The following is a 278,054-nucleotide window of genomic DNA, read 5'->3' on the forward strand; positions in this document are numbered from 1 at the left end:
TGGACATATATGGTTTTCATCAGACAGTGACAATATGAATTTGTCACTTAGCCCTCAAATTACCTCCATTCCATAATTCCACTTCCCATAATTCCGAGCTGTACGTGGGATACCCCAGAGTATACAGAAATGCACCAGCACTGACTTGCACCTTCTGCCAGTGAGTGTCCTTTCCCAGCACACTTGTAAACACAATTGCAAATATGCAGAAGATCCATCTGGATTAGTGCGTTCGGAGATGTCGGACATGCTTTACATTGTCTAACAGCACTTCCAGCTGTTCTGACTGAAATGTTATCTTATCCAACTGATTCATCTATCTCACCCAGCTGTGCTCATGTGTGTTTTTTTGTATTGTTGATGTAGGGTTTGATTTTGTTACTACTCCCCTGTGCGTAATTTAATGAGGCCCAAGTGAACATAGTGAACTCAGTGTTATTTATGTTTGCCTTGATCGTGTCCTTGTCCTCTTCAGAGGTCACAACACGTGTGATGGTTAAGGTTTCCTAGCTGAGTGCTGTACAATGATTCATTTTATTACCACTCCACCATTCTGTGGGTAACTCAAATAATGCAAATCGATGCACGTTCCATTCTGTCTGGAGTGTATCTCCTGGGTTGGCTATGCCCTCTGGTTCTGGCCTAGCCTCAGCGTACATGCATCAGAGATTTTTTATTTATTTATTTTTAATAAATAATGTCTGTTTACTACACTCTGCAAACACCCAACCTCCCCACCATCACCGCCAAGCTACCCGGCTAAACTATACTTCCCCCCACAATTGAATTACAAATTATAGTCCAGATTACATCAATGTCATCTTCAGTTCGGACGAAAGCCAATTTTCTGTCGAGGTTTTGAGACTGAACTTTGGGTCAGATGAACAGTTTTTCTCGAAAGCTGATGGTGCTGTACCCGAAATTTGGGGATAAATGGTTGCAGCCAAATGAGGCTGCACTTGCCACGGACCAGTTCATGTCTGGAAAGCAGGGGGTGCCCTGTTCCCCCCCCCCCCACCCCCCGCCCCCCATAAGCATTTTCAGATTCATCACAATAATTCTGAAAATTTAACAATTTTACTTCAGCTCATCTACGTAAAAGTAGAAAAAAAACTATTTGAAAATCCAAGTGTATGCTAATGATTTTGTGTCTGTGATGCCCTTTCATGTAACGGATATTTATTTAACTGGATGCAAAGAGACTTTTTGGAACACGAATGCTCACGCTTTGACTCACGCGGGGTGAGAGAGCACACAGTCATCTTTGTAAGGACAAACCATTGGTGTCTGTTTAAAACTCTACAAGCCAGCTGTGTAAACATACAAAATGTCTAGAAGCATTTCACAATATTGTTACCTTATCTGTGGATGCTTTATAAAACACAAAAAAAATAATTCTTATTAATTCTTACATGAGGTGCTAACTCTTTTTTGGTTTAATTTCACTTTTGGGTAAATTGACCCTATAATTTTAGCTCTTCAGAACATCTGTGAGTTGGGTGTTTCATTGACTGTGACCGTGTCTCTTGGATAATTGATTAGATAAGGTCTAGGGCCCTATTGTTCCCTATACCATGAGCCTCAGAGCTTGATGGCTGCATTTAGGTTTGATTGAACTCAGATATAAAGTCACATGCTGTTGCAGACACCAGTTGCCTGCGAGTCCTTCAATTATATAACAGCCTGCATGAATGAGGCCCTTTGATGTTCAACAGCTAAGACTCAAACACTTTGAGCCTAGGAGTGAGAGAGGAGACAATGAGTTAGTTACGGTTTATTGGAAAGCAAATAGATGAAGTCTAGTTGGTCACTGCATGTGTGCATACCGGTGTAGCCAATGTCGACTGTGCTGAGACACTGTCGCTCAGAAATATGCAAATTTTCCACTCCATGCTGAGAGACCTTTTGGTTGTTTGTCCTGGGGGACGTGCCTAGAGATTCGCTAATTGTCTGTGTTGACGGACATGTAGGTCGTCTGCTCTGGGAGATGTTTTCTGATAGGCCTTTACAACCTGTGTGGTCCAGTTCTCCACTATGACACTGTTTTGAAGGTTTGCAAACAGTCATACAGAGAGCTTGCAGGAATGCAGATCAGGGGAGAGCGCAGGGCCCTGCCGGTGATATCTGCCGCCATGCGTTATAGCTGACGAGGTAACAGAGGGGGGGCAATAAATGTGTTTGAGGCTCCTCAGGCTCCCGGGTATCTTTGCTGATAAACCTAGAAGTTCATGCCCTTGTTGATGACACACCTCCATGCCTTCAGGAAGCTCTTCCCCCCTCCCCTGTTGAGTTACCACTAAGAGTAGGGCTTGGGTGCCATTCCTCGGACCACCACGGGAAACCGGATGCCAGTGTCATCCCGGCTGATGTCAGCCAGGAGACTGTGACACTGTACACATCTCCCCTATTTATTTATTGTGGGGGGGGGCAACAGGGCTATTGAGTGACTGTGAAAGGTCAGCTATCTTTGGGCAAAAATGAGTAAGAACCAGGAAGGGCGGCTTCTTCCCCTCTCTTACACTCCCTGAGAGGAAATCTGTAAGGAAGTCGAGGCAAACGGGAAAAAGGCTCTGCGGAATCGAGCGCATGATGGAAGCGGAAATGAAATTCCATACAGCGGTGAGTGAAGAACGTGAAGTGGTGCTGCAAAAATAACTTTAGACATACAGTACAAGGTCCTTTATGGGATCAAGGTTCAATAGTTCAAGGTTTAAAATCTATCGTGTGCAAATGGATGCTTATATGAGCAAGTGTCTTCAAGACTGGACTTGCAATCACTTCAGGGCATAAGCTAATGCATGACATCCAATGTACTCTGTGACCATGAAGCACCAGTAGGTGCCTCTCGTTAGAAGATTGGGGGTGGGGGGGGGGTCCTGCTCCGTACCTCCGTAAGGGAGTTGAAGTGAATTTTAAGGGGAGATCAAACTTGTGATTTTACTGCGTGAATACATGCCTGTAGTAAAGGCTTGAACTACTCTCATCGGTCGATCTTTTTTTTTTTTTGCTGTCAAAAATTTCTCTGGATTGGAGGAATATTTACATTTCAGGTTAGATAAAACATTCTGTTCTCTGATGATGTCATATTTTGCGCACAGTGCTGAAAGTATTATGTGTGAAACAAGGCACCACTTTTCATAATATGCAGTATAATAATACATTTAGGTTTACATTCCTTTCAAATACTTTATTGATAGTCACGACAGCTTTCATATGTGGTTTCCTTTGAGGTTTATAAACAGATGCTGTCAGTATGTGGGCTAAATGTGAGTGTGTGGGGGAGCAGGATACAGCACATGTTGTGTATTTAATATTTGGTATTAGCTTATCAGGCCTTGGCAGCTCCAGCAAACCACTGATATCACTCAACCACACCTCCAGCTCCCACCCTCTGTCAGCACCAAGAAACAGGATATTTATGCTTGTAAGCCACCAATAAGAAAGTCCTGTTACATCCTCAGCATGTGTCCCTCTAAGTGGCTACATGCCGTTTCCTCTCTTGTGACACTGAGGTCAAAATGTCACATTTCCCTATTGTGCTTCTCCCAACGTGTGCAAAGTACCAGTTTGCTTCCATATCTCATCGTCGTCACCTTTTGGTCCCTTACCTGCAATTTTGTTTGAGAGACTGAAGATCAGTTTTCATAATTTCTATTTGCCACCAGATTATGTCCATGTTTACTAGTCCTCCCCCAAAAAGCGATTTAGTGACATTTTGCAGAAAGATCAGCTCCCGTTTGTACGCTGCTCATGCTTTTGTTAGAGTTCCAAATGCCATCCGAGGGAGTAAATGATGCATTTCTGGAAATTCTCTCCTGGAATTGAAGAGACAGTGGGTGCCAGGCCTTTTTTTTTTGGGGGGGGGGGGTAGTATGGAGCTGCTAGGGTCCTGCTGCACATAGGAATGTGATAGGGGTGGGGTGGGGGGCAATCACAAGGCACTTCCCTTTGTAGGCCATGGATGTCGGCCTACTTTATGAGAAAAGTAGAAGGCAAAAACTGGAAGCGTGTATGTCAGATTAACAAGGGGACATTTCTATCTGGAAATTATTCTACATCAGACACTTTCTGATGCTAAATCCATCAACGTTATTAAGCATTAATTCTTAACACAGGTTTTCCTGCAGCAACAGGAAATAAGCAGAATTTGGAGAGAATCTTCATCAGTGTGTAGTTACTACCTTATATTTTCTGGACTTTACAAGTCTTTCTGTATCTGCTGGCTCATCTGCAAATGTTTTTCCACCAGTCCAATATCCACATGTTCTGCTGAACAAGATTTAAGCCCATTTTCACATGTGCATCCTACTCGTACCTTGTGTTCTTGTTAAATCTGCTTAGCAGCTATTGAGCATTGCAGCTGGTGTCATATGGCACGCATATGGCAGATCAAGTCAAGTCACTTTATTGTCAATTGCATTTCGGCAGCTCTGTTAGGAAATTACCATGCACAACCCTGTCCCTTCCAGAAAATGTTGTCAACCCATCATCTTTTGATTTTGTTTAATACTGTTGAAGTCAAGCATAAAATGGTGAAGCTGCACGCTCATTAGCTCAGTGGTGATGGGTTAAATTAAATTGGAGATGATATTAAAAATTAAAAAGTGTGATGATATGAATGGAAAGTACCTTTCTGAAGCATAAACAGTTAAATGCACCGATAACGGAAATGCCAAATGGTGAATGATAATGAACAAGTTTAATTTTATTAGTGAGATAAAATTGATGATGCATTTTTTTAAAATCAGTCCCTCTACAAAGATTGACGAGTAAAATAAGTTTCAGTGAGATCCATCTGTGTCTAATTGATTCAGACATTTAGAAGAATCTGAAATGAGACAAGGGGCCCTAATTACTGTAACAGCGCATACAAAAACAGGAATGGGAACAAACCAGGAAAAGAAGAGAACGGGATTTAATTGAGCCAGCAGAGAATAGATGAGTCCAGCTTCCTGGCTCTAAATTCTCCTGGTTTTCTTACCATCTGGGGGGGGGGGAATGGTCTGTCGATGGGGGCCATCCCTCAGTCAAACAGCACGTGAGATAATGACCATACTTTGGTTCTGCCCCCCAATCAAGATGGCAGCGTAGTGGGTAGCGCTGCTACCTCTCACATTCAGGGTTGGAAGTTTGAATTTTGACTCTGTGTGTGTGTTTGTATTTGTGTGTGTGTCTGTGTCTGTGTGTGTGTGTATGTGTGTGTGTGTGTATGTGTGTGTGTGTGTCTGTGTGTGTGTGTGTGTGTGTGTGTGTGTGTGTGTGTGGAATACCCATGAACCCTCCAGGCTCTCTGGTTTCCTTCCCACAATGCACAGGCATGCAGTTAGGCTAATTGGCATCTTTAAATTGTGATTTTGTATGTATTCGTGCTTTTTGCCCTATATTGCCTTGGATGGACTCCAGGACCCCTGTAGCACCATCCAGGATAAGCGGTTAGAAGATGGATGGTTCTATTCCCTCTTTACTGTAAGAAATTGCAAGGGCTGGCAAAGTTCCAAGTGTTGTGTTATTATGGTAATCTAGCTGTTAGGGATACTTTTACTTGGATCTGTCACATAGGAAAAGGAACATGCTTATGATGGATGGAAGATTGGGCAGACGGACGTGTGACACAGAACACTCCACTTTGGTCTTTAACCAAGCATCTGAATCAGTCAGTCCAGCCATGGATGCATATGGCAGCGCTTGCGGAAAATGAGCAAACAAAATTCCACCACGGAAGACCTCTTAACACAGAAAAAGCTATAGTAATCAGATACAACATTCAGTCAATCATTGGAATCAGAAGATCATCCAACAGGTGTTTCGTGTTTTTCGATCTTGCGTGTTAAATCCACATTATTTTGCACTTTATGATAAAGAGCTTTTCTTTGTCGTGCGGCATTTTTTGTATGTGACTGTTGTGACTGATTATTGTGTAGATGTGCCTCTTTCAAGCATTTGTGATGTCATACTGAAATTTACTAAATATAACTAGTATGTATATCAAGCATGTCACAACACAAAGGATGAAGGACTTGGGGCCAGGCATTGTAGCAAAACTCAACAGAAATTGGAAACAAAGTGGATTGCGAGGGATCAAAGTGGGAGGAGTGAGGCAAAGAAGGGCACAGGCAACATGAGGGAACGACATCAACGACCGGAATAGCAAGGACAAGACAAACAGGTACTTAAATACATGGATTGACAAGGGCAAGAAGCATCGGGTGTGGCCCCCATTAGACCATGGGAGGGAGGAGACGGGAGGGTCAGGCAGACATAGCAGGCAGGATGTGACAAGTCAACTGTTGGTCTGCTCTAAGTCTGGTCTCAGCAAATGCTCTGCTGAGCCTGAAGCAAGCAAGGCCCTAATCCCTCAAAATGTTTCTAGGGTGCCAGGTAAATAGCCGGTCCCAGTGCTTTGACTCTCAACTGTATGTGTGTCTCAAAGGAGCCTGGGATGCGAAAAGACACATTCCGATGCAAATTGAAAATAAGGCATTCTTTGTTTTTTTCTGAAGGGAGAGCATTCAGGTAAGTATATTTAAGCACCAAGTGAAGGTTCATTTGGCATAGTTCTTGGCTTATAAGAATGGAATATCTGTTTAGCATTTGTTGTTTACAAACGTTTTAACTCCCAAGTCAAAATTCAACCAGTTGCATCAAAGTGATTAATCTGCTCATAAAAACACTTAGATCAGGCCTTTGGTCTGGCGTAATTTCAGTGCTTACTAATTGACTTCTTTGGTGCTTGTGCTGTGAAGTTATGTCCTTTGCAAAAGTATCCAGGTGAACCATATAGATAGATATGTACAAGAAACATTACATAAACTGAACGGGGTTTTGTGTCACAGGATCTATAACATTTTGGTAATAATTAGTGCCTCATTATACCCCATATGATGTCATAATAAATGGCAGCTGTCTAATCTGTTTTTCTTGGGATACTGAGTGCATTGTTCCGCAGTGACTGTTTTTCATGTTGAGTGTGAAAACTGGCCTGGTACCTGTATCACAAAGCAAGATTTCTTGCTTAGCCAGATAGCTTATCGGATTTAAGGCACTCCAGTTTAAATGGACTTTATCTTCATTCACTTTTAGTCCAACAGATCAAAATCGTCAGTTTTGTTGAACAACCAGTTTGATTCTCGCAGTCTGAGTGCATCTCAAATATGCACTTTAGCTGAGATCACGTCAGTTTAAGTTCAGTTCATTTAATTCTCTCTTTATGATGCATGTTATTGCCATTTTTTCCGTCTAATAAATGCAAGTGCATGCAATTAACCTAATAGAATGTTTGTCCCCTTTCGCTACAGTATTTTAATGTTATAGGTATGAAATGAGTGCATCTATTTAATTATACAAAGTAGCACAGCAAATGATGAGCTTTTCAACAGTTGTGTTTAGTGGGTCAACATTTTAGTTTTTGGACAGATAAAGGCAATTGTTTTGCTCAAATAAGGGAGCAGCTGGTGTGTTGGAGCTGCAGGTCCATAGATGCCGGTCAACTTTGGATCTATCATTCACCCAGTTACTATCTCTCTTGATGACGAATGCTCTTTCAATGACTGAAACAGGCTAGTGTTAGCATAGAGACAGATGTGAGAAGGAGCTGTTTGAACATCAGAGGGTTGAGGGGGGGTGCGTCTGTGCATCACTGCTCTTGACGGTGCCTGTTTGCACGTTCTCCAGTTGTGTTGCTGGGGCACCACGGTTTGATTAAAAACCTCTTCGCCCTCTTCGTCTGTCAGTCTGAGACTTCCCGCAGTCCCCGTGGCAGAGGTCAGCATTTAAGCCCCGATTTCTGCCTGCATGGATGTTTGCTGTCCCCTGGGGCATTTCTGTCTCACACGTCACACTGGTGCCTGAAAGGCGTCTAGGAAACTGGATCTTCCCAGGCTGGCAGTAGCTTGCAGTGTTGCCTGGCTTTGGCTGATCTTATCTTTGGTGTTTAGCCTTGTTGTTTGGGACTTCCTGCGTCCTTTTCACCGTCTTTCTGGTTTATTTCCCAGTGACTCAGTGCATCCATGCAGTTCCAACCCTTTGTACTGTTTCAGGCTTGTAACACCATAGATAAATATTTATGTCTGTCACCCCTTTACAAACACGTTCCACTATGCCTTCAAACTGGTCCAAAACTTTTTTTAGGCGTGTGCATTTAGCACACCAATGTGCCAGAAAGAGCCGTTATGCTGGATATGTCGTCCACAAAGACCAGACGAAGACATATAGAAAACAGAACAGTGATGTTAACTTCAGGTTTCATCCTAAGGGGAGATCTGCATTTGAGGTGCATTTCCAGGTTCAGCAACAGTCCTCAGTAACATGCAATGGCCTCAGCTTCAGAAATTACTACCTTTTGTGAGGGACAGAGACAAGTGTCATTCATGCCCCCGGATGCTGTGATGTCCCAGGCTCTGGTTCGGCGCTGTGAATCACATCTGAGTATCACATCCGCTTCATCTTTTTGATTCTTTAGGCTGGAGTTATTAGAAACATAAGTGGTTATTAACACATAGAGTGGGGTTGGGGGGAGGGGGGGTGAGGGTGCATTGGCGGGATAAAAAGAGTAGAGGGGAGAATAGGGTCATGGGAAAGGAAGGCTTGGCAAAAAGGGGCCACTACATAAATGTGAATATGCGTAAGTGAACATACAGTGCAAATATTCACAATTTTTCATATTTCCAAAATCAAATATTGTATTACAAGTTTAAATGACCATGTAATACAACCTGTTTTTGAAAATAATAATAAAAAAAAGGCTGCATTTCTCCCAAAACCCTTTACTGGGTTTTGTTAATAATGCTAATGAATTTTTCAAAGTAAAAATATGCTTTATATATACATATAAAGGATGTCTACATGGAATTAAGAAACTCTGCATCAGCCGGGATGTAGGAAATGAGAATGTGCTTGGTTTAATTTCAGTTATTGTCACAGTTTGCTTTCTGAGTTGGTTGTATTAAGCTGCAAAACGGTTTGTGATGCATTAGCCTTCGCATTGTGATTTCAAAGGTTATTTCTGCCAAAGCTGTAAGCAGAGTGCGATCAAAAATAGTTTTATACGATATTTCATGCAAATGTGACAACATCTTTAATCTCTGTCTAGAGGGATGTACCATCATAGTGCATAAACTGCAGTCTGTAACCAGAGCGAGAAGCAGACAGTCAGGGTACACCAAGCCCCCTGGACAGACTTCCAGCGCACCATGCTATCTGTATCAAGGTCCATATTGGTGTTTCTCAGTATGTGTACTTGACTGTACTTGTGTTCTTGTGTACTCATTTTATGTCATTGTCCATAGCTGAAGGCAAGTTACTTAGAATAGAAGTAAAATTTGGACTGTGCAAATTAGCATTTTGTTATTTTGTACATTTGACTTCCTCAGCAGGCTCCTGGGTGATGGGCTCCTCCTTTGCGTCTGGTTCATCTCAACGTTTCTTCCATCTAGAGAGTTTTTACTTGCCACTTTCACCTCTGGCTTGCTCACTGGGGGGGTTTGGGCAGGGACAATGTAAAGCACTTTGAGACCATAAAATGTTGTGAAAATGCATTATAAATATGAAACTGAATAGAAATAAATTAAAAAATACAGAGGACAGTAAAAATCCCCAGTTGTCATCCTTGCCAGTGCATTGGCTGGATCTTCGCCAAATGAGATCACTTCCATAATTCATTGTGCCCCAAGTTCATTATTGGGAGGTAAATTGGAAAGACTCCTCTGGCCAAGACCACAAGTACGATCTTATTGAGAACCACGCAAGGTTTGGTCACCTGGCTGCTAAACACAGAATGCCATATTCACAGCTTTACAGAATGGAGGGGTCATCTCAGCTCGAAGGTAATGGGGGAGGAGATGAGCGACATTAGGTCAACGGGAAGGGTAGAGAGCCGGGTCAACATCATGACTTGGAGCCACCCCAAGCACCTTTCCCATCTGGGGTACTTCACAATGATCTATTGTGTAGGGGGGATATCTTATTGGCTACACATGAGAACTAGTTAGCCCCCATCCTGCGGCAAGAGTCGGTCTGAGAAGAATCGGCTAAATAGAAAACCATCCATGGAAGATGGCTGCTGCCGTAGACAACAACTAGATTGTCCAGCTTATGAATGAGTAATCAAGAATGACGCAAACCACTTAAGACGCATGGCTTTGTCATTTGCTTCCACTATTTGTCTTTGTGTTGCGTTACGTATTTACAAAGCTCAAGATGTAACTAATAAGTGAAGCTACTTTTCAAACAACATTTAATAAAGACTAAAAAGTCAAAAGAAGTTCGATTAAAAAGTCAGATTGACACGAGGTAGAGGATTCCTGCTGGTAGACTGTGCGGCAATGCTGGACCATATTTTTAATTTGTCAGATTTGCTGTTTGATGATCAGATTGATAGCAATGTTAGCCAGTGGATTAGCACTCTGTGTGCTAATGTTTGTTGTAAATAGAAAGGCTTTTGCAAATTTGCGGTAATGCTTGAAAGCATATGGTTATGGTGCAGGTCTTACTACTGTTTCTAATCTGTCTGTATATTTTATTTTTATATATTTTATAGATATTTTATTTCCTTGCAGTGTGTATGCCATGGCACTCATATTATGGGCATTATGGGTTTAGCATATCTCTGCCAGAAGCACGGAGGATGCTGCTGCAGGAACAGGAGAGGCTGCTATTAAGGCCCCGTACTGCTTTTGTTGTGCAGAATAATGAGGGGCAGAATTGACCCCTCCATGCCTGGTTCCTGTTTCCAGCATTTCACATCTGTTACATCAGCACCTGCCAAAGACCTCAATAGGTATCTGAGGCAGTCACGCTTCTACTGTGTTCAATAGACACATAGAAATACTGATTTCGATTTATAGACTTATTTTGAAACTTGAACATCACCATGCACCAGTTTAAGCTACCTTATGGACAATCTGTCAGATAGTATCTAGGATTTCCAGGCCTGAAATCTGTAATGGCTATGCTCAGATATTGATAAACTGAGGCATGGTTACCCATTTGGGTCCTTCTGCTTAAAACACATGATCTGCTGGGCCCCTGGAGGCCTAGATTCCAACAGAGAGCTGGATAGGCACACAGGAATCTCTCTGGACCCAGCTGAGAGGTGTTCCCACTTAAGAACCAACACTTGAGAAGCACTTGGATCTGGAATAGTGTGGATGACCCCACTTCAACTGTAGACACTGTGCAGCCACCCAAGATGACTGCTGGAGCCAACAAAGTATGTTAAGCCATGTGCTACATGGTATGATAATTATTTGGCCAAGTTAAGGCAAAACAGTGACTCAACAGGTAACCCTGTGCCCTGACATCCAGAACCAGATGAGTTCAAATCCCATCCCTATGTCTGTGTGTGGAATTTGCATGTTTGTCCCATGCTTCCTTGGGATTTTCTGGTTTCTGACCACAATCAAAAAATGTAGATTATTGCTTAATTGATAGTTAAATCTCTGATGAAGAGCTCACAGTGAAATCACTCTGAAAGCCACAGGATTTGAATCAGCCATCTTCTAATATTGGGTAATACTGAGTCACACTGATGACCAGCAACTCAGCTGACCCACAAAGCTTAAATTTATTATGTGTTATCAGGTGCAAACAATTAGCGCCTCCATATCTGGTGCCCCTGCTGGGAGGACCTGTAGGAAGGAAACTAGAAGATTTGTGAGGTTGGTGAGGAACCTAATAGTTTAGTTAAAACAGATGCACTATGGAAGCCTGAAAAAGTAGCCAAGCGCTATTAAATTTTATTTGAGTGTTGGGGTCACCCCCATCTTCCAAAAGCCGCGACCAATTTTGTCATTCAGCCAATGATAGCAAGAAAATATGTAGCCCAGTGTACAAACCACTGAAAGAAAAGCAAAACTGTCACTGAGGAATGTAAGCTGTAGTCTCCCACCACAATGCCAGCTGTGTACAAGGGTTTAAAGCAAACATCCATGGATGGCTCTTCTGCAAAGCATGTCAAGTACAGCATGTTTGAACAAATTTTAACAAATACAATCGATCGGCCCCTCTTGTTTACCCGCCCCGACTTGGGCAGAATGTTTTTTCTGTGGTAGGCATCCACCCCCCAGAATCCCTCCTGCAAGCCTTTTAATTATCAGGATTGAGGATCTCTGGTTGTTGTCTCCTGACAGCACTTTGCTTGTGACTTTTCATCTCCCCCTCAGTTCTCCCCTCTTTGCATGTTGAATCATTGTGCTGAGGCAAACATCTATGACATGTGCTATTATTTTAACATCTTATTTGTGTATTATTTGTATTATTATACACATTGACAGTAAGCTGGACTGGTCCAAGAACACAGATACTGTTTTCAAGAAAGGGCAGAGCCGGCTTTACCTACTAAGTAGGCTCAGGTCTTTCAATGTTTGTAGGAAAATGCTGACTATGTTCTATCACTCTGTGGTGGAGAGCGTAGTGTTTTTTGCAGCTGTGTGCTGGGGCAATGGGGTGAAGGCAGCTGATGCCAACAGGCTGAACAAGCTGATTAAAAAGGCTGGTTCTGTCCTGGGGGTCAGACTGGAGAACCTGGCAGAGTGTCTGAGAGGAGAATGCTGAAAAAGCTTCTCAGCATCATGGACAACCCCTCCCACCCCATGTACGCAGACATGATGGGTCATCAGAGCTCCCACAGCAAAAGACTAATTGCCTCCAAATGCAGAACCGAATGACACAGGAAATCCTTCTTACCTGTGGCAATAAGACTGTATAACTCTTCCTCATTTTGTAGATCTTTTTCAGAATTTGTCATTAATCCTTATTTGGATTGTGCAATATTACACATCTGTTTGGTATTGAATGTTTGTTTTATCCCATCATCACATGCTGCTATCTCAATTATTCAAGGCACTACACTAAGACACTTTCCATTACCACGTGCACTGATAATCTGTTATTTTATTATATTTGTTATAGCTTAGTTACAGTTAGTTTTTTTTAACTTTGTACAGAGTATGAGTATTTATGAGTATTTATATAGTTATAATACAAAGTATTACTCATAGTTATTTGCACTATTATTTTCTTTACCTTACCTTTATTCCTATTGTTGCACTGAGCATGTAAAGGACAAAAGAATTTCCCTCGGGATAAATAAAGTTTTTTCTTATCTTATCTTATCTTATCTTATCTTATCTTATCTTATCTTATCTTATCTTATCTTATCTTATCTTATCTTATTTGTATTTCCATGTCCATTTATATGGGTCATACATGTGAGATAGATGGTAGTACAGAGTTCTTCCCAAGGTGTTTTATAGAACAGAATACCTTTGTTGACACTGAATTGCTAAGAAGTATAATTATGTTCAATCTTTCCATATCTCATCTTGCTGGTAAGAATAAAGGCTTAGTCATTTGTCCAGTGTCCCTCAAGCATTTTTCAGTGGTAGGGGCCTTGCTGAAGTGCCCAACAGTCACATGATTATTCTGGCCAATCATGGGAATTGAACCACTGACAATCTGATCACAGGGAGAGAGGCCTAACCCACAAAGCCACATTCTAATTGCTGCTGTGACTTTCTGATCAAATGCTCTGAGGAGCTTCACCAGTCCGAGATGAGACTTTTCATAATTCACTCTAAACATTGTACACTAACATGTTGCACCTGTGATAATGGCTCTCTAATCATATCACATTGTGAGACAGTACAGCCTAATGTCCCATTGGTGGAAGTTTTTCTGAAGGGCTGGCAGTTCTCCATAACCACGAGCTTGTGCTTGGGTTGCAGTTGGGTGTTATACTCCAAAAACCACAGATGAATATGTATTTTAAAGTGGTGGAAAAAAGAAAACGCGGGATATGTTATTTTAACCATTCACTTGAGAACACTGCTCTGTGTTTCAGAGCTCTGGCTAATGGGAACTAGGCGTCAAGCCTGGAGGGACAAAAGACTCGAGGGCAGGCGTGTTGATAAAAAAGGGTTTTACTGGATTACATGAACAGGGACAGTAAGCAAACAGGATCGTGAGGGATCCGAAACAGGAGGACTAGAAATTTGTAAGGGAATAGGAAACAGGAAAATAGGACATCAGTGACTGGACTGGCGAACATAGGACTGGGAAGCACATATATACTGAACTAACGAGGGAGCTAACTAGAGGCAGCTGGGAGTAATTAACACGAGAGTTAGGAACGAGCAGTAAGACAAACGAGCAACAAGCATGACTTCTTAGGGTCATGCTGGGGAGGAGACAGGAGAGTCAGGTGGACATGCTTGTCATTGTTGGCGTACCCACTGTGGGGTCTGGGAGTAACAGTTTCAAGCCTCCATGTTTCCTGTACATGTGGCAGAACTGACAATAAAGACCTATGACTTTGACTTGACAGGCAACATGTGACACTAGGCTGTTTACAGTCAGTTTTTACTCTACTCAGACAACATAAAAGGTAAACATCTGGAGCCCCTGAGGTTTGGGGGGCCTCATTGCCCACAAACAGTCTCTACACTAAATATTAAATATACATGTTCAAAATTCAGGAGATGCTAAAGCAACGTGACATTTTTGTGCCCCAGAAACAATAAACCCACCCCTGTGGACTGCAAATCAGGGTCCTCACCACCAACCTGTGTGTCTTTGGCTTTAGATGTTGCAGCCATTCTGAGCGACATGCGGAGATTTCAGAACACATCCAAATTTTTCAGCAAGTTTTCACGTTGCATGGCTCTCCCTGAAATGATTTTCTCAGCAAGACATATCATATACAACAAACAGGCCTTTGGCACAAGAGGCTCAGGGTCCCCTCACAACCTACGTCTCATCCTGGAAAGCCCATAAATCAGACCGTGACTTGATCAAATGTTACAGGACCACATGATTTCTCATTTTCACATGATGTGGGCTTAAATATACATTTTTGTTTTGCGAAGCTGAAGCCCAGATATGTTTGCAGACATGTGTTTCTTTCTGGTCTTCATCCTTAATGTCACAATATGTAGAACGAAGAACTCGAAGGTCAGCATTTGGCAAACAAAAAGAGGTTTTATTTAACTCATTTTGGGCAGGGAAACAAACAAGACTGCAGGAAGTCAAAATGAGATGGCGAGTACGGGGAAGGACAACGGCAGACAGGAGGAACAGCATCAGTGACTGGACTGGGGATGATGAGACAAACAGGTACTTAAATACAAAAACAAACGAAGGGTAACAAGCAACAGGTGTGGTTCATCAGGGCCTCATGAGGGAGGAGACAGGAGGGTCAGGCGGACATGACTGGCAGGACATAACGCTTTACCTCAAAGTTACAATAAAGCAAGTGCAGACCCCAAAACATTTGTGTTAGTGTAATACACTGATAGTCTGATGACCTCAAATTTAAATGCAAGTGCATTTTGTTTGATACACATTTCTGTAGTATCTTTCCAAACATTTATGAACATACAGTACTGCTCTAAGCAGCCAAAGCAAATGATATTTAATTGATCTTAATTTATGTCTGTCAAAGTGTGTCAACTTAGCCATTTCAAAACCTCTCCTAAAGTCACTCCCGTATTTGCCCCATGTCCCATATGGCCATGTATTTCCTGACTTGACCATTACCCCACCTTGTTCGGCTCATTAATTTATGTAACTAATTTACTTACTTAAATTAATTTCCCTGAGGAGAAATTTGGGAACCGAAGTGGCGTTCATCTAGCTATCTGTAAGGTATCGGTAATGTTTTGGAGAACAGAAGAAAACTGTTACTGTTGATTTGCACATTCTAATGTTTAATGGCATTTTTTTTCCTGAGCAAATATACACCCACTGCCTTTATAAATAGCCTTAAACATTTTCTTTGACTGCCTAAGACTTTTCCACAGGTCTGTACGGCCGATTGCAAATAATAGAAATATTGAGATTAATATAAACATCACAAGCGGTAAGAAGAGTTGCAGTAGACATTTTGATTAGTTTTATTTTAAAACTAAATTTTTTTCACATTTGTCGATGTACTTAATGCTACATAATCCAATATGATATAGAAAAAGGAATCTTATCAGGGGTCTTTTTACGGTGCATGATCATTTTTGCCCTGCCTGCTTGGATAACACTGTCGAGTACTCAGTCAGCCTGACTGGGGCCGGATTGGGTCCTTTTGTGGAGGAACATGTGTGCGGAAAAGCAGAGTACAGACTCTGAGATGAGAGTTAATGGTTTGGCGCCCAGTGGACGGCTCACTGGTCACATGCACCCAGTCTTGTGACCCCCACTGCACAGAGGACACAGTGTATGGTCCCTCGAAATGCCCCGCAGCAACCCCTTAAATCACACCCCCTCACTCCCAAGCCACCCCCCTACCATCTAAAGCATATTTATGGGACATCATTTAGTGACCCAGGTGACAAGCAAGACCAGCAACAATAGTGCTATTTGTTAAATTGTTATGCATTTAAAATTGTGAAAAAATGTGAAGTACTTTATATAAAAAGTCTGACAGACTTATGCATTTATGTGTAACTGAAATCAACATAGTCTACTCTTCTATTTGATATCACATCCTGAAATGTGCTTCCAGACAAATTTCTTTAAACTGTTGTTGCAGTACGACCTGGTCAAAATGGTAAATAGGTTTTTTTTTTTACCAAGAAATCAGTTCCTGCACGTCTATGACTTTTTGTTTTTGGCTCAGCTTCCTGTGTATTATTTGTTACAGTTAGTGTGTCTGTGAACAACTATTGTGGCTTGAACAGTTTAACCCAAGACACTGACTCAAAAACCTAAAACTGCTGTATATCAGCACGTTGTATACGAAGATGTTGTTTTTGAAATGTTTATGCATATATACTATATAGCCAAAAGTTTGTGGACACTGGCTAGTCCACCATCGCATTCCAAAAGATGGCATCCGATAATGGTGCCCAAGTGTAAATTGACTAACCTCTTCATGGCCACGCATTCTGCTACTAATATTTGTTGCAGGAAATTGCATGACATTGTGGTTAATTATGCACCTGGGTCAGTAATAAGGGTGTCTTGATTAGGTAATTCCTCTAATTTATATGGATGTCTACATACATTCACCTTATAGTGTACCTCACAATGGCAACAGTATCAGTGTCAGTGTTTGATTTAAGATAGAAGCACCTGACCAAGTGTCTTTTTGATGCAAGAATAAGATGTACTAACCAGTACTAATCACACCTCAGTTTGAGATCAGGTTGTAGAACCTCCTTGGAAGCCTATTGATATCTGAAACCCAACACTTGTAATCATATATTTTTTGAGAATTAGACTGTCCTCCAGGGATGAATGAGAGACAAACATTATCATCGCTTCTATCCAGGGTTTCCCCATACATCTGCCTGAATGCTGAGTTCTCTGCAAACAGCCAGCCGCAAATGTCTTGTGGTAATTTTTAACTCGTTATGATAAGAACATAAATTTACAAATGAGAGGAAGTCATCAAGTTCGTTTGGGGAGAACTTAACTAATAGCTCAGAGTTGTTAAAATCTTATCTAGTTCTGATTTAAAGGAACCCAGTGTTTTAGCTTGCGGTACACTAACAGGAAGAATATTCCATACTCCAACTACACGCTGTGTAAAGAAGTGCTTCCTCAAATTCATTTTAAAATGTTTAATTTCCACTTACTTATTTGCCACGAGTGCTAGTATTTAAAATAGTAATTTAGTAATTGAAATAGTCATTTGGTTGAACAGCATCCCGACCTGTTAGAATCTTATACACCTGGATCATGTCAGTTAATGTACAGTACTTTGATGAAAAACCATTTCTGGATATTAAGAGCAAAAAAAAATACAAACCGTATCCATGAATACGTTATAATAATTTATGAAACAGCTGCAGCGATGATAAGCTTACTGCAAGCAAAGCCCTTTTCGGAATGTAGTGATGTCATGAAATTTTAATAAAAGAAGGATGTTATCTGCAGGTTATGAGAGGAAAGAAAAAACTTCCAAAGCAGGAAAGAATTTTAGTAAATAATAAAGTCAAACGACCTGGCTTGCTGTGATCTCATGACTTTTTTACGGAGACTTTAATAAGTTTTCTTTCTTTCATGATGATTACAGGGAATAACTGCCACATAAAACACTTTTTTTTTTCTTTTGGAACTATAAATATCTTCTGTTGTGTTCCAGTCCTTCTTATTTATAAATGTCCAGCTTTTTACACTTGGATCAAGGAAAATAGCAAGTTCAATGGAGAATGAAATGTATTCTGACTGTTAGTCTGTTATTTTTAAACAAAACCCCTCTTTGAAATGGTAATATAGACATACATAGACAACAAAAATTCTTAGTCATATTCTTGAGTTACTGGCATATATATCTAATAATAATTAAATACAATGTAATACTCTTTGGAAGCAAAGTATGTTTTCAGCACTCCAGGCAGATAGATACCTTACCTTCAAAGAAACCCGAAGTCTAGTCAGCTTGAAATGGAGCTGCATTTGAATCCTCTCCCTGGCTCCCCATGTAAGGCCTGAATAAAGATGGCATCCAGCTCCATAAGAAATAGCAATGAGGACAGAAACAGAAATCGTAGCAAATAAAAAAAAAGGACAAATTTTCCATTAATTGGTCATATAACTTCATGTGGCAGTATGGTTGAGCTTCTGTCCCTGTTTCTCAAGTCACAATGACATTTAATGTCTTGTTTCCAAAGCTTCATCTTTCTGAGTCTTAGTAGGACCATTGGATTCAAATTCCCGTCACAGCCAAAATGCAGTCATTTTACCCACAATGCACTTCTTATCTTTTTACTTCCTTTCACACCCCAGAATGCATTATTTCTTTCTACATCAGCCATAGCCCATGCTGCACCACAGTCTCATATGTATCTTGTAAGACACCAGACTCTCGTCAGCACCCTGGACAGCTCTCTATCACTAGTCCAATGGACCAGCATGGTCTTTATGAACCTTGCACACGATGGTCCACTCTCTACCCTGCACTTTTGACTGTGCATTCTGTGGACTCTCTAGGTACCATGACTATGTCCTTGATATGTGGTATGGAAGATGGATGGATGGATGATATGATATGATATTATAGACAATGTAACAAATTTCCATTAATGGGACTCATCAATACCTTACTTTTCACATCTGGCTTTGAAGAAAAGATCATGTACCAAAGCTTCAATCTATTCACTTGTTAAATGTAAATGAATGAACGTTACATTTGTGTACCACTTTTCAAGACACCCAAAGCACTTTACAGAAGCGAAAGGGAGCCCCTTCAGTCTACATCTTCTTGCAAATCGACTGTAATAGCTGCTTCAGATATAAAGGCATAATTCCAGGCCACTCCGCTGTACTTCCAGTACAGCTCTCCAAATCTTGCTAAGCAGCCATTAATAGAATGTTAAGTGCCCCCAATCACAAAATTGCTTGTGTCTTAATGTCATAATGTCACCCTTTGCCTTCAGAATGGCTTCGCTCCTTGTAGTACCGTCGTACAAACCTTGGACTATTTGTAGCGGAATACTGGACCATTCTTCAAGAAGAAAAGCCTGTAGTTCTTTAGAGTATAAGCGGGTGGAAATCTGCTTTACAATAAATTAGGGATATGCTTCACACTCCCTTTCATGCTGACCTGAAACACAACAAGACGTATTTCCTGTAAACGGTGGTAATTTTAAGAATTCTGATCCCCAAATGATCTCACTCACAGCTGTGGGCTGGCATAAGGTACCATGCTGACTGATCGCCAGCATGTGGATACGCTGGGAAGTTAGACCAGGTTCACTCTGATTTGAAGGTCTGACTCACGTGGATTTAAAGAGGGTCGGCTGGGTGGATTCAGTAGCTCTGGGAGCCTTACGCTGATTTGACCTCATCTCAAATTTGGGTTTTCCTAGAAAAGTGTTTCTACCTTATTTCCTGTGCCTCTGTCCATCCCACGTGGAATGCCAGAATTCAAACCCCTCAATTCTCAAAGTGTGAGACGACACTGCTGCCCAGAAAGCTATGGAAGCATTCTAAATGAACCCTAAATTAAACAATTAAATCAATTAAATGAGAATTAAGATAAACCTTTCATTTAACCTATAGCTGTTTGAACTTAGGGGTGGCATGGTGGTGCAGTGGTTAGCACTGTTGCCTCACACCTCTAGGACCCGGGTTCCTCGAGTCTCCGCCTGGGTTACATGTGTGTGGAGTTTGCATGTTCTCCCCATGTCGTCGTGGGGTTTCCTCCGGGTACTCCGGTTTCCCCCCACAGTCCAAAAACATGCTGAGGCTAATTGGAGTTGCTAAATTGCCCGTAGGTGTGCATGTGTGAGTGACTGGTGTGTGAGTGTGCCCTGCGATGGGCTGGCCCCCCATCCTGGGTTGTTCCCTGCCTCGTGAATAAAGGAGAAAAGCACGGCAACACTCTTTACTACACAGATACTTCATGGTTCCGGAAACCTCCGCGATGTATCTGTGAGTAGCTGATGCTCCAGGCTCCCGGGTCGGGCCCCAGACCCGCGCTTTGGGCTGAATAATCAAAGCCACGTGGGCAGCAGTTTACTGAGGACACGGGCGGGTGTTAAAATTCCGGCCTGACACAGACGGCCTTTTACAGTGGGCTGTCAGACATGGCAGCGCTCGAACGCGCTGAACACGCACCCTGGCCCCGTGTCGGGGGCTCTTAGTGGAAACGGCGGGGGCAGCTTGACATGATGGGAGGGTTCAGGGGACAAAGTGTCTCATTCTTTCCCAAAAGCATGACCAATTAAGGGCCTGAATAAAACCTAAGGATAGAAATATTCTTAGAAGGTGAACCGATGGCATCAGGCTGGGTAATTAGATAAATTAATTAGGTTAAATTATTAAATGGATGTGGTAATTTTGTGTGTGCATGCATGCAAGTGTGCAGGTATTTTTGTCTTGCAGGTCCTGCCTTGGGGTCAGGGGCGGGACCACAGAGGCACTCGCCCCAGCTGAAAGCTGATTGGTAGACTCTGCCCACTCCCCTGTCACTCACTGATTCAAAACTCGTAATTAACCAAAGCCGGTCCCTCTATATGAATTTTAGCCACTTTTATGCTTCCCAGCTTAAAAAAAATCAGACTCGCCCCCTGCTCAGGGTGTGACATTTTTGTGTCAAACTGTAGAGAGAATAAAATGCCTAAATGAAAAGTAATACTGTGGCCAATTAGAAATAAGTTTCCTAGTCTTAAGTAACTGATATTATCGCGTAAGCTATAATGCAGCCAAAGGCAGAGACGCTTTAAACATCTGCTGTTTGTTGACAGTGCTTAAGCTGTGCAGTTGCTCAACAGAACAGCCATCGGCCATCCCTGTTCCACGGCTTTTTTCTGAGACTTATCACATGGTTGTGCAACTCTCATTTCTGTTTATTTGTCATGCCAGGTTCCCACAGGTGAGGTGCTGTGTGATGGTTATCTCCCCTGAACTTTTACACCCACGGTAAAACAGAAAGAGCAGTGTTCCTTTAGGGCTGTCGCAGTTTTAAGGCCGTGGGCTGCGCCCGGAGAACTGAGCTTAGAATGGCGGCGGTTTTATTTGAGGGGAAAAAAAAAACAATGAAACGACAACCAGATCATTCACAACAAACTCTTTATTTCAGTTCTCGCCCATCTAGAGCACAGAAAAACTGTGGTAGCCTCCCTGGAACAAAACACCAAAATCCTATAGTACGACCACTTAGAATATCTCCTTGCAACAGGAATACGACAGCCGTCCTGCCAGTTGGAGTGATGTCATCCCTGGAGAGGTCTATGACCTCATATGTTCCCTCTCTGACCCACAGCAGTGCGGCCCATCGATGCTGCTTTAATGCAACATGATATATATCCCATACATCTCACACGAAGGTTTAGCCACCAGCCTTCTGTGTCTGATGCAAACCTCAGATGGGTTCCACTCCACTTGGATCTGATTGGAGGGGTGGAGGAACCAAGGTCACATGTATCATGTGGCTGATCAGCCCCTGTTCTCAAGCTTTCTGGGCAGAGACTGCAGCTCCGTGATGAAATCTAGGTCAAGCTGGCCAGCTGTCCTGTCTACATCTCTTGCTCTTTCCATGTCCTACTTGGAGGATGCGAGTTCCTTCTGAATCACGCCAGCATCCAACATCTCCAGCATGGATAATTCTGGCTCAAATGAGCAAATGCATTACATTTGTGACACTCAACTTTGCTAAGTCTACAGCGATGGAAAAAATTGAAACCACTCTATATTTGTAAACTAATTTGCATTCCTAAATGCTGGTTTAATCATTCTTCTGCTGGCAGGAGGCTATGCTGAGCAGGAGGATGCTTCCAGGTTCAAAATTTCTAAGACAGTAGTACCCAAGAATAAGGTGAAGCAGGAGACACTGACCAGAAACCAGGTAAAGGGTGGAAGCAACTTTCGAGATGGAGGTTAACTTATCCGACGGTTTCTCATAAATCGTAGGATGACGTCAAATAGCCTTCAAAAGGAACAGGAAACATTAAGTGTAGGTGTGTAGTGCACTGCTAGGACAGTTCATATCAGGCTCCTAGAAGCAGGACTGAAGTTCCATAAAGCAAGGAAGAAGCTCTTCATTAATGAGAAGCAGGGAACAACGAGGCTGCAGTTTGCAAAAAAAAAAAGTTATTCACAGATTCACACCCATAAATTGAAAAATGAGTGAAACAAAAAATTGTGCTGTGATCTACATACTTTTTCCATGGCTGGATTTCACAAAGGAATATTTTTAATTTATTAAGCATCTTAAAGTATTTAGCAGATGGTGGCATCACTCTGTCAGCATCAGGATTTGATCCAACAACCTTCCCATTCATAATCATAATATCCTAGTGGTGCAAATTTGTGTAAAATTTCTTGCTCGGGGTCCAACAGCAGTGTCTTTCCGTCGGCTTAATCAACCCTGTGAATATGAGCACCATGCTACCTGCTGGAGACTCATACAAACAAAATGCAGAAACTTGACCTTCAAGGTCTGTAGTTCATGCATAGTTGCTCTTATAAGCCATTTGAATTTCCACTTGGAAAATATATTTGTGTTCCATAGCGTCAGTCAATTATTTTCCCTTTATGAGTGAATCAAATCAGTGCTGGTCATTCCTGATTATTCAATGCAAATCACTTCAATGCATTTTCATACAGTGCCTTTCACAACAGTGTCACCCCAAGGCACTCAACCAGACTGTGTGCCAGTCTATTACTGTGTACTCTGTTTTCTGTCCAAAAACGATCTGACCATAATGTAAGTATGTAAAAATTCAAAACTGGTCAGGAAAAAGTCAAGGAAAATTATTGTAAACTGAGCAAAGAACTGTTAAGTTACATCATAAATTTAACAAATATATATTTAGTATATATCCCAACCGGTGTGTCCCCCAGCCTTATACCCTGAGCTGTCTGGGACAGACTCCAGGCTCCCCCTCGTGACCCAGTCCAGAATAAGCAGTTGGAAGATCAATGGGTGAATGTATATTGAAAATAACAGAGCTTTTGAATGCGTGTAATTACTTTAATCCATCATCATGCCTCATTGTTCACATTGTACATTCCACCACTGAGTGAAAGGCAAGCCAAACTGGGGGGGGGTGAGGAATTTGCTTAATTTCATTATGGTCAGAGATTTCTAAACACCCCAGTTGGAAGTAGCCAAATGGTTTCAAATAAAGAAAAATGAATGTTTATAGTGAAAATAAGCAGTGAAAAGATGAAAGCAACTGTATAAGTTGTTACTTATCTGATTCCTGTGACACATACGACAACACACTTACCAGGACTGCTATCTACTCATCAACAAATGCTGCAGGCTTCTCGCAGAGAATTGTGGTCCTTTTGTGTGACCGCTTCTAGTCGAGCCAAGTCATTAGAGAGTGAGTTAAGAATAAACAGCTCGACAAACTTTGTATATTCAAAATAAGACATCTGCTAAAGTGAAGAGGAACAGAGAGGAAGATGGCCAAACTACGAGGCCCTGCTGTTATTAGTGGAACTGTCCCTCCCAGTAAGACATCCCCCGTACTGGCCAGCAGCATTTATAGTGTGTTTTAAAACCTCACAAACACAAAATCCTAATGAATGCCTTTATATCTTTGCTCCACAACTACAGCATCAATGGAAGCAAAACAAAGCAAAACAAATGTTGGCATAGCACGCATTTCTAACTATACTCTTATACTCTAACTATACTCCATACCAGAGTCCTGCACATCTGACCCGTCATAGTAGTACTAATTTAATTCTGTACCTGGCCCAACCTGCCTCAAACAAATTCCGAGAGTGGAACCGCACACAAATTAAAATCAGTCTGCATCAGTTGTACAAAAATGCTTATTGGCTCGCAGGTCACAGAGAACAATCTAACAAGTAGCCTACATAATTAAAAAAGCGTCTATTATCAATTTGAAATGTAGGCCTAAGACTTTGTAAATAAATATAATTTTTTTACGTTTTCGAAAACTGCATTTTGAAAATAAGCATCACCATTTAGGCCCATCAGAGGCCTTATGGTTCCCAACCACACCCACACCCCAAATTACATAGTAAGACATTTTTCACCTGTTACATCAAAATTTCCAGGTCAGCCCTGAATACACAAATCTCCCCATCCTATAACTGCTTATCCTGGTCTGGTCTGTGAGTAATGAGATAAATAAAATAATAAAGCATGACGGGAAATAGTTCCAGTGTAACATTCTGACCTCACTGGTTTGCTTACAATAAAATGTTTATGGGAAAGTGTATGAAAATAAATAAATCCACAAATAATCAAAGGTTGGCATGTCAGCGTTCCAGTCTCCCGGAATGTTTTTCTTTTCCAGTTTTATAAAATGTTATGACCTGAAATGCCACAACAAAGAACAAGTGTATGTTTTACTTTACAATGAATGAAAATATACTTTTTTTCATTAATGATTGAGGTCATTCTTTGTATATTTTTGTTGATGTCATATTTTGGAATGTCTGCCTTTGAACTGTGAAAATCACTGCTGCTATAGCTTAAAATATAAGCGTAAGTCATTCAAATGAATGTAAAAAATGTCTCAAAGACATTCCTTTCTTCCAAACATTCTAAATTCTTTTTCATGCTATGCATTATTTGCATGGTTAGAAAGTATTGTTTGGTTTAACTACAGTAAATGTTTAAATTAACTGCCAAGTACACAATTTATAAATCTAAGTACAGGAACACCTCTGGACAGAGTAGAAAACACTTTATGAAATGCATCTACCTTACTTTGTAGTTGTGGGCCAAAATGTTACTGCAAATTCTGGAACCAAACGATTTCAGTGACATTTAGGCCAAAATGTTGCAGTAACATTTGGGTTTTAGTGCAATGAAATACATTCAGATGTAGGATAGTATTTTATTTGCATTTTCAGCTTCCTTTTGTATTTCTCTCAGACAGATGATATGAAGGTAACTTTTTACAAGCAGGAAAATGGCCTCCATTGTCACCATGGTTACACACAATCATATGTGCTTTTTAAAACTCTGCAGGGCTCAAACTGGCAGCGACCGTCCTGTTACACAGTTGAAACATAAGTCATAAGATGCAATGTTTACTTGGCTGCCTGGGGGGGTGGGGGGGGTCCCTCGTGATCGCCGAGCAACAGTGCCGCGCGATTAGCATCCACCCAAGCGTGCAAATGCCAGTCCTCCCGAAATAATCAGGGCGATGGATCTTCCGGAGGGTGGGAGGCTTGGAGTGTGCATGTGCCGAACACAAAGCAGACATCAAGGAAACACCGCTGACATCAAAAGCAAAACACTGATTAAAGCAGCAGAGAGGGGCTGACAGCTCCAGGCTGCCGCCACCTTGGGGCCGGAGAGCTTCCCAGCTGGCCAAACCCGCTCCTAATTAACTCACACCCAGATTTCATTGTTTTTAATCGCATGATGCTAATTAAGTTAAATGATGTTAAGCATGAAAATTACGAGTTTAGTTATAACTGGTTTATGTTTGGTATTCTTTCTCTGAAATCATTTCCTTTTGACAGACAAATATCCTGCGTCACATTTGGCTTGAATTGGGTAGAATTGTTCAGTATCTGGTCCACTAAGAGGATTTCGAGTAAAACCTCAAGTTAGTATAACTGCTGGTCAGAAAAAAAAACATTTAGCCCTCGGATGTGGCTCATGATTTTACCCTGGAATGAGAGTTGCACTGGGCACCTGGTATACTAGGCATTTTCCCAGTGGGCCCATAGGTTTGAAAAAATGTATCATAGCAAACTGTTTTGCTTGGCAAGAGACCGCCCCCTTCTACCCCGCCCCCATACAGCCCTGCCCCCTTTATCCCCGCCCCCAAAAAGTCCCACCCCTTCAGCCCTGCCCCCTTCAGCCCCGCCCCATACAGCCACGCCCCTTTAGCCCCACCCCATCAGCCCTGCCCCCTTCAACCCCACCCCCATACAGTCCTTCCCCCTTCAGCCTCGCCCCCATACAGCCCCATCCAAGGTGTCAACATTTGGGTGAGTGAAATACACACAGATCCAACTGCCTTACAGGCAACACTCTAAAGCAAAGGGGGGGGGGGGGAGGCTGCCTATGAGCTGAAATGTCTTATGGGAAATTGTGCATATCCTGTCTAACCAGGATAAGTGGTTGACATATGGATGGATGGAATTGCGCACGTGTATCTAGAAGCTTCTGAATTACCTTATCCGGTGTGATCGATGCAATCCGCAGCAGAATCTGGCTATGCGGTCTGATTTGGAGGCCATGTACAGACTGTGGGGGCTCCAGGTCATGTTATTGGTACCATGTACAGCTGATGGCAGAGCGATTGATTTTTTATACGGGGGTTTGCGAGCTGTGGATTCTGGTCTTGGCAACGAAAGCCTGTAACTGTAACCGGCCTCATGCATGCAAAAATGGACCCATTTCCGCCCAGCGTTCTCCAAAAACACCACTTCTCCCGCCACGTTTTTCAAAACATCTCCCCTTCTGCCTACACGCTTATTTATAACTCAGAAACAGACATTCATCTGACACTTCAGACGAGAAATGGATATTTACTTCTCAACGCTAATGCGGTGATATCTTGGGACTTAGAAATGCAAAACCAACAAATGCATATCCATCACAATGCGGGATTCCTGCCAAACACCATTTGGGCCAAAGCTATACCAGGCTTCCTGTTATAATTCCCATAATATATATGACACTCTATACATAAATCCCACAGCTCCTGGTCTGTGTAACCTATAATTATCACTGAGTCATAACAGAGCACCTATAGTGAAAACATTCAGTGACAAGGCAACTGGAAATGTTTTTAATGCTGAGCTGAAAGTTAATATCCAGGATGAGGATCAGCAGAACTTAGCTTTACCAGGTTCTTCCCATTAGCGAGGGAAATCAATTACTCCTCAAAGTGCCAAAGCAGGAAAGAGGAAAACGAAGGGTGGGAGGTCTAACAAGGCATAAGCCCAGCAGCCATCAGAACACAGGATCCTTCCCCTCATCCTCCCCTCAAGACTCCAGCAGAAAACATTTAAAAGCAGGTTTTCTGTATTTTAAAAAACATACTTGGTTCATCGGTAATAGCTAATGCAGCGTGCAGCAAAATTGATTACACCACTTCTAAGCAGAAATACATAGAAATACAACTCGAAAAAAGTAAGAGAGCACAGCAAAATTTTCAGTTTCACTCATTTCTCAATTTATGGTTATAAGTCTGTGTAAAATATACATTTTTTTTGTTTTTGCAAACTCCAGCCTGGGCTCTTCCCTGCTTCTTATTAATGAAGGGCTTCTTCCTTGCTTTAAGGGACTTCAGTCCTGCTTCTAGGAGTCTGTTACGAACTGTCCTAGAACTGCACTTCAATGTTTCCCATTCTTTCTGAAGGCCACTTGGTGTCATCTCTGCCATTAGAAAGTTGCTTCCGCCTGCTTGTGTTTTGCTCACTGCCAATGCATTCTGCTTCACCTTGTTCTAGTGCTGCACCTTGTCACCTTATCTTTGAGCCTGGAAGCAGCCTGCCTCAGCGTAGCCTCCTCCCAGCAGAATCAGGATTAAACCAGGATTAAACCAGGATTAAACCAGGATTTAAAAATGCAGATTTAGCATCTACTTTTTAACACTGCGCCAGTACTTCTTGGACTCTTCTGACAATCTTCACTTCATACTCCATGATGGCGACAGACACGAGTTAGCAAAAATTATGGCCATAAAATGCAACATTATAGTCATCTGGAGAACATTATGTTCTAATAACTGGGCTTTTTACAGCACTGTGCACCAGCTGTGGCTTCTAAACAGGCTCACGCTCATCCTGCAGATATATATGCATATGTTTTAATAGGAGGTCAGCCGCCTCTAAAACATGCAATAAATTAACAATAAGCACCAAACTGATATTTTGTAAGATACCAGCTGGCCAGCCGAAACCACAACAAAGCCCTTTGGCCCCGATGGTATATCAGCATCTCCAACCAAATTCTGGCCCAAGCTGGATTTCCGGGAAAAGGATTTCTGGAAAATGGGGCCCCTCCATACAGGTGGGACCACTGGGTAAAAAAAGATAATTACTGCCTTAATGCCAGCTTACTAACCATTTTCCTTATTTGCATATTCCATTAACCAGATGGGTACTCTATGAATGTGACTTTCTATATTCAACTGGCTGGTTGCAACGAAATCCTGGTCTGTTTTTATACTTTCTGAACCGACGCTTTCCACCTCTGCCTACATCACACTTTCTACGACTAAAAAAAAAATACACCCAAAATAATGAAAATCCTAGTGAAATATCAACGCAATTTCTGACCCTCTAGTGTTGCCCTTTTACCGCTGCCCTCCTTGGGGCATCGGTACATCGTGTTGCCCTCCAGTGTTGCCCTTTTACCGCTGCCCTCCTTGGGGCATCTTAGCATGCACCCATTTTGTAGCCTGTTCTGTAGACGGGGACTGGCTTTCAACATACACACACTTTGCAAAAACTTCCTTCAATCATTCTTTTTAATCATACTATCATTTTCAATCATACTACCAATAACTTTAAGACCAAAAAGAAATATTTAGAGTACAATCCTGTCACAACAGAATTCCATAAAACATGTTTCAATACACTGTGCAAGGAGCTCATGTTATGAAAGCCATGTTATGCTATCCGCTGTGGTGGGTTTTAATGGGACTTCTGCTGCCTTTGCTCACGCTTACTGGACGTGGCGAAACTTTTTGGGGAGTTTCTGACTGGTGTCAGTGTTAGCAGAAGATGTACAGAAAACTTGTACCAACTTCTTATGTTTGATACTTGCATCGCTCAAGTCTTGATGGAAAAGAATGAACAGAACAGACCAATATAGTGACAGTCCTTGTGTTAAAAAGCTCAATTGCTCTATTCTAAGTGAATCCTCCGCATGTGCACAGTGTACAGAGACTACATAGGCAAAAAAAATAATAAAAAAAAACTAAAAAAGTGATGTACATAGTTCCCCTGCAAAAAGAAATCCAGAGAAACTGACACCCCCCCCCAGCCCAACAAATGGCAGGTTAGAATTTTCTTTAGTACTTTTACAGTAGAAAACACAGTATGATTGAGTGAAGACGGCAACACGGGGCTGGTTTCACGCATTTTCTGAAGCTTTCATCTCCTAAGCGAGGCGGCAGGGCCGCGGGAGCAGGATGCTTGCGGCTGATTGGCTGAGTGTGGGCGGAGGCAGGGCCTCTTAGCGCATTCGCATGTGCAGGCTGTGCTTGGGGCCATCGACGCGCTCCAGCTTCTCAAAATGCTTCCTGGCATTACGAATGTTGATGAGGGTTGCTGCGGAGGCTGTGAGGAATAGAGAGGGTTTTGCGTCATCCAGAAGCCTTTTAGATCCAACCCCACGCAAGAGAGAAAAATCTACTGGGGATAACCGATTCTCCCTTCCCTTGTTGAGGCCTGTCCTAAACTCCTACTGGTACCCTGTATACCTTCCCCACCACGCACAAGCCAGGGTTACTCACGGATGGAGGGATCCGACATGATCACCATAACGTAGGTGTTGGAGGTGAATACGTCGATGAAAGCTGCAAAATTGGAATTGCGCACCTCCATGCTTTGGAAGGAGGCTGCCAGTTTGCTGCAAAGTTGAGAAGATACTGTTACCGAGGTCGGTGGAGTCCATCAATGGCATAAGTTGCCCCCTGATGGGGCTCTGTAGAGCAGAGGAGGAACAGGGGCGACAAGAAGAGCGAAACACAGTGGAACGACCCAACAGGGAAACAGTGAGCCTCCAAGCAGAAGAGACATTCTCACCTACAACTCAGCTTGAACTGCTTGATGATGTTGCTGATCTTCTCAAACCTGTGCGCATCACGCTGCTCCTTGCACTGGTAGTGTGAGATCACCTGTGCCAGAGGAGAGAGGTCAGCACAGGCCTTTACACACAGCGGATAGAAAACTGAGAACTCTACATTCAGGTGTGAGGCTGTGGTGTTTCTGGGCTGGACCAGTGAAGAATAATCTGTTTTCATGAGGAACAAAAGCAAAGTAAAACAGTCAGCAGCAGAAATGAAAACTATTGAAAATACGTGACTGAAGATGGAAAAAAGGAAGGAGACTCCAGCTGAGCAATAATAATAAAGCATCAGCAGTCATGGAGCCCATGTCCAGTGCACCTCAACCCTCCCAGCTTCCTACCCCCTACCCATTTGCACACCCGGCACTCTATGATCTGACCACGCCCCCTTCTCCATCATGGCCTCTCTCTCTCACCAGGAACGTTGCTCTCTCGAAGAGCAGCACTTCATCCGCTTCGATGATCTGGGCGAAGTTGCGTAGGTTGGATTCCAGCTGCTGCACATTGGGTATCAACTGGTAGACGATGCTGGACCACGCCTAAACACAAGAGAGGATCACCCAGGGCACACGTGATTATTCCCAGGCAGAGAGGTGATGGCACGTTTCACATGTACAGAAGGAGCTGCTTCTATCCCTCCCAAAGCTGAGCTGCAGATAACCAGGATGGTGAGATCCAATCACAGGGGTTGGGACATCACAAGGGCTCACACCTTGTACAGAGTCTCATCCCATATGGACGTCCTGAAGCAGGTGCAGGCCAAGGGGCGGGACAGCCGCCTCAGGTCCTCTTCACGCTCCTTAAAAATCTGTAATCATGTGACGAGACATGAGGCTACTTTAGTATCAGGTTCTGCTGGGCATAAGGCTTGATCACACCAACATCTCAGAATTTAATACCCAAGATTAAAAAGATATTTCTAGTAAAATTTAACAGATAACATATGAAATACTTTAAGATGTTTTAAGAATCCATGGGAACCCTGCACTGGAGGTGTTGAGGGGTGGTGTGAGGCTCAGTGTATTACATTGCTGTGGCTGTGATCAGAAGATTGCTAGTTCAAATCTCAGGGTTAGCAGAGTGGTTTTCCCGTTGGGCCGTCGAACAGGGCCATGAACCCCCAAGTGTCACCACCCCAAAGAACCACCAACAGGATTCAGGAGGCCGGCTGCATGAATTCAGGACTGACTGTGCCTCTGCAGATCTGCAAGACATGCCATGTCGCATAACTCACCAGGTCTCTCTGGTCCTCCTGCACCAGGTCCATCTTGTGCACCAGACAGAAGACCTTGGCATCGGGCGAGTTCTGCAGGATGGCTTCCAGGCAAGACTGGTAGTAATGCATGTCCTTCTCCAGCTCACGGCTCTCCACGTCAAACACATATATCAGCACCTCCACATTCCGGAAGATATTGTCCCTCTGGCTAGTAAAGTAGTTTTCCATGAAGGTGTCCTGTCTGCACAGTGAGGGTAGGGGGGGGCACCAGGCAAGTCAATGAATGTCCACAGACATCTGCTAATAGAAAGCACCTCTACAAAATATAAAGAAACGCTAATACTGCTCCTATTACTAAAAGACAAACACCACGTTCAAAACAGGAAACTGAAATAAATCTATTATTCATGGTATTTGTTTCTAATCTGTTGTTATGCAAGTGATTTTTCTTCTCTGCAGGCTTCAAAGCTTTTCCAAATGCCTGAAGCTCTGACCCTGAAACTGAAGTGGACCAAGATGCAGCTTTGGCAGGTCAGACCTCCTGCCTGTGTAAATGATTCCTTAAACACTCAAGTACAAGCAGAGCCACAGCCCCTGGCAGGCGCTGCCCAAGAGAGTGCAAAGGTCACGCCCACTGGTCAGTGGAGTTCCACCACTTACCCTCCACAGTCCCAAAGGTTCAATACCAGGTTGCCCAGGAATCGCACATGGGAATGTTCCACGTCAACTGGAACACAGACAGCAAAGGTGTTCTAGCATAGGTTTTGCACTCAGGCCTGTAGCACGGGGCTGGTTCAGGCCAGACAAGAGAGGCTCCTTCACAGGAACTATAAGTCAGACAACCACCTGTGCTCATATCCTCCCCCACATGTCAACCACAAGACACCCCCGAATTGCTCCAGATGTCCCAGACACCCCTGGCAGTCAAACCAAAACACACCCTTTATAATCTGCCTCTGGAGCAAACTTCTCCCTCCCAAAAGTGAAGGATGAATGATCAGAAACCAGCTTCATTGGGTCTAGTTAACAAAGGGTACATGGACACAGCACATTCGGCTTACTTGTGGCCCCCAGCCTGCGCGTGTCTCTGGCGATATAGTTGGCGAAGATGATTGACCGCATGCTGGTCTTTCCGGAACCGCTCTTCCCCATCAGCAACACCTAAAAAGCAGAACACTTGATGGTCGGGTGCTCAGATTGAGCAAGCATGGGGGCAAAGGTGTCTGGGGCAAACCTTCAAATTCACATCACAGGCTTTTAGATCGTTAGTGCGCTCGTTTTTCTATCAGCCAAGTTACACAATTGCGCCATCTGCTGGACACTGATTTCACCTAAGTTTTTAACTTATCCCGCATACATAGTCGTTTTAGGCTGGAGGAAAACGTCTTACATAACAGGCATCTACACAATTCCTTGTAATGATATATACATTTTGCAGTTAAGTAATTGCATGAGTTACTTTTGTAATGCTGCTGGACAAAAAAAAGTATTCCCACCAAGGGATCTCATCAGTATCAGCAGACTGGATTACATAGTAAAGATTTCTGCAACTAGAAATTTACTAAAGTAATACAGCTTAATAGTATTACTTGCAAATGAGATATAGATAAAAACTAGTAGTCACCTTCCTAGACCAGGAAAACAAATATGGACTCTAAATCTGCAACAAAACACACCTTTCAGTTAAGAAAAAACCCAAAGTATGAGTCTCTAACAAAGAGATCTGTGGTTTCTTGTAGTTCTGTAGAGCAAGATTAACAGCTCATATCTGACCTTCTTCTTCATGGCTGTACTCGACATCGCCTCCCTTCCGACTCAGAAACCAATGTATCGCCTTCCCCACAACACACCACTTTTGCCTCTCTGGGCCTTGGGCTCCACCTTGCAGCTATTTGGGCGATTTTCCGTTAGTTTTCTGTAATTGAACAAAGAAAGAGCCAAAAAAAAGGGCAAAGCGGTGTCAGATTACCAAATGACAGGATGAATTTATTGATGAATGCTGAAAACGAGTGACTGGAAAATTTCAAGGGAAACGTCAAAGCGTTAATGATTAGTCTATTTTAAATTTAATAAAACAGTAAAACTTATTGATAATTCCCGACTCCTAACTTACAAAACCAGACTACACTGGACAATACGATTTTCTGTCATCCTTGAAGGAGGAACAACTATCAGGTACATTACCTCTGCACTTTCGTTAACGGTCATTTTAAGCAAACGTCCCCCTTTAGCTGTATAATATCTAATTAGTAGTTTTACAAATGAGACCACCGATTTAAATGTCCAGTCCGACAAAACACCTGAACTATCGATTTCTAACAAGGAATTAGTTACACTGTGGCGAACAATAAGACACGTCTGTAAGTAAATTATCATTTAAGGAATTAACATAAAAACAACTTACTTAGTAAAAGTCTCATTGGCAGCTAATTGGCAAGCGAAATGTTTACCGCACAGTTAGATAGATGTATGAATTCTGCATGAGCTGCAGGTAGCTAGTTAGCCTCTTACACTCCATCAAAATATAACAAATTAAACTAGCAAAATTTTCTAAACGAGACAGCCATTCAATATCGTTAACATACGCTGCAAGATAACAAATATTATCGCGTAAATTTAACTAGCTATTTACCCGTCTTATTACACAGCTTCGGCCCTAGTCAGCTATGCAGCTAGTTAGTTATTTAGCAAAGTATTAGGAACTAAAAAGTACTTCTGACTAGATACGGAGTATAACACCCCCTCACGTATCTTTCATTGGACATTTAAACACTTGTCAACAATACAAATGATACCTTTATATGTTATATCCGTATATGTTCCATTGCTCCTTATGTTTATGAATTCTGGTATGTTCCAGGCCCAAGGCAGGAATCCCCACACTCACTTTCACATGACCAACTTCTCATATCAAACATCTCGCGATGTTTCTATCGCCCGATGCTCATTGGGAGTTGTATTTCTTCTTTGATTCTTCGACCAAACGTTCGCGCATAGAGTATTTTCCCATAAAATAACCCATTCACCATTATCTATGTCATTTAGAAGTGTAATCGGTAAACTAGACTAAGTAAAATATAAACAATTTTAAAGACATAAATACAACCAATATCAATCCTCTGTTTGTTTAACTGTAAACGTTTTACGTTTTTTACGTTTTGTTACAAGCTGTTATTTTAAATACATTGATACTTAATAACTGAAATATGCTTTCTTTTATAGATCTGAGATAAAGTTAATATTCTTTCTTGAACTCCATCCAATGTCTTCAGAGATTAATGAATGGGATGCATCTAAAATGAAACACCGGACGGAAGAGCGAGAACATTACATTGCCATTCTAGGTTGATGAAGTGTTGCGTGAGGTTTCTGGTTAAATGGTGTTCCACTGCACCGCTCATCTTCCTGTATCAACTAACATAGGTCAAACACCGCAGATTAACCAGCCGTGCCCCAGCTCGCCCTTCCATCACGATCTACCTTCTTCCCCAGCGCAACATAGGTCTAATGCCTCCATTCTACCATGAAGACATCCAGAGTTAAGAAACAGACGAGACTGAGAAAAAAAAACTTCCCTTTGACCAGACAAGGAAACACAATCGCGCTAAAATGTATTGTTGATGTTTTTTTTTGTAATAGGAAGAATCAGTCATTGATGCTCTAAGCTTCCGTAATGACTAAATATTTCCCGGAAAACCTCGGCAGACAAACACCTTCAGCTGTACAGATAAATCTAATAACCATCTTGTAGATCGGTGAGCAAACGCAATGACATCAGCAGGCTGCTGCAGTCTCCAGTGGGCGGGAGGATTAGAACCATCCCAAAGTCCTTACAATTGACAGTAATGTCATAGAATAGGAGTACACAGTGTACATGGTATGTAAACTCACTACACAACTGGTGGCCATTGCTTTTAACGTATTTAGAAATCTGTTGTTGAGGATATAAACAAAGTTTCCTGGGGTCACACAAGAAATGGTGCCTGCAAGTTGGGTTCTTTTCATAATTTATCATTTTATTTTACATTTTCTACATAATACAGAAGCCATTCTGCAAGTACAGAAATTCAATTCTTTTGTCTCCTACAGGGCATTCCCATGCAGCATTGAAATGAGGAGCGTGAAAAGAATGGATAGGGGCTACTTTAACAAAACCAGGTTTGCTCTCTCTGGAGTAGAGCCACATGCAAGGAAAATGTCATCCTGCCATCTCATCCGGACACTCGAAAGGGAAACCAGAGCTTGCCATCTCTACATCTGACCTTCCCTGCACTTCATGCCTCCACGCTGCGAGCCCCTGATGAGGTAACCCCCTGCAAAGTTATCCAGGAAGAGAGGCATCACTTCCATCTGTTCCCCATCCTCAGAGCATCTGAAGGAGCCAGAGCGTCTGCTGGAGGCTGAGGAAAGTGGGAAAGCGACTGCACCAGGGAATCATTTTGGGCTCTTATGGACAGATTGCAGATTTACCACCAAGGCTTCATTAACGTGAGTTTTTACTGTTACCTCTTTACTGCTTGGCATGAACAAAAAAGGTGTTTGCTTGCCATGGGGCAAGAAGTCGTCAGTCTGTTCGCCTGAATGAATTTGCTTTGTGTTCTGTTTGATTTGGTCGTGGAAGCAAGCAAAATTTGTGCAAATTGAATTAGCTCCTTTTTGGCATTGAAATTATGGCTAGGGTATACATGGACTTGTGAAGAAAAATTGTTGGAGTTTTTACCACCATATAACAATAAGAAACCTTCTGTCACGAATTACAGCCTTGGACACTTTATTATTCACTACAGATTCATGAAGAGATTACTGGATACTATTATTGCTTACATTTCTGTGCCTTTTCTTGGCAATCAAGTCTGAAACTCACAGTCAGATGATGTCCCACTCTGATGTCCTCGATACCTGATCCACTTTCCATGGATGTTTCCTGGAACTTCAGTCTTTCTGGGAACACAACACTGGACCACTCCAGGCCTTTGTCGGTGTTTGAGATACACATCTTGGTTCCTGTGACAGTTGCCTGCATACTACTCTTCTTCTTGGGTGTAGGGGGCAACCTAAGCACCCTACTTGTGTTCTGGCGCACCCAGTCGCTGCACACCACCACCAACCTCTACCTGTCCAGCATGGCCATTTCAGACATCCTCATCTTCAGTGGTCTACCCCTGGATCTCTATCGCCTGTGGCGGTACCGCCCCTTTCCCTTTGGAGACTTCCTGTGCCGCTTCCAGTTCTACCTGAGCGAATCCTGCACCTATGCCACCATCCTGCACATCACTGCCCTCAGCGTGGAACGCTACTTGGCGATCTGCTTCCCACTGCACGCCCGCCGCTTGGTCTCCAGAGCTCGCGTGCAACTGGTGATCGTTGCTCTCTGGGGGCTGGCTGGCACCACGGCGGTGCCTGTTTTCTTTCTCTTCCACGTGGCGGGCCAGGAGTGCCAGCCCACAGAGGCAGGGCTGCGGTCAGGCCTGCTGCAGGCCATGACCTGGGTGTCCACGCTTTACTTCTTTCTCCCTCTGGCCTGCCTCTGTCTGCTCTATGGCCTCATCTGCAGGAGGCTGGGACACATGCGGCACCGTCCCTACGCACGCATCCGCCAGAGGCACCAGCGCCAGACAGTCAGGCTCCTGGGTAAGAGACTCCTTTTAAGGCCTCTGGTGAGGAGGTCAGGGCTGCCCAACCGCGTGGGATGTTTTCTCTTTATAGAGAGCAAAGCATGGTGATATTTGTCATGTTCAGCATCGAAGGCCGTCTGGTTTATTTCTAGATTGTTAGATTACTGTACGTATCATATAAACTTCAAAATTTACACTGGTGATTACCAGGAATATAGAACAACACATCATCCATCAATCTTCTAACCACTTATCCTGTTGAGGGTCATGGGCAACCTGAAGCCTGTCCCAGAGAAGCAAAGGGCACAGGCAGGGGACTCCCTGGGTGGAATGTCAGTCCGTCACAGGGCACACACACATTTAATTACACGCTATGGGCAATTTAGAGATGCGTGTTTGTCAAACCACATATTTGGACTGTAGATAACCATGTGACAAGAACATGTAAAGTCCAGATACATGGCAGAGGCAAATGTGTGAGGCAACAGTGCTTTACCGAGTCACCATGCCATCAGTATAGAATAAAATCTTAAGAGTATGAAAGCATGTGCACTGAGATGGTGTGATAGCAATTCAGCATGAGTACTCCTGAAAGGGAGGGCTCTGTTAACACCTGCCATTGGATGTGAAATATAGACTCTTCTTCAAGCAGACCACGGAATTATTTAGTCCTTTTAAGGTTTGTAAAATTGTTGGTCAAGGTCTTAACTTATTTCTAAATTACTTTACTGTATATTCCTTCCATTGTTATATACACATATACAGTTTAACTCATTAAGATTTGTTAAAGCAACTTTTAACAATAAACCGACATCCTTTTGGAGTCCAAGTCAAATTCCTCAAGTACTAAAGTGCACTGCTATAGAAACAGACTTGCGTGTTTAACTGGTCGTCACTCCATATGCGCAGTTGTATAATTTACCACTTGCACAAAGTAATTTACCAGAGTTCATTTTTCTCTCCTAGCTCACACAAATGTTGGTTTTTAGCTTGATCTATGTCCTCTCCAATAGGAGTTTCATAATCTCAAAGGGCTTTGTTTAGCCAAGGTCACCAGCTAGCTGTCATATGTGGTCTTCTTGGAGACCTCTCAGATGCCTTCATGTTTGTCATTTGTCCAAACATCTGCGACAATCAGTACTTTGTGTGCCTGGTAGCGTGTGAAGAAAACAGGGCACTCATTAGAGGAACGGATATCCTGTCTTCTGTGCAGGCAGACTCCAGGGTATTTCAGGCATAAGCCTGATGAGGAATTTCAAATTACTAATGATAATGAAAAGCCATCCATCTTTTATGGCATATTGAATTACGGCATAATTTCAGTTTTACCCGCGGGATGCTGCTTTGAAGGCTTACATCGTTTCTTGTCGCCCACCATTGCCAGTTGTGGTGGTGCTGTCCTTCGCCCTCTGCTGGCTGCCTTTTCACATCGGGAGGATCCTCTTCTCCACTGCAGTCTGGGATGATGAGGACCAAGGAGGCAGAGAAGCCCTGTACACTACATCGCAGAACTTCAACTTGGCTGCCATGCTGCTTTTCTACCTCAGCGCTTCCATCAACCCCGTCCTCTACAACCTGCTGTCTGCCCGCTACCGCCTGGCCCTACGCGGCATGCTCCAGAGCCAACGCCCCCGCAGCAGGCTCCCCCAAAGGCACAGGTCCAGCCACCACATTCGGGTCACCGCGCCAACTGACATGAACTTCTGCACCAGCGTGTGATGGAGCCCCAGTTCCGATGTGTTTTTGCAGTGTCGGACTGTGTGCATGTGTCAGAGAGGAGACAGACAGGAAAAACTGAAAGTAACTTTCCTTCCTGCAGTATCCACTGTTCATGGGTATTTGGCCATAATATGTCACTTATTCCTAAGCAGGACGCTGCAAGGACACTGTCCACACCTGAAGCACCAGGAACCGTAACGGAAACCTTTCAGTCAGAAAACAAGACCAGATACTATAAGGACTATAATTTATTTGCCATATTAAATATATTATCTATGATTGTTACAATTTAGTAATAACATAATACATGGCAGTTTCTTTAACATAAAAGTTTATGAAATTACACAAAAAGAAAAACAAAAAACAAAGCAACAATTAATGCCGATAAAGTATGTTTTTTTGGAATGTATTATATTTGCCTGCTAAAAATGCAATAGAAAAGGCAAACAAGGGGACTAGCATGTTCTACAGACACTATCATGGGAGTAGGAAGATGGAGATCAGGGTGTTACAGAGATGCTTTAACACAGAGCCGGCAGATGTGGCCACCTACTCCATGACACAGCCGGCCCGAGAGCGTCTGCCCCAAGTGCCTAGACAGAGAAATAACCATCCCTGCAAGAACCTTTCAAATTTACAGCAGTATTTTAACGTGACTTCCATTAATGCACTGAACCCCAGTTCTCCATCTTTTCCTCCTACAGCTTTTTCTTTACTGTATAGTTCCCCATAAGAAATACACCAACCAGCTTTCAAATCAAAGTGGACAGAAGCCCAGTGTACAGAGTTTAGTCATGGGCAGAAGCTGATTTTGCCAGCTTTTCTGGCAGACGGATGGGTAGCCTTCATGCTAACCCAGCTGTCTTACATCAGGGGGCACGGGGATGTTGGGAGGTCGTGTGGGTGTGTCCTGAGGTTAGACCTCTAAGGAATGATGTGAGCACATGGTCTGTACAGGGGGCTTTGGGGCGTGTCAAGGTGCTTCTCTGCCACGTGGAGCAGAGGGCAGGAGGTATGAGAGCACCGTTAATACAGAGTCCCAGTGTTCAGAACCTCTGTGTTCTACTGAAAGAACCGTTGAGATAAGATCAATTCCAATTTCCCTCATACATGATCTGGAGAGACTGTTTTGTATTGTCTGGGTGCAAATGCCCAGGAGTCAAACATGACTGTACTGATTAATTAGTGTTGATAGGAACGTAAAACATTGGAGACTTAAGACAGCAAACTACATAATTGGAAGCTACATATACTGGATATCATAAACAAGACTGGCTCTCAACCTAGCATTCTGGGAAGGGGTTACACTGAAACAAGAATCTGAAAATACTTCTGAAATACTAAATTAGCAGCAGTGCTTTCCCTATGTATGCCAAATGTATGGGACGCAAAAATAAAACTAGACAAAGCAGGTCCCGTCCCCTAGCTGTGCAGAAAGCAGAAAGCTTGGCTAGGCTCATCCACATTCAGGCTGTTCAGGGTCAGAGCGTAGGCTCAGATAGTCTAATCCCGTAACAATTTCCTCCATTTTGGAAGGAAATGACACACACTGTCACCTTATTAACTCATAAGTACCACTCAGTAATTTGATTTTTGTTTCCAGGCGGAATGACAAAATGCACTTAGCAAGGAATCAGAATTAGTTGTAGGCCTCAAAATTCATTTTGGTGTGCATGCGTGCGTGTGTGTTGGGGGGGGGGGGGGGGGGGGTTACACAAGGCCAGAATTCTCCACTGAGTTGTAACCCTTCTCATTTACATGCATGTTAGTTTGCCCTGAAGTTGCAGTTTAATGGTTAACAGAGGTTGCGTCATACACACATTCTAACAGGTTGGGCTGAAACAAGTTTAAGATTCTGTACTTAAATTCATATTTAACAAAAACGGAGACACCAGAGTAAAAGTCTTTGGAAACAGCACCCCGGATATTCTGATTACCCTTCGGCCAGGCCTGAGCTGAGGAGCGCCTTGGCTAGTAGGCCGCTCAGACTCACCAGATGCAGGCACAAGTGGGAATGAGTGAACAGTGTGCAGAGGCCATAGAGATAAGGCTGTTGTGTAAAACAGTACTGCGCCCTGACAAGCTCGTAGAAGGGGAAAAAACAAAAAAAACAAAAAAAAGCTTACACTAATACTCAACATTGCAGGATGTTCCAGTCAGGATTTAACAGGAAACAGTACAGATTATGGTTCAGATTAATGAACGAAATACAATACTAACAGCAAGAACGCTTATCATAATAAACATAACTTTATGCCTTCCCTCTTCTTCCAACACACATTATACCAATGACAATCAGTGATCTCACACTGCAACCGTTCCAGCATGGATAGTGTTCTGGGGGTTGGGGGCCAGTAGGGGGGGCGGGAGAGGAGGCTAAGCAGAACCTGGTTTACCAGGTGAAGCTGAGCTACAGCACCAGAGGTTGTCCTGTCACATTCAGGAGGAAATCTGGCATTACAAAATGGGGCTTACATATTTATTTTTTTAAGGGGAAATTTAGAGCAAAATCCTGTCACAATAGATGGAGAGCAGGCCTGTCTTGGTGTGGGCTACAGCCCAGAATGTTCTCTGGTAACTCTGGAGTCTCTCTTTCATGCATAGCTCATATCATTAGCTTTATAAACAAGTAAATTGCATACAGGCATCTCTTCTCCAAATGAGCACTTCACGTTAAGGAGCGGCAGATGCCCATGCCAAAACATCAGATTCATCATGATTTTCTTTGGAAAAAGTTATATCCAGGATTACAGGATATTAATAACCTGTGGCTCACATAACACAGAGTTCCGAAGAAACACAGGGTTGTTGTCAGTCTGTCTATAAAGGGGAATCTTTTTAAACTTGTAACCTTACAAACAAACATTCGTTCTAGTGAACAAATGGGGCACCTCTGAAAACAACATTGCTGATTCAGATTTGTTTGGGTTGTCACGCATTGTAATACTTTTAAGGAAAACAAGGAAGAGGTATTTTGGTTTTGGGGGAATCTTCCGGCTTCCGACACAGGAGTCAAGACATGGGCCGTTGGAGAGGCTCGTCAGAGCCTTGAATTCCATGCTACATCTACGCTGATGTGGTCATGATCTCAGTGAGCACTGGAGGGACTGGACGTGTACCTGCCAGGTCATGACATCCTCACAGCCCATTTAATTTAAAGGGAACAATTTTAATGCTAAAATTACCAAGAGGAATGCCCTTATAGGCTATAGCTCAGCAGAATGGCTCAACAATGGCCTAGGTGCAAAGTCAAGTTGGGCATACAGAAAGGATAATAGAAACGATGCCTAACGTGGACCTCAGATTGGCCAACGATGTAGGATTTTATAATACAAATGGGTATAATCATGGGTGATACTGGGCGACCATACTGACAATGTGAACTCAATTCTATTCTCCAGAGACACACCAAACAAGGCTGTTGCTCCCCCCCATCTTTGAGCCTGAATGTCCAAACGGTACAAAGCACACACATTTTGACAAATACATAATAGGTTCATGGTGCTCAGTTTGAGCCAAATAGAGACATTTATAACAATGTGTATTTCGTATCTCTTATAGGTACTGTCCATTTATATATACATAAACATAACATGTATGTTTATACACACATACACACACACAGGTGATGACAAACAAAAATTCTCCCAATTATTTTAACAAGGTAACTTGTGTCTCTTTGAAATTCGTTGTTAGTGGATTCTTTTACCTTTTTTTTTTTTTAATCAGACTAAAAAAATAAAATATGGGAACCCCCAACCCCTCTTAGAGGAGCTTTTCTTCATACATGTCACTCTTATAAAAACTTTGGCAACTTCTCCCTTTTCATTTTTCCATCCTCTGTTAAAAACGCACATAGTTTAATAGAGAACAGAGCTTAATTCACAGTTGCTCTGACTGACAGTGTACAGTATAAAGCTGAAATGATCTAGTCTTAAGGAAATCCCATGATGCAGCTCGGAGTTTCCATGGTGAATCACGACAGCCAGTCAGCCAAGGCAGATGACAGAGAACCTTGCACCTCGACCAGTCGACTGACATCAGACACTGTGGAAAAGCCCATGAAGTTCTGCTCACTTGCTCGCTCACATTTTCCGTCGCATGGCTGCCACCGTCAGCACGCATGGCAGCCAGAAGCCTGCTTCTCGCCACGTCACTTCCATCTCAGACCACCTGCGACTGGACACGTCTCGCCACCAGCTCGCACTAAATCGCTCATTAAGTCACAGTTCACATTGGTCATGAAGAGAGGATAAAATCACAACATGGAAAGTACCTATTGCTGTAAATATATAACATTTAACATTAACAACAATGACAACAGCAACATGAACATCAACAAACAACAACAGCAGGAATAGGAAACGGAAAATATCTCCACTGGGATGCAGCAGAGCTTCTTGTGTGACTAGGTGGATAAACAAGCCCAGAGGCTCATCCTGCTGTTTCTCATCGTCTCAGACAGGGCTAAAGGGGGGGGCGGGGGGGGGAGGGTGTAGGGGAGTACGGTTGGACTGGGATTTAGTGCAGGAGGACAACCTACTTGATGACAAAGTACTGGATGACCACGGCGAAGAGAATGGCCACCGTAGAAAAGCCCAGAAGCAGCAGCAAGGCAAACTGTTCATCTGTGATGGCTCTTCCCATCTTGGAGGTGCCGCCTTCTCTGGCTGTGGCTTTGGGCCCTCCCTCTGAGGCCCCTGGGGGCTCCATGGCAGGCAGGGAGGTGCTAGGGCTGTATGGCCCCCACAGCTCTCCGCTGTCTGGGCATTTTCGACCCGCACACACGCGTACACGCCAGTCAGAGCCTGGGACAACACCTTGCCACTTGTATGTGGCAGAAGGGCCTCTGTAGAGCTGAGACAGAGAAGGGAGGGAGAAGCTTTAACCCAAGGAAGTACTGTACATCCGAGGGTGCCTCTTCCAGTACACCGACATAATACAGCACTTAGACCCCATCCAGAGGCAAGCTGAAGGCATTCCCTCCATTATCTCATCAGGCTTCCTGCCAAGGCATACCTGCTCAGCCTCACGTCCCCGCTGCAGCTGCAGAGTGTACACGATGGGGTCTCCTCTCATTGGCGGTAGGGCCTCCCATGTGACCTCATACTGATTCCACTCCAGCGACTCGATGCGCGGGGCTGTTAGAAAGATGTGTCAGTCTGATGAATGGGAGGGTCATGTGTACCTCCAGTGGATGACAATAAATACCCAAGGCCTATCATTTACGCTCAGGTTACGCTCCGGAAGCCTGAGGGAGCAGACAGCAGTATACCATGTTTCTCTGAGAACGCCTCTGCTGAAAGACACAGCTAGTTCCGAAGAACTGAACCTTTAATCTAACAGGTCCACACAGTTCAACTGGACCACTTTCACCATTGTACCAAGTAAGAGAAACTGATGAGGATCACAATCAGGAAACAGAGTCAAACACAAGCTACCAAAGACGTAAAAACTTATTGATGGTTACAGAATAATTAGTCCAACGGAAAGGGAACTTTCACTGTCATCCAATTAGCTTCGGGTTAAAAAAAAAAAAAAAAAAAAGGGATAAATAAATCTGACAACACAAATAACACAGATTCCACAAAATGATGCAGAAACAGTACCAAGTCTTCAATGTGGTAGCTGAATCGAAAGGAGCACATCTCTAGTTTCACTTCAAGTAAAAAGCAGCTATATTCCACATGCTGTGATCACACAATGTTTTTCATTTCAAACTGATGACTGAATATCCCACAGGAGAAAAGGCAATGGAAGGAAATCTCCAAGGTTCAGTACACTTCAACATGGCAACAGAAAAAAGGACATCTAATGGCGTTTCTCACTCTTGAGCTCGGGCGAGAACAATGAAAAGACCTCACCCTTGAGCTGGCCTGGTGGAGACCTGCTGGTGCTGAAGCTGTAGAGGGTCGAGAGCGGCCCCACTCCGGCCTCATTATGTGCCTGTATGCTGAAGTGGTACAGCGTGGCTTCAGCCAGCCGCTGCACCTTGAACGTGTGGCAGGGGCCGCTGTAGATGCACACAAGCCTAGGAAACACAGCCCCCCCCCCACAAAATTTAACACCATTTGCTTTTCCTGATAAGGAAATCAAACTGTCAGCAAACTCCCAGTTTCAAACAAGGTGAGATGGCGTACAGATTCAGGTAAGCAATCAGAGTCAAACCACCCCGATGAAATTCTCTGAAATGTCTCCTTTCTGGAAAAAAACTGTCACGCAACCAGTACAGCCCAGCTAAGGAGGACAAAATATATACGACTTGTATCTACAGACACAACATCGAAACACAAAAGACTGAGCTGCATCCAAACCACATCTCAATGCCACGTGCTTGTTCCAATTCACTAAGAGCACCCCAATACAACTAGCCAACTAATGACAAATCCTGAGATTAGGGAAACAGCTGGTAGTTTCTGAGCTGAGGTTTTGGAGACACACAATTAACATCCGTGTGTGTGTGTGTGTCCCCACCTGTCTGCGCTGGCCTGCATGTGTAGACAGAACTGCGTGGTTCCACTCGGCTGCGCCCGGTTCGAGCCCTCGCCCCATTTGAGCTTCAGACTCTGGGGGCCTGTGGCAACACACTCCAGCTGGGGCGGCTCAGGGGGGAGGGGCCGCGTTTTGGCTTTCAGCACAGTGCTGAAAGGACCCGGCCCAACATTGTTGACTGCTTGCACACGCACCCTGAGAAAAGTCCATTTGAACATGTTTTTACAATTAGGCTGTGAACGTAAGTCTATTTAAACATGTTTCTAAACTTAGACTGTTTTAAAACCACAACAGTAAAAGAATATAAATGCATTAAACAGTTGTATGAAGTAATTTATTCTGGCAGTGCGGTGCTTTTAAGGCCAAAGTTCTTAACCCGGGTCCTGTTTATGGTGAGCTACAGTGTTTTCCAGATTAGTACATAGATGGCTGAACTGCTTCATAATCAGTTTAATGCCGATTTAAGCTACATGATTAAGTGCTAAGGCAGCCCAAAAACCTAATTACAAAAGCCACCCAGGACCAGGGTTAACACTTTTTGCAAATGCTTTTGTCCGTAGAAGTAAGATACTATTTAAACAAACATGCACTACCTGTATGTTGTATCTGGCTGCAGATTCTCCAGCACGCAGTGATTGATCCTCCCAATAGACAAGGGGAGCTGCTCCCCATAGTCAATATTGTAGCCTGTTATTTCTGTGCCATTGCAACAAGGCTCCTCCCACTGCAATGCCAGGCAGGAGAAGGCAGGGCCAGGCATGCTTTCAGGAAGCGTATCTTCACCTACTACCTCCACCAGCCGTACCGCAGCTGGAACTGATGGTGGTGTTGTCACCATGGCAATGTCCCCAAAGGGCCCTGTGCCTGCAGAATTCCCTGCCTTTGTGGAAAGAAAAAATAATGATACAGATCAAGCAAGAATACGTTAGAACCTATAAACTCTTACTTTGTGAGCTGCAAAAGTGAAATGTCAAGCGTTATGACCAACATTTAGCAGACACGTTTAACTGCTATGCCAACCTGTTGCTCCCCAGCCAGGTTTATGATCACTACTTTTAAAACAGGAATGAACACAAAGACATTAAATATGCCCAGTCAGAATGAAAGTCAAATTATAGTTAGTAAACAGCAACCATATTAAAAACAAATCAATAAGTTAAACAAAAAGTCATTTTCCGTAACTGTGTGTTATTGCTCTGCTCCAGCTCATCCACACCAGAAGCAGGTAGTCAACTAATAATGAAGCTCTTGCCTCTGAGAAGCATGCAGACTATGCAGCTGTGTAATGGCTCACCAGGTCTAGAACTAAACAGTGCTGTAAGTCATGTTTGACCATAAAAATACCTTTTTGGCAAAAGCAGATCTGTGATTCAGCTGTTATTTGAGCCCTTATAGGTATACAACGTTTTTGTTTAAGTGGAAAACATTAATTTGGTTCTATAGTGTGGCAAATGCCAACAACATTCAATAAACATGCATGTCAGCAGAATCTCTATGCAAGTCACTCAAAAACTCCTTCATGAACAATCTGCATGTGAAGTGCAATTCCAGAAAAATACCAAGAGAGATGCAAAGCAGCTTTTCAGAGACAAGCGCTTTTCCATTTATGTAAAGTAGCTCTAAAGCTAAACGAATCTCAGAGCAACAGATGCAGGATTTTGTTGTGGAAAATATCACCATATTAAAATGGGTGTGTTTTGATATTTTCAAGGGTATCAGTAAACAGAAACAATGTATTGACATAATTGTGAGTTTTCATAAATAAATCACTGAATGACTTACATTTTCCTTTACACAGATTTTATTACTGCCAGCTACAGGCAGAGGCGACAAAGTCCACTAAATGTGGTTAGTGTGATCTTTCTGGTTGGTACCACCCGTGTCACAGGTAATTACAAAATAAAGAAATGCAGCTAACAGGTCTTAAGTAATTATGTAGGCAGTTTCTGGGAGGTACATTTACTGTATTTACACTGTGGAGGGCAATACATTCTTGTTGGGGCTTAGTAGATTCAGAGAGCTGGTCTCTCACCTGAACCCTGCAGTAGTAAACTGTAGCGGGGAGCAGGCCGCGAGCTTCATAACTGCGTGATGGTCCGCAGTACGCTACCATGAGGGCACCCTCGGCAGCCCCCCACTCCAGTCGGAATTCGGACACCTCTGCCCCGTTGCAGGCAGGGACCTGAGAGACAGAGATACAAACAGTGATATGGGTCAGAGGGTGAACAAAGAGCAGGCAAGCAGGAGTCACAGCTAAGTGCAGAAAGGATTAAAGGAACTTGGATTCAATTAGGGCTGCAGCGATTAGTCGACATGATATTTTAAATCGACGAATTTTTTTGTTGTGCAAGTATCATCATGATTTCTAAAAGGCTTCAGTTCATTATAATAAATGTTTTCCTTTCATATTGTTGAGGTTTTTTCTTCCCCGCCAATCAGGAGTCAGGAGCATGTGTGTAGATCTTCAGAATCAGTCTTAATTGCTACAGCGAGGTTATAACCAAAGCTGGACACCCTGTGGGAGTGTGTCCAATACGGCTTTACACCAATTTTTATACAAGTTCTCATCATTCAACATTATCTCGTCACTTGAGCATCATCATTCCTTCAACCATTTCCCTTAATCCACACCCCTAAGTTTGTCCATCACTTCTTTTACTATTTGGTCCCTTGGCCGAACATAATGGTGGTGCAACCATCTCCACTTGGTTTTTTAAAAATGCTCAGCCATGAACTTCTGGTGAACTCGGGCGAATCCCTTCCTTCAGCAGTAACCTTGGCAGTTTCAGCCTGTTGCACATTGTCTAATTAGAGGGTTGATAATATGTTTGTCCTTTAACATTGATAAAGTATACACTAATAAAAGTGGATATTCATAGATTCAGGACTAACAAAAACTCTTAGGCTAATACAAGGTGCAAATACATACTCAGTTGATTACATTGTGTTGATTACATTATAATGTTTACATTGTAATGCTTACATCATGGATATTTGGCATATTTTTTAATAATATCATAATACTTATATTCTACGTTATATAGTGCTAAATAATATTCCATAATATTACTATGTAATTATGGGAGTAGCTCAAATTATCACAAAACAAAAAGGTGTTTTTACACTGTGCAAAGTTTGATGGCATACTAGAGGGGCACTAACGCTATGCACGAGCACCTGAAGAGAAAACACACAAGTGCTATTCTGGACCACCAGAATAAGAAAACGTGTTTAATAAACATGTTGTCTATTCATGTTTATTAAATTACCATTACTACATAGAGATTAATATCTTTTATCCTTGTAGCCGCTAACACTCATTATTAAAGCCATTAATTTGTCTGTCTGTTACTTAATCTCCATTGAATAAGTAACTGGGAAAATGTTTAAGTCAAAATCTGGGCTTATTCTACATGGACTGACGGTGCTAGTGTGTGTTTGTGCCAAAATTTGACTTATTGGGAGTTTGGACCAGTGTTATCGTAAAATAAAATTGAAACAAAGACAAATGCTAAATAAAAGAAAATACTGAACTGAAATAAATATGAAAACTATGTTTACAAAAAAAAAAAAAAAAAAACTGTGGAGGACTTTAACCAGCAAAACGCAGCACCACACCACCAGCATCCACAACCTTCTTTATCCACAATATTTCCTCTTTTAAAAGATGTGGCTGCCAAGTCTAGGTTCACCGCCACTTCAGTGCTTATCGCTTCACGGTTTGCCAAAACAGCAGCACGGGGTGTTCTGCTAACAGAGTCTAATAAGCAGAAGGATATGCTGAATTTATACAGATTCCTAACTTCTGGGAGTCACAATACGCATCTCATTAATAGGTTAGGAATACTAATAATTTGATTATCGAATTGTGGGCGAAAAAAAATGTACTTAAACGATCTATTTGATTTTCTGGAGGAAAATTACTCATTTAGATTAATTGACCAATTGGTAAGAGTCTCGATAGATTAATCCATAGAAAAATAGTCGTTAGTGGCAGGCCTAGATTCAATGCGTTTTGAACAGGAGAATCTTTCCCATTTGGATGTTAAGTTAGGCCATAACAAGATGATATACTTCTCATTGATAAAGACCAGCTATAAAAACCCTTTGTAAAGAGCCATAAGTATAATTTTCCCTGTGTTAGGACGTTCAGCAGCCTTTGTGCTGTGTAAAGCTACTATATTTATACTATATACTATATTTATAATAAAAAATTTCCCTGAAAAGGGTAAATATAAAAGATGCCTAAAGGCTGTGTATGCAGTGCTTTCCCAACCATTATATCAGGGGCCCCGCCCCCCCAACAGCACCTCCCGCCCCCCCCCCGAAGATATAATTAATTTTATTTTCTATATAATGCCAGATCACAACAGAAGTCATTTAAGGTTACCTCTCTTATAGAACAGGTCTATACATTGTCCTTTTATTAAACAAACTAAACAGCCTTATGTTATCTTATTTACACAACAGCTTGTCATTTTTGTCTTTACACGGTCCGACGTTTACAATTCTCCTCTGCTCTCCGTATCACGCATGGCAGAGTTTTGCCCTGTAACGAACTACATACAGTAATAATTACTGAATTTCCTAAATGTGATATCAATGCAGCATGCAGGGGGTACATTTTACGGCATCTTACTTGCATCATATTTAAGAAACTGGTTCAGTAATGGTGTTATTAGTAGCTTAAAGAGTTCGCACTGTCTATTACGTGCAGGGTTTCCCCTACCATTATATTAGGGGGGTGCCCTTACTATAGCACACTCCCACCAGTGCGCGATAACCACCTGAAAAGCAGACAAATATCTGCGTACTCAGAAAGATATACTGCAGTGACAAAAGCTGCACACTTTGTGGATAATTGTCAAACATCATAACATTTCTTTATGTTATATTGACTGCTGTCATTAAAAGAAACAGATGAACACCATAAATCCTGTCAGTGCTGTCTGCACCCACCCCCCCCCCCCCCAAAAGCAGTTAACCCAGAGGAAACACTGGTATGACCTTAAAAAGTACTGTTTTTCAAGACAATAAATTAACTACTCTTGCTGTGTTAAATTACAACTACCACACACATTTGCTTGAGACCAGCAAGCTATATCAGGGAACATTCTGTTTTGTGTGCGTGGTGCTGCAGGACCATGGCAAATTATTTTTGAGCATTTCACACTGCATAACGGTCCCCAGCTAGTGTGGAGAACCTGCCAGGCCTCTGACTGTTTTGACTGCTGAAGGCCGTTGCGATTTTCTTGACTTCCCCATTTTTTTTCACACGGTCTTAAAAAACATGCAGCTGTGACTGTTACCGCTCTGCATTAATACAAAGTTCTGCAATTACCCCATTTGCAGAAGTGCCCAAGTGCCTGTAATAGATTATGCCCATGACATCTTTTACTTACATACCACTTTACCATCAGGCCCGAATTAAATACTGCACACAGGAGTCAATAACTTACATGGCTAATTTGAGCTTGGCGCTAGAGCTTTCCCTTTTAAATCTTCCATATGCAGTTTTTCCCAAGATACTGAAGTTATTGGCTATAATGCACTCATCTCTTGCCCAGACTAATCAATTAGCCTGCTTTGAAAGCTTAGCTAACAGTTCTGCCAAGACCACCCATTAATGGTTAGCATTAAACCTGTAGTGTGCCTGCAATGTCCTGAACCACTATGTACTAAAGCACATCAAAGTGCCACTACCACGGCGTAAATTTATATTGAGAAAGTGCGGTGGTTCACGAGGCAAGTCGTATCCATGAGAGCAAAGACAGCCATCTCAGTGAACAGGCCTCGACCCCCCAGCAAGCGCAATGACCGAGCTGCCGACAGCCGTCCTGATACCCTCACCTCCCAGCTGGCCAGCACACAGTTGGCTGTCTTCAGGGTGAGCTCTGGAGGACCACACTGCTCTGGTGGCCCTGGGGCTGTGGAGAGCTCCTGCATCTCTGACAGTGGACCACACTGCAACACAAATCCAGGACACTAAAGGTACCCTGAAGAGACCTGATTCACTCAAACAAAACATAAAACCTTTTAAAAAAACAATGCCTCCCATGGTATTAAAGTATAGTATGTATGGTACAGCATAGCTATCCAATACTGATATAAGATGTTGGTGTCGAAATACACAAAACTATCATTCTTAGAGTAATTTTGAGTTAAGCAAATCACATCTAAGGATTTTCCTGACTAATGGTTAGGACAGTGTGGTCCTGAGTGTAGTACAGACCACCCTGAGAGGCCATGCCAAGACAGACTAAGTCATGGCTTTGGGCCCCATATACAGGATGCAGTCATTGACTTATCGTGGGCTGCAGTGATGCTAAATGTAAAGTACATTTTCCTGAAATGCATGTGTAACACATTATTGACATCACACATGAACTCAGTGCTAGGACAAACTGCAAGCGCTCACCCCAGCCTGGTTGGCTGCTTTCACCCAGAAACAATATGAGTGACCAGGCAGCAGGTGGCTGGCAGTGCAGTCAGTCTCCAGGCCCTGGTACAGGGGGCACCGGGGCCCCTCTGCAGACTCCGCCATTTCCACTGTATACTGGGATATGGACGCACCACCATCCCACACAGGGGGTGCTGTGAGTGGGGGGACATGGTGGAAGGGTTTTCAAAGGCAATCTAGCTCAATAACATTTCAATACAGTCTGAGAAAGCTTGGGTCTGAGGAAACGCAGGGGGCAAATGCATGTGCGTGTGGGGTGGCATCTCACCCCAGGTAAGGGGTATCTCCCGCGGCTTGGCCTTCCCCCTGAGTTGCAACGCCTGGCACGGCCCGGGAGGCACGGGAGCCGTCTGCACCAAGAGGACGTCTGAGACCTAGGAGGGAGGTGGATAAACAGCAGCCTGGTTAATGGGTGGCTAGGCTCTCCTCCGCAGAGTATTGACTGGGCATGAGCACACTGCGTACCTGGCTCTGTCCCCCAGCGCTCTCGCAGTAAACCCTTAGGCTGTAGCAGGTCCCTGCCTCCAAGCCCTCACACACATGTTCTTTCTGTGGCCCACTGTACACTACGGCCCATGGGCTCCCTGAAACACAGGGGGTGCACGGAAGCATAAATATACACTCACAGATTGCAGTGTGGGTGTCATAATGACTCAGAGGAGCCCCATCTAGGGATGAACATGAATGAATGCCCGCGTGATCACTCGGCGGTCTCACCACTGTCACTCTGGCTCATCTCTAGCACGTACTGCTTGATCTCAGAGCCGCCATCATCTTTGGGTATGTCTGGAAAAAGGATGCAAGAGCTGACGGCAGGCACGGTTGTAGGTCTGTGTGAATGATTTAGCAGATATTGGCATCTAAGGGGGATGCTGTCATGAGGAAGGGAATCCTGCTTTCATAGTGGGGGTTATGGTGTGCGAATACTGGTGTGGATAGGAAGTGAGAGAGCAGACGCTCACCCCAGGCCACACGAAGGCAGTGCGGCTGCGCTGGGCCCTTCAGAGAGGGCTGGCCGGGGGCCCCGGGCTTGTCAGGTTGGGTGATGAATTCCACCGCTGTGCTGGGCTGACTGCGACCTTCCGTGTTGGCTGCTAGCACCTAGCAGTGGCACAAGCACAGTCACAATATAACTGTGCTGTGAAGTGATGCCATACATGGAACAGAACATGCCTGAGACATCCATGTGCATACACGATGCCAGGCCCAAGGAGGCTTTACCCATAATCCCAAACATGAGGATACTTACCCTAAACTTATAGGCTGTGCTCCTTCGGAGGCCTTTTACAGTACAGGAGAGCTCCTCCCCGTTGTGTTTGGGCTTGAAACCATAACCCTGTATGCATGGAGGAACAGAATTTGATCCAAAAACAGCTCTAGGAAAAACAAGTTAGATATGGTGCCCTCAAAACGTGGTGCAGACTTGAGCATCATCTAACCGTTCCCTCCTCTTCCATTTCCAGGGTGTAGGTATACGCATCTCCAAAAGAAGGCCCACAGGGGGCGCTCCATTCCAGGGTCAGCCAGGACACACCTGCAGCAGCCAGATGGGGGGGTGCTGGTGGTTGAGGAGCACTGCCAGCGGTGCAGCATGTCAGCACCTCGCTGAAAGGGCTGCACACAGACACACGCAGTCACACAAAGCACAGGTTACATATCAGTCTACAGTCATATGATCCGACTACAGGAAACAAACCCAGTGTGGCCAGGTGGCCGGCAGGCATACCTCATTCCCACGTCATTTTTAGCAGCTATTCTGAAGGAATATTTTGTTGAAGGGCTCAGTCTGATGATCTTGTACTGTTTGGCATGCCCAAAATAAATCTCCTTGAAGGCACTTTGCTTTCCCTAGAAAACGGGACACGAGGAACCAGCATGATGGCAGGAAGTTCTCTATGAAAAGGTGAGGGAGTGCTTGGGATGTTCAAGAGTGGGATAAAACAGACAACCCGGTAATTTTCCGTCATATAAAAACAAAGAATCTTTAGACATATGGAGACCTGGCATATCCAGCAGATTTTTGCAATACGTAATCCACACTGTCCCATTATGAAATTCTGTTTCTTGTGCTCATGGAGACCAGAGTGATACTTACTTCATCATACTCTAGGAGATACCCAGTGATCTTTGAGCCATTGTCGCTGGGTGCCTATAACATGAAGAGACACCCTTACTGTTTGGTATAGTGCTTTTGACCATTGGTTGCGGCCTCAGGGAGCGCAAGCGGCCTTCTTCATACCTTCCACTGCAACACCAGGGAGCTTTTGCTGCGCACGATGAGTCGGGGAGGGGCCGGGGCATCCGGGGGGGCGCTCTGTGTGGTGAAGCCGGCTGCCTCAGAGGGGGAGCCCTTCACGGAGCCGCAGGAGGCGCAGACCCTGCGAGCCGGGGCACGAACACAGTGCGTGCACATCAGCTTGCGTCCAGCAACCAGGGAACGGCTTGTTAGCGGACATAATGCAATAGCTGCCTCTTACCTGACGTGGTAACCTGTAGCTGGTCGCAGTTCTTCCAGCGTGAAAGAGGTCTCCCCACCCCTATGAGAAGGAACAACCATTGCATTCTCAATAGCTGCCTTTCATCCAAAGCATGCATTTAAATAAACACAGATACTACAGCAGAACGATTAAGGTTCATTTCCTTGAATAAGAGTGTGTATTCCCACAGCTGACAGAAGAACTATAGCATCAAAACTTTTACTCACCACTACACATGTAAATTTGACTTTGGGATTTCAGTGTGATACTCACACATACACAGGGGTGAAACTGCCCTCAGTGCCATTCTGAGAGAAAGCCAGCTCATAGCTGAGGATGAGGGGTGCCTGTGCACTGGGGGTATCCACATTCCGCACGCCAGCTGGGGAGGCCCAGGACAGGTCGGCCGAGCAAGATGTAATGCTGTGCACCTGAGAAATGTGTTTTTTACTTTATATACAACTCACACTTGAAGGTTACAGTGGTTACGGTTTAGTTAGGCTTTACCCAAAATCCGTATCAGGTTTATCACGTAAACCTTATGTTGGGGTGAGGGGCTACTCACAGTGGGTTTGCTCATGCTGGAAAGCAGCTCCATCACCGTCCTTATTTCAGTCACCACGTCTGTATGGCAGAAGAAACCAAACAGAAAATTATAGCTGTGAAAAAGAACTGGCTGGAAATGGGGACATAGCAGTCGGCCAGCAGATGGCGCACCTGCGCACGCTTGCAGATCCGTACGGACAACCTCACCGGCATTCTCTCGGTCCAGCGGCGGTGACGCTGAGGTCTTGCTGGGGAGTTTGGGTTTCGTGGGTCCCGGGGAAGCTGCTGGCGTCGCTCCGCTCTTGTTGTGCCCATTGTGGACAGGAGCAGGGGGAGGGCCCTTGAGTGGGGATGGTGGGGGGCTGCGAGAGACCCGCACACTGCTACTGGTGTTCAGACGGCGGTGTAGGTGTTCCTGCTGCTTTGTGGCACGCTCGTCCCGCGGAGGCAGAGACACACCATGACATGGCACGTCTGTGCAAAAATCACACATGCAGAGCATGAAGAAAAAGAATATATGTGCATGTAAATATAAAGGACAGTTAAAGGAAACGCACTTTCGAAATTTTAACCAATGGAAGCAAGCAGAACATTTGGGCAGATGCTTGCAAGACTCTCACCCTGCTCACTGTACATCTGTGGAGGGGGAAGCTGATGAACAAAATGGGGGGCCATCTCCCTGGGATAGATGGGGTGCTGGTGGAGCATCGCTGGGTGGGGGTGAAGGTACTGTGGCACGTGCAGTGGCGGCAGAGGCATGGAGGGGTGGAACTCGGCGGCATGGGGCAAAACCACCACTTTCCGCATGCCATTCTCCTCCACCACCTGAAAGGGCAAATAGCAACAGTCAGGAAGGAAAGGCTGAGATCTGCCTCAAGAAAACCGTTTACAAAAGGTGATATGGGTGTATTTTACAGTAATCTGCAGGGTGACAGAACTGCTTTGTTTAATGGAAAGAAAAAAAATCACAGCTAAATATATATATATATATATATATATATATATATATATATATATACACACACATTTTTTTTAACTCAGTCCTTAGCCTAGACTATTCCAGAAGGTGCTTAAACTGACACACACAATAGAAAACAAAAATAACACTTTTGCAACTCATACTTATTAGTTTAAAGGAATCCCCAGGCTCACAGAGCAAAGCACATCAGAGTGCCAAGCCTCAGTGGCACTAACCAGAGTCCAGCTGAGCTACATGCTTATGGAATTACACACACAGGACTGGTACTAACCTGAGACATATAGCCAGGGGGCACAAAGATGGGAGGCATGGTGCCATTGGGGGAGACCATGGGCACGTGTGCTGGACCTGGAATTACCAAAATGTAGGGCTCAGCACATTATAAAAACAGACCACGTCAAAAAGAGAAGCAAGGTACATGCAGGTAATCAGCATTTTGTGGAACCAAGCCCCACCTGTGATGCATTGGACATGCCCATCCTCTGTACGGATCGTGAAGGTCTCCCCAGGATTCACCTGAACCAGGATCATCTACAGGAGAGCCAAAGAACGCATTCATGCAGATCACACATGGCAGAGACTGTGGAAGACGGCGGAATGAGTCAATGTCAGCTGTACAGAAGACAAGACTATTGTAATACTTTGATTTTGAATTATACTCATCAACAACAAAATGAGCAGGAAACTGAAGATACGTTTTCTAATGGATACTGTCAGAATATCTGTGAGATGTATCCCTAAACAGTCTGAAGAATCCAATCATGTACACAGATGGCAAAACCGATAGTGTCATATGAGCCACATAACAGGCAGCAAGAAAACATCCCTTTGGACAGAGTGATCTTGCTCTGTGCAAACAAGGGGCCTGTTTGTCTTCAATGGCTCTGTGTGCGAGCGGTGGGCTCAGGCTGCATTTGGCAAACACTGGTCTGCTCTGGGAAATGTACACCAAGCCTGATGCTGCACTGCACAGACACCCCCCCCCCCCCCAACAACTCCTGCATGCGCAAAACATGCCCCCCCCCCCGCCAAACACATACTGCCTGCATCCTTTTCTGCAGTCAGTGCACCAAAACTATTCTGAAATCTCAAATCCTTGTACATGCACAACATATACTAGCATTGTGTGCAGGTGAGAACTTGACATGAGATAAGGAGCACAATCTTCTGGATTCACCTTACGGAAGGCACTCTGTCAAAGTGATGAACTATAACAAACACCAACTAAAAATCCAAACGTTCCTTAAATTCCCATTACAAAGAACATCTAAACTAATCTCTCATGAATGCCTCAAAAAGTGAAAACTTTATTGAAAACCTGCAGATAATTAAAACCTTAAATAGCATGACTTTCGTCTGATTTAAGTGATATTCTGGGACATGAATACAAAATCAATTAGATGATGTAGTCTGCAAAATAATTTTTAAAGGACTGGTTCACCCTCCCTTTACAAACAAAAAAACAGTGGCAAATGCACTTCAGCAAAATACAGCAAACAGCATGGCAGAAACACAGTTAAAATAAAGACCTGACGCAGGCTAGCAATTGGCCAGAGACATACAAAGAATATAAAAGTTATAAGCAATTATATTCAGGAATCCTCTAGCAGACAGGGGAGCTTACTTTTTGCATAACAGGTTTAGATATTGCCATTCAGTAGGGGCAACAAAAAAGGTGTTTTCTGCTAATAAACAACACCATCCAGTAGACCAACTCCGACACAAATAACTGCACAAAGATAAACAGCCTAAGTATGTATACTTTGATAAGCACTGTTGCAAAGCTCCCCTGGGGCACTGATTTGTGAGAGGCTCTGGGCAACCGGAATGAGTGAGTGAATGCTTGTGTGTGTGTGTGTGTGTGTGTGTGTGTGTGTGTGTGTGTGGACACAGTGCGGGAAGGGGGGAGAATGTGAAGAATGCAGGATACAGACGGTGCAAGAGGGATAAAACTATGCAAGGAATTTTCAGTCCAACCCCCAATGCCACTGCCATTCCTCCAAGCTGGAGCCCAAATCAGACTCAAGCATGGGGGTGTGGGGAGAGGGAGTTAGTGGGGACACAGATGCAACTGATTCTATCAAACAGCTTAACAAGGCTAATGCTGAAACACATGCACAAACTATTGATCAGCAGGAACACAAACTAAATAAGCCCTTGGGATCCCTCAGGCTGCTCTGTAACACCTCTGCCTTTAAGGTGAGCATGTATGTGAGGGGTTGTAATAAGGATGTCTGTGGAGACAGCATGACATCACACAGGCATACAACGATGGTCAGGCTTGTGAGATGAATGCCAAGCACCTCACCACGGAAAGAAAGGCAACAGGGAGCCCACAGAGACAAGAAAAAAAAATACTTATAGAATATGTTTAACAAGCTGAAAAGAAGTGAAAGATGGACCCCCAAGGGAAGCCTCACCCCCTCCCTCACAATGCTAAGGCTTCATCTTTACAATGCAGCCCTACCAACACCAAGGGGACATCCCCAGGATGACACTATGAAAACCAAGTCTCTATCCCTGGATACTTTTCACATCAAGCTGAAGGTTACTTCTTATAGGCACAGGCCTCAGAAGCCTCAGAGTCCCCACAGCCTTACTGAGTTCGAGGTCTCTAACAATCTGCCTGAACAATTATCTCCCTTCACCTTCAACACTCACACCAAAACTTAAAGTCAGGCCGCAAACTGAAGGGCATCCTTGAGTAGACAGACTGACAATTGTGACCAAGAAAGGGTCAGACAACAGCAACTTAAATTTTCCCAATAGATGACTCCCTTAAAAACCACATAGAAAAAAACTTTCATATGATATTATGTATGCTCTAAAAATGCATAACCTTTTCCTAAACATCACATGACAGAACAGCTGTCTAAACAATATTGGTAAACACATACAATGCATCAAAGCTCCCATAAGTAATCAACTCTCTCATGTCAGCTGTACAATCCAGTTTTACGATGTAGTGCTTATATCTGTGTAAAGGAAAATGGTAACTGGTAATCTGAATTGGGGGAGGGGTTCTGAGGGGGTGGGCCATCCCGGGAAGGGGAAACAGGTGACTACAATTGAATTCAGACCACCCACACTGGACTGTGGATTCAGTTTGAATCTTGTGCATGCTGGGTTTTTTTGTACCCAGTAACTACAACAGAAGATCTGCCAATCTGAATCACGCAGCAACAAAGTCAGAGTTTGACCCCCCCACCGCCGTTATTCGCATGCCCTAGTTTTCCCTTTTTCCCACTGAAAAGACTATGTTTCTTCTGTTTACTTTCTGTGTTAAGCTGAACCTGTCCCTGGCCACTCCCTGGGGAGCAGGAGGAGTTGCAAAAGCCCATCCCCCAATAAAGGCACTGCGGATGACCCAATCCCCACATCACGTGTTCTGCTATCCTGTTGAAAGCCGCTCTCTAACTAATTAATGGCAAGCTGAGAGCATTAAGTTCTAAAAGCACTATCTGCTTTGTTTTTATTGGTTATAAAGAAATAAAAAACCCACATCCCAAAACACTTCTCCCACTCCACAAGCATAGTCGTGTATAGGAGCATGATGTGCAGTGCCTGGTTGCTTTCTCTGCGGCAGGCAGGCCGACAAGGCCATCCACACTGTTCCGGATGTGTGCACTTCCAGCCCGCCTCCCTCCCCCGCTTCCCCCGGCTTTACTGGAAATGGCGCTGGCAAGGCGCTCGCCTGTCAGGAATGCAGACGGGGAGCTGTAGAGGGCTTGTGGGGGTGGGCGGACTAACCAATAGCCCTCTCCCCCTTTTCCACTCTGCCTGCACCCTGCCCAGTGGGAGCCCCGGTACTGAGGGGGGCAACAGTCAGAGGCCATCTGTTTGTGCAAAGAAAAGTCTTGTTTTTAATCCCTTCAATACCAAAACAAGCATCTGCTAGTTGCATGTGCAAGCATTCCTGCGTGCATGTTTGCACCATTCAGTGCATTTTTGTGTGTGTGCGCGTGTATGTGTGTGCGAGATATATACATATATACATACATATGAGAGAGAGAGAGAGAGAGAGAGAGAGAGAGAGAGAGAGAGAGAGAGACAGCATGTCTGTCTTCCTGTTATTCCCAGGTTTCCTTCTTAGGTGACAAAAGGAAGTGGTCGATTAACTGTTGGGATAACTTCCACTGCTGATTTGCTGCCTTAAAGGTTTGGATGACACTGTAGGTGTGTCCCACTTTGGCTTGCTTTTCAAGGAGAGCAGTGGGTGGCACAAATTAGCAATAAGAATGAGAACCACTCTCATGTGCACAGAACGCTTGATTTAAATCACCACTTCCAGTACATCCTGTCGGAATGGTTAGGTAATTGCAGTTTTGCAAGACATGCCATGTTTGAGAGACACGGGGGAACGATTTCCTTGTCAGCAGCAACAGAGGCACCACATCAGTTTTACTCAAGTCAATAGTTTTTTTTGTGAGAAATTCTGGTTATGGGGTTGCAGCACTGTTATAAATCTTGTTCGTGTCCATTTAATTCCCTTAGGACACTTTTACCTCAGTCATTTCTACAACAAAGCCTCATATTTCATTTATCCTACTTGAGGAAAAAAAATGTTTCTTAATTGATCACAATCTTACATTTCCAATTGCGTTGAACTGACGCCTAGATGTATTAAACGTGGGAATTTCATTTAAAAGCCTTGGCAAATGTGCATCATATAACCCATACGTTTTATCCAATGGGCAGGGGGACGATGAACATTTTGTATTGTTCAGATTCATTCAGAAGAGCATGTGCAGCCCATCACTTTAATTCAAGCATGGCTCCTCACCTGCTGCATGCTATCTCCATTGAGCATGTGAGGAACAAGAGACACGTCAGACAGCATGGGCGTGGCCTCCAGAGGGGGGTGTGGCTGATCCGTCATCATGGTAAAGCAGAGCATTCATTGACACCAGCTCCTGAATAGAGGTGGAAGGAAATAAACAATATGTACCATTAGGTGGTTCCACAAAACTGAACAGAAAAAGTATAAGCATACCAGCAAGAATAACAAGTAAGTATCAGCATGTACAGGTGTACTGTAATATCTCTCTGATCCTTAGTATTGTGCTTCAACCCTCCATTCACTACCTAGTTGATGACCCTACGTACACAAATAAAAACACAGCCTGGACTGTAAACAGGAAGCCCCCATCCACTATAAACATACACATTGAGATGATGGATATGCAGATGTACATCAAGCAAGTACTCCCAGTAGATCTATCAAATCCACCTTGGCGCTGTAGCTTACTGCTGAGCAGAGGAATGGGGTGTTAGAGTAACAGGGCAACCAAACGGCTCCTTCCCTCCCAGTAGATGAGGGCAGCTCCCTGTCAATTGCCTCCACTGTGTTCGCTGACCCTGTCCGCCTATCAGCTCAAAGTAAGAGACATAACAATCGCAAGGGTCCTTGGCCCAGGGACACTAAACATAACACTGCTCGATGGTACGTTCAGATCGACAGTCACCTCTTAAGAAAGCTTATCAGCAAAGCTTGAAAGAACCCATGGGTGCACAAATTTAAATTAATCCTTCAAATTCTTCATAGAGAGAGACAAGATACTTGTAAATGTTTTGCCTTCAAAAGGGCCTTCATCCCAAGGTTAAAGTTCCTTGGGAGGAAACCTCACTGCATCCTCAATACCAAAAATGGACTGGAAAATACCGGCAAGGGTGTTGAACAAAAAGGGCAGCACATAAAAGCATTAACACACTCCCCTTAGACAGATCAACCTTACATACAACACAACACAGAGGCACCTCCGTAATTAACTGCTCATTTAATGCTGCTTTCAGTGGGTTAAGGAATATATGATCAAGCATGGAATGCAGTAAAGGTGCTTTATTGACACAAAATTACAGGTCCAGAAGTCTGTCTGCCAACTCCATTGAACATGACAAGATCAAAGATTGCATTTCCCCCTCCACTTGTGGCAAGCTTCTCTCTTCAAAGAGAAACCCTGACACTGCCAGGCACCCCCAATACCACCCCCTCCCACGTGGTCTCAACTTCCATACAATAAGTCTTTGACACCCAGCATCAACATGCCCACCCACACCAGGTCTTTACTGCCCATCCCAGGAAACTGCCCTAGAAATGCCAGGTTTTCCATACTGCTCTGATTTTTTCCCCCACTAAAAGTCACAAAGCAAATAATAAATAACCTGCAGGAACAATGTTTGCAAACACTGTGATAATCGTAAATGCCCATGTCTACATGCCCTCTTTGGTACTACAGGTCTCTGTGAGCTATGCCACCTACAGGATGCCCTGCCCACTCCCAGGCAGGAAGACTGCAGCCACAGGAAGGAAAAGTCACAGGAGGAGACAAAAATGAACTTTAATCACTTGGGGGTGGTGGCATTTTGGTGAAACACCGCCTCCACTACTAGTCTCCAAGCATAGATTGGCAGATGATGAGCTTACTCATCCTTGACACAGTTCTCCCAAACAGTTTGAACAGACTAATAATAATTAAACTCAACAGTTCTTCGAGGATCTAAATAGAACTAATAGGTTTTGCATTTAAGTTAACCTTATAAAGGACTTCTCCTTCCAATCTAATTTCAGAGAAAACATCAGTAACTAAACAAATGGAAACATTGCTTTTCTATTCCTTTCAGAATATGAAGATGTAATTTAATTTCACATCTTTAGACTAAGGCATGGTAAATTCAAGAGAGCAGTCATTAACATAAACCTTCAAGTCTCCTACCATACACATTATGCCAGTTAGTGATGCATACTTGCAAACATTAAACCAAAATAAACCAATTAAAACCCCAACCAGAAAGAACATCTATTTATAACCACAGCCCAAATTCAAGTCTTTCTGCTGAATATAAATTTTATTTACAATTCGTTATTTATGTTAAATAACTTTAACATAACTTTTAACTGACAAGCATGTCCCAACTGACAAAGAGCACTAAGAACAACCAATAATGCGACCATCTTAAAGACCTCGCTAAAAATATTTTTAAAGCCTAGGACGGCAATAAGCACAAGATGCCTTGTTTGTATCAAAAATTCGAGGATCAAGATAGGGTATCACTTTCCCCATATTTCTGAGGCCAGCAGCCCCAAGTGAGCACTTCCTACTCCATATAATCCTTTTTCTAAACTAAGCAAGATGACAAACTGCAGAAAACAAAAAATTGGGACTGCAAATATTCACAGAACATTTTTATCCCATTTTTCACATCCTGAGAAACTGACCACAGTTTCCTGTAACATAATTAGCTGCATCTCTTTCCTCCTGTGCACCTCCGGCCTGCACTGAATCCAAAGGCAAACGGGTCACCCCAGGAAAGATGCAGGAGGCAATGCCTTGTGGTTGCATCTTCTATAAGTATAATATGGCCCAGTCCCCTGCAAGTCAACTTAGCATCAACATGACAAGTACTTCAAAATCATTTTATCCCTTCACTACTACTACTTCAAAAAAATCCTTCCTCTAAGCATGCTGGTCAACGTACTTTTAAGACTCTTTTAAACCTTCTGTTGCAACTAATGTTCTTCCACCCACCCAAAAAATACAAAACAATAGCTAGAGGCACGTAAATAAAAAGAATAAACACTACTACATAGGATTATGAGCTACCTACTGAGCTGAGGCTTAGTTATAAAGAAAAGTAATTTATCCAATCCGGGTGTGCTTGGAAAAAAAAACATTCCAGTAAGTTGTTTGAATAGTAGCCCAACAGTCTAGCCATCCTGTTACTATCAACATGCATTTCGGCAAGACCTTACATTGCCTTGGGGAGTCTTTATCAAATCATTGGAATTATTAAATCCACTATAAACTGTGGACCAACTAGATTAAACTCATCCTCTGTCTCAATAATCGTAGTAGTAGAATCAATTTGGCAGTTGAGGCTTCACTCCATGGGTCCATCAACACACATCTATTTTTAGTTCATCTCCATTGTATTCCACATATCATGCAAGGCCTTGCTACATTTTACATTAAAATATCAACCCCATTTAACAATCCTATTATTCCACAAGTTACCTATTTTCATAACATAACCCCTTCAATCCCCACAAAAAAAAAATAAATCACAAAAATTCTTACTGAATTTCTCCATTGCAATTTTTTTCCTTGTTTCAGGGACAAATACTACAAAAACCCACACAGTGCCAAAATAATCAGGGAAATAAGATATTCAAAGTTGTAAAAAAAACATAATATATACGTGTGGCACATATAAAGCATGGTTAAAAACTATAGGAAGCGTACATATGTGCATTATGTTTCACTGATAATTTCTTAATTCATTACATTCACCCATGCATATTTAACCCAGAATGTCTGGATGCTCCTGCTGTATTCCATTAACACGATAAAATACTACTAGTATTTTAGGACACCAAAGGCAGTTTTATTGTACTTACACCTGCTCATTTTACTTCACATAATGTGTGAACCTTCCAGACAGCAGTTAGGATCATCTGAGCTACGAGATCAGGGAGGACGCCGCCATCATTTTATTGCATCACAGTATAATACAACGTCATCTAATGAAAAAGCTCCGCCAAAGTAGTTATAAAAGACGATAATGCATCGTCATCTTAAACACTGTCAATAAAACGAAAACTCCGGTCACATATGGGGTCTCGGAGTAAAAGGGCATTTTCGCACGGAAATGTACCCAGCTGACATCGCAGTGCAATTTTCCATCATTGCGAGCATACGTGGCATTTACCAGACAATGCTAAAATGGATATTCCCGTGCAGCAAACTAGCATGCTAGCATTCAATCTCCCTTACAGCAAACGGTTTGTTTTTTTTTCGTAAAAATAAATGTTAAAAACATATCACATTACAACTCATAAGATTAAAAAATATTGTTTATTCTCTACAGCCAAAACCTCGCCACATAATCCTGTTGGCTAACCACCAGCATGGATTAAACTGTTTTCACATAAAACATTCACAACCGAGTCGCCTAAAAATGTTTCTTAATTCTAACAAATGAATAATTAGCGACATAAAGTGCTCACTTTTATTGTTGGGTAACTACAGCTAAATAGCCAGCTATCAACTCCCAGTAGAAAAATAAGATAATAAAACTACAAAGTTGTTTAAGAATATGTATTTCAACACGTGCAACTAGTTAGACACGCTTTTATTCTTATTTATAAGAGCTTAACGGCGCGTTTTACCTGCTAGGGAAGATACAGTGACACATTCCCACCACACATCCCCAAAATAATGTTTAGGCTAGCTTAGCCCACGTAGCCGATTTTAAGAGAAAGAAAAAAAACAAAAAAAATTCCTAGCGTACACTAAAAATGAAATGCCCCTTTCTAGGTTCTAACTAGCTATTTTACCATTTGGCCGAATTGAGACACCGTTTCGGACTAGCCTTCCTGCACGCGAGCGTCCCGAGGCGTCCCACTCACGCGACTGAGAGGCGGTTAGCCGCCTAGCTCGAGACACGGAGACTATCTAGAAAATCTCTGATTACCGCAGTAATGCCAGAGTGCAGCAGGCGGCGGGGCACACTTCGGTAAAGCTGAGCTCTCATGTGATTGCTTAGAAAGCCAGCAACGAAGTAACGGCAAGAACGCTTTTTTGGTACGCCGAGACTGTTTTTTATTTCCCTTTTCTCTTGCAGCGTATTCCCGTTCTCTTCCCAGCTCCTGACTGGAATAAACTGAGACTGACGCACTGTGCCTTGCCTACACCGCCATCACGCAGTTTCCACGAGCATGCGCAACTCGGGCTTACGAGGCGCGAGCCACCCGAGGGTCACTCAGATCGCGCTCCCGCTATAGCGCGTTCCGTGGTCCTGCACTTGAATCTTTTGAAGGGATGTGAGAGTTTCAGGGCCTCATATTTATTCACGTTCTATCAGTGTATTTTTATTCCAAAAGCCTGTTGGATTTATATAATACAGTATTTAAAATTAAATTTATATAAACTGATCAGTTGTATACACAGCCACAAAGAAATTTATCATGTCCTTCCTGCATTACAGAAAGGCATTACGTGTCACCAAACTCCACGGGGACAATAGTGATGGATCCTGGGTGTGTGCCTATAGAGAGAAAATTTCTGTTAAATTAAGAAATAAAGCCCTGTTCATTTCTGTTATTTATTGTATAGTGTACCCGTAGAAATAACTATGTCTCATCTATTAACGGTATTGATTGTGGATTTGTTATATATATATATATATATATATATATATATATATATATATATATATATATATATAATAAAATTCTTCCTCCTATCACGTTTGTAACTCTTCTACAAGGCGAATAGGTGTCTGGACCTTTTGATGTTCCATATTAATAAAGAACCAATGAGAGCACCCAGAAACTGCCAGTAAGTTGTTAGTACACTGACCATCGCAAGACTTTACTATTCATTTTCTCCACCTGATGGCAGAAGTGCACTTTTTGCCATAGTTTTGGTTTATTCCTGATCCCACAGCTTCGTTTGTGCATTACTTTCTTCTATCTCCTTTTTTTTTTCTTGACTCCCACCACGTTTTCATTTCTGTCATTTACTCAAGACAGGAAATACATTTATCTGAAATGTACCTACCTGTAAGTAAGAAAACGTTCTACCGAGAACATTTTAAAATGAATCTGAGACAGCACTTCTTCATACAGCGTGTAGTTGGAATAACTTCCTGCTAGTGTAGCACAAGCTAAAGCCCTGGGTTCCTTTAAATCATAGCTAGATAAGATCTCAACAACTCTGAGCTATTACTTAAGTTCTCCCCAAACGAGTTTGATGGGCTGAATGGCCTCCTCTCGTTTGTAAATTTCTTATGTTCTCATGTTAATATTGAGTAACAGGACAGTAAATGTGGTGAATCGCAAGGACAAGCTGGAGCTCTAGGTACAGTACAGTGAGGACCAACACCAGCCAGAAAACGTGCAGTAGAGTGGAACACGGTCAGGACTAAAAGCTTGAATCTGCTCTTCAGCAGATTTGACTCTCACTCGCCGATCCAGCCTCCGTGTGTCAGTTGAGGAGATTTTGGGAGCATCACTGCCTCCTACCTTCACATCTCCCTGAGACCTCCCCACTGAGGACACCACCCCCTAAGTCTCCTCCCCCAACCCCAGTTCTCACTCAGTCTGTTACTGCTGACCAGATGAGGGAAGCGCTGGGGAAACTCCACAAAGGTAAGGCTGCAAAAGCTGCTGGAGTCAGTTCCACGGTGCAGAAGACATGTGCCAGCCAGTTCTGCAGGGTCTTTCTACACATGTTCTTCTTCTAGTACTCTTAAGGACTACAAATCAGTTGACTTTTGAGACACTGGTCCCGAATCAGCTGTGACCCATGATCAAAGACCACCTGGATCCCTTGCAGTTTCCCTACCAGGCATACAGAACTGTGTACGATTCTCCGATCTACATGCTCCACAGAGCCTACACCAACGTGGACAAAGCAAAGCACCATAGTCCAGGTTATTTTCTTTGAGTTCTCCAGTGCCTTCAACAACATCCAGACTCACTGACTTGGGAGCAACTTCAGAGCATACATTCGTGACACTCCAGGACTGTGGATCAGAGATGGTGGATCCTGTCTCCCTCCTTGCAATGGACTTACAGCAAAGCACCAGCGCATGGCATCCACAGAAGGTCTCCAAAGGCTCCTCCATTGTATTGACAATAGTGGTAACCTGTTGTCCAGGAGGATAGTGGAGGAATATGTCGTATGGTTCAGGGAGAACATCAGCAGAAGAAAAGGGGTTGGTGGTAGATTTCTGGTGAGACCAGTCACTGCCTGGTCTATCTACGTAAAAAACTGTTAACATGACATGTTTTCTGAAAGGCATGTACAATGTTTTGAATGTAAAAAATGCCCAAGTTCAGGCAGTCATTCAAAGCAGTTTTATTGGTATGCCACAAGTTGCTAATCAAAAAACTTTTACAAAACATACACAATCAATGACAAAAAAAACATTACTGCAGCAAAAATTTGTAACATCATTGTATGTATCTTTGCATTTTGGTTCCTCATTTTGAAAGCTGTTGTTGTGAAACAGGTGAAGGCATGTAGAAGGGCAAACTACAAGAAGGTAGCTTGTCTTTACATATGATCTGCTATCCCAGCCAGCACAGGGCACAAGCCTGGGGTACACCCTGGATGGGATGTCATCATTCTGTTTGTATGTTTGTAAATCGTTTTGAAGATGAGTGAGTTGATATGACCTTTTTATTTATTTATAAAGCATCCCTCTTCTACCAGCGTATCGTGGTCAGCATCACAGGGTCCTATGCAGTATACTTGCACACACATATGTACACCACTTAGTGATACCAGTTCATCTAACTGTACATCTTTTGACACGCAGGATGAGATTGAAACCTTGGATCCTAGCAGTATGAGGCAACAGTGCTACACACCAAAGCCAGTCCTCTGGGATCCCCAGACAGTCCATCATTTTTGCTACAGGGAGCTGGGAGTGTGCAAAAGAGGTGGACTGTTAGGGGTTTCCTGACTTCCAGGCTGAGAAACCCTGAAATAAGCTACAATAGCACCCAAATAAGCATATGGCACCTTGTAAAGATAATTATCCCTATCGTGCTGGAATGTGGTGAAGCCAGACGACATGTGCAAATGCTGCACACACGTATCCAAATCTGTACTCTCGCTATGTTTCCTGTTGCAGCTGTTCAGTTCATGAATTATATTCTGATTGCATGCTGGCAGGTATGAACCTCAGACGCATCAACACATCCAACAAAAGTGAACCCAGAGTCACTACCGGCAAGCTGCAGCTGTTTCAGTGTCAATTCCCTGTTTCAGAAATGCAACAGGAAGCTTAGCAGAATACAAAGTAAGCATATAACATTGCTGAAGAGAAAATAAAGTCACTAAGGTCATCCTTCTATACATCAAGTTAATTCTCTAAAACAAATTATACAGCATTTCAGACAACCAAAATCAGAGTACTTTGCCTTAAATTGAACACATCTGTGTAAACATTCAGGTTACCTGAATTTGATACAAATTGCCCACATTAAATACAAATGTTGCCAACAAACATAACATTGAAATTTCATTTACTATATTTTGCAAGCTTCCATATTAAGCATTTTCATTTCTGATTCCTCTTCATATCACTGGTAAACCAGCAGGACAGACAGTACTTTCATAAATGACTCCCACAATCCCACATAATAATTGGACAAGTTGCAATTTTGAACATGGCTGAGGAGATCACTCATTCATATTCACTTCATAAATATATATAATTTTATGACAATAATATTCATACACAATTTTTTAATAGATGACATCGACTCCACCATGTATTGATAAATATACATGCATACATTTACACAAGGTGATAATGTTTGCAATCTTCATCTAAACGCCAAAGAAGCTACAAGGTGAACAATGCTAACATACATATAACCCTTAAAATTGGAAACCTTTCAGTAAAAGGTTCTTGTTCATGACAGTCAAATTACCACTGAGAAAACATGACCACACCATAAACAAAGCTAAGGACAGTTTCCTGAGTTAGTTGCCATTTCTAAAACAATCACATAGCAGAGCTGCTTTATATGCCCTAAGTGTGTGATCTTACAATTTCAATACTTCGGCGAGACACTGCTTTTCAGTTTGAACTGAAATCCTCCCACATTTCCTCCCAGCATTTCTGCCTTCTGCCTGCAATGCCTACCATCATGTGCTTTGTCGTTACTTCATCATCTACTCTCCAGCTCTCCCGAGAATTTTCAAAGTTTTCCAGCATATTCTACAGTCGCCAAAAAAAAAAAAAAAAAAAAAAATCCCAGCATGGATAAATTCTTCACATGACCCAGCCCTCCAACACGAACAGCCCCTTTGTTCTCGCTTCCATTCACCTTCAGAGATCGGAGATGTTTCGCTAGTTTCCCTGTGGGCCATTGCAAGCCTGCAGCTTGTCCTGCTCCTCCTCATGAACTTCAGGCTCGCAAACCATCTTGTGGCGGTGCAGCGTGGCACTAACTACTGAGTTCTTCCGAAAGGTGGAGACACGGCGACGGAAGTTCTCCCCGGAGAAGAAGTAGAGCATGGGGTCGAAGCAGGAGTTGGAGGCCGCTAAGCAGAGGGTGACCACCACAGACTTCTGCATGTAGATTATGTCCTCACAGGAGGTGTCCTTGTGACCCATGGCGTGCAGGTGGACAGTACGCTGGATGTGGTAGGGCATGAAGCTAACCAGGAAGACCAACATCACGATTACAATCATGCGGATAGCCTTGGTGCGGGTGTGCCTCTGCTTATTCATGCTTGTGGAGCTGGTTAGCAACGTGCGGATTATCCCTGCGTAACACAGGAGGATAACCAGGAAAGGAATGATAAAACCCACCGCTAAGGAAATGTAGTTGAGCATCTTCAACTTTTGTAATCCCCCTTTCTGCTCTGGTGGCTCAAAGCACTTGGTTTTGTTGGTAGTCGGGTCAGTGTAAGTACCACTTATGAGAAAGGGTGAACTGGCAACACAGATGAAAATCCAGATGCTAGCACAGACGAATCGAGCCTTGCGCTCGTTGACTAGTTTGAGGTTCTGTACCGGGAAGACGATGGCCAGAAAGCGGGTGAAGCTCATGGCCATCATGAAGAAGATGCTGCAGTAGAGATTGACGTAGAGGGCGTAGGAGCTGATGCGGCACAGGAAGTCGCCAAGGTACCAATGGCCTTTGCTTACATAGTACAAAACACGCAGAGGTAGCGTGGTGACACACAGCAGGTCAGATACGGCCAGGTTTATCATGTAGACGTGAAAGGCAGTCTGCTGGATGGAGGTCCGGATCAGCACGAATAAGGCAAAGCCGTTTCCCACCATGCCAAAGACAGTTATAATTGAATAGACAGTTGAGTATACCTTGTTGCGGAAGTCGTCAATTGATTCACATGTGCTGTTTCCAGAATCCATGGCTGCATACATTGGCCTATGGGGTGAAATAGAGAAACCTCAGTTTGGACTATAATTATTACATATACAAATAATTTTCACCTTGTACACTTGTATTTATTATTACTTAAGCATCAGGTTGCGAGGAGACATGCAACTACGCATTTCACGGTATTTTAATGCATCCTGTACTTAATACATATGACAATAAATCTTGCGTCTCTTAATATTTTTCGATACATCTTTCAACCAAATGTGGTTAAGTTCACAGGGCGTGGAACCTATTGCAGGAAGCATAGGGAACAAAGCTGGGCTGGACCTAGGGTGTCAGCCCAATCCAATGCAGGACACTTAAACGAATAACCAAACATTACTTAGAATTTAGAGACATGACTTATGGCTCTTTTTCAGTGGCATACAGGAACCAGGCTGTACCCAACCCATATCACGAAGAGGCACAAGTTCCAATTTGCTTTGGTTTTCAACTGTAGAAAGGTCGGCTAGGTAAAGACATTGCTGGAATTGGAGAGTGACAGTGACATAAAATCCATCCATTCATCCACTTTCCAAACCGCTTATCCAACTGGGTCGCGGGGGGGTCCGGAGCCTATCCCGGAAGCAATGGGCATGAGGCAGGGAACAACCCAGGATGGGGGGCCAGCCCATCGCAGGGCACACTTACACACCATTCACTCACACATGCAATTTAACAAGTCCAATTAGCCTCAGCAGGTCTTTGGATCGTGGGGGGAAACCGGAGTACCTGGAGGAAACCCCACGACGACATGGGGAGAACATGCAAACTCCGCACACATGTGACCTAGACGGAGGCCCCAGAGGTGTGAGGCAACAGTGCTAACCACTGCACCACCATGCCGCCCCACAGAAAATCCAAGAGATAATTATTTACTGTTCACATGGTGTACACGATGATTTACTATGTGCTAATTTCTGCTAGCGCCCCCATGAGAATCAGCATGCTATGTTAGCATCAAACGCTAGCAGAATTAGAATTTGCTTGCATAAATTTGCTTTACGACTGCATTCCTTTTAGCTGTTTTGAGTTATCAGGAACACATCAATACATTGCAATATGTGATATCACTAACAATGAATAATAATATACCCCCCCTTTTTTTTAGATAATACATGCATATCGACGGAGATTACTGGTATCTCAATGCATTTCAACCAATCAGATGGTGGTCATGCAACCAGCTTGTGTAATTAATGCTTTTGGCGCTACTAGTAAACAAGACCATGGGTCAGCGTGGGTACGGTTCACATAATTTACAATGGAAACCTGCCTCTTTGCGGTATGGCTCGGTTCTGGGTGGCACTGCAAAAGTGCCATTAGGGTAACTGCATGTCTTTGGAATGGGGGGGGAAGCGTCAGGACAAGAAGCAAACATGCAAACTCAACAGACCAAGGAATGAGGTGGGATTCATACTGCCAGTGCTAAAGGCATGTAGTGACAGTGTAACTCACTGAGCCATGTTGTCATTCCTATTTTACAACCAGATGCTTGGCAAGAAAAAAAGGTCCACAATGGTCCTTCGGGGTCCTCACACTGGAACCTCTGAAGGTCCCACAAATGCTATCTACGTTATCTCTCTTCAGCAGACGGAAGTCTATCCACATAGGTCCTCTTTATATGTGGCAAAAAAGAACTTTGAAAGGTAACTTCTTCTTGGACCAAACGACGCATCATGAAAACCCCACTGAGGACAGATAAAGAAGTGCATTACTCAAACCCTGTCAGCTGACAAACACCAAATATATCTTGCAAGTACGGGGTTAGCAGGGCGCCCGGAGCACAAGACAGCTGCACGCCTTTAGACTGCAAGGGGTAACTGGCAAGACAAGGGGCAAAGATTCAAACATCACAGGGTAGAGGTGGGCTTCAAAGCACGTGTATGGTGACAGCACAACTCAAGCCACAATTCAACTATATACTACATCCATTTCACAGCTCAGTGTGTGCTCAAAAAAAATAAGGCTGCAAAGCCCCCACTGAGCATTCACAATTGAACCTCTGAAGATCTTGTAAATCTTATCTCCTATCTCTTTTCAGCAGATGAGTGTAAACATCCTTTCTGCATGTAGAAAACAAAGCAATTTCTTCAGGGGGCCTAACCATGCACAGTGAGAATGCCACTAAGAACAGATAAAAAAAGTGCATTAGATAAACCCCACTGGTTCCAAAACAGCAAATTAAAACAAATATATTACAAATTCATCCATCATTCTACATTTATCCAGCACAAGGTAATTGTCCTATTAAAACAAACAAAGGCCTATCTCAGGTTTCTCAGGCAGTATGGGGCACAAAGCAGGGGGAAACCCTAGGTGGGATGTCAGTCCATGGCATGCAGATCTCACACGCACACATACACACAATTACAGGCAATTACTATGAGCAATTTAGAGATGCCAATTAACCTAACTGCATGTCTTTGACCTTGGAAAGGAAACTGGAATCCAGGGAGGAAACACATGTCAGAGGACTAGCAAACTCCACACATACATCTACATACAACACATCTACTGGCATGGATGTGATTTGTTCTTACTTACAATTAGCCCCATCCAATCACACATACAGTACACCAATTATCATATATAAATGACTCACAATTTAAATATCTCAATAGCAATTAAGCTAGCTTTTTTTCCACAATGAATTTTAAAGTTTAGTATCTTTAGTTGAGTTTAGCGTACCCTAACTCTTGAGTGAATCAGTTTTAATTAACTGAATTAATTAACATCTCTAAACTGCTCAAAGTGTGTATGAATGTGTGCCCTACCATCGTCTACTGAGGGTCAAGATGGAAATGTTCAATAGTTAACATTAGGCTAGCTACTTATGCACTGCCTGGCCAAAAAAAATAATCCACCCTCATATATTTTGCTGAACTGCCTTTAGCTTTGATTAAAGCATACATTCGTCATGGCATTGTTTCCATGAGCTTATGCAACTTTATTCGTCCCAACATTTTCATCCAGATTCGCATTCATTTTTTGCTGAGAACTTTGTATTGATGATGGGAGAGTCGAAACATCCTGTAAAGTCTTCTCCAGCACATTCCCAAAGACTTCCAGTGGGGTTAACCCTCATGTCTGTGCTTCCTTCCAGGTCTCTCTTTTAGCCAGGCTGTCATAGTTACTCTAGTCCTGCCGGAGGTTAGGTTAGGTGTGGGGCAATAACTCTTCTCCATCTTCTCTTTTCCGAGCTGATCCCGAGCCGACCCTACACCATGTGAACCCGCACCTGGACTCCTGGAGATAACAACATGAAACCAACTGGGATTTTATAACTATATGAACTCTAATGAATCTCAGTATAAATGCAGTTTCATGCTCCCCAGTCGCCCAGAGGAGGATGGGGTCCCCTTCCGAGTCCAGGCTCCTCTCAAGGTTTCTTCCTGGTAGAGGGAGTTTTTTCTTGCCACTGTCGCCTCAGGCTTGCTTGGTGGAGTTCTGGCCGGTTAAATGTATAGTGCTTTGTGACAATGACTGTTGTTAAAAGCGCTATATAAATAAAACTGAATTGAACTGAGTTAAGATCAAGACTCTGTGAAGGCCAGGTCATGTGTGAAAATGATTCCTCATGCTCCCTGAACCAATGAATCTTGGCAGTGTCACCCTGGAACATCTCCATGCCGTCAGGGAAGAAGAAAAAATCCACTGATGAGATAACCTGATCGTTCAGTAGATTTAGGTGCTCGGCTGAATTCATTTTATTGCTGCATAATGTTGCTGAGCTGTAATAATGATCCAGTCATTGGCTCTTAAGTATATCCTTGTTTAAAATTCTTACGGTGATCGTTTTATTGGCAAGGCAGTGTATGGGTATGTGAGAGTGTGAGGTCAATGTCTATTTTAGTATGTGCATACTGCAACAAATGGATATATTCCAGAGTAAATTGCATGGCTGTTATTTTTCTTCATTAATCAATACAATATGATTCCCCTAATAGGGCCTGGATGCCGTTTCCTACTAGAACTCCACACTCCCATATCAAATTGCAGATCAGAAGAGTCTCTCAGTCTACGGATTGCAAAGCAATTGTCATAGACAGGCATAATTGGAAGCAGAATATTGGTCCAAGGATTTATAGGCGATAAATGCTAATCCCAGTCACCAAACCAGACTGCATCATGTTTATGTTAACACAACTTAACAATACGGAAATCACAGACTATCACCTATGATTAGAAGGTCATAAAAATTAGGAAAGTCAACAAAAGTAACAGTAACACTTACCAGTTTATCTTTATATATAGAATATGTATATAATACAGATATACAGCACTGGAAAAAAATTAAGAGACCACAGCAACATTTTTCACTTATTCAGCATTTAATTTCACTTATTTCTCAGTTCATGGGAATGCGTCGGTGTAAGATACAATTTTTTTTTTGCAAACTCCAGCTTGGCTCTTCCCTGCTTCTCATTGCTGAAGGGCTTCTTCCTTGTTCTATGGGTCTTTAAGGGCTTCTAGGTGTCCTAGCAGTTTTAATGGTCCTTGTTGTGCTACCTTATGTTTCCCATTCCTTTTGAAGGTCACTTCAGGTCATCCTTTGATTTTTGAGGCACTGTCAGATAAGCTGACAGTCATCTCTGGCATTAGAAAGTTGCTTCTGCCCCCTACCTGGCTGGTTTGTGGTCACTGCCAGTGTCTCCTGCTTCACTTTGTTCTTGTGTACTGCTGTCTTAGAAACCTTGAGCCTGGGATCAGCCTGCCTTGAAGTTTTTTGCCAGCAGAACCAAGACTAAACCCGGATTTAAATACGCAGATTTTAAAGAAATATAGAGTGACATGTTAATTTTTCCCCATAATATGTATGATTCCCCATATAATATGTAAAATTATTTCTATGATATTTATATGATTTCAAAGTGGCAGATGTGTGACAGACTGGTGTCCAAATTTGGGAGTATCCTATATTATACTGTTTGTAGAAATCACCCTTGAGAATGACAGACCCAACAGGATTGCACTATATGTACATGTGGGCGTAGCACGTTATGGTGACTGGAAATCAACACCCAGATAATCACTTGCATAAGAGAGTTGAAGAAACATGACTCAACATTTGTCATTACATTGGTGCAACCTACAAATTTACCTTTGGGTTACCATCTTTTTTCCATTTCAGTGCACAGAGGGTTCAGATAACGACCAGTATTGACACCAGCCAGTTGTCAAATCTTATGCTCGCTTTGCTTGGTATTTATCTTAGGCTGCCCCTCCCACATGCTCCCTGACGCTCTTCTCTCTGCACTCATTCGCACACCACTGATCCCATACAGAACATTTGACGATTTCGACTCTCACAATGCCCTGCTTCCGAGAATCAGCTCTGGCACTGTGCCTGCAACAGGACATGCATTCATGGAAAGACATGGATCGACTTCTGCCACCTCAGATTCCCCTTCGAATAAATTTCCCTTCCAGCTAAAAGGCTAATCAGCGGTCATCAGTACTCTTCCTTATGCTTATGAACACATCATACAGTAGATATGTGATGCAATAGTGTTTCAGTAAAACACACATATATCCTCCTACAATTAATTAACTCTACAGCACCAGTTTGGACACACATGCTCTTAACACATTAGTCTAAATCTCACCGATTACCTTAATGTAAAAGGCCTCGAGGCAATGAAGTAATTCATATCAAATATTGCAACAACCAAGAGAAACGTTCGACATCTCAAAAATTTGTCAAATTTTAGACTCTTCAAAATATCCCCCTTTTGCTTCGATGACAGCACTGCTGACTCCTGGCATTCCTTCAGCCAGCTTCTAGATGTAGCCACCAGTCCAACATTCCTGAAGGAGTTTCCACAAGTTCTGGACACAAACTGGCTGCTTTGCTCTTACTCTTCAATCCAGCTCATCCCAAAGCAGCTCTATCTCGATGGGCGCTTAGGGTCGTCTATATCTTGTTATTTAACACATGATTGTCCAGATTTTTGACTGGTACAGTATATTTTTTTATATACCCAAAAAAGAGAATTTTGTGCTATAACTTTACATTTAAAGTTGCATTATTTTTTAATTAAATAAGAAAGTTTTAATATGTAATTTCTGGTATAATGACTGTACGGAGCCTATCTGTGGATAACGGGCGTTGTATTAATATTGTTACCGCACAATTATTTTACAGTGATGTTCTTCAAGAAGCTGTTCGAGAGAGCTTCCTAAAACAGTGACTCTGACATGCATGAAGCTGTTTTCCATCAACCATAAGCAGTAACGGATCACTAACGTTCACCTTCTTGAAATGTGACGTAAAAAAATAAGCTTCAAAGTCCACTGGCGTTCGAAGTTACAGGAAATTCAGTTTTAATGATTTTGGTTTCAAGACATTATGCTGCACATATAATCGATTCCTACAGGCAATCTAGTTTAGATTTCTCTTGCAAAAATATACATTTATTTAAATATAAAAAATGCAAATGTAATTAATACTAAATGAAATAGATGCTTGGTGGAAAGTAGAAGTAGCTAAAAATATTCAAAATGAAATCGCTACAACTTAAAATGCGCTGTGCGCGTTTGCAAAGTCGAAGCAAACCAGGATGCGTAGAAAACACTTTCTAACTGTGCATGTTCATTTGGACCAAGTCATACCATAACACCCCCCAGGAACATCATAAGGTTTCAAGAGAGACACAATACTTTATATGCGGTATGTCCACGAGAGCAGTCGAGAGTAAGTAATCTTACCTTTAAAGTTACGGCGCTTGCTCAGTTGCAGAATAGTAGAAACGCCCGTGATCAAATGCAGCCGCTTGCTACTTCAAAATGAAAATTTTTCCAAATACACCACAGGTCGCGATGCATGTTTCAAAGCAAATATAAAAAATTCTGGAGTTCATGTAATATATGACATTTAAGCGACGCCCACATTACGCGCAGTAAGGAGGAGTACTGAAGGAGCGCTTAGCTGAACAAAAAGCGAACAATCAGCCTATCCATCTTCTCTTAATGAGACGCATAATTATCAGTATCATGGTTTTGCTAAAATGAGCACTCAAGGAAGGCATTCAGTAGCAAACTGAATATAATTTGGTCATTTCCAGTAGTTAATGATAATTGTGGGTATATGCATTTAGGACTTGTACAAGGACAGCATGATGCGACAGAATAATACATGAAAATGCTTTAGTATGTACTATATGCACTCAATGGGCGTGAAATTTAACTTAAGCGAAATTCAACAGGATTCTACATAAAGAAGTAAAGTGGCACTGCATTCGTCCGCGAATCGGCTTGTGTCCGCTCCTCTAGGTCTGCTTGCATTTCACTGTATTTCAAGTTAATAACTCAACGGTTTTATAAACAATCGCGTCAGTGGATTCGACGTTATGCAACATTAAATCCGGAAAATCCTGCCGAAAAGTGAAAACGATGCAGCTGTCTTCTTACGACGGAGTGCTGTATCCATGGTTTATTCTCGTTCGGTGCCTTGTGCAGCCTGGGGAAGGCTACAGGGGACCATGACCAGGATAAGTAGTTGGAAGATTTAAAGTTAATGAAAGAAGTCACTAAATAAATCATTGCCGTGAACAAACAAATAGTTTGTAAATAAATTCTTTCCATGAATACACGAATAAATAAATTTATAGAATAAATAATCTAATTATTCATTTAACAAACATGCATTTATTTATTTGTTTATTTTCCAGATTTATTTGTTGATTTACCGGGAGGTATTTCACAAACCGGAATTTCCCAGTTAGCTGGATAACTTAAGCAAAATGTGTCCAACAGCAGGAGAGGTAAGTGACATTCCTATTGGACAATCCTTACATTTATCTTATCTGACTGATCCAGCATTGTGGAATACCTCCCAGATTTATGAATTTCCAGATTTATTTATTTCCATATTTCTTCATCTGTATGTCAATAAAATGGGCAGCCCTAAAGCACTATTGACCTGTTGGACTGTGTTGCTCTGTGCTTCATTACCTTGGTCTTGCTTGGATGAGAATAAATGCTAGCTGGTGTTCAGGTAGGCTACTGACAGCTAGCAGAAAAACTGAAATAAGACATTGACGTCTCTGCTATTAGACAAAAATGAATGTTGAATGAATGTTAGCGACATGTTTGTCTGTAAAACTGTAATTTAAGTGCACCAATAACGGGGGACAGTCAGGGTGATTCCATGGGCCCCTGAAAAACAGGGGCCTTAAAAAATTTGGAACATACTATGATTGGTCTGGGAAGGGAGCCCAATATATCATGCTTTCGTGGGGCCCAAAATCTCTGACACCCATGCAAAGAAGAAATGGTGGACTTATCTTCTGCAAAAATATACTTAAAACGACATCCAGATGAACTGAAATGAATCACGTCGGAAAGAACAACCTGCAGAGTGACGTTTATGTCAGTCAGTTGTGGTCTGGGGGAGGGATCAGAACAAATGAAGTTCACCTCAGGTACCCTATACTTGCCATGAATAGAAACAGTGATCTTTGTGGCGATTGTGCGTCATAAAACATTGTATTGCCAAAACAGAGTCCGTCAAGTTCGTCCGAAGTATATGGCCAGCCTTAGTTCAGCAGATGGCGTTTTCTTTGTGGAAGCCATTGTGTGACTAGAGACAAGTTAAGACAATTAGATGAGTTACTGTTGCTCCTGCCTGGTTCCCCGCCTGGCCGATAGTGCTTTAGAAGAGGGTTAGGGCTGCGCACCATATTAACATACAGATTAAGAAATCTGGATACGGCTAAAACAGTGTCACCACTCATACGACGTCGAATTGCTAAAACAACGCAGATTTCGTCAGTTTCGTTTGAAGTACGCAGGCAGCTTGTGTTCCAGCTGCCCAGCCACTTTCCTTAAATTGGCTGTATACTTCAAACAACATCTGGTGAAAACGAAATCGAACAAGCCGTATTTAAAATGACGCTGCCGCCTTGTTTGTTCGCTGGCAGACCACAAACTTAGAGGGCGCAGAATGTTTTCGGTGCAGCAGTTTCACATAGTGAGCAAATAAACACATTGTGGCAAGTGCGTGAGTCATTTTAACACAGGTGGTGACAACTCTTTTAAAATGGACGTTGCTCCCTTTATTAATAACAACTTTTGGTTTAATACTAGCAGAGGCACAGACAAGGAAGGCAATGATTTAAACGACACTCAAGGGTACATGCAAACAAAATAGACACACTCCACGACAAACATTACACAGTTGTAAGATTTGCTACTGACGGAAATACACATATTAATTTTCTCCATTTAAAATGAGGTGCGATGCACAGCATTCTGGGGTTTTGCATAAATAGTCATGCTGACCAGTCCTGCAGCATCACATTTATGTGAGCTGATCGTGGACAGTGGGTAGCATCAGAATAAATGGAAAAGTTTGTCTCGGAGACCCTGTACAGGAGGCGGTACGGTGGCGCAGTGGTCAGTGCTGCTGTCTCGCAGCGAGAAGATCCTGTGTTCCTCCCACTGGGTTCCTCCCACTGGGTACCTCCCACTGGGTTCCTCCCTGGGTTTACTCCCGCGTTCCAAAAGCGTGCAGGTTGGTTGGCAAGTCTAAATTGGCCCTGTAGTTGTGTGTGTGTGTCTGTGCGCCTTGTTGGTGACTGCCTAAGGTTGGTTCCTGCCTGCACCCATTGTTCCTGGGATAGGCTCCAGTCCCGCCCGCAACCCCGTTGGGATTAAGCAGTTACAGTGATGGATGGACCATGTACAGGTGATGTCCTGAAATGATGATCAGTGCAAAAATTATGCATCGTACAACATTTTGTTGCCAAACCGACGTTGAATTCCTTTGATTTCAACTGGAGTACCGCAGATGGCGGTGTCCTTGTGGAAGCCTTCATGCGACTAGAGACAAGTTAAGAAAATTAGATCAGTTATTGACTGGTTTCCTGCGGAGCCAATAGACCTTTAGAAGAAGGTTAAGGTTGCCCACCACATTAAAGGGACCATGTTATGCTTTTTAGGTTTGTCCCTTTCCTTTAGTGTGTTTTATAACTTTATGTACATATACACCATCTGGAAAGTCTTAAGACCCAAAATACATGCCAAAACGAGTAACTCTCAGCACAGAAACCACTCTTCTCTACTCTGCCTGAAACCACTTGTTGGAATTTCAGCCCTTACTTCTGTGACATGGTGAGGTCACCTAGTAACACAATCCTTATTGACCACTTAACTGCAAGGGCTGCAAGACAGGGGTGGAACGTCTAGTGCAACCTGACCAATGATATGCAATGCGGAAGGGTCAGCTGTTCCATTTTGAGAAGGCATGGTCAAGCATTCCCCAGAGCAACTGAGAGTTACAAGACTTGCCCAATGGCCCAATATGAAATCGCTTTGCTGATGATGGGATTTGAAACACCTACCTTCCAATCACAGACCCAGCATCCTAACCCAGGACCAGTAAAACTGTTTGCCTTGACGGATCATTCGGCATTTGCATAATTTTCTAGGTTTCCATCTTTGTTTACTGGGTTTATCAAGGGTGGGGCATATTGCATATTGCTCTAACAGAGTGTTTCAGAGATATAGACAGATAAAATAGATATATACTGTATGAGTTTTTGGCACATTGAAGCATATAAATTTATTCTAGTAGATCCCAAAAATAAAATTATGAACCGTGAAATGTAATTGGGCCCCTTTAACAGACAAATTAAGAAATCTGAAAATGCATAAATCTGGAAATCAATCAATCAATATGGAAATAAATCTGGAAATAAAGGAATATATATTTGCTGTGAATAAATAAATCGTGTTTATTAATTAATTTAAACAGATCAATCTATCTATCTATCTATGGCAAGGATTTATTTGTTTATACATCTCTACCAACAATTTATTTATTTACACCAAAGATTCATTAGTAGTTTGCTTTGTTTGTTTGTTGTGTTTCTTTGTACATCACTTCGGCCTCCATGTTCAGCAGCACAGGAAATTATATTAGCGGTACTGGGGGCGAAGATGAAAATGCTGCTTTGAACATATTAAGTTCAATAATATAAAATTATTGTTATCTAATATAAAATTAAATTGTATTGCGAAGGGGGCGGCATGGTGGTGCAGTGGTTAGCACTGTTGCCTCACACCTCTGAGACACGGGTTCGAGTCTCCGCCTGGGTTACATGTGTGTGGAGTTTGCATGTTCTCCTCATGTCGTCGTGGGGTTTCCTCCGGGTACTCCGGTTTCCCCTCACAATCCAAAAATATGCTGAGGCTAATTGGACTTGCTAAATTGCCCGTAGGAATGCATGTGAGAGTGAAAGGTGTGTGAGTGTGCCCTGCGATGGGCTGGCCCCCTATCCTGGGTTGTTCCCTGCCTCGTGCCCATTCCTTCCAGGATAGGCTCCAGGCGACCCAGTAGGATATGTGGTTTCGAAAATGGATGGATGGATGGATGTATTGCAAAGTTAAATTTCAAACAATGTGACTTGTGTTAATCATATCAATGTGTTATAATAATTTATTGATTGATTAATTACACAAATTTATTTACTTAGATCACGCACGTGGGGGAGGGGGGCGGGTTGAGTCCCTTTTCAATCACGCTAAATTTACCAAACAATTGTCTTTACCCTAACCCTAACCCTGACCCTTTCAGTTCCCCTTGAAAATTCTCATCTTGCACCTGGGAGAGAAGACTACTGTGATATGACTTCAAAGACAACACCTAGACTCATCTCTGTTCAGCAGGTTTAGGTAGCATGTCTCTGTGGGTTTGGATAGCGGTTCCCAACCTCCATTCAGTGGGCAGGTACTGGTCCATGGCCAGTATTACACTGGCCTGCAGAATGCTGGAGGTTTTGTGGAAGGATTGGTTAATTTCCAGAAACAAACTATATATTTTCAATTTTATACGACCCCTGATGTTCATGCATTCTCCTGAAATCTAAAAAAATATGGAAACCTAGAAAATTTTGCAAATGCCGATTGATCCGCCTAGGCAAACAGCTTTACTGGTCCTGGATTAGGATACTGGGTCTGTGATTGGAAGGTAGGTGTTTCAGATCCCGTCATCAAAGCGATTTCATATTGGGACATTGGGCAAGTCTTGTAACTCTAAGTCACGCCAGGGAATGTTTGACCATGCTGACCCTTCCGCATTGCAACTTTCTCCATCACAGTTTCAATATATCATCGGGTCTGCATAAGAAATTTAAATGGTATTTTTTTGGGAATATTTGTGAGGTTCACGAAAGCTACAGACAACACACAAAATGTGAAACTTAACGTTCTCCAACAATAAGTCCACTTCTCAGAACAGTTTACACATACAGCGCATAAGGTGTAACTCACTCAAAACAAATACAGATTTTCTCAGTTGTTTGCACCTTGATTGAAAGAGATCACCAGTCACTTGCTGACACCGACCCATGTACTTTGCCTCCATAGTTATAAAGACATAGGTGTTTCTACACAATAATTCTGATGCACTCATTTAGCAAAACTAAGACATCTGAACATAGTTGTGGCAAATTGTGCATTGCGCATTAAACCAAGTTAAAATGCTTAGATATTTCAAAATGTCAAAGATTCGGAATGACAGTAATGTCTAACTTTCTCACAGTCACTAGCTGATTATTTCTCTTTAGCAAACAGATTATTAATGTGAAAGGCATCAATTAAACAGTGCAAGTTTGTATTACAGTATGTGAAATGCATTGGCAAGAGAAAGCACTCATATACATTTGTGATTTCTTCGCACTGTTATTGAAATTGTCTCTGTCACGATCAGGCTTGAACAGAGCGATCGCTCAGGCGGGAGAGCGGGCAAGGAGCAGGCAAGGTACAGGGATTTATTAGAAGGACTCGGGGCAAGGAGACATCAGACATCGACGAACATCAATGACGGACAAGGAACCAGGGTAAGACACGGACTGAAATACACAAGACTGGGCAAACATAATCAGACACAGCTGGGTACGATCAGGGAAGCACACGTGGATAATCAGGGGGCGTGGCACACACGAGGATCGTAAGAGCCGGGTATGACAGTCTCCTGTCACAGTACAATAACAAACAAGTCACACAATACTGTACATAAACAACAAATATAGCAGCAAATATATTCCTGTATTGTTCTAAAGTTTGGTGAACTGTGTTGCATGTGGTGACTTTCATGATGACTGTTTTGGATGTACAGTTATTTCACTGAGATTCTACATAATCCTTTTTGCCAAATGATGACAATTGTATATGGTCATTTGTATACATGTACTGCAACATTTGGATTTATAGGAAACAAGGCACACAAGTGACTTCATTGTTTTGGAAATGTTACTCATCATTTATTCCAAAGCAAACGATAAAAATTGTAAACGGAGTTGCATGATTTCACAGAAAGTTCAACAGCCTGTCATTTTGTTAAACACCTGTTAAGCACAAATCTCAGATAGGGCCTCTCCCTTTAAGCTATTTGATGAGCAGACAATTAACTTTGCTTACAAAATGGTTTCATGTGCAAATGAGCTGCCTAGAAACTACAGTCTGAGCAACATTTCATGGGAAATTCAGAACCAGCCATAGGGTTTGATGTCAGCATATATTCTGTGTAGAAGAACCGCATTCTTTGCAGGTGGCAGTGCTCTGGTCTTAAGGTGACGTAAGAACACCTATAAACAGCCCTTTTCCAAATCATTTTCTTTATTGCGTCCTTAATTCTGTTATTTTGAAGGAATGAAATCACCTGTCAGTCACTAACTGTTAAGGTGGCTGTTTTTTGAAAATCCAAAGGCCATTGATATCTGAAGAGGATTACAAGACTACCTTAAACTGACACCAAACGGAATGCATGGAAACACACTGTGGGTGTGCCAGAGACTTAATACATAATTTTTACGAGATATAACATACCTTTCTTTTTTACACATACATTGTACGTTACCACGGCTAATGTTTATGATCATAACTGTGTTTGTTGTGTGGTTTTGCAGTCAAGAATGGCTGACATTACAAACAAATATTGTAATACAAGTTTTGTCTCAAGGCACCCCATCTTTCACCCTTCTGCATGTCCCTGCAAATAAGGTAATACAGCGTTTCTCAAACTATAGGTTGTGGACCGGTGCCAGTCCATGAGAAGGTTCCTGCCGGTCCATGAGAAGGGTTCCTGCCGGTCCATGAGAGAGTTCCTGCCGGTCCAAGAGAGAGTTCCTGCTGGTCCGCGAAGCCTCGCTTCTGCACCAATCAAAAGTCAGTCAGATTAGGTCAGGTACAATAATAATAACAATAATAATAATAGCAATACCATCTATCTATAGTAATAATATCTATCTATATATGTGGATATGCATCCACGGGGGGAAGGTGGCTATGCAGGGCCCTGCAGCCCCAAAGCCTGACATGACTGGTCACCAAGACAAATAAGTTTGAGAAACGCTGAGGTAATACATTTTTTTAGAAGGAATTCAGGGTAACACAGCAGGTAAAAACATCAGCAAAACCAGTTACTGCACAGCCTTAAATAAGGAACCCAGTCTTATCTCTGATAATGAATCCATTAGATGTGTTAGCAAATAGTGGACCACAAATATCATAAGCAAAGGGGAGACAGGATGGTGTAAAAACCAGACTTCCAGGGACATTGTTTTCTATATAGTGTTGCCTGTGAACATTATCACTGTAATAAACCCAGAAATACTGAAAATCATGATTTTTTCACACTATTGCTTCAAAAACTTGATAGATACCGAATAAATTCCATGAGCATTTTCAAAGTTGCACATCGTCGCTGTCCAATGAAATCCACGTGTCCGCTTTTTAAGAATAGTATCTTTTTACTATAGATGGAATATGCTCATGCCTAGTAATAGCTTGTGACATCTAATTAACCAGTGAATAGATTATTTATTTAGTCATATATTTAATTAGTGTTTGTGTTTGTGCTCGTAAACATTTGTATACATGATGGTCATTTGTATGAATTACGTTAAATCGTTAATTTTAGCAGCTTAATATTAATAACTAGACAGCTGTCTAACTAACGTCATTGTTAATAGTGAATACGAATCGAGATTAATTTGTATTTTGTCGTATTTGCCTCCCTGAGATCAATCCACGTAAGTCCATTTCTAACATATAATCATTCACACTGAGGACTGTTTAAGTGAAGACAGAAAATTGTTAAATAATATAAGTAGTGTTTTTAATATCTTTTTGTAGTCTTGGTGAAGATCAACACTTGCTTCCTGTAATAAGATCGAACAGATTACAAAACATACCATGACCTATATCATCTATATCAGTCACTTAATCTAAGGAGATGTAGGTTAAGATAACACATTTGCTCCGTTTTCAAATTAATCTCTTTATCTTTCTGTAAACCGCTGCTGCGTTTTCTTTAGTACAGAGCAAAGAACTATGACCCTGTATCTTGTTGTATAGCTAATCTGTTGAAAGGAACTTGCCATGTTTTCATAGCTGAAGGTGTTCATGCAACATGGCCTTTCTCGGCACCTGAAGTGATCACCTTCAGGCCTTCAGATCATGTTCTGAGCTGCTCCTCTGTTGGAAGGTTCAGCAAAGGAGGCGAGTGAGCCTGGGAACTTTACTAATCAGTGCACAGCTGAATTAGCATGTTAGGAGGCTGGGGCACATTACAGCTTTCAAGGAAGCTGTTAGTGATTATTCAGTACTGGGAGCTGCATGGGAGCTGGAAAGCAACAAAAGAGTGAAATTAGACAGACAGACAGACAGACAGACAGATAGATAGATAGATAGATAGATAGATAGATAGATAGATAGATAGATAGATAGATAGATAGATAGATAGATAGATAGATAGATGTGTACAATATAATTCTTCACTACTGACTTTTGGAAGCATGCGTTTGCGAGTGTAAGGAACACCAATACAATGGCTCTACTAGCTGGGATCTGAGAGCAAAGTCATCATGTTTGTGTGTGTTAGTTAAACGCTAATCTAAAGTTTAACTTGGCCAAGTCTTTTTTTAAAGTTCATACAGTAGCAGGAAATAATGCTCAAAATATCCACAACCTGACTAGGAAAGTCAACAGAGCAAAAGTGCTGTGTGTTTCTTTTGGGTGTCAGCTAAACATACGGGAACATCAAAAAGCAAATGTTTTCATTTTGAAGTATTCGGTTGTTTCTTTTCATTTCCATTGAATGCTGGCTGTTTTGCAACACAAAAAGCCTGACCTGAAATTTTGTCCCGATGTTCAGACGGATGGATTGATGGATGGATAGGAAAAAAAAAGAAGGAAATGCAATTCTGAGAAATTGTGAAGACTTGATTACTTTTGGCCATGCTTGGTGTATAAGAGCCAAAACTGTCCAGGATGCCAGCTGTCCCCTTACAGATCAACTGTCCGAAGCCACGTATTATCCTATTGTCTCATGTTGTCTATCGCAGCCTCGATAACTGGACAAGCCTTACCACTCAATTGACATTGCTTTAAAAATTCAGTAACATTGTTGCTGGGTGCAGATTTGAGTTACGTTGCAAGATCACTGCCACTGTTTAGTTCAAGAGTCTATCAGAAGGATCTTTGCTTTTTGAAGTATTGGATGTTATTTTTCAGGGAGAACTTTATGCAAATTTTTATTATTTTTTTTGCAATGATCTGGCCCAAAAAATATTTTTATGCCTGGAAACTTCCAGGTTTCACAAGGCATGTCACATGTCAGAAGCCTGGGTGTGGGGCAGAGTCCTTTGCTAGGAAGCCATTGGGGAAAGTACCTTTTTGGCCCCTGCAGCCTAAAAGCCATTAAGGTGTGAGGCTAAATAGCACCAGCCGTGTGACAAAGAGCAAACAGCCGTAGGCAAAAACTGAACCCATGAAGGAAGTGACCTCCACGTCCATATGTGATTCCAAATAAATCCCTAATGAAGGAATCAAGAATTTAATTGATTAAATTAATTCGTCAACAGCATGCACGTATCTCACGCTTCGCCTAACTCTCCTAAATAAATTCAATATAATACGTATTTGCATAAGATTCAAGGTGGTGGTACAATAGCTCATTTGGAAAACGGCATCATGGTGGTGAACATCTGTCAGCTAATGTTGTCAACAGACTGATGAGTATAAATAATGCAGGTTTCCGTATTCCATATAACAAAAGAAAACTACAATAAAACTTTACATCACACATTGACGGGACAGGGCACACCCGATATCCCTATCGGTGGAACGTGCACTGAGTGCAGGAAATGAAATTAACTAATGTGCTGGTACTTAACGAAGGTCTGCCACTAAATTGTGTAGTGGCAGAAAATGAAACGGGGCCTGCAAGTTCAGCACACAATTCCTTTGTCACATACACCCATGGCGCCGTCATCAAACCCACAGCCCTGGAAGAATGAGGCTATGGTTCTAACCACTGAGCCACTCGTCAGGCATCCCTCAAATAACTCACATCGGTGAGCCAAACATCAGCTGTGGTTAAGGTTTGATGAAAGGTGCCAGGAATTGGGCCAGCCAGGGACTGAGATGCAGAGCTGGGTCAAAAATGCAGGGTATATCAGTTCTTGAGTTTTGTCCAAACATCCATTTACCTGTGAGGCGACAGGGTTAAGGTTCTATGCCAATAATCTCTCCACTGTTTTATAAGTTCATATAATATTACTTAATGTTAATGGTGTCCTACCCAGGGTATAGGACAGCCTTGTTATGCATGCTGCCTATGGGGGGTCCAGGCCTCTGACCTGGATGTGGGGTTAGATCAGGGGTGGACTGGCAGGCAAGGCAGCTGTTCCAGGGCCTTGGCCCCTCTGTGTTGAACTACAAATCTACATGTATGCAAAACATTTGAGAAAATTAAAGCACTGGCATTGTGAATTGTATGTTAAATTGTGACATGCTGTTTTTATATCTCTCATTTTTATCTATACAATCTCATTATGGTGGGAGTCCTAACACAAAAAATGGCTGGTATCATACTTAAAACAAATTTGAAATGTAAGTTTGCAATGTTTTGTAAACTTTTTCAAACTATGCTGTGGAGGTGTGTATTTAATGAAAAATGCATGTTTGTGGAATTTGCTAACTACTGCAATGCATGATGGGTATGATATTTGGAGGCTACTTAAGTGTCATCATCTGCAACTGCTGCAACTGGTGTAGGCAGGTCCTAGGTGTGAATTTGGAAAAGGGCAATGGTTTAAAGAAATTTTTATCCAGTGGACAGTTGTTTCGCCACTGGGTTCGATCATGGCTGGATGGATAGATAGATTATCATGTATTATGTATTTGTTCTTATGAGTGACATATTATAAAGAGTATAAGTGTCTATTAACTTGCCACTCAAAAGCCACTAAATTCATTAATGTTTCATTATTGACATTTACCTTATTTTATCTGGATTAGAACATCTGAGCTAATCGGGTTTTTAAAAGTTGGCTCATACACATTATGCACTATAACAACTCAGTTATCTATCCATTATTCAAAATGGTAAAGAGTAAAGTGCAGCTTCCTGATCGTTTACTTGATTTTGAGAGTCCTCAAATTTCCATTCATAATTCCCTATGCGTTTCCCAGAACTATACAGAACTACACAAAGTGAGTTACGTAAAGGTTCATCAGCACATCATTTAGGCTAATTTCATACCAAGAACCCAGTCATTAGAATAAGGGAATGGGACACACATTAACTTCTCAAAGGTTATCAAGTGGCTGGCTTGATTTATAGAGGTGGTGCAGGAGTCTGGAATGTTTATCACTCTTAATGTTCTACAAACATACAGTATCTTCAGAAACATGATCCAGAATGATGTATGCCCTGAAGCTGTTGATTCAGAGTCTGGTATTCTATGCCTAAGCACACCGAGGGAACAAACAGTCATGTCTGCATTGTTATCTACATCGTTGGGTGAAGAAACATATAAGGATTTTGGGAGGCTCACAGTTAGAAGCATTTGCATGTTAGTCACGACCAGTACGGCAACCAATAGGATGTGGCAGGTCAGTCTGCGACAGACGGTGCACAACAGTCCCAGCCACCATTTTTCCTGACGCCTGGCCTCACCAGATTTGCTTTGCTGTAGTTTCACCAATCACTTGTTTCAAATTTATTTTGCTGTAAAGCCACCAAGGTGGGGGGGCCACATGGTGGTGCAGTGGTTAGTACTGTTGCCACACTCTTCTGGGATCTGGGCATCCTGGTTTGAGTCTCCACCTGAGCTCCATATGTGGAGTCTGTATGTCTCCCAATGTTGTCGTGGGGTTTCCTCCAGGTACTCCAGTCCCCTCCCCCACCCCTGCATTCCAAAAGAACATGATGGGGTTGATTGGCATTACCAAATTGCCTGTATGTGTGCATATGTGAGTGAATGGCGTGTGTGTATTGTGCCCTGTGATGGGTTGAAAGCTGAAAGGCAATGAAAGGCAAAAGCTTGGGGGATGCTATATAAATGACTGTGTAATTAACAGAAATGAATCACTCATTATGAGTCATCCATTAAAGATTTCCACAGTCTGGGGTTGCCTTCTATAAAAAACTATATATATATATATATATATATATATATATATATATATATATGTGTGTGTGTGTGTGTGTGTGTGTGTGTGTGTGTGAGTTTGTTTCTAACAATTGTTTGCATATTCTTTAAATGACATCCTTGGTATTTACTTAGAAGGTGCCCAAGAAGACTTGTCTCGTCCTGTTAAGCCATTAGTTTCTGTGTGATACTGAGATGAGTTGTCAGATGAGTCGACCCGCCTTATACGTAGCAAAGGCGATCAACTAGGGCACCATATCATTAGGGGGTGCAAAAGAGCATGTGTGAAGTATCAGATGAAAACTCTGTGGTTGCATTCCATGAGATGATATTTTTTTACTCTGGTTTTAGTACCTAGTTATCAGAAAGTTCATGTTAATGACATGCTTTTTATATAAATGGATTTATAAAATTTGATTTCTGCAGCTCAGTAGGATGCTGCCTAGGACTGCAGAACACCCATGACCGGCTCTGCATTTAGTTTTTGTAGCTTTTAAGCTAATTGATCAGCGATGATACTGATCTTGCTTTATCACTAAATTCACCATATATTGCCTTAACAGTGTAATACCGTATAAAGCAGCCGTGACCCTGTAATAGACAAGCGATTAAAAATTGGCAGGATGAACGCAAATCTTATTGTTGTTATATTCTCATATTTGTTATATTCTCATATAGCTGTCACGATCGTGTTTGCGGTGAAGCGACGATCGTGCAGGTCGGCAGGAATGGAGAAGCAAACAGGCAGTATTCAGGGCTAACTGGGGTTTATTCGGGACGACAGGACCAGGAAACATTCACCCACACCGAATCCACAATGACAGACAAACAGAACAGGTCAGACCAGGACTTAAATACAACGAGACTAAGCAAAGAAATCAGACAACGCTGGAAACAATCAGGGAAGCACACATGGGAATTCAGGGGGCGTGGCACACATAAGGAGCTGACGAGCAGGGCATGACAGAACCCCCCCCCCCCAAAGGCGCGCTTCTCCGGGCGCGCCGGGGAGGAGGCGACAGACGGGACACGGGAACCTGGAACGAAAGAACAGGACAATTAACGGGAGACCGGGAACAAAACAGAGACGCAAAACATGGCAAGGGGCAGGACGTAGGACAAAACGTGACAGAGGATCGGGAAGGCGGAAAGACAGATCAGGAAGGGAGAAACAGGAGGGACAGGCGGGACACTAGGAGCGGGAGTACAAGGAGGGAACACCGGGAAACGAGGAGCATGAAAGGGTGGAACAGACGGGCGAGGAACAAAAAACGGAGGGGCAAAGACAGGCGGGACAAAGGCAGGAGCGTTGGGAGACAAGGAGGGGGAACCAAGGAGAGCCCGAGGGAGACCCAGCGGGCGACGGGAGGCAGCCGGAGGGGCTGCAGGCGACCGGGAGGCCGGAGTCGGAGGGGACCCCGGAGGGGCCGAGGAGGCAGGGTGAGGGACCGACAGAGGAATCGAGGAGGGAGTTGGAGGGGACGCTGGCCAGGGCAAGGAAAGGGGGGGAGCCGCTGCAGGCGGCGAAATCCTCAGCCGAGCAGGAGCGGGTGGACCCGCAGACGACCGATGAAGAGTCGGCGGAGGGAGCAAGGCTGGGCGACGAGACTTCGGAGGGGAACCTGCAGGCGATAGCCGACCTGGACGGCCAGGGCCCACAGGCGCCACCTGAGCCTCAGCGCAGGCGAGGGAGGGCGAGCCAGGGGGCAGGGCGGGCGGGACCCCCGTCCTGCGTCTATGTCCCCTTCCCTTGTGGGACACACACAGTACCCCTGCTCGGGGTCGAGTTCTCCGGGGTACAGGCGTAGGAGTCACAGGGGAAGAAAGGACTGGAGTGGGGTCAGGGACTGGAGTTGCAGGCAGGGGGGGCGCCTCAGGCGTAGGTGTGGGAGCTGCAGGGACAGGGAGCGCCTGCTCGGGAGTAGCAGGCGACAGAGGCGTCTACGCAGGCTGCAGCTGCGCAGGCGGCTGCTCGGGCTCTGGGACCGCAGTTGGCAGCGGAGGCAGCTGCTCGGGCTCTGAGGTCGCAGGTGGCAGCGGAGGCAGCTGCTCGGGCGCTGGTGCTGCAAGCAGGGGCGGCAACACCGGCGCTGGAGTCGCTGACAGAGGAAGCTGCGCAGAACCGTCGGGCGGCGGAGAACGCTGCCCCGGCTGCGCAGGTTGCAGAGGTGGTTGCTGCGCTCGTAGCGCAGGCGGCAGTGACAGCGGTTGCTCGAGCAGCACAGGCGGCTGCGCAGGCGGCTGCGCAGGTGGCCGCGGCTCGGGAGCAGGGTCCGCCGGCAGAGGCTGTTGCTCTGGCGCAGGGTCCGCCGGAAGAGGCGGTTGCCCCGGCGCGGGCTCCAAAGCCCCCCGGAGCCGGAGTAGCCTCTGTAGGTCCGTGGTGAGGCACTCGAGGGCCGCTCGCCCGGAGGTAGGTGCGAAATCCCCGAGGCCATGTTGGAGCCGAGCGATGAGCCGCTCGGCCTCGGGTCCTCTGGGCGCCGTCGGGCCGTCCATCACCCTCACAAACAGTCCTTGGAGGGTGAAGATCTGCTTAAACAGAGTCTCCCTCTCCTCGGGCAGAGGTGAGGGGGGCAACTCTGGGGTGACTGCCGTTGGGGGCGGGACTGGCAAGTCCCGAGAGGGGAAGACGGGCGTGGTCCTCTTCGGGACTCTGGGCATTCGGGGAATCGAGTCCCTTACTGCCCTAACACCCCCCCAATTGCTCAGTCTCTCCGGCCGGTACGGGTACCGGTCGAGGGGCGGTAGCTGCTCTGGCGAGATGGGCTCCAGGTCTGGGGACGTGTAGCGCTCCTCCTCCCCCTCACTGGGCTCCCAGAGCCGAGCCAGAGAGCAGGCTCCCAGACGGAGCGGTTCTGGGTAGCCGCCTCGGAGCTCCTCCTCCTCATCCTCGGCGGAAAGCCAAGCGCTGGCGAGAGAGCAGGAGCCTAGACTGATTTGCTCTCCCGGGAGCTTCTTCCTCCTCTGCTTCCTCTTCTTTTGGGGGTCTGTCATTCTGTCACGATCGTGTTCGCGGCGAAGCGGCGATCGTGCGGGTCGGCAGGAATGGAGAGGCAAACAGGCAGTACTCAGGGCTAACTGGGGTTTATTCGGGACGACAGGACCAGGAAACATTCACCCACACCGAATCCACAATGACAGACAAACGGAACAGATCAGACCAGGACTTAAATACAACGAGACTAAGCAAAAAAGTCAGACAACGCTGGAAACAATCAGGGAAGCACACGTGGGAATTCAGGGGGCGTGGCACAAATGAGAAGCCGACGAGCAGGGCATGACAATAGCATTCAGAAGTAACACATTTCAGTAACACTTTACTTAAGGCCATGTGTTTAATCATTTCTAAACACATTCATAACAAATAATGCATTCATAAAGCATTAAAAACGCAGCTAGAAGTAGAAAACAGTTTTAATGCCTGAGAACATTTTCATCCACACCCTGGATGACCTACTAACCAACTGGATGTTGCATCATGCATTTTCCATTTTCATAATCTGCGACATACTGAAAAATGCTCAAATAATAACACATTCATAAAGCATTATAAACATGGCTATAAATAAAAGGCATAACACATTATAGCCATGTGTTTCATGCATTATGAATGCTCTATGAAGCTGTCATCTGTAATGCACTATAGTTACCTTTATAATGTATTACAATGGTATAAGCATTAAGGATGTTTTGTACTGCATTATAAATGTCATGCCCGTCTCGTCCGATCCTCGTGTGTGCCACACCCCCTGACTATCCATGTGTGCTTTCCCGATCCTGCCCAGCTGTGTCCTATTATTTTTGCCCAGTCTTGTCTATTTCAGTCCGTGTCTTACCCTGGTCTATTGTCGGTCATTGACGTTGCGCTCTTGTTACCATGTTCCCTCGTCGATTCCCCAATAAATACCCAGTTTTTCCCCATCCTTTGCCTGCCTGCGTCGTCCTTCCCTACCTCCAGCCTGCCTACCTGCCCGTCTTCACCCGCGGATCATAACAATAAAGGTATCTACAGTGCATTATAAATATAAAGGCAGTCATAATACATAACATGGCTATAATACCTTATGCCTTTTTATAAATATTTATATCTACATTTTTAATGCTTTATGAATGCATTATAATGCATTATGAATGTGTTTAGAAATTACTAAAAACATTGCCTTAAGTAAAGTGTTACCCACATTTCTTTAAACCACATTATTTAGCTCAGTGTTTCTAACCCGGTCCTCGGGGACCTCCCGACAGTCCACGTTTTTGCTCCCTCCTGCTTCCCTGCCAGACAGTCCACACTTTTGAGGGAGCAAAAGCGCCGATTGTCTGGGGATCCCCAAGGACAAAGTTGGGAAACACTGACTTAATCAACTGGGCTTGATGACACCTCCCAGGCTGAGGGTTCATTTCCGGTGGCAGCTCAGTGACAGCGTTAGGGCTCAGGTTTCCCCTGACTGATGGGGGCCTTAAAATTTGGAACAGTATTGAATGGTCTGGGATGGGGTCCCATTATGATATGCTATTGTGTGTGTGTGTGTGTGTTTGTGTGTGTGTCTCCTACAAAGACCCACAGCAATAAAGAGCCAGAAACAATGACAAGTTATCCTTTCTGGTTGTATTGGGTCTTCACCCCATGGTCACTGAAACAAGCCTCTTTGTATAGCAGAGGAAAAGTGATACATTTAACTTTAGTGTGAGTTTTTAGCAATGTTACGTCACAGGTGATGGATCATTTTTAACTCGTGTCTATCTTCTGGGCTACATATACATTTCTATAGATGTTAAATGCAAATCTATTTATTTTTAAAAAGGAGCCCAAATGTGCCGTGTGAAGAAGTAGAAAACAGTTTTAATGCTGGAGGACTTTTTCATCCATATTGTAGGTGACCTACCCACCATCTGGATCATGCATCCTGCATTTTCCATTTTCATCATTTGCAACATCAATTTGTGTCCATGAACCCTAGTCTGGTTTGTACTGTGTATGGTTTTGCGATGTTAGAAAAATCTGAAGATGTACATTGGGGGAGTTGTGCTGAATCCTTCCAACTTTCTCAAGGCCTTTGAAGATCCCAGCCTGGTGATTGACCCTATGAATACTGTCAGGAACATCCATGGCTGAGCTTGTTGATCCCATCTTCAGTTTGCCATCAAGCTGCAGAACATGGGTTAGCTAACAGACTAGGAACTTAATTCGACATCCTACAATAGACATGACAACGGTTTCTAGGGAATACAGTGAGCTGTCGAACTACATCTGGTCTTGAGGCTTCCTCTCCATCTTCAAGAAATTCCTCAAAACCCATGAGTCCCTCTACTATTGTGGCGTCTCTCTATGTTGTTTGAATGCTATTAATGATGCACTTAAATCGGCATTAAATTGTCTTATTACCGTCTTGCTTTGTTGGACGATATTCTGTTGCTTCTGTTCCAGTACTGTTTACCCTGATAACTGGACCTTCACTGGAAGCTCCGCCTCACTGCAATTATGCCTTTCAAACAGCATGTACTGTATGTTTGTAATGTGCTATTCGCTTCACTTGTATGTCGCTTTGGACAAAAGGGGGTCCAAAACAAATCTAAATAAATGTAAAGGTAAGAACACTGACTGTGATGCGAAGTTCTTTAGCATCCAAGCTAATTGTGCAAAGCAGCTTATAGCTACTTCTGTATCCAGTGATGGTGGAAGGAGTTTGATATTGCGTGGGGCTGATTTTGCCCAGGCAGTGGAGGGTGACATCACAGTGAACACACATGTGATAGCCCCATCATTAAAGGATGCAATGTAAGAAAGATTTTAAAATTATTTTAAAAGATGTCATAATTTACCTCTTAGTCACTGAATTCAGGTGATTCATTCAGAGCCATTGTCACAGGTGTAAAAAGTCATGCACTCATTCGTACAATCTGGTTTACAAACATTTGTAAAACAATGTATCACTCTAAAGAACTGAGTGTTGGTACTGTCACAGCATACCTTTGCATAAAGGAAGTTCGTGAAATTTCCTACCCGCTAGGTATTCCACGATCAACTGTAAGTGATGTTATTGCAAAGCGAAGGTATTTAGGGACAACAGAAACTCAGCCACGAATCCTGAGGCGCAGTGTGTAAAAATCGGCACATAAAATGTCACTTTATTTGAATAAAATGTGGACTATTGATATCTGTGTCACGGGAACGGCGGCAGCGATCGCGAGCAGAGCGGCGATCGTTCGGGCAAGGAGTGGAAGGAGCAGGCAGGCAAGCGGGATACGGGGTTTTAATAAAGGACCGGGGAGCAGGAGACATGTAACGCCAACTAACATCAATGACAGACACCGGTTAGTACAAATCAGGAACTTAAATACATGAAACAAGGCAGCAGGAAACAAGACACGACTGGGCACGATCAGGAAATCACACGTGGGTAATTAGGGGGCGTGGCACACACGAGGAGCGGACGGAGCGGGCGTCACAGAACCCCCCCCCCAAAGGCGCGCTACACCGGGCGCGCCCGGGAGGAGGCGAAGGACGGGACGAGACCGGGAAACCAGAACCTGAAAGACAAGGGCAAAAAAAAAAAATCAACGGGGAACAGGGAACAAGACAGACAGGCAAAACTGACAAAGAGGCAGGAGCCAGGACAGGACACTACACAAGACAGGAAAAGCCGACAGACAGACCAGGAAGGGAGAAACAGAGGGAACAGGTGGAACAAAAGGAGCGGGAGTGACGGGAGGGAACGATGGGAAACCAGGAACAGAGCGGGGCAGAACAAAGGCAGGAGGAGGAACAAGGACAGGCGGGACAGAGACAGGAAAGAAGGGAGAGAAGGAGGAGGAAGGAAGGGGAGCCCGAGGGAGCCCCAGCGGGCGACGGGAGGCAGCCGGAGGGGCCGCAGGCGGCCGGGAGGCCGGAGCGGACCTCGGAGGGGCCGAGGAGGCAGGGCGAGGGACCTGCGGAGGGGCCAGGGAGGAAGCAGGAGGGAGCACCGGGGAAGGGGACGAGGGAGCAGGAGGGGCCCACGGCGAAGGCCCGGAGGAGGGGGGAGCCGCAGCAGGCGGCGACGTCCGGTGGAGGGCCGGAGGTAGGGGCCCCGCAGGCAACCGAGGAGCCGCCGTCGGGGAGCCCGCAGGCGGCCGACCAGGCACCGGAGGGGGGAGCGAGGCGGGGCGACGAGGTACTGGAGGGGAACCCGCAGGCGACAGCCGACCCGGAGGGCCAGGACCCGCAGGCGCCAACCGAGCCAGAGCGCAGGCGAGGGAGGGCGAGCCAGGGGGCAGGGCGGGAGGGACCCCAGTCCGACGTCTGTGTCCCCTCCCTCTGCGGGACACAGACATACCGACCCCCGGTCGGGGTCGATGTCGCCGGGGTGAGGGTGAAGGAGTCACTAGTGCGGTCCCCGAGGGGTCCCATTCAAGCTCCTCCACCTCTGAAGAGGGAGGAGCCACGATGGAGTCCTCTGGGACCACCTCAGGGACTAGGGCGACAGGACTTGGAGCTGCAGCAGGCGGAGGGGGCGCCACTGGAGCTGCAGCAGGCGACTGCAGAGGGGGTGCCTGCCCGGGAGCTGCAGCAGGCGGCTGCAGTGGGGGCGCCTCTGCAGGAACAGGAGCGCGGTAAGGAACAGGAGCTGGCTGCAGTGGGGGCGCCTGCCCGGGAGCTGCAGCAGGTGGCTGCAGTGGGGGCGCCTGCCCGGGAGCTGCAGCAGGCGGCTGCAGAGGGGGCGCCTGCCCGGGAGCTGCAGCACGGTCAGGAACAGGAGCTGGCTGCAGTGGAGGCGCCTGCCCGGGAGCTGCAGCAGGTGGCTGCAGTGGGGGCGCCTGCCCGGGAGCTGCAGCAGGCGGCTGCAGAGGGGGCGCCTGCCCGGGAGCTGCAGCAGGCGGCTGCAGAGGGGGCGCCTGCCCGGGAGCTGCAGCAGGCGGCTGCAGAGGGGGCACCTCTGCAGGAACAGGAGCACGGTCAGGAACAGGAGCTGGCTGCAGTGGGGGGGCACCTGCCCGGGAGCTGCAGCAGGCGGCTGCTGTGGGGGCGCCTGCCCGGGAGCTGCAGCAGGCGGCTGCAGAGGGGGCGCCTCTGCAGGAACAGGAGCACGGTCAGGAACAGGAGCTGGCTGCAGTAGGGGCGCCTGCCCGGGAGCTGCAGCAGGTGGCTGCAGTGGGGGCGCCTGCCCGGGAGCTGCAGCAGGTGGCTGCAGTGGGGGCGCCTGCCCGGGAGCTGCAGCAGGTGGCTGCAGTGGGGGCGCCTGCCCGGGAGCTGCAGCAGGTGGCTGCAGTGGGGGCTGTGCAGGCAGCGAAGGCGGCTGCGCAGGCGGCTGCACGGGAGCGGGGTCCGCCGGCAATGGCGGCTGCACGGGAGCGGGGTCCGCCGGCAATGGCGGCTGCACGGGAGCGGGGTCCGCCGGCAATGGCGGCTGCACGGGAGCGGGGTCCGCCGGCAATGGCGGCTGCACGGGAGCGGGGTCCGCCGGCAATGGCGGCTGCACGGGAGCTGCAGCAGGCGGCTGCAGAGGGGGCGCCTGCCCGGGAGCTGCAGCAGGCGGCTGCAGAGGGGGCGCCTGCCCGGGAGCTGCAGCAGGCGGCTGCAGAGGGGGCGCCTGCCCGGGAGCTGCAGCAGGCGGCTGCAGAGGGGGCGCCTGCCCGGGAGCTGCAGCAGGCGGCTGCAGAGGGGGCGCCTGCCCGGGAGCTGCAGCGGGAAGAGGGAGCTGCGCAGGCATGGGAACCGCAGGCAGTGGCGGCTGCACCTGCGCTGAGTCCGCGGGCGGCGGCGGCTGCATCGGAGCGGGGTCCGCTGGCAGTAACGGAGGGAGGTCCTCCGTACCGGCGATCTCCGGTCTCTTCCTCCTCCTCTGGCGCCTGGTGGTGGCGGGAGGCGGCGTGACTTCCGTGAAAACGGACGGCGAGAAAACGAACTCCGGCTCCGGGTAAGGATAGAAGGACTCTTCTTCCTCGTCCGTACTCGAGGGCCAGTACCTCCACACGGAGTACGGGTCCCGTGGGGTCGGTCCTCGGGCTGGAGTCCGGACGGGCTTCTCCGCGTCCGGAGACGGCCACCTCCGGGAGAGTGAGCAGGCTCCGAGACTGATAGTCTCCTGCGGGACTCTCCTCTGCCTCCGCTTCGTCTTTTGTTGGTCTGTCATTCTGTCACGGGAACGGCGGCAGCGATCGCGAGCAGAGCGGCGATCGTTCGGGCAAGGAGTGGAAGGAGCAGGCAGGCAAGCGGGATACGGGGAAAACAGGGTTTTAATAAAGGACCGGGGAGCAGGAGACATGTAACGCCAACTAACATCAATGACAGACACCGGTTAGTACAAATCAGGAACTTAAATACATGAAACAAGGCAGCAGGAAACAAGACACGACTGGGCACGATCAGGAAATCACACGTGGGTAATTAGGGGGCGTGGCACACACGAGGAGCGGACGGAGCGGGCGTCACAATCTGTGAGCGACATTTCGATAAGGTGTTCAGTTATTTGTACCTGTTCATTTTATATCCCTGATTCTCTTCATCAGCCTTGGTGGGTTGCTGACAAGTTTTGCCGATTCTGAATGCAGTTAACACACTAAGCAATTTAGGATATCTATTTTATGAAGCTATCTAGTATTTTAAGATTATTTGCATCATTGTCTTAAAGCATACCTGGTGTGGCTCAGCGATAAAACACTTTTGCAATACAACATTTTTGACTGCAAAGAATGATTTTATGTCTCTTAATGGGAGAGCCATCAACAATCTAATGCATTAATGCATTTACACGAGTGGGATGACGGGAGATGTGTGGGAAAGAGGAATTCCTCTGGAAGAATATCTTGATTATATATATATATATATATATATATATATATATATATATATATATATATATATATATATATATATATATATATATATATTACCAAAGCATTTTTGTTTTAAGTTCAGGTTAAGTCCTTCACCTGACCACCTACTGATGAACACTTAGCTTACATTTCACCATTTAGATTGTTTAGACACTTATACCAAAACTGAAACATACAGCACATTTTAATGATTTGTTAAGCTGTAAGAAAGATGCCCCTTTGTGGAGTACCAAGGAGCTCCAGAGACACCCCCTCCATTCCACTCCATCTGAAGACAGCACTGTTGTTCCTAATATACGCCCAAAGGGGATGTGCTGATTAATCTGGGTAAGGGAAATCTGTGTTCCAGGGAAAGAAAGACAATACTGTACCGAGTGATTCAAAGGAACCAGGAACAGCAGCCAGAATTCCTGGGGTGGGGTTTCTGACTCGTCTGGTGACAGTCTGGTGAGACCGGTGGGTCAGCTACACTGGCATGCTAGAGTGACTCGTCACACCATCCAGAGAGACAGCTCCCTCGTGGATGTACCCTCCATTGCTGACATAAGCTTTCCACAGGCAAACAGAGACAGACAGAGACAGACAGGCAGTCGAGTTATAAACATGTCACACTCACAAACACGGTTTGGTGCCAGATACGGTGTATTTTTAACAGTTATTTACTGTAAACATTTTATGGCTATGAAAGAAAAAAAATCTATTACAGAACTTGTCACTTCATCTGATCTTTTGACACAGTTTAGCTGGGTGACAGTAGTACCACACAATGAGCAAATATTTAAAACCCATTTACATGTAAAAATGGTTCTATTACATCACAGCGTTCCCTTCACAGCTTGGTGAATCATGCCATGGAATCTGGCCCAGTGAGAAGAGCCTCGCTATTGGATTAGCCCGGCCTGAGCCAGGTGACGGAGCAATCTCCCACCCGCCTATAACCCTCACACACGCACTATTAACTCTCAAACGCAACAGGGGCCCAGTGACAGACAGCTGCCAGCATTCGTGACTCGCGACCTGGCCTTCTGCTGCGGCTTGGCCACCACCACTCAGCGAGAGACAGAGGAGAACTACATAGAGGAAAACATGGTGACAGTGGAGAATCCCTTTGTTCAGCCAGCAGCCTGCAAACACACGTAAGTTCTGTCTATGTCCAGAGGGCATTTTAAGAAACTTGTTTTTTTCCAATTCATTGTTCTCTTGTTTCCCAGCTAGTAGTGGAAAAAAAATCTGCCTCAAAGCATATTCACGCAATTTATCCTATAATACCTGTACTTCCTGGCTTGCATTAAAAATAATGCAAAAATAAAATCATATATATCAAATTAAAATTGTGCCTAGGGCACGGTTAAAAGGTAGCTCCAGCCCTGTATGTATTGCTTTAAATAAAAGCATTTCCTAGGTAGATAAAATGCGAATTAATAATATTTTATTCAAGTATTCATTATGGCTATTAGGGGATTAGGACACTGTGCTTCTGGTCAGAAGTACACCAGCTCAGAGACCTGCTTTCTCTCGAAAAGTGTACATCACACCGCATAACAACGTCTACTAAATAAATAAAATGTCTAGCACTAATAAAAAATAACAGCTGCTAATTAGTTGCTTGATTTATTTATCTGGATGCATTTGCTGTTTAATGAGGGCAAATAATTTCACTGGGCGTATCGGATGCCTCGCTTCGTATGAGACATCAGCGAGGATCGGATAGGATGGTTCTCCTGTTCTGACGCAGCGTGTCTTCCTTGTAGGGGCACTGCGGCTGGCCACCTGAAGTCCGGGGATCCACGCACCAGCCTGCGCTGCTACCTGCTGCTGAAATACCTGCAGGTACTGGTGCTGCCGGAGGCGAGCGAGCTGGTGCTCCTGGTGGGGGCGTTGGCCAGCGCACACGCGGCCCTGCTCCTCAGCTCCCCCCGCATCTCCTGGAAGGCCTCCAACGTGCTACTGGGCCAGCTGGTCCTGACCGACGTGCTCTTGCCACTGCGCTGGGGTTTGGAGGCTCTGGGTGTGTGGTGGGGGGACGAGGTGGCCGGCGCGCTGGCGCAGCGGCTGCTGGGAGCCCAGCGCCAAGCCAGCTCGCTGTTCCTCAGCTGCCTGAGCCTGGAGGTGGTGTTGATGAGGTGGTGGGCGGAGGAGACGCGGCGGCTGCGTACGGTCCACCACGCCCGCATACTGTGCGGCGCTGTCTGGGCGCTGACTCTGGGGGAGCTGCTGCTATTCCAGGCCTTTGCCCACAGCCCGCTCCCAGTCCAGGAACCGGTGCTGAAGGCTTGCCTGCTGGCTGTATCTGTGCTGTGCAGTTTCACCCGCTGCCTCAAGGGGGCGTTGTGGCTGGCCGACACATGGGTCTACTACACGATCTTCTGCAACAGCACCCAATGCAGAAAGAGCTTCCTTCGCTAGCAGTGTCAGGCTCACGCTAACAGGTACCCTGTGAGACGCCCACCAGCTGTTCCACTCCCCCTTCTCTCTTTAAAAGAATTGCCTCCATTTAATTCCTTTATTTAATTATGTCCATTATTATCAGTTGGCTGACTCTCTGTTCTTAGCATTTCCCAGCGGGTGAACGTCAGTTTGACGGAAAGCTGCGTGGTCATCTCGGAGCTGCAGCCTGCATTCCCTTTGCGCTCCATCGACTGCTTTCAGAACGTGGCAGATTTTTGTTTATTTTTTAATTTTTAAAAAATTCATTTTCTGTCCCTTCGAGGGTGCACCCCTTCCATGCTCCCTGTAGTGCATGGTGTAGGATCTGGTGTCCCCCCCCCCCCCCCCCACGATAATTGTTTGAAAAATGAAGGAATGGATGGTTCATCTACCCAGATATGATATCACTTCATCTGCAGCCATCCAAAGCACTTTATGGCTGCGACGAACCAAACTTTTGCTAACAAACAGAGTATGGTGTCATTATTGCTCAATTCAGGGTGTCTCCAGTATCACATCCTTTTTCTGGCATGACTCACCTCGGATGGCATTGCTGTTACCTGCAAGAACCCACTGTGGAATGCAGCCAAATATGGAACTACACAACAACATGGCAACCACTGGTGCTAAACCAGTGACACAGAGTTGACCTGAGGCTTCTACTTGAACTACTGTGGCACTTGACAAATGAACTGACACTTTTGATGAAAATACAGTAACTATTTTTCCTATTTATTATTTCTGATATATATTTATCTACATAATAATATATACATTTATTGTCTAACAATACCTCTTATTAATTGCTTTGTAAATATATTAATGAACTGTGAGTTGATATATTAATGAACTGTGAATCTGTCTGCAATGGTCAATTTTGAATGTTTTTAATGTTTTTCAGACTGGCCCTTGGGAACCTGTACTCGGTCCATGTTTTTGCTCCCTCCCAGCTCCCTGCCTACTAGGAACTGAGAGGGAGCAAAAATGTTGACTATCTGGGGCCCCCCAAAGAGTGGTTTGAGAATAACCTCTATTTATTGCTCTATGTGAACCACAGTTAGCTTTTGCCATCAGGATGTGATGCTCTGTGATAACACCGGCGCTTATCTCAACAGTCACCACAGAGGACAAGCTGACTGTGACACGATCTGCTTTGTGTTTTGTTGCCTGGAAGCAAGCAACAGATAAGTCACCTTCCACTGGTGTTATTCGTGTTGTTTAGCTTGTTTTTGGGAGCTCATCATGAATACATAGACTACATAGTCTCGAGAGCTCAATGAAATTGCCAGTGTTCTGCATCAATAAAATTGGAAAGCTCAACAATCAAAGATCCCAATAAAGATTAAATCTTTTCAATTTGTGTTTTCTATTTATCATTTTAACAAATGACAAATTAATCTGGGCATATGGAGGACATGGATTTCGAAGGTTGAACATGAGGCACCTTTTCTTTACACTGAATTATTTATCTTAATGAGCCACGCTGATGAGGATGCTGCGTGTAAGACATCACTGGAAGATGCTATTCAACCATCACAAGTCTGATCAGCTCATTACATTCACCTCTGGTGAAATAAAAGGAGAGGCACGTCCCTTGAAGTTAATCCACTCCCGAAATGAGCTTAAATGATTCGTTCTCAGTTGCAAGTTAATGTTTCAACATGCTTAGGTTAGATTTTTGTGGAGAAGTTCAAAAGGTTGTGAAATTGTATTTTACAAGTGAATACAGGCAAAACTGACTCGGCAGGGATACAGTGTTTGGACACATTCACGTCCATTCATGTAAAAAACAAATGATGTGTCAAACGACATTATTACCCTAAAATGGCAAAATCTCAAAAATGTAAGTGACTGAGTGTGGTGATTCACTAACAGTAGCTCCACCACACTTCACAGAGGTACAGTATGTGTACAGCTTCACCCCCCCCCCCACCCCCCAGTGATTCACAGAGGTGAGAAAAGCAGGAGTCACTCCACTGCTCTGCTGCATGATCTTGTAACACTGACATTGCTTTTCCGTCCAAAACTCTTGCACAAGGTGCTTTCTTACTTGGCGTGTTATCTGTGTTGTTTTTATTCACTGAGTTCTGATAGATGAAACATCCTGTTTTCTTCTTCTATGGTGGGATGATGTAAAGGTCAGAGCACATCTCTTTTTCTTTAGAATCTCCCCTAGAATCCCCAGACATCCCAAGCCAGTTGGAAGACATGATCCCTCCAGTGTTTTCTGGGTCTGCCCAAGTGAGATCTTTCCGGAACAGCTCCCTAGGGACCACATGACGTCTGTATGAGATGCCAGAACCACCTCAACTGACTCCTCACCTTGATGCACTGACCGAGGCCAGCAGAAGCCTCATTTCCACCGCTTATACTCTTAATCATGTTTATCCAGTCATCACCCACAGCTCATAACCATAGGTGAGGATAGCGGTTTGCTATGGCTAGTTAACCGCGGACCTCATCTGACTCTCACTGCTGTCTATCACTGCACCTTAAGTTGGTATAGGACCTCTGCAATGCGATGGCTGCAGGAGTAGATCGATCTGGAGATGCTGGAATCACTGAATATTGTTGGGGTGACAAGATCATGCGCGGAAAGTGGGTAAAGTACCTCTGGCAGACGGAGGTCATGGTTCCTATTTTTAAAAAACACCAACCCTGCGGACGTCTGTGCCAGAGTGCTGGAGAGGAGCCTGATGGCCACACCGAAGACTCAGGGAGAACGATGCAGATTCAGATGCAGAACAGTGGAACAACTCTTTACCTACACGCTGATTTCTTATGCTAGCTATGCTAACACAATGCACATGTGGTCCATGGACTTTGAGAAGGCGTATGACCATATGCCCTGGTGCACACTGCAGGAGGTGCTACAGGAAATGAGGTAGTGAGGACAGCGGCATGCTATTTAGTCAATGTATCAATGCACTAAGAGTTATGACTGCATCCTTGGCACACAATCAAAGCTGATTAGAGTGGGTGCCGACCTACGCAAGGGTGTGTCTCGCCTCCACATCCGTTTGTAATTTTAATAAACAGGATATCGAGGCGTAGCCAGAGCTGGAGGGGTTGACATTATGGTGGGCTAGAAGTGACATCCGTGCAATTTGCAGATGATGGGCTTTTGAGTGATTCATTGCCAAGTGTGAAGAGGCACTGGATCAATCCTTTCAGGTTGGGGGGGAGGGGGTCTGCTCTAAGTAAAGGAGTTACCTCGGGATCTTATTCATCAAGAGTGTTCGTAAGAGGGAACACGAGATTCATCCATCCATCCATTTTCCGTAAGCGCTTATCCTATCCCGGAGGCTACCTGCACAAGGCAGTGAACAACCCAGGATGGGGCGTTAACCCATCGCAGGGCACACTCACACATTCTCCTTACACAAACATGAGATTGACAAAAGCAAAAACATTTAGAAGATAATTATTAAACATAACAAAACATAATAAGCAAACTGGCTTTTTAAGTATGACTAATTCAAACCAGAACACTCTGCAAAATAATCAGATTGATCTCTACTTCCTGTGGGTCAGAGCTGTCTATGGTGAGAAAGGATCTTTTTTCCTTCCAACATTCTTCTCTCTTCTTTCATTTCACCTGTTTCTTTATGACGGTTCAACTGAAACGAGGTCAGAATGATCCAGCTGCACTTATGCAAAAGCTTAATAAGCGCTTGGAGTACTACATGCGATAAACATAAAACTGGCAATTGCAGGGCTTACAAGGGACACTTCTGTAGAAAAAGAGCAGAAAATGCATCTATTTTTCATATCTTCTTATCCAATAGACACTCATGCTGAGCTTGGAACTCATCCCAGAAAGGCAGAGGACACCCTAGAAGCTACTCCAGTCCATCACAGAGGAGAAACGGAAATATTATGAGCAGAGTAACTGACCCACCACATTGCATGTCTTTGCACCACAAAAACCTGTTGCCACTGAGCAGAATATGACTACTCACGCCCAAGATTAGGGTCTTCAATGCCAACGTAAAGACAGTCCTACTACATGGCCCTGAGAGATGGAGGACCACTGTTACCACCACCATGAAGATGCAGGTTTTTATCAACACCTATCTGAGAAGGATCTTCTGGATTTGCTGGCCACTATCAGCAAGCAAGAACTGTCGCAGCTAACAAAACAAGGGCCTGAAGAGCAAGAGAGCCTCTGGTGACACTGGTGGTTGCTAGACCACAACCTGCCTAACCAGCCTCAAACACCACAAGACAAGCTCTCATATGGAATTTCCAGGAAAAGAAGAAAAGAGGTCAGCCAAGAAATACCTGGCATCATGACTTGGAAGGAGATGCAAAGATAAAGCGTCACACCTGGGGAGAACTGGCAGCGGACCAAGATGCCTGGAGACCTCTAGTCAGGAGCCTATGTCCTATTAGGTGAAAGAAAAATGCTTAATAAAGATACTTTTCAAAAACAAACTTATTTACGGGCCTGAGAGCACATGGAAAATATCTCATAAAAGGAAAAGATGCTCAGCTAGGGAAGGAACTTCTAAAGCACCGTTTCCCATGATTATAAGACATATAATTTTGTTTTCTCACGCCACACTAATCCCATCAGGTCCAGATGCTGAACCTGGTTCCTGTCTGTAGCCCAGCTGCTGTCTGACTTACGCATACTTTCCTGTGTATCACTGTTCCTGCTAAGTTAAGGTCATATCACTCCTTCCCTAGTTCCTGCCCCTTTCTCCCATTCCGGCGCCATTTGCCTGTTCTTGCCTTCCTAACCTGAGAGTGATTCTTGCACAAAATAATGATTTGTTTCATGGAAGAACTGTAATGGAATTATGCAAATCTGTGAATGACTAGAATATAAAGGCTATCAAACCACTAAGCCCAGAACCCAGTTAGACTGTCGATATAATATCTCATAATATAATATCGCATTATAAAATATAATGGTCATGCTGGTATTTAGCTTGTGCTGTGACAGACATTTAAATATTTTTTTCAGGTGCAAAATAGCAGTTATACACGATCTCCTTCCTCTCGCTGCTGGAGACAGTGTAGAAACTTTTTTTTTTGGAATTCTGTTATATTTCTGGTTCAGCTCGGTGGCAAAGTGCGACAGTGCTGCGTTAATACTCATCAGCGATGCCTTTACTGATTTGCGCATCAGTACTGTCAACTCAGAGACGTGCCAGGCGCCTCTTACAAAGATCTTCATCATGCTGCCATTTCTGAGGACCACTTTCTAGTATAAAGGCCTATCTACGCCCTCAAAGCCATGTGATGCCAGCACAATAAACACAACAATTTCCCCAGAAAGAGAACATCTCTTTATACCTTTCCTCTTAAAACAAACGCTCATAGTAGAACAATGTGATCTTGGGGCTGCCATCCAATACACGCCCATACAGGCCTAAAGTCAGAAACCGTCAGGGTCAGCATCTGTTTGTCTCAGTCTTCCCCCGTTGTCCAAGTCTTTAGTGTTTCCCCAGTTTCCTGAATGGCTGCATAGCTCAATGAGCTGAGTGTGAAGCTACTGTATTTGCCAACCCCTTAGTCTTGTGTTTGAATTCCGCCTCTGTTTTTGTATTGTGTCATTTATATCAGTTTTCTAGTTCCTGTGTTTTGACCTGTATTTGGTTTTTGCTTTTGTGCCCCTCGCTCTTGCTCCAAATCTGCCCGGATCCATGACAGAAACGCTTCTCATTTCATGGGATTGGCCTTTTGATAGACCCTCCATTTTTATGATTCAAGATTCATGAAGTTTATTTGTCACATAAACAGTTATACACATACAACACACTCCAAGCAGCTGTGCATAATAAGAGAATAATAAAATATTAAAAAATAACAATATAAAAAACATATGAAGTATGTCCAGCTGTATATAATCTATACATAAGTGATAAGGTGAAAGTGATTGTGCTGTGCAATATAAGCGCAATGTACAAGAGACCTGAGATATGTACTGGCAGTTTTAACAGTATGAACTGATGTAAGCAGTACTCATAGGATTATGGGCACAGAGTGATGTCAGTGTTACAGTGACTAAGAGTCTCTGTAGAGTCCGGTGGGAGACCTGGGGGCACTGAGACTTGTCCTGGTTTAGGAGCCTTATGACCTGGGAAAAAAGCTCCTCCTTGACCTTTCAGTTCTGGTCATAAGGCTGTGGAACCGTTTGCCTGAGTTCAGCAGGCAGAACAGAGATTTATTGGGAGGGGAGGGGTCCTTGAAGGTTTAAATTGCTCTGGTCCTACAGCAGCTCTTGTAGTGGTAATTGTAATGGTAGTTTTGGTTCAGATTTAAATCCGATAGCTTGTGCTTTTTTTTGTTTTTTACTAATGATGTCATCTCTGGACATATTTTACAGGAAGGGGAGGGACTTAGTAACAGAGACGTCTACTTACCATGGTGAAGGACACTTCCTTTTAGTTTAAAGTTTAAGTGAAGAGGGGAGAAGTTCTTCCCAGCTGTGTTTGAACTGACACGATGGATTTTTGAGCACACACATAAGCATTGAAGTTCACATTGGAAAATGGGTGGGGGGTGGATGGATGGATATATAGAGCCTTGGATTAATACGAATGGAAATGATCACACTTTCCAGCAAAAATCACGGTAAACCAAGAAACAACTAAGTGGTTCCTTTACCTATTAGTCAAGTTGCAATATTTTATAGGGATGGCGTACTTAGATGATCACTAATGTTTACCAAGGTCCAAATATGCCCTGTAGCATCGTTCCTATTAATATGTCGTAATGTTAATATGATTGCAATTACCCCTCCACAAGGGTATATCAACAATATCCTTTTAAGCTAATAGGATGGGATGTTGTGATTCAGGCCATGATATTATATTGCAAAGGTTCATCCATCCATCCATCCATTTTCCAAACCGCTTATCCTACTGGGTTGCGGGACATCCAGAGCCTATCCCGGAAGCAATGGGCACGAGGCAGGGAACAACCCAGGATGGGGGGCCAGCCCATCACAGGGCACACTCACACACCATTCACTTACACACCGTTCACTCACACATGCACACATGAGGGCAATTTAGCAAGTCCAATTAGCCTCAGCATGTTTTTGGACTGTGAGGAGAAACCAGAGTACCTGGAGGAAAGCCCACACACGTAACCCAGATGGAGACTCAAACCCGGGTCCCAGAGGTGTGAGGCAACAGTGCTAACCACTGCACCACCATGCCGCCAGCAAAGGTTCATAATATGTCATTTACAGTACAGTATTGCATAAAGGTTCTTAGACCATTATTTCCCCAACTTAATTGCTCAAAGTATATCATGCCGGTGGGCCGGCATGGTGGTGCAGTGGTTAGCACACTTACTGTGGTCTACTCTGGGACCCAGGTTTGAGTCTCCATCTGGGTTACGTGTGTGGGCTTTCCTCCGGGTTCTCTGGTTTCTCCTCACAGTCCAAAAACATGCTGAGGCTAATTGGAGTTGCTAAATTGCCCATAGGTGTGCATGTGTGAGTGAATGGTATGTGAGTGTGCCCTGTGATGGGCTGGCCCCCCATCCTGGGTTGTTCCCAGCCTCGTGCCCATTGCTTCTGGGATAGGTTCCGGACCCCCCTGTGACCCAGTAGGATAAGCAGTTTGGAAAATGGACGGATGGATGGATCCCAAAATAATGTTCATTATATCCTATTTCATCCCCCTCCGCCAACACGCAGGTCCACTGTCATGTAGGAAACCAGTCATTGGCTGATAACTGGACAGTGTTCTTTCTGAAAGGGCCTGAATCAGAATCAGAATTTGAACAGGGTGTATATCTGTAAGCACAACAGGATTTATTACAACTGCAGTTATAATACAGCAATGGCGTTACTCCCTGGAGTTGCTGTTAAGTTCATTTGGCTCAAGGTTGCGTCCCACTGCTGTTCACTTTGCTGACTCACGACAGTGCAGCAACGAACAGCTCGAACCACATCATCAAGTTCGCCGATGACAAGAACGGAGGTGCAACAGCTAACGGACTGGTGTAAAGTCAACAGTCTCTCTCTGAACGTGGACAAAACAAAAGAGACGATTGTCGACTTCAGGAGAGCACGGAGCGATCACTGTCCACTTAACATCAATGGATCCTCTGTGGAGGTCATCAAGAGCACCAATTTCCTTGGTGTTCACCTGGCGGAGAACCTCTCCTGGTGCCTCAACACCAGCTCCATAACCAGGAAAGCCCAGTAGTGTCTCTTCCTTCTGCGAAAGCTGAGGAAAGCCCATCTCCTACCCCCCATTCTCACCACCTTCTACAGAGGGACTATCGAGAGCATCCTGAGCAGCTGCATCACTGTCTGCTATGGAAACTGCACCGTATCGGATCGCAAGACCCTACAGCAGATAGTGGGAGCAACTGAGAAGATCATTGGAGCCTCTCTTCCCTCTATCACAGACCCCTATCGCACCCGCTGCATCTACAAGCCACCAGGATTCTGGAGGATCCCATGCACCCCTCACAAACACTCTGCACTCTCCTGCCTTCTGGCAAGAGATACCGGAGCATTCGGGCCCTGACTGCCAGACTGTGCAACAGTTTCTTCCCTCAAGCCGTCAGACTCCTGAACAATCAGAGACTGGATTAATATATACACACACACACACACACACACACACACACACACACACACCTTTATACAGTTCACTACCTCAATAACTTTTTTGCACAACCCATTGCACTATTGCACTTTACACTTAGCCTGTCTTACCTACTATCATCGCTTCTATTTCTTATATTGCACACTCGTGTCGCACTGTTTTTGCAATGTCTGCACTTTTTGCAGACTTGCACTTCATGTAGTCCTGTGTTGATGTAGTGTTATATGCAGCGCCATGGTCCTGGAGGAATGCTGTCTCATTTCCCTGGGTGCTTTTCCACCGCACAAAGTACGGTACTTTCGCTTTTCCATTGACTTCCAGTCGAGTACCAGTACCCAAAGTTCCACTACCAAAAGTGCCAAACCAGCTGGGGTGCTTCTTTGGTACTTCGGTACTTTGGGGTGGGACTGGCAAACGTATTTGCCGTTGATTAATTTTGCAAATAGCCTGCCGCTGAAACACAAAATACAAACGGCATGCAAGTTGCAGAGTGAGACGTTGGTTTACACATTTCATAATGCTACTGGTCAGCTGCGGGGCGCAGAATGGGCTGGGAGAGGTCCCAGCCTTCCAGAGTAGGACTGGGTCAGTCAGTTGATATGGATTAACACGGTTTTGAGTTTCTGAAGATTGCAGAAGTAAAAGCAAACTGTGGGTGGCCTGGAAGCCGAGCCGTCTGGGGGCTGAATCCCATCTCGTGACCATGGGTTCCTGGTCACCTCACGCATACGTGAGCGCAGACCATGAGCGCAGACCATGAGCGCAGACCATGAGCGCAGACCATGAGCGCAGACCCTGCTTTTAAATGCAATGACAGTTTTGACAGGTGGATAGTCAAAACATGCAGCTAATTATATATATATATATATATATATATATATATATATATCCATCCTCCAAACCACTTATCCTACTGGGTTGCGGGGGCTCCGGAGCCTATCCTAGAACTAATGGGCACGAGGCAGGGAACAACCCAGGATGGGGGGCCAGCCCATCGCAGGGCACACTCACACACCATTTACTCACACATGCACATCTACAGGCAATTTAGCAAGTCCAATTAGCCTCAGCATGTTTTTGGACTGTGGGGGGAAACCGGAGTACCCGGAGGAAACCCCACGACGACATGGGGAGAACATGAAAACTCCACATACATGTGCCCCAGGCGGAGACTAGAACCCGCGTCCCAGAGGTGTGAGGCAACAGTGCTAACCACTGCACCACCATGCCATATGTATATACCACTGCACCACCATATATATATACACCTCCCAGGTCTCTCATCTACTCTCATTTTTAGCAATATAGCAGTGCCATGCTACCTGTCTGCACAGAACAATCTATGTGCAGACTCATGGGCCCTCTGCTGGTAAAAAGCTGTTATACAGGCAAATCTATAAAAAAAAAAAAAAAATTATAATTGATGTCTGGCAAACAGGAAATCCCGCCCTCAGCTCTCCCACGCTGGAGTGCTATTCATCAGCAGGTGGCGCACCTCTGCCATGGATGAGTGGGCCCCTTTACCTTTCAGCCCAGCTTCCCAATCCAAAGTCTGCAGGGCAACTGGGGACCATGCATTAGCCCTTTTGACTCTGGCTGCTAGGCTACCGTGCCAATTAGCATTGCTGTCACAGACGGGGTGAATTGTGTAGCAAAACAAATCAATTACAAAATGAAGAAAGCGGTGGGGGACCATGGAGATGGAAGGAGGAAGCATGTCTTCCACTTGCTGGCCGAGATGAAGACAACGCCCTGCCACCCCCACCACCCCCCACCCACATTGAATCGGGTAGCACTGGCATTAAGGAGGCAAACAAACAGTTACGAAACAAAACAAAGACCAGAGAGCACGGGGTCAGCAAACGGACTCTGTCACCAAATTATAATGTGGATACATGCAGGGAGGGAAGGTTAAGCGACTGCAGCTGATAAAGGTCCAATGGGAGAGAAGGGGGGGGGGGGGGGGCGAGGTCACATGACCAGAAGTAGCCATACAAATTTGTTCCACCTGTGCCCTGTTCCCTTTAATTTGTGCACATTGGTATATTCTGTTTTACATCACCGCATCACCAGCATAAACTTCGGAGCCGAAGGCCTGAGATGTGTCATACCCCCTTCTCCCGTTGTATCTGAAGCATCTGTCCTGGAGCTTATCGTGTTTTTTTTCTCTCTCACTGGCCTTCCTCTTAGAATTTTGTGTTTGCCATCTCTGCTCCTCCCCTAAAAGGGAATTCTTCCTAATTAACTGGCTTGTCCTTGCAAAGCCCTTAAGTGGTTCCGTTCCAAAACGTTCTTACAGTCCTACAATGGAATTTTTATCATATAAAAAAATTTGTATATAATGTCCAGCAGAATACTATAGTTATACATGGTATATAAGCGACCATATAACTTGAGGAGAAGTGTTATAATGGTGGATGGAGATGTGAGGCTGCTCTTTGCAGTGTGCGCAGGGCTCTGAGTTTCTTTCAGCATTTCTGTCACTCACTTGCATTCACACCTCGAGATGCAACACAGTAATGTCCTGTTACCCTCTGACTTACAAAAAAGAATAGAAAAGGTTTCACAACGGAGCTCGTCTCTGCTCAGTTTCGTATTTCTGTGTGTGTTTTGCTCCAGTGCTGCATGGTAACTTGCAGGTGATAACCGCAATCCCTTATGCCTGGGCGAGCTCGTAGCATCAGGGGTGTGAATTATACAGCTCTGTGTGAGTCCATTGCTGGGGTATTTCTTTTTTATAATCCCCGAGGTAGTGAAAGCAAAGCAGCAGCGGCAACAAAAAGCAACTGACCCCCCCCCACACCCCCCATCAACCTCCCTGTGATTCTTCTTGGACAGATCTCTTTGTAGTTGTTATTGGTTAGTCATTGTTCCGCTTCTCCAGATGTGATCCCTAAATGGAGAACTGGGGAGAAGTCATGATCCAGCCTGGTGTCTTGGATGACTAATGCAACATCCGCCGGTTATTCATGTACACCTACCCAAAAAGGCCTCTTCCTCGCTGCAGCACCTCTGAGCATGAGACCTCTTTTAAATGACCTTTTAATTGTACTCTCTCAAGCCTGTTGCTTCAACTGCAATCCATAGAGGAGCGTGATTTGAGATGAAAAACCTATAGTTTCCTTCTTGTGGCCATTCCTAGTAATAACGGATGCACTTAAATTTAGTTGCTTAGACCAGTGTTGGGGTGGTGCAGTGGTTCGCACTGTTGCCTCACACCTCTGGCACCCGGGATTGAGTCTCCGTCTGGGTTATATGTTTGTGGAGTCTGCATGTTCTCCCCATGTCGTCGTGTTTTCTTCGGGTACTCCGGTTTCCCCTCACAGTCCAAAAACATGCTGAGGCTAATTGGACTTGCTAAATTGCCCGTAGGTGTGCATGTGTGAGTGACTGCTGTGTGAGTGTGCCCTGTGATGGGCTGGCCCCCCATCCTGGGTTGTTCCCAGCCTCGTGCCCATTGCTTTCGGGATAGGCTCCGGACCCCCCTGTGACCCAGTAGGATAAGCGGTTTGGAAAATGGATGGATGGATGGATAGACCAGTGTTTGCCAACCCAGTCCTTGGGGAACCCCAAACTGTCCACATTTTTGCTCCCACCCAGCTCCCAGCCAATCAGGAACACCGAGTACCTGGTACACATACTAGGAGCTGAGAGGAAGCAAAAACACGGACTGTCAGGGGTTCCCCAAAGACTGGGTTGGAAAACATTGGCTTAGACAAATGTCATCTTCCCTTTCAGACAGCTGAATATTTTTATTGGGGCAATTAATGGACATTACTTAAGGGTACTATAGAGAGACCCTTTTTTGCTACTCAAACTTTTTAAGTTATGATTCGTACCACTACAGCCTCTCCATCGTCTAGCTGAGGCCCGAGTCGCGATGTATAACGACAGAACATTGCATGCTGTGAAATTTCATGCCGGGGATTCCCAAGCCAGACCTCATCCATCCATATTTGTCTTTTTTTTTCTTCATCCAAAAGCGCAGGCGAGAGCAGCCCAACTGCTTTGTGGTCATGTGTGCTGTGGACAGCCGTCTGACAGCGTGCTGGCCCAATGAGTCCGCAGCTGGATGTGAATGACAGGAAATGAGGGTACCCACCCTGCGGTCCTCTGGAGACAAAGGGCTTGGGCGTGGAGGCCCAAAAATACGTTCTGCGGGGGTGTCAGTCCAGGAACAGGACAAAATTAGGCCTGGCAGGGGTCATGTCGCAGCTACTGGCGAAGGTCGCACACACGTTCACACACATGCAAGCTTGCTTTCCCCACACACACTGAGCAGCTCCCATAAGCACGAGCGACTCTCTCACTCATCAAGGGCTATTTTAAGTCCCCCCTGACCCGGATTGCTCGGGCCGGATGTGGCCGGTACGGCACTGGGGCGGTGAACCTTAATTAGCAGTGCCGTCGTGTAAACAGGGCCTCGCTGATGCCAGGAGGTATGTGGCCAGGTTCCAGGAGGAGTCAGCTGACCGGGGGTAATGACATGCACTGACATGATAAAGTGAGCTGTCGATGACACCCCCCCCTCCCCCGCCGTCCAGCCCACACAGCCCTTGAGGTCTGAAGAAATATACATTTGAGAAGACCCAGAGATATCCCCCCAAATCAGAATCCACCCCCCACCCCCAAAAAAGAGATTTATTCAACTAAAATACAAGACAACATTAGCTCACCCACCCTCCCTCTCTCTCCCTCTCTCCATTCATTTCTATGGGGAAAACTCTAATCCCAACATGATAACCTTTCCCCGAGAAAATGGACCCCACAATGTCCAAATAATAGGATTTTGTTATATTGTGGAGACATTTGGTTCCCACAATCTAATATATATGCATAACCCAGACACACACACACACACACACACTATATTTCACAAAGGTCAGTGTGACACCAGCTGGAAACTGTCAGGAGCTGTTTACAGAACATGTCAAGATGCTCTAAATAATCCTTTCTACAAAAATGCTCCACCTCAAGATGTCAGCAACAAAAGCATCTCTTTCACCCTCAAAGCCCCCCACTCCCCACCAACTCATTGTTCTCTCATTTCTGTGGACAGGTCACTCACATCTCTGATTGGCTGCCCTTCTCCTCCAGCTGTAAGCTGGCAACAGGTGAATGGTAATTTTTGCTGCACTTATATTAGCGTAAGTGTAAAAACTCAAACAGATGAAGCATCAGCTGAAACCAAAAATAACAGCACGACTTCATAAAGACCAAAATGACCCTAGAAAAGAAAAATAATGCGACGAGGGGCATGAATGCAGCCACCAGGAGAAAGCTTGCACAGGGTATTCCCTCACTCATGCTGAATTTCCTGTAACATTTTGATACATATCACTAGCGAGCATCCTGTACAGATGCAGCCCCATCAATGCAGGGTGCACAAACGTGCGTTTGTGTGTGTGTGTGTGTGTGTGTGTGTGTGTGTGTGTGTGTGTGTGTGTGTGTGTGTGTGTGTGTGTGTGTGTGCGTGTGTGTGTATGGGTGCGCATGCTTGCTGGGTCCGCATGGCTCTAAAGGGTAGGTGGCAGTAGCATAGAACCTCAGAACATGGACTCAAAGCCTGAACGCTGCTGGTCCCTTGTGAAGAAAGGCGACGATCGTGCAGAGAAAAACATCAAGGTGGTAAAATCACTTTTACTTCACTTTACTTCACTGCGCAAGTAAACACTGACAAGGAGTGACCATTTTAACCTAAGAATCAGTCCCATAGCTTTGGACAAAATCCCAACAACATATCAACCTAAGGAAGGCCTCAAGCCAAAGTCTTTCTGCTTGCTCTCTGCTCTAAATAAACAACCAAAAAGTTCCCATGGAGCTTCTGAGAGGGCACATGTACTTCTAAGCACGCTGTCCATCTGGTGGCCAATGCCTGCATTAACTCTGAGGGCTTCTGCACTCCAGACGTTCTCCTTTCACCCTGATGTGCTTTGAAATGTCTGTAGAACAGGGAGGAGCAGCTAAGAAAACTTGAAGTTGAAAGGCTCTCTTGGTTGAGACAGCAAACCTCCAGAAATGTGTGTTTCCTCTCTCTGTGGCTCCTCAGCGGGACAGGGGAGAAGTTCTCCGCCCCGGAGCCAGCTAGAAGCCTTTGGAGAGGCTCCATGGCCCATGTCCGTTCCGTGTTGTCAAATCGCCACACACGTGACCACTGACCCCTCAGCGCAGGTGTCTGGCTGTGTTTTGCAGTCAGAGAGAAAATACATCATTTGTTTGCTTTATAGACTCCATGGTGATTTATTGACGTGTTTCTATTCCAGCACGGACTTGTTTCACAGCTGGAGTTTGCACTCAACCCTATGAAGCGTCTCACGCCGGTCACCATATTCAAAAACAACCAAGGGTAACACTTTCTATGAAGCCCTTGTTTATAATGCATCACACATACCTTCAAAATGCATTATAAGGCATTCATAAAGTATTATAAGCATGGCTATAAATAATAAATAATAAAAATTGACTATAATGGTCGGTTTAAACATTAAGGATGCTTTGCACTGCATTATGAGGTATTTATAGTGCATTATAGATGATAGCTTCATAGAGCATTCATAATGCGTGATAAAAAGGGCTATAATGTTTTATGCCTTTTAAATAGTTACAGCCTGGTTTATAATGCTTCATGAATGCCGTATGCATTATGAAGGTATGTATGATGCATTATGCTGACTGCTTTAAGTGTCACCAAACAACGTTTGGATCCAAGTCCTAGACCTTTTGGCTTCCTCGCATGTGTCCGGCCCACTTCAGCCCCTACACACTCACAGACACACAGATATACACAAGCGTGGGTTGCTCTTCAAGAGGGTCAGCGTGACAACAGCTGGAAGCCATCAGGCTCCGTTCACAGAGGGTACAGAGGCGCGTCCACCCAGTCCCTCACCATCGGCTTGTTTTTCTTTCCTCCCGGATCTGAGCGCAGATCAGTCATGTCAGCGAACCAGCCCCATTTTTCGGCTTTCTGAGGACAGAACTCAGCCCTCTCTCTAAAGAAGAGAAGCCAATCACTGGGAGCCAGAGATCAGCGCACCGTGCTCATGATTTAGCGGGGGAAAAAATCGAAAGATTAAACCATGCTGTTTTTTAATGTGCTGCTCTACAACTATCTAATATAGGTGGATCCCTATATTAGACGGCCAACGTTATAAACAGGATAAAAGCGACTAAACATGAAGGTAAACATGGACCTAAGCCACCATGTTTGGTTTTGAAAGGTCAACAGTCTTTTATTTTTTTTACTGGTCAGAAGCTCAAAATGATTTTGAAGACGGATGAAGAAATGGAGTGACCATGTAATGTATGATAAGATCAAACATTAATCCATTTTTGGTTATTTGAAAAAGAGCTATTAAATATAACTGGTTACTGGCTGAGCTGATGAGACTGACCACTTAGAGCAGGGTAAAAGATAGCAGTAAAACATTCGAAGCGAGCTTCATTTGAAACTTCCTTTTAATGATAGCCAGAGGGATAAATTTATGCCCTTCGACACAAAAAGCGAGAAACAGCACCGATCACCATAAGTCCTTCAAGCGGGATGTCCAGCACAAAGACCGCGAACCGGGACTTCGGGTGACGTTGAATGTCACGCTTTAGAAGCCTGGGAGAGCGCGCCCATCGCCCCTTCGCTCAAGAGACGTTGCCCGGAGGCAAATATGCACGGAACGTGGGGCACCTCGGAGCCCAGTGAATGGATTTGGCAGCTGATAGAGGCGTCCAGGGAGCTGCCTGGAGACACACTCCTATTAACTCTTGTGCCTGGTGCAGAGAGGACCTGGCAGCTGAGATCTCCACAAACAATGATAGTAAAAAGAGGAGGATTTTATACAGCATAAAAGGATACACACAGAAGAGACAGGATGGGTTTTAAATAGGAGGTTTTATTTATGAGAGAATTGACCTGCGTCGCCTCGCGCCCACTGCAGCACGACCTATCGAACGGGACTGCAGCGGCCGTGCAACAGGGCACATTTATTGCTCCTGCCATTTCTGTCACACATGCTTGCTTGGGGACTGCACATGAACACCCCCACCCCCCTTATGTTTAATAACTGTTTATGAAAAACACTTCCTTGCAAAGAATGAGTCATCAGCAGAGTTTCAGGGCCTGTGAGCATCATGAATGACTAGGCTAGCAAGGCAACGCAGTAAGAAAATACATATCTGCAAAATAAAGCTTACACATTTTCACATATGCAATAGGGTTACAGAGTATGCAGTTCTCCAATAAAATTTGGAACTTCTTCCTTTCTTTTTTTATTTGCCATGGTTTTGGTCCAAAGTAACAAACAAATAGATACCGATAATACATAACAAGCGAATAGCTGCCATGTAGACAAGAAGCATGAATTCTGATTGGTGTAAAATACATTTTTTAAATTTCCTGTGAAACGAGTATTTATATGAATGTTACAGACCCCAGGACTCACATACTTGCACAAGCTAAAGGAAATCAATGAGGTTAGTAAATATGTAGGAACAAGGACATTCAGCAGGAGAGATCAATCACCCCTCGCTTTCGTAAACTGGCCATTTCTGTGCGTAACTACAGCTAGTTGCCCTGATAATGCTACAGTTGTCACAAAGGTCACGTTTTGTCCTGCTTTCTCATGCAAATCGTCGTTTAATATAAATGGGGGGTGAGAAAATTCCAGCTGCGAAGCCCCAAAAAAAACCTCCGCTGTGGTTTTTAGTTTTTTAAGTGACAAGGCCAATGCAGATTGAATCGGTTAAAATGAGCAAATCTGACCAAAATCGAGAAACAAAAACAAACAAAAAAACACAAACAAGTCAAGGGGGCGGGGGGGGGGGGGGTTATAAATATTTAACATGTGACAATAAGTGTGTGAGCTGATTATATTTATGACAGGAAAGGGGGATATTTATACCATAGATCTGCTCATAAAATAACCGTCGCTCACGGATTACTCATGAAATACATTATGTATAATATATTAGTCACCCGATATATTTTTATTATTGTCTTCTATCTAGCCTTGTTCATAAAAATAATGTCATTTTACTTAAAGCACTCATGTATAATGCATCATAGATACATTCATAATGCATTATAATGCATTCATAAAGTGTTATAAACACAGCTATAATTATTTATAGAAAGGCATAGCACATTATAGCCATCTTTATTATGCATTATGACTCGTGAAGCTCTCATCTATAATGCACTATAGATTCCTTTTTTCAGGCAGCAAATGCCTAGCCTCTGCCTCCTCCTGACAGGAATGCCCAGCGCTCAGAAGGAGGCTCAGGGGCTGAATTTGAAAAGGCTGAGCTCCTAAAACCCCATGTTTTGTAGTTGGATTCGAGCAGAATCCCAGGGGTAATTTATGGGGTGCTTTACATCCTTTGTTCTTCTCTCCCGTATGCCAGAGCTGGGATCTGGGATGTTTCTCCTCAAGGTTCCACTCCTCAGTGTTCATCTGTCATGCTGGAAGCAGCACTAGGCCATGACCTCCCAAGGAGTGACCCTCCACGCATGGCACGCCTACGTCAACCTCCGGCATCCATCCCAGCTCGCTACTCATTACAACATGTAATTATGGATTGCGAGAGAGGTCCCTGATCTGTAAGCAGCTGGTACGTTTAGGCTGCTGCAATTCTCCCTGCCTGCCAGGGCTGGCACTGTTTGACTTTAGTGCCTGCTTGTATGAACTGTCCATCACTGGGAAATAGTGTCTTTGACAAGTGTGGTTCACAAGTGTTTCGTAGTGTCTCAAGGGTACAGAGCTGACAGTTTGCCACAACATTCGCCGCCAGCTCCAATAACTGCAATCATTCAAAGGCTTAAATCGGAGACCAGAACAATAAACAAGTACTGGCCAGGAAATATTAAATACGGGCCATATAGCAGTACAATGCAGCAAAGCCTACTGTAACTAATTGGAAGAATGCAACACCACAAAGAATCAGCAGAACATTGTGTTCACCCACAGCCCAGGCAAAGCTGATCACAGCGACCCTCCTGAGGAGTGTTGCGGGGAGGGGGACCAGGGGGGCTGTCTGCCTTACATGAGAAGCTAAGGCCCACTGATATTGATTTGTGTGGCAGTGAAGTCTTGATAATCAGATTTTCATGGACTCGATCTGAATGTAAGGACCTGCTTCTTCTCTGAGGTGACAGATTTTAAATATTGCATGTGCCCCAAGCTTCTCTTTAAATGGATTTATCCTGATGGATTTTCCACTACAGAGCTTCAGTTGAAGAACCTTCGCTAGAGCAGGATAGCAGAGCCTCTTGGGGCTTCAGCCTTCTAGGAATCCGCGTCGTTAACCACTGCACCACCCTAAAAGCATGTCCAGGCATCGTCCACAAGCAATCTGCGGACTATAGCTGATAATAAACCAAAGTCACCCCATTGTGCCAGACAAGAATCTATCTTCTCTCATTAAGAAGTATGTGGGCCTGAGGCGGGGGTGGGGTCAGGTTGGGTGGAGGTCTGGTTGGGGGGCGCAGGAACACTGCAGGAAAGCCGTGTTTTCAGGCTGCCTGGAGGTGCATGGAGAGCAGGATGTCCTGTGTTCTCTTCACGCTATTGTGTGGGGTACTGCCCGTCTGGGACCCCAGTTCAAGGACAACATCCCTTCTGTCACTGGGGCTCTCCACAGACTCAAACAGCCGTTCACACAGAGAGGAAGAAAAAAATAAACCAGAAGGGGATATTTATAGGACACTTTGATATCACACGTACTCACATGGGTTTAATAATAGTGTGACGATGAATAAACGTGTTAAGTAAAAGATTGATCTAAAAATATGCATAACAATTAAGTTACGGCTTTTGAAAGATCTATGATTTGTTTCCTGTCTTTCTTCCGTTCTATCTCTCCAACGACTTGATGTCACCCTGTTATAGGTTATTGACTCTTTAATAGAAAAGAAAATAATAATAATACATCTCATTTACTATTAACTCAATTATACATTTTAAAAACTTAAATACATTTCGCTTAGACAAAATAAACCGATGGTAGAAAATATACTAAATGGAGGATTACCTTTGCTGGTCTACTTTATTTAACGGGTATTAAAGAAAGGAGAAGGATGCTTTGTTATCGGCGGCCGGGCAAGCAGGCTGGTTGCGGTGCCTTCCTCCGATGATGACACCCCAGTCCTCCCCCCTCCCCGAGCCTTCCCGACAATCCTCCATTCACGCTCAATCTCTCCTCGCTCTCTTCTCCGGCAAAGATCGAGGTGCTATTGTCCTTTTTCCTGTGGAGTGCAAACCCCGTTTTTTTTCTCTCTCTCTCTCCCTCCCTCCCTCCTGCTCTTTCCATTTTAAAGCAGATTTCCTCGCACGCGCGAGCGGCTTCACAATGTCGCGGCTTTGGGATTGTTTTTCTCTCGAGTCTGTTGCAAAGCGGAGACTTTAACTTGAGAGAAAGTGTCTTGGGAATACGACGCGTTTCAGGTACATTTCACACAGATTTTATTTTAATAACTTTCCCCCTGCCTTGCCACTGAGGAAAATGTCAAAAGACGGACTTTACTGTCACTGTGAAGTTTTAAACTAAACACGTTTGCAGCTATAGGATGAAGCTTGCGTTCAACTGACAGATTAGCGAGACCATCAAAAAACTGAGTAAGTATTATTTCCCTGAAACTCACCAGGGTCACATATGTTAAACTGATAAAACGTACTTATACGCATCTCTTAATTGCAGCTTTCAAACTGATTACTGATTACGAGTTGTGTACTTGTTACCGCATGCATGTATTTGCGTATACGCACGATCCTTTGTCTGCTGGTTATGTATATATTTAGATATATGCTTGTATTGGTTTGAGCTCATCGATGTGTATGCCTTTGCAGAAACGTGTGCTTTTTATAAACCGCAATATAGATTAGACTAAGGACCTCTAAGCGTGGTTTGCGAACAAAGCAGCGGAACTTCACACATGTTGCTAATTTTAGAGCGAATATACCCTAATTGCTCATGTCGACCATATGTTTTATAAGGCAAGTCTAGGGAACCGCAAAATTAAACTTCACTTGCCTAATCCTGGCATGCATTTTTCAAGTTGCTTTGTACTGTCGCGGAATCGCTCCTCTCTGCTTGTAATAAACAGGCTGACTGAAGGTGAAAGAACAGAACAGCTGCTTTTCCGCGGAATTCGACACAGGGATTACAGATCGTGGATTTAATAGTGAATGTTGTCCCTATGAATTACCTAAAACTCAATTACTATGGAGCTGCAGCTGTTCGTCAAAATGAAACCATTTGTAAAGATCATGTGGTTTCTACAAGGACTCCCCCCCCCCCCAAAAAAAAATGGAGAATATTAGTCTCTGGTGGGGGGATGTATTCATGTCTCAATCTCAGTGGGGGTTAGGTGGGTCTGGCCTGCCATGTCAGTTAATGAAACCCTAATTTGTACCCTTGTCGATTTCAGCATTAAGTGCTGTGCGTTAAGGACCGCCTTACATCAAATGAACACCGATTGGTTTGAGGAAAAACCTCACAACCAATATCTGCTGCCTATTTTAATATTCCCTGTCATTTTAATGGGGGCCAGCTAGCAATCGATTTCCACAGGACAAAACACACACACAAAACAGACTGAAAACCTGAAAGAATATAACCTATTCCCGCTGTGCGACATTAATTTGAGCTTAAATGCTCGTTGTGAATAAACCAACTTGCAAACTTGCACTGACTCACTCTCGACTGACTTCATGTTCCCCATGTGAGGAACTGTCGGTAGGGGTTACATGCCGCCCGTGACGTTTTGGGATGAAGGCGGTTTACCCAGGGTGCTCCGTCAGGGACTGCCTGTGGAGCGTGTAGCAGCCTGCAACGGGATGTGGGCGGACTGAGGAAAAGTCGGCCCACTAGGAGCTGCCCGGTACAGTTGTTGTATTGTGAGCAGGCCAGCTATGGCTATGTAGCATAGGAGTGACATTGTGGGTGCTGCGGAGTGTGAAGGTCCAGAGATGCATCAAAGCGGTGCTCCCTGTCTGGGATGGCCTGCTGCAGTGGGTGGGACTAGCATGTTAACCACACAGCGGTGTACAGATGGGACCGTGAGCCCTGTAGCTCATGGTAAGCTTCTCTTGCTGGTGAGGAAGCCCAGTTTGGTGTCCTACATGGCAGGAGGCCTGACCACCCATGGTGGACACGGTTGTTTATCAGATTATTTTCTGTGTCACACGGCCCTCACATGGTCTTCAGCTTTACATAAAGAGAGTCCAATGCTCATTACTGGGTGGGGGGAGGGGGGGTTCTTAGGAGACTGTCCAGCAGCTTAACATGATTTAAAAGGTGTTTGGACTTCAAGGCTAAAACATTAATGAAAATCAAACTGTCAAAGCAACAAACAACATAAAATAAGATATGAAACTACTAAAAACAAATAAGATATGAAGCTAATCACTGCCTGCCTAAGTTATAGTCAGTCTATAGAGAGTAGTCAGTTAACAACCAGCACAGGTGGAAACCAATTAATGTACATTTACTGGAGACCATTAGCTAGCCAGTACAGTAAAGTATATATGACGACTGAACTGTGGGATCCCTTTGAAATGGCACAAAACACAGTGCCCTAAGGAGTACTCTGTATTCACAGCACCATGACAACAGAAGTTCTGTAGCTTGAGTTGCTAATGCATACAGCTGGGTTTTGATGACAGCGCAGCTGGCACTGAGAGGCCAGGCAGGGTGTGGCTGGGACACTAACTGGGAATGTTAACCCTGAGCTGTAGAGTGTACTGTATGGGAGCACCACGCTCAGCATCTTCTTATCCCGATGCATCTCTGATCACATCTTAGTGGCTAAGCATCAGCAGAAATTACAAACATGGTACACAGAGTATTTATTTCTGAGGATTTGAGGATTCAGGCCTGGCAGGACTTTTAAGTGCCAAATTACTAAGCTATGCGGTATTGTACAGTACTGTGCAAAAGTATTAACAGGGGCGCCAGCTCTTATGCATCTGGCGTGATGCTCATGCTTTCAGAATCTCATGCTCACACAAGAAATCTTGCAGCAAAACTGTATTATTCCATTATAAACCTAAAATTAGCTAAATCAAGTGTTGGGATGGTTTGCAAACCCCACAGACTATTTACAAGGGAATAAAACTCTTATATACATGTAAATGCGTGTGCAGACATGTCTCAAATTGAAAATCTCACTCCAGCCAACTGACCGAAGTTCAACCCTGTATTAGGCAGTGACAGAAAATGTATAAACCTTTAAATTTACCTGAGTATGAAGTGTATATTTCCAATACATTACTGATCTTCTTGTATGGCTACAACACTGCTTCAGTTCCCAAACCTCAGTACACTGGGGCACCTTAGCAATTATTTATATTTGTTAAATGTCACCATTAGCTCATCATTTAATTAAATTTATATCAGTTAAATCATTTGAGGTATTGATTAGCCAAACAAGTTATGCTAGTGGTCGATTCAAGAAATACATGGATATATTTACTGGTTACTGCAAACACAGACTTTCTGAGAGGTTTTGAGATGGTTAAACCATCTTTAAAGGCAAATCATCATAGTTTTACACCCCAACATGAAGATCATTTAAAGAATTTTTTTCGACTCCCAAGCCTTTTGCACAGTGCTGTACTTCCACACCTGAACACATGGGAAATCCCACTGCACTTTTCCCACAAAGAGCATGAAGGTCCTGCTGCAAAACTGCCATCCCGTTCGTGCAGCCCCCACCCCCATCGTTCTGTTCAAATGCCCCCCCCCCCCCCACAGCCCGAAAGGTGGGACAGCTGCATAGCTTGCAGGCTGATGTCCGAGGGAAAACAACTGCTGTTTTTCTCAGAGCGAAAGCAGGAGCATATTAGCACAAGTCATCTGATCTGGGAAGGAACCATACAGCTTCAGTCCATTTCCCTCACCCTGCACATGTGGGAAAGCGGGGTGGGCTGCAGACCTTGGACTAGGCTGACGGGTTCCGCTCCGTCGCTCTCTGCACCTGGTCTTGGGCAGGGACTGACCGGCACTTCAACTTCCATCGTCACATAACCAGCTCGGCAGAGACTCCCATTTCTGTCCACTGGAGTGTTAGCTTAATGATATCCTTATCACGACGCGCACTTAGAGGAATGTGCAGAAGACACCCGTTAGTGGCCGTGGAGGAAATGAATAAGAAGTTTTGCTTGCTGCATCGTTCTGACATTCGACAGTTCGAATTAGACGGCCCCCATTTCATGGGAAATGGCCCTTTGAAATGGAGAGGAGTGCTATTCTTATGCATGTCAAAATCTTGCTGTAAGCACTTTGAACAGAGACAGAGGTCTAGTCTAGGCAGTATTCCAAGCCATTGGTTGTGTTTGTGCCCCTGCAGGCTCTCTACACATACTGAAAATAGTGTGTGTGTGTGTGTGTGCGTGTGTGCGTGTGTGCGTGTGTGTGTGTGTGTGTGTGTGCGCGTGCGTGCAAGTAGACGGTTGAAAGGAGGAAGTCAGGCCATCATAGGTGGGGAGATACCAGTCAGGTGCAAAATGCCAGCTTTCCCAAAGTCAGCAAGTAGTCAGCCTCATGCCTGCTGCTATTTTTGGTAAAGCCATGTGTGTGAGATTGCATGCTGTTGATAGGGAGCTCTCAGAGCAGAGAGAGGTTTGTAGGTATGAATAAGGTTCACGGGTCGCAATGTTACAAAGCGGAAGGCCACCAAAGCTGGCTGGAGCCACTTCTGACAGACCGTGACAGGTGAAACGTCTAAGTTGTGCTAGTTGCTAACCCAGCTGTTTCTTTCTCTACTGCAGGAAAGTGAGAACGGCCCACCGGTGCTATCGAACTGCGTCAGCCTGTGAGCAACGAACAAGCACCACTTTGGCTTCATGCCCATGATGGATACACAGGGGAACTACTGGGGCCTAAGTTGTTGAGAGCTGAGAGTTTGACCTAGGCCTAGTCTCTCAACTTCTCCCATTCCTTTGGCCCGACCTTAGCGGGCCCAACATGTCAAGCCTGGTATATAATGAGAGCAGTATGGAGGATTGCGGCATTGATGACTCCTTCAAGTACAACCTGTATGGCGTTGTGTACAGTATTGTGTTTGTGCTGGGCTTGATAACCAACTGCGCCTCACTGTTCGTCTTCTGCTTTCGCATGAAGATGCGCAACGAGACTACACTTTTCATGACTAATCTAGCAGTGTCGGATTTAGTCTTTGTATTCACACTGCCTTTCAAAATCTTCTACAATGTCAACCGTCACTGGCCCTTTGGAGACTGGCTGTGTAAGCTGTCTGGAACTGCCTTCATCACCAATATCTACGGTAGCATGCTCTTTCTCACATGCATAAGCGTGGACCGCTTCCTGGCCATTGTTTACCCATTCCGGTCACGTTCGATACGCACGCGGCGGAACGCGGCCATCGTGTGTGCCGCCGTCTGGCTCCTGATCCTGGGCGGCGGCATCACTGTCACATTCTTCTCCACCACCAACCGTGCCAATTCCAACTCCAGCACAACCTGCTTTGAGGGCTTCTCCAAGAAGACGTGGAAGACCTACCTGTCGAAGATCACCATTTTCATCGAAGTGGTGGGGTTCCTCATCCCTCTGCTGCTTAACTTGGCCTGCTCCTCCATGGTGCTGCGGACACTACGCAGGCCGGCCACACTCTGCCAGATAGGCACCAACAAGGAGCGTGTCCTGCGCATGATTGTGGTGCACGTGGCTATCTTCGTAGTCTGCTTTGTGCCGTACAACTCCATTCTCTTCCTGTACGCCATGGTCCGCACGCAGGCACTAGCCAGCTGTAGTGTAGAGCACTTTGCCCGCACACTCTATCCAATCACACTCTGTGTGGCTACGCTCAACTGCTGCTTCGACCCTGTTGTTTACTACTTCACCTCTGAGTCTTTCCAGAAGTCCCTGGGCACAGGCAAATCCCACGCCAAGCAGGACAGCGTACTACGCACAGACATCCCTCTCTCTAGCAAGGACCCCAGTGACTCCGAGCTAATAGAAAGCCACCCCCCTTCTAGAAACGGCAAGGACTTCATGTCAGAGACCCACTTCTGACTAGGTTGAGGAACCAGGTAAACTGGTGGCCAGCTCGTTGCCCGAGATTGAGGGTCAAAAAGTTAAAAAAAAAAAAAAAAAACATTGTTCTTTCATGAGTCTCACAGGCAAATTAAAGGGGAGATGCTGTGAAGTCTTGAAGCACTGGGAACTAGGGTTTGCTGGAAGGAAATGATCAGTGTTATTGACATTATACTGTAAATCTACTGTTTGCTTTAATGGAACCATGTGACGTATTTGGGTTAGCCTAATGCTTCTGTTTAAACGTCCTTGAGCAGATAACACGTTTTAAATGGAGTTGGTGTGACTGGGCTTAGAAGGAGGTGTAAATTTACTTGGGCATTGTTCAAAAGCCTTGTCAAAGGTAAAAAAACAACAGTCAGGGCCAAGATGGGCTCCTCTGGTATACTGAGGACAGCCGCGTTGACGTAAGGTCACGCTCTGCAGGGCTTTCCCCACCAGTCAGACTCTTGTCCCCATTTACCGTCACCACACTGAAGAGTGTCGAATATGCAGCTTGCTGGAGCCTCTGTTGTGCATAGTTGTTGTGCATACCGGCATGACCACTGTTGCTTTTGTAAATGGTCCCCCGGGAGGGATTTTGAAGTGAACAAATCCACTGACATTCATGTGTTTGAACAATGCGTTTGCACAATCTTCCACCTTGATCGCCTTATTCCCGTTAAGTCTAACTTGCAGCCATGTACGTGCTCACAAAGATGCAAACGAATCTGCACTGCATTAACTTTTTTTAAAAAAACAAAAATGTCTCCCCTCACGTGCTAAAATGAAATATTGCCCTATTGCACTGCATTCAAGTGTATTATATTGTTCATATGAAAAGATAGTATTGAACAGAAACGGCTGTGCTCAAACGAAATGAGGATCATGATAAAGCATTGCAAATGTAAAACGAAAAAGAGACTGCAATTGAACGTAGTGAACAAGTGTCCATTGTTAACAACAGAGCACTTTTATATGTGGAATTCTGTGAATGTCTGCCTTGTAGACTGTGGAATAAGGAATAATAATTAAAAAACAAAAAAAAAAAAAACTTGTCCCAGAAGTACAAACATGACTGTTAGTCAGCATTCTTTCAAGATCTGCTAAGGCCCCTTGTCCGTGGAGAATATGTATCCAAGGGAGTGTTTGTCCACCAGCTTGCTCTGCGTCTGCCTTTTACAAAGAAGGACCACAGCGTGGATGACTTGACCCGGTTCTGCACTAGCCATGGGCCAATTATAGTAGCTGGAGTGGAAGGGTAGGTGCCTGGCCAGGAAGCTTACTGAACTTTGAAACAATAAGAGGGTTGTCTAGGTTAACCGTGATTTGGAAATCTGGTCCATGGTCAGGCACTCCCCACATTGGTGCTAATTCAATCATAGTTTGAGGAGATGCTTTCAGTTCCAGGGTGCCTGTCTTGAGTGACAGTGTCACAACCTACTTAGACAGTACCCAACCAGGGACACATCTAAGCAACTGTCTGGAACCCAACCCACCTGCGGATTTTGTGGCTGTAGAATGAGGTGTGGTCACATGACCTAGATATGCAGAATGCCACAGAAAATAGGCACAACTCAATGTTATCTTAATGGGAAAGTGCACCGTTGTGGTAAGATGTTCTATACTAATCCCTGACCAAAGGCTCATTAAGGTTTCAGCAATGGAGCATTGTCTTCCACTCAATCAGGAGTCTTAATGACTTCCTGGTCCCAAGAGTTACTTTAATTCTTCAAGACATGCTGCAAAGGGCTTTTCCTTCCAAGGAACAATCTGGATTTCTAATGATCCTCTTTCACATTCTTATGGGTGTACGGCTATTTTGTGTTAAATGGTTCAGGGGCAGATCGACATCTCCCTGCAGGCGTCATAAAAAGCGAGCATCGGATCTCTCCTCACAACGATGGTGGATATTAAAGCGATACATGATCCTGCAGCAGATGAAAGGCTGAGTGAGGTCGGAAGAGGTCAATGTATGCACTTTTAATGACCACTTATTTAATTAGTGTTGCTGTGAATGTGGAGCTAGTCAGAGTCATCGCGGTCATCACGGTCCTCGAGACATGAAAGGACCTGGGTGAAACACCAGTCTACCACAAGGCACCCATTCGATGGCTTTGGTGGACAGGAGGAAAAGCACAGGAACACAAGGAGAACATGTCCACTTGCCCAAGTTAGTTACTCTTCGGTTTTAGTCCTATCTTCAGTGGCCATCTGTCAGCGTTCTGAGAAGGCAGGTAAAACAGTGGTAATACTAGGGTAAATATCACCACTTTATTTTCATTCAGGGGGACGGCATGGTGGTGCAGTGGTTAGCACTGTTGCCTCACACCTCTGGGGCCTAAGTTCAAGTCACGTGTGTGGAGTTTGCATGTTCTCCCCATGTCGTCGTGGGGTTTCCTCCAGGTACTCTGGTTTCCCCCCACAGTCCAAAAACATGCTGAGACTAATTGGAGTTATTAAATTGCCCATAGGAGTGCATGTGTGTGTGACTGGTGTGTGAGTGTGCCCTGCGATGGACTGGCCTTCCATTCTGGGTTGTTCCCTGCCTCATGCCCATAGGCTCCGGACCCCCCGCGACCCAGAAGGATAAGCGGTTTGGAAAATGGATGGATGGATGGATTTTCATTCATCAACAACTGACGCTGGTGTGCCGACTTTCCATTCATGACGAGCTGTGTACAAGTTTTCCAGTAAGTCAGCATAAGCTTGGCTTTTTCTCCACAGACATAGTATGTGTGAGTGACACCGGCATCTGCCTTGTCTCAGCGCAACCCTACTGGGAACCTGAGCATAGGGACAGGAATTAGATGTACATACCATTGGGGCAAAAAGAAGGGGGAGGTGGGGAGCATCAAAACAGAGGAAGTGGTGATGTGGAGGTTAATGGGAGGGGCTCCTGGTTCCTGGGGCAGTATTTTTGGGGGGGGGTGGACTCCAACCCATCCATGCTGAGTCTCAGGGTGGTTTTGGGCTGGGGGAGAGTAATGGGGGATGGGGAGCCACATGGGGGTAACAGGAATGTGATCTGCAAACGCTGTCAGTACCTGACACAAGGACAAGGTCTTTATTACAATTCTGTCTGTGGTGTGTGAGGGGTTGATGGAGGTTCTGCTAGAGAATCACAGGGGTAATCCTGAGGCTTGCTGTACCGTTCATTGCTTATGGTTGTCTGTGAGCACCAAGGTGGAGGCTTCCCGTCCACGTGTGTAACTCTTCTAAGATCCTTCAGTGGGACCAGCGTTGACTGTATGGTAATTAATGCAATGCAGACATTTGACAGAATGCTGCTTTTTCATTTAATGCTCTTTCAATTCATTCAAGAGTTTGAATATATCAGAAGTGTAAACAAAAATGTATGAATATACAAATAGTGGAGCGGATTCCTCACAGGAAATAAGAGTCAGAGTCAACGCACTGTGTCTGTGTAGCCAGGTCTAACAGGATGACTTGAGAGGGATCATTTCCTGCTGCCTCCGCTCCTGTTAACACAGCCGTTACAGGAGCAGGAGGCTGAAGCCCTTCCTTCTGCCCCATGGATTTATGGGAGCCTAAAATAAAAAAGCAGATATTACAAATAACATCCAGTCCTGCCTCGCGACTCAAGGAAACCCCAACCCCCCACCCAAAACCTCATTTTTTGCACAAAAGATTTCCTCTCCAGCCAGCTCCTGGTAGTTTAGTCTTTGATCCCTTTGACTCCACATTTAGGAAGATGCCGTCCCAGAGTCCTCTGGGATTTGTTTTATAAAAAGCATTGTTTGTTGAGGTCCCCAATTTGGTTAGAATGTGTTTTGAGCAAATTTCAAGGCTGGAAATACTGGTTAATTGCATGCACTACAGCCTTAAGTAGGAGGCAGGTTTGTTGTTCATTGGATTTGTGATTGTTCTGACTGGTTAATTCCTAGGCCTAAACCCTAACATGGAATGCATATATAAGAGGTCAGTTGAGTTCAGTTTATGGAAGTTTGGTTCCACATACAAACATTACAATGATGTTACCTCTAAATCCTTCAGCATTGTTGCTACCTTCACCTGGCTCAATGTCTTCACAAGATGCAAGAGCAAAGCCTGCAGGCAAGAACCTCTTCACAGGAAATCTCTATGCTGCCTTGGACTGAGAGAGAGATTCTTTGGATTTGGGCTCCATGTTTCTGTGCTCGCCTTATCAGCCTGACACCCAGGCTGCCGTTTATCAGCTCTGTGGAGTGGTGGCGGCTGTTGGCCAGAACCGGTCATTTCACCAAATGATCCTGGGGCAATGCTACTCTGTAACTTTTTTTATTTATATATATATATATACACATACACACACACACATAAATACACACACATACACACACACATTCTAAGTGAAAGCGGAACGGCCTGAATTATTTGTGGCATTTTCTCAACAATGTTCAGGAAACATTCCTTAGAGATCCTGGTCCATGTCGACACACCTGAATTATGCAATGGTTGCAGATCTATCAGCTGCACATTCACGCTGCCAGTCTCCCATTCCATCACATCCCAAAGATGCTGTATGGGATTTGAATCTGGCGACGAGGGACAAGTCCAATGTCCAAGTCCCACTGTCATGTTAATGGGGAGCCAGTCTGAGATGACACATACTTTGTGACATAGTACACTGTCCTGCTGCATGGAAGTGGGGAAATTGTGGCTTTAAAGAGATGCACGTGGTCAGCAACAAAACTCAGGCAAGATGTGCCATTTACATGATGCGTATTTGGCTATTATGGATTCATAGTGTTCGTGCCAAATTCTGACCCTACCATGTTGCAGCAGAAATCAAGATTCATTCAGTTTCAGGGGGGCTGTGCTCAGTCTAGCCTCAGTTTCCTATTCATAGCTGACAGAAATGAAACCCAGTGTGATCATCTTTTGTTGTAACCTCAAGATTTGATGTGTTCTGTGCTCTTTGGTGCTTTTCTACTCACTGCTGCTGTAAAAAGTGGTTATTTGAGTTACTTTAGCCTTCTGGTAAGCTGAAACAAATCTGGCCATCGCCCTCAAGAAAGCATTTCTGGTCACAGAACCACCGCACACTGACTGCTTTTAGTTTATTTGCAGCATCATATCAAACCTCAAGAGGCTGCGCATGAAAACCCCTGGAGATCAACCCATCCCATCTGGCACTAACAAGCATTCCAAGTCAAAGTCACTTAGTTCTCAATCTCCCCCATTTTTATGTTTGATATGACTATTAACTGAAGCGCATGTTTTTGCCACGATTGGCTGATTAGAAATTTGCCTGAACAAGCAGGTGTACCTGTGTTCCTAATAAAGTGACCAGTGAGTGTAAATATGTATATGTTCATGTTACAGACAAGAGGATATAAAAATTAATAATTTCTTTTAAATATATTTAAATTGTCCTTACTTAGAGCAATATACAATGCATGCTACACTATGATAATGTAAATATAACCATAATGTAAAGATGTCGTCTCTTTTGCCATGCAATACCCTGCTGCCCTCTGGTGGTGAAATTAGGAACAAAATTTTGTTATGATAAAACTGCATATCTCCGGGAGGTGGTGTTCACTGTCTTGTCTTTTACTTCTATTGAATGAAACTTGTTGCTTCAAGCACTGACTATACTGAAACATGCCATCCCTTTACAACCTGCACAAATAATATTGAAACTGTCTGGTTACTCATGGTGGCCCTTGGCTTTACACAGAAGGAAGTGGAACTTTATTTCTAACATGCAGGGTAAGATATTTCTTCTTTGACAAAACTACCATGGAGGAAGGGAGAGGAGTAAGCGATTTTTTAAATGCGCATTTTTGTTGTTTAGGTGCTAAAGTTATCTAAAATCGATTTAGAAAAAGTCTTCCTGGTTCAGAAAGTAAATAACTCCGCTTTTAACTAAATAACCGTGCTTGAACACACGCGCCCACACCCTTTTCTTCCGCCCTTTAACTGTTGTCTTTCCATTTCCCCCTCCTCATGCAGACCCAGCTGGGTTGACTGAGAATATTCTGGCACGGTAACACCATTCTCAAAAGAACTAGCACAGTGTGGGAGGTGGGTGATAAATAAGATGGGTGCAGGTGCGCTTCTGTAGATCTGCACGGCATCACAAGTGTGTCAGTCTGACCAAACCTGCTGGCCAGCATCCGCTATACCGCAGGCGTACGAGGCATGTCTCTTACTGGGGGCTGTGCTTCCATATCCTACCAAGGTACCGCTTCTCACGCTAGCAACCACAGACAGTTGTCAGTGAGATGTCCTGAAGGCCAGAACGTCAGCGGAGTCTCAGTGATATGCCTGCTTGGGGCTATCAACTTTTTAAACCCTGGACACTTAGCAGTCGGGGGGTTCAGACCGATATCTGGCAAAACTTAAAAAAAAAAAAAAAAACACACAAACACTGATAATACTGATTGCGCACACGATTGACTGTGAGATGTTACCTCACAAATCGCACCATTGTAAACTGACTTTCCAAAAAATTCCACTGAATAAAACTCACCTACCGAAATTATGCATGGCGATCGCTATCATTGGATTTACTATTATATATTTTTATGGTTAAATTTTATGTGCCGTACCTATTTGCACCGAAAACTCATTGCTGCCAGTTCCTGACTTTAAGTCTTCTTAATTTCAATCCACATGCACTTTACATGTTGTTCACTGATTACATACTGTTTACTACCTACATATTGTTTACTGCTACAATCCATGCACTTTACATGCTGTTTACCGTTTACTCACTGCTTACTGTACCTACATGTTTTCTGTTGTGCTGCACTTATACTGTTGTGCTGTACTTGTACACTTGTTTGTCTGTCCTGTCTTGTCTGTCCACTGTATTTTTAGTGTTCAGAAATAGCGTTTAGAATTTGGTATAACACAGGTTACGTTGTTGTTATGTTGTTGTTCTGTGCACTTTATAGTTCGTCCCGTCCTGTATTGTACGCAAGGGACAGTGGGAAACGTAATCTCGATATCTTTATATGGCTAGTACATGTAAAGGAATTGACATTAAAAAACTCTCTGACTATTAACTGGTACAGCACTTGGTGTGCTTTATAAACAAGGGATTTGTCTTGACTTTCGATATTGTACATAAACTGCAATCTAGAATAACTAATAGATAGACAATGTAATATTGTAGCTAAACTCATTTGAAATTGTGTTACGCGGATTTTTATCCGTTCTTTTCACAAAATATCACGGGAGCATTCCGTGTGTTATTATGCTATCGCTGCACGTAGTCGCCTGTACTTTCCGCTTCTGTTTCAGTGGCTGCGAGCGCGCTGTTCTATTCTAACACGGTAAATATCCGAGCCGTAGCTGCGCTTCTCCTGTACTTCCCCCCCTCGGCCGCCACGGGCTCCCACGCTGCGCTGCTTCAGGGGCTGTCACACGGTGCGAAAGCGAGAGGGGGGATTGGCGAGAAAAAAAGGCAAATTACACCGCCGAAGGTGTTTATTTTGAGGTCTACCCGAATCGTCATGAAGCATGGCCCGATACCATGCGTAACATTCGGGAAGAAGTCAATAACCGTGCAGGGTTTTACCTAAAGGGCCAAGTGCAGGCACGTGTACATGTGCAAGCGCGCTGCCGAGAATTAACACGCTGCGTACTTCCACAACGCGTTTGGCTTACACACGTTTAGAAAGACCCTCGGTACTTGTAACATATCTCAAAGTAGGCTATTTAATTCTTTATATCACCAAATTCTAGCAATGATTTCAGTACATACAGATATGAGAAGTATTGGGTTCTATCTACATAGATACCCTATTTTAGCAAGCAGCATAACACGTTCTTACATGCTATTTTTACTCGTGTTTTAACACGCGAAAGGGTACCCGCCCCCCTCGGCGCAAGCTCTTTCCACTGTGCCAGCTACCACGCTTTGCAGCATGGGTTTGCGACTGGGCAGATCGGACCAATCGCAACAGAACACCCTGGCTTGATCGCGCGCGCACGTGATGGTCATCTAATTGTTTTAGCGCATATGCTCAGCGCGGGAAAGCGTGCAAGCGCACAAAAAAACGAGAAGTTGTTTTATGTTTTAAAAAAACGTACAAACCACAAAAAGGGAAACCTATTGTTCAGTGTTTAAATCCGTTACGTAAGTTAGGCTAGCAAACTACACACCAGCTTTAGTGCTCTACATGTGATCAAAATGTAACTTGCATGCCTTGACTGGTGACCTTTTGGTTGTTTATCCTGTTCAACCAGCATTTGTCAAAGCAGACACGAGTTAACCCCTTTTGTGAAATGTTTATTGTGAAGTTTGTGGGTTCTGCACCCTGTTTGGAAGTGACTGGTTTGCTGGGAACTAACCAGTACTGGGACACGATCACATATACATTATATGGGCAAAAGTATTGAGACACCTGGCCATTACACCTACAGAAACCTTTATGACATCCCATTCTAAATCCACAGCATCACTATGGAGCTGGTCCCCCCTTTGCAGCTATAACAGCTGCCGCTTTTCTGGAAAAGCTTTCCACAAATTTTGGAGTGTGTCTGGGAATTTTTGGTGCCCTGGTTAGCATGCTGGGACAGAAAAGGGCTTCCCTGTGATTCAAATGACGGGGAGGTAAGGAGAGTTTGGCTGCTCTGAAAACGACAGCAGCCCCCCTGAAAGTCTCCCCTGAGACATTTAAGGGGAGGGCTCTAAAAAATTGTCCCCTTTTGTGTTATAGGTTTTATATATATATATATATATATATATATATATATATAAAAACAAAGAAACTATAAATATGTCAGTGTTGTGTGTTTATTCGCTTATTACATTCCATTTTTCCAAACATGTTTTGACTAATCACAATTCTGTGTATTGTGCCTATATGAAATGTTACTGACGGTATTATCTGCCTGCAGTAGTAATAGTAGAATGGTTTTGCAGTAACCCCGTAACTGACCTGGTAGCTGGTGCTACCAGCGCTTATATGTTTGCACGTGCGTGTGACTCGGGAAGTCGTGGTGCATCCCGGAAAACATGGCTTCCAGAACGCCACTGTCATTCGAACCCTGTCCTTCCTCATATATGTTTAACTGACATATCACATGCTGTAACCAGGATCATTCACACCCCACCCCACCCCCGCACTTGTGTACATATCTCTGTACATTTTGTACATATCTCTGTACATCTTTATTTATTTCCAAAACTTTTGTACATTTGTATTTATATCTTTGTGTATCTACCTGCTCCTATTGTTCTATATTACGTTTTTGTGCAAGAGCTCTGTAACACCTCAATTTCTCATTCGTGGGATAATAAAGGTTTATTCTATTCTATTCTATTCAAACTGTTCCCACAAAGCTGCAAGCAGAGAATTGTCCAAAACGCAGACCAAGGTATTCGGGGGAAACAAGGGGAACCAACTCCATACTGATACCTATGGATTTAGAATGGGATGTGATAAAAGTTCCTGTAGGTGTAATGGCCAAGTGTCTCAATACTTTTGTCCATATAGAGCATCTATGCTCAGTTACTCCAAGAAACAGGTATTTTGTGTTTCGCCACTTTGGTTTCTGTTTTAAATCTGGGCACAGCTGCATAATATGCTGGATGATTCTCATTTTCATTTATGCTTGAAGAAAAGAAAAAAAACGTAACACAGGGGGAAGATGGGGTCATTTTAGAATAAAACTGCAAATGCAGGAACATCGCCTTTGTTACGCTGCTGATTACAGTCTCATATCTGTTTTATTTTTAGTCAGATTTCCATTACCTACTTCCCCACTGCACCTGTGAAAACACGCCTGATTAGCAGTTGAAAAACAATTATATGTGGAGCACTTAGTGGTGACAATGGAACGTCATCAGCTGTGACCCTTAAGTAGGAATCCCTCTTAGAGTCACCCCTCAAATGGACTTTTTCTGGTCCTGTGCAATATTAGGTCAGTCTCTGCTAAGCAGAAGGTGCCCTGAAGAGAGCACAGCGGTTGTGGATCATGCCCCAGATCAGCAAGTTTAAGGCATTAATTTGGTTGCTTCGTTTTTTGCGGTTAGCTGCTTTCGTCATAGCAGCCAGCAGCCGGCCCGGCTCGAGGTGTCTTGCTCCCCTGCCATGAGGTTTGTTTGTTTTCCTGTTTACCCTGCTGCCAAGCAGGCTGACGTAAGAGGGGACGTGGGAGGGGAGGGACAGGCAGGCGTGCAGAAGCCGAGAGTTGCGGAGGACTTCCTGATCCCTGCACAGACGGTCGCGCGAAGCCGCTCGCCTGCAGCGCAGACTCTGAGGACCGGTGTCGGCAGCGAGGAGAGCCTGCGCCCCGAGCCAGCGCACCATCACTGCTTCAGGTAGGACCAAGCACCCCCACCAAGCTCTCTGTAGCACAATATGGACCTTCTCATAATTCATGTTGTCCCCCTGGTGTGGCCTTGCAACCACCCACATGTGAGAGATCAGAAAGGACTCGGTGGCATCTCTGTGTGAGGCGGGAGGCTATTGAATGCCGGCACTGCATGTACGGGAGGGATGAGAGCGGCTTTGTCTTCCCCTGTACACTGTGCCGTTTCTGAAGTCCCGCCTCCAAGCATGTTACCTGTGCTGACATGTGTAATATAAAAATAACAAACATGACAGGAGCTCACTGTGGGAACCGTGTGCTGGGGAAAGGAGCCAAGCGAAAATTAAATGAAACCAAAGTATGAGTGTCGGTCCAGGTGTTGCAGATGGACGTGGATATGCAAGGCGAGAGGCCATGTCTACTGCTGTCGTATCAAGAGCCAGATCCATGGTGCTCTGATTGGTTGAAGTGGCCAGATTTAATTAGTGGCAGTTTGAATTCCATACAGGGTAGCTGTTTACCTTCAGGCACAGTTGCATCACCTGCATGCATTTTTGGGTTCTATGAAGTCACCTCAGCGAGCTAGGAAGTGATTTTAATAGCCTGCAATAAAGTGACCCCTCCCCAGGTGAAGATCAGGCATGTATGCATGGAGAGGCAGAATTAAACATGCCAAAGTGCACAGGGTCACTCCTGACTCGCAGAACGTGGCGCCGATCCGCGTAAGTCTTCAACAGAGCGGCATATTTGAGAATTCTAGTGATTGTATCATCGAGAAGCATTTAATAGAGGAAATGATCAGGTGTGGCTGTGCTGGCTGGCAGAATCACCGACAGTCATGTAAACAAATGCCCGCGCCCTTGCATCCGGCGCCAAATGACACGCGGTGTGTGGAGCTTAGCCGCTAATCGTGCAAGATCCGTTAGCGGGAACGCTGCTGCCTACTTTTGGGGCAGGAAAACAAAAGAATCTGTCAATTGTTTTGGATGTTATTCAGCTTGAGACTTTCTGCAATAATGCCTATAAAAACAAAAACTTTTATAAGAAGGGAGGGGGGCTCAAAAAAACAGCGAGGCTCCATACGACTCCACCCAAGCGGCATCTCAGAAAGGACGTCCTTCTGAGCATCTTCCTGGGGTGTCGTGTCGCCAAGTTTAGAACATGGTGTCAGACATGATTTTAAGAACTTTCCAAGGCTGGGCTACAGCCGTCTTTGTCACTTCTGTATAATCCAGGCATGGGCATGAATTATGGGGGGAATGGGGGGGTTGTAAACCCCCCTCCCCACCATTTACCAGAACAAGCCAATGCAACCCCACTCCGGGGTAATCATATGATTGTGATGATTGGACCTCAATCCCTCAATGTTCAATCCAAAGTTACTCCCTTGAACCCAGGCATCTAGCAGTGGATAGTTCGGGTCCAGAAAGTAAAAAGCCAGACCATAATTTTGTTTCAACCAATCAGTTGAGTAAAAAAAGAGTCACAGTTACATAGTACTCAACTGATTGGTTGAAACAAAATCTTGGTCTGGATTTTTACTTTCTGGACGTGAACTGTCCACCTCCTACTATGCCTTCCAAAGATTTATGTCCACTTTACGCCCCAGAAGAATCTTGATCATTAAAGGGAGAGGTGAAGAATACTGTGCAACACAAGATACAATATCATATGAATTTAACGAAACCTCTAACGCGGCTGCACAACCGGTTTGTTTTGGTTTTTGCCACCTGACAGACACGTGGTAAAATACGTCAGCTAAAAACCACTGTGTCTGCTGCGGACGTCTCTCGATAAATGTTATTAAGGCTTTTATGGAATGTAAATATGACTGGACGTTACTCAGTAAGACGTAAGATGATGGTTGACTGTACACAATTTTTATGGCCAAAGATGTTATGTTATGGGAATATCCCCGATTCCAGACACCCTCAGCAGAAATCAGCCATGTGATCGAAACGGTCAGAAAAACATACTTTTGCAAGAGAGCAAGAAATTGGTGACGTGAGCAGAATAGCCTGTGTAAAGCAGCTGATCGGTTTCCAGCGGCGATGCAGCCGCGTCGAGCCCCCACCCCTGTCACACTTTTTTAAATGTGGCTGCCATGAAAGCATGTGGCTGAGAGTGGGGGGGGAAGGGCTGGGCACTTCAGTTCCTGGGTGTGCCTTGGGGATGCCCACATTTTCTGTGGCACTGAGGTTTCCCTGATGCTTTAAGGGGGGGGTGGGGGTGTCTGTGGCTGGGGGAGGGGGGTGTCTTACATCTGATGGGAGAGCATGACTTTTTGCTTGAAGTTTCCCTGTGAGATTCATTCTGTACGTTGGCTGATGCAACTGTCTCCTGCTCCCCCATGACCTACTCTGCCCCGCTTCCTGGCTGGTGAAATGTGCTGTGACTTTGGTGAACTGTGGTTATATAACCCCCCACCACCACCACACCACCCCATCATTGCACCCAGCAACAGATTTCTGCACCTGATCGCTACAACAAAAATGCAGAAGCATGTGGTTAGCTATGTTCTTTTATGAAATATTTTACTTATCAAATATTATACGTTTTACATTCTTCTCGTCATGCATGTGTTTCCTCTGGGTTTCCCCTCCAAGGTCTAAAATGCACATTTAAATTAAAATTAAAATTAAAATTACGACAAAACTTGGCAGTAAGTGTGTATTTGATAGTTAGCAGTTAACAGTAGCTCAGTAAGAACTAACAAAAAAATTCTTGTTCTCCGAAAAAGTTACTGATACTCTTACTGTTGTTGGATGGCTAGATGAACAGCACTTTGGTGCCCAAACCTCTCCTCAGGGGCACCCCAACTATTCCATGTCTTTGTTAAATTTCACCACCAGGTCTCTTAATTAATTAACCACTTAAGGTACTGATTAGCCATAGTAATCGAGTCAGCATTGGGTATTGGGTCAGTATGGTTGCTGCAGGTTCTGAATTTCGGAGAGGTTCTGAAATGGCCAAGCTAACACACTTTGATGGGTAAATGCTAGTGTTTGCCACAGAATTGCCAGGACTGAATGTTCTTGCTCTTCTCACGATCATCTGCCAACTGGCCATTTATCAGATGCTGGAACCACTAGAAAACCATCGCGTTCAAAACTGCGTAACTCACACGTTTAGGTCACGCTGATGCTTTTTCACACATTAACTGAACTTTGGTCCTGTCTGTTCACATTCAGCCACAGTTAATAAGACTCTTTGCGTTAAAAAGCAGGTATACTTAATGAACTGGCGGTCGAGTGGATATCTACCGGCATATATGACAGCATGTTTATTAATGACGCCGTGGTCAGCATGTATATCGTAATATCTGTTAGATACCATATGATATCTACTGGCAGTTTTAGCAAAAGCAAAGTGTTGTCGGTTTACTGGAGTACATCGCTGGAGTACATGCACGTAATCTACCAGAGCAAATCAGGAGTACAGTATGTTGCTAAACGCGTAGTCGCTAACCACGTTAGCAACTTACATAGTTGGAGACATGCATCTGAATGGGTCGAACTATAGATTTGCTAACAGGAACTTTTGGGAAACTCAGGGGCCTTTGGAATCGTCTTAACTCCCCCCCCCCCCCTTTTATGGCGCCCCTGAGTACAACAGTACATCCTCTACCAGGGCATGAACTGGCAGTCCCCAAAGTCACAAGACTGTGCAGACTCCGCAGCACTTTGAAAGGGAGCATCTCATCCTGCTCATCAGTGCAGCGAGTCGGGGCATTGTCGGATGGTAAAGATAGAACTAAGATACCGAGCTCACTTTCACATCCATTCGTGAGTTTGGTCATCACTGTCAGAAAACAGGGTACAGCCCTTAAAAGGTACATTTATCTACAGCTAGGGTAAAATGGACAAACCCATGAGGGTACTGCCCCATTGACGAGTAATTGTGCCCCGAAAGGTACAAATTGGTCCTTTTTCTGACAGTATACAGATAGGTCCCCCTAAGTGCTTACAGTGAAGCACTGTAATCAGGGGTGACTGGACCACTTCATTCTGCTCTTGAAACTAGAGCAGAAATGACCATGCAGATGTCTTACACAACAATAGTCTTTCAAAGAATGAGCAATGCCTCGTCAGGGCCCACCCCGGAACTAAGGTTCACATTTCACCCCTCCCCCACCCCAACTGTATATGCCTGCACACGGTCCCCAGTAAACAGCTTTTCTTCGTGACCCACGAATCACTCTGAATATCAGTCTCTTTCTCTTTCATACAGGAAGGGAGTTGGCAGGTGCTGTAAACGGTTTCTGTCTTATCATTTCAATCGCGGGAACGCTGCGTGGCATGTAAGCTCACGATAAAGAGGGGGTGTCGCTTTCCGAGCCATATTCCCCTGGCGGGCAGCCCCCAGGCGTGCCAACCAGGCGGACAGATGGCTCTCATTATCACCCCTTTTCCATCTGAAACCATGGCGCCCCCTTAATTAACATCCATTTTTAACTGCAGCCGTTTTCACAAATCAAGTTGTTTCCGACATCGACAATTATGGGATTCGACCCCTAGGGGGGGGGCTCAGGCCCCAGTGCCACTTTCAATCTAAAGAAATACCGACTGGTATCAGGACACTGATTTTTCTGGGGGACTGAGACAAAAAATATAGGTCTTGAATCTTAAGAATCTCTGCTTCATGTGGGCAGGGGAATGTGTGAACTGTAATTTTCCACTTAATTTATTCAAATTAGTCACAACGGTCCCCGCTTCATGAAACCGCCTTTAACGGCAGCGTCACAACTACAAGTGCCTGACATCTGCTGATTTAGAAAGAAATCCTGTCCTCTACTGACTTTTCTTTTCTTCAGTCAACATCATCTCCTTGCTTTTCTCTCGCCCCTCAGACAGCGCTTCTGGACAGTCAGCATCAATGAATCACCGAGACTCAGGATGAGCTCCCACAATGCATCCTGCTCGGCGGAGGTGCCTCCCGCCAACTGCTCCCTCGTCTGCTTGTATAACATGACTGAATGGGAGAACCAAATGGAGCAACTGTATGCCTACTTTTACCTAATCATCTTTATCCCTGGGTTGCTGGGCAACAGCCTGGCGCTCTGGATTCTCTGCCGGTTCATCAGGTTAGCGCGCACCGAACGACCAGCACTTTCCAGACTGCAGACAATGCGATCAAATCTGCTGCAGTCAGATGCACTTAGTGTCATTAGCACAAAAACCCATCTAATAGCTTGCTTTACATGTAAATAAATTTAGACATTAGGACGAGATGGCTGATTGGTTAAAGTGGGTTCATATCCCCTCCTCATCGTCATCCCTTCATGCAGTTTCATCCATACAATAATAACATATTCTGTTAATTTAGCTGGGGCTTTTATGTAAGGTGACATGCGTTTCAAATTCAAACCAGCAACCTTCTGAGCATGGGCACAGTCCTGTTTTCTGCTCTGGTGACCATGCAGTGTTTTGTTGACTGATGATCCCGCCCCTCATCTCCTGCAGGAAGAAGACAAAGGCCATCATCTTCATGATCAATCTGGCAGTGGCCGACCTCACACACGTCCTGTCGCTGACCTTGCGGATCCACTACTACTGGACACACTCCTGGCTCTTTGGCCAGGGGCTCTGCCTGTTCTGCTTCTACCTGAAGTACCTCAATATGTATGCCAGCATCGTCTTCCTCACCTGCATCAGCATCCAGCGCTACGTCTTCCTGGAATACCCCTTCTGTGCCAAGAAGTGGAAGCGGCGCTACGACGTGCGCATCAGCGCCGCCGTGTGGCTGGTGGTGGGACTGTGCTGCTCGCCCTTCATCCTCATGCGCAGCAGGCGCAGCGACAGCGACACCGGCTCCAGCGCCAGCTGCTTCAAGGACCTGCCCATGCGGAAGATCTCGCTGCGACTCACTGTGCCCATGGTGACCTTTGCCGAGCTGTTGGGCTTCGTGGGGCCCCTGGCCGTCGTGGCCTTCTGCTCAGTGCGCATCATGAGCTCGCTGCGGCGCGTCAGCGTGGGTCCGCATGCCGCCGACACCAAGAAGGCGCTTCGCATGGTGCGTGTCTGCGCCTTCGTCTTCCTCTTCTGCTTCGCCCCCTACCACATTAACTTCCTGTTTTACATGCTGACAAAGCAGGGGGTCATCTCCAGCTGCCCTCTGGTGCAGCTCGTGAACCGATTCCACCCCATCTCCCTCTGCATCGCCAGCCTCAACTGCTGCCTCAACCCAATTATCTACTACTTTCTCACTACGGAGTTCAAGCAGCAGCTTTCCCGACAGGGCAGCTCCATTCTCCGCGGCCGCCTCATGAGCCTGGAGAGTACCTCCTCCTTCTAGAGGATGCCAGAGAGGAGGCAGCGTCAACCAGGAAGAACGCTCGCTGGTTCAGACTGGGGAAAAAAAAAAAAAAAAAAAACCGCTTGCAGGCAAAGCTTTGACTGTATCTGGCTCTAGGGGGAGCTAGTGAGAGTGATTCTAAAACTGGGCGGGGTCCCGGCGTGGACCTGTGTGCCTTGCAGAATCTGCCCCACCCCCCGCGGTAGCTTCTGCCGTCTGTCGCTTCACATGCACACCCTTACAGTACAGCAGGGGGATTCTAGGGTCTTACCCTTGTGGGGGGGGTGGGAAGGGGTTGGGGGGCCCCTGGAGAACTACGAGACATCACCTCCCTCCCCCAAGAAGTTTTCCAAGCCGGGGGTATGAAACATATAAGAAAATCTGGGACAAAATCGCTAAATGGATTTAAAAAGTATATATTTTTCAGGGGGGCTAAGACAAAACAAATAAATAGGATGTAGAACCACTTATGTGGTATGTGGTACACCCACTCAAAAAAAGCTGTTTTGCACAGCTGTTTTTGTTCTTTTGGGGGCATTCCTCTTAATCACTTAATTAACATAATTATTTCCCTCTAATGAAGTTTCCTCTTAGATTTCTCACATCAGAAGAAATAAACTGATTAACTAGTGTTTAAGTAATTCCTAACTGAGCCACTGAATCCAGGGACATAAGCTCATCCAGAAAGGTCCACAGATCCAGGAAATAAATTCTGTAAGGTAGACTACAAATACACTTAATAGACGTTAAGTCTATTAACATGTAATGCAATTTAAAGGGTGAACGAAGAATGAAGTCAGTTTTCTTTAAAAAGAAACACCGTGAAAATGGAGTTTACTCTGTTTCGGTTGATTGATTTTATGGATATGAAGGTTAAGCGAAGTAAGTCCCTATGATACGATAATTTCGGTGTTAGGGAACAAGGAAGTGTATTAATAGTGTGTTATGAGGATAGTAGTCAATAATAAAATATGAGAAGGAATATTCTTTTAAAAACTGCACACACTCCTTTAGGCACAGATCCGCAGAAAATGCAGACTAGTAGGTCTATATTTTTCATTAATAAGTATTTGCTCTCTGTTGCTGAATGGCGTACGCGTCCTTTGTAAGTAGTGACGGTGTCCTCACACTAAAAGTGCGATCGCAGCGGATCATGAACGGGACACATCGGCTGCGGGAGGCTGACTGCTGACGCGTGGTGTCGCGCAGCTAGGCTTCGCCACCTGTGACGGGAATCCGTACGTAACACGGCACCACGCTGTGCGAAATATTTCTGCGCCAAGTATTTGAGTTTAGCTGCTGTCCTGTTTTACTTTAAAAGGGCACAATCTGAACCTAGATACTCTTTCCGTGGCAGAAAAAGTGTTTTGCAAAATGTATGTTAAGATCTAGGTCTGCGTTCGGGGGTAAACCGCAAAACCGATCTTGTCATTTATGTTACATTTTCCGTTCTACTTTAAGCTACTTTAGTTTTATATGAACTTTTTAAGCATTAGCTTACGGGCCAAATAAAATGCTTTTGAACGCAAATGTCTTGTTGCTCGGTTTCTTGAAAACATAATGGGGAACCATTCAGATTGCGTAAGATGGTCAAAAGCTACGTCATACAACTGCTTTCATTTAAACTGTAGGTAGGATTAAATGTTTTAGCAAGTATGGTCCAGGATTTGTGCAAATTGGTATTTTAAGTTGTTTTAAGAAGAAGCAGAAAAAGAAGAAAATAAAAAGAAAACTGCCAGAATAAAGTATGGTAAATCCTAAACCATTCTAGTATTGAAAATTATATTCCGGCCAGTTTTCTATTCAATATTTTCTATTGAATTTCCTTTTGAGGCCATGATTATATTGTGTTGGTAGGTGATTCTTACTGCTGTACCAGTAGCTGTTTTATGAGTGGGGATGCAGGTGGCTCTCACGCCTGAGCGCTGAACCCCGGAGCGCATCTGCTGGTCGGATAGACGTCAGAAGGGTACAGATGGGCAATATCACTGATTTTCTTTTAGACTGGATCAATTGTTGGTATCGCCAATAGCGATCTTCATATTCAGTGCCTGCCAAACACTAATTAATAGTAAAACTTTCGCCAAGCCGGGAACCGTCCTGGCCTGGTGTAAGCTACTTCATGTCACGCTCACTATAACACAAATATTTAAATTACCTAGTTAAAAAAAAGAGATATTTTAACGCGGTCTGGTACCCAATCCTAGCAACAAAAATGAGACTTTCTTCAGGAAAAGAAACATCAGCTACCATTTTAAGGTGCCAATGAAGAATGCTACCATTGTGTTTTATGGTCGTGAAGTTTGTTTTAACCTATTTTATGGGCACTGATTTAACCATTCCTTAAAAACTTTGTACCTTCACATATTTAGCAGACGCTTTTGTCCAAAGCTATACATACAGGTGAGACAAATAGCACATTGCAAACATACATGCTGCTAAGGAGTCGACTAGACGTAAGTGCGTCTAGGCTGAGCATCAAATGAATGCAATCAGTAGGCCTATTGGAGCAGGAGATACACAAACTTCTAACAAGGCAAAAATCTAATAAGACTATTCAAAGACCAGAAGTGCAACATAAAAACTTTCGGCGAAAGTTCATCAGCGAACCACACAAGGTATACCATTGGTTCCTTAAAGATGACCGTATAAATCTAGATCTGTGTATTCAAATTAAGCACGATGCATCATTTGGCATTTGCTCAGCCCGTTGTTGGCAATGACAGAACCCTGAATTCCTAGAACCCCGAAATCTAGTACAGGGTTACGGTGAACTGGGAGCCGAACCGAAGAAGAATAGAGCAGAATGGAGGTGGACACCCAGGACAGGATTTCAAAGGACTTGCACTCACATACAGAGAGACAGAAAGTGAAATAGTTATGCTGCAATGCGTGGGCAATGAGGAAGCGCAAACAAGTCACGGAAAGAGACCGTTTTGTCCTGCCAAGCGACCAGACAAAGTTAGTCTGCTGAAATGCCGTATCTTCAACAAAAAGAGAAAAGGAAATTGATATTTTGACCAGTAAATATAATGACCTGTATTATCAAATGAGAAGACCCAACACTACATTAGTAACTGCTCTTTAAAATAATCAGTACAGTAGTAATACACAGAATACCATTTAAACTGCCAGAACACATGCGCTGCTATTGGTGTTGCAGTGCAGTTTTATTGTCCAACACTCCCCTCTAGTGTTAGAAGTACGTTATTGCAGGCGAAGACGGACGAAGCTAAACCACAGCACATGAACTGTAATCCACGAGGTAATATTAAAGAGATAAAATGGATCTTAACTATGGGTCTTGGACAGAAACAGTTAAGAAAAGTGACGGAAATGTGAGTGTTCATAATGTATTTACTTTTCACATAATCTTGAGATTTGTTTTTCATTTATATGTGGGATTTTCTTTAGGTAATTCATGGGTGTTACAGCATTGTTGTTCTTTAAAGCTGAATTTGTAACCCAGTTTAATTTATTAATTAATCCACCTGCTTGCCAGTATGTTACTGATTGCATGGGTGAGATTTTCATGTGGGTTTCAAATCCCTGTGTGTAAACACTGTAGGCATATAGCTTTAAAAGTTAACATGAATTAAATACATATATGCCAAAGCGTGAACCCCACCTGCAGGTTCAGAAGCATCTTCAGACATCTGGATGCTCGTGTGCATGACTGCAGACGTCTCACTGAGAGCTTAGGCTCCATGGTCCCCACCTGTTACTCGTAACACACAGCACTTCTGCCTTTTGTGTTTCCGCTTTTTAAGCTTGTTAAAAAAAAAAGCCACAACAATTTACCCATAATCCCCAGGTACGAGTATGTGGCAGGAGAAGTGGCATGGGGGGGGGGGGGGGGGGGGGCGGAGACCTTTGCATTGAGCATGGTGGCAGAATTGGTCAACGGAAAAACAAAGAGGGAAATGAGACGGAGAGATAATCAGTTGAAGAAAAAGTGAAAGACGTGGCTTAAAGGGTGGAGGGAGAGGGTGAGAGAGAGTTAGAGAGAGAGGCAGGGGGAGATAGAGAAAGGGGCTGAGCCGAGCACATCAGTGATCTGATGCTTTTAGCTGGGGCTGGAGGAACACGTGGGCTGGTTAGTGTCACATCCCGCTCATTCGCCAGCAACAGGCAGCGGCTAACGGCGGACTCCCCAGGACGGCACATCGCGTCGGTAAGGGCTCCATCTGCCATATTTTTCTTTGGCTTCTAACCCATGAGAGAAACACAGGCACATTCCCATCATGTGTGGGTTTAGATAGGTGCGCAGGACAGTGTTTGATTGTATTCTTTGTGTGTGTGTGTGTGTGTGGGGGGGGGTGTTAGGGCTCAAATAGTTTTCCAATGCTGTAATGCCCCGTGTGAAACCTATCTGTAGTTCCGCCTGGCCAGCTCAAGAACTCCACATATTTTGATACTATTAAGAAGTGTTTTGTGGAGTGGGGTTGCTTTGAGTCTTCAGGAGGTTCATGTTGGGGTTAGGGGCGCAGCTAGAAATTCTGGACCCCAGACAAAAAGCCAATTCCCCCGCCCTCCCCCCACCTGCGCAATTTGACGCAAAATTTACGTATTTCGTAACGTATACGTTTTCGAATACATATATACGTATTCAAGGGCCCCTGTAAAGTGCTGGGGCCCCTAAATCTGCTAGGGTATCCATACCCCCACTGCGACCCTGGGTGGAGGGTAATGTTTGGGAGGCAAAGGGCTAGTCTGTTACTGTGTTAAGAAATGGTGGTACGATTTTCAGTCTAGCGGAATGTTATATTCTGTCTCAGGCGGAACAATGACACGCATGTGCTGACGACTGGCTGGATCAGATCCTCATGCTCTTTCTTGATATGAATCCCTTTGACTGTAATATGTGATTGTGTCGTCTTTTTGCTAAACATACCGTCAATCAACCTCAGAAAAATTTCTCACGGTGCTCAGATTTTTCGCTCGTGTGTTGCGGTCACATGACCGGCGGTGTGTGATGCTAGAATGGCGGGCGTGTGGCGGCAGAAATATGAAGAGGCCTGAAAACTGATTCACCAGTTGAGTGTTGGGTGAAAACCCATCCACCCACAGAGGGTTTTCCCAGAAGTACCCTGGGCGAGATGCATGGGGGGAAAAAGAGCTGAAAAGGGAAAAAGACAGCTCAATAATTAAACTGAAATCTGGGTGAAAGGTCATGAAATAATCCTCCTCATAACATTCACAATACTAATTTATTGTAACTGTACTGTGGCAATGGACATCAAGGGCCGAACTAACTTTGGCAGGGTGTTGGAGCTTGAGGGTGCAATCGCATCTCAATCTCACTGGGCTTCATCATCAACTGGTACCAGGCTTCAGACCACCTACCCCCCCTACATTCCACAGTCCATAGCCCCCCCTCCATTTCATCCTGAATGTCTGTTGGATTCCTGGGCAGCTGAAGGTACCACAAAACGCGTTCTGGGGGGAGAGATCAGGCATGTTTCTGAGTTGAAAGGAAGGTGGGTGGGAAAAGCCCAGACAAGTCTCCGTCACATCGGCACCTACACACTCCCTCTGTTTCTATACCTGGCGCCCACTGCTGAGTTTGACCAGGAGATCGAACAGGTTGACAAGCTTCTTAACCTCATATCTTACTGATGATTCAAACTGTGGTCTTTACCTACGTCCTCAGTCTTAATAAAGATGGGACCCACAGCTAGACCCAGGATGGGCTCCATAAGCCATTTTTAATTCAAGATTCAAAACGTTTATCGCCTGCATTTCTCTGTGCAATGAAATTCTTTCTTTGCTGTCCACACAAAACGCCAAGCTTATATAACAGAAAAAAAATAGCGAATACATACTTTGAAGTGTAATGTGCAGATGTTGAGAAATACTAATTGTGCATTTGTACAAATTGAAGATGCGCGAAAGAGCTTAATGTGCAAACATTACAGTATGAGGTAGAACGTCGAGAAATATTAACTGTGCATTTGTGCAAATGAAGGAGTTGTGCAAAAGAGCTTAATGAAAATAAGAGAAAGGCGGCATTTGAGAGTGGGAGCAAACCCGTCTGTTACAGGGGCGCCATGTTTGGAACGATTAATGATTTTGCTTAACATACAAGCATACAGGATAGGATGAGGTCCACATCTGGAGCCAGGACACAGGGAAAGGCACACTTTTGATATCCCCCCCATCCTCACACCCCTGGCAATCAACATGTGTCACCATAGCAACATCAGGCCAGAAAGAGTCAAAGCCTGCGCCAAGATGGAGCTAAACAAAGCTGACCCACGATGCACTGGGCTCCACAGATCTGAATATCAACATGGAACAGAGGTGGCAGCTGCCCTGGCTGCTTAACCTCAGCGGGAGATGTGCGCTGGTGTTAGTTATCAAACAGTTTGACCCAAATTGGTGCGTGGAATGTGGAAGACTTTGATAGCCACTCTGGAATATCCCAGTGACGAACGCTGGGAAAAGGCCGACCCGCGTTTCCTGTCCTCTCCGGCTGTGACATCACAAGGGCAGCAAATTAAGATGTACGATCGGTAAATGCACTGGGAGCTACTGGCGCTCATAACAACCAGTCACTCAGAAGGGCCAGCGTCCTTCGCTGCACCTGAGATTTACCTCATTTACCTGACGCCATTATTCAAAGCAACTTACAGGAGAGGAAAAGGTTCAATATATGTGTGCACCCACAGATTGAAGCCTACAAACTTTGCACTGTTAGCATAATTCTCTACTTGTTAAGCATGAGGCTATCGAATGGAGTATGGTGGCACAACGTTCGGTAAGATACAGCCAATGCTTGGTGCGCTATACAATGACTGCGCCATGCTGAATGTCTGGAGGGGGGGGGCAAGGAGGGGGAGGGGTGGGGCTTCCTTACTAACTGTTCAAAGAACAACTGAAAGATGAAGCAGGAAGTCAGAAGCTGGATGGGTTCCAACCCAAGGGTGTTTGTAGGGTGTTTTGCTTAACATTTCTGTCAAGAAGCACAAAGCTTCCCTTTTTCATTTTTTCCTGTTGTGGTCAGCAGAGACAGTCATGGTGTTCTGGGGACTAACTGTGAAAGGTTGTGGGATCCATTCCGAACCCTGGCTGTGTGAAATCTGCATGGTCTCTTTATGTTTGCATTGTGTCAGATAAATGAGTAAATGATTCTGCATGGATTCCTCCTGGTTTCCTCTCACAGTCCAAAAGCATGCCCATAGTAAGTGCAATATGCGAGTCGCCTGGTTCCCTGCCTCGGACCGAGTGCAGCCTGGAACGCTGGGTTAACACTGCAACCCTGTACTGGGTAAGTGATGTGAAGGATCTACAGATGAAATCCTTCGGCTTTGACTATGCTGCTCGTACATTTGTACATTGTCTGATTATATAAACAGAAAGATGGAGTGCTGTCTCACAGTCCTTGGTTATTTTAAAACGCTAATAACATGTCAGAAGGGCAGTTTGTTACAATGTGTCATAATGTTCTGTTGTTGCAAGGAAGTGCAACTTTGCCCGCTAAGCAGCATGTGATCGATGCATTAGGAAATTCTAAATTCTATATGTGTTTAAAATGTTCAGCATTACAGAGGCCTGAATCCATAGGGAATTGCACCAACCTTTATAAATGACTATTTTGCAAAACAAACAGTGTTTAGTGAAATCCATAGCACCTGGCTATACACACAACAAACCACATGCAAAACTATCCAGGATCTACCTTTCTTATGTGAAAATGACCAAAATTTCAAGAATACTATAATTGGTGGAAACATACACAGAAAATATAAAAACACCCCCGACAGAGCATAATCGAGACTTTACAGTACAAAATTCTCTCCAAATTATCAGCCAGAAATTGCTTTATATCTATAATAGCAGACAAATGGTAAGAAGACCTCATCATCAATGCCAATAATTATTTCTGGAGAAAAACTTTCACATTAACTAAAGATCTCAGAGAGCCAAGTTGTGTATGCATGTGAGCCTGGATGAACAGACATCTCACCTTCGCAATCAACAGTGGCTCACATCACCTTCGTTAACAGGTTGCCATGCATCCCCAGCAACTCCAGGCAGAATATAGAAACTCAACTGATTTTGGCAGGGCGTAGAAGTTTGGCCGTGTGTTTCTGTGTGGGCTACTCAAAAGTCTCAAGCAACATGCTTGAGTGGGAAGTGGTGAGGGGTTACCTCTGTTTTTATCATATACAAGAAAGTTCCCATCTACATTTTGGTTTCTACAGTTAGTGACACTGGTTTTCCTGGCCTCCTTGGACCCTTCAGACCCTCTGAAATGTATCAGGTAGTTGCAGCCATATGTCTGGAACCAGCGAGCTCTCTGGTGACAATGTGGTGGCCTAAATCTGGCTTTGCGTGCATCAGCGTCTTCAAACCAAAGGTCAATTAACATTGCTTTTGTGGGGGGATGTGGGTGGAGGGGCCTCAAGAGATTTTCATTGGTGCATGGAAGTTGAGATGTGGGGTGAGAGTTTAGATCGCTCAGACCATGTCAGACCCATAGCCTGAAACAGATTTCATGGGGTATCCTGCACCCCTAGCAATACTGTAGGTGCCCCTCAGTAGCAGATTTTGCCGACTGGGGAGGGGAGCACGCAGACTAATTTTAGGGTTCATATTTTAATATTACTACCTGTCTATGTGTCTGGTCTGCACTTTGGTTCTATTCTATCAGCAACACCTATGATGCCACATCTCAACTCATTATTGAAGCTCTCGATTAGCCGGTTCAGGCTTGCAGGTGATGGACCAAAACAAAGCGATTTAAGCTGCTGGGGGTTGTGGTAGATGAGGACTGGGCTGAGAATCACTGGGAAAATAACCAGAGATGCAGCTCTTGCGTACCAGAGAAAGAAGCAGGAACTGGACTTAGAACAGTAAGATATAGCTGAGGAACCAGCTTCCGCACAGGCTAAATTAGCCCCAGTCATAGACTGGCGGTCCGGGCGATAATACAAAAGCGCTGGATCGATCTTACAAGCCCTGCCCGCCACTGCCTCACCCATGGCTGGCACGTGCATGTTAGTATACACGCTCAAGTGTAAACCGACCAGAGTCTGCGGTCTCATTTCTACATGACACATAACAAACGCACAATTTCATTTGACTAACCAAAACGAGCACGTAGTGTTAAAGTGTTACACCTGCGACAGGCTCAAAGCAAACAGAGACGGGAGATGATACGACTCAACGTAACGTGAAACTATCTGTTGTCATGGACCATGGAATGCATCTAACCAGGCGGTAGGAGCATTTAGTCATGTCCACGAGTCTATTTGCATTTTTAAAAGTCAGACATACCCTTCTGTCTCTTTATGTCTTTTCTAAACTGTCGAAGTCTGCTCACCTTACGATACACTTTTTTGCTTCACGACACATGCTGACATTTAGCTAATGCTGCCGGTAGCACAACATTAAATATAGTCAAAAATACAGAAGACTGGTAGATACTCCACATATTATGACAGGACACCACATTACAGAAAGAGGGGATAGAAAAACAGGTTTTTAATAAAGAGCAGAGGAGGTTAACTTATGTTTAGTGTTTCTTGCATTTGGAAAAAGTCATTTGTTAAAAACCAGGAGTGTGTCCTGAAATGTTGATGTGACGGGCTCATTTCCATGATGATATTATTATTAGTGATGCACTGAAGTTGAAAATTTGACCCAGTAACGATAACCAATATATTTTTGTTACCTATACTAATAACCGGCTGACTTAGTGGAATGACGTTACATCATTTTTAATTTTCTTCATTTTTATTATGTTTCAGTAGTTGTGTCTTTAGCTCTGGTGCTACTAACTTTGAATATTGATAAATGCTGATGAAGACAATATGTAACGCAAACTAATAATAAGGAATCATGAGAGAAACTATCTCGGTTCTGAGTGAAAAAAAAAATATGCTAACATGACTAACAGCAAAGACAGTTAAACAATAACACAGGTAAAGGCTAACATGGTCAACAGCTAACACAGCTAAATGATAATGCAGATAAAGCAATGCTTATATCAACACTGAATCAAGGTTTCGCTACCATTAATTTTTCAATATTGAAAATCCGACCAAAACCAATTCAGTTTCAACGTTGATAATTTAACACTGACCATAATTCAGCGCGTTTAACTATAATTCAACGTTGAAACAATAATATGATGCTATCTGGGATCTGTTTGGGGCACAGCGTGTGTCTCATGGTCAAAGTGTGACATTTGAGAATCATGTCTTACCACAGTCATCAAATCTTGCTCTGCCACTTCCGCCTTGTCCGCACGTGTGTACAATTCCATGTAATAACGTGTTTGCAGTGGGATCACATGCAACAAATGCTATTTTCTGATTGGCTGGTACATGACTATTAACTCTATATAACCTGGGACACCTCCCTGGGCGTTATGAGCCTTAATTGTGGGATTTAAACTGCCAATCTTTTCATCACAGACACAATGTCCTGACTTGTGGAGCTGTACCCTGCACAGAATAGGTACAAACTACAGGGGAACCGCATTAGTGGTCAGCTGTGTTAGCAGTTAACCATGTCAACCTTTACAGGGCTCTCAAATCTGAGGCATTGAACGTGAGACACGTGCATTTCAACCAGTTCACATGCTCACACTCCATACCTTGTGTTTCTCATGCTGAGACGTAAGGGATAACCCCCCCCCCCCACACACACACACACACACACACACACACACACGCACCCTTGCTCCAGGGACCATTTGATCCTGCATTCAATTGTATATTGCTTTGGATAAAAGGGTCTGCTAAGTAAATTAGTTTGGACCTTATTATTGTGAGCTAAGGTGACCTAGAAGAGAATCTGCAAATAGATCAGAATGAAACCCAACCCTCCTCAGACTTAGCTGCCAGTTGCTATGACAACCTAATAAAATAGCTGTCAACATGGAGCCCCGTTCCCATCGCACCGTGTGCACCTGCGACGCACAAACAAGCTGCCTTTCAGCCATATTTCCTCTTTCTCTTGAATCTCCCGAAACAGGCCTGGTAAAAAAGCACGGGGTGGTGAACAACGGCAGATGGAAATCACATGCAAAGTGTGACCGGCGTGTCACGGAGCCATTCCAGGAGCCTGCAGGATGCAGGCCGCATCACACAGATGCTGCCTTTGTGCTTGGCTCTTGCCGGCTCATGGGACGGGCCAGGGTGGACTGCAGGGGGGTGGGGGGGACTTTTCTAGTTCCTCTTTGCCCATGTGACAGTCGGTGTGAAGTTTCTTTTAAACTTCAGGAGTTCCCTGAAGTGTGTGAAATCCCATTGCCAACTGTGAAACAATGAGCATCATTTGTCCAAAATGGGATGCAATGAACAAGGAAAAGGAACCAAAATAGCAGCCATGTACATATGAAACAGTATACAGTTTAATGTTGTTGTTACTGTTAGGCCACATATCTGGAGATGGCCCTATTGCCTGTATAGATGCATTGAAACACTGTAGCAGTGTTTCCTAATCCGATTGTTGAGGGCCAGCAGACAATCTGGCACAGACCTGGGAGGGAGCAAAAACATGGACTGTCTGTGGGTCCCCGAGGACCAGATTGGGAAATACTCCACTGAAGGATTTCAATAGGACGTAAGGAATCCGTAATTTACAAAATGAATGAACCCATAACATGATTTTCATGTATCTTGCATAGACAGTGTTGAGGATCGTTCCTAGAGCACAGGATGAAGTCACAGCTTTTAATCACTGGTTTTATCTTTCAGGAACATACAGACATAGCTTGTTGCCTTCCACTCTTCGCTCGCACAGAGACTGGAGAGCAGTGCCCTCATCCTGTGCCCTGATGCCAACAGAGAAACCTGCCACCATCTACCACCATCTCCATGAACACTGAGGGTGGACCACATCCCCTTCTGTTTGGATGATGAGAAGGTTATAGTGTTTTTCCTGACAGACATGATTTGACTAGTAAAAGTATAGAGGATATAGAATAGTTGGCTGGACAAACATCTGACAATCATGAAGGTTTTTAGACAGCTCCTCAAAGGAATCCAGGTTTCTTCTCAGAGGGTATCGTAACTTCCAGAGGATGTCACGAGTCTTTCTCCATCTTGGATTATCGCTTCGACTCCATTCAGGACTTTAGAGGACAAAAACAGTCAAAGAGCCTGACATCCCAGAGGGATTTAGCTTCTCGGACTTGGCTGCCGAGCTGAAAAATGAATGACAGCAACAACATGAACAAGTGTGGGAACATGGACGATCTGAATAAGTACCAGCACTTCACGTATGCGGTGATCTATACGGTGATCCTGGTCCCCGGGCTCATCGGCAACGTGCTGGCCCTGTGGGTGTTCCATGCCTACGTGAAGGAGACCAAAAAGGCTGTAATCTTCATGATCAACCTGGCCATGGCGGACCTGCTCCAGGTTCTCTCGCTGCCATGGAGGATCTACTACTACCTGAACAATTCCTGGGCGTTCGGGCACTTCCTCTGCATCGTCTGCTTCTACTTGAAGTATGTCAACATGTATGCCAGCATCTATTTCCTGGCCTGCATCAGTATGCGCCGATGTATGCTGATCATTTACCCGCTGCGTTATAGCTCCTCCAGCCGGCGGCTGGACCGCAGCCTCTGCGTAGCTGTCTGGGTGATGGTCTTCCTGGGCTGCTTGCCCTTCCCGCTGTTGCGGAAGGACCCTGGACCGAACTCGGAGAGCTGCTTTGCGGAACTGCCCATGATGGACCTGACGCCGAGCACCGGCGTGGTGCTCATCTGCATGGCAGAGCTGCTGGGTTTCTTGCTGCCACTGGGCCTAGTGCTCACCTGCTCCTGGCACACGGTAGCCAGCCTGCGTGAGAAGAACGTGGTGCTGCAGGACAGCGGCGAGAAACGCAAGGCCCTGAAGATGGTGCTGAGCTGTGCCGCTGTCTTCCTGGTCTGCTTCGCCCCCTACCACCTGACCTTTCCGCTGGACTTCCTGGAGAAGGCCAACACCGTGAAGAACTGCGCCTTTCAAGACTTCATCCGCCGCTGCCACCCGGTCACGCTCTGCCTGGCCAGCCTCAACTCCTGCCTGGACCCTATCATGTACTACTTCACCACCGACGAGTTCAAGCGCAGGCTGTCCAGGCAGGAGCTGCAGGACAGCTTCCCGCTGCGTAGGATCTCCTGCATGAGTGAGGAGGCGGCGCTCAGGTCGTAGCACACGGAGGTGTGACTGAGGGCCTGTCATGTCAGCCCGCCGGAGGACTGACACGTCCCCGTGGTACAGAAGAACGACTGAGTTACATGCCTCGGAGTCACAGCCTTCAAAGGAAGAAGGTCAGACCTCAGAAGGACTACTTTAATCTTCATGGACCAGCCTCCCCTAAACTGTCATGGCAGCCGGATTACATTGTGATATTTGATGATTTGATAGATGGACTCTAATTACTGTGACTTTTGCCAAGGGATGGGAAAGCTATTTTCCCACTTATTTAATATTGTGTGGGCATTTATGTCATAATGAAGGATACTGTAACTCATGCAGTTTCGATTGTATCAATAGACAATGAGTCAACGGGTGAGCTCATAATAAAATACAATGGCAACAAAGAAAGGTCCGCCCGTGATTACAGATACAAACTAATCATGCTTCATATTCACAATTAACAATCATGTTAGTTAGCTAGCTATCTAGCTATCAATTAACTAAAAATTAGCAATATAAACATATAAAGGTCTATTCAGTCCATTCAAATCATGAATATTAAGTAGTATAAACATAAATGCTAGCTAAATTGATGACTTCATGAGACATCTTTTCATTGGCTAATTACATGTCAGGCTATCTGTAGGCAGGAGAACGGGCATATTCCATCTATAGTAAAATGGCACCACCTTCAAAAAGCGCAGACACTAAAACTGTGGAAACACTTCCAAATTTTAGACATCGCAGATATATATTCCAGTTACTCCAGTTACTCATTTAATCGTCCAATATATGATATTTGTAAGCATTCTTTGTAGTAATTTTTAAAGCGTAATGCCAAACATGCCAGGTGTTTCCACAATTTTGAGCAGTAGTATATGTGGTTCTCACCAGACGGCAATGATATATAAATAAAAAGGAAAACTGGAGGACACGTACGATGCAATTACATTTTGCAGAATGTCAGTTGTCGCTTTAATTTAACATAGTTTCACTACCTGTGACGATGCAGACCCACTTCCTTAAGATTCCCCGTGAAACTAGCATACAAGCAATCAAAATGAAACAGACCAACTTGGGATGAGTGCGTGACTCCCTCCCCCCCCCCCCAGTTCCCTCTCTAAGGGTGTTTTAGGGGCAAGAGTTGTCAAAACAGAGTTAATGACATATTCTGGGAAATCAGGAAGAACAACGGGGGCCTCCGGGGGGCGCAGCTCTGCTGCCGTCTCCCTACAGCATGTGCCTTTAATTAATGAAGACCATCTAAAGAAGGGATCCTTAGACCTCGTTTTGTTTTAGATAACGTGTGCAGTTACAGTGACGGATGGTACCTCCCGCACCCTGCATTACTCATGCAAGCCACCCCACCTCCCAAAAAACACTGAATAGTAAATAAAAGGACCATTATTTATGTATCTAGGCAACATTAATAAAATGCACTTTTCTTAACAACCCCTTTCAGAACGTTCCTCCAAAGATTTCATTTTGTGATGTATATATTATTCAAACAAAACATACATAACACTTAATCTTTCTGCTTTGGATACGGACTTCAAACTTCGACCATCTGTTTTTCACAGGCACAGAAAATCCTCCTAAAACTCGATTGTTTATATGAATACAGGAAATGGGGCCAAACAAGATGAACTAGTAATCCTAGTTTTCCTCACATAATAGATGATAAATTATAGCACAATCATCCATTTATTATAAATCCCAGCTGACATGATCAGCCACTGGGGAAGGTCTTAGCAGTGTAATGCCCTAGGCAGACTTCACTGTGCCACCCCAGCAAACTCCACTTCCCAGTGTCACTTTCTCTGCCGGTTCCTCCTGGGGGGTTGCAGGGGAGGAGGGCTGCAGTCTGCCAAGGCAGCACACTGGGCAATTGCCCATTTTGCCTTTGCCAGCATCTGCTTGTGGTTAAGAGGTTTCAGGGGTTCTGGTCCTGTATGACACCTTGTAAAGAGTTATAATGTCGCTTTGGCCTCTTCAGACACCTGGCTCTGCTTTGGCGTATATTTTAGGTATATGTGTGAGTATAACGCACTTAACTACAGCCTCCTTGGAACAGAATGGATTTGGCTCATTTCACCCTCATCCTGCCATTTGGGAGGCATGTACCATCAGCTTGGGTTTGTCTTAGGCCTTTGGCAACAAATCGTTATATCAGTCCACTTGAAGGGTCTCCATTCCTTATCGTGCAAAGAATGTGGTCAAAAAAGCACAGGAGACTATGGCGAAAAGAGGGGTGAATCGATACAGTCTGATACTACAGTGACCGATGTACTTATACTCATAAAAAAACTAATGCCATGCAATGTGACTTTGTTAACAGGCAAAATAAACGGGACCACAAAAATGTCTGTAGTGTAAAAGTACCACGAAATTAATGACAAAAACCAAAGTACGGCGGATTGCAACCTGCACTCTGCTAAAATATCAAGAGGAGGTTTGAAAACTAGTTTATATAACACAAGGAATTTAATTAAATATCTGAAAACTACATATAAGAAAGAGTGTAAGGAAACTGCCACCAGTGGCATCCTGTAACAACTCACTGTGCACAATAACCAATTGCCAGTATTCCTCTTTTGGTGATGCGGCACAGGAAGCCAGAAGCAGAAACAGTGGTGCGTCACAGACTCTAAAGCCTGCAGCTACAAGATTTGCTACGTGATTTCGCAGTGTGCTGCGGACACCACGGAAACGCAACTCTTCTTGGGTCATCATGTCTGTCAGCATTCCTCCAAAACCTCACGCCAACGAAGGAGAAAAATCCAGCAAAGTCGGTCACCGGGGTCCAGCCCTGGACCGGACATCTGACAGTAGACTGGCAACATTTATCCCCCCCCCCACCCCCAAAACGCTCTGTGGAGAACCTCAAAGCCCAGGGCTGACTTTTAATCCAAGTCCAGCCCTGCTGGGATCCACGCCAGAAGCCATTGCAGACCCGGACCCCTATGCACCCCTGTAGACTGCATCTAAATCAAAGGTCCGGCCAGAAGAGGCGCTGGCTGGAAAACAGCGTGGGCTGCTGTGGCTTTCCTGTCGCGCTTGTGTGGCTGCCTCACAGAGCACAGAAAAGGCAGCAGCATCCTGGGCCAGTGTTACTGCAGGCACCATGGCGAGCAGCCAGATAGCCACAGCCACCAGATCACTGCAAGGGAATAAGCAGATAATACGACATTAAGGTGGCCCCTGTCCTGTCTGTCACCACCAAAATAATAACATCCTACTTTGAAGTTTTATCAGTAACTAGGACCCTGTTGTTTTTTTATTTTGGGGGCAAGGGAAGGGGGGATGTAGATGCTTTAAGAACAAAAGAACATAAAAAATTTACAAATGAATGGAGGCCATTTGGCCCATCAAGCTCGTTTGGGGAGAACTTAACTAATAGTTCAGTTGTCTTACCTATCTTATATTAAGGAACCCAAGGATTTACCTTGCACTACACTAACAGGAAGACTACTCCATACTCTAACCATAGAAGTATATAGAAGTACTTTCTCAAACCCAGTTTAAAATGATGTCCCACTAATTTCCATCTATGGCCACGAGTTCTTGTATTTGAACTAATATTGAAGTAACTATTTGGCTGAACAGCATCCCAACCTGTTAGAATCTTATATACCTGGATCATGTCCTCCCTTAGTCTCCTTTGCTCAAGGCTAAACAGATTCAGCTCAGCTAACCTCTCCTCATAAGACATTCCCCTAAGACCAGGAATCATTCTCATCACCCTACATTGCATCTTTTCCAAGGCAGCAATGTCCTTCTTAAGGCATGGTGACCAAACCTGCACACAATATTCTAGGTGGGGTCTTACCAAGGAATTATATAATCTTAGCATCATCTCCCTTGACTTAAACTTCACATACATATAAATACATTAATATATGCTCTTAACTGCTAAGATAACTGCACAAGTTCTGTACAGAAGATCTCTATGATCTGCTCGGTATTAACTCCTAACTGAGAAACAGTGCAGCATGTGCAATTTGTGAAACATCAGCAACTGAAAAGCTGATTCTCAATTGGCTGAGTGCTTTGGTGCCCTGCCACCTTTCTCCTATCAGACTGTGCGACAATACAATGTCTGCAAACTGACACCTGTTAGCTTGACTGGGATAGGTGCCGGTTACATCTATCCCAGCTTCATAAACAGGCAGGGTAGATAAGCACTCTGAGCTTGTTGACCGTGCTCGGTGCAAAAGAAACACCGAACGGCCCACGTTTCCCACTTCTGGGTCTCCAAGAGGCCACTGCCCCACCAGGTATTCTCTCCCACTGCATAACAACTTTCTCGTTCTCGGTGAAACTCAGGGCGAGCTGCGGCGGCTCATTTCCTGTTTGCACTTCTCGCCGTGCCTACAATCTGGAAAAATGCCGCCCATTTTGGCGTGGCCGCAGCCCCAACTTTCGGTACGTGCGCCCCAATCCGTCGTCCTCACCGGTCTTAATCTTGCACACAAGAGGCCGGAGAGCCGCCCAGTGACCGGGACGACCACCGAGAGACACACAATCAGTGGCTGAGGGGAAGGGGGGGTCCGCCCCATACCGTTTTGACTCAGAAGAGGGGCTTGAATGAGTTGCAGGAAAACGGGGGTTGTACAGACGCAAAGTGAAGCTGGCCTTACCACACAGCGACTACATGACGCATGTGATGCACACTCTTGCACCGATCGGTGCGAACGCTCACATGCAATGACGGAAGTCCTAACACGGCTGCACAAGAAGTTTCACACATGGCCATCCTGAAACTGCGCAATGGCTCCTCTCACAGCCACACCGGGGTATTACAGCCTGTAGCCAGTGCTGCCTGGCAAACTGCCCCCCTGCAAAGTCAGTGTTAGAATTCACCAGTGGGTTCTCCCCTACAACCACATAATATTTCCTCAGTCTACTCTTGTTTACTTGCTTTACAGCACACAGGGTTTATACACAGAGTCTAAAAATGGCTGACGGCACTCAAGGGAAAGTCCAGAATACGGACGCAAAACAGCACAAGGGGATCAAATGTTTATGCCCTTTCACAGGCCCAAGAAGCATGCGCCGGTCAAATAGCGCGCAAGGATTAAGGTTTACTGCTGCTTGAATGCACCGTTATTCATCAGAACTTTTACAGGACTATTTGGGGTACACTTATGGTGGATACTGCTGTGTGTGAGGATTCAGCCTTGGTATTTGGCTCCCCCTACTGAACATAAACACTGGAGACAAAATGTCTCCATACATTCAGGTCGACTAAGCAACATGGATGGTATCAGGGTGCTGCAAGCAGTGTTAATTTTACTGATGAAAAGTATGACGATAATTATTTGTATAAGATAATTTTTAATTGATGAAAATGAGACAATGAAATAAAAATTTAAGGTAACATTTTACAATTTGGTTCCTTAGTAACTGTTACTAAGTATAAATCATGAACAAAGTAGTTACTTGAGATAAAAGATGTGCTGTGATTCATTAATGACAAATAAACGTTAGATTGATATTTAACTTTTTGTGTTATTCATTGTTTGTTCCTTCAGTAGATCACAAAGGTTTAACACATATACTAAAAGATCTAACTGCTTTAAATAAATGATCTGTAACAATTCATAAATGATAAATGAACATCAGATCAATGTATAAGTACATTAATTAATAGAATAGGTAAGTAGCATCAAATTGTCTGTTTTTACTATAGCAAATCTACACGGGTTAGACAATGAAACTGCAATCCACACTGCAATTCTCATAATGGAAGACATATCAGAAATCAAAAGAGGACAAATTGTTGGTGGAGCATCTGTGACCAGGACAGAAAGTCTTTGTGGTGTGTTGAGAGTCGCGGTATCCAGGGTAATGTCGGCGTACCACTGCAATGGAGCACATCCAAGAGGAGTAGCTAAACACAAGAGGGGCCTGTCTGAAAGGGATGTCCGGGCACTAAATCGAATTGTACGCAAAAAACACAAGCCCACAGTTGCCCGTCTCACTGCAGAATTAAACACACCTAGACTCTCCTGTTTCCACCAAAACTGTCTGTCAGGGGTTCCACAGGTCAATATTCATGGTCAAGCAGCTATAGCTAAATTTTTGGTCAATGGTGCCAATGCCAAGTGTTGGTTTCAGTGGTGCCTGCAGCTGAAATCTTGGGCTGTGGACAATGTGAAACCTGTATTGTTCTCTGATGAGTCCACCTTCAGTGTCTTTCCCACATCTGGGGTTGGGTGTGGAGAAGCCCAAAAGAGGCTCCTCACCCAGAGTGTTGCATACCCCGAGTGCAGCACGAAGGGTGGATCAGTGATGGTTTGGGTTGCGATATCATGCCATTCCCTAGGCCCACTACTTGTTCTAGATGGGTGCGTCACTGCTAAGGACTACAGAAGCATTCTGGGAGACTATGGTCACCCAGTGGTTCAAACATTGTACCCTGAAGGTAGTGCCATGTATCAGGATGATAATGCACCGATGCACACAACAAAACATCTCCCATATCCTGCAGTCACCAGATTTGAATATCATTGAACCACTTTGGGGTGTTGTGGAGGAACAAGTTAGGAAACACTTTCTTTCACCAGGATCACGTAGTGACCTGGCCACTGCTCTGCAAGAGGAATGGCTCAGGACTTGTATCTGTCATTCCTAATACAAGCTAATTCTGTATTGGCCGCAGAAGGAGACCCTGCACCATACAAATAAATTATTGCATCTAAAACCAGGTGTTTCAGCTTCATTGTCATTCTAGTGTATTCCCCTAATGAACTTATTGGTTCATTAGAATCATAATTATCAATATCAAAGGAAGAAATGATTATGTACACAGCAAAATGATGGTGAACTAAATTTTATGCAAACACTGAGCTCAACTACTTGCTGCTAAGTACATAACCAGTAATTTGTTCATGACTTAGGTTGTCATTTATATATTACACTATGACTAAACCAGTTATTTTCATTAACCGCATATACTGCAGATATAGAGCAAAACTACAAAAAACAGATGAAACTGTATTTATCAAAAGATGAAATTGTATTTTCATCATCATTTTATCAAAATGATAAAATTAAAACTGATTGCAAACCCTATTAAAATGTTCTTTAGCCCCCTCCCATATAAATGTACACTAAATAGTTTACAGTGTGGTGTCATTTATCTTCATTTCAATGAAAATCCCTCCCAGTACAGGCTCTTATAAGTGAAACACACACCAAGTTTATGTAAAGAAATGCATATTTATTGAACAACAAACAGTTACAAGGTGTATTCCACTCAATGGTTTTGCTAAGCGTTAAACCTCTAAAACAGACAAATCAGCACTGCCCAGTTGAGCCAGACCGCAGATCAGCACGCAAATGCACCGTGCTAATTACACTCTTGTCTTCCCTTGAAACACAAACCATGCAGCAACCTAAAAAAATGCCTTTGTTCCTATTTAAACGGCAGCGAATAGTAAACGGGGAAAAAAAATACTGCCCTTCAGCTTAAAACACAGGAATGCAGGTTAGAGAAATAGTTAGATAAGCAAGGAAAAAAAAAAAAAAAAAAAAAAAAAAACAACAAACGGCAGTGGAGCCTGGGATCTACAATATTACTACTCACCACAAACACAACAGTTAAGTCAACACCAAACCCACCAGCAGGCAAGGCATGGTGGGGGACTGTAACTATAGTAACACTGCTGACCAAAACACGCCAGAAGGGGGTGCCGCTGAGCAATGCTTCCCTCATACCTTAGCAAAAAGGGGAAGCTCTTAGTCGTGACGTAGGGAAGAAAAACTCCGCTAATGTGGCCTCTACAGTGAATTCGTTATGCCGCACGGCCGTGTTTCTGCTTATGATTCAATCCCTTTGATTGCACCGATAACAGTTGCAAACCAGAGTGGCTTTTCATTTTAAAACCCGTCTCAAAGCTGGGGGCACTGAAATTGGCGAACGGGGTTTTGGGTGGTGAGGGGCCTGCTGTTATGTTTCTGGCCAATAGCTAAAGCGGGATGGGGACCTCACTGGGAGACAATGGGCCTTCCTGGTACCCCGAGACGAATTAGCATCACCACCATCTGATGTCGATGAGCCAACTGGTCCATCAGCCACTGCAGGGCCATCTGCAATGTTTTTACACCTCTTCCATAGCTCAAGAATCCCGCAGGAGGAGGTACACGGGTCTGTCGAGCGAAGCATGTTAACAGGAAGAGCCAAGCGCCTGGTCAGATTCTGTGTGATCTACGCATCGGTTAATATATCTGGGCCTGGTACCCAATACCAGGATGCTAAAACAAGAGCTCGCTAGCCAGGACCTGAAAGGCACAGGTGATTTTTCTACATGCGCTTTAGGGTGACGCCGCGAGGGGGGAGGGTGATAACCACTTAGGAATAACTTGAATATTTACAAACCTCGGGAAGAGCTGGGGCTGGTTCGAGGAACTGAGGGGATTATACATGAAATAAAAACATTATAACTCTGAAACTGTTATTGCCTCACCTACAGAGCTGCACAGGCATCACTCTCCGACTTTGAAATTGCTATGCAACGAGTCTATCGACGGCTTCAAAAAACGCAAGACACGACAACTCAAATGCACATCTACAGCGATTAATCGCAAAGAAAACAGAAATGAGCAGGGCGGGGGGGGCAGAAGAGGGACCAGCAGAGCCCTCAATAGCAGAACAGGAATCAGTCAAGTTGCGAGGAAACCTACTATCTTAGTGGCTGCGAAGCGAGAGAATGTCACAACAAAACAATGCAGCTTTTTATTATTATTTGCACAAAAACCTCATTGCTTCCAGTCTGACAGGAGGTGGAGACCCCCGGTCCCCTCTAGCACCCCTCCCCCAACTACCACGGCACCTACTTGCCACGCAGAGCCTTTATTTCTGACCCCCCACCCCACCCCCACCCAGTCAGGGCCCGCTCAGGCCTTGCAGATCTTGGTGATGGTGACAAACTTATTCTCGAAGTGGCGGATGGAGAAGCAGTCCTCAACGGAGCGCTTCTGTATGCCTGCAGGTACGAGGAGAGAGAACACACGAGGTCATGGAACTGCACCAGGCCGGTCGCTATGGCGAGAGAGGGCCCGAGCTCGACCTTGTTAACCAAAACCAAATCTACACTAAACAATGCTAGCTACTTCTTTAAGCAAAAAAAACACACACAGACACACAGACAGACAGACAGACACACACACACACACACACACACACACACACACACACACACACACACACACATTTCCCGGTGTGCAGATTGCGGTTCACTCATCCCAGTTCCCGGTGAGTAATAATCCTTCAAAATTATTTGATATTTTTACAGCAGTGTCTATTCACCAGGATTGGAAACCTTGAGGGTGAACACTGCCTAAAGTTGTCAATCCTAGAGTGACATAAAAGGATAAATAGAGAAACAAGGACGGAGCGACATTGAAAGATGAGAGGAGCCGATGTTTATCAGCTGAGTGTTTTGGTTTTTTCCCCATACAGGAACACTAAAGTCTAGGTTTAACTCCTGCCAACACCAGAGTGTGAAATCTCTTGTGTGTGTGTGAGTGTGTGTGTGTGTGTGTGTGTGTGTGTGTGAGTGTGTGTGAGAGAGAGAGAGAGAGAGAATGCAGCAGGATGGCTCACTGATGAGTTCGCTGCGCCGTTGCATGCGGTAGGTGTCCCTGCCACTGCAAAGCGTGTTGATGTAGTAGCCCAGCTTGGACAGGTCCTCGACACGCTCCGTCACCACCAGGTCCTCGTGCACCAGGTATGTCTTGTAGGAGCCAGACTGACAGCGAGAGATGGCAGGTGGAGAGTGGGGTGGGGGTAAGGGAAGTTAGTGGGAGGCCCTCTGGAATGTCCCAACTGATGGAGAACGTATTCAAAACCCGGCCCTGAAAATGCCCCTCCGCTTTCAAAATTAACTTCAGTCTGGTTATAAAATGCCCCTCATCTAAACATGAAGCTCAGATTTCAGTGAGAGGCTCATTTGCCTACTGAATAACAGGCGTATTGGGTATTCAGAGAAACCCCAAAATAGTCAGCTAAATTAGTTGCCAGCTATGACTCGCAGTCAACATGAAAACATTAGTGTGGATGATTCTGATGTGAGGAACCGAAAGATCAGGACGGCCAAACGTGGTGGGTGGGGTGGGAGGGAGGGTGGCAACCTTGTGATATGGCGTATGAACGAATCTCACTGGAATGGGAAGGAGGGGCTGTATTCTATACAGCCACCAGGAGTGAAAGGGTCAGTGTGAGTGTGTTAGCCGAAGTCTGGGTGCCGTTGGGAGAAGGTCATTGGTCGCTCACCATCAGCTGCACGAAGAGGTCCAGCAGGTCCTGGGGGGGCATCACCACAGAGGTGTTCAGGGGGATGACATAGCAGCTCCGCAAGGTCATGTCCAGGTACGCGGTCAGCTTCTGCATACAGCAACAGGGGTCGTTCGGGTGGGAGCGTCAGGAGCACAGTTATAACTATGTAAAGGGCACCGTCAGCCACCGTTAGCCTGTCATGCCTATGTATGGTCACATGGGCTGTGTCCACAGTGGGCAGGCAAGAAACCAGTGCGCACATGGCCTTTTACGTCTTTGGTACTCTTCCACTCCCACCAAGAACTGAGCCATATCAAAAACTGATGGTTTTCCACTGTGAATGGTCATAGCCGTATTCTCAGACGTGCTAGCAGAAATCAGCATATAATAAATCATCATGTACACCGTGTGAACATTTGGTTTTACATCACTGTCGCTCTCCAAACCTGGCAATGCCTTTACCGAGCCGAACCTTCTGCAGTGGAAAACCGAAGCGAGCTGGAATCGTGTTGTAACTAGAGTCTCTTCGTGATACAGCTCAGGTAAGGTTTGGTTCCTGCATGCTAATGGAGAAGTACCAATAGGCTAAGCCAACTGAAACAAAAACAGGTCAGCAAAACTAACGTTGAAGCCCCTATTCAACCTGTTCTCAACATGACATCAGCCTTATATCAAAATTTATAAAAGGCATTGGGGTTTATTTTCCACTTCATAGAAATAGACGAGTGCACAGAGCACTCTGTTGATATGCATGCAGGTGCTCACGTTCACAAGCTGAATTAGCCTGTTAGATCTAGACTTTGCTTTCCCATTCCAGAATAGCCTCCTCTGGTTGTCAGTTTCTGCGTATGACTGACAGTCAGGAGGGTATCCGAAAGAAGGCACGTGGAAAGCCTTTGTTGGAGCCAGCATACTAATAGCCGTCAGCATAATTTTGGGAACGTGAGTGACTCGTATATAAAATTCCAATCAAAGGGACTCTAATCATAGCTGCACGTTGAAGAGAATGAAGCATTATGTGAGAATTAAATTCATCCAGCTAGCTATGTGTTGTTAAAGAACTGTTAAACGTCACTTATCAGTATGACTGTGGAGATTTTTTCCTTTTGTTGAGGTGAACCGCCAGGGTGACGAGAAGCTAAACACGGGGGTCACCTCAGCTCCACTGTGCCATGCCACATGTTGTGCACCCACACTGCTGACTCATCCTCACAGCGAGGGACAAGGGCAACGAAACGGCTACCCCAAAGAGTGCATCAGCATCTATGACGTAAGCAGGTCGGTGTCACAGTGCTTTCCTTGTACCACTTAATAACTCGTCTGGCTTGGTCAAAAAGGGTGCCACTCACCACTATGTTTGTTAACATTACATTTTAAACGTGCGACAGTGAGAAGATGCAAGCCAGGAGATAATGACCAGCAAAAGAGCGCATTTACTGCAATGAACTAACAATGAGTGCCAACATAGGATACAGACTGAAAAACAAGTTACCTAAGAGGGACCATTAGCTGCTGAGAGAGAGAGAGAGAGAGAGAGAGAGAGAGAGAGAGAGAGAAAGATATTGGACTGCAGAGGGCACCAGAGAGCCACTTCCTTCATATACTTAAGAGGAAAGATGTTACAATCAGTCCTGCTACAGCACGACTAATGAGTTCCTAAAAAAACTTGCATTCACTAAAATCGTGTACCAAAACACTCTAAGCGGCTAATAGTGAAATTTTACGCATTTTAAATAAGAAACAATATAATTATAATGCATTAATAAATTCTCATAAACATCTTCATGGGACAGTCGCCATGCGGCCAAGCACGTACACGGAAAAGAACCGGTTCACAAATCAGACATTACTATCGTTCACTAGGATGGCTGTTTCTGCCAGTGGTGTTTCTCGTTAAGACCATGCTGCATTCATGTAGTGCTCGTCCCTCAGACTAAAAATCGCACATATACATATGACTAGACTAGTGCTGTGATATCACTCATTGTAGCAAAACTGACTGCATTTGCCCTGTTTACAAGCATGAATACAGGGGCACAGGAATCCTTTGGCTCTGTGCCCATGAGACAGACATGTATTTACCAGTGAGAGCAGTGCATGGGGTCACAGCACAGGGTTAGCCAGTGTGCAGCACCCCTGCAGCTGGGGATTTGAACCCACAACCTTCTGGAAACGCCACACAGATCCGTGGGGCTAACATGCTCCTTACCCTCTGGAAGTCATGCAGGATGTACGCGGGGTCGCTCTCCCCAAAGCGGGGCTTGGGCACGTTGATGATGGCCACGTTATCATGGATCTCCAGCTCCTCGTCGATGCGGGGCAGGTAGTAGGGCGGGCGAGCTACGTACATGGGCACGCTGTCGCTGTCCAGCTCAGTGAAGTGCATGGTGCCATGGTATAGTTTCTGAGCGGGGAAAAAAGTGGATTGAGGGTGGTGCGTCACACACAGAACGTGGCAGATATGGACACGAGCAGCAGTGTGACCTTCGCTCATACGCGACAGGAAGCACAGTGAATTACACAGTGTTCACAGAGCGCTTCAGGCGGCTCAGTGCAGCATCACCAAACACCTGCTGTCAGCTTCACACAAGCCCTAAGCACAGTGGTATTCAAACTCTTTTTGACAACAAGGGTTGATGTACTTGCCCTAATCCCCTCCCACAGACACACACAAAATGGTATTCCAGATATACATCAATATATTTTCTGGTTTTTCCATCACATTTCTTTTAACACTACTAGCAGCTCGACATATTCCCAAAATTCTTCCAAGCATGTAAGCTTTAAGTGAGCAACTTTCCCACCATAAACTTTCTTTACTTTACTAGTCATGCCAGTTCAATGTATTCAATCTTTTGCCTATTTTACAGATTTGAATTTGTTAGCCTCAGATAATGTGTGCAGGCATATAATGTGTCCACATTATTATTTTTTTTTTTTATATTTCTCAAGGTTGCAATTTTGAAATGGAAATCTCCCCAGTTAAAACCCCCACCCCCCCCTCTCACCTTGGGGGTGAAGTAGCGATACACGCAAGCTCCTCCCACTATGAGCCCGGTGAGGATGAAGGCCAGGCCCAGGAGGGTGAGCAGGCAGCGGCCGGTGGAACTCTCCCCGTTGTACACGGAGGCGGTCTCCGGGTCCTGTCGGGTAAGACATGGGTTAAAGTCCCGGGGACCGGCCCAACCCTGCCCAAGATGGTCCCCAGGGCCGCATCCTGTCAGGCCACCTGCTGCACACCTGCTACACCACAGAGCCCCACCCCTCACAGGTGGCTGGCTTCACAGAGGGGCCATCGCGGTGGCATCTTAAACCACAGACCCCAAACCCCCCCCACCAAGCATCCTGACAGCTGCATGTAACCCCTGCCCCCCCCATCCAAAGGAGACCAGCCACATTCACTAACGCAAACACGACAGTGGCCCTTTGATGATGTACAACATGGTGAAAACTTTCACACTGACTGAAAGTGTTGTGTACGATTTAACACAAAGCTACTCGTGCACAGATGGGGGTGGGGGGATGGGGGGGGCTGCAGCAGAATGCATCTCTCTGCACCTCCGCCTACTCAAAACCTTTATTGCTGAGAATGCCTACCTACCTCTGCAGCTGAGGTTCTTATTTTACTTAAAGCAAAGCGACTGGCACTTTGGGAATTTGGGCGAATTTCACTGCCAAGAAATATCCTTCCCCCTTCGAAAAGCTGTCGTATACATTTCGCACTGTTAAAGTCAATCTGATTGGCTGCGACACACCAGAGAAAATTCCAGCTTCTAGAACGTGTAACACGAAAACAACCATTTGTCATTAAGCCAAAGCGTGGACTGAAGTGGACCGATTTAAATATGATGCGAGTCAGTTTTCACAAGAAAATTCCCAGCTGTTATGCTGACATTTCCAGCTTCGGGATCTTCAGCGCAAAATGAGCTCAGCGTCCTGTGAAAATATCAGCCCAAGCTAATAGACAACTGATTATACAAACAAACAGTAACAGCTCTGACTGGATAACAGAGCAACATGCTTAAGACAGTGCAGTTACAACACAATTCTCTGCATAGGAAATGCACGCATATATGATTTGTGGCGACGTGCACGCATGTATTACAGCACTTCACACCTTTCCGAAAATGTACAGAATGGATTCCAGCAGCTGAACAAATGGTTTCCATCTCTTAAAACTCAGTATATCACGTGCACTAATCTGGCTAAGTTAGAATTACTTCTGAGTACAGATAACATCATTAGGGTTACGCATTAATAGACACACACAAAAAAATCACACTGCATAACATTTTCTTTTTGGAAAGAGTACAAGGAATATTTAAAATTGCTTAAAGGACTTATTTTGGTGTCCTACCTTTAAAATTCACAGGGAGGTTACATAACTTATGTGACTAATAAATAATACTGTGGAGTCTAACATGTGTGTTTTGAGGCAGCTGAAACTTTCCACAAACTGAGAAGTGGGACTTAAGGGTGTTGGTGACGTTTGCAACTCCAGGACCACAGAGCTTAATCAGCACATGGTTATCGGACGGAGTGGCAGCAGCAGACAGTATCTGAAATGCTAAGTGCTGCAATATTTTTTCGCACATCTACAAAATGCAAGTTCCAGCACTCTGGAGATTTAAGCAGAAGCCATTCTCTGACTTCCCAAAAACTCCAAGTCCGAACTATAGCCTAGGCTTTATTTATTGGTATTCCGTGAGACTACAGTGTGGATCCTGATTGAATGTGAGAAAAGGTGAATTGCTGAGCTGTATTTCGGAAGCCGTTTGCTCAAAGCGATTCCAAAGCAGCGCTTAATCCGTAAGGCCGACCCACGCAAACCTAAAAATGCCTAATCCTCAAAAATCCAGAGAGACTCCACAGTTCAGTGAGGATCCAGAGGAAGAGAACTAAAGAATTTTTTTTTGGGGGGTACTGACAGGCATGCCAAGGGGCAGCGCTTTCGCCCTGGATCAATCTGGGTGTTACTAGCGGCCAGGTGACATACTGTTGTTTTGGATAGCAAGCTGGTCGATGCAGCAGCTGCTGTCTACGGTTCTGAATCCTCAGGACCCCAAGAAAGGCGGACAGGTCTCTTCGGAACATGAAACGCCACCTTAAGAAGAGGCAACGTAACCTAGCACTTTTCACTGCAGCGATACTGGATTCATTTCAATATCAAGCCTCAATCACCTCAACCCATGCTTATACGGAGGAACCACTGAAACCTTTCCAACCCAATGGAATATGCAGAATATATAAATTTATAGCAATCAAAATGGCCAAATGACAGCAAATGACGTTAATCTCCTGATTTAATACACAAAACTTCTGTGTAAAAGCAATTTTTAAAAATGGCTATTTCTGACAACCAGACAAAGATAACCAATGACCAAAATAATGACAGGCATGCAATGAACTAAAACTTACTAACGTTACAATACGAATTCGAAAATCAAGTGAATAACAAATGCTTTTTAATAGTTAATTTTGCTTTTATTTCACATGAAAATAATTTACACCACAATTATAGTTATGTGAGTGAATCTGATTAACGGATTGAAACAAGGAACACGCATTTTGTTAAACACATCGCGGTCTATTTATACTAGAATTGACATGTATTACAATTTAAGCATTAAGTTTCGAAATAATGTTTACGTGTGCTTTCCAGATATACGCTGAGCCGCTCTGTGACAACTGCTGAGACAGTTAAACAGCTAGAGATAGATGGGTTAAGTTTAGTGAACTTAATTATCGGCTGTTCCAATGTGTGACAACGGACTGACTGGGTGTAAAAACGCGGTTTAATGCCGCGGCTGTCAGGTTGCACAACAAACATAAAAAACATCAAGCACCACAGGGGTGAAGAGCAAACGACTACATGGAGGTCATTTCTAACAGGCAGAGAGGGAGAGCAAAATACACCGCGGCATTTAAAGAGAAACTAAGCAGCTAAAGATGGATGTTTCACCGGTTAGCCGCCAGCCGCGCTGAATGACGCCGGTACAGCATTAACCGTATATTACACAGTAGAGACCGAATCTTCAGCCATTAGCCGTGGACGCCGTATGATACATTATCCATTAATCATCGGCTGCAGGATCCCGTATCCGGTTTTTCCAGCCGCCTACCGAAGGCGGCCGCACCGTCAGCCGAGGCCAGGCGGCCAGGCGGCCGGCCTGCCGGCTGGCTGCACCGTCAGCTCACCTTTTCCCCGACGAGACCGTCGCCCTCTTTGCCCAGCGCCTTCTGCGCCAAAGCGGAATTAAACGTGATTTTCACCATTCTGCAGCAGCCGCGGCGGTGAAGAGTGACGAACAGCGGCGCTCTTTTGCTCTTTGTGCTGTTTTCCTCGCGGAGGTCGCCGCCGCGCTTACTAACCGAGTGACGCACTCTGTTTGCAGACACTGCCCACCCCCCCTCACCGGAATTCCGCTTCCGGTAGGTCACGTGACGGCCCTCGGTCCAGTGGAGCGCCACCCACGCGGCGCCGTCGCCACCCATATCGACAAATATAGCCAAATTTCAATTCAATTCAATTTCTTTTAATATATCGCCTTTCACAACAGAGTTGTCCCAAAGCGCTTTACAGGGTTGTGTTGTGATACATGAAACAGAAGTAGAGGGAGATACAGAACGGGGAAAAAAAGGAAAGAAAGAAATTGAATAAAGAAAGCCAGAAGAAAACGGAGGAGAGGATTATTAAAACGTAGGCGCGGCGGTGACAAAAGCTTGCTATCTGGTTAGAACAGAATAGAATCTTTACATAATAGAATAGAATGTCTATAAAATAAAATGGAATATCTTGTCATTGGACATGTACAAGAAAAGTCTTTATGCAGTCTCCACCCAGGTTATATATTAGACCTATATAAAATTAAAAATACAAATTTTTTAAATAATAATGATGACAATTTTACCCCTTAGTAACATTTCCCCGATAGTCTGTGATCGAAAATGGGTACTCAGAAGGGAGATAATTTTAGTACTCGTTTGGGGAATACATATTTGCTGATATATTCATTACCCATTGCAATTCTTTACAGTACACAACTATATACACTATATAGACAACAGTATTGCAACACCTGGCCATTTTACCTACAACAACTTTTTTAACATCCCATTCTAAATCCATGGGCATCAATTTGGAGCTGGTTCCCCTTTAAGCTGTAACAGCTGCCACTCTTCTGTGAAGGCTTTCTGCAAGATTTTGGGGTATCTGTGGTAATTGCCCATTCATCCAGAAGAGCATTTGTGAGGTCAAGCACTGATGTTGGACGTGAAGGTCTGGCTCACAATCTCCATTCTAGTTCCTGTCAAAGGTGTTCAGTGGGGTTGAGGTCAGGGCTCTGTGTGGCCAGTCAAGTTCTTCCATACCGAACTCACCCAACCATGGACCTTCCTTTGGGCACTGCGGGCACTGCGGTACTGTAACACAGTAAAAGGTTCTTCCCCAAACTGTTCCCACAAAGTTGCAAGTACAGAATTATGCATAATGTCTTGGTATGCTGAAGCATTTAGAGTTCCTGGAACTAAGGGGCCTAGCCCAACCCCTGAAAAATGACCCCATACCACTATCCCCCCTCCACCAAACTTTACATTTGGCACAATGCAGTCAGGCAGGTAACGTTGTCCCGGCATCCGCCAATCCCAGACTCATCCATCAGGCTACCAGATAGAGAAGCGTGATTTGTCACTCTACAGAACATTCCCACTGCTCCCAAGTTCAGTGGCAGCGTGGTTTACATCACTCCATTTGACACTTGGCATTGCCTTCTTGGTGATGTGAGGCTTGCATGCAGTTGCTCGGCCATGGAAGCCCATTCTATGCAGCTCCCAGCATTTCTGTACTTTTTGGGCGTTTAGAACTCAACAGTTATTGAGTAAGAGTGTTGGCAACGTTTACACACTATGCGCCTCAGAACTCGGCGACCCCGCTCAGTTACTTTACATGGTCTGACACTCCATGGCTGAGTTTCTGACATTCCTAAACTCTTCCCACTTTGCAATACTACCAATTACCATGGAATATCTAGCATGGAAGAAAGTTCACAAACTGACTTATTGCAATGGTGGCATCCTATGACAATACCACGCTTGAATTCAATGAGCTCTTCAGAATGACCCATTCTTTCACAAGTATTTGTAAACCTGACTGCATGGCTAGGTGCTTGATTTTATGCACTCGTGGAAAAGGGACCGGGGAGGGTTTGTGGATGCTGGGGGGAATGGCTTAGTAGAATCTTGCCTAGGACTGCAGAACAACCAATGGCAACAGAAATACAGTACTGCCTGTATTACATAAATGGCATTACATACATATACTCTTTATTCTATGTTATTCTAATCTCTTATTAATTGTTATTCTACCATTGTATTACTCTATTTTTTATTCTATTTTCAACTTGTTGCAAATAGTCATCAGAGTCACAAGACATTTCTTGTTATATGTGTGTCTCTGTATATTATGATAACAATAAAGTTGAACCGAATTTAAAATGGGCTGGTTCTGTATGCCACTACGTTTTCCGTGTTGCTTCAGTAGATTATCACAAGGAAGATCTTTGCTAAGGTGAACTTTCTTGAGTGATCTCGGGAAATATGGACTCTCGTGTAATCTCTAGACCAGTGCTGTTACTGTAGCGTTACTGCCTCAAGCTAAATACCTGGCATACTTTAATAAATGTCTATTCTTTTAAACAGGTAACGGATAACTAAGCTGGACAACTCAGAACGCATTGACCTTGAACAGAGTAATCACTGCAACGCTGGAGAAAGCTCTTTCCTGTTGCTCGTGCTGTGTGGCTGCTTGACTTTTCAGCAAGGGTTTTGTCAAATGCAAGACTTCCCCTTAATGTGCCGGTCGCCACGATTTAATTTCTACCGCAACACCCCCGACACAACATTCTAAGTACCCAGTTACACTAACATTCAAAATTAAATAAAATGCAGGATATTACATTATAGTATTCACACACTAAAAAATGTAAATAAACCACAGAAATTTCTTGGAGGTGCCAAGGGGGTGCTATCATAGGTGTAGCTACAGCACCCCCAAGCCCCTCCCTGGCGCCGCCCCTGGATGTGATGAATGCACCTCACATCAGCTACTGTAAAGGCATTGTTGCTGCTCGCCGGCGAATTTTTGGCGCCATCTAGCGAAGAAAGCGTGTTACGTCGTCTCGGGGAATGATGAAATATCGAGCGGTCTGAAGTAATAAATCAAAACACCGTCCATGTGTAAAATCCGAGTGGTTAGTGGATAACGACCCGACGTTAGTGGCTGCCGCTACACAGAGATACATAAACAACCCTGGACCAACGTATAGCCTCCGCTGATCGGTCTGACTCATGCTATAATTACTTCAGCGGTCACCCAATTAAAAACAGGAAACATGCCTGGCATCGTTCCGCGGCCATTATTGCAGCCGTTTAGCAGCGCGACTTTATTTTAGCCCGGGAAAACTCTTTCCTAAACTGCGGGTCAGTGTCCCCTCACAGGACTCTGCTGCTAAGTTAACAAAAATAGTCCTGCATCGTGATCGTAAAGCCCAGGCGACTTGCTGGACAGTTACCTTAGCGCAGCACCAGCATTTTATACTTTTCTTTAATTAGTGTCACCATATATTCCCAATGTTAAAAGTCTGAAAAGATTAGTTCATTCGTAGGACAGATGATGTTATATCTTTCCCAATATTGGTTTAAGACTAGGCGAAGTTGCCAGCTCACGCATCAGACGAGACGCTCACGCAAGGAATCTTACGGCAAATCTATATTATTGCATTATAAACCTAAAATTAGCTACATCAAAAGCGTTGGGGTAGTTTGCAAACTCGATTGACTTTTACAAGGTAATAAAACTACATGTAACCGTGTGTCACTCCAGCCAGCTGACCAAAGTTGGCAACCCTGGTGTAGGTTTTAATGCCCACCAGGTTGAATAACTTCATTGAATAATATTTTTTAAAAAGGTAAGACTGCAGGAAATCATGTATTTTAACTGAAACCTTTTATTATGGCTTAAGGAGCTTCAAATCTTATATTTACGTAAATTATTACTAAAATCCGCGTAGCTGAAAGTAGGTTTCTTTGCTATTCTCATTTGATTTTCCCACCGCAAATTGCGGAACTGTCTAAGTAATTTGTTGCTTGCAATGGATTTGCTCTCACTGCAGGAAGAGAACACTGCCATTCAAGCTGCCCCCCCCCCCCCCCCCGGGACATGTTTAGCAGTGGTTTTCCAGCAGGGTGATGGTGGAAACGCCGCACCAAGACGCATAAGAATCGCAGAAACGCTCTGTGGTTAAACTAAACGAAACAAGATGTGCCTTTGCCATTTCATAAACCCGGGACCAAGGACCTCTGTGTTCCCAGTCTGATGTGCAAGACGCCCAGGCTTCTTCTTTTAGCTTAGCGGCCAATTGTCTGACCAAGAGGGCTCCTATAGCCCTTAAAAACTCTGATTTGGTACAAGGTGGTCTTCAGTTTGACTTTACTCAGTTCAGAATGTAAATAAGCACAAAGGGCTTCGCTTTCAGTTCCAGAAAGCGTGGCCAAGGTTCAGCTCTCCCTACTGTATGGTAAAGACCTCATCTTGTGCGCACATTCTCCCACGGTTTTGATGTTACCTATGTTTAACAGGCAAATTGTTACTGGTAATGAGAAGTGGCTTGCAAGTAAACAGGGCAGTTGATTTGCACGGTGAACGCATTCCTCAGAAAAGGCTCTCCTCCGCTCTCAGTCACCAGTGCGCTTAACTGATCCTGAGCGCTTGTGTGGCTTCGTTTTCGGATTCGTTTGAACTCCATAATTCCGTTTGCGTCCACTAGGAGGGGAAGGATTAACGCGCATTTACAAAGCAGGCCAAAAACTATTGGAGGTAAATTTAATCAAGGAGAATTTTATCGGATAGCTAAACAGAGTGGACGAGAAGAATTCCCCTCTGTCAACAGAAATAAATGGTCGGTGGAGGGAAAACTCATTTCTCTTCACGCTCGAGGTAGCTTAAAATAATCTGCGGGTTTTGATGCTTGATTTAGTTTTCCATGGGGCTAATTAACACCACATTAAACACCTTGCCCGTTCAGTTTATTACTTGAACTGACAACTCCTAGCCGTTTGTTTGTTTTTTTGCTCCGTCCACCGTTCCCGATTTTTAATTTTGTCCGCTTGACTGCACGCTGTAATGTTGTAACTTAATCCGCAAACACCCGGCCATCCTCGAGAGGGCTGAGGGGAACGCTGGCCAAACCCCGGCTCACAAAGGCATCGGTTCACGGTGGTTAACGGGCTGAAAACACGGAGGCACGCTCGAGCGATTACAAAGCACCCTCCTCCGCTGTCAGGAAACCGTTAGCTTCCAGGAGTCTGCGAGAAGAACGACATCATCCTTGCTGACTGCCCCGTGTCCACCTCTAGTACCGACAATTTCACATATAATTTTAAGTATCCAAGGGCCCTCTCTCAAGCGCTGGGCCTCCAGAATCTGCTGGGGTATCTGTAGCTGTCACCACCAGGGAGGCCAAGGCCCACATGTGGCATCCAAGAACCAGGCTCAGTATACCAGCGAGCAATAAAAAGCCATGGAATGTGGAACCCGATCAACCAATCCTTTGTGTCCGTTCTCCCTCCATCGACAAACCGCAACACCGTATTGCCGGAGAAGGAGCGGACATATATGACGGACTAGTTTTTCAGAAGATAAACTATAAATAGGGCCCAGAACAGATGGCAGAGCATCGCGTGATTCCCTTTTATTTGAGAAAGCTGGAGTAACCTAAGCATGATGAGGAATCAGTGCTGCCCGTGCGTATCCATTTCAGAAGGTGCTCTCTTTCGGCTTTTACCTCCGTCCATAATCAGGCTTCACTGTTAGCCCTGGCTCGTCATTCCAGCCATAACGATGATGCGTAGGCTCCAAGTGTGTGTGTGTGTGTGTGTGTGTGTCTGTATCCATAATTGCCTTGGAAATTTGATAATTTTATCCTTAAGGAGAACTAAGGGAATGTCAGGAAACGCTCCAGTTTCTGAAAACTGGAAAAAATTAATCTTGATTAAAGCGCTCAACCTCCCATCCGCACCTCACTCATCCCTACCCCCCCCCCCCCCCACAGCCCCCCTGCTCTTTTCTTCCTTTATGTTACTAGACTGATCTAGCCTCAAGTGGCACCACAGGTTCTAGATCCCTGCCGTTTCCCTGCAGGCTTTCTGCTAACCAGCGATGGCAGAAGAATTGTGGGATTGGTGTGTGTGTGTGTGTGTGGGGGGGGGGGTCATGTCAGACCTTGTGGAGCAGATGTACTGTAATTTGGAGCAATTGGGGTGATTAGCACACCCCCCCCCCCCCCACACACACACAAACTTTGCATGTTGCTTTGGTCCATCAGTGCATGCCTATTATGGTTTTTTGGGGGAGGGGGTGATTTGTGCTGACAGATGATCTCCCTAACTCATACCTCTGCACAGCTGACGTGATCCCCACTGGGGGGTCAAAACAACATCAACCGCCAACACATTTTGTAAAACCAGTTGTGTAGGATGCTTGTTATACCTTCATGATCAGTGCAGCGCTCTGGATCATTTGCTTTACAGTTCGCACCACGGATGTGGTGATGTTACCGTCGGCACACCGGGTGGGACCGACGGTGGCTGGGGCCTGTGTCCCAGAGTGTCGATCGTCTTGCTTTGCTGGGGATGTTGACCCAATACACAGAAATGGTGAGAGTTCCTTATCATGTCGTCCGTGCCTCTCGGCCATTGTGCTGACTCTGTTTGAAGTGGATCTCGTCCACTGCTGCCATGTCCTGCGGCTCAGTATGGAGCACTGTGGCTTCACACCTCTGGGGATGCATGTTCTGCTCACGCTTCTGAAGGCTTCCTCATTTAGGTCAGTGGTTTCCAGCTGGTCAAATCACAGGCGGAATATACCGTTGTCATTTGGTTGCTTGCTGGAGTATTTTCTCAGTAAAAGGAGCTCTTTCTGTGAAAAAATAAGGCTGCTTCAGGTGAATTGGTGATGCTGCATTGCCCTTAGTGTTTGATTGTGTGTGGGACTATCATGCATAATTCACAGGATGAAATGACTTCAGCCATACTTCGCTATGAAGTGCAACTCCTCCCACCTCTCCTGCCCCTGGAATATCTCCCCCAGTTAGCCCACCGAGAATATAGTCCTGGTTGTGTGTGAGTTTGTGCCCAGTGACAGCATGGCATCCATCCAGGGGGTCCCCCTGCCTTGTACCCTGTGCATTCTGGGATAGACTCCAGGCTCCCCATGACCCTGTACTGGATAAGCGGTTATGCAAGATGGATGGATGGATGGAGTTTCCTGTTCAGCATGGTGCCGTTTAGCAGCAGCCGCTGAGTTTGCATTACCCACAAACCAGCGTCGTGTTTGCATTCTGTCCAATTTCTCTGTCATGCTGTTGGGGCGGGGGGGGCTTTTACATCCTCACACTCGCTAGCCTTGACAGGGTGGGGAGTGGGGGGAAAAGGACTTTAATTTTTTAATCAAGGAGAATTTTATCGGATAGCTAAACAGAGTGGACGAGAAGAAGGGAAAAGGGCCCGGAGGAGCATTAAAGTCTCTTCTGCCATCCCTGCCTGATTTCCCGATCCACTCCAAGCAAAACATCCTCCCACAGTCACCCCAACATAGATAATGGCATATGTCGGCATGCAGTTTCTAACTTCCACCAGAAGGGGGCACCTCAGCACTGCCGCTTTAATGTCAGCACTTGGATCTGTTTTTTTTGCTCGAATTTGCTAAAGAGAGATGTGGGAGAGCCAGGGTCGCGAACATCCTCGGAGCTGGAGTGTGTAATATTGTTTAAAACTCCCGTAGACGCCGGGAAAGGATGCAGCAGCATTTCATGCATCTGATTGTCTGGGCACAGTCGGTCGAGAGACATGTGCACCCTATTTGGGAGCACGGAGCCATGTGCAACTGATAAAGGACATGCTGAGGCATGCAGGGGGGTGGATGGGAACATGGTGGAGGGAGAAGGGGGCAGGTTTGCGGGGTCTGCACCAAAAAGCCACCCCCCCCCCTCCCCACACACACACACACACACACTTTTTCTAGGCGCTACACTCCTGGGAAATGACTTCATGGAAAAGCCGCCCAGACCTCGCCTGCCCACCGCACCAGAGCCAGCATGCAGCCATGTCGACTCTCGCACCGCTGGGCGGGATCCACACACATGGCGATTGAGTGAAATCACTTCCAGACGCTCCGCAGCCTTGTACACTGACTTCATCCTCGGGTCCTTCTCAAGGAGCCCAGCAGATGGGGCATGGGTGTTGGGATGGGATTTGTGGGAAATTGCAGTGCTAGTCCGCTGCAGACCACTAGAGGGTGGTGTCTAGATGCCCTGTTCAAGGGGTGGATTTGGACTTCAGAAAGAAATTTGTATGTGTATGGAGGTTTGCTGGGTGGAGACACGGGGGAATCAAAAATGGCCGCTAACCTGTCTGACCAATTCACCCCTTTCCGAGGCTTTCAGCTCCTTTTGGAGAGGTAGTTTGTTTACAATTACTCTATTTAGCAGATGCTCTTATCTAAACAGTACAACTGAAAGATCAGCCAGTGCCTGGAGCAAGTGGGAGTTCAGGGTCTGGCTCATAGACCTAATGGTCATTCAGCCAACCCTGGGATTTGAACCCACAACCCACTGATCACAGTTCACAGATTTAAATCATTTTCTTCTTGCTACTGGCAAACATAATACCTTGGCCACCATTAATTTGATTAGTAGTCAAAGGTGTCAATGGAGGTCTTTAAACTGATGGGGCCCTCGTGAGACAATGACCCGACCCTGTCAAAAAGTGGTGGTTTAAGGCAGCACAGATGGCAAGACTTCAGGGGACAGCGTGCTGCATATAGCTGGGACAGGCATGGTGACATGCATTTAGCCCTAAGTTGTTATCGTTCATAGGAAAGCTGCTGACTGAAAGCAGAGCAGTTCCCAGAAGCGGCTGGGAAGCTGGAAGAAACACAGTGTCCCTTTCCAGAGAGGGGCCCGGGCACTGTGGGTGAGCCGGAATCCACCTCAGGGGGAGGGGAAGCAGTGCCGGGACCAGGATGCAGTGGGCCGAGGGCAAGGAGTGGATGGGGAAAGCAGGCATTGGGCGGCCAGTTGTTAAAGTCATAAAAGAATTCAGATTTCAAGTTGCTTTGGGGCTGTGAGGGGGCGATGAAGATGCCAGAGGAGCAGTGTTTGCGCCAGGTGGGCCGGAGTCAGGTACGGGCCCTGGGACGGGAGTCAAGGAGCCAGCTGGTCTTTACAGCAAGCACACAACAGGCAGGTGGAAGCTTCCCAAGCTGTCAGAAATCCAGCATGGTCAAGCAGGGAGGCAAATTAATCAGGTAAGGTCCCTCCTGTCTATGTAATACCCCCCCCCCCCCCCCCCAACTAACTCATCCTTGCTGTGTGGGGCTTCAAATACAACGGAGATTGACACACCAGCTGAATGACACAGAGGAGACTGACACACCTCCTGAATAACACAGTGGAGACTGACACACCTGCTGAATGACAAACACAGTGGAGACTGACACACCTGCTGAATGACAAACACAGCGGAGACTGACACACCTGTTGAATGACACAGTGGTGACTGACACACCTGCTGAATGACAAACACACACAAAAAGGAGACTGACGCACCTGCTGAATGACAGACAAAGTGGAGACTGACACACCTGCTGAATGACACAATGGAGACTGACACACCTGCTGAATGACAGACACAGTGAAGAATGACACACCTGCTGAATGACAGACATAACGGAGACTGACACACCTGCTGAATGACACAGTGGAGACTGACACGCCTGCTGAATGACAAACACACAGCGGAGACTGACGCACCTGCTGAATGACAGACAGAGTGGAGACTGACACACCTGCTGAATGATACAGTGGAGACTGACACACCTGCTGAATGATACAGTGGAGACTGACACACCTGCTGAATGACAAACACACACAAAAAGGAGACTGACGCACCTGCTGAATGACAGACACAGTGGAGACTGACACACCTGCTGAATGACAGACATAGCGGAGACTGACACACCTGCTGAATGACACAGTGGAGACTGACACACCTGCTGAATGACAGACATAGCGGAGACTGACACACCTGCTGAATGACACAGTGGAGACTGACACACCTGCTGAATGACAAACACACACAAAAAGGAGACTGACACACCTGCTGAATGACAGACATAGCGGAGACTGACACACCTGCTGAATGACACAGTGGAGACTGACGCACCTGCTGAATGACAGACATAGCGGAGACTGACACACCTGCTGAATGACACAGCGGAGACTGACACACCTGCTGAATGACAGACACCCAGCAGAGACTGACACATCTGCTGAATGACAGACACACAGTGGAGACTGACACACCTGCTGAATGACACAGTGGAGACTGACACACCTGCTGAATGACAGACACACAGCGGAGACTGACACATCTGCCCAAAGATACACACACACACAGTGAACCAAGTCCAGAAAATCAATAAGGCAGAATCTGTTGTGTTGTCTTTCCATGGTTTTGATACCAGTTGTAAATGAGAAAGGCACCTACCCAAATCCAAGTCTATACTGATACAAATTTGGAGCTTATGAAGTCTCCCAGTATCAACATCATCATCCGTGGGGGGCACGTCAAACATGATTTCTTAAATTGTGCTACCATTTGTGGCAATAGCTGCTGAAAGCATTCCGGGAGCTTAAATATTTTGCTTCCTCAATGCTTGGGGGACAGTCACAGGTGTTGTGGTGTGTGTCCATGCATTTGTGTCTGTGTGTCACACCTCCTTGCTGCAGAAATCACCCTCACACAAATCCACAGAGGGCCTGTGACCCCGCCCGTTGTCGATTTCCATATCTAGGGCCCCTCGGGTCCCAGCATGCACTACGATACACAGTCATGCACAGAACATATTTGTTTTCATTAAGTCTGTAAGGACTGGACGCCAGACTTTTCCGTTAGACGTCTATTCCTGTACAATGCGGATCTAATCGCTTTCGCCACGTACAGAGAGGCATGACGTTACTGTGTATAATGTGCCCAGTTGCCTTTGTTAGTGTAATTCCTGTCACCTCCGCCTTTCACCCCCTGTCTTTGACAGACATTCTCATAAATATAAATCACTGTGTTTTCGCTTGCGTGCTCAAGTCGCCACATCTTCCCTGTTTTCTTTTCTCCCTTCAGCCTCCCCTCCCATGTCAGGGGTTCCTTCAACTCCATGCCCCCCCGCGGTTGTCCCGATGACGATGGGATGAGGGGGGAGGGGCGGCGGCAGCATCCTTGGTGCTGGGCCCCCATGAGAGATGGTTGAAGGGCGTGGCTTATTTGGGGATAAGAGGCAGTCCACATTCCCAGTGCTCCGCCCAGATTTCTCAGCACTAATGGGAGTGACATGGACTGATAACCCCCCTCCCCCTACAGCCCCAAAGTACAACCCTGCATTTTTATCAAATAATTAATCTATTGGCTGTCACTACCTGGAAAAAGATGTGAGAGCTGATTGGAAACAGCAGATATGATGTCATCAACCCTCCCACTCCCTCCATCAAGTGTACACACTAGCTGGGGAAAAGGATAGTGCCAAGGCGGTAGCAGCTGGGGGTGGGAGTTTGGTCTGCACCAATCAGGCCCCAAGCATACAGCTGGTTCCAATTACATCATGGGGGAGCCTAGTGAGGGGCGTGGATGATCCTCTGGATTTGGGGGGTGGAGTGACAAAGTCTGTGAGGCTGGGACCGGGTCAGCTTTGCTCAGAGCCCATGGCAAAATTTCCACAAGATTGATCCCAGTGTCACAATTCTGTCCTTTTAATGTTAATTAATGAATTTGTTTAAAAGTGAGAAAATCACTGTCTTCCAAAAATGTGGCTGGCAGGAGTTTGAGTAAAATCTGCATCACTGTCGAATGCAGTGTAACCCCCTCAACCCACCACAAGGTGGCCTCGTCATTAAAACTCTCGCACATAGAAGGGGCCCTCTTTGATGCGTGGCGTAACGCATGTACCTTGTCGTAACCAACGTGTTTTTCCAAAGGAGTCCAAAGGTCTGAAAATATTATCGTAGCCTGTGTCTGCTGTGCTGAAAAGCAGAGCAGTGGGGATATTAAAGTATTAAAACCATGTGAGACTTTCAGCGTTTATCCGAAAGTAAAAGTGACTGATAGCGACGCTGGGAAATATCATGCGTTCTCTCTATACTTTGTCATAAAAGCCTGCAGCAACTCAGCTTCCGAAACCCCAGCTGCCTTAATGATTGGCTGACCCTGCTTTTTGAAATGTACATCACATTGGATAAATGTGTTCGCTAAATAAGTAAATGTAAATGGTATTTTTACATATATCAGCTGAAATTTTGATGAAATCCTAATTTGAACATAAGCAGATCATTCTGTTGGTTTTGGCTTGAATATGAATTGGCGCATGTTCAATTAACATCATAATCAAGGCTAAAACAGTTCAGTAGCATACATTATGTTGCCAAAAGTATTGGGACACCCCTCCAAATTTAGGTGTTCCAATCACTTCAATAGCCACAGGTGTATAAAATCAAGCACTTAGGCATGCAGACTGCTTCTACAGACATTTACAAAAAGATGGGTCACTCTCAGGAGCTCAGTGCATTCAAGCGTGGTACCGTGATAGGATGCCACCTGTGCAGTAAGTCCATTTGTGAAATTTCCTCGTTAATAGATATTCCATGGTCAACTGTTAGATGCATTATAACTTGAAGCGAATGGGAGCAACAGCAACTCAGCCACGAAGTGATAGGTCACGTAAAATCACACAGCAAAGACACCGTCTGCAGAGTCAATAGCTACAGACCTCCAAACTTCATGAGACCTTCAGATTAGCTCAAGAACAGTGCGTAGAGAACTTCATGGAATGGGTTTCCATGGCTGAGCAGCTGCATCCAAGCCTTGCATTGCCAAGTGCAATGCAAAACGTCGGATGCAATGGTATAAAGCACGCCGACACTGTACTCTTGAGCAGTGGAGACGTGTTCTCTGGAGTGATGAATCACTATTCTCTGTCTGGCAATCTGATGGACAAGTCTGGGTTTGGCAGTTGCCACGAGAACAGTAGTTGCCTGACTGCATTGTGCCTAGTGTAAAGTTTGGTGGAGGGGGGATTATTTTAATGCATAGATTCACCCTTTGGGATTTGAAACCACAAATTTTAGGCCCACGGCTTCCAGAGTCCTTGGGGCAACTGGAGTTTAGGACCCAATGGCGATATGATTTCAAGTCATGGCATTTGAACCTACACCTTTCCCAATACGGGCATAGATCCCACATTCACTGCACTACACACCAAACACCATGGGTTTCAATTATATGCCAAGCTGTTAAAAAATATGCAATGGAGCTCAAAGCTTGCTACTTTCATAACCTCTGGTCCAGCATGGCGTCTCTCTATAATGCTTGAAATTAATTACATAAGCTGTTGCTCCAGCAAAATATCCAAGTGTAGTGAAGAATGTAAAGTTTGAAAGGGAATCGTATTATCGGCAGCTAAATGACACGCAGTAGCAACGACAATCTGCCCCGAGGCCACCTCAATAAATATAGGTCAGCTGAAAAACACCAAGAATTAGGCAGCTTGCTATAACCCATTTGCACGGGAATTTTCTGCTTGTGGCAGACATCGATTTTTACACAAAGAGGCACGACGGAGACGCAACTGTCGCCATGCCATCTGCAGTCCTGCTGCTAAAGCTCTCCGGGCCTCTCAGCTGCGACATTAATCCCTTAAAGAGGTCTCTGCAGAGCCATCTAGACTCTGCAGCCGCGGTCAATGCTCCGCTGAGAATGGATCGCTTTATTAACAGCGACGGGAGAATCGTTTTCTAAAAATATAGCCGGGACCCCACTAATAAATCATTTCGCATGGCCCCGATAAAGGGGAAAACCACGAGAAATTAAAGAATCGCGAAAAGAAACCTCACACTGACACTCTGGAGGGCTACATTTTCCTGATTGAAATAGCATGTCGTCCATTGGTGCTTCATTTAGGTTGGGCTAAAATTACAGCTTCTACAGACTCAGAGAGTTCTATAACTGGGGGAGGGGGGCAATCCCCCACACCTCTGCCTCTCAGTTGCTGGGTTGTATTGATAAATAGCCCCCTTCCCTTTACCGTACAGAAACGGGGGGGGGGGGGTGCACTTCTGGGTGACAACTAATAGTTCTACTACACCCTTATCAAAAAAATATGGACCCTCGAAAAGAATCAGCAACCCTGTAATTCTGGTCATTTCACTTCTCATGTCACATTCTTTCTGCTGAGAGGTTTCTGGCAGGTCCAATCACTGAGATGAATGACCACTCTGGCCCAACCGTCCCGTGTAATCAACACAAGCATCCAGGGAAGAGACAGCTATGAAAAAATCCAGCTGACCAATCAGCAGCCATGCAGTGGTGCTGGACAGCATGTATCATTTTTAGTTATCATTCCTGAGGACTAAGTAGTCTGTAGATAGATAGATAGATAGATAGATAGATAGATAGATAGATAGATAGATAGATAGATAGATAGATAGATAGATAGATAGATAGATAGATAGATAGATAGATAGAAGGATCAACAGACAGACAGACTAGATAGATAGATAGATAGATAGATAGATAGATAGATAGACAGATAGATAGATAGATAGATAGATAGATAGATAGATAGATAGATAGATAGATAGATAGATAGATAGATAGATAGATAGACTTTATTTTAGTGAAATGACAGGGCTGAAATCAGATGAAAATTTAGTTTGATTCCAGCTATGAGATGAACAGCCCAGTAATGCATCCTGTTGAGACAGGGGGAGGTCACATGACAGAGCAACTGCAAGATGGGAAGGGGAGTTTTACAGGCAAACAAGCAAGACAGCCTTTTTGAGAGAGGATGAACCCCCAGGAAAACTACAGACAGCTGGAATGAGTCTTCCGGTCTGCTCTTCACAGAACATGAAGACTTTACATCCTTAATTAATTAACCATTACAGGTGTGTGTGTGTGGGGGGGGTGACATAACTCCTGACCTCATCACTTTCCTAAAGCTTCCCGCCCCAATGAATCAAAAGTAAAATATCACAAAATAAGAAAAAAGAACATTAATTAAAATGCCCCCAAGATCTGATACAATTGGTACAATTTCCAAACTGACACACCCACTGGCCGAGCAGCAGATTCCAGAGTGGGGCCCTTGTTGGCCGTACAGCTGAGACCCCGACCCCCCCCCCCCCCCCCGACCCCCCCGAAAAGATGTGGAGAGAGCAGGTCGACCTGGTTCTCCCTCATCTTCTGAAGCGCGGATCTGGGAGGCTTTCTCACAGCGCCTCTGTTCCGACAGGGGGCCCGCCGCTCATCACGAGGGGGGTGGCCTTTCAACGCTTGGGGGGGGGGGGGGGGGGTTACTTTTGGAAGCTGGAGTGTTTACTTTCCTCTTTTATCTTTTTACAAGCCATCAGGTGCTTGCTTCGACTCCGCCGCTCGTGAAATCTTAAATTCCCTCTTTGGGGGCATATTAATGACAAGTCTGTTTAAAATATGGCGCCGAGCTGGGGTAGTAAGGGGGCTCGACTGACCGGGGCATATTTTTAAAGGAAATACAGGGAAGATCCATGTGCTGACTTAACCTCAGAACTAGTAGACCCCCACCAAGGTACTTTTACCCAAAGTACCTCCTCCAAGGTACTGCTACCCAAGGTAAACCTTCCAAGGTAGTACCCGGCCCACGCCCGGCCTGACCCGATCCACCTCACGCCAGCTGATCCGGCTCCAGTTTGGTAAAGGCGGCCCAATGAAGCCACAGATTAGGAGGCTGCAGATATTCAGCAGACCCCCCCCCCCCCAATGACTCCTTGCCAAGGCTGCTGGTCTGTGAGTGACATGTGAATTACAGTCTGCGGTAGCGGGAATAAGCAGGCCGGGCTGGCGCTCTGCGCCTGGCAGGGGCTCAAAGCCGCACGCTGCGGCCATTTGAAAGGGAGCGAATAAAAATGACAAGCTAACGGTTAAAGAACTGCTGATTTTTCACATGTTGTTATAAAAGCCGCCTCCCAGCTGCCAGATCTTCATTTCATTCTCCCCTTTTTCCTCCCTCGCTCATTCGTATAAACCGCAGCCAAATATATGAACCGGCCCCACCGCCCCGTTTATAAGGAAGACCTAAAAATAATAATCACAGTAATGGAAAGGGCTCCGATGGCAACGCCTGCGTTTGTGACACTCGCCTTCCCTGTGGCGGGGGCTGGAACGCGGATGCCACCACGCCTTAACGGTGGCCTTGAAAGCCCCCGCTCCTGGGGAGGATGTTGCCTCTAACTCTGCATTTGCCAAGACTCACGCTCACTATGCTCTAAGCATCACCAAGAGCCATCATGACATCCATGTGTACTAGCGCCCCCTAGAGGTATGTCCATGGAAGGGCCCGTTTTTCCAAACGTTTATGTTTTTTTCCTCCAGTAGATCATGGAAATGTCCATCATGCTGTCATCACTGACCAACCTTGTCTACCAAATACATCAGGGGAGACAGCAGAATCAAACATGTCTTCGACCTAGTTGTCATTTTAGATCATCCTTCCCATTCTGACATGGGCGCCCCCTGGTGGCTGCTGGACCCTAAGCAGCCATTTCGTTCGCTTATGCCTTGGGCTGGCCATGCCCCCAGACCCCATGATGCCATCCACCCATAGAGCTGGATGTGTTAATCAAACCACAAAGGTGTCTGCTATGCTGCCGTGGCCACCCAACAGAGGCTCCAAAGGGTTAGAGTATTCATGGGGGGGGCGGGGGTGACATTGATGGGACACCCCCTGCAGAAGAATGTGGTGTAGAAATAACTGAAATGCAGCTGTTGGGCACAGTAGCACAGATGGTGATAGGAATGGCGACAACAACCAGCGACTGAACGGCTAATAAAAATTAGCACCATGCCCTCCACTTGACTCCCAGCTGCTTTGTATCCAGATGATTTTGCACAAAGATGGAACTCTGGCATGAGCCGCCCCTGACATTATGGGATTATGCGAGGTGGCGTCTCTGTGTCACACTTGGTCCCAGAGCCAGTGAATATCACGTCTTGGTTCGGGATCAAACGAAGTCTTCACTGGCCGACACAAGCCTTGTGATGCCGGCCTGATCCCTACCGCCGTTCCCACTGCTATTTCCAGTGGGAACGTGCCCCGGCTTGGTCTGACCTCAGATCCAGGCCAGCGGAAGGCTCTGCTGAACTTTCCATGTTACATCATGGTCCCAGTATCCTGTCGGGCACACAGAAATAGTACAGGGAGCAGATCAGGCACGTCACATCTCAGCGCCATGTGGACACCCCATTACCCCACCTATTATGGGATGACCTGCCATGAACCAACATCCCACCCAGAGTGTCCCCTGCCTTGTGGCCCATTTTTGGGACCCATGGTTAAGGGTGACCCTGTACCAGTATAAGCGGTTATGGAAGATGGATGGATAGACAGATCTATTATGGGACCATTTCTAGCATATTAAATCCCACCGTCCAAAATGAGTAGGTCAAAAAAATGATTAAATAATTAAATAAGAGCTCAGCTCCGCAGGTTTGTGCCCAGGAGCTGTCATCCCGAATGCAGGCCTTCGCTAAGGCCGACCGCTGCTCGGAAACTGCAGCCCCCGGGCTGGCAAGCGTGTGATGCACCCCAACCCCCCCTCCTTCCTTGTGGCTTTCTGATGGTTTTGCACGGAGGGCCTGATTCTCATTACCAATTTCGGCTTGTTTTTGTTTCTCAGACCGCAGCCCGGGACCCTGCAGGATCTGGCTGCCAGATAAAGGGGGAGCATGTTAGGGGATTTGATGAGAGGCGGTTTTGGAGGGTGACAGGGGGAGGGAGGGTCAGGGGGACAGGATGGGGGGAAGGGGGGGTGTGGACAATTTAGGACAGATCGAAAGAGAGGAAAGAGAAAGTGAGTAATGTGGAATTACTTTATCCTCTTGGCTTTCTGCTGCGGCACGGAGAGAGCGAAGGTTGGGGCTGGGGGCTGCAGAAACTCCCCCCCCCCCCAAGCAAAGAGCTGGTCCCTTCCTATAACTCATAACCTTGTGATGGGACGCTGTATCCTGGCCAGAGAGCACCAACGCCACTTGCTCACACCCCCAGCTCACCCCCATCCTGTCCTGCCCCCCCTATTAATCACCAAGCACTAAACACTGGATGCTGTGGCTCATGTGCCATTAAATTCCATCCACACTCCGCAGCACAGTACCCCCCAACCCCCGGCACAGTGCCCTCCCCAGCAGCCCCAGGGCCAAGCCTTCTGAACCGTGTGAGTGTCCTGTGCCACAGTAGCTCCGCCGTGACACACCGCACTGGGCAACATAGGCCTTCACGTACGGTTACACCCCCCAACCCCCCCCCCCCCCCATCTGGAAGTTCCCTCTTACTGAAACACTGTTTTTAAACACTAAAACAATGCTTAAAAATTCCATCCTTCACAAAATTTTGCATTTGATTGTTAAACATTCTGTGATTTGTCAACAGAAGGATCTGCATGTTCTGCTGAACCTTCTCATCACTTGCATGTTAACAAGATGCGTTTCCAGCTGATTTATTTCAAGGAAACACTTCTACGATCCTTCTAAACCATGAAGTCGCCCCCAGAAGTATATACGAAGCTAGAAAACCACAAGAACAGGATTAAACACTCTTTCAGGGGTTAACTGCTGCAGATGTGGGAAAAAGTAACAGAAGGTATTGAGCAACCAAACGAAGGGATTAAACTTAATCAACCGTATTGTCCAACTGGACGGCATGGGCATTTAACGCCAGCGCACTAAAAGAGGCAGTTGGCCTTTGCATCGCTAACATAGGACTTATAATCTGGGTTATAAAATGGGGTAACTATTTCTTGTCATTCTGAGGGCAGACTCCTTTCCATAGCCCACAGCGCTATCATTAGCCGGAGCCCTGTGTATCTCTGTCAGGTCCCCACTGAATCCCCTTACCTGATTTCTCTGCCCCCTAGTGGGGCTGGACTGTAAGTGCTAGTCCATCTTTTGCAGAAAAAGTGTGGCACAGCTCTGGCTAAACATCTGGAGCAACCTGTGAGTCATGGGGTGGGGGTGGGGGTGGTGTAGGGGGTCAGCTGTGAGGGAGGGGGGTGCCCATATGCACATGGGGGTTAAATTCAGCATATGAAGCTCCACAAGGCCTGAAGAGCAGGAAATGGCCAGGGTCCGCAGGTGGGTACTGCACAGACTGCTGTGTGTATCTGTGATGCTGAACTGGAACAGCAAGCTGCTGTTAGTATCTCTAGTAGCCACCCTGTCCACCTGACCCCCATTATCACCCGATGCCTATGCACAAGCATTACATTACCACATAGCACACCCTGCACTACATACAGAGACAGACACACAGATAGATAGATAGATAGATAGATAGATAGATAGATAGATAGATAGATAGATAGATAGAGGGATCAACAGACAGACAGACATAGATAGACAGATAGATAGATAGATAGATAGATAGATAGATAGATAGATAGACAGACAGACATAGATAGATAGATAGATAGATAGATAGATAGATCAACAGACAGACAGACAGACATAGATAGACAGATAGATAGATAGATAGATAGATAGATAGATAGATAGATAGATAGAGGGATCAATAGACAGACAGACAGATAGATAGATAGATAGATAGATAGATAGATAGATAGATAGATAGATAGATATAGAAGGATCAACAGACAGACATAGATAGATAGATAGATAGAAGGATCGACAGACAGACAGACATAGATAGATAGATAGATAGATAGATAGATAGATAGATAGATAGATAGATAGATAGATAGATAGATAGATAGATAGATAAAAATGAAGTAATGGTGCAAAGCTGCATAGATTGTTGGATTTAAATCTAAATGCTCCTTGGCCTGAGTTTGATGGGGTCAATTTACAAAGCAGAAAGTTTATTAAAGAACGAATGCAGTTGTAAATCCCCTAGATACCAGTAAGTGGACAGACGTGCTCATCAGGGCACGGTTTTGGAAGCGTTTTGATGAATTTCGGAAATTGCAGGAATTGTTAGCAATTACATCTGATCAAGGCTTCCTCTATGGTAACCGAATCACACTCCCAGTTCGATTGGAGTCTCCGGTTTCACCCAGTGTAATGCAACCGGGATTATAAGAGGAAACACGTGTCCACAACCGTCCAGGAATCATAGAAGCCGAGATTTACGTTCAATTCTAAGCAATAAAAAATACAGCACTTTGGAAACTTTTCACAAGATTACTGTGATTAACGTCAGGGGTTACACTGCCATACTGTTAAAAACATTTGCTAATAATGAATAAAACATGAAAACTTACTGTCTATGCCTAACAACAATCAAATTACCAATAATCTGAATAAAATATGATTTGAACGCCTGCCTATTGGAAGATACAGATATAGTTTGTGAATTGTTATAGCAGGCCTTTGTGATAAAAAAACACATTTTTAAAATTTCATATATTTATTATAGAATATTATTGATTATATTATAGAATATTATTGATACAACATATACTGTATAAATCTAACTTTTACTGCCTTAAGATTTAATATGCAACATTTCTCCTTAGTGGGATTTTCAAAAACTTTTTCAACTTTAAACTATTGGATTTAAATATAATCAAGTTATTCCAAACAGCATTAAACATTAGACCACTTCAGCGTTCCGCATTTGTTTATAAAGTCCAGTACTTACGAGAAAGGCAAACAAAATGATCCTTTATAGCGCACTTTGCCATAGATATTTAAAGAAATGCCAGCGACTAATTGGAAACGAATAAATACCGTAAAAGCTTCTAAACAAGTTCTGATGAAAGAGGAACACATGATTTGAGTTGGTCATAGTTCTGTATTGTCAGGCGGTGCCCAAGAAGTTCCATTACCGAAGAAACCAACCGTCCCGTGTAAACACAGCTGTAATTTGTTTTTCGTTCTATATAATTATTTTTTGTGATTTTTAAAAACAATTCTAATAAGCCTTGCTAAACTTTATTTGTGTAAAACGGATCCATTTCATGTCGGACAGTAATTTAATAATCCAGACCTGTCATTACGGCCAGTTCCACCATACTCGAAACTTCACATGATACGGCATTATGAGAAACAGACAGGAACTCCTCAGCACTCTACTGAAACCGAGAGGAAGAGAAAAGAATTGCGATTAAAAATGTCAGCTTGGCGTTACGGGGAAAGCCCCTAAACTCAGAGGAAACGCTAGCTTCGGTGGAGATAGTCCGAGTTTCATAAAGATGTTTTAAATCCCTGATCCAGATGGTCCCGGTTAACTGGAATAAAATATTTGTACCAGGAGTTTTCCATTCCTTTGTATTCTAACAAGTCCAAGATTAAAATATCATAACGCTATAATACGCGATGTCGGCAGAAAACAGTATTATATATAATGTAAAAATGTCATAAAAGGATTCCTACAAGAAAAAGCCAATAATCGTAAAAAATGCAGGATCTAACACCAACTAAAGACATCAATCTTCGGCAATATAAACGAAGGCGAACGATATACACGGTTAGGGGTTACACTCGGAAAAAAAGAGTAAAAATGCGTGTACCTTTGCTTGTCACTGGGTCTGTACCCTTGTAATTGTACTTTTTAGGGTACAGAAATTGATTCTGATAAACATCACAAAGGTACAGACAGCGTTGTACCATCAATGGTACAGAAATGTTCCTCAGAGTTCATTTTTGTACCTTAAAATGTACAATTACCTACCGCTAAAGGTACATTTCATAGACCCTCGAGACAAGCCCCAGTGACAAGGAAAGGTACAAAAATTGGCCTTTTTTCCTGAGAGTGTAGTTTGCAGTATTTTAAATTCATACTTTAAATAATGTGTGCATTTAAATTACATTTATATTATATTTATACTTAACCTAATCTAAGAAAAAGTCTGTGCAAGTGTTAATTCCATGGCCATTAATCCAAGGATTTGAATTAATCTACACTTAAACAAGAGTCTGATAGTCATTATTTTGATGTCATTACAAAAGCAAACTGAAGTATTCCACAGAGAGAAAAATAAGTCATTGAAATCTTAAACACTTAGGCCCTGCTTGTTACTCTTTTTCAAATAATTAAACATTATATCGAAATATATTAGAGGATGTCCTCGTATTTGAATTAAACAATCGTCCCCCTGTTTAGGTCATAATAAACTTCATGGTCTGCTAGCTGCATTTCTGAAAAACAAATTGGCAATCACATTATATGCACAGCGAATTAAAGATCTAGAAGAGGCCAGATTATCATATTGCCAAATTATGCAACTGACAAATAGGACAAATTAGCTATTTACTTGAGTCCAGAACCTGTTTGTCTGCTTGTCATTTAATGATGTCATTTAATCTAAAGATAAGTATCTTGTGCCTTAAATGGCATTTACCAAATATGTCGTAATAAGAGCGCATAATGGTTGGTTGTGCATGTTTTCTTCTTTGCAGGAAAACCTTCAAAAGTCGCTAGATATTTCATTTAAAATGTAATATCTTGTTTATTAAAGAACACAGTTCATTATAATCATAATTATATTAATGATTAATGGCACACAACGCTGGTAATTCTTGATGTAAAAGCACTATATTTGGATTACAGTTTTTAATTTTCCTATCATCGTCATTGTGACCTGAATCACACACAAAATACAACGATTTTACATTCCCGAAACTCTAGTGTGATCCAGTTGGCGTCTTGCAGTTTAACATGTGGACAGCACGTCCCCCCTCCCAAAAAAAAATACTAATAAAGAAGAATATACGCACAATGAATAAGGGGGCGGTGGTCAGGAGAAAGCCTGCCACTACTAACCTCCCATTGGATTACCTCAGGGAAAATGAGCTGGAGATTTAAAAATCTGTATGAACAGGCGAGGCATGTCAAGTAAACGATTCCTTGAGTAAGAAACGGATTCAAGGGGAGCCTTCGGTGTAGGCGGGGAGAGCACCCTGCTTTATAGATGAGAGTGTGAACACACGCGGACAACTCCAGAGGAAAACCTTGGATTGTGATTGCCGGCTCAGCAATGCAGGGTCTAAGTTCCCGAGCCCACGCTTTCTCAGTGGAGGCTTTGGTGGGGAGAGCGTCGTGCAAGAGGATGAAGTTAGAGAACAGGAAAGAAGAGAACGCGCAGAACGTTCCCCGGAACGCGGAGCAACAGGATATGCCCGCGTGTACCGTTATCAGCGAGGAAGAGGAGCCAGGTAGGCGCTCCCTAATACAAGCAACTACCCCAGTCTTAGACATTCAGATTACCTGCAAAAAGCGCACAGAAAGTAGTCATATATCACCACTAACTGTAATACCTTAATCTAGAATTTTAAAATACACTGCAACAAAAACTGGATGACTAATGTATGTTAGGTCCAGTTGCATTTAGCGAAAAACTAATGCATAGCTTTATGTGGTCTGTATATTGTACTGCGTTTAAATGTATGCTATATATAACTAGCCAATTATATTGTATTATATTATATAACGTTAATACAGAGTATTGTGATAATACTGAAATTAGACGGTTCTTTTTGACGGAGACGGTAGTTTTCAGTCGTTATGCATCAAAATGTAATAGTGCTGTCCAGTTAACTTTTTCGATTATAAGGAAACTTTATATAACATAGGCTATATAAATGACTGCCAAAAATCGGAAAATTCTAGTATAAATCTAGCATAAATTTTCTTAAAACTCAGTTTCTATATTTATATAAAACGATTACTATATGCAAAATAGATGGCAAACCGCCGTAAACGAACATGTGTTTTAAGATACATCTTTATGCATTTAAATACTTTTAGCCTGTTGATATCGGCCGCTCAAGACAAACCTTAACGCACCTTCTCCTAAAAGACAACGAAACAGAGAGAAGACGGAAAGGTGACTTGGCCCAGAAGGAAACCGCTGAGGATGAGTGTGATCGGGAGAAGGAGGTGGCGGTGGAGCTCCAGGGGACCGACCTGTGGAACAGATTTCACGAGATCGGCACAGAGATGATCATCACGAAGGCCGGGAGGTAACGCAACTGCTACGCGAGAAAAGCTTTGGGGAGATTTCCGTAAACGTTGCAACCACTGTCATATGCAATATGCAGATTTTTATAATTACTTTAGTTTCGAGCGATGAACAGTCACACTTACTCGCGAAGCAAAAACATCGCGGTATGCTTGCTTCCTTGGATTTTATCCTGTTCCGTATTGGCTTCGGGGATACACTCCGCATACTCTGTATTTTTCTATTGCAATGGCTTTTTTAGCTGACATGTTAGGCGACGTGACTTGGGTGTTCCAATTCTGATTAATACCGTTAAACTAGTAAAGATACTTAGTTAAAAATAGAACTGGCAAAATTTAATTGATGATGATACTGCGTCGATCATGAATTAATATCAGGCTTATCTGTGTTCTAGGCCTCAGAACAGATATGGTGCTTAAGTATATATTTAGACCTAATGGTTTGATTTTGAGACGTAAATCAAATAATAAGAGAATGAGGGGACGGTGCTGATATTCTTTGTGGAACCGGTGTGATTTTTTAGCACCTTAATATCAGACTTATTCTCTCATTTTTAAATATATGAGAAAGGCCATGTCAATTAAGAGTCTGACTGAACCAGAAAGGAAAGGAAAGGAAAGGAAAGATGAGTTCAGATCTGATTCGTTGCGTTTCGTATCGTCATGAACCATCGATACAGCTACAAATAACCTAAGTATTATTTTTGTCTGTGACTGGAAACTTAATGTTAAAGTAGCATTTTGAAAATAAATACAAGAGTGTGTTGACTCTGGGAAACGCTTCGGCTGGTTTGACGCGGTTGGTTATCTGTCTTGTGTTTAATATGTCTGAGGAAGTGAAGCGCGGCGCAGGGCTGCAGAGCAAAGGCAGAAACGGCAGCTTACATATGTGACACCGCGCGGGGGCTCACCTCCAGGAAATTTATGGGCCACTAGCATGCAGCAGGTGGTCCTGCAAAAGCCCAGGACGTCCAGGCTGTACTGTAAGCCTCATGCCTGCTATTCTTTTACAGCTACCCTAACCTGACCCAGGAATACATACAGTAGCGTTTTACGCCGCTTGGTTTTATTATCAGTAATTAATTTATCCCATAAATTAGACTGTTCTGTATTATTTTTGATTATCCTAAGCTGATACAAATAAGAGCACCTAATCTGATTTTTCGAGTATAACAGCCTCGCGATATTTGTAATAAATATTGTTGATGATGTTGAGATTACATTCACCGCCTAAAAGAGAAATGTTAGTATAACAATATTAACCCGAGAAAATTCGGAGGAGGTGTACAGCAAAAATAAAAATAAAATAAAATAAAATAAAATAAAATAAAATAAAATAAAATAAAATAATAAATAAATAAATAAACGTTTGTATCGAAAACATAACGGCACGGTATCCCTTAAGTATTTCATAGGCCTATGCAACATTATAACATTTAAAGTAGGCCTGTGGCATTAAATAACTGAATTAAAATAGGAAGTCTTCTACACGATGAGCGAAAACAATTTTAAACATTAATACGTTTCTTGGGCAGGAGAATGTTCCCGTCCGTTCGTGTAAAAGTGAAGAGTCTGGATGCCTTCAAGCAATATTACATCGCACTGGATATCACGCCGGTCGACTCAAAAAGATACAGGTAACCTTTTATACCTCAAATTTAAACGGATTTATATGTGCATTTATATGTGGCGGAAGCAGGGCCGTGTATAACTGCAATGGAGTTATTATACCTGATAATCCCATGTGTGAAGAAACCTATACTCTTGTATTATAGTATATATTAACTGTTAATCGCGTATTTCACATGGATAAGGGCAACCGAGGTTAAAGCGTTTAGTTATATGGGCTATTTAGTGAATATACATTGCTGTCTGGTTTCGGAGTTATAAACAGCTAAATGCTGATTAAATATAACGCTCATTATTTAATATTTAAGATTATTTTAAACGGGGCAACGTCTGGTCTGAAGTTTAGACAGTTCAGCGCAAGCCGACGGAGACATTGGATATTCCTGGCCAGCTATAAATGTCGGGCTGACGTTTACGTCCTTTCATCTCGGTAAAATATGGGAACAGCGAGCAAAAGGTCGTGTTTTGCATAAACACGCACACGGTGCTTAGAATATTTCAAGGAGCTAAAACAGAGACAGAGATGTTAAATCCAGAAATCCTCTAAAGTTTAACTTGATTGTACACTTGCGCACACGCGTCCTTTTGTTGCCAACTTGTCCAGGAAAGAAATCAGAGAATTTTGAAGAGGAAACAGTCTTTCGACTCCTGGATTTCTTGTGTGGACATAGGAAATTCGAAAATGGCTTTTGGCTATTCGGTGAATCACAATTAAAATATAACGCGAAAAAGAAACTGAAATAATTTGTTAACTTTGCAAAAGCTAATCATAATAATAATAATTACTCTTTGGGGTTTTAAAATTAAATGTTGGCCCAATTTTAAAAATCTAGCTAGCATTTTAACATGGTTCTAAAATCCGAAAGTTTTTATAATCGTATAATCTTTGATACATCCTTATTATTATTATGGTTGTTGTTGTTGTTATAAGTAAAACGTTGTTTGAAAAGAGTACATAGGCCTACATATTTTTACTTTAAAACAACAGTTGCAATATTAATACCTAACTAATACCCGTCTGTACACTGAAAAACGTGTTCGGGTGCAAACTCATCTGTGTCCGTGTTAAAAAACCATTTATCCATCCATCCGTGGTGAAAAATTGCATTTTGACGTATCATAATTTGCCACGCAGTTGACGCCTGTCAATAACAATAATAATATATTTGTAACTTGCTAGTTTTGCGTCATGCCCGCTGTAGGTACGTGTACCACAGCTCGCAGTGGATGGTGGCTGGCAATACGGACCACTCGTGCATTGCGCCCCGGCTGTATGTGCACCCCGACTCGCCTTGCTCCGGAGAGACCTGGATGCGTCAGGTCATTAGCTTCGACCGCGTCAAACTGACCAACAACGAGCTGGACGATAAGGGACATGTGGGTGGAGTATTTTTTTTATTATTATCATTATTATTTCATACATATATAGTCTATGAAGTATTTCCAGAAGAGAGGAACAATAAAGTCTTATGTTTCACCTGAAGGTGGTGTGATTGAGAACGGACCACATTAAAATGTTTGATTACAGATAATTCTGCAGAGTATGCACAAGTACCAGCCGAGGATCCACGTCATCGAGCATGACTCCAGAGTGGACCTCTCGCAGATCCAGTCGCTACCCGCCGAAGGTGTGCATAGTTTCTCGTTCCCTGAAACCCAGTTCACGACCGTCACGGCTTACCAGAATCAGCAGGTACTGAACTATTAAATGGAGCACGTGTTTATTTTACTCTATATCGAAATCAGAATTCACTTGAGTTTATATTCCCAGCGATTTTAATTTCTAATAAATAGCCTTAGAAATGCCTTATGAACGTAATTTTCCTGACAGAAATGGGAACAGCATGTATCATTTAATTGTTATAAAGGCTAAATATAAGAATACCTGTAAGTAGTGATATTTTAAATAATTATAATGTGCATAAATATGTGAGGAAACATATGGTCATTGTGACAATGGAATTCATTTAATCTATTTAAGCCCTTTGTGGTTTCTTTGTGAAATGAGCTGTGGGACTGTGTCTCGCATCCCAGAAGCCATTGGGTTCAGCTATGTTTGGTTCATACCCTCGCCATACCAATATGAGCAGCTCCGCATCCCACAGTGCCCAAAACTGGGACCGCATCATGAAACCGTATACAGCTCATAGCACCGGCAGCAGACCCAAATCATTATGACCCATTTGGGAATTTTGGGAAGAGGGAATGGGAGGTTCATAGGCAGGACGATGCTTGGCAGCTTTCGCCCTCTCCCCGCCCGCCCCCCAGACTGACCGCCAGCTTCCACGAGCGACTGCTTTTATTGCAGCAAATGATCGTTTTATTGTGAGGGACTTAGCGACTGCCTTTAACTGGGCTGTTGGCAGTGAAAGGCTCTATAAAAGATGATCCCCGTTGTTTTCGGTATGTTCTGTTTAACGTGGTCATTAGATTCATGTGAAATTATGAGTTGCAGACCGTAAGGGACTGGCTTGCGCAGCCCTCAGCTTCTAGGATGTGTATTTACACCCAATCCTGTCTCTACTAAGATCACCAAGCTGAAGATCGACAGGAATCCGTTTGCCAAAGGCTTCAGGGACCCAGGGAGAAACAGGTATCAGCAACAGTCATGAGTGTCAGATGCTGGAATTGTGTCACGCAGACGACTGGTAAAGTTAGCATGCAGACAGGGAACCATGTCTGGACAGGGAACCTAATGCGTCATGTAATGTTGGCTGCAAGGCAGGCATAGCTATTCCTCAACAATGTAAACATCATCCATGGAGGCCAAGGTTATGCAGCACATTTTCATTTGTTATTGGAGCTACTGGTTAGGCCTCTATTTATAAAGAGAAGAAAATAAAGCCAGACTTGGGAAGAAAAATCCAGAGTAGGCTACCCCTCCTTTCTCTCGTCTTTGTAGGGGGGTGCTGGACGGACTCCTTGACTCTTACCCATGGGGTAATCCTCTTGGTTTCGACCTGAAAGGATTTTCCATGGAACCACACGGTCTGATGCATTGCTTTTAAAAATATTATTCAATATTCTGTTAAGTTCAGCTTAATTTATTTTTAGATACCACCTTTCCCAACATAATTGCACCACAGATTAATCAACAAGCATCACTTACAGTTTAAGGTAATAATAATAAAAGGAATAGAATGTAAGAGCAAATTTAAAAAAATATGTTTGATAGAGGAGGGCAAACCATCTGGAGGACAAATGGATGCTCAAGTCTGCTATACTGGATTCCAATACATATCTACTTCCTGTTTCCTGTAGGAGGGAATTCTGGGTATTTCTCCTCCTGTGGGACCCAGTCTGCCCTGAAGGGTCTCCTGTCTCCCGCCTGCACCCCGCCCTCCTTCCCGTTCAGCATTCCCTGCTCGGATACCGCGCTACCCGGCCTGACCCTGCCGTTCTGCTACAAGGCGTCTCCGTCAGCCGGCCTGCTGACGTCCAGGCCCTATGGCCTTCCGGGGCCTGAGAAGTTGCGGGATCTCTCTGAGTGCCGGCCCGTGGCTGACTTCCAGCTGCTGTCTGCCCTGCACCGGAAGAAGGAGCCCAGCTGCAGGGCCCAGTGCCTCCGTAGGTTACCCGCTGGACCCTCCTGCCAGCCTACACTGCACAGTCTCCAAGGCGCCGGCGTTTCTGTGATCCACCAGCCGTACCTGCATCACGGGACACTGCAGCAGCAGCTGCCATCGCCTTACAGCCTCTACGGATACAGCCTCCCCACAGGACCCCACTTCCCGGGTGTAGCTCGGCACCTGAAACTGTCCGACGGCTTGGCTCTGACGCCCGCTGATAATTTGCTGGCCCGGGCGCCTTGTCACCCCACCATTAACCACTGTCTTTGACCATCCGCTTTGTGCGAAAGACATCTATCTAGACCTGACTGGTTCCTCGAGTGCTCAAGAGCTGCTCCTGAAACGGACACCCACAACTGACACGTTTATGTGTGCAGAGCTGGGGCTGAGCTGCGGTGACACAGAGCGGTCAGCAGCACACAGAGCGGTCAGCAGCACACAGAGCGGTCAGTAGGCAGAGCGGTCAGCAGTACACAGAACGGTCAGAAGCACACAGAGCGGTCAGTAGGCAGTGCAGTCAGCAGCACACAGTGCGGTCAGCAGCACAGAGCGGTCAGCAGCACACAGAGCGGTCAGCAGGCAGAGCGGTCAGCAGGCAGAGCGGTCACCAGCACACAGAATGGTCAGTAGGCAGTGCAGTCAGCAGCACACAGAGCGGTCAGCAGGCAGAGCGGTCACCAGCACACAGAATGGTTAGTATGCAGTGCGGTCAGCAGCACACAGTGCGGTCACCAGCACACTGATCCAGGATTTATCACAGAGAAAACAGACCTATTTGACAATTCATTGAACGTCTCTAAATGAGAATTTGACTTGTCTATAGCTAGTGAACACGAAGGTAGGTTTCTCCTGGATAGAAGTATCTTTAATACTTCTACATGTCTGCAATGTACCAGTTTAAACTGCAGTATCCCTATAAGCAGCAGGTACTGTGAATCTAACAGCAGAAATTGTAAAGCTTCCTGAACTGTATATTCCTGTACAAATTGTACAAAATATATGATGTATATTGGACAGAATTGTTAATAAATATTTTAGTTTATAGAAACCTTTGATTGCTCTGTGACTGAGGGATATATATCTATAATGTGAAATCCTTAACATTCCTGCCATGAAAAAACTCATCTAAGTTTATTATACAAGTAACTGTAGATGAAAATGTAGTAAGGTCCTCCAAAAACAGTTTGGCTTTATTTATGTTAACTTTTCATCGATTTCAGCTCAAGGCGAACCACATGTTAAATTGTGCTGTCATTCTTACATCAGAATAATTAAAGAAAAACATGAATATGATGGATCCTTTTCTGCATGTGTCCAATCACACATATCTGTATATATATTATAGACTGCTGAATGCATGAACTTCTAGTATAGTTTCCCTTATTGGAATGCATAAATTTTACAAATGCAATTTCTAATACTAAAATTCTTCAGTGTCTTTCTGCAGCTACTAACGTTCTACAGTCTACTGCTAAGATGCAAATATACGGGCCTGCGTTCATATATATGAATATGCCTTTCCCCCCTAAAATCCCACCATCGGAGAAAGCTACAAAATCAGTTTATATGTATTATACACGAATACTTTGCCCCACGAGAAAACAAACAATAATTTCCATTTAACGAAAGCCTACTAGCTTATTAGGCCTACTTTAGAACATGTATAGTGTTTTAAAAAAATCGCACAATTATAAATCTTACCCTTTACTCATTTGTAGATTCGTGCGTTAGTGTGCCAATTTCCAGTCACATAATTAATCGGAATATCTCGGAAAATTCAACCAATTAACTATGCTCCTTTGAAATAAAATACTACAGCTTAAAGTATATAAATTCTGAAAACGAAATGGGTCTTTGTGGTATTAAGACTACGTCGAAGTGAGTATGTAAAATCAAAGAAAATATTGCGTCTACGTCTATTTTAACAGCATAAATGTAATATTGCTAATATAGCCTAATACTCATGTAATATTCAACAGATTTGACACTTGTCCTCATTTTGCGAAGACAAATAACTTAATTTTAGCGGTTCCAAAATCTGCTTTGTATAGAAAGGACGTATATTCGTCAACGCCAGAGACTATGGGGAATTTTGTTATTTCTTTGCTGTAATAGATATATAAAAAAACCTGTTACGTAGCCTTTACACAAACGTTAGCATAGGTTTTTAATTTTGAGCACTTGGAATTTTCTACATAGGACGATCATATATAGCTGAGGAATCCGCGCCCACCACTCAGTTACCTATATATTTAATTTTGACGGCAAGTTTATACAGGTGGTGTAAATAGGTAAATGCCAGGGAAATTTTATCGCACAAATTCTCAGTAGTGACAAGGGGACGTCTGTTTGAATTTACCAGAATTTGTTCACAAGGGATCACGTTTTAAAAAAACCACCGCAGGGAAAACGCTACGCGGGATCAGCGAGGTAAATGGTGTATCTGAATGGCGGCCAGCCGAGTCCGGCAGCCTCGCGCATGATGTATTAATAAAGAGCCGCAGCAGGAGGAAAAGACGTGGAGCGGCGCGCTCATTATTTCCGCAAACACCGAATGCACTTCCAGAGGAAAAATAACCCGTCCAAATTAAATTACACTAAAATGGGCCGCTTCTTTACAGCTCCGAAGAAACTGGGCGATTTGACGGGATTTCAGGGAAAAAATAGTCCTATGAAAAAATGACTTCGGAGGAATGTTTCTCTAAACAGTAGGAAAAAAATCAGTTTATAAAACAAAGACTGATTGTGGTCCACTGGTGCCCTCCAAGATAATAAAATAGTGAAAAAATGTTTATTTCTACTAAACTTTCGAAGTTTAGTAAAAGGCGACAACCCCCTCCCCCCAATAAATAAATAAATAAATAAATAATAATAAAAAAAAAAATAGAAAGGGAAAAGGTCCTGCAATTGAACTGCCGGAGAACTTCGACATGCCATCAAGGTAACATATGCGAGTTTTTGGAAATGGCAGGAAAGGGATAATGGCTGATGCTTGGTAAGGCCACGGAGAAATCCCCGTCTGTCAGCGGTCAGGCGGACCGTCAACTCTCGCCGAGCCTGCGGACGCCTATCAGCTGGACGGGGGCCGAGTCGCACTGGTTGAGGATAACTGCATTTGACGTGTGCCCGGAATCACACGACATGCCCAAAGCCCCCATTTGTCAGAATTATATAAATTCAATGTCGGTGTAATTGCCTCTGTTCTGATAACCATGTGTCAACAGCATGCACCTGTCTAATCAATTAAACGTTTCCGCTGTCCTAAATCAGATACACCTGTCATTTTGCGCTTGATCGTCGTAGCCTGCCCCCAAAATCACGTATTACCTTCCCTGTCATCCGAGGAGGCTTGAATTACAAACTGTGATTATTTGACAGTCTGGCTTTCATTACATCTTTCCTCCTCTGTAGTCTGGGCCAAAGCGGTAATTAATTTGAGACGTTTAAAGTGGAAGTAGGCAGTGGATGGCGATTTAGGGGACAGTTACCGCTGGGGGATGCTTTTAAGTGTGCGGATGAAACGGGTTTATTTCTGCGAGTAAGTCGGATCGTTTATTTAAAAGTAGTGGACATATATATTACCAAGAGTTTCACGGAAATTCCTTCCGATTATCCGTTTCTAACTTGACCTTTTCTTATCTTTCCAAAGTTAGTCATCGACTAAAACTTAAGGTCAAATGTAGATATTTATATATGTCTAACAGCGAAGAACCGTGCACTTATTCATATTTAACACAGTAGTTAAAAAGACTTAAAGTAGGCTACGTAAAGAACAAGTTGCGACTATTAATGCAGCTCAACTTAACTAAAAAAACTGCGATCATTGTTTTAAACATTATATCGACGCATCCTGTAATCACGAAAAACGTTTAAAATAGCATAGTTAAAATCGTTTGCTGATTTCATACAGCAGAAACACATTTTCATGTGATTTTTTCCCCCTTCATCTTTTTTGAGGTGAGTCCAGGCTATTATTCGCCCCACTTAAATTACACACAGGGACCAAGTATAAATAGCTTGTTACTGGCAGACCCTAAGGAAAAATTATTCACAAATTTGACATATTTGACAGGGCAAAATTACCATCACATTAAGAGCACACATACATGTATGTACTTGAATGTCTGGGTTTGCTAAATTCTCGGTCTACTTGCAGGATAACGTAGAAAAAAAAATCTATACCAAAAACACCAGAAAAGAGTTGGAAACCCGCCCCCACCACCACCACCACCAGCACCACATTTTTTTTTAACTTAGCCCTTTTCCTCATCTGAATGGGTGTATATTCAGGAAAAATAATCTGTGTGGTGAATAAAGGATAATTAATGTACAACCTTCAATATAGGAGACCCAGTGCAATGATATTTGCCTTTGGTCAGGAACTGAAGTCTGTTTGAAGGTGTTTTGTGCTTGAAGATTTCATTTGAATCTTAGGGATGGAATGTAAAAAAAAAACTGAAAACGTTAGCGAGCAGTTGGATTTATACACTTTCAGAAAAAAAAATTGCCCCTGTAATTGTACCTTTTTAGGTACAGAAATGGACTCAGGAACATCCCAAAGGTACAAACAGCATTAATGCACCATCAATGATACAGAAATGTTCACCAGAGTCCATTTCTGTACCTTAACATGTATAATTACCTACAGCTAAGGGTACAGGTGGCAGACCCTTCAAAGCTACAAACCTTTACCCCTTTTTTTTAGAGTGTGTTGAGTGACATTATGAGCCTTTTGCTGTTCATCCAGGCCTAACGTAAAACAAAATGTGGTAAATTACACACAGCTGAGTCCTTGATCAACTAGGAAGTTCACTGAGGAAAAGCACAATCGTAGTTAATATTGGGCTTTATTTTCTCGCAAACCAGAGTATTGTGGGTTCCTGTTTGTGCTACTGTGGCTTAAGCTGTAGAATACTGGGCTCCGGGTCCAATATGCCACACTTCTAATGTGGTACCATCCCTGGTCCTCCTCTGGTTCAGGTCCGAATAGGCCGCCCATGCAGGGTTTACATTGGCTCATATTTTCTCTGCAAACTCAATAAAAAGTGGTTATTTATCAGGTCATCTTATGGGATGTGACTGAACGGTGTTGTTCAGCTTAAACCGAAACCAGCTGCTGGAGAAATTGAATTACGCCTGGTGTTTAATGTGAAAAGAGGGGCTGGTGTAACAGCTTGGTAAGGAGGGTTCTCGTCTCCCCCAGAAAAGAACCAGCACTTCCCCTCACCAGGCATGTGCTCTATGTATTTTTTCTTCCTCATCTTCTTCTTCGTCTACTTGAATTTGTGGAAGCTGTTCAGAGTCTGCCCTTCTTCTGCTTTATGCCCCTCCGCCCCCCCCCCCCCCCCCCCCAGCAGTCCAGCAGTGAAGTTCACTGAAGATGCAAGCTTTGGGAATCATGGGCGTTTGTGGCGAACATAATGTTTATCAGGAAGAGAACAGAAATTTTCTGACACTTGTCAAAAATTAACAGGTTCATGAAGCAAGCTGTGTTTGTGCATATATGGTCAATATATCACTGCAGTGAACATCCATCTATGCATCTATCTATCTATCTATCTATCTATCTATCTATCTATCTATCTATCTATCTATCTATCTGTCTATCTATCTATCTATCTATCTATCTGTCTATCTATCTATCTATCTATCTATCTATCTATCTATCTATCTATCTATCTATCTATCTGTCTATCTATCTATCTATCTATCTATCTATCTATCTATCTATCTATCTGTCTATCTATCTATCTATCTATCTATCTATCTATCTATCTATCTGTCTGTCTGTCTGTCTGTCTGTCTGTCTGTCCTATAGTACTAGTCAAAAGTCTGGACACACCTATTGAAAATTGTATTTCAATGCCATAATCACCCTAAGCCCACTTTCAGGTTATGTAAGTACTTTTTATGTTGTGAACAAGGAACGAGATGGATGGCTGCAACACATGACCTGGCCTCCACAATCCCTTGACCTAAACCCTGGTTGGGCATGAGTTGGTTTGTAAATTAAGAGTGATATAGCCAACTCAGTACTTGTGGAAACTCTTTCAGGACGCTTGGAGAAGTGACTACATTTGGAAGCCGGTTGAAAGAATGCCGAGAGTCTACAATGCCATCATCAAAGCAAAAGGGGGCTATTCGGAGGATATGCTGAAGACTTCTCCTGGTTGATGTGGTATTTGATATGTATTACTTTTTACTTTGTGGTGAATAACATTGGTAAAATAGAGACTAACGCATTATAAGCAGTTGTGTCCATACCTTTCATTGGTACGGTATGTGCTCACTGGAAGTCTTGGGGCGCTTGCTTAATTCAGTATAAATTTGGCAAATTAATTGGTTTTATAATAAAAATCATGACTTAATGTATTTACAAGAAATATCACATTAAATACAACCAGTAGTTTTAAATAAAACATGATTTTCAATTACTAATAAACTGAAACCCGAATTATAGTTCTAAAAGTGCTGTTCCGAGTTACTTAGTTCATTGAGAGTAGTTCCATTGGGTGCTTTTTAATTAGTGACAGCTTTGCGACACCAAACACTTGCGTTTACTTTCCCTTTGGATGCAAGTGACTACAATTACTATTAATAACAAGGGGCCCAGAACAGAACTGAACGAGACAGTCAAAAAAAAAGACATTTGATGAAAAGGAAATGTCTGTGTGGAATATATTTGCAGATATGTTAAACAGTGCCTGTCAACGGACTTTTGTTATGAAACCAATAAATCTGCAACATTTTTACAGAATTAAGGAAGCGTCCCAAAACTTTCTGTGAGTGCTGTGTATCACAGACGTGCACCGTTTGCACGATGAGCTTGAGGGCCTTAGGGAGTCTAGCAGGGGTGGCCTGTGGGCTTTTCAGTGTGAGATGTGCCTGCCGTAAAAGTCGTGAACAAATGCGTGGTCAAAGGGGGGTCAAGGGAGTGTTTCGTTAGGCATGTGTCGACCACCTGTCCTGGTTACGTGGGTGGACAGTGGCTATCAGGTGACCGTCAGGGAAAACGAGAGTTGGTATGCCGTTTGTAGCCTGCCCAGTGGCGGACGCATGACCCATGGCAACATTTATTATAGATAGATTCACTTTGGTGGAACCCCCAACCCAATCCACACTTGTGATGTCATTCTACACGCGAGACTGGGACCTGGCAGTCTATGTGAAGACTTTACCTTATAGATGGGACTGACTGCAGGTAGGGGTTCGGTTGACTGTCCTCATGGAGCCAAAATGGCAACCAGGCTGCCGTCTCAGAACATGACAGCCTTGGTGCTTCATTTGTAAATTAGAAGGTGCCGGAAGGAGAAGGCCGTGCGAGAAGGGAAGGGTATGGAGGCAGGCGGAGGTTCTGGAATGACGACAAAACACGGTGCTGAAAAACATGCCACGTGTTTTTGAGAATAAATCTAAAGTAAGTGGATGTGAAATTGCATGAAAATTGGTCGGTAACTTTAAATACATATTTATTTCATTATTATTATTATTTTTTAATTTTATGTTACTGTTTTTTTTTTTTTTCACCAGACAGCTGCCAGATCCGTGCAAGCAAGCTCTGGAACTTGGGCAGTAAAAACAAAGAGGAAAGTGTTCCGGCAAGATTCGGCACAAATTTAGCACTGGATAGTTCTACTAAGGAGTATGCAGCCTTTTCCCAGCAAAATATCTGAATAGAACATGATTTTTCAAACTTTAGCCAACATCCAGGAGGATATTGCAGGCCATCTCTGACCATCTGCAGGTGGAGTTCTTATGCACCTTTACTCTGAGATGGTTGGAACTGAAGCACTGCTGTTGACTCTGCCTTCCTGAGAAGATCAGGGGCTTCATCTATGGTCAAGCTGATGAATTAATAACCTCTGCATGTGAAGGAATGGTAAAGAAACAGAATCATTAAGGAGGAGCTGGGGGAGGTGAGGAGCACCAAGGTTGCCCTAAACCTTCACATGTGCCGGTCTCTTGTGGAGGAGACATGGGGTCTCTGTGGGGAGGGGGGACTATGAGAGCAATGGATAGATTCTAGGAGAAAACCCAAGCAGACCAATCCTCTACCTCAATACTCCTTTAGCCTTTAAATGTTGGATAAAAGTTATATTAGGTTAACCGTTTTTTTGACTCATTGAATAAATGTTTCAATTTAAAGACATAGTAGGTTTCTATAGCAGGGGTGGTAAATTGTTTTGACAGCACCCAGCCCTGCTCCCCCAGGCCTGAAGTTGTTTTAATTCTCCCTTGTCTTGGCTGTAGGGTCCTAGAAACAACAAACCCACCTCTGTTCACCCCCTTAAATATAACTACTCACCCCTGATGCCCCCCCCCCAGTCATAATCTTTTGCAGGCACCCCTGCATTATAGATGTAGGTTCCTGTTTGCATTCTGCTGTTCTTGACGTATTGAGAATGGGGGTGGTCGGGGGGGGGGGGGGGGGGGAGAAGAAAGCAGTACATAATCGTCACGTTGTTCCTCCATATAGCCCAGACATCATGCTGCCTGTCATTGGACCGCTGGCCCAGTTAACCCCATATCAAGCTGGCATGGCCAGACCCGCCCTGCCCAGCATGGAGCCCTTGTTCAGTAAATGCCGGCTATGCGGTTCTGTGACCCAGTTATCCAGCAGCCTGATCTCTCCTATTGGACACCACAAACCTCCCCTTTCAACAACCCGGCAGAACCCCTGCTTCCAAAATGGTTTTGTTTCCTTCTGGAAGCATCAGCCCGGCTTCCTGATTCCCCCCTCTGCTGGTGCCTCCCCCCATGGGCTGGAGAAGAGGTGTCCCTTGATGGCGTGGGAGGAAAGTGAAGCTGTCAGCAAGTCTCTGGGAGTCAAACGGGCCCGACAAACGCCTTCCACATTCTGACCCCATCTGTCTGTCACCGCTGGGGCTCCCCTTTGCCCCCCCCTGCCAACACCCCCTCCCAATCCCAGTGGAACTTGTGCTGAGCCTTGATCTCTTCTCCATGCCTGAAGTCCCAGCAGGAGCACAGAGCAGCTGTGGAGATCCCCCTCATCCAAGGTGTGTGTATTCTGAATTCTTGATGATTGCTCTTTCCCCAAACTCTGTGGGGGGAAAGGGGGAGGGGGGCACTCGTTGGGCCAGGCAGGATGGTGGATAGTTTTGTTCAGAAAACACGTTTTCCATGTCTGACCTGCAGCAGATTCGGGAAGGTAGAGTTAGTGGTTAGGAAGAGCAGTGCTGGTGAGGTACGCCCCAGACCTTCCACATGCCAAGTAACTGGAAACCAGCACATGGCAGGACGGCTCTTTGCCAATCAGCTTCTGTTTCATTTATGGCTGGGTGAAACATGCCTGTCATATTTCAAGACCAGGAAGTGACCTGTAGATTGGCTGAGCAGTGCTTGGGCATCCTGGCAACTGCCCGACTGGCCGCTATTCATGGGCACATTTATCCCCAGCAGTTGTGGCAGCCACTTGCCACTTATGATTCGGGACTGTCCAACCCTACCTGCAGTTATGGAAACGATACCACACTGGTGGAAATGCAGGCCTTTGGGAAGAGAGCTGACCTCCAGACGGGGGAGAGGGCAGGAGGACCGACATGGGTCGAATCGACTTGCTTCCTGTGCATGACAGGTAATTCATTCCGGGCAAACGGCCCCGCCCTCAGTGCAGGACGGCCTCCCCCTGCCCATGATGCTCCTGGCTGACGAGTATCGAGTGGCCACTGCGGTGATTTAGTGCCGGCCTACTCTACACGGGTCCTGGCACCTGACTTTTAAGTGCCGCCCCAGGGTCAGGGTACCGGGGACGGCTGCAGATGCCGTTGTCAATCCGGGATGCGCCTGCTGTGGGCCCCTGGGGCCCTCGTCGCCTCGCTACTGGTAATTGATTTCAGGGGACGACCTCCCCCTCCCCTTCCGCACTCGCACCCCGCCCCGGCAGCTAGCGCGGATCCCCCACATGGCCCGCTGGGTGCTGTCAGCGGTAATTCAATTAGAGACGCAGGAGTGTGACTAACTACAGCACGGCAAGCACTTTACCATCTGCTCGCCTCGCCGCATCCAGGCATGGTGAGGCCTTGGGCGCGAGTACACAGAGCTGCCACACACAGGGGCTCCCCTCACTCTCTGGATGTACTTGGGCCGGAACTGGATCAAGAGGCTGACGTCCTCTCGGGGACGGAGAAACGCTTCATCCGGCGTCCTTGCAGGAACCCATGGTCATCCTTTCTGGGACTCTCTGGCTCCTGGCGGGCTGGCCGGCCTTCCACCTCAGGCTGCCTGAGACTTACTCTTAACACGCGGTGGCGAGCGATCCCAATGTTTCTCGATGTCTCTCTCTCGCCACGCGGCTCTTGGGCCTTTTCTCTCAGCTTGGCGGACTCCGTGGCAGTGGCAGCGGACGGCTCCCTCACGGTTAGTGAGTCTGAGTGAGTGAATGTAACATAGGCCTGTAATGGGAAAATGTACCAAATGGGGGGGTTGCGGGACTGTGCCACTGGAAGGCAATAAAAAGCCATTTAGGGGCAGCGTAAACAATCCGCGAGGATGCGACATCCACAGAGCTCATGCCCTCTGTGTAGTGGTACCTGAGGAAAACTTCTCCACCCCCACCCCTGCCCTGCCCCCACCCGTGCTGAAGTGATTGGACACACACGCCTCACAGCAGCAAGTGGAACCAGCGCTGGGATTCCCATGTCAGGAGACGAGGTCAAAATTGAATATATCAAAAAGCACGCTGAGTCTTGAGCTGAGAGGTCTCACCTGCACCCCCTATAACCCCCAACCCCCAAACGGCACACAAATGTACAGGAGGGAGGGGGCTTGGGAAGTGCCACGTTAGCCCTGTGTCATCACAGGGCCGTGTCCTCTCAGCATCCCCAGAGACTCACTGAGTTTCTGCGGGGTGGTGCTGCTAGCGCCCCCTCCTGCCCACATCCCCCAAGCCTGACTGATTCCAGAGTCCATATGCATCCTTCAGCTGAGTCAAAGGCCCACATTCAGGAAAGACCACAGAAGACATTTTGCAAAGGAACACTGTGAAGTATTAGATAAAGGGTTAGTTCTGTAGAGAAAGACAATGAGGTAGGTCAGGGACACTGGCCCAACTCACTGGTCCATCTTCTGTACCTGCTTGTCCTATTCAGGGTCACGAGGGACCAGGAAACAGCCCTAACCACTGCCTCCTCCAGAGAAGCTGCTCCTGGGTAAAGGCCCAGGGGGACAGAGGTGCTCAACACAGTCACAAGCATAATGTAGCTCAATGCTGTAGCACTGCTGAGAGCGAGTACTGGACAGCCAGTAACAACAGTGCCCCTCGCATTCTGGAACCTTCTCACCTCGCCTGGGCAGATAGGCTGTACGGAGGGGGGGTGGCGGGCTATACCTGGGAGCCATCTGTCCATCAGCGCCTGATTGTAATTGGCTGGGACACGGTCTGTCCGTGAGGCAGAGGTCAGGTGGTGCAGTGTTCAGCAAGGTGGGGGGAGAGGGGTTACTCGGGGCATCCGTCGCGCGTGGGCCACAGCCGGCGCCTGAAATTGCTTGCAGATGAGCATGAACAACCCCCCACCCCCAACCGCAATGCCAATGATGACCTGGCATGCGAGTGGCCGAGGGCCACTTCCGACACAGGTGAGACATTTGACCCCTCATCTGTTTCTCATCAGGGAGGTAGGTTGGGGGGGGGGGGGGGGGTGCAGTGCTGGCTATGGAACAGCCAAGGCCTTACTGGGGAACATCCTAGCATTGGTAACCAGCTTGGCAACGGTCCAAGGGAAACAGACATCACCTAGTCGTGCTGCGAGGCGTTGGCCATTTTGCAGTTCGGGGGTAATTTTAACTCAAAAGGGGTGATCAGTATGTGCCTGCTGCCCAAATAAATGCCAGTCACTTTCATCTCCGCATCTGAAAAGAAGTTCCTTGCTGCAGGCCATCAGAGATAGGGAGTCTCCTGTAACCAGGTGTGAAAGAACATCACATCTCCATGGTTAACTTGGACTATCTTCGGAGCTGGCAGCCCTCGGCCTGCTCGTGCGGAACATAGAGCAGGCTGGGGAGGATTTATCTTAGCGCTTCTGACTGAAAGCGGAGCTACATTTTTTAAATTACAGGAAAATCAAGCGCAGTTACTCCCACAGATAGCAGCAGGTGCCACGTCAGTCATTGAATATGGATTTGTCAAGCAGTCAGCGTGACATTTTCCTGTGCTTTAATCTCACACCCTAAAGGCGTGTTACTCACTGATCGGCACCAGGCACAAAGCGTGCAGGGATGCAATTAAAGCGAAGATCTTTTCATTCTGACATCCTGGGAAGCTTCCGACATGCGAGGTGGAAACAAGACCTGGATTTATGAGGCAGAGCTGCCATAACATGAAGAAAAAAAAACAATTAGAAGTGGGCCCCCCAAGGACAGACAATTGGTGCATTCATGGTGGCGACAGTCAACGCGTGTGATTGGAGGGGAACGAGGAGCCGAGAGCTCAGTGTGAACAAGCCTGCCTTGTGAGGAGCATCTGGATGGAGATGTGACCTTGAGGTATAGGAAAGTTCTCCACACACACACACAGCTGCTTTTATCTAAGCAAAATCAAATCACTGGTACCATTTATGGAAGCATTCCTGTCCCATGTTTCACACTGACCAATCAAACGTGAGCAACCAGAATTTCAAAAAGCACAAGGGGCGGGGTTTCAAAGTGTATACAGGATGACAAAGTAACAGTGCCCTCACCACCAAGTCATGTCAAAAATAGTTTATTGATTCCATTGAAATGCAAGGTCACACAGTGATATTCCAGTAAGACTTCAAACAGTAGCAATTAGATGCAAAGTTACATTATATGTATATCATCGCATTCTTTGAAATTCAAACTTAAGGAAAGTTTTGAAATGTAAAGTGAAATATTGAAGACAGGAGCTTTCGATCAACAAAACTGGAACCTTCTTTGGATGTTGAATAAAGTAACATAAGGACGGTCGACGGTCACCATCCAGGATGTGATCTCGACACAGGCATGTTTTACCCATAATGCCAAGAGGCTCCCAATCATCTCTCATCCATGCGGCTGCTGCTCGAAAACATGCATCCCAGTCATTGCAGAAATACACAAAGAATAAAAATATGTCTACATCATATTGCCTGTATATATATTTTAATCTGATGCATGTGTATATATATATATATATATATATATATATATATATATATATATATATATATATATATATATATATATGCACACACACATACATACACACACACACATATATATACACACACACACTGTAAATAAGGATGTAATATACATACGTACACCTTTATTACAGTTTTAATATAAATATATATATTTTACCTTCACATTATCCCCCCTGCCATGTGTGAAAACAGTAAAATGAAATAGTCTTCACGAGCCCACATTGACAGGGCGATCCTCAGAGTCAGAAAGTGGGGGGGGGGGGGGTATGTCATTTATGGTAAGCGGGGGGAGGATGTCCAGGGGTCTTCAATGAACATTCAAGGCTGAGGTCACAAATTGCAGGCCCCCTGTGAGGAACGAGGCACTCCGGCCCTGCTACACCTGGTCTCTGAGCTTGGCCAGCCTCTGTGACAGCTCGTCCTGGAAGAGGGGAGTGGGGGGGGGACAGAAAGTCAGCATCCTGTGTTAACAGCAGCTTTCAATCAAACAGCTACTTTACACAGCTATGATGAGCTGCGAGCCATTAGCCAATGGCATGGGCCTGCTGTGTTGCCGCGGGTGACAGGCCTGTGCGTACCTGCTCTGTGGATGCCACGCTGGTGCCCACTGACCCCGTCTGACCCTGTGGGAGTTCCATGTTTAGCTCCAACCTGCGGGAACAGCCGTGCGTCAGGCGGAGGATTCGCCGATCTGCCGAGTGTCTCTCCCAGAGTATCCCGCTGGCAAAGGCAGCTGGGACGGGGAGTACAGCCCCCCCCCGACTCACACCCTGGTGCCTCCAGAGCTATTCTTAGCAAATTCCCCAGCACTTAATGCAAACCCATGCTTCCCAGCCGGCCCAAGGCCTGGAGGCTCGATGCCTTTAGGGGGGCCTACGTTCCACGGGGGGCTAAGAGCCAGTGAAGTTAGGAACCACGTCTTACCCGGCTTCGTCAGCCATCTCGTGCATCAGACTCTCGACCTCGTTCTAAGAGAAACAAAGACCAACGTCATCACAACAAAGACATGAATCCGCAACACGGACTTCTATGCCAAGCCAGGAGGCTTGCAGCTTTAGTACAAGCATACAGCAACAAGCATAGAATAACAAGTACAGAGCAACAAGCAAACAGCGACACAAAGACATGAAAGTTAACAACACAAATATAGACCACGTCCAGGGAAGCAATTATGAGGATAGATTTTAGGTACACAAATGCCCTTTGGTCCTGGCATCCCATCCAGGGTGGCGCCTGCCTCCAGCCCAGCGCCTTCCGCTAAAGGCTTCAGACTCACCATGACTCTGTACTGAATCAACTGCTTTGAAAATAGATGGATGACTGGACATATACGCAATGACTAATTTTTAATTCATTCTACACCCTGATTGATGAACAGAGTTGGTACAGAGCGCACGTCTGCCGGCTGCTTCACGCAGGATGTCGGCGAGAGGCCGAAACTACCGGCACAGACAGTGAATCAGCTGCAGGCTCTGCATTCAGACCAGGCACTTGGACACAAATCCATTATGCAGCGCAGTCATTTCCTCCAAGAACGGAGAGGAGAAAACAGGAAAATAGTGCCCATTAACTCACTCAGCAGCCCCAAGCTGGCAATGATGTGTCCTTTCCAAGTGCCCAAAACCACTTTGTTACAAGGTTGTATAAAAGGTTTGCATATCTACAAGTGTCTGACAGGTTCTCAATGGAAAAGGGTTGCTGCATAATGACCTTATGGTTTCCTTCCACACTTGGCCAATGTTTATAAGAAGTACTGTAACTTTACTGCCCATATAAACAATAACAATGTTGATTAAAATAGTATTTAACTGACAGTTCATAAGCATGACCACAAGAGGGCAGCACTATCCAGGTTGTGATTTTGTTCACTTGCAAATGCTTTCTGAAGATCTGCAGGGTAGCATAAAGATTGATGTGCTAATTAGACAGCAGTGCCAAGCCTGGAGGCGGGGCCTGTCGTTCACACGGCCGGAGTGAAGGGCGGGGAAGGGGTGAAGCCCTACCTGCGGGGTGGTCAGTGTGGTCGTGCTGCTCATTGTATCCTCCATCTGTGCTGTCTGCACATCAAGTGTCTCAAACTGCTGCTCAAATTTGTCCATCAGGGCTGAGACCTGTGGCGACCAGAAGGGGGCAGCATAATTCAGCAAGGGAACACGGCTTTCGAGTCAGAAAAATAGGGGGATAGTTTCCACATGGCTGTCACACAGTCCTGGAAAGTTCTACCCCTTCCCAAATATTCTGATGAACACACGCAGGGACGTTCCTCACCTTCTCCAGGTTCATGGTCTTCAGAGTGGCATCCATGGACTTCACCACTCCAGCCATCGATTTGGTGACCTGGGAAACAGACAGCATTGGTCTCAACGTGCCTGCCCCCACCCCCTCTTCCCCCAACCCTCACTGGGACTGGAGAGAAACATACGGCTCAAAACAGCCCCATAAATTAAAAAAAAAAAAAAACTAAAATCAATAGAACTGAAGAATAACCCCTCTGGAGCACAGAACTACACAGAACATTGCAAACACTGAAGCTCTGCATCCATCATCTATGTGCTGCAGGAACAGCACCAAGGGGGCTGTGATGTTACAGATGAACGACGTGTATCACTGGGGCAGGGACAGGACACTCAGCCCCCCCCCTGCAAACACTGACCACTGCCTATGATGACTAAACAATAAACCATACCTTGTACAAATGACGCAAATGACTGAGTTACCAAAACGACACATAGTTTGGCCTTCCTGCCATGACCGGTCGCAGGGGTGGACACTCACACGCACACACAGGTAACCCCAGACTCCACTGCTAATTTAAACACAGCGTGGCCTCGATATAAATGACGATCTGCAGCGAGCCTCTATCCAGACCTCCAGCGTTACGAGCACAGCCAATCAATGTTCCCTGTCGTTTTAATCAAGTGATCGTGACCCACGTATCCGACAGCGTCTAGGCAGACAGACCCTTGCGACTCCAAACCCTGAGAGCATCCCGCCATGTCACCTTTGATGACACAGCTCACACCAGATCGCTTTGGAAAATATCCAGCTGCACTGATGACTAACCAGAGTCACTACACAGACGGTATTCACCCTGAGGTTCACGCTTTTTTGCTGTGTACAAAGCATTTATTTGGCCATCATTTCTAGTAAGTATTAAAGCAGCCTTCTGATTGGCAGGACAGGGTTTACAACAATACAGGACCTGGAATGAGAACCGGGGCCACGAACTGCAGCAGATCTTAAATGGGGAAAAACTGTAACTTAGCATAAAAGCAGCTATTAGGTGACAACAAAAAATGCCCTGAATGAATGACACCCAAGGCGCATAATGTGAGCATTAAAGCCATTCAAGCAAGACAGTGAGGTTATTATCTTAAAGCAGGGAGCTGCATCCCTCCCCCGCCCATATTGTGGCACATTTCCGGCCGATGATGCGCTTCGCATCCGCTCTCCGCACCATGCCAGCTAACGTGCCCGTTATTCACGCTGACCCGCAAGTCATATTGGATAAAGGTGTGCGTCGAGTAAATAAATGTCAGTGCACTATACAGTGCAGCATTTACGCAGCAGTGTTTCAAAAGGAGGGGGGGGGGGGGGGGGGAGAACGTGAGCCGTGAGAGAACAGCGACCGACTACCGCAGCGGATGAGTCACACGGCTACTCTACCTTGTTCATGGTGACGGCTGTTTGGACTCTGGCAGCCACAGCGTCCACACGGGCGCTCATGCGCAGGAAGTTGATGGACTGGTTCTTCTGTCGGATGGCGTTCTCTGCATGTATCCGAGCCACCTCCATGTTGCCTTTCTGAATAGCCTGAACACACAGGGATGGGGGAGCTGATTTAATCCCACCCCTCTCCATAATGCCCCCCATCCCATTGCCACAGTTGCCAGCCCCCCCCCCACCTACCTTCTTCACTTTGGCTTTCTCAGCCTTCTCCTCTTTGTCGCACTTTTTTGAGTTTCGCTGTAGCTCCTTGGCGGCAAACTTGAGGTTGAACAAATGTTCTGACATAGGAGGTCAGGGCATTCAACAACAGAGCATGTCCAGGACAAAAACCTAACCTGGCACATCACGTACATACATACAAAACATGACACTTTACTATAATGCTGAATTTAATTATTAATAATCCCGTCGCCCTCTATTTAAGGAACGTGCGCTGGTACAAGATTAGATCGAAATCCCATTCATGGTTCCATATCTGGACCTTCACCAAAACGGGCCAGCCGTCTAGAATGAGTGTTAAAGGGGGGATGTCTAAAGACAAACACTGATTCGGAAGGAGCTTGGCGGTTCGTACTTCACCGAAACGTGGGGGGTAAGCTTAGTACAGGACACACTGCGGTGATACACGACTGAGGAGGCAACTATGGATTACTGGGCACATCGAGATCAACAATTGCATGTGCTTCATATGTTTATAAATGGATAATATTCGTCTCCTGGCATCCTTGTGAAACAATCTACAAAGGGACTTTAGTTATTCACGCAATAATTACAATGAACCTCTGAGGCAAACGGCGTCATCAGCCCAGGCCTGATAATTACGCTCCATTGATCTTAATAATCCAGTGTGTAATTACTCGTTAGCTGCGAAGCTTTACGCAACGTTTTCTATTGTAATACATTTCAGGACATAACGGTCTTTCAATGTATCCATTGATGTCATACGATCAGCTAATATCGTTGTCAGCCGTTTGACGAAGATACATTAAACAGCACATTACGTTTAACTAACACAATAACAGGCCGAGTGATAATCTCCTGGATATCCTGCCTTAAGTCATTTAAGTAAAGCGTACCGAAAATAAAGCGTCTCTGACATATCGGACATGACTAAGCTGCAAGCCGGCTTTTCTTATTCAATGCTGCAGTAAGATATTTGGTGTCCAGCCGTAGGCCTAGAGACTCCGGTTAACATCCTAACTGTGTCTCCCGGCCCCTTTTGAAAAGGATACTTTCCATATTCGACATGATTTTCGTCTTTGCCGGGGCTCACTCGGAGCTCCTAAACCTAAAATTCTGCGTGCGTGTGAGAAAGGACGCTTCTCGACTTTCATTCGCTTCCCCCCTGCGACGCTTCACCCTTTTTTTTCCCGAATCAACACTTCCGGCTACACGCCGCCGCCATTGTGTCGTCACGTGGCCCCGCCCCCATAGGCGTCTTTCTTTGCCGACGTCATAAGTACTACCCAGTTCGCGGGAGGGGAGGAAAGGTGCGCATGGATTTTTTTTAGACTTTGTAGTTCGTTACGGAACAAATTTGGTGACGTCAATTTTTTATTTTGGGAACGAGTTGATTGACCTTTTATCTAGAACATCTGCTTAAGGGAAACATTTTTTCCTCCCGTCTCTGTGAAAACCTACCAGCCTGTCATTTTGCAACATGTTAGGATCTGTAATTTTAACGGCTACCTACCTCTTAATGTGGGATTGGCGAATATTTTAGACTGAGTAACGATAATAAACGTTAACAAAAATGAAATAGGTGGTAGTATATAACTAGAAATAAAAATGTTATGCTTTACGACAAAAATGACAAGTTTAAAGGAACCCTATAACGTACTTACATTAACGGGACGTTTAAGAAATAAATGCCACTTGAGATAACTCGGTTTTTCTGAATTTCAGTTCACGTACAATTCATGTCATTGTTAAAATAGCAGGCGCATCTTAATAATGTGCCGAGCACAAATAAGGTTTATCGCTAAAGCCTCGACCTGCTCCGAAGATACTGGTCACGTAAAATACCGTTCGTACTCCATTTTCCCCGTTTAGATGGTCCGTCACGCTTGGCGTGTGTGCGTGTCTGCGTGCGTGGGCGTGGGTTGTGGGGATACCTATGGGCAATGAACATGATTGTGACTAGAGCAAAGAGCCGTGCTGACGGAGAGCGCTTTTGATTGATGATTAGGTTTGCGTTTCTACATCACGGGAGCTGAGGGATGAGTCACCGGCTGCTTGATATGATATTCAATGTGGCTGTATCGCTGCAGCTTGCGCAGCATCTCCCTGGGTCCGGCCAGCCTGCCAGTCCCACTAGACACTCCACAATTCCGTGACTATATCTATCTAGACGGACGAAGAAATTACTATTTCAGACTCCCATTAACATTTCATGAATGGCTTGAACTTCCTGGTTTGTGATTGTAATTTATTTCAACAAAAGACAGACGTTTTACACGTTTTGCAAATAATTAATATCTCGTTAAACTGGTATTTCGATGGTAAATACACACACACGTACACACACATACACACACACAGGCAAACACATATTTATAGATAGGTTTTGCTCTAAGAATTACCAGTATACTTATTGATTTCTGTCTGTTCTATTGGTGATTAAACAAAATTGATGTGTATGTAGGATGAGGCTTCTAAGTTAAACCCACACATTTCCAGTACCCTCATATAACCACAAAATAAGTCGATGCATACATACAGACGACTTTCCTGCAGAGATTTCCTCCGAAATGTTTCTACCCAACGTCATAGACAAAGATACATAGGGCTATACGTGAGGCATTGCTATGTCATGATTTAAGGGGTTTAACTCAGCATCACAAAAACACACAGCAGGTTTATACACAGTGAATACAGTAAATCATACAATCCAGATTACAACAAACCCTGTCATTTTTACCAACACAGCCTCAATGGAGACCAAGCAGCCTGGCAGCACAGAACATTTATATCTTTAATACACTGATGACAGTATTCCATTCTTCATGAATTGGTGAGTAATGTCTGTTATTTCAGTTGTCTTTGGGTTCATAATCTGTGTCCAGTTAAAATGACGGGACAGCTACCTTTTAAAGACAAAGACTTTAGAACAATTTACCACAGAAAGTCACGGATCGATGATCAGATTGCTATCTAGGAGGAAATTGAAAAAGGTTAAATCCGTAAAATCTAACCTGAAATGACCATGTATTTCATGGTCAAAAGAGTCAAGTTTAAATAATAGCATTCCACAATGTATAGACAATTTTAAAGAGGAGAGCTGATCTAATAAGATCTCTACCTTGTATCGATTATATGTTGCCAGGTAAACATTGTCCTGTAGATTAATCATTTGCCCTTCACTCTTCATTGACATGTATGTACATTAACCAGTAATCAGCATTTGGCTTTGCGTTAGTAATAGCTTTTAACAATGACTGAGAGCGGATCTCTGGGGAATTTGTTGCCATCGACTTTGGAAACTATGCATACGTAGTCTCCAGTGCAATGCGGCTGAGTTGTAGAGTTTGGTTTGTCTATAAAACTATTTTTGTCTTTTTGAACTGGTGGGCTGTCTTGCTGTTGGTGTCTGTACATTTGCATTCAGGATCCCTAAGCCTATGGAAGTAGCCTAGAGAAGGACAACTGTACAGATTATTTGTCAAAAGCCATTGAAATAGTTTGATTACCTGAGAAGCTGTTGTGTCTGTGAACCTGATGAACTGATAACGTGATTTTGGCCTCCCTTGCCACCATGACAGGACACTCATTCAGTCTGCTCACCACTTGCAGGATTTCAACCTGCAACAATCAAGCAGATTGTCAGCTTAGCATGGCTTAATTTGTTTCTGTATTTATGATTTAAAATTTAATCAATAAGATGGTATTAAGATGGAGGTAAGCCTGCATCCTCAATAAGAAGCATCTAAAGCACAATGTGAGTACATTTATTAGTGTTGTCATTAGAACAGCAACTGGAATATAGTGTTTAAGATATGTTAATAGCCAGTGAATAACTATTTTTCTCACTTCTTCTGAGCTTCAGAAATCATTTTACAGATTGTCAAGCATTACATTCCCTACTTGCAAATTTCTAGAATATGATCGAGATTGTATTAAAGGTAATGTGCAAAGCGTGGACAATGGACAGTTTGACATCATTATCAGATGCATATAATGCACGTTATATAATGTTGGGTCGTGCATGGACATACTCCACAATATGTTTACATTTGTCTCTTCTTTGGATGTGTCCCAGAGCTAAAGCTTGTCTGTGCTGTGTGGTCTACCTTAAAATTGTGACGCCACGTTACCATGGAAACTGGTTTACGCTACAGGCACTGCGAGAAAACAGTGCGAGATATTTAGGAGTTTCATTTCAGCACTACGCTCAGCCTGGACAGCGACTACGCACTAAACTCCGACTTCTTTCCCGTTTTCTCCTGAATGCGAGCAGAGAAAAGCCTGCTGACCGTAAAAACGGCACTGGATCTTATCAACTGTAAATCAACGTAGACTGGCTTGCAGCGATTTCGGTTCCTTGGTAATTTGGGTAAGTTAGTTATTTTACCTCTTAAACCGGGAAACTATAACTACAGTTAATCGTCCTTCAGAAATACCTTTTTAAATCTAGTTTTCATGATGTACTCTAACGTGACGGCATGCAGCTAGTTCTCTGACGAATGACTTGACCTAACGATGATCAATAAGTTTGCGTCACAGTTTGATGCGTTTTATGTCAACCCCTTTATTAACCAAAATGCACGATGACTTGCGAAAGAGAACTAAAAACAAAATATGTGTCCATACTGTCATCTATTATTCCACAGCAATACCGGTAACCAAAACAACAACAATTCAAAGAAGAGTTTTGCCTATTAACCTGGAACAAAGACGATGGACGTTAGCATACTGACATCTTTAGACTATCAGCAAATCAGTCAGAACAAATAAACTTCATTTAACCAGTTTAATATCTGAAATCATTTTTAGATATAGTGCTGCCTGCAACACTTTATATAAAAAAAAGTTTTTACATGTAAAGTCTTCGTGTATACATACAGCAGGTCAATGTTCAGTTATAGATATGTATATATGTGATTGTGTGTGTGTGTGTGTGTGTGTGTGTGTATATATATATATATATATATATATATATATATATATATATATATATATATATATATATATATATGCTCACGATCTCGTATCGTCGCATGTACAGGTGTATTGTACTAATTACTAGATATTGAATTTAAGTGCGTTAGCAGAACATTTTCTTCTTTTGTACGTGGCTTAATGTCTTCACTAGTCACGGTCTTTAATTGTTCTGGGGAAGACATGTAAAGAAGACTTGTAATCGTGATATCAACTGGTATTGAAAGAATATACGTGCTGATATTAGTCTAAATTCATTTAATTTCTAGGTTATAGGGAGGCAGTGCACTTGACACTTCTGTGACGATAAAGATCAACTGTAATGAATTGCAATGTTCCGGGTGACATCAAACCATTTTGTGAATGTATTTGCGTACGTGTGCTTTTTACCATATCCATATACAGTTGATAGTTGTGAGGTAAACGTGCTTTCCGGTCTTAAAGCATATTCAGTTTTTACCTAAGCAGTGGACGCTTTCCTTTCTAGTGACGAAAAACAAATTAAAGCTTTTGTAAGCTATGATGAAGTTGGCGGTCTATCGTCAGACACGGGGATAACAAACATCTGAGTTCCGTGTTTCAGCTGAATTATTGGACCACCTCGTATACTGTCATACACTGGAAGTAATTAATTTAAAAGCTGTACATAAATGACTTCTGGTTTTTCAACCTCTGTCTGTTCATATAAAGGTAATGAAAAAATCAGGTGGAGAAGCGCATCGGGGTGCAGTTTTTTTCCAGCTATGACTCACACAGGCTTGTTTGCGGGAGAGTGAGCGAGCGAGGAAGGGGAGGGGAGGAAAGCGGTATAGGAGGTAGGCTAAAATCCTGCAGCATCGCCACATTTCCACTGTCGGCGACCCGCTGAGCTGTTTTCTGTAATCTTTTTTTAACAAAGACCGTGATCTCTTAGTCGTTATGTATCTGCAGTGATTAGCCCGGTGTGTGTGGCGGGGGTTTCAGTATTGTGTTTGGCATGTATCCCTAACGCCACGTGCAAACTTGCTGAAACGTGCGTCTTGGCACACCCTTCTGACAATTTTGGTCTGAATTTGACGCAATCCTGCTTCTCAAATCATTCATTCATGTATATATATATATATATATATATATTTTTTGTTTTGCGTTCACGATCATTCACACATTCTGCCATTCATTCCTTGGGTCGTGGCCACGTATTTCTCTTTCGAAGGCACTTTCTTTCCAGGGAATGAACTCCAAGGCATTATCACGATCAGATGCACTTTGTGGGTGATTGTTTTTCTGTTCCGAGCATCTTCTGTTCGAACCTCAGAACCGAGAAAAAGGCTGCAGGGCACAGAAATGAAGCGTAAACAAACAGTCTATTAAATAAAAACACGCACGCACACGTGAATATAAACAATAAATAATTTAAGATTACTTACCCTTGACTTTGTAATAAGATGTAACAAAACAGTACATAGTGCTCTTTGACAATAAATTGCAAATTGTATATTGTTTCAATTGTGGAGTGTATTAGAAACATTATTGTTCTCCAAAGTGTTGTGATTCACTACCACCTAGACATGTACAAAAGCTATCAGAAAAATGGTTCGTCCTTTGATCGAGATCAGTGTTTTGAAAACATAAACTTTATGCATTAAATGTATAAAGAGTTAATGGGAATTAAAGTTGTGTTCAGATTAACCACAGTACCCCTACAATATTCTGCGTAATGGAAAAACAAATTTAATAATATCATTGATACACACACACATGTATGTATATATTTATATATATATGTGCATGTGTCTGTGTGAGTCTGCCTTCCATTAATAGTTATCTGTTTACATAAACAAATGTGCCATAATAATTAAATAGCCCCATTTCATGATATCAGTAAATTGAGTTTGATTGTAATGTAATGTAATTGTATGTTGCCCAGTTGTACAACCATAGATTAATTTCAACAAGTATAGAAAATAAATTAGTTGTGGCTGACTGACAGCGTTGGTCCCTATTATGGACTCACCGATTACAATGAACATCTGGGTAGTAGGTTAAACTGGAAAAATAAGGACATTGATTGGCTTTTGTTTCAAGTTAATGAGCTGCTACAGGGAGTGAAGCCAAGATACCATGCATAATACATATTATTTTGGTGATGCTACATCAGAAGGGTAGGAGGCCAATGCTTAAATTGGGTATTTACGTAAATTCAGTCCATCATTTTTTTGGCTCATACTTTCTGCATATCCCATTTGTGGTCATATACTTTCTTGCGCCTTTGTTGAGAATGACAATGTTTTTCCCACCCCCCCCCCAACAATAAACAAACTAATTTTCATTTACATAAATACTGCTGACAGTTTCCTCAGTATCCTGTACCACTGCCACTGTAGCTAGCTGTGTTATTTGTCGCTTTTGTCTGAGTACGACGGCTGTTGTACATAATTGTGCTAATTACAGTGTCATTATTTGTGATAATTGAGAGGCCTGCGCAAAGGGCCCCAAACTAAATGTAGGCTTATGTTTCATCACTTTCCCATCAGCACCTGGGCACCAAAACCCACAATAACTCCAACTTCAGCTTACTGGAAGGCAACGAAGTTCAGCAATGTAAGCTTTTAGAATGTTCTAGAGTGTACACATAGCAAGAGGGCCTGAAAAACATTTCGTGCCTTGGGTAGGCATACATCCAGCCATTTTCCAAACCACTTATCCTACTGGGTCGCCGGGGGTCCGGAGCCTATCCCGGAAGCAATGGGCACGAGGCAGGGAACAACCCAGGATGGGGGGGGAGGGGGGCAGCCCATCACAGGGCACACTCTCACACCATTCACTCACACACACATTCCTATGGGCAATTTAGCAAGTCCAATTAGTCTTAGAATGTTTTTGGACTGTGGGGGGAAACCGGAGTACCCGGAGGAAACCCCACGACGACATGGGGAGAACATGCAAACTCCACACACATGTGACCCAGGCGGAGACTCGAACCCAGGATCCAGAGGTGTGAGGCAGCAGTGCTAACCACTGCACCACCATGCCACCCCCGGGTAGGCATACAATACCCCTGATATGTGAGTATTGGAAAATGAATATATGAAAATATATGATGCGAACCATACGAAAGATTATACTATGAAAACAACTTAAAGCAAATTAGTGTAGCGTTGTGGTATCAGTTCAAAACTTTAATCTGGTGTGTTGAACATGTATATTTAGCATAATGACTGTGGACGCACATATAGCATGTAGATAAATGATTCTCTCCTCACACACCTGATATGTTATAAATGGGGTATATCTGCTACCCTCCCATACCGACAGGATTAGTTGGGGCTAAAGGTCTTTCTGGAGATGATTGAACTATAAGATCACTTTTGCCATTATTCAGTTGCCTTCATGTTGATTTTCCACGGCAGAGAAGCTTGCCCCTAAAATAAAAATTGAGCACATTATTTACAGTTATAAGCTTGTAAGTGATGGCCAGTCGGTGCTGCCTCTGTTTGTAGACTCGTGTATTTTTTTCATGACCATAATGGTGTTTATATAGCGCTTTATGTTGTTTTCGGGTTACAGCACACCTTAATTGCCAGCAAAAAACCAGCACCTGCCTGAGCGGTGCCCAGCAACCTTTTTGCATCAGAATATTCGCCAGGTTTCTTAGAGATAAGGAGAGGAATTAAGCAGCCTGTTTTCATTCCTGGGTGTGATTAGGCTGCCTTTCTGATAAGGTCTGAACAGCACTGTGGCGGTGGGCACTGGGATCGGCGCCCCTGCTCTGGCCCATAAGGGCTGCAGGGTCTTTGTCAGCCACCGACAAGTTGAGCCTCAGCTTGTCAGTACAGGGTCCAGTGCCACTGCTCCCATTTTTTATGCATCCAGGCACTTGCTAATCATGCCGACCCTGTTTAGCTTCAGGTGCTTAAGATGAGTCACTTTCATGCAAAATATAAAGACAAGATTAATAATCCTTAAATATTCTATTAAACATCAATATTACTGTCACATTATATGATCTATGGGCAATTAACCACAATATGTCCTAATATTTCGTTTCTGCATATATATTTTTAAATATGCCGAAGATACACCCTTGTCTAACTGGTTGATATATTTCTTTTCTACCAAAAAATTCCAGAGTCTTTTGCATATATAAAAATCCATATTTATTTCATACTACTTCAGGCCATACTCACATCTTTTGCTGGTCCACACCAGCTTACCAGCCTAGTCTGGTGTGCAGTAAACAGACGCAATAGACTTTTGCAGTCTCATACGAGGTTTAGACCCAAAGCCACTTTGCCTTGGGATTTTTGGGCACGTAGCCTGCGGCACGCTGCGCCTTAACGTGGATAGAAAGGCCGTCGGTGTAAACTTCCCAAATCCTGGTCAGCCGTGAGATCGTTCAGATCCAGAGAGAAACTGTTGCAAAAAATACAAAACGCTTCCACTGTGAACATCGTAACAGGTTCTGGGAGAAAAAGCATTATTGCCTACTTGTCCAGTACTGAGCAGAGAGGTAATGGGTGCAATTTTCATGTTTTCTCCTCTCTGTTCTTGGAGGAAGTAAGCATGCACTGCAATGGATTTGCGACCAAGTCCCCAGTCTGAACGCCGAGCCCTCGGCTGCTTTTGGTCACTCGCAGACATCCATGACGAAAATAGGGTGCAGTGGTGGTCTGGTCTCATCTCTCTATTCTCTATCAAAAATAAAAATTAAGTTTAAAAGAAAATAAATACATGATGGCCAATCGGCACTGCACCCTGCAGAGTGTACATAGCATATACATATATTTCTCTTTTAAGAAATACATATATTTCTCTTTCGTGTACATATATTTCTCTTTTAAACTTAAATATAAATCTGAATCTATACACATGTTTAAAAGGGAATTGTGATGACTCATTACCAAAACAGCAAATTTAATCTGGGTCACTTATAAACTGAATACTTCAAGTGTGCATTTGGCATGCTTCAAAACAGTGGACTACATAGGAGTTGAGAGCATTCCTGAAATTTTTTGTTTCATTGACAAATCTCATTGACACCAGCTCGAGAATCCGGTGCTCCAAGTCAAGATGTTGAGTCTGTATTTGTATGAAACTGTCCTCTATTTTACAATGTCACCGAGACGACGAGTATCATAAATCACTCTTTCACTTTTGTCTGGAAGAAGTTCACAGTTTAAGAGACCTTGTCAACAAATTTTACACTGCGAAATATATGACCAGTACAGTAGCATATGTTCATATATATCGTACAGTTCACCTGGTTTTGTGCCGAGGGGATTGTGCTGGTATTCCCCTGTAATAAATGTTGACATTGTTACACCTCTAATGTTTGATCAGTTGCAGTATTCACCCTGGACCTGCTACAGGGCTTTGACACAACTTTTCTTCCAACTTGTATCCCCGACAGCTTTTTAATACTGCCCCTAATCAATCTTTTGCTGTTCCTCAAAGCTGGGAAGATTGTCCTTGTGTGTATAGCCCTTTATTTAATGCATTTTTCTGAAGTGAACACCCCCAGCGTGAGACAAGGCGAATTAATAATAATGTGCCTGGAACATGCGGGCTTGATGTCGCGAGCACAGTACTGGGTCCTGGGCACGGGCCGCAGGCAAAGGGCCGGTAATTGTGCAGCGGTAAATGGGCAGCTTTTAGACAAAGTGTGAGCTTACAAAGCCCACGAAAGAAAAGCATGCGTGAGGTTCCATGAGAAGGTGACTCAGAGATACTCAATGCCGTAATGACCCTAAGAATGAGGTAGAGGTAATGGTGGTATCGGGAAGGGGGAGGGGGGGGGTCCATTTTTAACATTTATGTCTCTTTACAAATCATTTCTGCAGTTTTGTAGTTCCTGGGAAGTCAGCCCGTGTGAAAATGCCCTCTATCTATCAACACACACAAAACAAACAACTGTTATTATTTGCTCTGTTAAAGCTTTCCGTAGCACTTAAGAGCTACTTAGCAACAGCAGATTTACCCCTCTGCTCACTTTCCGTGGATGGGGGGATGATGGAAATACAGTCTGGAATGGCGGTAACATGTTTGCCTTTTTCTTCCTTCTCTTCTTGTTGACACAGCTGGCGAGGATGTCTGAGCTTAGCACCGATCGCAGGTTCCACAACCTGACCAAGGAACAGATCCAGACCTTAGACCAGGTTCTGACAGAGGTCATTCCCATACATGGAAGAGGAAATTTTCCCACGCTTGAGGTAAAGCCAAAAGACATCATCCATGTGGTGAGAGACAAGCTGAAGGAAAAACATATTAAAGTGAGGGATGTTCGCCTCAATGGCTCTACTGCCAGCCATGTGCTCGTTAAGGAGAATGGCACCAGTTACAAGGACCTAGACATCATCTTTGGAGTTGAGTTGCCGAGACAGGAGGATTTCCAGATCATCAAGGAGGTGGTGCTTGGCTGTCTGCTAGATTTTCTACCCCGAGGCGTCAACAAGGACAAGATCACAGCCCTGACCATGAAGGAAGCTTATGTTCAGAAGATGGTCAAAGTCTTCAACGAGCATGACCGTTGGAGCCTCATTTCGCTTTCCAACAACAGCGGCAAGAACGTGGAGCTGAAGTTTGTCAGCTCCTTGCGTAGGCAGTTTGAGTTCAGTGTGGACTCATTTCAGATCATCCTGGATCGCATGCTTGAGTCTTATCTGGAGGCTGAGAGAAGGCAGGAAGCCAGATGTAAGAATGAGGAGAGGAGACCTTGTACAACTGAGAGTGGCAATCAAGTCACCTCACCGGCAGAAGAGTCTCACCCTACTTCATCTGATATGACTCAATCAAGTCAAGTTCAGCCAGATAAGGCAGAGGACACACCAAGCTGTGACGACAGTCAATGCCATGAGAAACAGGAAGTGACACAAGATGAGGAGTGGCCATTACCAATGGAAGGTGCTGCAGCTGAAGTGATGGATCCCCCTGAACAAATGGAAATTATTGAACCAGATGGAGAGACGCAGACAGAAAATGAACAAGAGCTGCTGGAAAAGACAGAGATTGAAGATAAAATAATGACAGAAAACGAGGTCGACACTCCCAGCACCGAAACAGAGGGACAATATCCGAAAACATCTGAAGAACTGTTTATCACAGAAAATGAAGCGGAACCAGAAAACTCAGAGAAGCCACAACCAACTGAGAAAACATCAATCAAGGATCCCGTGGCTCTAAATGTACCCTGCGAACCCGCACTTCAGTCCTGCACATGTCTCGCACAGACAGCACTAGACTCTTACATGGAATTCCCTTTGCCTCCTCCAGCCAAAAAGTCTTACAAAAAATCCCAAATGGTCATCCTAAAACATTCATCGCCGAAACCTCCGAGGAAAATGTCCAAGAAAGTGGCAAGTGTGCCGGTGCCTCTTGCACAAACACCTTCAGAAAATGAGCCCCCGTTCCTTGTGGACCAGCCATTAGGTTCGGCTAAAATAAACCCCAAAGAATCAATACCTATTCCAGATAAAGTGCCAAACCCTGTTTGTTCACAGGCTCCTGACACCACCTCACAGGGCAAAGAATGTTCAGAGAAAAAATCAGACATGCCAACTACAGCCCACAACGTCACCCCCCAGGAGAATGGCACAGAGTCACACAAAAAGACAACATGCTCTCAACCAAATGAATCAAAAACCTCAGATAATGAATTATTTCCTCCTGGTGCAAAATCAGAGGTCACAGGGCTTGATAAAAAAGACAAGGACCTTCTCATTCAAAACCCTTTTAAAGATGAACCATCACCTCTTGTCCGAGTCCCTTATTCTACTTGCTCAGTAGTAGACTCTGCTGTCCAGGTTTCAGAGGTGATTGTCCAGGTACCAGAACATCCTGTTCAACTGCTTGATTTTGCTGTTCAGGTCCCAGAACCTGGTATCCAGGAACTACAACAGGGAGTCCAGGGAACAGAGCTCAAAACCCAGGAAATGCAGTCTTCTACAGAAGGAACAAAACATGCTGATCCATTAGTAGATTTAACACCACAGGTAGCAGTGTTTGCTCCCCAGGTAACATGTCCTGCTGCCCTCATGTCAGAGCCTATTTGTAAGTTACCAGAACCTGCTTTCCAAGAACAACAATTTGCCCCAGATACAGACACGCAGGTCAGAGACAAACCAGAAAGTCAGCCAACCGAGTCCTCGCCACTTAGAGAACTGCCTGACATTACAGTGGTAGCAGAGAGCATGTACGGTGACTTTGAACAAGCCATGGACCATCTGCGCTACCGTCTCATAGCCACACGCAACCCGGAGGAGATCAGGGGTGGTGGCCTCCTGAAGTACAGCAACCTGCTGGTGCGCGAGTTCAAGCCAGCCAGCGAGACCGAGATCAAGACCCTGGAGCGCTACATGTGCTCACGCTTCTTCATCGACTTCCCCGACGTCAATGAGCAGCAACGCAAGATCGAGTCGTACTTGCGCAACCACTTCATTGGCGAGGAGAAGAGCAAGTACGACTACCTGATGACTCTGCGGAGGGTAGTCAATGAAAGCACCGTGTGTCTGATGGGCCACGAGCGCCGACAGACCCTCAACATGATTACTATCCTGGCCCTCAAGGTTCTCGGAGAGCAGAATATCATCCCTAACACCACCAATGTCACCTGCTACTACCAGCCTGCACCATATATGGCTGACCACAACTTCAGCAACTACTACATTGCCCATGGGCAACCACCACTCATCTACCACCCTTACCCAATGCACATGCACATAGAGACTGGCCTGGTCTAGTACATGAACAGCAGACAAAAACAGCTACTGTGTTTAAAAAAAGAAACATAATGCTAAGCATGAGAGAGATCAGCCCCAGAAACCAAACTAACGAATCGTCCGATAAAGTGCACAAATGCTCGAACCACCCGGGGCTGATTTTTGGGTCTAAATGCCGGAAACAAAAATCGACATCTGAGAGACCCCATCGGCTTCTGAGGCGTCGCTCGTGGGGAAAGCACAGCTGATGACCATTTTAAAGTCAAACTAGATCCAACACACCACTTTGTAGACAAACACGTCCCAACCGTGTCCGCTGGCCATCACAGGCAACATGTGTCTGTAGCCAGGAGGGAGGGAGGCATTGGGCTCGTGGGTGGAGAGAGGGCCCTAGCAGTGGGGAGTTGGGGTTGATGACCACAGGTGTGGATGAACTTGGGGGCTTGCCGAATAGCTGTAGAGAGGGTCTTCTCGAACAAACACCCACAATTTTCCTTTCATTCAGTCACCGCAGGTTAGATCCACTTCAGCGCTGGAGCGTAAAGCATTGTGACGAGGCGCGGGACCGTTTCAATCCAATCTGCAGAATTTCTGTCAAGCACTTGGGAAATGTTCTGATAGGTCCAGAAGTCAAGAGACTGCTCCTAATGCCACATCTATAAATATCCTGCTGTAGAAATTAGAAAAAAAAAATGAAAAAAACAATGATAAAAAGAACTGAAATTACTGCACAATGACTCTTCCATGAAAAAAATTCACAGTTGCAGTAATTAGCTTAAGAGATGAACATGAAGGTTGCCAAACTATTACAGCCCCTTTATACAGAGTAAACTTTGTGTCCCTCGTCAGGGAGTTTCTACCTATCGAACAGATCAGGGGCTAAGTCAAGTTTACCTGGGGCTTGACGTTTTTTTTTTTTTAGTTAGATTACCATCGGGGGCAAAATACCCGTGGCTAGGCTTAAGATACTCGAGGCTATAGCCCCGATTGATCGGACTTAACGACTCCCATGTCCTTCGCTGTAATTTGCAGACCAAGAAACCACCAGCTATGTAAACGTCAATGATGGCATGAAAGTGAAGATTCATGTGGTACAAGTTTGTTACAATGACACTGACTGCACATTTCCCGTGTGCCGCAGGTGGACTGGCTGTTGTTTTTAATTATCGCACTTGATTGTTCACCTATATAGAAAAATACAAACACTGATTTATTTCAAGAGAAAAATCTTTTACACTTTAAAGTGATTTAATGGTGACTTTCACTGTATTTCTGTATCCATTGCTAGTAGGCGATAGGTCCTTTTGAAACTTAAAAAAACGCGCGTGATTTACAGCAAACCCGAAGGCAGCCTTGTGCTCCATTTGCCCAATCCTCGCTTGTTTTGCATTTGTTTTGCCAGAAGGTATCCGTGCAAAACATGGTGATTAGGTTGTGAGACATGCCAAATTTATTTATTTATTTATTATTTTAAAAAGCCGGGGTCAGATTTAAATAAAAAGATTTCTGAGGGGGAAAAAAAACATTCTTGGCAATTTCACATTTTTTTCCAGAAAAAAAAGTCGGATGAAAAGCACTTTATAATTGAGTGCCCTGTTTTTCTAATGCACTGTGTAGGTGTCCTTTGTGTATCGATGATGCACATTGTTCAGTTTATATAATGAAATATAATGAGTCCTGACGAATTAATATGACCTACGGTTTATTGTTCACCCTCAAAGGAGCTCGACGAGACGTGTGCATCCCCTTTGCGACACATCCAACCCACAGGCGTAAAAATGCCAATTTTTGTAACCAAGCAAAAAAAAAACAACCCACCTAGGTTTTAAAGACTTTCAGACTGTGCCAAAATCACTTTCACGTGTGCGCGCGCACGCGTAAACACGCACGCACACACTTCTTGTTTTAGAAGTGTATATATGTGCAATATATAAAAGGTCAAGATGTTGATCGTAAATACAAAGTACAGTGACATTGGTCGTTCAGTCAGTTGTCTAAGGGTCTGCATCAGGGACTGGATGTAAGGTCTGATTTCTATGGGTTATTGTAAAGATGTAAGTAGTTCATTCTGTGAAGTTTCGCCTTGCTGTTGTATTCTGATGTGCACGCCCCCTTCAGAGTCTCGCTCTCCTTGTCTCTGTGCTTGTCTGTTTATCTCCTTCGTGAGATCCGATCGCTGCCAGGAAAATGATTATCACTGTGGTGAGTATCTGGGTCCGGCCGTTTTCAGCGGCGGGGTTTCGTCGCTCGCCGTGAGAGCGCCGGAGGTGGGGCTGGAGTCAAAGAAGTAGTGCTGCTCCTTTGCCGAAGGGAAACGGTGACAGGTCCAGGATCAGGTCCTACCCAGGCCTAAGGACAGAAGTGCCGGGAAGCAACAGCAACTGCCCGAAACTTGACCAAAGATGGGTTTCGAGGAAAAAAAACTCACAAAAGTGCCTATAACTGATATCACAACAGCATGTCTATATATAAAAAAAGAATCTTTGAAATATCTTGAAATGTCGGATACTTGTATCAGGTGTTTCTTATATCGTCCCCTTTAGTGCTGCCTGTGTTGATGTCTACTGTAGTAATTTTTCATTATGTGCTTGGTTTGGGAATAAATAAATAAATAACAACTCTGCTTTTGGGAGAGTAACAATGTGCTTCTCTTCACTCAGGAACACTGTTGAAAACGATGTAGACAATAAAATTTGTGCCGTTTTGTGAGAGCCAAACACCTGAGAATTACCATTTGCTTTCGGTCCAGTTAAGCTACAATGCCAGCCACGTTGAAAGCACGCACATGTCATTTCAACTTCGTGCATAATTACGGTAATTATATACTAAAGGAGTTCGTAGTTTTGGATCATAATACCTTATATTTATAATATACTGTTTAATAGCAGGTGCACGGCACCTTGCGCAGTGAATGAGTGGCTATTGCGATCTTGGCTGACATGTTTGTCACCAGCAGAGGGAGCTCTAACGAGGCTCTTGATTAAACTAGATAAGGAGCACTGGCGACTGTCAGATACCTTCACCAGACCATTGTCTATGAGTAAACACCGGGCGGCAGAGAATAGTAAAAGTTCAAAGACATTAAGTGTCAAAATGCATTTTATCACTATTATAAAGTGCACAACTGTGATCACCTTTTGGTTTACTCGTGGTATTAGTCTTGGATTGATAGCATAATCAGGTCAGATTTGCTTTTCAGAAGAAATGTGAACGTAAGCAATCAAAAGATTTAACGTCAATATGAGCCAAAATAAACTGCATAACAGCACCATAGATGAAGGAATGGATACTATACTGGGGAGTGGAAGCAGAAGTGGGTGACGAGAACAGACACGCAAAATCGAAGACAGGCGTCACATCGCAGAAACTGCAGCTGATGGCAGGGTCAGGGGTCAGGAGCTCATCACCTGACTTTGCCCAGCCCCTTCTCAGTCTGACCAGTTTATGTCTGGCTGTACCATCATGCTGGGAGACAGAATTAGGTTTTCCTGTGTTGATCGGTTCCCCTGCACCTTTGATCTCCCCAATTCCCATATACTTCTCTCTTCTGTTCAGTGCTCACACCAGCCCCAAGACCTATAATCTCCACTTTGCTGATTTAATTCCCTCTTTAGCCCAGTCGCCTAAGTCCTGTCACTCAGTTGTTTGGTTTTGTGTCTATATTTGTGTCATTTTGGGCCATGGATGGGTCCATCCTAATCTCCCCCAGAAAAGAGAAACACTTTCAATAAAACCTACTTATAACAGTCAAGACCCTGTGTCACATGACTCGTACACATGGCCCCCACCCCAGACTACAGGCCCTCAAATTAAACAAACGTTTCCTCTTTCCTTTCAGTATAGTTCATATAATCAGCTATCGCGTCACGCAGGAACACGTGAGCTTATGCCGAAAAATCCCACAAAGTGCTTCCCGGATGTGGCTGGCGTCATAGCTGCCGATCAATGCGAAAATACTGGCTGCCTCATCCCATATGGCTGATGTCAGTGACTCTCCACTAAAGTATCAGGGAGAGAGAAAGGCCTTTCAGGGACAGCAAACAGCCAAGCTGGAGAAGCCACCCCTTTATCTTCCCAGCAGGACTCCAGTAATCCCTGGACCATATCCCGCCGTTCATCTCTGCATGAGGCCCAGATCCCTTTAAAGGTGTATTACTCTCACACTGGGGTGTCAGGTGTACCTATTCAGCCTGCGTGCCTCCTTTAGAAACAGCTGACCTTTTGGTCACACGTGTAAAGCATCTGTTATAACTACGTTTGATTACAGTTAACATCTTAAACTTTAAAAAAAAGTTCCTTTCATATACTGAATGTCCCCAACAGAATTTTGCCACAAGTGAGGCTCGGAATGTAAAAGTTAAAGCACATATAAATTGATTATATATTTCAAGGGCATATATGTTCCATAAATTTTCATAGTTTCCACATAGAATTAAGGTTGTTGTTTTTTTTTTACAGAAATGTTAGGGGGTATTTCCCAGTGACGAGAGGCTCACTTTTCGACCCACCTGGGGTGTCCTCCGCTTTGTGCCCTGTGTGTTCTGGGATAGGAGGAGAGTCACTGCAACCAAGAAGTGAATAAGCGATTATGGCAGGTGGATGGATATAGAGTAGGAAGGACGAGGAAGGGTAATGAGGCACAGGACTGAGGGGACAATAGTCAGGAGAGAAAGAAGAGGCGTGCACACATTCTGTGAGAAAAACTGGATAATTGCTTATGCAATGCAAGATGGATGGATGGATGGATGGATGGATGGACGGTTCACTTAAGGAATAAAGCTTTTGACCAAGAGGCTGTAGCTTCCAAGAGACAAGAGACAGGCCGACTTTGCGCATTACCAGTGAGAATAAAGCTTAATAAACCGGCATTATTGTAAGCTATGTAAAGTGATATTGCATAAATGCCTCTGGAAGGCAAAAAAAAAAATCATCCTCTATTTGTCCTGTCCACAGTGCCCTCCACGCCACATTCTCGCTGCTGTAAAACATCGCAGCGACATTCCCCTCTCCCTTTCCTCACAAACTTCCCTGTTTTCAGCATTTTTTTTTTTATTGCAAAATGAAACCCGATGACTCATAACGGAGCACGTTCTCTAACTCATGCTCAGTGTCACTCTGGCTGCCTTCGCTGCCCCGTCGATGGGGGTCTGAGCTTGGCGCTTTGCCTTCGTAGGCTTTCCTCCGCTGAGATCTTACAGCCGAGCGCAGCCCCCATCTTCAGATCTGACAGCCGACTGAGGAGGCAGTATATTATCATAGGAAGAGCTACATCAGACATGATGCATCCAGCTATTAAAGTCGGCATCTATTAAAAAATCTGTAATGAAACCTGGTATCTGTGGGAATTTCTTCTTTATTCATAGATATGTGCATGAGCAAGAAAATAAAGGGGCAGCTGATGCTATTGTCGAACTGATGTTATCAAATTTTAGGCACATTATCGAACTGGGGGCACTGTCTTGGCGCTGTAACTCACGCCTTCAGGAGTGTGATTTCGAGTCCCACCTTTGGTTTGGAGTATGTGGAGTTTGTATGTTAGATGAGAGGTAGACAGACAAACAGACAAACAGACAGACAGACAGGTAGATGGACAGAGAGAAATTGCAGGTTTACAGTAGCACAGCACACATTTAAACAGTAAAAAATACATTTACACATTCATGGACAGTAACTATTGCAACAGTTACTGTGCAAGGAATATCAGGGGAAGTGTTGCATGGAATTCTGTAGTACTGGCTGTGAAATAAATCGTACTGCTCAGTGGGTTGTGCAATGAATGAATGAATGAATGTTCTCACTGTGTTCTTGTGTTAAGTCCTGTCATGTCTGCCTGAACCTCCTGTCTTCTTCCTGATGTGGCCCAGATGAGCCACACCTATTGCTTCTTACCCCACAATAGTCTTTGCATATAAGTCCCTGCATGATTCATCATCCCCAGTCCGATCCTTTAGGTCTACCTTCGTGTTGCCTGTGCCTTTCCCTGCACCACTCTTACTGTTTTTATCCCTCGTGGTCCTGTTTGTTTCCCAATCCCTGTTTAGTTTAGATTTAATAAAGTCATTTTCACTCTACCTGTGCCTGGCCCCTTTTGTCTCTCAAATCCACGACATCATACCTAGAGGAAACCACTGCAGATACTGGGAGAACATAAAAACCAAACGCAAACAATAAGAATCAAACCCTAGACTCGGGCAGTACGGGGTCATGGTGCCACCGAAGGAACCAGCCTGTCAGCCACTTGCCGACAAAAAGGGCCACCTGCTTCTTTCACTGAATGCTATGAAGCCTGAAAGCCTGACTGTTACATACTCAATGGCTTGGTGTCCTTTCCTCACCTTCTGCAGGAACGAACGTGCCCCCGGGTACATGTGGACGTCACGATGACCCTGTGACCCCCCCGTCCTGTCACACTAGGGGAAGAGTTTGCGTTTTTTTTTTTTTCTCCCATTTTATTTTTAAACGAGCCGAACCGTTGCTTCAAATAACATCGCTCCCAGGGCCAAGGATCCATGTCCGGCGTCACGCGATGGGCTGGGTGTTGACACGGACGGCACGTAGGCAGGGAAAGGTCAGGCGGAGAGGAGCATGGCGTAACAACAGGGAAGACAAACATAGCAGCCTTACTCGCCCCTTGTTCTTGTTGCTGAAATATTATGACTCAGATCAGATGAGCTTGTGAGTGTGATCAGAGTAGGACGAGGCGAATGTTAGATGGCAACAAAGGGCAGTGGTAGGGGGAGAGAGGCGGGGGCTGAAGAATTGTTGAACACACCCATGTTTGGAATTCCCCAGCAGCTAGACCATACGCAGTCCATCGGGGGTGCCGCTGGGCCCCAGGAAAGCATATCGTATTTGGTCCCCAACCTCACAACCCCATTATGTTTGAAATTTTTTAGGCCCCCCCCCCCCTTAAATTTCTTAAATTTGAAAAGAATCTTAAATTTCTCCCCGTGCGGCTCCTCCACTCTCCAGCACGCCATGCCACGATGCAACACCGGCTAAGATAAAGAGTCATGTTTTAACAGGGCCATTCAAAAAATGAACAGACACCACAGCCTGGTGAAAACAGGGAGGCGAGGCAGTTTCCATGACGAGGCCGAGGCGGGGGATTAGAACCTGTACGTCAAGGCCTGCTTGAAGTTAAATCGCTCAGTGGAGTGATCAATTTAGTCTTTAAAGTTCAAAATCTTTTCAGCATCGTTGGAACAGATGGCGTGTCCAGCTAAAGGGAATAAAACCAAAGCTGTGCTGATAGATCGAGAAGAAAGTTGAGGTTAGGTTCCGCTGGGGGGCCTGTGCTGATGCAAGCGCGTTGCCACACCCACCACACAGCGAAATCCCCCGGGCAGATACACGGTCCAGTCTCACCCTCCGGAAATACCCATCCATCTGCCACAGCCAGGTGTTACGTGGGCGTCCCCTTGGCCAGTTCCAGCCACTTGGGTCCTCAGCAATGAGGATCCTGCAAGATTACCCTCACAATGCAGGTAATGTGCCTCATTCGGGACTCCTCTACCAACCGCTCATTCGACACAAAGTAAAACCAGCGGTACCCAAGGATTCCCCAAAGAGCCACAGTACTGAAGGAGCCCAGTCTTCGTCTCAGCTCAGTGGATAACGTCCATGTCTCACAGCCATACAGCAAGACAGGGAGCACCGGGACTCTATAGACTTGGACCTTCATCCTCTTAAGAGCGCCATACACCCCTTTCCAGCGACCACATGACCCCCCATGCTCTCCCAATCCGTCTGCTGACTTCATAGGAAGAGTCACCAGAGACATGAATGTTGCTGCCGATGTTGGTATATCTCTCAACAAGGTCGACATTCTCCCCGCTGACAGACACACTACTGATGACTGTGACTAAGAAGTCATTAAATGGCTGGATCTTGGTCTTTATCCAGGACACCCGCAATCCCAGACACTCAGACTCCTCCCTCTCCCGAGAGCCCCAATCAGAGCCTCCGTTGACTGTGGTAAGATCACACCATCGTCGGCAAAGTCATCAGTAAACCTTTCTTCACCCCACAGCTGCTGGACCCCACGACCCTGCCCAGCACCCAGTCCACCCAGTTTGAGGCGAACCATCCGAGTAGGCTTCGATAAAGACTTGTGAAAATAAATCAGAAGGCCCGTCAATGACAGACATCCGTGCCATGAGCAGGCCCTATATCTGTACCTCGTGCCCAGTGGATTCTGTGATGTGTCCCAAACTCAACATAACTCTGAACCGAATAAGCAATATGGCAGATGGATGAATTGATATATTATCAGCTTTAAATTTTAATTGCAAGACTTTTTAGTAAAAAAGCAAAGTAATTTTAGGTGGACCAGTTTCAAGTATCGTGTGAAACCATCTGAGTTTTCACTGAAAAGTTGGACTCGACTTAATCGCGTTTCCAAGTCAGTAATTAATAACTGGCGACAGAGAAAAGATCAGATCCAGGTAGGTGACCCACACGGCCGCTACGTCTCGTCTTTCACTCCCGGGGCCTCTGTCCCTCTTCTGAACCTATGATCAGAACTGACAAGCCTGGGGGGGGGGCACAACTGCGGCGCTGTCTGCGGTTTTAAATATAAGAAATGGACCCTGACACCACCGACAAAACAGCCTCAGCGGCTGTGTCAACCGACGGGCTCCCGCTGTTCCTTACGGAAGTACATCAGTTAAATGTGCAACGGCAGAGGGACAAAAGACAGCTGGGAAGCAAAGAGAAGCGATACTTTGATCACGGAGTAATTACTCTGTGAGGAAATGCAGTGTTACTTAAAAATATGTGCTCTTTCGTAGAATAAAAGAGCTGAAGGTACCTCTTTTACCAGTATTTACAGGAAAAGTTATTTGTATTTTTAGATCTCCTAGTTTGGTTCTTATTAGTACTTAACGAGTACGGGGTCAGAGGACAGGGCAGAGCACACACTATGCGCAAGTTAGAGGTGTCATTTCACCTAACCCCATGCTGAAGGAAGCTTGGTTTCAAACCCCCAGCTCTGGAGAGATATGATGCTACAGTACTAACTAGAAAATCATCATGCCACATACACTACTTTCATTCTAAATGATCTGCCAGACTCTTAGATATCAAACTTAAATAGGAAATGCATTTAGATCCAATACTAGACAAGTGATCAGGTTTTGATCCCTTTGTGCCCCGCGTGCATCAAATCTTCAGAAACTGCACTAAGACGCTTATTTCATGCACTCTTTAAATTTAACGCATATATATGTTCCGCAAGAACCTGGAGATCTAGAAGGCTGTTCGTATTTTTAAAGACTTTTTAAAGTAGCGTGTCTTTTTGCAGGCGTTACTGACAGATACAAATCATTCGCTGCCTCACGCAGATCCACACCCTCGAGTCGTAACGTGCGCAGGCGAGCGTTCGTAGCACGATCACTACGGGAGCGCGCTCGCTGCTCGTAACCGCGTCTCCATCTGCTTAATTTTCCGTCTGCGTTTTGCGACCGATTTACACAGGCGGCGCACGTCCGCGCAAACAGTTAAATAAAGCGCGCCGTAAGTCAGCACCGGGGCTCTTTCAGACTTGCGAAAAGCAACGTACTCCAGGAAAGTGACAGGGGTAAGTGGCTCTTTGTGAAAAAAGAAGCAGCCAATCAAAGACATTTAATTCTCTCCACATGGGACCATAACTAGGCTTTTATCTACCATTTATTCACACCTATTAATATCCCAGTACACCTCTGCTGTAGGCATACATTAGCGTACTTACTCTGCCATCCTTGTGCACTCTAGAGAGATCTGTGCCCAGAGGGCATTCAAACCCACCTTAACCCCCCCCCCCCTCCGTCCCCTGATGGTTTTCTGGGTCTCAGGAAGTCCCGCCCACAACTGACCCAACCTGCACACACCCTCTGGCAGAGTCTTTTGATGAAAACTGAGAAGGGGGTTGAGTAAAATGGGGTGGATATGTGATTCAGTCAGGTGAGTTAGGCCTGTCGTTATGTTAGATTGAATGAGGGAGTAGCAGTCAGAGCAGCAGGGAGCCGAAGTCAAACCATTACCGCAGACCCCTGCCCTAGTTCACAACTTTTGCCATCCCTACCCCCCCACCCTCCCCGTTCTGGCTTAATTTGGACAGAAATCTGCCTCTTTGGTACAGCCAACATCTACAGGAGATCCCTCAGAGATGTTTTGCATATCTCTGACCATCCCAATGCATCTTTGCTTTAGGTCTGAAAACCTAGCCACACGTCATCAACCAATCAAACGCCTCTCCAGCTCCTATAAAAACTACCTTCCTGCATACAGTAACGATCCTCCCGGCTCAGTGCTTCCTATCCCGGCACACGTGGCTTCCTGATGATGTTCCTTCTCATTCTCGTACAGATGTCAAAATGAATCACCCACTGATGACGGTCTCCTCACATCGCTTTTGTGGAGGTTCCAACTTAAATTTCCCGAGATCGTGACACGACGAGGAATTTACATGAGAGCTGTGCTCGAACCATGAGCCAGAAATAGTCTTCCTTTTCTGATTTGGGTGGGTGGGGGGAGTTGCTGGGATGAAAGGCAGCCTTGCAGACTTCACCCCGCAGTTTAAAGGAACAAGGTGAGATTACCAAGCATCCAATTATGCGTTGAAAAACTCAAATAATTAGCACCGTAATTGGCCCTTCGTCTGCTCCGGCGTGGCCTCATTACACCTGTGGCTGCGTCATGGGCTGCCTTTTTGGAAGATGCTAGATTAGCCTGGAGTGTCTCCGACAGCGTCTGAAATAAAGAGGGCGGGGGGGGGGGGGGGCTAAATCGACAGCCCAGCTCGCCTCCGTGCGAACCTGAAGAGCGCAAGGTGGTGCCCGCAGTGGGCGGCTCGCGGGGGATTAAAGCCGCCTCAGACAGCGCTAACTGGAGAAGCGCGGCTTTGAAAGCCCGGGTGGGCGGCCTTGTCTCACCCTGTCACTTCCTGACGGTCGGTTTGCCAGTTCCCCTTTGGTAAAAACGGGCCGTGGCTGACAGAACGGGCCCGTCGTCCCATCAGAATCAGAAGAGGAACCTTGCTTTTGTCGTTCTTTGAGATCCTGTCGACACAGACGTCTGGTCCACCACCTGGGGCCCAGCTGCTGTATACCAGGGTAGTGTCGGCCCGTGCTAGACTGTGGGGGCTGGAAGTGGGGGGTCAGGATAGCAAAGCAGTGCATCAGAGTGTTTGTCCTCTTGGGCATGTCTGCCAGCTCCAAGGAAATCCACGTCACAGCGCGCTGAAATTATCCTTTACACAAGCTAGTCTGACTTTTTTTATTGATTCACTTGGTCTTCAAACACAATCTCGAGTCGTTCTGCACGGCCTCGGGGCTGACGCATTTCCGGTCGGAGCGGGGGAACTTGGTCGATCTGCCTCCACATAAACCTTTGGAGCATCGCTGCTGGTCCGGTCCTGAATTTTTGCTGCCACGTCGCTGGATCTGAGCTGAAAATGTGCCATTTAATGACGTGTGAACTACAGATGCCAGCAGCCAGTATGTACCTCTCCTTGTGGTAATATTTTCTTAGGATAACATCTCGAGAGGCGAGATCCCAGGAACATTCTGCTTAGGTCACAGAAAACAGCCTCAAAACCTGCCTGGTGTGTCATGAATAGGCATTCTGTCAGATAGAAACTAAATGCAAATCTCACATCACAATTTATAGATGGTAGTCCATAATACTCTTAAATGTTTCAGGTAACTTTTCACACGTATGGTATTTGAAACTTGAGCTACCTAATTTCCAGAAGGAAAAAAATAATATTTAGAAAGTGTTGTTTGAATGGTTAGATGGCAGGCAACTGACAGTTTCTCAAAAATTCCGGAATATTTGTGGTTAGCCAAGCTTGTACATTAGAGTTAAAGCTGACAAATAAGTCTGCACACTTTTTGTGTAAATAATGAGCCGATAATAAACCATAGCAGCGTGACAGTAGTGGGAGGGAGACGCTTGTGCAATGACATGGGCTGTGTGAGAGACAGAGCTATGCGACACGCCAGCTTTCATTAGACGCAAAGTGAGCCTCGATTCTGACATGTAAATCAAGCAAAGAGTCGATCTTTCCTGAAGCTATTCGCCATGCAGGACTCCGGTCTTTCAGAATTAGTTAAGTGATCGGAACCTCGACGGGATTTTAGATATTTGTCTCTTCATGTGATTATATTCTTGGGTAACCGGCTGTGGAAAATGAATAGATGCTTGACAGATGCAGGAGAGATGGAAGTTTCTGGATGACTGTAAAAGTTTTCATTACTGTTGAGATTGTTGCCGCACAAGTACCGATGCGAATGTGCACCTGCGCCCACACTTATGAAACGTGGCCTCAGGGGGGCAGCAGAGAGGAGAGCGAATGTGGGTGTTTCGCTGACACCCTGCCAGGAGGTCCGAAAGCGGCTCGGTCAGCCAGTGTGTGGCCCGTAGCGCGTCACCTGACCCAGGGCCAGCACTGTACACATGGGCTGTTTACTCTCTGAGCTGTTAGTCTGAAGTGGGAAATGGGAACCATGTAATCAAACAGCAGGCGGCTGAGAAAGTGTGAGGCAGGGAATGACCCCTGTTGAGTCCCATGCAAGCTTTTCATCAGCCAGGAGGTAATAATTGGCGGGAGAGGTGGGTGGACTGAGGACGTATCCATGGAAAATGTGTCCCGTTGGCGTCCTCGTCACTTATTTCCATTCTCTGAGTTGAACTCAGAAAACTGACAGGCCAATGACACACAAAGGCGAGACCAGGGACCCTACAGAAATACGTGTAAAGATTTCCTCCCAGTTCGTCCAGTATGGGCTGGATCTTGCATAGGGCTGTTTTAATGGTGGCTAGGTGCTGATCCTGCCATTGGATGGATGGATGAATGGATGGATGGATGCTGACCTCCAAAGTAGCCCAGCCATGTGAAATCCAGCAACATGCACCATATACTGTATGAAGTCCCCATAATGTGTCTTTACTGCACCCCTGTGAAAAACAACAAAAACGCCACACAAAGTAAAATCCCCTCCAACCCTGAACCAAGGAAATTAAAACCTTAATTAAAAACTTGAGACTTTCATTAGTCACTACAATTCATTTATACATCACAATTCTTTCATCGCGCAGGGAATTAAATCGCACTCTCATCCAGTCTGAATAATTGAAACCAAATCAAAGTGGGTAGAATATAACGGCTTGGAAGCGACATGAGGGGTACACATGGTGACTGCAAAAAGTTTTAAGGAGTTTCGTCCCTTTTGATGGCGTGCTCTCTGGAAGAAATGGCAGGTCGATATACCTGCTGTTGACACTAATTACATAATTAAGTGCGATGTGAGTTCAGCCTCAGAGTTCCCTTTGAACAGTTCCCTAGCAACAACGGGAGGTCTGGACAGTACTTTAGCTCCTGAGATATCCAAGAACAAGAGGACTGTGTCACAGAGGAGATATTCGAGAGCACCAGACACTCTGAGCCTCGACACCCAAATGTTATCAACTCAGATCACTGGGCCAGGACTGACCTTTCACATTCGCTTATCAAAGACACTTTCTGCACCTGGTCCTTTTAAATCTCGCCCCCCCCCCCCCCCCCCCCTAAAAAAAAACTAACGCTGAACAGAAGAACAAACAAACAAAAAAAAAACGGCAGATGAGCCGTCCGTCTCAAATAGAAGAATGAAGATTGAAGTCATGCTGGATTTTTTTTTATGTGTAGAGGACTATCATGGAGATTACGAGTCCATGTGTCATCCACCCAGGTGACACCAATAAGCACAGCACCCCCACACACTTAACACAAAAAAGGCTAAATGCATATTAGCACACCACACGCGCAACACGCAGAGTGCCGGGAATTAGCAGCAAAGCCTCCATATTTAGCCGTGGAGGGAAAGAGCTCATTTTTATCTAAAGGGCCGTATGTTACTGAGAAAGTCCAGCCATTGTGCCTGTGTTCGGATGGTCATGGGTTCGAATCCCGTCCTTGGCAGAATTGGCACATCTCTGTTGGGCCCTTAGCCCAGGCATGCCGGATGAATTGCTGATCCTGCACTCCATCTCCCAGCCTCAGTCTCCTGCATGTATTTCTCCCAAAGCAGTGCACAATGATATATGTGAAAAGAATTCCAATGTACTAGTACAAATGGTGAATAAAGCATCATTGCTTTCTATATTAATGCTACCTGAGAACTATCCATCATTCTTCAAATTGCATATCTGGGTCAGGAGTCTATGCCAAGAGGGTGAGATTAGGTCATCACAGGACATTCAAACGCTAAGGGCAATTTTGAGACACCAATTAACCTAACTGCAGGAAATCTGCAAAAGGGGAGAACATGCAAGCTCACTGATTGGCAGGGGTGTATGTACAGGTGGGGGCCAATGGCCCCAGCTGAAAGCTGATTGGTCCCTGGAGTGCCCACTCCCCTGTCACACACCAATCAAAACATATTGTTGGCTAATAATAAGGTTGGTCCCTCTGTATAAAAAATGGCCACTTTTATACCTAGAATAGCCACTGCAGATTGGTGAGGGATTTGAACCCTCACTGTGCAAGGTAGTTGTGATCTACACCGTGCAACCCTACCTGCAGTATAAAATAAGTTTGACAGTAGTGTGGCTAGAAGCTGGTGCCCGGATCAATATGGGTCGGCATTGGATGCAATTTTATCATCACTTTGATCTACATATCCGAGCGGCTATGATGGCCTGGGCAGCCTCCTCATTTGCTTTTATGCTTCTTATGATCTCATAAAGCAGTTCTTTGTTTCCAAGGAGAAGGAGCTGCCACACACACACAGACGGACCATCGAAAAAGGGGACCCTCAGAATTAGCTAACTGGGGGGTGGCATATGACTGATGCCAGGTCTCTCAGGAGCCTCGTTATAAATTTGTTTTCCGCCTTTTTATTGTTATTTTTTTTTGGTTCCGCTTCAGGAAGGCGGTCTCCCGAAAAGGAACGCGGCAGGAGATCGGGAAGAGAGGCGGACTCGAGCGGACGGGGGACGGTGAGCGTCTGCGTCGCCCCCAGTACGACCCGTCTGAACGTACGTGTGAATTTCAGAGCTCTGAGCGAAAAAAAAACAATCTCTGTCACACGGACGGCGATCAGGGAAACACAGAGTCAGAAATCCGGGGGAAAAGGACAGACACATTACTCACGGCTCTCATCCACTGATCTGATGTCCTTACGTAACTCTGGGGCCCATCTGTATGGGCGTGCGAGACTGTCACCTGACAGCTGGGAGGGTGGTCAGGGGATACACACGTGTAACACGCGTGTGTCTGTGTCAGAACGGGCTTCCCATGCGTGTGCTTGCCGGCTCTCTTGCACAGCGTGACTCATGGAGCGTGGGGAGTTCTCCGAAGTGAATGGGGGGGGGCGTCACAGTGTTGGCAACACACTTCAGCAGGAATGCAGGGGTGTCAGGCTGGGGGGAGGATCCTGGAGCCCCCCCCGTCCCATGTTGCCAAAGCAGAGGCTATGGAGTTACACATTATTTCTTCCCTACCACCCCACACCACCTCTGTCTTTGCATAACTTTTCTCCAGCAGCTCCCCCCCCCTTTCTCCCCCACCTCTGGAGGCCGGTTCGGTCACCCTTAAGCTGCATGCCATCTTCAGACACAGGACGCCCTTCGTTCCGCCCATAAACGTCCAACGACCGAATATATCAGCAGCAATACCCTCCTCTTGGTTCTTCATTAAAAAAGCACTGAAAAACAATTAACCCCCCACCCCCCCAGACTATAAAACACTGCCCTACTAATTGCTGATTAAACTGACCGCTTCCACAGCTTTAATTTACCAGACGCTGCAAACTCCACCCCCCAGCTTGCATTTCTGCAGATTAAACCTGACATGTTCTCCCAGAGCTGCAGCATTTCTCATACAACGATCTGAGCTGGGATTTCAGGGCACCTGTGAAGTCATGTGACTTCTAACCCTGTGCCTATGGTACCTGTGACTGATTGTGCTTAGATTGCATTTGACCTGATCTCTCAGTTTAACTCTCCTAAACTTCATAGTTATAAGAAGAATTATCCTACTACATGTGCTGCAAACATATATGTGTGCAGAGTTTGCATGTTCTCCCCATGTCGTCGTGAGGTTTCCTCCAGGTACTCCGGTTTCCCCCCACAGTCCAAAAACATGCTGAGGCTAATTGGAGTTGCTAAATTGCCCGTAGGTGTGCATGTGCGTGTGAATGGTGTGTGAGTGTGCCCTGCAATGGTCTGGCCCCCCATCCTGGGTCGTTTCCTGCCTCATGCCCATTGCTTCCGGGATAGGCTCCGGACCCCCCGTAACCCAGTAGGATAAGCGGTTTGGAAAATGGATGGATGGATATGCTGCAAACATGTTGATACTAAAATCTAGCAGTCATTCTGAAGATACGTTTAAAAAGTCTTGTCCGAATTTCACTTTGTTGTGTTTGTGTTTCTACTTCACGGTCTGGGTTCATATGCCTGAAACTGACTCACAGCTTGCACTCTTCCCTTTTCCCCTTCATCTTAGAGACCACACACTCATGTTCATGGGAGGTGGCAGAAATACGTGACAGAAATAATATGATGACTGGTATAAATATATAATTCATCTTCACTACAAATATCCATCCATCTTCCAACATCTTCTCTATCTGTGACTGCAAAGATCTGAATATCCATCTCTAGTAGCCTGTGGCAGTCCTCAATGTCGTTCATCCCAGGACACACACATTAGGGGCAAGGACCAGATGCTACCATAAAACCTCAAGGAGACCCAACATGGGAGAAACTCCACTCACACAGGGCAGAGATGTTATTCGAACCCACAACCCTAGAGGTGCTTATAAAGCTGCCCCCCACAGCCACGGAGATCTGGAAATCTCCCCTCTACACGTGAAGGTTAGTCTTTTAAAGCCGTGATACTTCCAGCCAGTCGTGAAATGGTCAGCAGCAAGCTGACCATGGATTAACGTGATAATTAGCGCTAGCTATGTCAGACGGTAGGCAGTTTTGGTGCCTCGGGGCGGAGCAGCGCAGGTGCTAGGATGCTGCGCTTGTGCCGACAGGTGGCCCCCAGCCTGCTACTCAGACGGGGATGCGGCTGTGAGCACCCGGCCAGCGAGTCGGAGCGATTCAGATGAATGAATTACAAAACATCACACTGTCGGCTCTGATGTTGCTTCAAGGGAACGAGTGTGCAAATGCATGCTCCGGAAATATCCAGATTCAGGCTGAAGACAGATCGAGTGAGAGAGAGAGAGAGAGGGTGTGGGGAAGGTGGTGGTGGTGGGGGGGGGTGACGTCGTAGGAGTTAGCAGGGCCTGAAGATGGAGATATGGCGCAAATATCGGTAGGGGGATGGGGAGGGTCGTGCCTGGTATAATGTGTGGCCGAACAATGCGGCGCATGCCTGGATGGCTGTGTGTCACATGATGTCTCAGCAGGCGTGCTGGGGGCGAGGATGGTGTAGAATGGGGGGGGGCGTGTGAAGCTGCTTGAGCGAGATCTGCGACACCCCCATGCGGGGGCCGAGAAGGGTGGAGAGGGACGCTGAGGTGCGTCAGCTTAACACGAGCACCCTGGTGAGTCCCTGGCAACAGCCTCATGGGGAGAGGGGGGGGGGGGCGGGTTTAGATGCCATCTACACATGGACCCCAGAGGAGGGGCCACGCTGGGAAGCGGAAGGGGGATGTGTCTAGGCGTCTGTCCCACATCCTTGGTCTGAAGAGTTGCTGTGGGGGGGGGAGACTAGAGGCTGTCTGTTGATGGCGTCTGTCCCAGGTGACCCTCACAAAGGCCCGACTGTTAGTCACAGCGCTACGCATTAGCAGGGCTGACAGCGTCACTTGCGATGCCAGTTTCAAACTGGGGCATTTTGAGAGGAGGCTATATTTGGGACAGGGTCGCATGTTTGGACTGCCTAGTGACTGTCATATTCCGCTTATTAAATCAGTCTTGACTTAATGACGGCAGGGTTCCACCCCCCCCACCGTAACACTGAGATCAGGATTCCATTGGCTTGGTGGCCCTGTGTTTCAAACATTACACTAATGAGTTTGTTGGGTTTATCTGAAGGTACGTTGAGCTGGTGATGTCAGAGCGATGAAGGTGAATAAAGGACAAATGAGGCTCCGCGTGAGTAGCTCTGGAAGGCAGGAAGGGTGCACATACAAGAGGATGAAACACGTGTCATGTCTGGGGAGGGATGGCAGCTGGGCGTGAGAGCGGGTGATGAAGTCAGGGGGTTGACCTCACAGCAGGAACACAAGGTCTTCATTATAGGGTGTCTCACTTTCCGCATCACATTTCCAGTGTTATGGGTTCAAATCCCACCTCTGCTCTTCAGTGTGTGTGTGGGCTTTGCAGGGCCAGCTATAGATAGAGTAGAATATCCTTATTGTCATCGTACATGTGCAACGAATCTCTGTGCACCTCTCACCAATGCCACATAATATAAAAGATCAACAAAATAAAAATAAATATGAAACACCAGTCACATGGATAAGAATTAGCAGCACTATGTACATTTGTTGTTTGAGGGGGGGTGCAGATTGGTGCATACGGAATGCTTGGTTATTTGAGTATGTTTTTGAGTATGTTGTTCCATGCTTGGTTAAGATGATTGATTGGTTTGGGGTAGAAGCTGCTCTTCAGTCTGGAAGTGCAGGAGTGAAAAGCCCTGGAGCATTTTCAGAGGGCGGAAGGGCGCACAGATGGTGACAGGGGTCACCGGTACGGTGGTTGCTCTCCAGAGGTGCCAGGGATCCTAATTGTGGAGGACTGAAATCATCACCGATTTTCCTGGTCGGGGGGCCTCCCAAATAAAGCTTTGCCTAGGGACCCCTGCAAAGGTAGGGCCATGCACTATGTGTCAGTTAACAGGGCGACCACCTGATCCATGTCGGGTGGGGTGGGGGGGGGGGGGGCACCTTGAGCTACTTCAGACTTTACAAACTTCTTTAAAACGGAGAGTCTCCTGCACTTGGCTAATTAGTTCAGTTCTTCTTGTGTTTTTACCGGTTTCTTTCCTTCATTGACAGTCTCATCCAGCTGTTTCGCATTAACATTAGTGACACGTGCATGATTGTAGGAGACTGACCAATGAGCACAGAGACAGAACTCTGTGCTAAAGTGAAATCCAGGCCTTTTTATTTGAAATGGTAGTTTACAAACCCTGTCAAAGTGTCCTCCCTGGCATGGACTATCTGGTCACCCTATAGGATAATTGGTGTATCTAAACTGCCCCCCCCCCCCCCCCAAAAAGGTTCTCAGACCTGGCGCCGCATGGCACCCTCAGTTCACACATTTTCACGCATCTGCACCTACGGCTTCAGTACAATTTACAAACGTGTCTTTACGTCGTGCTGCGAGTGCCTCACGACATCGCAATGCCTCCCGTCGACACACCAAGTCCAGGACACCAACCCTGTTGTGAATGTTGACTCTCTCCATACACATCTCCCCCCTCCCCCACCCCACACCCATCTTTCGATCTTTTATAGACAGGCATTAAGTCAGCCAACTGATTGCATGATGGCCCAGGCAATGACTGATTAAGTGACACAATGCACGCATTATCTCACTTCGTGGTGCCTGGGATGTAAACAGCTTATAATAATATAAACACTGAACAATTTGGTTGTAATAAGGAAGTTAGGGTTAAATCAATGAGTGGTGATTGCAGCTAGTGGGGAATATCGACTATCTTCCATTTCATCACTTTGTAAGATGGGGCTGAATAAATGTCTGTGTGATTATTTGATTCACAGAGGAAGAGTTTTGGAGGAAATGACAGAATCCTGCCCGGAAAAAGACTGCAGTCAATTTTATTTATAAAAATCTTTTTTTTTCCAAAACAATTTTACCCATTTACACCTATTCATCCATCTTAAAACTGCTACTCCAGTATGGGGGGGGGGTGCTGTCCTAGGCAGCGAAAGAGCCCAAAGCCAAGTATGTACATACACACACTCACTCATTCAAACACTCACACTCTGTTCTTCGCCTGCTTACATGCTAATGATGTATTGATAGCTATAAAACCTAATTGTCCATATAGGATTTAGTTACTCTGTTCTGCCGAACCCCCAGCCGGCAATGGAGGTGTGTCACTCATAGGTGCCTTTTTGACGTTTCATGGCAGAAACCCCCCGAAGTTACTGCTGAAGGCTGTTTCGGGTCAGTAATGAGGACTCTACCCCCCTTCTGAAGCTGCATAGACACCCGACTACGTCCCCGACTCCTCACTTCAACCTCTTCCACGTGTCGCATCTCCCCTCGTTCCGATGAGGTCCCTGATGACAGCTCTCTTCCAGGAGGGCACTTCTGACTGCAGTGTTTCGCTAGTTGTCTTCCTGTGGGAACATCTCCGGCTGCCACAGAAGCATCGTACTTTCGCATCTCGTTTTACTCTAGGGTGACCATGGCAGGACAGGTTTGTAAACTACCATTTCAATCAAAAAGACCTGGATTTCACTTTAACACCGAGTTCTACGGAGTCCGTTATGGTGGCATCAGTCTTTCTGCGGTCAAAGCATCTATGTTGGATTGACTTGTTATTGAATTGTGAGCAAATGTGATTTTTGGAATCCTGGCATCCCAATACAAAGACCACATGAATAGAGAAGGGAGGAGAGGTAAGGGCCACATGCTGACTACAGTGCATTACCACACCCACCACATAACTAACCACCTCAGGGATGACTTTAGCCATGTGGCTGGTGATACCTCAGCACCACACTAGTCAATCCTGCCACCAACCCCCAAATTTCCCTATAAGGTAGAGGACCTCCTTATAGGGCTGTATGTAGATTAACGTCATACCCAGGAGGAAGCAATTGTAAGTTAAGGGTCTTGCTCAAGGGCCCGATGGAATAGGATCACTTGTGGAATTCATGGGATTTGAACCAGCAACCTACTGATTACAGGGACAGATCCCTAGTCTCAGAGCCACCACTCTGCCCATACAAAAGGACGGGCAGATAAACCAGCATAAACAATCCAGTATGTAGGTGGTGTGTGACTCAGCAGAAGAAGCTTCCGTTCCTGTGATTGGACGTTTGCTGGTTTGTAGACACCTCCCAGCAAAACAGTCGCATGCGTGTGTTCTTGAGCAAGGCCCTTAACCCCAAGCTCCAGGGCCGCTGGGTGCTGTGACCCCCAATCCTGCCCTCACCAGTGTATGTGTCTGTGTGTCTCACAGAGAATAAAATGGGGTAGGCGAAAAGAGAATTTGTCCCCACTGGGATTAATAAAGTATCACTATTCTACTCTCCTAACTGACGACTGTCTATGTCGGCCATTGCCAGACTAAAAATCTTCGATGGCATTTTCACCACAGGATACCTTAAAGGGACGGTGTCCTGCTGGGGGCGGCATGCCTTAGATGAGCTCCGAAGGTTTCAGTATAAATGAAGCCAATCTGAGTGGTAAATTCCGCTTAACACCTCACCGTTAAACCCACGTGAACCGTGCAGCCTCTCTGCAGGGTCTCCGCGTAACGATTCATTTTGTAAAGCAGCTCGGGTAATTGTTTGGGCCGACGTAACCTGATCATTTGAGGTTTTGCAAAGTAATACGATTTAAAAAAAAAACAAAACTCCTGTATCTTTTACAGTTTAGGGGGATGAATTACATAGCTGAATATTATTTTAAAACCACAAAGAATGAATAATTTCTCTTGTGGTAAACCTACAAAGAAGCACTTATACGAGCGATGATTGTATTACATATATTGCACATTTGAGAATGTCACACTATATAGACTGGTTTAGACTGATTTTGATAATTCCCATCAAGCAACGGATGAATTGGAACTTGGTTTTTGAGGCAAGCATTGCGACTTCACTGGATGCTGATGTGTTGCCCGAGCAACAGGAGATGATGAAAGGCAGAAAAAAGAATTGACGTGCAAAGTTGGGTAATTCAGGTCCAAAGTTAAAAAGTCTAGACCAAGATTTTGTTTCAACCAACCAGTTGAGCATAAAGAGTCACAGTCACAGAGTACGCAACTGGTTGGTTGAAACAAAATCCCGGACTTTTACTCTCTGGACCTGAATTACCGAACTCTGTTGACGTGTTGCCGTTCACCTTACCAGTGCCAGTTCTGGCATACTTTGCACCCTGCGATATTTCAAATGCATCACCTCTGGTGTCAGAGGCCAATGCAATTGCTAAAAGTTGCTGACCGGTCTAGGGGGTGGACATCTGGGGCAATTGCCTGTCTTGCCCTTGTCTGGATCTACCTCTGTACCTGATCCAAAGCTGGAGTGGTGCTGGTGACAATGGAAAGCTTGAAAGAATAAGTCCCAGCCAGACTTAAAGGGACGTGCATTTAAAGGGAGAGTGCGCTTAGAGTGCTCCTTAGTTCTTACATCCTGGGAGCCCGTTTTTAGTGGTCACAGTGGCACAGTCACAAGCAGGTCTTGATCAATGATGCAGTGAAGTCTTTGAGCTCAGCCGATTCAACTCCCACCATGGGAGTGGGCGGCTTCTCGCTATGTTTGGGGACAAGTCATCGGTGGAGGCCGTGCCAGCGTGCTGTGCGGGTGCAAAGCCTGCGTGTGTCTGTACTGAGACACGCGGCCGGTGGCTGGGTGCTTGATACCCGTGCAGGACGCGTCGGTGTCCGTGCGAGTCCCCCCAAAAACAGATGCACTGCGCTAATGGGCAGTAGCCCATCCCCCAGGGTTGCAGTGTGTGTGCGAGTGCATGTGTGTGTGTGTATGTGTTTGCGTGTGTTTATATTACAGTCTGGCCAAATGTCCCGCACAGTGTAAGAAAAACCTGTTTTTCTGATGTTGTGGGGACCATTTTTCAGGTCCCCACAAAGATCTGTGAATGCAATGAAAAAACTAAAAAATGCCAAAACTCTCGTGTTTTGTTCAGTTACTTATGGTTAAGGTTAGGGCTGGGTGGGGGTTAGGGTTGTCATGTTGGGATTAGAGTTTTCCCCATAGAAATGAATGGAGAGTCCCCACAAAAATATAATTACAAACCTGTGTGTGTGTGTGTCTGTGTGTGCGTGCGTGCGTGTGTGTGCACTAGCCTCCGTGGAGATGCAGGCTCGGCCGTGAGTCCTCTCAAACTGGGGAACCTTGACGAGACCCGTCCACGTCGCGTTTCCATGGCGATGCAACGGCTGGGGCTGAGCGATGAGAAGGACAGAGAGAGATAAAAAAGGAGAGGAAAAAACAGGCCGCGTAAGGAGGGGAGGAGAGGAGGGCGGGAGAGATAGGGAGCGGGTGGGGGGGGGCGTGCCACACGGTGTTGATAGCTGAGGTAATTGCCTGCCCCCCCCCACCCACTACGGTCCCGCAGGAGGGACCTTCGTGACCCTGTGTGACGGCAGCACTGACGTGAGCCGCAGGAAAGCACCAGGGGTATTTTCATCAATTTTCTTAATGGCTCGCCCTCCCCTCACATGCCCCCTCCCATCTCCGTCATGCTCGAGCAGGGAGCTGGGCAAGGGAAAAACACGTGGTGAGTTCTCGTTTCCCCCTGGATTCCGAGATAGTCCAGCCTGTTTGCTGAATGGGGGGGGCTCTTTCGCACTGTTTATTTTGTTTAGTGACGATGTAACCTTTCCGAGGCTGGCCCTCTATAGACGTCCAGCTAGATGCTGGGGGGGTCGGCATTCGGCGTGACGGACGGTTTGTTTTCCTTTCTCGGCTCTGTTGGCGTTGGTGTCATGCGACGACCTTTCCCGCTCGTGGCTTTTCTTCCGATGCCATGCACACCGGGTCACGCGGCTTGGCTAAAAAGCTTTTCACGCATTCGACCGAGGATGAGCGGCTCACCTGCCTCAGAGGTGCAGTGAGTCACCCGGCCTTTACGGATCGAATGACAAACAAATGGGTAAACAGACAGACTCTCGGCAAAGACAGCATTGCTCGGCGTTGGCTCGCGGGCCACCGGTCTCTACTGTTTACGGGACTATGGCTCTTCAGTCTTGGAGGCAGGGGTTAGGGACCAGTAGCGAGCTAATTGGGCAGCTCAGAGACTCCAAGCCATTTCCTGTTTTCCTGTTCCAGGGTTAGGGTTAAGGTTAGGATTAGGATTAAGATTAGGATTAGTATTAGGATTAGGGTTAGATCCTGTAACTCCAGCCAGCCTTATACTTCCCAAAACTGATGGCTTATCCACCTTGCACCCCTTGTGGGCATAGAGCAGTGTTTATCAACCCAGTCCTCAGGGATCCCCTGACAGTCCACATTTTGTCTCATTCACAGCTTCAAACACACAAAAATCAATCAAGAACACAAAGGTGTGTTGGGAGCTGGGCGGAAGCAAAAATGTGGACTGTCTGGGCGGTGCTCATGGAGTGGCACCAGATACCCTGGCACAGAGGACCTCAGCTGTGATATATATATATATATATATATATATATATATATATATATATATATATTATAATCATAATATATTAATTATTATAGGTCAGTTACAGGGGCACAGGTGCTGTTTTCGAGAGACCAGGGGCACCTTATCACTATTTAAATGATGCAGCTACATGTAGAAACAGGTTAGGAAGGACCCTGCAAACATTCTAAATGTCCTTTCTTCCTTTTGAAGCCACACAACGCCTACTCGGGTTTCACCAAAACAATCAGCTTTGGTTTCACAAGTGCTTCCCATCTGTGCGAAAGCAGCCGAAAAATAGAACAGCAAATGGTGCCCCCATATGCCCCGCCAAAGCCTGTGAGCAAGGGGGGGGGGGGGGGGCGGGTCTACCGGGAACAGGATGGAGACAGTAACTGCATCTCATTTTTGGATCTGTGGGTCATGTTTACACATGTGGAGAAGTAAAAAAAATATATATACAGAAGAATAGCAAAAATCGAGAGGGACGAATATTTATGCAAAAATTATTTTTTTTTGCCATTTGGATCGGAAAGGGATCAGAATCAGGTTTATTGGCCAAGTATGTTGCCATGCACACAGGGTTGTCAATGGCTCTCATACATGAAGTGGACACATACACAGTTTAGACAAAGATATGGTTCTGTGAGCAAAGTTGGCACAGTTACATACATGAACTCAAGTCACAAATGGAACAGTATATCGTACATCATACGATCGAGTCCTGGGGAAGTGAGCTGCATGGACCCCTACTTGTACTGGTCATTGATAAAGCAACCATGGTTAGGTTTTAACTACAGGAACCTGTTCAAAGAGGAGAATTCCAGAAGGTGGCTAAATGGCATTTATATATATAATATGTTATATATATAATCACCTCTTTCATATAGAAGCATCAGGGAAATGTAGAATATCTGCTAATAAATATGTATTTATATATTGAACTAAAATAAGCTTTTAACAAATAGATTATATGTCCTGTGTGTATAATACAATAAAATTCATACTTGAGTGCTTCCTGCAGACCAGAGAATTAAATACATTGCAATAAATACAAGAAAATATTCTGTAGTAAATAAAGTTTTGTAGTTGTACAGTCAGAGTTCCATGCAAGATGTACTTTAATTTAAAAAATAGTTTATGAAAAATAGAAATGTAACCAGCCTTGTGTTCAGCCAGGGAGGCTCTTTCGCTGCTGTAAGCCTCAGTTTGGAGGAGCGATTCTGAAAAACCAATAAAAGGTGGATGGATAGAAGGGTGCTGAAGTACAGCCTGGCTCTACTGCACACATGAAATTAACTCTCCCACCTTCGGCTACCCATTCCGGTCGTTTTGCCCAAAGAAAACCCCTCCGGCTGTAGGAGAATTTCAGACCTGTTATCCGTTACCTGGGAAACACAGCCCTGCATGAAGAGGCCCCGGGCCCTGGGCCCCGGAACCGAAACGGTAGCGGAGGCCTACTTTTATATATTAATATAATGATACGGCCAGTAACTGAAATGTATCTGTTGACACAATACCGCATGTTTGGGGAAATTGTCTGCGAGATTGGGCTGATATTGTACGTGACCAAGCCCCCGGTCTGGGTATCTCTGCTATGGGGAGGTGGGCTAGTGGCTGGGCGGCCGGGGGAATTGATTAGAACAGGGTCAAGCGTGAGAAAAAGCAGCGAGAAGCTGCCGCTGATCTGTTTCCCAGCTAAAAACCTCCATCAGTGACGATTCTGGGGAAACATCTAATCATTATTTATTCCCAGCTATTAATGCTTTATATTTTCATATCTTTTGAGCTTTTTATTCAGTTTTATTTTTACTTTGTGCATTCTGGTCCTATCCGTTTATTTCATTTTGCTGATTTATCGATTATTAAATTGCTAAATACATTTACCTGTTAATTTTTCAGATTCTCATTCCTTCTTTCTGTTCCTTCTCCACTTTGACTTGAGCTGCACTTTGTTCAAATTTGTTATTTGTTATTATTAATTGTAGTAGTGATACAGTAGTATTGTCATTGTTGTTGTTCTTGTTCTGTTAGTGTAAAGCGTGTCAGGTGATTCGGCTCTTCATGATAACATCCACAGGTCGCGGTGCGTCCTGCCTCATGTCCTCTACTTCTTGGAACAGACACCCGACACGCCACAATTGGGTGCGAGGAAACTGAAGATGGATGGATGGACGGATGGATGGATGGATACGACCACCAAAAGTCCATAAAAAATGCAACTCCCTATATGTTTAAAATTCCACTATAATATGTGCGTTACATCCCATTTATTGGAACTGGTGATCTTCTGATCACAGGCACAGTGTCCCAGCCCACTGAGGCACAGCTTGTCCCCAATGGGTAAGACACGCATTTGGGATGGCATGAGGGAGTGACGTCCCGCATTCATGCCGTGGCACCTGCCGACCCGCCGCTCCGGATGCCTTCTGGAATGCCGGTAGCGGAAGGGGGGGGGGGCTCTTTGTTTACCAAGCAAATGGGAAGGAATAAGGTCAATCGGCTAATGGGAGGGGGGGGGGGGGGGGGTGAAGGTAGCCACAGGCCTGCAACATCCACTGATACTCTATTAATCAAAGCTCTTTACTGGATATTAATTACAAAGAGTCCATCTCACCCTCAGAACTCCATGCTCTGCTGCGGGGGACATACTGAGAGAAAGGATTATCTGTTAACTCTCCCACCTTCGGCTACCCATTCCGGTCGTTTTGCCCAAAGAAAACCCCTCCGGCTGCAGGGGAATTTCAGACCTGTTATCCATTACCCGGGAAACACAGCCCTGCATCAAGGGGCCCTGGGCCCCGGGCCCCACAACCGAAACGGCAGCACTGGCCGCCGTAACAGATGAAGTCATAAAGTCTGTGGCATGTGATTCTTTAGTATTTTCACCCCCAGCTGACAGAAATCACCCCCCACCCCCAAAAGATACATGTCACACTGTCTGAGTTAAAATCTCTGAAGCAAATGGTAGATTATGTAGGGAACTGGAGGGGGGGGGGGGGGGTCGAACAGGGGGGAGATGAAGATGTCTCAGGTGATTCCGGGCTGAAAGGGTGGGGGCCCAAACCCGAGAAGGAGACCTCCCATTACAGCCGGCGGAGTCAGCGCAGCTCTGCTTTCATCCACACAATGCATGCTGGGTAGGCTGCCTATCTCTGCGTATGTCTCTTCAGATGAAGCCATCCGCCGAACAAATAACTAATGTAACAAGATACTGCTTTAATGTAGGGATATTGCCTCTTGAAATTAATCATTATCTCATCTAATTACTACACCGCTGTGCAATTTAGAAATATTCTCTGATGCCCCGAAATTAAAATTTGTCCTTTTATTATTGTGCCGGTCTGGAACAATGTTAAGTACCTGTTATCTGCAGCAGGCAGAGTCTAAGACGCCATGGAACAAAGTGATTGTGGGGGCTTTCAGAAAGGAAATTCATCAGAGTGGGAAGCATAATGCATAAATGAAGCTAATTTTTTATATGATGCATGCATATAAAGTGAAACTCGAACGGCTCATTGGCTAAACCTCTTTTTTGTGATCACAGTAAGGTTGCCGTAATCTCTGGCCTTCAGCGAGAAATACAAACAAGGTTCATGCATGGTTATCAGAATCAGAATCTTTATTATCACTGAACAAGTACAACGAAATTGGCTGCAGTCCCTTACTAGGCCAGGTCCAGTGGACTGTCAGCTGTCCTGACGGGTCGTGTGTAAAGTGAAAAAGTTCCAGAACGTCTGAACATGAGACATATCACTGTGCCGGTGGGAAAATGCCACTCAGGAACGGCGTGTACCTAGTGAGGATGTTGTCAAGGACTCACAGGAGGTAACGGGAATTATTTTTGAGTGCCACGAGTACACCATCATGGGGCAAAATGACACCCCCACGCTCAAATCATTGCAGATCCCCCACGACGCTGGCAACAGATATTATGCATTGAAGGCAGTCTTTGGTTTCTTCCAAATGCAAACCCCCCGGATGTGGGAAAAAGGGTGAAAGATGATTCATCAGATCATAGTACTTTTTTTTTTTTCCTGCTGCACAGGGGTCCAGGATTTGTGTTCCTTACTGCAGGTCATGCATCTTTGCGCATTGACCTTGGATACAAGCAGTTTCCGATCAGCGGCCCTGATATAAAATCCAGCTTTGCAAAGCTCACGACTTGCGGTTCCTCGTTGTGATTGGGTCAGAGAGGTGCTGACTCAGTCTCTCTGGTAATTTTGGAGGTTACAGCTTCATGGCGTTTTAGCAACCATCCCTTTAAGAGTCTCAGCCTCAGCCGAATATGACTTTGTAGCTGTGCTTGTAATTACAACTTTGATGAAACTACTCTAAAATCTTTTGTTCATTTGGTGTTTTTGCAATATACATGTATATCAGTCCATCCATCCATCATCTAAAACCACATATCTGGTACAGGGTTACGGGGAGCATTGGCAGCCATCCCAGAAGCAGCGGGCATGAGGAGGTTTCACCCTATAAGGCATGCATACTATCTCTGGTATATATTTATATACACACACTCATTGGCTGCTTTATTAGGTACACCTGTTCAAGTCAGCCAATCAGTATAGCAGCACAGTATATCAAACCATGCAGATACTGGTCAGAAGCTTCAGTTAATGTTCACACCAAACGAAAAAAAGGTGATTTAAGAGACTCTGAACGTGGCATGGCTGTTGGTGCCAAACGGCTGGTATGAGTATTTCAGAAACTGCTGATCTACTGGACTTTTGGCTCATGGGAGATTTACTTAAACTGAAATGTTTAAAAAGGGCAGAACGAAAAATGATTGGTTCAAAGGGATAACCAATCGGACTGTTGAGGTGGTGGGTCCAAGCAACTAGAGGATGAGGGACAATCTAATCAGATGTCTTGGTCCCACCTCCTCTGCAATATTATTGTTTATCTCTCTGAATCATTTTTTGTTCTGCTCTCAGAATGTTTCTTGTGTAGGTAAATCTCCCACAAGTGGGATTTTCACGCACAACCATCTCTAGGGTTTACAGAGAATGGCCTGAAAAAGAAAAAGCATCCAGTGAGTGGTGGTTCTTTGGGTGAAAATGCCTTGTTGTTGGCATTGAGGTCAGAGAGAATGGCCAGACTGGTTCAAGCTGTACTACGGTTTCCCCCCACAGTCCAAAAACATGCTGAGGCTAATTGGACTTGCTAAATTGCCTGTAGGAATGCATGTGTGAGTAAATGGTGTGTGAGTGTGCCCTGCGATGGGCTGGCCCCCCATCCTGGGTTGTTCCCTGCCTCGTGCCCATTGCTTCCAGGATAGGCTCTGGACCCCTCACAACCCAGTAGGATAAGTGGTTTGGAAAATGGATGGATGATTTCTTTGCTTTTCAGTGCTTATGCTGTCATACACAAAATGTAACTGGAGTTTGTCTTTCTGTGAACAAAATGCAGCACGGCATAGCTTGATTTCATCATTAAATGACGCTTTTTGTGGCACAGAATGTATTTTGTGCACCAAAATGAGCACTTGACACTTGGTGCCCCACAGAAAGGCAGCCATAACTCAAATAACCACTCCCAGCTAAGGCATGCAGAAGAGCATCTCTGAATGCACAACATGTCGAACCTTGAAGCAGATGGGCTACAGCAGCAGAAGACCACACCAGGTAGCACTCCTCCCAGTTAAGGACAGGAAACAGGCTACAATGGGGACAGGCTCACCAGAATTGGACAAAGGAAGACTGGGAAAACATTGCCTGGACAGAGTCTCGATTTTTAATGCCTCATTGAGATGGGAAGGTCAGAATTTGGTGTGAACATGAAAGCATGAATCCATCCTACCTTGTATCAACTGAGCATTGTTTAAATACCACAGTCTACCTGAGTATTCTTGCTGACCATGTCCGTCCCTTTATGACTACAGTGTATCCAGCTAATGGCTACTTCCAGCAGGATAACCCACCATGTCACAAAGCTCATATCATATGGTTTCTTAAACATGACAATGATTCCACGGAACTGAAGCAGCCTCCACAGTCACCAGATCTCAATCCAACAGAGCACCTACGGGATGTGGTAGAACGGGAGATTCGCATCATGAAGATACAGCCGACAAATCCGCAGTAACTGCGTGATGCTGTCATATCAAAATGGACCAGGAACATTTGAATCTGAGGGATGTTTCAAGCACCATGAAACAGAATTTTTCATAGAAAATTAAGTAAAAGTACAGATACCAATCAAGTAAAAGTCAAAGTCATCCAGTAAAATACGAAGTACTACTCAAGATAAAGTAAAAAATACATGATTTTAAAAGTACTTTAGTAAAAAAGTACTATACATTCAGTTCTAATGATTTTACAAAAAGTAACCTATCTTCTTTAATTCATTCAAGACTGGTTTGAATATAGCATTGTAAGTTACAGTGCAGCACATTAAGGTAAACTGAGTCACATATTTTCTTTTCATTCAGAAAAAGCTGCAGAACCTTACATGCTTGTTGGCACAGAATAGCGGAGTGATTTTTTTGTTCTGTCAAAAATGAAAGATCGATCTGCAGATAAAGATTTAGTAATGGATTATAATTGGTATTTTTAGGTCTCTTATGGGTGGTGAATAAGCTGAGCCAAACCCCTGTTCGCCACTATGGAAAACGGCTGATTGTCTGACGCAAACAACACCATTATTTCAGTAGTTCTATTCAACAGCAGTTTTGCTGTGTTAACCAGTACATTGTACATATTGTTTGATCATCTTCATAAAGACAATATGTAATGCAAAATAATAATAATAATAATAATAATAATAAAGGAGAAAATGATTGGTCAAGAATTGTGAGAGAAAATTATTCATTATAATTCTGGGAGAAAAAAATTTATGTTTCATATTTTTCCCAGAATCATGCAGAATTACTCAGGTGCACTGTATGCAATAATATATATTTTTCTAATTGGGTGGACAACAATACTCATGCAGGATGTATCGGAGGGAAAAGTATATGCAAATGTAATTTTACATATAATGTAAAGTGCTGGGCTCCCTGAATCTGGGTTTCCATGCCTGTAGTGTGTGTGTGTGTGTGTGTGTGTGTGTGTGTGTTTAAATACATAAATGTAATCAGATTTATAACGCCATCTCAGAGGCAGATGACCAGCTCTTTGGAAAATGTCAATTCTAAACTGGCTCGGACTCTGTTAACCTCGGTTTCGGTACTTCAGTGAATTTGGTCCCTCCCAGGACTGAGTCACACTGACCCCCCCACCCAACTCCAGACACCCACTCCCCACTCTGCGTCTCCACCAACATCACTAACATCACCCCCCCCCCCCACCCCATACTGCTCCCTGAGCTCCCGCTGTTGGAGGGAGGTGGGGGGTGGGCAGCGGAGCTGGGGATTAGAACTAATTGATCTCCTCATCCGCTTTTCAATTTTGAAAGAGAAGCTTAAAGAAAGGCCCGCGTTTGCAGCGGTGAGCAGGCAGTGTGCCGCCGCATCTTTGATAGCTGCCTTAATTTTGTCCATAGCGGCGCACTAATGCGCTTCTTTTACACTCCGTGTTCTCATGCCGTGATCATCCCTTCAGACAGAAAGACAAAAGAAGTATCAACTAACTCACATGGCTCTGCCACATGTCCCCCTGCCTCACGGAGTAAAAGCATTTCATAAAAAGATCCCTGACCTTCCGTGTCACCCAGACCACATAAGACCATGGGTAATTCTGCCACGTCATTGAAGCCTAGAATGATTAATGGACTGTCGACAAAATGCCCTTAAAATGCATCACGCTGGTGATCTTCTTCTTTGTCCCCCCTGAATCTCTACTTTAATCTCCTCACCCATCTACACCCATGACTATCTGCCTGGAAAGGGCCCTCCGCACCTCATACCTTTCATCTCTTTCGTCTCAACTGACAGCAGTTGATGAAGATGTGGATCCACAAAAATCGGGCCTTGGATCAGGTTCAGGTATCTTCTCCAGGCCTGTCAACATAAACTTGGAGATAAACTTGGATTCGTGGGTGACCTTAAGAGGCGGTTGTGAATGGTTGGGTGGTTGGAGGGGCCCGGCGTCTGGTTCCGACTCACCAGAGGCACTCTGGGTAGGGGTCACTCCGATCCTCTGGATAGATCTGTTGCACCGGGGCTGAACAGGGGGGTGGAATGGACAGACTCCTTGTCGGCGTGACATCCACAGTGCCGGCGAGCTTTTGAGCTCCCCCAGCCGCAGCCCCCCGAGTGCCACACTGGCATCCGACTCCACCGCTGCTGGGATGACTCAGCCCCTCCATTACGGCAGCCTTTCGTGGCGTTACTCGAGGTGCCTAAATAAAACCTCATTCGCCGAGACGCGGGCCAAAAAAGCAATTAACAGTTGAAAATCAGCCGCTCGAGTACCGCCGCTTACGCAGTTTCACGCTCTCTCTCCGACAGCCGATCCCATTAATATTTTTCTTTATCTGTCTTAAATTTTTTGGATGTCGCTTCCTGTTTTCATTCCACCTTTAATAACAAACACGAATGCAACTCAAGGAGAGGAGGCAGGGATTGTGAAATACACTTTTAATTAATGTGGATTAATGTCTTTGTCTTGTGCGTGGGAAATATGGGGAGGGAGGAAGCATTAGTATATCTTCATTTCTACAGTTGGAGAGCAAATAATCTATCATATAACTCACAGGAGGCACCAGACATGTGATCAGTCGCCTGAGGACAGAGCAGAGCCTGAAACATCTGCAGGCCACGGTATTCTTATCCAGGTGCTGTGAAGATCAGGAAGACGGCACCGTCAAATGCTTCAAGGCTTAATAATTACATAATAATAATAATAATAATAATAGTAAAAACTAAAATCAATCCTAGTAGCTACTATGGCTCAGGGCTTCTACTGTGGCCAAATAAGTTTATAGGTTGGGGCATCACAATCGCCTGCCCCCCCACTTGTGTGGCATGGGTTTCCCTTGTGCACTTGGATTTCCTCGTGCGGTTCGGTGAGCTGATACGTCTCTGTCGCCTGGAGTATGTGCCCTGCCGTGGGATGGCATCCCAGGTAGGGTGTCCCCTGCCTTGAACCTCCTGTGATCAGATCCGTGACCCATCTGCCACCTTGCGCCAGGTAATCGGTTGGAAAATGGTAAGAAATGCATCACCGACAATAGTAAACATCTCACTAAAAATGATTATTTTATTTAAACTGTTATCTTTTAGCTGCTGGAAGGGAACCACCAATGGCAGGGAGGAAGGCATTTAATGGAGAAATATACCAATCAAGTAAAAGTCAAAGTCATCCAGTAAAATATGAGGTACTACTCAAGATAAAGTAAAAAATACATGATTTTAAAAGTACTTTAGTAAAAAAGTACTATACATTCAGTTCTATTGATTTTACAAAAAGTAACCTATCTTCTTTAATTCATTCACGACTGGTTTGAATATAGCATTGTAAGTTACAGTGCAGCACATTAAGGTAAACTGAGTCACATATTTTCTTTTCATTCAGAAAAAGCTGCAGAACCTTACATGCTTGCTGGCACAGAATAGCGGAGTGATTTTTTTGTTCTGTCAAAAATGAAAGATCGATCTGCAGATAAAGATTTAGTAATGGATTATAATTGGTTTGTTTAGGTCTCTTATGGGTGGTGAATAAGCTGAGCCAAACCCCTGTTCGCCACTATGGAAAACGGCTGATTGTCTGACGCAAACAACACCATTATGTGCGTTTAACTGTGAAAATCCCCCTAAACACCCTAGCTAACGGCAACCACTTCCGGTCTAAATTAACCAGACCACTAAACTGTCATGCGACACGGCAGATCTCGGTCCACCGCTGTTTTCCAGCATCTCTACGGACAGGATTTGATGTCCCCGTGACGATGGACAGGGTGGTATCGACGTGATTGCGCCCATAGCATCTGTTCGGCATGAATATCCAGCTGTAGTGGCTCCTAGATTGACGCGACTAACCTGGCAACCAGATGGGAGGTGCGTTCATAATGCATCTCACAGGGACGAAAATAAAGTCATTTACCGGATCGCCTGGAGAGGGAGTGGCCGCAGACTCACGTGGCACCCATGTACACCCTGGGACGCTTGTCTCTGTGACACTGTTACGCTGTGCTGTGGCATCCTTTCCCTGGCAATTACAGCAATGGGGTCCGGATAGCCGTGGAGACCAAACAGCCAGCGAACCGATTCATACGGCCCAAAAGTACTTAAACACAGTGCAGGGCCCAAAGCAGTGGACGGAAACAGGTGGTCCCAAGTTTCAGGAAATGAGGCTAGAGCCGCAGCTTGCCTCCAGTCTCCAGTCTCAGGAGGGAAAATGGCTTTGTTGTTGCTGTGAGCAACACATCTCTCTGCGGTCAATATCTGCCGGTGTAAACGTGCGCATTTGTATAACTGTGATCAAGCTGCATTTCATCACTGGCCTCAGCTCAGGTGGCAAATCCTGCCGAAGAGTGAGGCTGGGGGTGAACAAGCAGGGAAATGAGTGGGGCTATGAATACGGACTGGAACAAGGACAGGGACATGGCCTGAGAAAGGGGTTTGTACTGGGACTGGGGCTGGGACAGGAGCTGGAACTGGGGCTGAGACAGAAACTGGGACTGGGGCTAGAACAGGAGCTGGGACTGGGGCTGGGACTGGGGCTGGAATAGGAGTGGGACTGGGGCTGGAATAGGAGCTGGGACTGGGGTTGAGACAGAAACTGGGACTGGGGCTGGAATAGGAGTGGGACTGGGGCTGGAACAGGAGATGGGACTGGGGTTGGGACTGGGGCTGGAATAGGAGCTGAGACTGGGGCTGGGATTGGAGCTGGAATAGGAGCTGGGACTGGGGCTGGAATAGGAGCTGGGACTGGGGCTGGAATAGGAGCTGAGACTGGGGCTGGGATTGGGGCTGGAATAGGAGCTGGGACTGGGGCTGGAATAGGAGCTGGGACTGGGGCTGGAATAGGAGCTGAGACTGGGGCTGGGATTGGGGCTGGAATAGGAGCTGGGACTGGGGCTGGAATAGGAGCTGGGACTGGGGCTGGGACTGAGGCTGGAATAGGAGTGGGACTGGGGCTGGAATAGGAGCTGGGACTGGGGTTGAGACAGAAACTGGGACTGGGGCTGGAACAGGAGTGGGACTGGGGCTGGAACAGGAGATGGGACTGGGGTTGGGACTGGGGCTGGAATAGGAGCTGAGACTGGGGCTGGGATTGGAGCTGGAATAGGAGCTGGGACTGGGGCTGGAATAGGAGCTGGGACTGGGGCTGGAATAGGAGCTGGGACTGGGGCTGGGACTGGGGCTGGAATAGGAGCTGGGATTGGGGCTGGAATAGGAGCTGGGACTGGGGCTGGAATAGGAGCTGAGACTGGGGCTGGGATTGGGGCTGGAATAGGAGCTGGGACTAGGGCTGGAATAGGAGCTGGGACTGGGGCTGGAATAGGAGCTGGGACTGGGGCTGGAATAGGAGCTGAGACTGGGGCTGGGATTGGGGCTGGAATAGGAGCTGGGACTGGGGCTGGAATAGGAGCTGGGACTGGGGCTGGGATTGGGGCTGGAATAGGAGCTGGGACTGGGGCTGGAATAGGAGCTGGGACTGGGGCTGGGATTGGGGCTGGAATAGGAGCTGGGACTGGGACTGGGACAGAGGCTTGGAGAGTAGCTTAGACGTGCCATGGAAGTCACATACAAAACGTTCACATGTGGGGAGCTGGTGACAGAAACATGAAGAGCTACCAGATATGCAGAAGAAAAAGACAGAGCCTTCAGGAAGAGGCAAACGGCTTGGCTTTGGAGTCTGTTATTTTCCTTCCCAGCCAAAACTGGACGAGCCATTTAATCTCATTCAAAGCACCCCCTCCCCCCCAACTCGAGCCCAGCTGCCACAGCTGCAGCACCTTCTTAGCAGATGCAGACACAGGACCCTGAGACCTGAATCAGTCTAGGCACAAATTAAAGGTTGAGATGGTTTTTTTCCCCCTGGGATAATGAGCTCGTTAGGCTGGTTTGAGGTGCTCACGTTTTTGCTGAGATGTCTTCGTTTATATACCATCAGCACTTGATGCCATAACTCTGGAGCGTGCCGACCAGGTCGTGGAATGTTCTGGAACCCCCCCATCCCACCGCCACTCCCTTAGCCCACTCTGAGACCACCAGACCCTGCTACTGCACCACTGGTTCAGGTCTAGCTCCTTGATTAGCGTTTGTGACAAACGGGACCACGGTGAGTAATCGCTGCGCCGTCTCTGTGGTGACTCAGCTGCCATTCAGCAATGCCCCCCCAACCCCTCCCATCTCAGACTCACTGCACTGGGCCTCGGAGCTGAACAGCAGCTACATCTGAGAGCCACTCATAAAGGTGCAGAGCAATTATATGGTTTGTGGCCCTTCGGGTCAAAGCCGATCCGAATGACTCCGGCCTCTGACTGCCTTGCAGATCGGAGCCACACGCTTATGTAACCATGACACATCACAGCCAAATCACCTGACGAGACTGGACATGTCCAATGAAGCATACGCACACCTGCGTTAAATAATTCATGATGCGCTTTAATGCGAATTAAATCTTTCCTGCTAGCGGCTGAAATCGTGCTGGCTCCTCCCAGCTGGCTAAATGTTTGACAAGAGCCTGAAAAACAAAAGTGTTTCTTTTGGGCTAAAATCCATCAACATCTTTAAAACTTCCAGCTTGTGGAAAAAAGTATATTTTGATGTGGTTGTATCTATAGACGGTGGCATTTAGATAGTGTTTGTATCGTGCATTTTTCTGGCTGATGAATAGAGACTGTTACTGCCAGATTTCATTCATGACAAGCGCTCAATGGGGAGAGGTTTCTCCAGTGGGCGGACTTGGTGTGTCTGGGAGGGGCTTATCAGCTGGCCACGCCTCCCCAGCCTGAGCCATAGACGTCTGGCACATCATGTAACCATCAGTGCGACTCTGAGGTTTTTTTTCCTTTCTCTGGCCACATCTGCCTTGCTGCCGAGGCTGGAGACGATGACACGTGAGACCACTCCGAAGGCGGGGGTGGAGGGCTTGGGGGGAGGGGGGGGGGGCGGAGTTCTGCTCTCTTTGACGTCACTCACACCCACATGTTCCTATCTCTTGTCTGCGTGGTGGAAAGAATAAACCACCAAGTGTACCGGGTTTGCCTTGCAAATATGCATCGATTCTTGGACGCCCCTCTCTCTCCTTCCCTCCGTGGCCTGGGAAACAAATGAAAAGTGCCGTAAATAAAGTCACATTCATCCGTGGTGGCAGGCATCAGGCCTGGTGCCCTGCTGCTTTATCGGAGGAGGTCCCCGAATGCGAGTGGTGCTTTAAAAATGTCTCGTTACCCCTGGGGGCACATCCTTCACAGCAAAACAGCCAGAGAAACCCGTCGGTTTCTAATGATTGCCGATTCCCCCCCCTTGAAAGTGCGCATCTCCCGACATTAGGTCACATTAGCGATAGAGTGTGACAAAGCTAGGTGCTTGTCAGTGCGCTTGTGTGTATGTGTGTGTGTTCGCCGCGGTCCGGTGCGTCAGTGGTGGCTCCGATAAGACGGCTGGCGATCACCCAGGCCTGTAACGACGCCGGCAATTAAATCCCCACGCTAGAAAAGGTCAGCCGCATCCTTTACTGTGAAAAACACCTGCGACCACCGGCCGAGGTGGTCTGTCGGTTAAACCGATGTGTTTACTGTCAGGCAGGCGAAGCGGGAAACGGGTCAGTGCCCACCCCGGTCCGGCTGATAAAGTGGGCTGCCCTCGAGTCTCTGGTTGGGGCCCTGTGCATTTACAGGCCCCATCAGGGGTTTATAGAGCCAGGCCATGAGGAGGAGGGGGAGGAGCTGGACCTGCAGCAGGACGGTAATGGGATCAGACCTCTGCAGGAGATGGTACCGTCCACAGATCCATAAACTCCAGCTTGCATACTGCCGAAAGGTATGTTTCCTAATGAATGATGGGTAACGACTTCTGGCAGGAAGGGCCTGTGAGATAAAAGGAGGCTGGAGCCCTTGTGCTGCTGAGCCGCTGTGTCTCTGCGCTGCTCCAGCCCGAACCCATAATTAGCCGTGATTGCCTGTGATTGAGCTGTCAATTGACTTCAAGCAGCAAAACATTTCTGAATCCCTTTTGATAGACGCCCGGCTAAAAGAGCCGCAGGCAAAAAGGTCGATTATTTCCTGTTAACAATAGACACAGGTGGCAACACTATAGCTGTGCATCTTTATGGTTGAGGGTTCGAGTCCCAGCCCTCTGGCATCTTTCCGCAGTCTGAGGGGATGCAGTGATGGTATTTCTGATTTAATGGCACTTTATGCTCTTCATAGAGATCCAGGTGCATAGAGATTCTTTGGCTTTCCCATATCCCATAATGTTCTTTCACAATGTCAGAGGGTGTTTATCACTACCAAGAACGCAAGGAACGTACTCATGTTCTCGGCAGAAGTGAACTTTGGACGCAGCGAATCAAGGAATTGTTCTTGTTGCAAGGATGCAACCAATTCATCCTTCATATTTGGGGCTGAGCAAAAACGACTTATGAGGATTTTTACCGTCTTCTGTACTTTTGTTCTTTGTGTTGGAACTGGTCTGTGGCAATGGAAGATGATGTCAAACGGGTACATGAGAACATAAGTACAGTCAAGTACGCATATTGATAAACACCTAGAGTTAAACTGAGGGTCAAAGTTCATAGTTGGAGCTGTTTTCAGGGCACAAAAGTGATGTGATCACTCTGCAGCGGGATGTGAACCAGTGACCTTCCGATGATGAAGGCCTAACCCTCAGAGCCACATTCTTTCCCATTTTCCCATAAGGTGCTAATGTGTCTCCTGCAATGGGCTGGCCGCCCGTCCAGGTTGTCCCCTGGCTTGTTTCCTGCTTTTCCTAGGGTACGATCCATTGAATAAATCAGATACTATCGAATATCGAAGTATGGAATACATTTATGTAGCAAAACAACAAAATGTACTTAGTAAAGTTCTTTAGGATTAAATCAGGATGGAGCACCTATGCTTTGACATTATTTTCAGCAAAGAAACCCCAGGCAGAAAACCGATGGGCATTAGCTCTCATTGTCACACCAGAACACGGTGAGTACAATTTACATTTTGAATGGTTCACACATCCTCGGGATCAGGTGGCTGTACCAGCTGGGGTCCCTCACAAAATGCTTTTACCCTCTCGAGAATAAAGTGCACAGGTTTATCCTAAAGTGTAAAATCCTCCCTGAAAGATTTATTTTTTTTTTTCTGTGGAACTAGACGGATGGTGATTTTAAAACTTCTCTTTGGGCAGAGATGGGTTTGAGCAAAAGATGACAGGAACGATAATGAGTTCTGTGTCACTGTGAACGAAGCGCTGAGAAAATCAGGTTCTGGGTTTGTAGGAGAGGCTGTGCTGTCGTGGCCAATTGGACAGAGTAGTCTAGGAGACAACAGGAGTCGCTGTCATGAAAGGCATTTGTCTACCCAGGGACCCCTCCCCCTGGGCTGTATACAGGGGTGGGGCTACAGGGGCATTGACCCCAGATGAAAGCTGATTGGCTCCAGGAGTGCCCCTCCCTTGTCACTCAATGAATCAAAACGTATCATTGGCTAATGATAAAGTTGGCCCCTCACGTTAAAAAATCTTGGAATTGGTCCTAGTTTAAAGCAATGTCCCATAACCTTCAGTCAAAAAAAAGAAAATGTACATCCAGAGTGCCCATGTCTACTGTTATGTCCGGGTCAAAGATTTTCGACAGTATTTCTAAGCACTCAGTTAGAACCCCCCCCCCCCCCCCCGGTCATAGACTCCCCCCAAAAAAGGGTGGCTTTACCTCGCTGATGTGGGTCAGCACCTTTTCTGTTTAGAGATATAACCCCACTAGAGGAGCAGAGCAGGTCTGGATCGGCGGGTGTAACTTCATGACTCTGTGAGGGTGTGAGAAATCTATCTCATAAAACGAGGATGTGCTCTGGGAAAGAAAGAGCCTACATCAGAAAAAATATACTGGGGGAGTAGGTGGGGGGGGCAGTCCAGGAATGTGGGCTAATTGGAGGAGCCGGTGATATGTGTATTGGGAAGCACACATACTGTGCTGGGGGTCTCAGTCATGCCAGGGAAACAGTCTGGCAGAGCAATGGAGTGAAACTGGGGGTGTCTTACCTGAAGTGCAGGGAGGGGCTGTTTGGGCTGCCCTGTGTCATTCACACTCTGATCACAGGCAGTGCTGACTGGATTAGCATGCAAACAGATCCTATCAATCCTCTATAAAACCTATGTCTATATAACATTAAAGACATTAAAGACAAAGTATAAAACAGTTAGGATCGTATGTCTGTTATAATGACTGAACACCAAAAGTTAGTCAAGGTGGTTGCATGTTACTTTTCAATCTTCAACCTTTTCAGTCTTCCAAGTTTTTTTTGGCTGTTTAACGCTGTGTGAAAGTCACTGAGGATCTTTAAGATAAGGCGCATTGGTACAGAAAGTGGAGAAACCTGCCATTTTCCTCACAGATTATGGAAGTTTTGTCCTCAACATATAACCTCAGGAGGAAGGTCAAACGGGAACGGGTCCACTGAGCTGGACTCAGCGAATTCTGAATGGACGAGACACGCTTAAGGGGTGTCTGCCCTTTCTGACCTGGAGTGAGCCACTTAGAACCAGACACAGGTAAGTTGGACAGGTGACCCATCACTGATTATCCCTAATAGCCCCTTTTCCACCACAGAACCTTTTATCAGGAACCAGGAACTTTTTAGGAACTCAGGGACTTCGGTTGTGTTCCCACCACAGGAACTCGGCACCAGTGTAGTTCTTGTGAGGCAGATCCTGGTACTTTTTTTTAGTCACTACCCTGTGGTAGTTAGTTTTCATTCAATCAGAAACTTTTGGGTTGGGCTTTTAACAATAAACGTTGCTGATTGGTTGACCACAAGTACCAACACCACCTTGGAAGTTACACAAGAACGCAGGAAATAGGGATAGAAGTTGAACTTTTTTATTCTTTGGAAAACATAAGACCGATCTGCTTCCCAGATTTAATAATTATAAACATTTCACAGAACATATAAAACCATGTTGTGGGCTGGTTACTTTAATACTTATAAGTAGAGTTGCCTCCGGTCCCATATTGTAATATGAAATATTTCCTGGTGTCCTGTTTTGAACCAATATGGGACACGGTTTTTCCTGTATTTTCAGACCATGCCACTGATCCCCCCCAAACCCCCCACAGCCCTAATAAAATTACTTATCCTGATTGTTTTGGGGTGGCAGTTTATTTTCCTCACTTATGAAATGACGTATAGTTTAACTTATGAACCTGTCTCCTGCATTTATTTAGCGCGTAGGTCGTAGTTCCTGTTACATGGTGGGAAAGCAACACACAAAAGTGGTCGGGAACTACAGAAGTTCCCAGTTGAAACAGTCCAGTAATTTGGAGCCAGGAACCAGGTTCATGAACTTCAGTGGGAAAGCACATGATCTCTCCACACCCCAGAGGGCGCAGTAGTGCAGAAGCCTGTCCGAGTGTCCAACAGGGAGAGCTTGTTTGGAGGTAGAATGAGTTGTGTCCCAGAATTCTTGTAACATCCCCGGCCCCCCCAACTGCTTCTCCTTCCTCAGCCTCCACCAGCCTTCTGTCCCCCCCCCCCCCCCACACACACACACAAATGAAATGGAGCCATGGAGGGAGCAAGAGCGGCCCCGAGATTCATCATGACACCGCATTAAGGTGCAAATTAGGTCGTTAGTGTGAATCAAGGCAAACGGGCCCATTTCACACTGTAAAACCCCCCAAGACCCCCAGCCTCCCCCATAATGGCTATTGAACTGGTAAGTTAATTCAGGGCTATAAAATCTGCCCAGAAAACTGACGCCCACAGCCACTGATGCTGAACTCTGGCGGCAGTACTTAATTACCTCTACAAGGGGTAACAAAGCGCCAATTTGCTGTGATGTAGTGAGGCTTCCCGTGCCAGGCACCCCCCGCCCCCCAGAATGTTTTTGGGAATGGGGGGGGGCTCCCTGCACACGGTCCCTGTGAACTAGACTCCTGACTGTACCCGTTTCCCAAAAATGACATGCCAAGACTGAAATAACCAGGAGGCCCCCAGCTCTGGGTGCTTTGTGATGGCTGGACCTCGGCTCCTCACGCCATTTACTTTACCAGCCATTTACAGTACAGGGGTGTATAGAGGGGCAGGGCCAAGCTGAAAGCTGATTGGTTCCCACAGTACCCCCTTCCCTGTCACTCACTGATTCAAAACATATTATTGGGTAAATATAAGGTCGTCCCCTTGGTCTAGAATCTCCCTACATCAGCAGGCCCCTGTGTAATCGCCCACTCTATTCAGCAGGAAGGCAGCAGCGGAAGCAGACGGCCATGCTCTAGAGCGTCTGGGGAGCGTTGCGACATCAGTGCGAAGCATCTCTGTACTCCAGGGACACGACGTCAGCCTCTCCCACGCTCTGATGTAGCGGATATGCATCAGGGCGGGGGTGGGGGGGGGACATCTAGACAAGGAGGGGGGCAGCCAAGCCCGAGCCTGTTAACTTCCAATGATATCCACCCAATTATAGCTTCCCCGCAAACCGGGATTTGAGATCCATTATGCCCAGCGATCTGAGAGCACGGAAACTTCCACGGGGTTCGGAGATGAGCCGGGGTCTGACATGTCCAGCCGGCCCACTGGGGGGAGGGGGGGGGAGTCTTCTGACTCATGAATAGCGCTCATACACCCCCCCCCTTCCCAATGCTGCCCACGGGTGGACCCAGGTGGGTTTGGTGGCCACTTGCAAAGATCAATCATTGGAGAGGATGGACAGAGTGAGCCGCAAATCCATGAAATGCGGGGGGGGGGGCAAGTCGTGGTGATGGGAGGTGATGCCTTGGTGGCGGTCGACACGCGTGCACGCACACATATACTCACACGCCAAGGCGGACAGGAGGCCTCCTGTTTGAAGTGGATTGAACGGCTTGTGAGGAACACAGATCAATGAAAGACGTGCAGTCGTGTTTAATGGTGCCTTCGCTGCCAGCGTTAGCCTCCCCTTAAAGATGAAAAGCTCACCTCACACTGACTTTCAAAAGGGGGCGCCGCTGCGGGTCTCCATTACACCCCTGCTCCTCCCTTTAATCATCATCCTGCCTGTCGGGGCCCCTTAATTGCCATGTAACATGTACCCCCCCCCCCCCCCCCCCCCCCCGAAGCCAGCTTCATTCCCAGACCTGTGTTTTTTTTTTCGTTTGACTGTTTGTTTTTTTATTTATTTGTTTATCTGTGTGGAGCAGATTTCACTGTTGACTTTCCACCCACACCTGGCCTCCCCCCAGAGCGTGTCGAGCTCCCTAGCCGGCCCGCCACACATCCTTGCTCCTGGTGGGGTCTCGCCTATCCTGTCACCCCACCCCCCGCTCCACTCATTGGCCGGGGAGGGGCTTCAGCACCTCCATTGCACAGCAAACCCTCCTCCTCTTCTCCTTAAACAAAGGTGATTCTACAATTTTTAAAAGGTTGGGGGGCCTTATCTTTAGCCAATGATAGGTTTCAAATCGTAGAGTGACAGGGCAGGGCACACCCTGAGGGCCAATCAGCTTTCAACCGGATGCCAATACCCCTGTGGCCCCACCCCTGTATATGCCCTGCCCTTAAAACACAGGGTCAGTGTAGGAGTTATCAGAACAAACCCAAACTGAGATTGTGATGTGACCCCCCCAGCACAATAGTTGGCGCTTCTTAAGTCTGTTTCTAATATCAAAGCTATATTAGAACCAGACAGGCACTGGGGTGTTCATCAGTCACGGTGAGACAGTTTATTACTGATATATAATGTTACGTATTCAACCATCAGTAGTATAGCCATTCATATATAATTACTCTGATGACTAAATGTGA

The 278,054-nt window shown here is 45.1% G+C and overlaps 12 protein-coding genes and 2 long non-coding RNA genes across 22 annotated transcripts; 8 read left to right on the forward strand and 6 right to left on the reverse strand.

The window, feature by feature from the left end:
- Positions 1-15,010: 15,010 nt before the first annotated feature.
- On the forward strand, positions 15,011-145,987 carry p2ry10 (P2Y receptor family member 10). Its single transcript, XM_049027351.1, has 4 exons — positions 15,011-15,045; positions 138,069-138,173; positions 143,013-143,246; positions 143,626-145,987. Exons 1-4 carry the CDS (start codon positions 15,026-15,028, stop codon positions 144,455-144,457), a joined length of 1,191 nt encoding a protein of 396 aa, XP_048883308.1. The 5' UTR covers positions 15,011-15,025; the 3' UTR covers positions 144,458-145,987.
- rraga (Ras-related GTP binding A) lies at positions 28,842-34,354 on the reverse strand. The gene is made up of 10 exons (XM_049027362.1): positions 34,196-34,354; positions 33,174-33,315; positions 32,462-32,561; positions 32,061-32,127; positions 31,419-31,641; positions 30,897-30,992; positions 30,601-30,723; positions 30,142-30,233; positions 29,850-29,965; positions 28,842-29,673 (listed from the first exon to the last, which is right to left on the reverse strand). Exons 2-10 carry the CDS (start codon positions 33,198-33,200, stop codon positions 29,570-29,572), a joined length of 948 nt encoding a protein of 315 aa, XP_048883319.1. The 5' UTR covers positions 33,201-33,315; positions 34,196-34,354; the 3' UTR covers positions 28,842-29,569.
- LOC125750065 (growth hormone secretagogue receptor type 1-like) lies at positions 31,641-39,296 on the forward strand. 2 transcript variants are annotated; one of them, XM_049027354.1, is made up of 4 exons: positions 31,641-31,931; positions 35,490-35,888; positions 36,188-37,031; positions 38,400-39,296. In XM_049027354.1, exons 3-4 carry the CDS (start codon positions 36,287-36,289, stop codon positions 38,732-38,734), a joined length of 1,080 nt encoding a protein of 359 aa, XP_048883311.1. In that variant the 5' UTR covers positions 31,641-31,931; positions 35,490-35,888; positions 36,188-36,286; the 3' UTR covers positions 38,735-39,296. The 2 variants fall into 2 exon arrangements, with proteins under 2 accessions (XP_048883311.1, XP_048883312.1); XM_049027355.1 differs by having other exon boundaries at positions 38,472-39,296.
- On the reverse strand, positions 38,965-65,403 carry LOC125750054 (fibronectin type-III domain-containing protein 3A-like). 5 transcript variants are annotated; one of them, XM_049027330.1, is made up of 28 exons: positions 64,855-65,403; positions 64,084-64,145; positions 60,472-60,601; positions 56,144-56,219; positions 55,960-56,036; positions 55,330-55,534; positions 54,881-55,183; positions 54,729-54,787; positions 54,437-54,594; positions 54,164-54,223; positions 53,926-54,064; positions 53,782-53,835; positions 53,413-53,534; positions 53,126-53,300; positions 52,936-53,022; positions 52,649-52,787; positions 52,404-52,472; positions 52,152-52,270; positions 51,955-52,060; positions 51,645-51,820; positions 51,077-51,190; positions 47,259-47,408; positions 45,820-46,106; positions 45,209-45,421; positions 44,599-44,765; positions 43,754-43,875; positions 43,278-43,591; positions 38,965-42,781 (listed from the first exon to the last, which is right to left on the reverse strand). In XM_049027330.1, exons 3-28 carry the CDS (start codon positions 60,583-60,585, stop codon positions 42,775-42,777), a joined length of 3,612 nt encoding a protein of 1,203 aa, XP_048883287.1. In that variant the 5' UTR covers positions 60,586-60,601; positions 64,084-64,145; positions 64,855-65,403; the 3' UTR covers positions 38,965-42,774. The 5 variants fall into 5 exon arrangements, with proteins under 5 accessions (XP_048883287.1, XP_048883286.1, XP_048883288.1 ...); XM_049027329.1 differs by lacking the exon at positions 64,084-64,145 and having other exon boundaries at positions 65,160-65,403; XM_049027331.1 differs by lacking the exon at positions 64,084-64,145 and having other exon boundaries at positions 65,023-65,403.
- On the reverse strand, positions 67,535-77,431 carry cysltr1 (cysteinyl leukotriene receptor 1). Its single transcript, XM_049027357.1, has 2 exons — positions 77,311-77,431; positions 67,535-70,605 (listed from the first exon to the last, which is right to left on the reverse strand). Exon 2 carries the CDS (start codon positions 70,599-70,601, stop codon positions 69,558-69,560), a length of 1,044 nt encoding a protein of 347 aa, XP_048883314.1. The 5' UTR covers positions 70,602-70,605; positions 77,311-77,431; the 3' UTR covers positions 67,535-69,557.
- On the forward strand, positions 83,207-85,225 carry LOC125750080 (uncharacterized). Its single transcript, XR_007400284.1, has 2 exons — positions 83,207-83,444; positions 84,633-85,225. It is a non-coding gene; the product is annotated as an uncharacterized LOC125750080 (long non-coding RNA).
- Positions 85,961-204,473, forward strand: tbx22 (T-box transcription factor 22). 3 transcript variants are annotated; one of them, XM_049027347.1, is made up of 9 exons: positions 85,961-86,366; positions 193,776-197,182; positions 197,827-197,989; positions 199,523-199,624; positions 200,819-200,993; positions 201,145-201,309; positions 202,145-202,209; positions 202,519-202,604; positions 202,878-204,473. In XM_049027347.1, exons 2-9 carry the CDS (start codon positions 197,005-197,007, stop codon positions 203,453-203,455), a joined length of 1,512 nt encoding a protein of 503 aa, XP_048883304.1. In that variant the 5' UTR covers positions 85,961-86,366; positions 193,776-197,004; the 3' UTR covers positions 203,456-204,473. The 3 variants fall into 3 exon arrangements, with proteins under 3 accessions (XP_048883304.1, XP_048883305.1, XP_048883303.1); XM_049027348.1 differs by having other exon boundaries at positions 193,780-197,182; XM_049027346.1 differs by lacking the exon at positions 85,961-86,366 and having other exon boundaries at positions 193,579-197,182.
- LOC125750073 (uncharacterized) lies at positions 100,698-102,575 on the forward strand. Its single transcript, XM_049027365.1, has 2 exons — positions 100,698-100,993; positions 101,609-102,575. The coding sequence occupies exons 1-2, from the start codon at positions 100,944-100,946 to the stop codon at positions 102,261-102,263; spliced, it is 705 nt and encodes a 234-aa protein (XP_048883322.1). The 5' UTR covers positions 100,698-100,943; the 3' UTR covers positions 102,264-102,575.
- On the reverse strand, positions 119,996-122,929 carry LOC125750078 (uncharacterized). The gene is made up of 2 exons (XR_007400282.1): positions 122,496-122,929; positions 119,996-122,099 (listed from the first exon to the last, which is right to left on the reverse strand). It is a non-coding gene; the product is annotated as an uncharacterized LOC125750078 (long non-coding RNA).
- lpar4 (lysophosphatidic acid receptor 4) lies at positions 122,060-128,919 on the forward strand. The gene is made up of 2 exons (XM_049027356.1): positions 122,060-122,469; positions 126,625-128,919. Exon 2 carries the CDS (start codon positions 126,821-126,823, stop codon positions 127,886-127,888), a length of 1,068 nt encoding a protein of 355 aa, XP_048883313.1. The 5' UTR covers positions 122,060-122,469; positions 126,625-126,820; the 3' UTR covers positions 127,889-128,919.
- Positions 148,352-158,007, forward strand: gpr174 (G protein-coupled receptor 174). The gene is made up of 2 exons (XM_049027361.1): positions 148,352-148,631; positions 156,169-158,007. The coding sequence occupies exon 2, from the start codon at positions 156,625-156,627 to the stop codon at positions 157,609-157,611; it is 987 nt and encodes a 328-aa protein (XP_048883318.1). The 5' UTR covers positions 148,352-148,631; positions 156,169-156,624; the 3' UTR covers positions 157,612-158,007.
- Positions 164,804-174,301, reverse strand: LOC125750072 (integral membrane protein 2A-like). Its single transcript, XM_049027364.1, has 6 exons — positions 174,080-174,301; positions 170,890-171,024; positions 170,091-170,285; positions 167,879-167,989; positions 167,210-167,354; positions 164,804-166,589 (listed from the first exon to the last, which is right to left on the reverse strand). Exons 1-6 carry the CDS (start codon positions 174,155-174,157, stop codon positions 166,501-166,503), a joined length of 753 nt encoding a protein of 250 aa, XP_048883321.1. The 5' UTR covers positions 174,158-174,301; the 3' UTR covers positions 164,804-166,500.
- Positions 204,474-216,389: 11,916 nt separating the features above from the next.
- LOC125751028 (charged multivesicular body protein 1b) lies at positions 216,390-221,513 on the reverse strand. Its single transcript, XM_049029458.1, has 8 exons — positions 221,307-221,513; positions 220,255-220,352; positions 220,012-220,158; positions 218,614-218,682; positions 218,349-218,456; positions 217,270-217,313; positions 216,924-216,996; positions 216,390-216,766 (listed from the first exon to the last, which is right to left on the reverse strand). Exons 1-8 carry the CDS (start codon positions 221,320-221,322, stop codon positions 216,722-216,724), a joined length of 600 nt encoding a protein of 199 aa, XP_048885415.1. The 5' UTR covers positions 221,323-221,513; the 3' UTR covers positions 216,390-216,721.
- Positions 221,514-223,039: 1,526 nt separating this feature from the next.
- LOC125750658 (uncharacterized) lies at positions 223,040-235,383 on the forward strand. 2 transcript variants are annotated; one of them, XM_049028810.1, is made up of 4 exons: positions 223,040-223,087; positions 224,134-224,195; positions 224,531-224,626; positions 231,288-235,383. In XM_049028810.1, the coding sequence occupies exon 4, from the start codon at positions 231,297-231,299 to the stop codon at positions 233,943-233,945; it is 2,649 nt and encodes an 882-aa protein (XP_048884767.1). In that variant the 5' UTR covers positions 223,040-223,087; positions 224,134-224,195; positions 224,531-224,626; positions 231,288-231,296; the 3' UTR covers positions 233,946-235,383. The 2 variants fall into 2 exon arrangements, with proteins under 2 accessions (XP_048884767.1, XP_048884766.1); XM_049028809.1 differs by lacking the exons at positions 223,040-223,087; positions 224,134-224,195 and having other exon boundaries at positions 224,470-224,626.
- The last annotated feature ends 42,671 nt before the right edge of the window (positions 235,384-278,054 follow it).

Source organism: Brienomyrus brachyistius, chromosome 10 (assembly GCF_023856365.1).
Source record: "Brienomyrus brachyistius isolate T26 chromosome 10, BBRACH_0.4, whole genome shotgun sequence".
NCBI classification, from domain to species: domain Eukaryota; kingdom Metazoa; phylum Chordata; class Actinopteri; order Osteoglossiformes; family Mormyridae; genus Brienomyrus; species Brienomyrus brachyistius.

Bases quoted from the DNA above. Each gene is read 5' to 3' on its own strand.
- p2ry10 (XM_049027351.1), top strand. From the start codon at position 15,026: ATGAGATGGCGAGTACGGGG. The intron at 138,174-143,012 runs GTAGGACCAAGC...CTCGCCCCTCAG, and splicing joins GCGCACCATCACTGCTTCAG to ACAGCGCTTCTGGACAGTCA. The intron at 143,247-143,625 runs GTTAGCGCGCAC...CATCTCCTGCAG, and splicing joins ATTCTCTGCCGGTTCATCAG to GAAGAAGACAAAGGCCATCA.
- rraga (XM_049027362.1), bottom strand. From the start codon at position 33,200: ATGTCGAGTACAGCCATGAAGAAGAAG. The intron at 32,128-32,461 runs GTAAGCCGAATG...TCTGTGTTCCAG, and splicing joins GCGCAGGCTGGGGGCCACAA to TTGACGTGGAACATTCCCAT. The intron at 29,674-29,849 runs GTGAGTAACCCT...TATTCCTCACAG, and splicing joins CATGTCGGATCCCTCCATCC to CCTCCGCAGCAACCCTCATC.
- LOC125750065 (XM_049027354.1), top strand. From the start codon at position 36,287: ATGTCCTCGATACCTGATCCACTTTCCATGGATGTTTCCTGGAACTTC. The intron at 37,032-38,399 runs GTAAGAGACTCC...CACCATTGCCAG, and splicing joins CCAGACAGTCAGGCTCCTGG to TTGTGGTGGTGCTGTCCTTC.
- LOC125750054 (XM_049027329.1), bottom strand. From the start codon at position 60,585: ATGCTCTGCTTTACCATGATGACGGATCAGCCACACCCCCCTCTGGAG. The intron at 55,535-55,959 runs GTTAGTACCAGT...TTGCCCTTTCAG, and splicing joins CCCCTGGCTATATGTCTCAG to GTGGTGGAGGAGAATGGCAT. The intron at 45,422-45,819 runs GTAGTGCATGTT...GACTTTTCTCAG, and splicing joins CAGCCAGATACAACATACAG to GGTGCGTGTGCAAGCAGTCA.
- cysltr1 (XM_049027357.1), bottom strand. From the start codon at position 70,601: ATGTATGCAGCCATGGATTCTGGAAACAGCACATGTGAATCAATTGAC.
- LOC125750073 (XM_049027365.1), top strand. From the start codon at position 100,944: ATGGTGACAGTGGAGAATCCCTTTGTTCAGCCAGCAGCCTGCAAACAC. The intron at 100,994-101,608 runs GTAAGTTCTGTC...TCTTCCTTGTAG, and splicing joins CCAGCAGCCTGCAAACACAC to GGGCACTGCGGCTGGCCACC.
- lpar4 (XM_049027356.1), top strand. From the start codon at position 126,821: ATGTCAAGCCTGGTATATAATGAGAGCAGTATGGAGGATTGCGGCATT.
- gpr174 (XM_049027361.1), top strand. From the start codon at position 156,625: ATGAATGACAGCAACAACATGAACAAGTGTGGGAACATGGACGATCTG.
- LOC125750072 (XM_049027364.1), bottom strand. From the start codon at position 174,157: ATGGTGAAAATCACGTTTAATTCCGCTTTGGCGCAGAAGGCGCTGGGC. The intron at 171,025-174,079 runs GTGAGCTGACGG...CTTACCCGACAG, and splicing joins ACGGTCTCGTCGGGGAAAAG to GACCCGGAGACCGCCTCCGT. The intron at 167,990-170,090 runs GTAAGGAGCATG...TGCTGTATGCAG, and splicing joins TCCTGCATGACTTCCAGAGG to AAGCTGACCGCGTACCTGGA.
- tbx22 (XM_049027347.1), top strand. From the start codon at position 197,005: ATGCAGGGTCTAAGTTCCCGAGCCCACGCTTTCTCAGTGGAGGCTTTG. The intron at 197,990-199,522 runs GTAACGCAACTG...TTTCTTGGGCAG, and splicing joins ATCATCACGAAGGCCGGGAG to GAGAATGTTCCCGTCCGTTC. The intron at 201,310-202,144 runs GTACTGAACTAT...GTCTCTACTAAG, and splicing joins CGGCTTACCAGAATCAGCAG to ATCACCAAGCTGAAGATCGA.
- LOC125751028 (XM_049029458.1), bottom strand. The intron at 218,683-220,011 runs GTAGAGTAGCCG...TCTGTTTCCCAG, and splicing joins CAGCCGTCACCATGAACAAG to GTCACCAAATCGATGGCTGG. The intron at 216,997-217,269 runs GTAAGACGTGGT...CTGTTCCCGCAG, and splicing joins GAGATGGCTGACGAAGCCGG to GTTGGAGCTAAACATGGAAC.
- LOC125750658 (XM_049028810.1), top strand. From the start codon at position 231,297: ATGTCTGAGCTTAGCACCGATCGCAGGTTCCACAACCTGACCAAGGAA.